This window comes from Letharia columbiana (genome assembly GCF_014066305.1).
Source record: "Letharia columbiana isolate WasteWater2 chromosome Unknown Sc0000041_s0, whole genome shotgun sequence".
In the NCBI taxonomy this organism is placed as follows: domain Eukaryota; kingdom Fungi; phylum Ascomycota; class Lecanoromycetes; order Lecanorales; family Parmeliaceae; genus Letharia; species Letharia columbiana.
The window spans coordinates 1-202,500 of record NW_023501085.1 but is presented as its reverse complement, the minus strand read 5'-3'; the positions used below and the strand labels follow the sequence as shown (position 1 = coordinate 202,500).

The window sequence follows — 202,500 nt, the reverse complement described above, 5'->3', positions numbered from 1 at the left end:
TGGTTGGGACCGAGGGCTGGTGTCTTCTCTAACCGCAATCAAATATCCTTTGATCCACTGACCAATTTTGGCCAGCTGATGTGCTTATGGTCCGTCCAGCTGCAGAAGATCCTGAAGGCAGCGGAGCACCTCTCAGTCTCCAGCCCATCGGGGCACATGAAAGGACGACTCACGTGCCCAAAACTTAGCCTTTCAAAACTGCTCTGGACCCTGCAACCGCTCGCCAGATGTTCAGGTTCTCAACCATCTCGTTTCGAGACATGCAGGCTACCGCGTCGGAAATCTTCCGTCCCATTTCCTTTGTCCCGTCCGGACTTATAACCCCTTCCCAACCCCCTCTCAGCTTGCACTCCTCCTTCATCCCCCTCACGGCCTACAATCCACACTTCCTTCTCCCCCATCCCTTCCCATCCACCAAACAAACAAACAACCAACCATCCCCTCCCCCTCCTCACCCTCACACCTCCCAAACCATCCGCAGCCATGCAATCCCCCGCCCCCCTCCCCTCCGCACCCGCCACGACCCCCACCCCGTTCCAAACCCTCCGGCAAGACCCCACCTTCGCCAACCTCCTCCGCGCCCTCCCAACCGCGCTGACCTCCAGCCTCTTCATGACGTTCGGGCTCCTCGGCGCGGTCCTCGCGTGCCTCAAATGGGCCCTCTTCATCGTGATCATCGTCGTCACTTTTGGGCTCGGCCTGGCGATCTTGGTCGTGGCTGCCGCGCTGTTGGGGGCGGGCTTGGTGGGGCTGGCGCGGGGGCTGGTGGCTGCGGCAAAGGAATAGGAGGGGAAGAGGCGGTGGGTGAGGGGGGCGCTGGTTGTGAGTGATGCGGATGGGAGGTGTGCATTGTGTCCTTGCTTGCTTGCTTGCCTGGCTCGTAGCATGTGTTGACGATGATGTCTAGGGAGTTTGATGAGAATGCGGCTGTTCGGCGCCAGAGGGAAGAGGCGGCTGAAGATGCGAAGGGTGAAGATGGGAGCAGTAATGCATGTCTCCCGGAACGGCCTGCGCCTAATTGACTGCCGAGATGATGAGGGGGACGCATTGCTAGGAGTCGTCTCTCTCTCAGGCTTTTGGCATGCCTTTGGCTTCTGGCGGTGTTGGGAACGACCACTTCGAGATAGACGCCACTGATGTGATGGGGGGGGGGGAAAACGTGTTCACTTTCTTTTCCGGTTTAGATAGCATTGCCTTAGCCTCTGAGCCAACCTTCCACAGTCCGTATTCTCGCTTCGTTCATGCTTGATGACACTCTATAGCTATTCGTCCGCCTCAGTGGCAGGCTATTAGGTCGCCGCGATTATTGCCAGAATCCAACGTGCCGGAGTCTGCCCAAATCGTCCCAGAATTATGTACTCGCGGTAGCAAAGAAATCGAGTGATGAGTCTTCATTCCTCCGTTCTGACGGCGGAGGACGATGCACGCTGACATTGTTGAGCCATTGGAGAGCGATGAGGAAGTTCGGTACGGGCGGGTCGGAGACTCAATCAATTCGTGGCTCACAATGGCGCTTTTGGAGATTATGGAATAGGTTTGAAGGAAAGACAGCTTTCGTTATGAAGGGCAAGGGTTGGGACTTAGACTCGTAATGTACACACCTATCACCTAAGCTTTTCAGGCCTCCATGTCGTACCCCTAATCCTCACCCCGGGGACCCCCAACGCACACCGTCCCACCCGCCGCCTTCCAACGACCAGTGACAAACACAGTTCCGGTTGGAGAAGGTAGTAATCACTGAAGAGCTTCTTGCCATCTTCAGAATTGCAGTATCCTCCTACCACCCGATCCAGATCGACCAAACCATCTTAGAACTCCTTGAAAACTTGAGGAGCTATGGCAGTTGATGCTTTTACCCGATTAATTTAGCTATTCTATCGTCGCTCAGCACCGGCGAAAGCAGCAAATTAGGTCTTCACGGGTACAGACGACTGACTGATCTTGGACTCATCTGACAAATTTCAGCATGGGCAGAGGAAAACGCTTGGCTGCGCAGTCCTTTGGAAAAACTTGCGCATCAAAAGGGATGAGTCAGCGGAACTGAGAATATAATGAAATGCAATATATATTGAAAATGAAATATCTTATATGGTGGATTATAATGAGAGTATAATGGCTCCCATCCACCTTCCCGATCTCAACTCTTCCGAATATCAAAAATTCCCAATGAGCATCACTGAAGACCGCAAATCAAACCAAAAAACCACCTCAGAAGAACGGCAAGACCGACAGCAATCATACGCACCTACCAGGGACACAATCTACAAGACTCCCCACGCAACAATGGCCGGTACCTCCGGCTGCATACCAGACTACCATGTCAACCTCTTCAGTAAGCTTTGCAAACCAGCACCAAATCCCTCGATCATGACTGCTATTAAGCCTGGGCCCCAAGCCGACACCAACGACCACATCAACGAAGCACCGGTACCATCAAGCACCTCGGTACGGGCTCCTGAGCCTGACCCAATACACCAATTGTTTAACGAAAATCAGAATCTCATCCGAGGTCTCTCTCTCGGAAATGTCGAGACGTATCTGGCAGCCGTGAAGGAGGTATTTGCGGGAGTGCGCCGAGACCGAGCGAATGCCTATGTCGAGCTGCCTCGAAAGCAACGGGGAGCAGACCACCGCCAGGTTGAGCTCATCGACCAAAAAAAGCTGAGCACCAGGGTGAACATGGGACCGAATTCCAGGACCAACACAACGATCAACAACGAGATCAACAGCAGGCAGAACAGGGAGTTGACCCGGAGGATCAACACCAAAATCAATACCGTACAACACCCGAAACAACACCAACCTCATCAGGAAGAGCACCAACCTCAACACCAACTTCAACACCAACCCCAGATCCCACCCAAACACCCCGCCCACCCCTTCATCATCACCCACTATTCAAAGGACAACGACGAAGACAAGAAACCTCGCCAAAGTCGCTTGCAACGAGAGGAGGATGCAATGTACTATATAGAAGACGATACGCAAGACAGAGAAACCGACTGTGACGAGTTTCGAGGGTTGGATGCGCTGCTCATGCCTAATTTTACCGGGGACCCTCGGAAGAAATATGGATTTGATCAGATGCGGCTTGGCGAGTAGTGGGAAAGGATGTTTGGGGTTTTTTTTTTTTTTTTTTTTTTTTTTTTTTTTTTTTTTTTTTTTTTTAAAAAATCCGCTGTTCTCTTACTACTGTTTATAGCTGGAATCAGCGCTTATAGATATATTATACTATGGGTTGTCTACCTTACGCCCTATCCGACGGCCGCCCTCGTCGAGTTATCACTACTGCAAACGAGGCTCTTCCTGAGAGGCGGCGATGGCGGCGGTTCGGTGGCTACTGCGTTTTTGGTGCGTTTGGGAGGCATGGCTGAGGTTTGTATAGCTTCAAAATTGATTAAACGCGACTATTTGCGATGTGGCTACTTGATCTGAATGAATTTGGGGAGAGATTTCTATGCTACAATACGAATTTGGGTTGTGGTGTGAAAAGATCTCCTTTATTTGGTGCGTGTGTGCTGGAAAAAAAAAAATTCGGTGTTACCTCAATGAACAATTTCGGTGAAGATAGTTTCCCAATACAACATATTCACACCTGTAAATAGTGACATCCCTCAGTCCACCACATCCTTGCAAACCGCGCTGATACTAGGTTGCCTCAAAATAAGTTTATGACTTTTCCCCCACAGAGCTTCGGCTAACGGCGGAGGATTCCTCTTCAACTCGGCAAGAGTACCAATTTGAGAAGGTTTGCGGCTATCGTAACAACGGTACACCAAAGCGTGCCCGTGGTCACTAAGAATGAAATGGATGCGATATCCTGTGGCGTCTGCTGAGTATGTTGAAACACTTCGGAAATCACGAAACCCAGCCTTTGTCAATGCCCAGTCCTCGAGCAACGATCAAGCTTGCAACATCCTCGAGCAACGGCAAAACATAGACACTCAAACGAATGGCCACAACCAGGCTTCTCGAAGTTCCACAGTCCCGAGCGAGAGCCGACCCCAAAATATCTCCTACCTGCGCCATCTCTCAGCGGTCTGCTGTAGAATTCGAGTGTCAACATGCTCGATGGGCAAGTGACCGAATAAATCAAGTTGGAAAATGGGCCAGTTGTCGGCTGGTGTTGCGTCTGGGCGCTCTGAGGACTGCAATGAGATGTCTTGGCTATATCAGTCTCCATTCGAGTTGTGATTGAGCAAGTTCAACTAGGATTCGTGTCTAGCGCCAAAATTCCAATGCGCATCAACCTTTTCAATGGCTCATTAGACATAATGCACTTTGACAGGGTCTCTTACGATTTATCTAAAGCTCTTAAATCTCTGTTCGTCAACAAATTCCCAAGATCCCGACCGACGACGCAAACCTCATCATCCATAACCATCAACTCCCTGCTCTAGAGCAACACCCCCAACAAGTCCGCCACCGTCACCATCGTGATGGCTTCTCCAACAGCGACACCAATCCCTCTTCTACACACCGACGAAAACGATTTCGACGCGACTAAGTACTACTTGGAGCTACTGGGCATGATCGCGGCTACAATCACGATCTTGGTCCTTGTGGTCGGAATCGCTCCTGCTATCGCTCGAGGCTTCGTTGAACTGTTCCGCAAGGTTGGAGAGCGCAGAGAGCGTCGTCGGGCCGCGGAGGATGAGGAGACTGCGATAGAGCTTGCACCATGGAACGCGTCGGGCGTTGCGGGTTGGGAAGAGAGTGGGAATGGTAAGCAGGGAAATGGTGTGGGTTCTTGAAAATTCATGCGATGGGGGTAAGGGCGATTGAGGGCTGTGGTTTGGGTGTACGGGGCGTGGATGTGGGCGCTGAGGGAGTAATGGCGTTGGAATTGTACGTGGGAGAAGGACGTTGTTGATCACATACACCAAAAGGATCGTGAAGTACGCTTCACTGGCATACTGCGGCGTTTGTCTCCTCTCTTTCCATCTTGTTGTTCGATGACTGGCGAGAGAAATTGCGACGAGTCGGCGCCACCGCTCGGGAGATCCTACTGCCTCAAATGCGCTCACCCACGCAGGCTTTTGGTTGGATTGGCTTATTAAGAGCCTGGGCTCGTGAACATCAGTATTGTCTTGTTCATGATGTACATCAGCTTTCCCGGGCAGTCGATTTCTCAGCTCATCTTACTGTCCCTTGCCATCCTTTTCCATAAAGCGCAACGCACAGTCAAGTCGTCAGCAAAACACGGCTACATACATACCTACCCTCGACAAACCCAACCAACATGTCTTCCACCACAATCAGCCTCCTTGCAGACCCTACCGCCGATAGATACAGCATCACACGATCCCCTATCGCCCTCGTAGGATGGCCCGAGAGTGCAACTACCAGCGCATTAACCACATCAAGTGCTCCCAACACCGATTACCCAGAGACAGCGGAACCTTGGGAGGATATTTGGGCGGTTCTGGCGGTTGTTGTCCTAGGAATAGCTGTCTCGATCATCTTGTTCATCGGTTATCTCTTCATCAGAGCCAAAGTGAGGGCTATCAGAGATCAGCGAGACCGACGTCTTCGAGCGGAGACGTAGTGGGCGGTATTGAGTCTCTTCAGGACTGCGCTAGAGACTCTACCGGGAAACTGGCATTGCCTGCTAAGGCTACAGGTCTAGCTGGTCGTGGGAATAGAGCAATTCTGGAAATGCAAGGGACGACGGACGTGGAGGCAAGGAAGGAGGACATTGCGGCGGAAATTGTGTTGATTGATGAAGGCGCTTTCTTACAATCAGAGTATACGGTTGTCATGTGAATCTCTTCGGAGCCTTCAAGGGATCAGGGCGGTGTACCAAGCAATGAGCCGTTGGACTGCCACCCGGAAAGACTCTTTGCTCAATCTTGCTCACTAAATCGAAGCCCAGAGCACATCTTCTCACGGCGCGAACTAGACATGGAGTCTGGAAGGTCGTTCCAAGGAAGTGTCCTTTCCTAGATTTTTGTAATCTTTTGACTCTTTCATCACGACTCACAAGAAACCTCCAAGCTTCACAAGAAACAACACCAACATCTCACTTACACCTCGCCTGCTTACAACACACTTTCATCCACCTCAACCATGCCGAGCGAAGTCGTCGGCGAGTTCGTCGACGTCCCGCGCCCCGTCGCCATCCTCCTCGAATGCGCCTATGTCGTCCTCTTAGCCTTGGGCTTCCTCGCCTCCATATTCACCGCCGCCTGCCTGCTTTGGCAATTCCTCGGAAACGGGCGTCCGCTGGCTCCATCTTTCTTGTTTGCGCGGGCGAGTTCGGAAGAGGAAAGATTCAAGGACGGAGAGTCGTGTGAAGAGCGTGCGGGGTTGGAGTTTGGAGATGACACGGATGAGGAGTATTTGCGGCGGCCTTATTGATGGGGTGTGGTACGGCTGTCTCTTCTTGATCAATGTGGTGGATGGGAGGCTGACATCTGTGTAGGAGGTTTTGAGAGGATGGGGAAGGGGGGAAACTCGAGGCCGCGTCTTTTGGATGTGCTCAGACATGTCGAAATTAGCTGCGAAACTCGGTGTTCCAGGAAGGCTTCGGAGCTGCTCATGGGGACAATGGGAGAGAGGCTCGGCGATCCGGATAGGCATTAAAAGTGCCAGACGTGGCAAGATGTCATATCACAGCAGACTTACAGGCGCTGGGACGAATACGTAAATTGCCAGTCGTTTCTACGGCGAATTGCAAAACCGGTCCATCCCATAGTTGAAATCTGGATGAGTTCACGGCTACCTGAATGTCCGAAAAGATTTCTCTTCATTGGGGTTGAGTCCTCATGTTAGACCTTCATTCCTGTCTCTCGCCACCTTACAAAGTCATGGTAGCGCAGTCATCGCCCGAGCCCTAAATCTCAAGTTCGTAACCCTTGAGGCCTGGCGAGTTGTACGAGAATGTAGCAAAAGTCATGCATAGAGAGAGTTTCAAAACACAACAGGAGTATCTCTCCTTCTTTCCATTTGCGCATATTCCTGTGGATACAGATCAAAACAAATCGACTTCCCTATCAAGGAATCATAAATAGAAACGATTTTTAGCGGAAACGCATGAGAACTAGCACTCTTTTCTGGCACCGCGTCTCAGTTGTACGACTTTTACAACTTCTCCCTTCAAAATAAAATGACGGTTCTTGGGAGAAGCCTGTGAAAATGGTCACTATGTTCTGGCAGTTGTAGGACTCCTACAATTGCGTTGACGGCTTTCGCCTTCTATGCATGACTTTTGCTACGTTCTCTCAGAAAACCCTTTTTTTCTCAAATTTACCGTTGGGACAAGCTCGATGTTGACAAATGTACTCTCAATGAACAATGACCAGACGCAATACTCGGCAATGAACGTAGTAAATCAGGTTCAACGCAAGCTGCGGCATATGAAGGGTAAAGCACCGCTCTGATATGGGGTTTAAACGTTAAGTGGTCCCTGATAACGAACGGGAATCTGGCATACCAGCATTTTATCACATAGTTACGGCGGGCGTATCGTGACCACGAACGAGGCTCATAAAAAGAGATGGGTTCTGCGATGTCGTAGGCTAGAATATGCAGGGAAGGCCTCAAGTGGGCGCCGAAGTGGGGTTGAGTGCATGCATCGCCTGGCGTCCCCAACTAATGCCGCAGCCTTGTTTTTCGGGTATTCCCCTCATTGCTTTCTTAAAATTGCTTTCTTAAAACCTTTGGGTTCCCCATAATTCTCTCTTTCGCGGAAATTCTGCTTTTGAAAATTCGAAGTGGCTTCCAATACAATCACCGCAACAGCAGTCAACCTCAGCCACTGGAGCTTCAGAAACTGGCCGGCGGTTGTCTTCTACTTTGTCGAAAATATCTTTCTTCTTTGTCTCGGCAGTGGCGGGCGTGATTACGATACTCCTTGGCGTTGTCGCTTTGGGTGTTTTAACAGTCGGAGCGATTTGAAGCATCGTGTTGAAATATCAAAGACCGCAGCGGAAGACCGACCCGCCGGCTGGGAGCCAGGACTCCGTCGAAGAGCACCTGGTGCAAGACCGTGACATTGGCGATGAGGAGGCTGCGGAGCAGCCGGGAACCTCCGAGAATGAGGTCAATGTACTAGTACTTAAAGGGATGGAGAGGAAGCGCCGCCCACTTATGACGGTAGGTTGTTATGCCAGTGACCGAAGATGGAGACACGCGACGCTTATTTCTTTCAACAGCAGTCCCGCGGATAGCATAGAGCTCCATGGTTCTTGAACTAGAGACAGTGGATTCGCTGGCTTTTCATACCCGCCAAACTTGCAATACGAACGGCGTGACGGGGGAGCAATGCGTGAGGGAAGGATGGCGCAAGGTACGCTGAGTATCGACGTTGAAAGTAACGCGGTGTCAATGAAAATGGAGAGAATGCACACAGCGGTCAGAACTCGGGGGTTGCCGGTAGATTCATGTTGTATGTCTATCTCAGCAGGTCAAGGTCATGGAAGGAAAACCGACTTCATTCCAACATTTCAGACAAGTGCTGTGTTGCCGCGATGGACTCAGCAGGCCCGCCGGCAGGCGTCGAGGCGGGATCGAGTACATGCAATGACCCGGCGTCTAGGACTCGAATACTTGTCTGCCAAAGATACCTTTAACACATTGCTTAGCGTCTTGGCTTTGGCATCGTCCGCCTCATGTTCAGAGCTCCAAAAAACTAAGAAACTCCATCATCTAGCACATGATCATCTTGAACAATATGTTCCATTTCGCTTTTCTCTCTCTCAGGGTCATGGCGTCCAACACAACCAGAGCCGACTTCGACGACTTGAGCTTCCGCCACTGGTCCGCCATTGGTTCTCATCATCGTGAAAGATGTCTTATTCATTGTATCCGCAGCGATAGCCGTGACCACGATATTCGTTGGCCTTGATTTTCTGGGGTTATTCCTGATTGAAGGACCTCCGAGGGTAACTCGGAGCACCGTGTGGAATGTCAAGAATGGCAGAAGAAGTATCAAGTGCGGCGGAAGAAGACTAGCTCGCCGGCTGGGGGGAGCCATCACTCGGCTGGAGAGTACGAAGGATACCTGCTGCAAGAGCGCAAATTTGGTAGGGAGGAGGGTCAAGAGCAGCTGGTCACTGCAGCGGATGATACCGATTCGCACAATGAGGAGTGCCGCCAAAGTACTACAGTGGGCTGTGCTCCCGGTGATGGAAGGAGACGCGCCATACAGCGCTGATCCTATTAGCCACAACGGATATCACATTGTCGGAGCCGGCCGATAAAAGCGAAGGACCCTGTACGTGGAGATTGCCGACTTTGGGTGGTTAGTGTGCGGAAAGAGAGATAGTTACGTGATAAACTATGCCATGATACTGAAGGCCTAAGGCCTCAATGTTCCTGTCCAATCTCAGAATCACAAGCCGCTCTGTTCACAAACGCCGATCATTAGGCCCTTCATTGAGATGTCTTCACGACTTGGATCTCTCCAGGTAGTCAGAGCAGTTCGACACCTCCTCCTGCCAATCATGTTCCGACGGATACTTAAGCATCCAGCTGAACTCGAACTCATTCGTAGCATATAGCACACGCGTCGCTTCAACATTGACCTGTCTGCAAGTGCCCAATATGCTAATATCCCCTGGATACCACGTAATGACCTTCTTGTCGCCCGTTCCTGTACTCAAAGTATGCGGAAGCGCGTGACGGTATACATGCTCTCTCAGCTCCAACGGGAGGCGCATGAGTGAATTCTTTGTGTAAGCATCCGTAAGATGTTCCTGCAACCTCGTCCTAAGCGCCTCATTTACCAGCCCAGGATCTTCCACGGTGACTTTCTTAGTCCTTTTCAGTTGCCAGAAAGGATCCATAACTAGCGGCAGGATCGTGTGACTTTCTTCATTGCCTCCATGGTAGCTTATGCGGAGTTCGCGGATCTCATGCATTTCTTTCAGGAAAGCGCATAAGATGTTGACTTGGCACCTGAGACCTCGAGCTAGTACCTCAGGATTACTGTAGTTGTACTTAATCATGCCCGTGTAGCTGTCGACCTGATGGACCCTGACATAGAATTTGCGCATCAAAGGCCTATAGCGCGCAACGATCGGATCTGGGAAATTGAAGACGCGTTTTGGTACTAATGATCTTTGGGGGAGAACCCATTGGTAGAGAAACTCAGCCTTATCGAATCTGATGTCGATGAGGAAGGTGGGGTTTCCGTACATCAGCCTGATGCATTCTTTGTACACCAGGCGGTTCGTGGCCCATATGGCTGCAGTTGCTCGGAGCCAGACGATGCCACGATCCGGATGGTCTGTTGTGCTAGGCAGCACATAATTGTATATGTGGGCTCGCAGCTCGTAAGGCAACTTGAGGAACGGACAGCCTTTGGGCCGGGATGCCTGAAGCTGCTCAGCCTTGGGCGGTTCTCTCCAGAATGGTGGTGAAAGTACAGCGAGTCAGAGACCGCGAGCATTTCCGAATCATAGCCATAGACTGATATAGAACTCATAGCTGGTGGATGCATATGATCCGTGATCGCAGGAACGACGGGTTCATACTACAATTGATCGTGACTTGTTGGATCGAAGTTGAGTGCCGGGTGGCAAGAGTGAAAAGATGGGAAGCGAGTACACTAGTGGGACCGCGATCAACAAAGCTTAGGGCTGGCCACTTGAAGGCGGTTCTGTGAAGAACACATGTAGTCATGGTTGATATTTCACGTGATAGCAAAATGATGCAGATGATGTTAAGGTGATCAACGTCGAGCAATCCTTCCTCTTTTGACTCACCGCAGAAACGCTTCAACACTCTCGAAATACGTTGGTTCTACGTATCATTGAGTATTCGCAATTCTTGCCGAGAATGTTTGGGAACAAGCAGCGGACACCCTTCTGACAATTTCATGAGGTTTGGCAGCAAGAGTTCCGAGGACGAGTCAAAATGCATGAGTGTGTAACTCACAACCCAATGTCCCACGGTTTGATGCGTACAGAGAAGGAGACGGGCCTCCTTCTCCCCACAGACAATTTAAGGTACTTCTGCCCCACCCTCTCAGTACCTTCCTCCCAAGCCGCTTCTAAACAAGTTTCTCTATACCAAAAACAAAACAATGCTCACCAGCGCACCAGGAACATCCTCAAAACATGTGTCTCATTAGAACTCCCGCCTCAGAGCCCAGAAGACCTGACGCCAACAGCGAAGGCAACGCAGACCTCTTCAGCGCGCCTCAGCCTCAAACGCGGCACCGCATCACCATCGACATGGAGCATCTGATCCTTTCTCACAGCACCATTATTGAATAGATTTTCCTCACTGGGGTGGGTTGCTGCGTATCTTGGCATATTCCTTTTGGCGTCGAGGTTAGCTGGCCAGTAGCGTGGAACCCAGTGACTCTCTTCGAGCTCGAAGGTGAAGAATGATAGAATTTTTGTGGTATATGAGAGTATACCTGTCTGAGGAGTGGTGGGGAGAAGAGACGAACCCAACACCCACCATCTCAGAAAGTGTTGCCAAGAAGTCCCTGAGCGGAAGGCGAGCTTGTCGGAGGACGGGTGGCCTCTTGACTAGAGTATAGAAGTTCCAACCTTTTCTCATCGTCGATGGCCAAGTCGTTAGCGCCTTTTCCCGGTTGCTCGATCTCGCGGATCATCTATACCAAGGGTATGTCGGATAGCAAACGTTTGTTGCCTTGAGGTTCCCAGCCTCCTCTAATGTCTGCATGCTCACCGGGAACCACATGTCCTTTAGTCTTGGATCTTTCTGCTTCTTGAAGTCATCGAGCTGGAAGAGCACATGCTTGAACCTCAGCCGCCTCTCATTGATGGATACAGCGTGGCGGATGTGCTTCGCAGGCGGAACGGGCACTTACGGCGACGACTTGCGACACAAAAGGACATCGAACTAGTCTACGCTGTTGACACAGTCGAACAAGCCCAGGAAATGATGTACGACGTGGGGACCAGGCCCATCGCTCGCGGTACAGGCTCGTTATCTTTTGATGTATGTAGATCTGATTTGAGTACGTCATGTACTGTCGAGGCCTTGACACTCAAGACGGCTTTGTGAGTGCTGAGAGTCTTATGAGTCATACCTTCCTAAATTTATGCAAGATGCCACTGTTGCTCAGTAAGAATGTGCAAAAGACGCCGAGAACGTGTACGTTGTAAGAGCGATGTATCTTCTTCCGGAAGTCAACCCTAAACGTTCACTCACGACATGAGAAGAATTGATCTTCCTCCCGTGGGAACGAGTAAAGCGAGATAACAATGATTGATTAAGCGAAGGGAGAAGGGGAAAAGGGGAAGAGCGAAGGGGGAACGGGGACCATCTAAGACTATTGCTCCTTCACCTCCGCACCACAGTCAATTGATCGTGAATGCGGCGTAGGGGGTTCCACGTTTGGCGGTGATACATGTAACTAGCTAGCGATGAGAGTGGACACTGCTCTGGGCCCTTGATGATGCCGGTCCTGCACAATAATCGACTACTCTCTCCACACACACACACACACACACACACACACCCCACTTCGCACTACATGTTGCAGTAGTGATCGAATGATGGAACGATCACCTTATCACTATGAAGCGGCATGTATTCTGTTAGAATCTAAGATGGTGGGAGTCTTGAAGGCTCCATCTTCTCGGATCCATCTAAAGACAAAGCGGACTCGCAAAACCTGAAACCCTTCGATCGCAATTTAGTCTTGGCATTTATGAATTGCAAATTAAAAAGAATGCTTGAAAGCTGATTCAGCTCGCCTCCGACTTTTTGTTAGCGTCATTCATAGAAAATTGTAGAGAACGTACTTGCCACTCTTGCAATAGCCACTGTCGTCTACTACCCAGTTAAATATTCGTGATATCGAAGCTAGTGGGATACACGCTTTCCTATGTTTTGTCTCTGACTTAGGCGTGTAATAGCCACATCGCCAGCCTCTGTACGCCAGCGTGCCCAACTCTTACTCGAATCCATTGGCGACCTGAAGCCGTAGCTGCGGATGCCTGTTCCAGTGTACGACGGCGTATCGATGGGAGCGGAACCTGCTATCTATGGTGACACCGTGGTCCCTCGTGATAGGTATATTCATACACAAAGGCGATGCCGCAGCCTCCACCTGCGCTTTAGACGCTCTTCTTAACTACCAGCGTCAAAAGTCGTGGCTGTATCAAGACAATTGGCGCGGTTCTTGAAGAGGAGTGGGATGTCGAGGTCCACAAGTCCATCGTCTGCAGGGCTCTAAAACAGGCTGAAGTCATACACAAGAAAGGTCAAAGCTGTAATAGATTTGCGGTGAAGCATTTCAAGCAGAGCACTATAGGCTAAATATTTGACGGCGAAATTAAGGCATTTGAACGAGATTTGAAGCATTTGACTATGGAGATAACAGAGTAGTTACAATGAAATACTACGTAATATCAATCAAAATCCCCACCTTCTCTATGACCTTCTCCCTAACCTAATCGTTTCAGAGCATAAGTATGCTGATAAGTCTCCCTCCACAAGGCCTAGCCGTCTGACGAGAATTGACGGTATTCCGAGGCATTACAACACCACCGTATTCGTGTTTGGGCTATACAGAAGCTTCAAAAATATGGAGTGGGCTGGTACAAGAGTGGCAAGTAAGATACGTTCTCTACAATTTTCTATGAATGGCGCTAACAAAAAGTCGGAGGCGGAGCTGAATCAGCTTTGCCAAGCATTCTTATTTAATTTGCAATTCATAAATCAGCCCTACAGATATAGCTCCACACGTCTTCCCGGTCGCGCTTCTTACGCGAAGTGAACCACTTCCACCTCGTCGCCTTCACCGCAAGCTCACCACCTTTCAACACCAGACCTCGAACCCGCAGATACTCCAATCCTTGCGCCAATACCCTACTGCCACATAAAGTCACAACCTGATCCTTGCCATCATGAGCAGCACCAACCCCACGCACGGCGGCACCATGAGTGATCCCGCCCAGACCGTCGCTGAGGGAAAGGGCAAAGGCAAGGCAACCGATGCGCCTCATGATGTGAGCATGGGCGAGGACGATAGCAGCTCGGACGAAGAGACTGGAGCTGAGGATGAGGTGCGCCTCTCGTCTCTGTCAATGGCATACGCTCTCAGAATTGTCGCTAACGCATTTCGCGCATAGCCAAAGGAAGAGCGTAAGCCTCTCCATAACCACCCTACCGAACACCAATCACATCGCTAACGCCGGTGTCTCTGCAGCTGAAGAAGAAGACGAAGACAACATGGAGGAAATCGACACCGACAACATCATCAGTGGTGGCCGGCGCACACGCGGTAAGTCCATCGACTTTGCCAAGGCAGCCGAGGAGGCGGGCGACGAGCTGGACGACGATGATGATGACGAGGAGGATGACGATTTCGAGGAGAAGGAGGATGACCACGAGATGAAGGACTAGGACTAGCATCGACGGCATGCGCTGTCTGGAAGCTGGAGCGCGACCCGTGGATCGATTGCCTTGCATAGAATCGTGGCAGCGGTGCAAAAAAACGGAGCTGCAAAAAGCATTTGTTACTTGCATTGTTCATAAGGAGATATATGAGCCTAGAGACTCTCTTCTGAAATTTGCTGGCATGGGCGCTGGAATGCGCCGAGCAGATTTGTGTGCTCGCTGCTCTTGAGCATCGATTCGCTCATAGCATAAGATGATATCCAATTGAACCAAGCTCCTCTGAATGGAAAATGGCTGTGAAACGGACAGTCAAAGAGCGCCAAGCTTTGTTGAGTTGCCATCAACAATTAATGCCCGCAACAATTCAGCGAGCACCAATCACTTCCCCATCGCAATGGCCGAGCTCCCTTTCTCCAACTCGCCCAATCTAATGCACCACTTATCCAACCGCATCATGATCCACTAGTATTTCTCTCCACAATTGCTGCCTCTCCCTTCTTTCATCCCCCAAAGGCCACCTCTCTGCTTCCCCCCAGGCACCCTCTTTCCCCTCCAGAAATATGGCCTCAAGGTATTCCCATTCTTCCGTACTACGTCTCTGTTCTCTCTATAGCCTAACTCACCATGACCGTCTCCAGCAGATTCGGCACCTCCGCCCTCCACCAACGCGACCCCCGCTCCGCCCTCTTCGACTCCTACACCGGCGACCGAAATCGAGCTGCTAGCGCTTCACCGGGCGGATATGGCTACGCGGGGTCGAGTAGCAGTGGCATGGGGCCCGGTGGGAGCGGGATGGGGCAGGTCAATGGGGCGTTTCGAAGTGCTACGCCGAATTCGAGGTATGTAGGGATTGGGCGGGATTGCTTGGGGAGAAATGGCGCCAGGGTATTATAAGAGAAGGGTGGAAAGGCAATAGATTGCAAGGGGAGGAGGAAACTGGAGCAGTGGCATAGGTAGAGCAAGAGGCTGATGATATGTTGGTATTCAGAGGTCAATACAGCGACGCCGTACTCTCCGAACTCGAAAATCAAAATGACCAGCACCTCGAGGGCATAAGTGCCAAGGTGAAGATGCTGAAGGATGTTCGTCTCCACTCTCCCTCCCTTCCCCCTTTCACCGTCCCTTGTTCCAGTCTCCCGCTAACGTACCACAGATCACCGTCTCCATCGGCGACGAGATCCGCTCCTCTTCCTCCATGGCGGATAGCATGAATGACTCGTTCGACAGCACACGCGTGCGGTTACGAGGGACTATGAATCGCATGTTGCGGATGGCCGAGAAGACGGGCGTCGGGTGGAGAGTTTGGCTTGGGTTTTTCGTGGCGGTGTGGTTGGTCTTTGCTTATGTTTGGCTGTTCTAAGAAGCCTAGTTCAAGAGGAGAGTGACGCAACGAAAGGAACTCAACGGGATATACTCGAGTGTGGGGAGGACATGAGGCGCAGATATAGATGCATAAGGAAGATTCTGGGAGAGTTTGCATAAGCACGGCGTCGACAGCATTGCGAAAAGGCGATGCTCATGTTTAGTGGGTTTATCATAATGATCTGCATCTACGGAAATAAGGGCAATTGAAGCCATACTATTCTAGCAGTTTAATACACCACCTGCCTATCGCTTTCCACCGTCAAAGAGAATGCATGTTCGCCAGCCAGCCAGCCAAAGCGATCTAGCCAATCTAGCAGAGATCACCATTATCTCTGTCAATTCTCTCGTCCCCTCCCCCTCCCACTACTCCTCCTCCCCGTCCTAACAGGACTGCTTCCAAACACACTACTCCCCAACACCCCTCCCCCATTAGCCCCCAGCACCAACCCCCGCCCTCCATTCCCAAACCCCCCTCTCACAAGGCCCCCATCATCACTACTCTCATCCTCGACCTCCGTATCCGTATGCTCATAACTCCCCTCCTCCGCCTCCGGCACCTCCGCATCCAAATCCGCATCCCCATCCTCCCTCCCCTCCCCCTCCTCAAGCAAAGTCTGTTCCGCCCCCTCCAACCCCTCCTCCTCATCCTCCTCCGCATCGCTCCACCCCCCCTCTCCCTCAACATCCGCATCCGCATCCGCATCCGCATCCGGCACCTCCTCATCCAAATCCCTCTCCCCCTCCCCCTCCTCCCCAGGCACAACCTCCACCGCCTCCGCTTCCGCCGCCGCCGCCGCCTGCGCTTCCGCAAGCGCATACTCCCTTGCCCGCGCCACCTCCCCCTCTTCCCGCTCCGCCCGCTCGTCCGCCATGCCCTGCAGCGTCTTGCCGACGCCCGGCGGGCGCAGCCAGCCGGCGCCGAAGCGTCGGATGTTGGCTTTGCGGTGGCGGACGGCGGTTTCGTGCTCGCGGAGGATGGAGAGGTGGGTGCGTTGGTGGGGATTGTTGTTGTTGTTGGTGCGGTGGGCGTGGGCGTGGGCGTGGTGGGGTTGGTGCGGGTCTGTTGTTGTGGGGGTGGGGTGGGGTTGGGACGGGGGGGCCGGCGGAGAGGGAGGCGTACCAGAGGGTGTGGGGCTGGAGGGGGAGTTAGTGGTGGGTGCGGATGGGGGGAGGAAGGGGGGGAGGGTGGTACTGAGGGGGGGGCGGAGAGTGGGGAGTGAGGGAGAGCATTGCTGGTAGTTGCTGGAGAGATTCGTGCGCGGGTTGGTGGGTTTGGTTGAAGTGGCGTGTGGTAGGAGGTAGAAGATGGAGAGGAATGTGGGCGCTGGGAGAAAGGTGATGTAATTCTGGTACTCCGTTAATTTATGGCACGAGAAGATGGCAGACGCAAATTTCTATGCTCGTACGGCACGTGACTTTCATCACGTGAGACTACCGCTACGCTTTGTTAACCAGACTATCTAAGTTAACTCAGTAGCCCTTTTAAGTCTTCTTATATATAAAAAAAATAGATATATTAATTAAACTTTAAAATATTCTTTTTATTTTTTATTAAAATCTTCAATTTTATTTTTAATTTTTAAAATGTAATTTATACTTTTAAAAATATAAAAACTTTAAAATTCTAAAAAGGTAAAGAACGGTTGGTCATTATCGAACATCGTACCTCGGCTCTCGGCTCTATCACGGCGCTGGAGTGCAATCTGGATTTGAAAAGAGCAGAGCCAATAGTCAATAATGTAAGGTACCTTGAGGGAAGCACTCTGTGATCAGCCCTATAGACCCTTTGCACGTCGGCAAGCGTTGGCGTATCCGCCCCCTGTTCAACAGCACTGTAGAGTACCTTGCGGACTAGGAACGGGCCCGGGACCGGGAGTACTAAAGGTTGGGACGGACTCCGTAGAGTGGGAGGGGGTCCGACTGAGACACCGTCTCATGCCTCACTAGACACCGTCTCGACACCGTTCCGTCGCGCCCACCCACCAACAAAGTAAGGTAGCGAAGCTTATGCACCAATGGGCGAAAACAAGGTGAGATGTGAAGGATTGAGCGAGTCAACTACCTACCTAGTTAAGTTGTAGTGGTTGACGCGCGTCGCGGTTTAGTCTGGTTTCATTTTGGTGCGTTGCGATGCTCCTGAACAGGGGGCGGGTACGCCAACGCTTGCAGCCCCGACGTGCAAATGGTCTGATGTTTAATGAGTTGAACACTCGTTAAGCGAGCTGGGACCATTTCATATCTGACCATGAACCGTTATGCATAACGATAAGCTCAATAGCGTCTGAACCAACCATTCTCAATTCCGACCTCCACTGGCTGTTCGATGCTACATAGGTAGTCTTGGTCTTTCTTGTTGTTCTTTTTTGGTAAACCTCTCCAAAGCTCTCCCGTGATCATTTCAAACCTGTCATCGTTCCCACAGTGTAACCAAAAAGGGAGGGAATCGATTCTCAGACCACTAGTTGATGTTAGCTTTTGGCATCAGAGGAAGCGGAAAGAATCCAAGCTTAAGATAATCGTCACACAGCTTCTTAGCTTACCAAGGAAATAGCCAGTATGGGCGATACGTCTCAGGGTTCAATACCAATAGAAGTTAGCCCGGCTCGCTATTGAGACTACCTTGGTCTGCGCGAGGAGCGATCAACGCGATCCCCTTGCAGCATGGGGGTTAGATGATCCTAGTGGAGCAATGCAAGACAAGGTGAATACTTTCATCATCTTAGGTAGATGTCTTGCTGCAAGAAGGGCAGGGAATAGACACATCGGAGCTGTCCTATCCATTTATTCGGCAAGAACCTCGAGCATAGTGGACGCCAAGGAATGGAGGGTGGATGTTGCCAAATAAGGGGATAGCATGACTTCTACCTTCTCCGTACCATGACCAACAGCGGAGAGCAAGTCGTTAGAGCGAAGACACATAGCAGAGGCGCTATCCTATCACCCCAGACCCCGGGCAAGGCGCGAGCCCGAGGGTGGATGTCGCCGTACAAGGTGATAGCTTCCCTCAATGGACTCGAATGCCACCTGTAAAGCATATCCACAATGGTATGGATTACGTCTTAGCACAAGCAGTAAGGGAATGCTTGAAATGGTTTATCGGCGTAGGTGCTTGTTCACCGATCTTGACGCTCCAGCCGTGATTCGGATAGAGCCCATACATAAGGAGGGCCCATTCAGAAGTCAGAGTCTGTAAACTGGGCTATGTCGACTATGGAGGCCACGGCCGTAAGCGAGAGGAGGAAACCCGAATAGCGGTAATGAAGCGTTGCCAAAATGCCACATTCTAGATTGCGGAAATGTCCGCAACCTCAAACACCATGCTTACGCGTCAACATAACAAGGAATTCGCAATTGTGCCTTCAATTGGTTAGTAGTGCCAAGAGATAGAGCCCCAGGAGTACCATGGTGGGACGCTGGTGCCGGTGGGTGTTGTGAGATCGAATCCAAAGAGTCGCAGGTCTCCTTACTTGCAAAAGTTCTTGCATATCGAATCACATGGCTCGGTGAATACGCGAAAGACGATGGAGATGGGAATCCTGATGCAGCGCGGATGGATCTCCTAAACGTGCCACACTCTCACTGACCTGAAACATGCACTCGTTGTATCCCCTGGCCGCTAAGAAGAGAGAAGCTCAAGAAGTCATTGGGCGGGTAGGGCTGAGGATGACGGTTAATCTATCTTACCGTGTTCCATTTTTTCGGCAGATCCTCGGTAGAGCTAATAGCGAACGCGTTGCCGAATTAAGGGAGATGCTCCTCATCTTACAAGTCGTAACATCCTGCGCCATATCAACGAATCATGGAAGGCGAAGTCCTCTAAGGTACATCATCTCCTGCCTCGCCGCAGTCCCGCAAATTCGTAAGATGATGTAGTCTTCTAACCCTCAACATCTGTTTTGAACGTTGAGACATGATGGAGACGTTGTCTGACCATTGAGAAGGCTCAGGCCAACACCACTTGACAAGAGGACGGGCGCTAACGTGATTGTGTGCACATGTGGTGACGAGAAAAGCGCATCTAAGTTCCCAGGCCCTATTGCTCTTGGCATTAGGATGGTACCAATGCCAAATTTGGCGGAACACTTATCAAGCAACTTGCACCAGTTACCCCGGAGGCACCGAGGTACGCACACGCGATACTATAGTGGCGTATGACTACGGACTTGAGTCACTATTGCCTATGGAGTCTTGAAAACTGTAAGTAATATTATGGAGCCTTCAACAACGCGTGAACGATGTTGGATATCGAACGCACAGGTTTCGTCTTACCGTGCCGAGTGTCTTTACAAATAGCACAAAATGTCTAGAGCTAGTGATTCCTACATCGTTGTCGAAAAGAGGTGGGAAATAGCTAGCGGCAAGTTTCTGTTACAGGAGCATATGACGCGTCAACGCATCTTCAGCGAAACACCAACAGTAACAAAAGCTCGTTGGTAGGCTTAGATAGGTACGAATGTACAGGGTCATTGGGGTGCAGAATATTTGCGTGACGCGTCTTCTGAAGAGATACTACGAGGCGTTGCAACGATTCTCATTTGTTGATATCGCAGCCCGGAGAACTTATAAAGCCAGCACACTCATGTTCATGTTGTAACTATCGTTTGCAGCCTTAATACTCTTTGACCCGAAAGTATTTAGGGCTAAGTCTCTGAACTCTCCTTCTCGCTGTGCATACGGTCTTCAGCCTTGCATCCTTTTCAATATGCACTCATTTCTATGCTTTGTATCAGTCATCCTGCTCACGTCCTTGCCTGCACTTGGTCAGGTAGATTCCGACCCTCTTGACTCTGAAGTCGACACAAGTGTTCCCCCTACCTTGACAGCTCAGCCAACCAACACCGGCTCCAGGACATATCAGGTCAATCCTGCCGACTCGACTGAAAGTGTTGGGACCCAGAACAAACTTGGCACCTTACTGTACGGATATGATGGCTGTGACAACGCTGATTGGGAGGAATACTACTATGGTTACATCGATGAGGGATACTATGATTCCTGGCTCATTGCCAATGCTGCTGGTGTCAAGTCAGGCATTAACTTTAACTCTGCGGTAGGTAGCGTGCTTTGCAATATATATGTACCTATCCACTAAGAACGCAGCCCGCTGTGGAATATTTAGGACCCCCCGGCTTGAACGGCCCCCAACAGAAACAGATGCAAGCGGTCTTCGCCAACATGGCTACTATGATCTACAGCTACAAGAATCCGGTGCAACACTGGCTCCACGTGCGGTGTGACGATCCTTTGAAAAGATGTCAGAGACGACCACCAGGTAACCCTTGCGTACCGAACCCACAAAATCCAGGCCAGCAACCAAGACCTACACCCTTTGCCTACTCTCGAAACTCAGACCCAGACGACGGATACCCAATGATCAACTTCTGCAGAGGGTACTTCAAACGCGACAGCCTAGCCAGTAAGCTTGCTACCGGGACTGCTCTACCAGTTCCCGATAGGTACAACCTCGCAAATTACAATTCCAGAGCTCAAACGTTCTTTCACGAGTTGACTCATTTGGATCTCGCGGCCGATTCTCCGAGCCCCAACCCGTACGTAAATGATCTTACTATTGCAATCGATCTCAACAGCGGTACTGGCATTCCAGCCACAGTCTATACAGTGGCATACGGCACGGCCAACGCTAAAATTCTGGCTCGCTACCAGGAGAATACGGGTTACTATACTCAACAAAACGGTATGTGGTCTGTTGCATTTCTTGAAGCTCCATCCACCACTGACCTTATAAGCGGATAATCTTGCATACTACGCGCTAGCATTATATGTTATGTCAAAGAATGGCAATATCTATCCGCACCTTCCCCTCGTAACGAGTGAGCTTAACGGTCCGCCATGGAAAGATGTCCCGATTGGCACAGTCGCAGAATTCATCACGGGCGGAGACAAAACGTACTTGAACGGCACCGCAGACCAGCTTGCTGCATTGGGCATTGATATTAGTAGTAGTACTGATGATCAGGACTATCCCGGATGTGTAGATAAGTGGGTTCTCCTCCCTGAATGCTTAGCGATCTGTTCTCTTGGCCATCTCCCTTCTCTTACAGACACACTGACTGACATCTCACCCAATTGTCGCGAGCAGCGAAAACCAGCTCGGTCCCAAGGCTGGAACCGCTTTGACCATCTCCGCTCTGGCCCCCAGCTCAGCCTACCCATCCGATTACATCAGCTCCGTCTCCTCCTGGCTCTCAGACCTCGGCGTCCAGACCATCGCCACTCCACCAAGCACGAAGACCACAACCACCAAGCCCACCAAGCCCACCACTTCCTCAAGCACGACGACCACCACATCCCCACAGGCAAGCCCCACCTACGCCAAGGGCACTTGCTCCTTCCACCTCGACGAGTACTGGGACTGCGACACCGACGACAAAGACCTCTACGCCACACTCAAACTCCTCGACAACGACAAAAACGTCATCGGCCAGACGGACAATGATCCCAGCGTCCTGGGTGTGAGTATCAACGCCGACAATTCGCTGAGCCTGCAGAGCAAATTGCCGTATCCGCTCGTCATTGTGGGCGAGCACCAGGGCGATTATGTCCGATTCACGTACGACCACCTCTCCTGGACCAGCAATACGCCGTCCGGTGGGGCCAAGTGCAAAGCCGGGGGTTGGAACCCGAGGGGTGGGCCTGTGTGCGACGGAGGCAAGGTTGGGATCTTGACGAATTCGGAACGGCAGATGGATTGTTCTTTTCCGTGCTGAGCCGTGGAGAGTGGATGCGGGATTGAGGGTTTAGCGCTTGCGTGTATCGGGGGGGAGTGCTGTTGTGAGGACATGGATTTGGGGGAAGGACGCGAAATCGCACATCGGATGGATGAAGTCGGTGTCTGGAATCGGCCTCGCGCTTGTGCGATCGGGTTGGGAAATATATAGTTTTATCATGAACGGTGTGGGTGCAAATGAAACCTCGGTTTGAATCTATTCCATACAGCCATTTATTCGTTCCAATAGCTACGAGCGAACGATCGCCTGTATTTCAGCTTAGCAGTTGAATGAGAAGAACCCTATCGAAATGCGCAGGGGGTCAGGCACCTGGCTACGGAGAGGAAATATGTGTCGTCCAACTTGTTTGGTGGTCAGTGCGCTGCCGGGCAGATGTCTCACGGAGAGAGGCCACTGGACGAAGCCAGTGTCGCACCTTCTACCCGTGCCTGACCGGTTCAGCACGTAGATCGATAGTCGCAAAAGTTTTCAACCTCGTCCAAATCGTGCCCGCGGTGTGTCTATGTCGATGTCTGGAAGTGTGATTCGAGATGTGCGAAGCGGCGCACCAACGCTCTTCTGCAAGACGATCGAGGCGAGGACTGATCAAAGGACGGACACATCAGCTCTGCTGTGAAGATTTCAATCCTTGCAAAGACAGATGATCCTAGTTCTACCATCAAGGATGCATCATTGGCGTAGCTGAATACCTGAGAAGCTTTGCAGAAATAAAGTACGGCGAGTGAAAATTCAGCCAGGAATATTATCAGAGGATTATGATGGATAGATCGGGCGCCGATACGATTGTCAGATGCGTCGTATGGTTTATAGACGGCAAGTCAGTCCATGGTAAGCAATGGTCCGTATCAAAGACTGGTTTCATCTTGGGAAGAGGAGATGGAAACATGCGGAGGGGGGAGAGGGAGAGGGAGAAAGAAGGAGGTAAGCAACGGGGTTGGATGTACTGGAAGTGTAAGGAGTGCGGCTGCCTGCATGGTGGTTGGCTTAGCTATTTGAGAGGCTGAGGTGGAAAACTATAGGGTGGCAAACGCTAGTACGACCGTTTGAATCAGGGAGTTTCTCAAAGGTTTCAAAGATAATGCTGAATGGGCTACTTGACCAGACTTGCTGGGCAAATGATGCTGGCGCATTTGGGATAATGGGAGTAGAATGGGTAAGGTTGGGGATCACTTGTTCATGATTTGTTGGAATTTGCTACAGTCTTGAGATGCCAAGCTCCTTCCTAGATACATGACTGTAGCCGCACCGATCTAGAGTTATGTCAAGCTCCACCGTGGAGCGCAATGGCGTGTTGAGGGTCCAGGGGGAGCTTTATTCTTCTGAAATAAGTGTGCCGAGAGGATGATGTATCAAGACAACGCTACCATTCATCCACCTCTTGACCCGTTGGCATCGTCTGCCAGCTGCAAGCTTGATCATCGAATGGTAACAATAATTTGGAAGAGGTTGGATGCAAAACGTTTGCTAGGACACGTCGATCTGTCGTGGCGATGCCATATCGGAAGGCTGATAGGACGCAGCAGAGCATCTGCTCGCTCTGGTCCACGCCAGTCCAGCCGAGAAAGGTTGAGATGGCTACTTGAGCCCAACAGCTTCATAGTATTCATCCAGCGAAATGTCTCCAATGTTAGTAGCTCGGATATAGTCTGAAGTCACTATGCCTGCTGCATTGTTATGCCCCTCGCCCCTGGGCCCCATGTTAAGAACACGCTCGGGGCTCCAAAACAATCCACGGAGCTTGCAGGTAGCAAGTTGTTGCCCCGAGCCTGAAAGTCTGGCGCATCCTGTGGAATGTCACATCCCATGAACCTTTGTGCAGTCGCATGTCTGTGAGTGAGAGGTCTTTGAGAGTGTGCGCGTGTCTCTTACAAAACATCAACAGGTCGTCATCGTCCGAGAATAGACTTTCGAGATTGACAGTCTTCAAGGAATGCCAGTAGAAGTTGCCCATGGTTTCATTTAACGTCGGATAGAAGATGGGTTCCGGCAACGTTTCGAAGCTAAGGGCGAGGTGCTCGAGATCTGGTGAAGACGTGATGAGATCCAGCACATGTCCGTTCTCCAGACATTGCCAACGAATGTATGTATATTCCTGAACCATGCGGGCCCGACGCATGTCTCGCGGAATGGTAAAAGTTATAATCATGACCTTGAGATGAAGTAAGCTTCTCTTAAAAGTGGCGAGATCTTTCTCGTTCTGCGTAAAGACCTGCCAGTTGATAGAACAACGGAAATAGTCGAGATGTAGACCAGCTGACTCCGCGGCCAACAGAACGGAGCTGGTGGCGCCAACGCTTGATGGATATCTGTGAGCGGAACAGTGTGAGAAGTAGTACGTTGGCAGGAAACCTTTGATTTCAGCAGCATAGCGCTCATAGGCACCATCTGCAGATGTGAAAACTCTCTCAAGATACGGAAATTGCTTGATCGCTTTTGCGGTCTTTTCGCGAAAGAAGTTCGCTTGTTGGACCTTCTTTTGACTGGCATAATCTGCCTCATACATCGACCAAGCTCGATTCAATAGCTGCTTGGTCTGTCTCTGGTTGAAAACTGGTATGTTACGAAGAGATTCTCGTTGATAAGCTCGCCAGGCACGTGCGCTCGCGCAGGAATCCGGTCTTTCAGAGGAGTCGTTTCGCTGAGGTATTACACCTGTCCTTCTGATCATCCGGTCAAAATCTTCACGAGCCATGGGTCTCAGACCCTCCGTTTCGTAATCAAGCTCGACAACATATTTGCTGACAGTGGGGTGTCCAGCAATAGCCAAAAGACGATCATAGCTCTCCTCCTTGAGCGTAAGGTAGACCGTTGGAGCCAGATATTGTAGGCCGATCTCAGCAACAACCCTTCCCGCCCAGCGAAAACCGGCAGCCTCAGTAGGCTTCAAATACGTAAAGACCATATGAATGAGCTCTGCTGGTAGACGGTCCGCCGGGAATTTTGGGGCTCGGACGGATTTGCGGACGGCCTGCTTCCCGAATCTTTGTGCGGCCTTGCGACAAGCCATGACGATGATGAACGTGAGGTGAGAGTTGAGAGACGGTGAGAGGTCGACTTGAGGTTAGAGCCTTGTGACCGTGGAAACGTCAACTGTTGTCGAGAGCTGGCGTCAAACCCTATCGCTTGACTGCCGAAGAAAGATGAGGTGAAGAGACAGTGTGTGAAAAGTATAGGAGATTCTAGTATTGGCAAGAAGACGGGTTTTGTTGAGATGGTACTGCCTTTAGATTGTGATTGCGGATTAGTAGTGACTATTGAAATTTTGCTTGGCACTGAGGGCTGGTGGTCACGTGATGCGCCTTAGCGTCCGGTACGAAGTACATAATCGCACCTTCGTTCATAACACATATAGATGTGTCCCACCTTAATTTTTGACAGTAAAAGTATTCTCAAGCACCTCCGCGGATACCATGCGCACTGGCAAGTGCATCAACTACTTCTATAGACTCACCTTGACAAAGTTGCTAAATCTGGACGTCCAGGCCATCGAAGCTGGCCAAAAGCCTGTCGCCGTACTAAACACGGACTTTGGTGTCGCTCTACCTTGTATACGCACAGTCAGGTCCAGTAAAGACAGCTAATCTAGAGGTCCGTGACCTCACCTTTTCTCGAGCTAACAGCAGATCAGGCGCGTTGTTGGGGTAGACAAGCTTCTGAAGGCTCCTTTCTACGGTGTTACTACCTACGCTCGGGAGGGTGCAACATTCTGCCGCTGATAGTGCAATGAAAAACGCCTGCATGACTGCAACACAGTACCGTACTTAGACAAATTTGGTCGGCGTGTTTAATGTCAGGCCTGACCTGGCACCTAAGCTTATAGGGCTTGATAGGGTGTATTCGTGTAGAAAAGCGCGATATGCCGCGCAATTACTGGGCCTATGGCTTAGTGGTTAGCTGTGCTCACACTCAAGGCGTTGTCGGCGTCTATCTGAGAATGGTGAAGCCAGCGACTGCAAAGCGATGGCTGAAAATGGCTGATGGTCACTTCTCTACTAGTATTCGACCCGACCAAACACCCAAGACGCACATCCGACACCGAAGATCCCTCCCGCACCGCAAACGATCCGTTCTCCGTGACCTGTCCGATCCCGGCGCCCGGATATCGGAGGGACGGAGCGCGCAGAGGGGGCGATATCGATGCACAAGTGTGGACATCCATGCCGGCGGAAATCGTCAGATTAGAGAAGGATACGGGGGTTGTTTCGTTGCTGTGTGGTTGATCGGGGTTGGAAATCGGAAAGATTGTCGGCGTGTTGAAAGAGCGCGCTAGGCGCGTTTGTGGAATTTGCAGAATGGCAGGATAGGTGGCTTCGGTAGGGTGGCAGTCTTTTGGGTAAGGGATTGTGGTTGTCGGTGGTCACGTGCTGTATGTAAATTTATGCTGGAGGCTGCGTGGTTCGAGTTTGCATGTGGGAGAGTTGGTGAGACTCGATCTATATTTGGTTTTGTGGGATGCTGGTGGTCTATGAGAGAAAAAGATTAAAAAGGAGCGATGCACAGGACGACCCGGAGAGCGCCCCTAGCGTCCAAGAATGCACGACACGACCTGATCTCCAAGAGCAGCATACACGGAGACATTTTTACCCTCTAGATGGATTATTCCCTCATAAAGTCATCACACGCGCGCATCCCTCACCCCCCCAGCAGAACCCCACCCTCATCCGAGCGAAAAATCCCTCGCAAACCGCCTCTTCTCCCCCGAATCAATCTCATCCACCACGTGAGCTGCCGTATAAGCGTTCCACGCCCTGCACGTTTTATCGACGACGGCCGGCAACCGCCTCTCCTTCAACAGAACATCCTGCTCGACCGTATTGATATACAGCCCCGCACTGACATGCCACGCGATATGGCAGTGGAAGGGCCACGTGCCCGGATTGTCCGTGTCGTACTGCAACACGAGGTACGCCGGGTTCTCGGGCGAGCCCCCCTGGACCAGCTGCACGTCGCGGCGCTGCGTGTTGCGCGGGTGCGTGACGGTGCCGTCCCAGGTCCCGAAGCCCTCGGCGAGGACGTTGAAGTTGTGCCCGTGCAGGTGCATGGGGTGCGAGGCGACGAAGGTGTTGTAGACGACGAGGCGGACGGAGGCGTTGGTGCCGAAGTTGTGGACTTGCCAGTCCGGGTCGGGGAGGGAGAGGTTGCCGGCGACGGCGAGGGGGAGGATGGGGGCGCTGGCGAGGGGGGTTAGTGGGGGGGGGTGGGTGGGATAGGTGGGTGGGAGGGGTGGGGTGGGGTGCGGGAGACTTACTTGTAATCGGCGCGGAAGGTCTGGTTGTTCACGTAGAAGAGGAAGACATTGCTGTCGTTGGTATGGGCTGTGATGGTGAGGTCTTGAGTTACTGCAGGGTCCTTGGTCGGTGAGAATTTGTAGTATGGAGTCGTCAAAGAGAGATCGTCCTGCTAAAGGTTAGTGGTCTTGCGGTTTATAAAGTGATGGAAGCAGCATACGTTGCCACATTTGCTGTCATCGTAGGGGGTAGCCGTGGTATTGGGCACGGAATTTGTATCCGCATGTTCGTAGTAGATGGCGGCCAAGGCATAAGGGTGACTGGCAGTATCGCAAGTAGGACTGAGATCAGAGCGCATCCAGAAGGTGGAGTTGGGTGGGCCAGTGCCCTGGACGATGACATCGGTACGTTGACCAACACCTAGAGTGACCATGTCGGTAGTGTACGGCTCGACGGGTACGAAATCGTTGGCAATGACTCTCATTTTGTGGCCATCAATGGTGAAACGTTGAATGCCTTCAGCGCCGCTGTTGATGAGCCTAAGTCTGTGCCTCTTGCCGGAGTGAAATTGGAATTTGGAAAGGCCGGCATTCGATGTGCATTGCTCGGCTTTGTTCGGGAATTGAGCGCAATCAAGGCTCATCTTGCCATTAATCAGGTTGCTATCAGAAAACGGAGGAAGAGGATTAGGGGGAGAAGCCATGACTTCGTCGACGATCTGCTCGTATGTTTGATGATACCAGTCGCTGAGGAGGATTGGTCCGACGTCGTACTCATATTGTTCTTGGCATGGACCGTGGATGATCATAGCTCCAGCGACACCGGCAGAGTACTGAGCGCTGTAGTGAGAGTGATACCAAGATGTACCATAAACATCCGCAAGAAAGGAATAGGTCATGCATGTTCCAGGGGCGATAGGGCATTGCTCGACAGCAGGAACACCGTCAAACCAAGGGCTAGTCTTTTGCAGAAGTCCATGCCAATGTAAAGAAGTGCCTTCTTCAGGGCCCGTGATCTGATTACATACGTTCACGGTGATGGTATCGCCCCAATTAGCTTCAATGGTCGGACCCGGAAATGCCCCGTTGATAAGAATAGAGCTTCGGTTCACTCCATCGGGAGAGATGAAGCCACGAGCGATATTGAAATTGTATGTAGGACCCTGACGACCTGTAGAGACTGTCAACGTACAAGAAAATGAACCCGAGATGTGATGTTACCTACCACTGCTAAAGTCTGTGAGGTAGGGATTGTAGTTGCTGACTGTATTGGCTCCCCAGGACACGATACCATCCACCCCGGTGAGTGACAGGCTTGGGGCTGAGAGAGTACCCAGCACCGAAGCACCGTTGGTGACCGTTTGGGGCAGCGCTGGAACCAGAGCGCTGAGAGCAGCGATGCTGGCTACGGCGGCGGCGGCAGCAACAGAAGCAGTCATGTCTGAATTAGGACTGAACTTGACTCGAGGTTGTACTCTCCAGGAAGTGTTTTGTGCTGGGTAGTCAGGACTGTGGTGGCCTTTTATGTTATCGAAGCGAGTGGTGTTCCATATGTATTAGGAATGTATGATTTGAAATTTTCACCTCTAGATTCTGGTAGCTGACGTTGATGGTGCTTGCTGCCGAAAGAAAGTATTCCCGGCAAAGATCATGAAAGAATGACTGAAGAGGTGATGCCGGAATATGAAGGAGCGTTTTCAAAGGAGCGTGAGGGCCTATATTATTGACACAAGAAGTTCTCTGAATCCGCTATCCAATTTTCGGAGGTTGTTCTGGACGCAACGGTCGTGAAGAATAGCAAAGCTCGACATTCACTGGGGAGAGAATAGAACGCTGAAAGCTCGCGAATTGACTACGTATTGGACCGGATAAGCTTGCTTTACGAGCTCGCGGACGCTACGACGGAGGCAGTTTGCCTACGGATCTTGCCATCATGGGCTGTACGGTTAAGCAAGGCCTCGTGCTTCCCGGAAGGATTCCGTTCCTGTATTATTGAAGCCACGTTTTTGAACGGTCACTTAACGATTGTACAACCTTAGCCGTGCTGATCGTTTGCCTGAGATGCACCCCGGCCGTACTGTAAAATGTATAGAGATGACGTACATGACAATTTAGCAACAGCGAAGTCATTGAAGATAGGAGAACGCATTTTACACAGCTACCGCGCGCATGGAGGAATGTTGGTTGTGGTAGATCTGGCGACAGAATACGAGCAGACTTGATTAGTGCAGGAGCCTCATCAGAGCTAGAATGGCTAGCGCCAAAAGATGTTATGACAGCGAGGTAGCATTGTAAAGGTGTGAGACTTGCAGATGACTGTGAGTGGGGTCTTTCTGGAATAGAGCATTGAAATATGAGGCAGAGCATGTAGTGACCGTGGAGCATTCCAGCGATGTTTCCGGTGCTATTACCAAATAGGTATATGATACTCAGCAACAGCCTCAACCTCGCCTGGTAGCATAAATTTCAACCCTCACCCAACATCGCGGTAAGACTCACATGATAGGGCCCTTTCCACTTTTACCGAAGCGAAATATCCCTTCCAATGGCTTCAATTCAAGCATCGTGACCAGTTGGTTGGTTTCGTGTTGTAAAAGTGTATTGAGGATAAAATAGGAGCGGTTAGGCGAGCGCTAGATACAGGGTTCGTACATCTATTTCTAGCGCTGCTAGTGGGCAGCTAAGATTATGTGGGCAGAGGGTCGCTTTAAGCTTTAAGCTTCTTCACTACGCTGTCGGCCCGATAATCATGCTAGTACTTTTGCAGCTAGCGTCGCGACATGAAATAATTTCATAGCCAAATAGCACTCAGATACCTACACAATACAACAGACCCTCTTCTACACATGTTATCCCTTACTCGTGCCACCCTACTGACGGTGTGATATTTTGGTGTGCCCACTAGGAATCGAACCTAGAATCTCGTGAGTACCAAAGATGGGGAGATAAGGGGGTATGTCAATGTGTGGGCACTGGACATGATTTCAGTTACTTTAGGGATGACTTTTTGCCGGTAGCTCCCGTGGTTGAGTGGCAATTAGCACCACCCTGGTTCCAGGGCCAGCAACGCCCACGAGGTTTGGCCGGCACGCGGGTTCCAAAAAAAGCCTGCGCACCCCAAAATCTGCAAATCTACCACAACTTGTCAACGAGTGGTCATAACAAAAGGCTTCCGCTATATATGTCAAAGATTACATCGGTAACAATAAGTCTCACCGCAACACATATCCTGTAAAGACAATATTGGTAGAGTTATTTCAAAGAGTAAAACAAGGGAAGTTCTTGGCGTATTCGCAACAGTGGGACTGTGGGTTAGTGGGTCCATTATGAGGCCATAGCGTTGGTGGCTGTTTGATCAGCCGTCCCATCATTATGCGATATGCGATATATGCGATAGGAGGGAGACAGGTGGACATGGCGAGTACTATTTGTATGGCCACTGCACCAGTAGTGGGCTCTTCATTCGAATTGTTCTCTTTCAGAGCCATATCATTGTTCTCCCTCCCACCCACACCTATGTATACCTAGCTTCATTTTCACTCCAGGGCATGTCGCTCAGACATGGGAGTTTTTCTTAGCGCTGGGGGGCTTTTCTGGGCTACCTATTTGCATGTCCAGAAAAGTCTTAGCTGCCCAGTGTTGGATATGCCCAATCATATACCGTATCTACATATCTACTTGTGCATGCGTTATTTCTGTATGGCCTCACTGTTTGCGAGCACTAAACAGGCTTTTTTGGAACCCGCGTGGTAGGCAAGGCAAGCTGCAGATCTGCATGGATGTCACCAAGGCGCTTCGCTCTTTTCGCTTTTCCTGTGCAACAATGCAACAATCGCATAGGGGATGCACCTCGGAGAAACCGTACGGATTCCCGGATAAGATGAATGGCGCTTTCGGCAACCTACTGCCGTAGGGAATTCGGTCCGGTGTCAAGCTGATCTTCCTTGCCCATTTCCTTAGACTTTCACTGCTAGTAGTCTGTAAGGAAGAACCTTCTTTGCCGTGTTAGCTGAAAATTTGAATCGAGTTCATACAGTAGTTCACTGTTTCATTCATTCAAATCCAGAAAAATTGATATTCGGCTACTGCTGCCAGCTCGGAATGCTCCTGCTCTTCCTCTGCGCTGCGGCCATGTGTCGGAATGACAGCCTACAGGCTGAGAATGGCCTCTGTATTGCGCCACTGGTACGGCTCCGAGGAATCAGGGTACGCAGATTATGCTTTAGTTGAAGAACACACTTTGGGCAGTCGCCACCGCCACAACGTGGGAACGAGGGTACCTTTATCCCTTTCCTTGTGCTCGGGATGGACACGCTAGTAGGGGGGGATCAAAGTAATTCCGGCCGTCTTGGCATTATTTTTCGCCACTTTACGCGGAGAAGATTTACGCCCTTAAATTAGAAGAGTAGCTGTTTATATATTAATTACCCTCTATATATATAAAAATATATTAAAACTAAGTTAAAGAAATAGACTATATCGCTTACATCGATTATACCACTAACTTATTTCTCGTTATATTAAAATTTCGTTAAATTTAAACTTCTCTATCTATTAAAATCTCTTATAAATCTTCTATTTAGACACGCGTAATTAATTTATTTTTAATATTATTAATAATATATAAAAAGTATAATAATAATATTATATATACTTTCTTAAAGCGAGTAAAACTAGATAATATTATATATAAAGAAATTTAGACCTCTAAAGTATTAGTTAATTATAAATCTCTAAAAGACGAATTTATTTATACTATCAAACGAGAGTCTAAAAGAGAAATTATTATATTATTAAATACGTTTAAAATTAATAGTAAAATATCGAAATCTACGCGATAATCTTCTAAAAGAGTTAGAAGATTAATTACTTAGAAATATAAGAAAGAGCTTATTAGAGATAAGCTATAGGAGTATATCCTCCTATTTATTAATATCGTTATTATTAAGAAATTCGATATTCTCTATAATAATTTAGAATATATAGTTAATATCGTCTATAAAAAAGCTAATATCGAATTTTAAAAGCTTTAGTCTAATATTTATTATATTAATAAAGAAGAGAAACGAGTTAAAGAAGATTTAAATATATTAAAAAAAAATCTATTATAAGAAAGATTTAAAAAGATATTATAACTAAAGTAAAGAAGAAGGCTATAAAATAAAAGATTAAGACTAATATTATAGTTATTATTTTTATTAATTAAACTATTAAAGTAATTTCTAGCGATATTATAGAGAAGACTTTAAACGCTATTATAAATACTATTATTTTTATATAATTAATTAAATATAGTAATAAAAACGAGAATAGTAAAAAGATTATTAAGACTAAGAGGAAAGCGGTTTTAGTAAAAGAAAGAAAGCTTAAAAAATAGTAAGTAAGAATTAAGAAATCGCGATTTAATATTATTAAAGAAAATAACGCTATTATTACTACTATAGCTGAATTCTCTATAACTATATTTAATACTTTTTAGAAAGAATTAAAGCGTATTTCGAAGCTTTAAATCTTAGCGAATCTAGATTAAGATAATCTATTTATCTTATTCTCGCTATTCTTTATTAAAGAGATATTTAAGACTATTACGCGAAGTATTAATATATATATCTTATAGTAACTTACTATATCTCGAGAATAAGACTCTATTAAATCGAGAATTTCTAGTAAGAATTTTAATTAGCGTTCTTAATAGATTATTAATATAAATAAAATTAAGATATTTATAGATAGTTTAATTTATATAGATATTTATTAAGAAGATAAGATAGTAAGTTATTAAAATAAGAAGCTATTTTATAGTACGCATTATCTTATTATAAGTAAGTTATTATTATACTAATCGATTTATTAGATCTCGTATATATATTATAATTATTTATAACTTAGAATAGATTTATTTAATTATAGCGATTTTTCTATATTAGTTCTTTAAGTAATAATACGCTTATAGAGTTTATAAAAGAAGAGATAAAAGTAATAATCGAGGAGGAATTAAAGTCTTAGAGGCTTTAATAATAATATAAAATAAAGTCTCTATTAACTTCTTTTAGAAATTATTATTAGAGATATTAAAGACTTAATAATAATATTATTATTAATAAGATAATAATTCGATTTTTTAAATAATTAAAGTATATTATCGATATAAGAAATAAGTCTATTAAATAAAGGTATAAGTTCTAGATTCTCTATAAGACTAGATATCTATATAACTTTATATATTACTCGCGTACTTTAAAGATCGATAAATTAAAACTATATAAAACGCTAATAGCTATCGAATTTATAATATATTAGTTTACGCTTATATTATCTCCTCTTTCTTCTAATAAAATATATACTCTTTATCTTAATAATCTCTTTATATCGATCTCGTTATTTTACGAGCTACGAATTATAGATATTAAAGTATATAAAATTACTCGTATAAATAACAGCGTTGATTTCCTAGTAATTCTATAGATTATAAGAGAAAAATGAAATTATAAGCTATTCTAAGATACGCTTATAGCTATTTTAATAGACGACGTATTATATCTAGACTAAATTAATAATAATACGATACTCTCGCTATCTACGATATATATTATAAATAAAATAAGTAATATTATTAAAAAGTGGCGAAAAAGACTAGATCTTATCTTTATTAATACGAAGGCTATAAAAGAATTATTTAATAAATAGTCTAAGACGATACTTAAGATTTTATATTATATTAATAACTATAACTATAATATAGACTCGATAAATATTATCAATTAATATCGCTAAGCGTATAAGATTTAGAGGAAGATTATAAAAAACTAATAGTCGATTTTCTTTTAGATATTAAATTATAGTATTATTAACGACTTTAAGATTAAAAATTATATGAATTATTATTAGAAGAAGAGATAATATAGAGACTTTAGAATTCGACTATATAAGAAACTATTTTTATTTAAAAAAAAGACTAAAGTTAATAAGTATATTACTTATCTAGATAATAAATAATTTAATTAGATTATTAAATATATTAAAGTCGAGCTATATAGTAATTCTATAAGGGTTATAAAGAAGTATATAATATATACTTAATATAAGTATTAGAATACTATCGCCGAGTCTAGATTATATATATTAAGTTTAAAAAAGCGTATTTTTAGTACTCTATTAAATTCTAATATCTCTATAAAGAAGAAATAACTTTATTATACGTTATATAACTACTCTAGCTATTAAATCGCTTTATATATAATAAAAGATAAGAATTATTAAAAGCGATAATATAGATAAATATAGTTTTAAAGTAAGCTTATAGTTATAGTAAGTATATATAATTATATAGAAGCATATATAAAACTAGTATACGATTCGATTATTCTTCGAATATAGCTGTTTTTAAGCTTATTTAATAGCTATATAATTATACTTCTTTTACTATTCTTCTTTTATATATTAACTATCTACCGCCTATCAAGCTATCTTTTTATCTTCACCTTCTTTCTATTAGTTATCGATTATCTCTATTATCTTTCTCTTTTTATATAGTATTATTTAGAGTTATTATAGATAGTATAGACTAATAAGAGATAGTTCTAAAGCTATATCATAATTATAAACCTTTCGCCTCATCGTATTCTATTATCTTATTATCGTATTCTATTATCTTATTACCTTCTACTAAATTAGTCTCGCGTACTAAGATCTAATAATAAATCGTAAAATAAGATATTTCTAATACGGTTTAACTCTTTAATTACGTAATATCTAGAGAGTATAATTATAATATATTATTTATCTATATACTTAATCTTTTTAAGAATTTTTTTTAATAATTTAACACCTAGAGATTCTACTTAATTTTCGATAATTTTTAATAAGAAATATATCTATTATAGATCGTATTTAAGCTGGTATTATCGATTTTTAAAAATAATTTTTTTCTTTTAAATTATTACGGCTACTCTACTTAGAGCGTAATATTACTTAATAAGAATTATATTAAATAATAATGAAATCTACGCTAGACGTTAAATTTGACTAATTAATAGCCCTATTTAAAGAATTCTACTAGCGTATTCATTTCGAGTATAAGAAAAGGGATAGAATTAGCTTTGCTAGCTCTGAAACTAGAGTAATACTAATTATCACTTAATCACTAAAGCTATCGATAAAAAGTCGGCTGACAACGAGATTCACCTATACGTGGTGCCGGCTACGAACCCTCTAATAAAGATTTCTATGCCTTCGGAAGTCTACTCTATATCTATTTAGCAGCTGCTACGTATTAATTAGATCTTAACTTATTAGCTATAATAGATATAAATTTATAATTTAATATATTAGAGAAGCTAAGAGATCTTAAAAGAGTATATATTTATATATAGATATATAATTAGATTCTTCGATTACGATAACGATTAATTATATATAAGTAAAAATTAAATAATAAAACGCGTTAGATTAAGAGTTAACGTATTTCTCTTAAAGAATTTAATATTATCGATATAACGGCGAGCTTTATCCCTCTCGATCGAATAATATTTTTCTCTCTCGCTAATTAATAACTCTTTTCTAAATATTATAAGTACTCGACTTCGACTATAGATGAGTTAACTCATTTATAAAAATTATATAAAGATTTTTTATAGAAAAAGATTAGATAAGAGAGCTAAATTTAATATATTTAAAAAATATTCTCTTAATAGCGAAGTTAGCGAGTAATAAGTAATAGTTATATATCTCTTAATTAGCTATCGACGTACGAATAGATCTCGATTAGAATCGAAGCGAGCTCTCGACTTCGATTTAATAAATATTACTATTCTCTCTCTTACGTGATAATATATAATGAAATATTAAATATCTAAGTATATATAAAATAAAGAGATTAAAGCTCGACTTTAAGAAATAAAGAAAAAGTTTTAGAATATATTATAGAGTATAATGATATCTGATTATAATAAAGGTTTTGAAATTTCTTAATATAATGTATATAGTTATGGTTTTATTACGATTATCTATCGTATCTTAAATAGAATACGGATGTCGGATATAGTCGTAAGGCCGAGTGGGTAAAAACGGTTGCACTCTAGGCTACGCCTTTCAATGGGAAGGGGTATAAATAGAGGCACGGCCCTCCGATGTAGGAATTACACACACACACACACACACCGGTAAAAGGTCATTTTTAACCGAAATCATGTCCAGTGTCCACAGCGTGACGCGGCTCCTCAACCGCTCTTATAGATACACATTCGAAATCGGATCATGTTCTCGGGATTCTGCATTGTGGGCAGTAAGGCTTTCTGTAGGATGTTTTATTCAGTGATACCATTAAACGACCCCTGCCAAGCTTGGCCTTCTCAACCCAGGCCTAGCGCCATCGCCGCAGGAACAATCCACAATTCTTACCCACCACGCCGAGCTTATATGCGCATCGTTCGGATCGGGGGGAATCTCGTCTCAGATGTGCAATCGGGTAGAAGCCGACACGAGGGCGCATAGAGCTCCGCGATGCAATGGCTGATGCTCATGCCCTCCACCTATAAGGCTAGCCGTACCGCCATCTTGATCGATCCTGCAGGGCACTACTGCAGGAACGAGATGAGTTCGCATCGGCATGCCACTCCGGGACATAGCGCCGATCTCGTGCTCCCTTGCGTTGCTGCCAAGATAAATTAAGGCGATGACGATCTGAATGGCAGGTTTTCACGTCAGAGAGCTTTATGGCATCTCGAAATACCATTTCATCTTCTCTAAACACTGCTCCGACATCCGGTCCATGCCCAGAGTCATTATGAAACACCGCCATTGAGTCGAACCGCTCTGTCAATTTGTCGAATGTCTGAGGATCCATGCGAGCGTGCTGTCGAAAGAGATCAGGTCGCTCGTGCTTCCATTCCAAGCAGATGTCCATATTTGCTGATGTTTTGACTATGGACCGACGAGGCTTCAGAGTGCGTTTCCTAGTGGTATCCAACAATGTCTGCATCACGGGATCCGTCTCTGAGTCAGACGGGCTGGAATCGCTGCTGTTTAAAGCCTTGGTCACCTCCTTGGTAAGTAGATAGCTGATGCAGGCGTCTGTCAGGGCGCGTTTAGGCTTCTTTCTGGCCATGACGCCTGTAGGATTAGGCTTGGCCATGATAGCGTGTTATATGTGTAGAAGGCTACTCTAGAGCGTGTAATAGAATACAAAATAAGTAGCTTATGGACTGTTGTTGCTCCTCCAGAGGAGCAACTCAGAAGTCGTTTTTGTTCTACTTATCATAGGGCTGATATAGGGCTGAAGGGGTAAATAAGTAACTTACCCCTATATTCTTAATTATTAGAAAACTAGAAAATTAGCATTCGGGCTAGCACCCCCCCTATCCAAAATCGTACTATAGACATATCTATTATATTATCATTTTCACAATCATCTATATCGTTAAGTTAAGGCTAAAATTACTTATATATATAAAATACTTAATATTTCTTTTTTCGAGCCTCTTACTAACGTATAGAAGATCTTAAAATACTATTTTCTTTACTATTCAATATTTATAAAGATTATATTTAATAGTATATCCTTAATAAGCTTACTATCGCCTTTATTATTTTCGTTAAAGACGTTAAAAAGAGTATTATATATCGTATTATCGATAATCTTCTTATATTTAATACTTATATTACGCCTCGCATAACTAAAATAAAATAATTATTCGCGATTTTTTCGACTATAAAAATTAAATTAAGAGTCTTTATCGAGAGTAAATTATAAATATATTAGAACGAGATATAGTATAATCTATTTAATTAATTTAATTTACTTATTAGCTAGTTTATAATCTTAAAGACTCTATACTCTATAAAGATTAGTAAAAAAAATCTTTATCGCGAGATCTTAGCACGCTTATAAATTTATCGTAATATATACTTTCTAAAAATTAGTAAATTTATATATAATATACTTATCTTTTTAAATAAAAGTGTTATTAATAAATATATAATATAAAGAAAGTAAGACTATATAGTCTTTAAAATTCGGCTAGTAATATAGATTTCTATTAAATATTTTAAGCGATATAGCGTTCTATCGATATACTACTTAGACGATATTTTTTATTATTATATTTATTAGAATAATATTAATAATACTTAATTTAAGTAATTTCTTAAGAACGAAGTTCTCTCTCGTTATAACTTATTTTTTAACTTAAAATCGATTCTCGTTATAAATAATTACTTTATATATTATATTGTTAATATTAAAAGACTTTATAAGAAGTAAGATATTATAATCTTATATTTACTTTTATATTCATTAAATTTTAACTTTATTAAAAAGTTTTTTTCGATTTTTAAGATTTAACTAAAGAGGTATTTTAAGCTAGCGAAGAATATATTATTTAGATAATATTTAAAGCTAGTATTAGAGACTTAATAATATATATAATAACTATATATTATAGTATAAAGAGAATACTATCTATATAGAATTATTATAAGTATAAGCTTTATAGTAAGATAGAAAGATTAAAAGATCTTAATATATTAAGCTTAATTGGGTTATAATATAAGTAAGTAAGATCGTAAGATTATTAAAATCGTAATATTACTCTTTTTTTAATTCGAAGCTTCGGCGATAACTACTATATAGTAGATATCGATCTTATAGAAAGTATATCTAGATATATATAACATCTGCAAATCTGAAAAGTTCCTATTAAATTTCAAATTGCTGATCTTACGAATAGGGCTGAAATTAAGAATTCCGCCGGTTTAGCAACTATCTCAAAAATCAGCCAAAATTCCGCCGGTTCAATAACTATCTTAATCTTTTCTATTAGTTCTACCAGTTTAACAGCAATACGTATAAAAAAAGAAAAGTTCTAATAATCGACGTTGCGACGGTAAGGTTCTACGATAATGAGTATCAACGTCAACTTAAATTTAACTACGAAATTAGACGATTTAATAAAATTAGTCGCATAGATAATACTCTAATATAGCGTATAATAATACGTATATTAATAATGATATATATTAATATCATATATACTCCGTATATAGAATAGTACTTAGAGTGCATTACGCAAAATTTTTAAAGTTACTAAAAATTTTTTAAAGTTACTAAACTAATAGAACTGGCGGAAAGAATTAAATATAGATAAAGTCTACTTAATAGACTAAATCGTACTAAATCGTGCTTATAGTGCGAACCCGACGAAAATCATACGAAAAGAAACTTTTTAGATTTATAGATAAAAGTAATATTCTTAGATATATTAACTTAGTATTTTATTATAATATCGAAGTCTTTTTATAAATTAATATAGCTGCTATAGATTAGTAGCGCTAATAGAGAAGATTATTCTAAAGATTTTTTAAATAATAAATAAAGGCTAACGACCTCGAGGTAATAATAATAGAAGTTTACTATTAGATTCGAACATTCTACTATATTCGTAAATAGTTATTAAAATAGATTTTTCTTAATCTTAAAGTCTCTATATCTGATTTTATATATAAAATATCCCCTCTTACTAATTAAGAAATTATTCTTTCATTTATTTAGCTTAAATTAAACTATTTCTTTAATATCGTAGATTTCTTCTTCTTTATTAATATCGATAAATAGTAGTAAAAGCTCGATCTATTCTAGTAGTAAGTTATTATTATCGAGATATAATAGTTATAAATAGAAGATAGAATAAATATCGTTTATAAAAATTGGAAGTTTTAACTTATAAGCGAAATTATTTAAAGCTTTAATAATTTTAAATAATTTAAAATTCTTATAATCTAATAATTTACTAGAGTATATAATTTTAATATTTCTTCTATTAAGTATAACTATATTTTTAACTCTAAATTCTAATATCGAGAGTCGATAACGATTAGTTTATTTCTTCTATAAAGCTTATAATTATTTAAATTAACTTTTTAGATAATTTTTTATAATATTTATTTTCTCGATAAATCTATTAGCTAATTTAATATCTCTCTTCGCTCTTTAACTAGCGAATTAATTCTAAAAAGTTAGAGATTCTATTCTCGAGCGAGGAATATATTCTTTAATAAAAAGAAATAATAATATTCTTAATAAGGTGTTCTTATCGAAATTAGTTTCGAACTTTGCAATTAATAGTAAATCTATTTAATTATCTTAATTATAATTAATATAAGCTCTAAAATATTATTTTAAAGTAGCGTTAGCGTTTTTTATCTATTTATTAATTTTTAAGTAAAACGTAATAAAGAGTTTAAGTTTAATTCTAATTCTTTCATATAGTTTTCTCTAAAAATATATTATAAACTAAATATCTCGATCGGAGATAATAGTAAATAGATATTCTTTCTCTCGCTATATGAATTCGATAAAGACTTAAACTACTACTTTCACTTCTAGAAAGTTTAAAAAAACGAATTTCTTTTTTTTATTAAGTCTATTTATAACTATTATAATATATTAATAAAGATATTTATATCTAAGATAAATAGATAGTAATATAATAAAGTTAATAAAAATATCTTATTAGTACTATTCGAAAATAAAAAGAAGTTTAAATAGATCTTATTTATTCTCTCTATAAGTCTTAAATCTTTTATAGATATAATAGCTCTTAATATAGCGAGTAATGAAATTTATTATTCTTAATTAATAGTAAAGTCTACTTACTCTATTATAAATTAATAATCTATTAATATAATCTTTAAATAAAAAGTCGTAAATATCTCTAATAATTTTAATTCGTAATTCGAGAATATTCGATATATATAGTCTATTATTAATATATAATAATCTATTATAAAAATAATAATTATCTAATTTTAGCTTAAGATTATTCTTAATTATTTTAAGTAATAACTTTCTCTATTTAAATATTTTTAACTAAATAATTTTTTAAGTAATATCGTTATAATTATAAATATCTCTTATTTAATATAATAACTTAGAAATATTAGTAATAAAGACTTCTCTTAATTCTTCTAAGGACTTCTCTTAAGAAGTCTCTATCGAGGCCTCTAATAATAATTCTTTATTAGACTTCTTATTATTAATATTATTTTATTTACTAAATTTATATAATATTATAGTTAAAGAGATAATATTTTCTCTTATATCGTTTAATAGTATAATAATAAGATATATAATATTCTTAATATCTTCGTTAAGATTATTATTTTTAAGAATTATACGATATTAATAATAAGTATAATTATTATCCTCGTTTTTAGATAGATCTCTTACTCGTTAAGTAAGGCTATTAAGTTTAATATTTTATTTCTTTAAACGATAGATAATATAAAAGTTAAATTTGAAGAAAAACTTTATTTATCTTACTTAATAAGAGTTAAGTTATTTAGAGAATATAAAGTATTATAAGTTCTTATAGTCTAAAATAATTTTAATAAGATTCTCGATAAGAGTATTAGTTAGTTTAGAATATTATTTCTCGAAGACCTATATTATAATTATAAGTTTCTTATTATAAATATTATAATTACACTCTATAGAAGATATTTTTTTAAAGAGAAATATTATAGATCTAAGTACTTTATCTTTATTTTCTTATAATAAAATAATAATAACTATAAAATTAGACGCGTTTATTTCTAGTTAAATTTTTTTATTTAAGTTAAAATAAGTAAATATAGAGATAGTAGTAAAAGCTTTCTTAAGTATTTTAAAAGCGAGTTATTTAAGATATTTTTAAGTTTATAAATAGATAAAGTCTTTCTTCTATTAAGTATAAGTAAGATTTATTAAAGATATAACGATTTTAGAGTATCTCGTAATAAACTTTTAATAGAAATTAGCGAATTCTAGAAATACTTATATATCTTTAATATATCTAAATTTCTTTTATTAAGTAATAATCTCAATTTTCTTTATATTTATTTTTACTTCTTTTATAATAATAATTAATTCTAGATATTTAACTCTAGTAATATAAAAATTATATTTATTAATATTAAAATAGAGATTAGCTTATCGAAGTTTCTTTAATATCTTTTCTATATATTAAATATATTTATCTTTAATATTACTATAGATAAGAATATCGTCTAAATAAATAATATAAAATATATTTAGATATTCGCGTAAGATATTATTAATAAATATTTAAAAAGTAATAGGAATATTATATAACTTAAAAGATATTATTATATATTTAAATAGACTATATCGAGTAAGAAATATAGTTTTTTTCTTATAATTCTTTTTTACTCTAATCTCGTTAAAAGTAACTATAATATCGAATTTATTATATATCTTCGCCGCGTATAATTTAGTGAGGGTCTTCTTAATTAATAGAGAAGTATTTCGATTAGAGATAATAAGTATATTTAGAGCTCTATAATTTACGTATAATCTAAATTTCCTATTAAGTTTCTTTATAATTAGAATAAGTATTATATAAAGAGAAATATTTAATCTAATATAATCTTTTTCTAGTATCTTATTAATATATTTCTTTATAATTAATATCTAATCTCTAAAAAGCTTATAAGCTCTCTTCGATAGTAAAATAGCTTCTTTTTTAAGATATATTTTATAATCGATAAAGCGATAAGTAGAAAGTTTATTAGTTTTAATAAGATTTTAAATATCTAATTATTCGTAATATACTATAAAAACTTATTTCTATAATTATTTTATAATCGAAGATTTCTTTCTTAATTTATAAAAGAATTTTTCGTAATTTTTTATTATAATAGCGGCGATATTAATAATAAACTTCGCTTTTTTATTAATAAAATTAGAAAATTATTTAAAATCTTAAAATTATATAATAATAACTTAATTCTTTAATTTCTTAATTATCTTAATAAAGATATAGGCGAAGATCTCTACTATATTCTTTTTTTTAAATATAATCTTTACTATATAATTTAAGTTCTTTTTAAAAAACTTATTATTACTCTAAATAATAATAGATTTATTATATAATAAATAGTTAGATATATAGTAATCTAAATTAAATATAATAATTCTAAATTTAAAAAATATATAAGAATTATACTATTTTAATTATAGTATTTTTAAAATAATATTAAATTATCTTAATAAGATAATTAAGTATTAAAGTTTTTCTATATAATCTTTTAAGGCGAGTTTTATTAAGATTATATATATAATATTAGAAATAAAGATTAATTTATTATTAGCTAGTTATAATCTATAAGATTATATTAATACTACTTTAAATAGCTTATTTACTTTAATAAAAGATATATTTATAAAATTTAATATTAAAGCTTCGATATTTAAGAGATAATTAATCTTAATCTATTTTATTAATATAATAGTTTTTCTATAAAAGTCTAATTAACGTTTATTCTATAAAGAGGCTTCGATAGCGATAATATACGCGAATAGAGAGACGAAAGCGAGTATTCTTTCTATTTTTAACTCTTTAATTCTTATATATAAAGCTTTTAAATCTCTAGCGACAACTTAGTTAGAAATATTTAATTTTCTAATTCTTATAATAGTTTAATAGAGATATTCTTTTTAATATTAATAACTTTTAGAATTATATTAACTTATTCTTTTATTAATAAATCTATATTCTTATATAAAGTACTATTATTACTAAAATAATATCTAATCTTTAGATATTTAAAATATCTACTTTCTTTTCAAATTCTATCTACTAATAATTTAAGATACTTATATCTTTATATATTAGAATTTTTAATAGTAATATTATTATTTCTTTTAGTAGAGAAAGTATTATATTAATTATTCGAGGGGATAGAGTTTTTATTAGTTTTATTAATCTCTTTCTTACTTTTTAAGCTTAATATATTATTAATAGCTTAAAAATTTATATTTAATACTTATAGAAAAATAATTAATTCTCAAAAAGTATTAAAAGATTATTCTAAAATCTAATATCTTAGATATATAGAGATTAATCGTTTTAGATTAGATATCTTATAAATATTAGTAAATCTTAAGAAAGTAATAGCTATAGAGAATTATACGTAGAAGTCTTTAAACGATTTCTTCTTATCTATTACTCTTATATTAAATTTAAAATTAAATATCTTAATATTTAATTTAGTAATTTTATTATATATTTTAAATATATTATCTAATTTATTAATTATTTCTTAGACGATTTAATATAAATCTAAAATATCTTTATTTACTCTTATTTTAATAATATTATAAATAATAAACTTATAATAAACTTATATATAATTAATTTTCTTAAGTTTAATAGAAAAGATTATAGCGCTTTATTTAAATTTCGCTTTAAGATATTAATATTAACTATTCCACTTAATTCAATTATTAATACTATAGAAATTCGAGATATCGAGATATTATTTATTTAATTCTATATTCTCTATATAATTTATAATAGAAATATAGCGTAAGTTTTAATAAATACTATTAATAGAAATATTCGATTAACGAAGTATAGATATAATCTCTACGTCTTTCTTATCGAAGTTTTTTAAATTAGCTAATATATAAGATTATTACTTCTTTAATTATTACTCTTTACACTTTAAGTCTTACTTAAATTTCTTATTTTCTTTAATAAATTTCGTAATATTAATGTGATACCTATTACGTAAACCTCGAAATCTATTATTAATTTCTCGCTTATAGAATAATTAGCTATTACTATTACTTAGCTAAATAATAATTATTAATATCTTTATCTTAATATAAGCGATATTCTAGCTAAGTTATTTATTTTATTATTAAAATACCTTAATATTATAGCTAGTAGTTCGAAAACTCTCTATTAAAGTTTTTAGTTTATTATATTAAATATTAGAAGTATTAATAGCGCTTTTTATAAAATTCTATAAATTAGCGATAGATATAAAGATTATAATAAACTCTTCTTTAATAATATCTATAAGTTACACTTCGATATAATCTAAATTAAATTTAATAATATATCTTCTAGAGATAGAATACTTTCTCTTACGTTATGCGAATAATATAATAATATTTAAAACCTTCTTATCGAAGTTCTCGAGTTCTTCTAGACGATAACGTGTTTATAACTTATCTATAACGATTTAACTTTATATATTATCTAGATTTAGAGTTAATAAATTTACTAATATTAAGTTAATAAAAATATAAAGAAGATTTAGTCTAGAGTCTATTTCTTTTAATATACTAAAGATATCTATTTCTTTTAGATTCTTATTTAATTTAATCAAATTAGCCTTTATATAAGTAAAAGACTTTCTTTTAAATAATCTTTTAAATAGTAAGCTCCTTTAGCTATAGCTACTAACTTCTTAATAATATACTTTCTTTTTAACTATATATTTAGTATAACTAGTAAATAAATCGCTATTACTTTAGAAGAAAGATAGATAATATTATATTAGAAATTTAATAATATATATAATAACTCTATATTATAGTATAAAGAGAATACTATTTATATAGAATTATTATAAATATAGACTTTATAGTAAGATAGAAAGGTCGAAAGGCCTTAATACGTTAAGTTTAATTAGATTATAATATAAGTAAGTAAGATCGTAAGATTATTAAAATCGTGATAGCTAGCTATATAGACTTATAGTATAAAAATCTATATTAAAATCTACTTTATATATATTAATATATTAATAAGCGATTATAAAGAAAAAGAAGAGAAGTTATATAAGAAAGATAAAGATTATTATTCGAGTAGCGAGAAAGTTTAAAGATAGAGTTTTAAGTCTTATCTTAGCGTAATATAAAGAAAAAACTCTTATATCTAACATTTTTATATTAAAATATAATTATTTCTCGAGATTTTTTTTTATATTTTAGTCTATATTTAACTCGTATTTTATATTATTTAAATTATTTAAATAGATAATTATTAATTAATTTTAAATATATTAAATATTCGAGATTTACGTAACGACGATAAGCTCGATATTAATTATCGATTATCGAATCTTATTTTCTAAACTTCGATATATAGCTATTTAGACCTCCTCCTCCTTCTTCTTTCTCTTCTTATTACTATTCTTATTAATAATCTTATTTTCTAATAGAATAATAACGGCGAGAGCGTTTAAAGTAATATATAATTAATAATTAGCGAACTTAGTAGTAGAGGTAATAGCACGAAGCCATAATACCTTTATAAAGTTCTTTATCTTATTCTTTAATCGTATAGCTATTTCTCTTAAAATCTCTATCTCTTTTTAATTAGAAGATAATATTTAATATATTTACTTTAATATATATAACTCTACTTTAATCTTTTTTAAAGCGTTTATAAAGATCGCTTTCTTATTTAAATTTCTCTAAATTTATTAGATAAAATAAACCCTTTATAGTTTATCTATATTACTCTTTATTTAAATTAGATTACTTAATAACTAAGACGCTTTAGAGGGTAATTATTTAATTATATTTAAATAAGATAATAGCTTAATTAGATTAGATAGATAAGACTAAATAGACTAAGTCTAAATATACGCGTATTACTATAAGAGAAAATATTAAAACTATTAAAGTATTAACTAATAAAGCGAATAGTCTTAAACTTACTACTATTAATACAAATTATACTACTATTAATATATATTATATTACTATTATTAAAAGCCTTATATCGATAAGAGTAAGATATTTAATCTATTAAGTAATATATTAATTAGTATTAAAGTAATAGTAGAAATAAAAATAGAAGAGTTAATAATTATATAGACTTTCTTCTTAGTTAACTTAATCTCTTTATTAATAGCCTTTATCTTTATAATACGATTTTATTAAGATTTTATTTACTTCTATATTTATATAGATAGATTTTTAATATTAATATTATATTTCTACTTCGCTATAATCTTATTTTATTTAATAATTTAATTATTATTAAGTAGATAATAAGTATTATTAAGATCGTCTAATTATTAATAATAATATATTCTTTCTTAATAGTTAAACTTTAAATATAGCTATAGCTTTATAATCTTATAATCTTTAAATCTAAGCTTTCTTTCTAATTTCTTCGCTTTTTTTATATATAGTATTTACTTAATAATAGCGTTATTAAACTTAAATATCTTAATCTTCTTCTTTTATTTCTTCTTTTTATTAAATTTAATAATTTAGAATTATTTAATATAATAGCGAAGTTATCTAAAAAAAGTTATCGTTAATAGTTTTACTAGTTTTCTTTTATTTCTTCGAGAGAGACTCTTTTATAATAAAGAATTCTAATTTAGAGAAGTCTTCTTTAAAATTATAGATATATATAATTCTTATAATAATTCTCTTTCTCTTTTTTTTAACTAGTTATTATCTCGCTAGATTATTAATATTCTTCTATTTAATAATATCGTTATATAAACTATTTATAGTCTTAATATTTTCTAAGAATAAGAGCGTAGTAATAGCGCTTTTAAGGATTATTCTATAGTCTTTTTTTTTCGCCTTCTATTTAACCTCTTAAATAGCGATTAAATTAAATTTATAGAAATTAAATCGTTTAGAGATAGTAGAACGAGTTTTTTTTTTTTTTTTTTTTAAAAAAAAAAAATAAAAAAAAAAAAAAAATAAAAAAATTATAAAAAAAAAAAATAAGGGGAAAAAAAAAAAAAAAAAAAGGGTTTTTTTTTTTTTTTTTTATTTTTTTGAAAAGGGGGGGGGGTTTTTTTGTTGTTTTAAATTTTTAAGGATTTTTTTTTTTTTTTCCCCCCTCTTTAATAGCGTTAAAAATGATTATAATAACCTCCTCATTAAATCTATTAAGAGACCGCTTATTTCATATACTAGTAGCTATATTTAGCGATAGCGAGATATAGGGAGATTAATGAAAGCGATAATATAATGAACATGTCTATAGTACGATTTTGGGTAGAGGGGGGTGCTAGCCCGAATGCTAATTTTCTAGTTTCCTAATGATTAAGAATATAGGGGTATTTCATAAGTAGAAGTAACTTTGATAGCCCCTATTCATATTTCCGAAGCTCCATCGCTTCTGTCTTTAAGATCGGGTGTCGTGGCTCGAAACCTTGAAACGGTTGTGGCCCTTGGAGGTCAAAAAACAAAATGACCGTTAGGATTCATGCCATACTCCGTCATGCGGACATATTCGGTGTTCGGACCACGCTGAGTACCGACATTTCCTTCGACTCAGCCCGCCTTGAAACTTGCCCCTTAGAGAGCAAAGCATGGAGAAACAAGCCATGCTCGCTGTGCCAGCATGTCAGCAGTCCCAACCGTTGCATTCCGTAAGTCGAAGTACTCGTTCCGGCTCTATCGAGCCGGAAATACGGGCCACTACGGTGATTGTTTTAGCGGAGTCCGGGCCCACCGAAGTACGACAAATGGAAGACGATATGCTGGGCCATGGACCTCGTGTTGCCGGACACGAGTACTACCACCGCCATTGCTCAGAGGCGAGACTGGAGCAACCCATCTCGCCTTTGAAGCGCTAAGCCTTCTTTCGTCCCTTCATCCTGCAGCAGAGGCCTGGTGACTTGTGGGATCCCTATCGCCTGACAACGACGACCGACGAAGCCAAGGACCCCAGATTTCGAGCCTTTCGGCCGGAAAATCGTACCCGACGTCATTTTCTCCCCGACCACCGCATCCGGCCCCCCACACGCGACAGAGGGCTGTGGGTTCACATCCTCGCGAAGCCGAGCTTCGACTGCAAGAATAGGCGAACACCATTGTCCACAAGGGTACCGTAGGCTCCCATCTCCCGTTGACGGCATCCACATCCCACCGCTGAGAGAAGACGAAGACATCCATCATCCAAAGCGGCCACGGACGAGAAACCGGCAGCACTTCGCCGCCCGCTCTTTCCGAGTCCTTCCTCATCGTTGAAAGCCCCTCGCTCTATCGTGGTCCCCCCTAAAAGCGCCAGACACGATGGCCGGTTCCGCTACATTTACTATGACGGTCTCGTGATAGAAGCGTAGGACTAGGGATTTAATTGTGAACGCGTGGAAGACACGGTCAGGATTCTAGACGTGAGAGTTACAAGGGGGAGAAGATGGCGCGGGTGTATACAGTCTCTAGCGAGAAGAGGACACAGAGGTGCAAGGATAGACAAATGCACAACGAATCTTGCGACCTGTGGTTGGTGATACAAAGTGATATGTACTGGGGAAGGATAGATCTACAAACACAAAACCGATGTGAACCAAGAGACGGTACGTCCGAAGAATGTGCAGAGTGGTATCTTAAACGCCCATCAGATAAACCTCACCTCGCGACAAATTGCTGTTAGAACTCCTGCTGTAGTATTTTTTTGAGGCCACCGCTCTCCCTTTCATACTTCTCGACCTTCTCCTGTCCAGTCCTGTGTGCGCATGAGTCGGGGTTTTCTGACCAGCAAAGGAACAAGGAAGGAAAAACCTACCATAACTTTCCGAGCAACCACCTAACCCTCCCCCGGACTTCTTTCGGCTGCCCTGGTAGGTTGCCGAGTAGGTTGAGCTCAGCTTCATACTTATCTATGCCTGCTGTTTCAACTTTGATCATTTCGGTAAGTATCGCCAAATCAAGTCTTGCTTTGAGGACATGATCTTCGGTCAACTGTCTGAATGCCGCCGCGTACACAGGTTTGCCGGGTTTTATGCTCGTCGGCCGACCATTCGAAGACACAATCGAGATCATTTCGGCCTGTTCGAGAGCTTGAAGCGTAGCTTCGCCTCCTGACTTGAAAACATCTGACAGCAGAAGCTCATTGTAGCGTAGGCATTCCGTAGACGCAAGCGATGTGACAATGAGCCAAGCCTGTTCAGCTGTCCATTTACGAGGGCTGCTGTCCAAGATATACATCTTTAGGATCTCCGAAGCAGACTGATCTGTGATCTCGCGAACGGCTTCTAGGCGGTGTATTAGCCTTGTCAAACGGGATGGTAGCCATGCGGATTGAGCAAGCATGAGCATACTGCGGGATGCGACCGGAGGGACACCTACTTTTGGGCGTTTCACCAGTCTTAATCCGTCTTGCAAGAAACTCGAGATCGGTTAAGCGACCTCCCAAGGTTGAGATACAGTCATCAAGCTGCGTACCTTGTCAGTAAAGTGTTGGGCAATGAGCACTCAGATGTGAACATACTTCTGCTAGATCCTCGCGCATCTCCGAAGGTTTTGGTTTCTTTTCCGGGCCGCCACCCTCATCAGCGTCGGCATCCAAGTGGTTGATGACGAAGCGTTTGGCAACTTCTGGAGAACAGTCCCCTAGAGCAATTTGACGGAAGACTCGATCCGGAAGTGCTTTGCTTAGAGACTTTGAAAAGGACACGTCATTAGTGAGGAATATCACATGAGCAATATTCGCTGTTGTGAGTCCTGCGGCCCACTCTGAGACCTTGTCGTAAACGACACTGTTCTCTTGGGATTTGTGCAAGAAATTGTCGAGAACTACTGTGGGTCGTCTCTCAGGGTGCGCTTCAAGATAGGCATCATCGTCGAGATCGGAATCTTTATCGTCCTTAGAACGGCCTTCCAACGCAATCTGCTTGAGCGCATTCGCCGTATTCTGCCATATCTTCGCCAACTGTGCGTCCAGGGTCTCCGAGAACCCGGTCTTCGTACCAATGGTACCCTGCGCTGCTAGGTCCAGCAAGCTGCTGATGTTGTTCGTCCACGAGAAGACCGGCCTGTATCCAACTTCGAGAGCGGCCGCTCTGATAGTGCTACTGTCGCCTTTGGCTTCCTGAATGGGCTTGCAGTCAATGAGTAAGGTGTTCTTGCGACCCTTTAGTGCCTGATCCAGTACGAGCTCTTTTTTGCCTGAGCCTCTGGGTCCTTGTATGACGATAAAAGTATCTGCGCTCTCCATGAGCCAAGTCTGAATCTGATTGATGTCGTCCTTGCGATCCTCCCATATAGCAGTCAAGCCTGCATCCTCGGTCCGGTGACGTCTCAGACTCAGGACGTCAGTAGCTCTGGATGCTTGAGAACTGAGCCATTTGTAAATCCTGTTGTCCTTGATATGGAAAGTGCGCGTAACATGAGCCTTAATAAAGAATGTTCGGATAGGGTCAAAGACGGCAACAGTGACCGTCCCAACGAATGCGAGCAGAGCCGGAATGACGAACCTCGGGTGACTGACGAGCCAATCCCAGATCCAGTGCGCCTTTCGTTTTTGATCGTAGGCTATCTTCAGCATTGTCCCCTGGTTGCCTCCACCCTCGCTAACAGGCACGACAAATCCATGCATGCAATTCTTGGCCATAATCGCATGCCTGACCTTGCTGAAGGTGACGTAGGCGTACTTGGGAAGATCTTTCGAGTCCGCAGGCTGAGGTTTGATATCTGCTAGCTTACCATATCTTCGGAACAGCGAATACAGAGTCTCTTGAGATAGTTCCTCAGCGGATTGTCCGGGCAATGTCGGTACAAATTCAACCTTCACTCTAGTATTTGGCCAACGATGTAGATCCTCAACCCACGGTCTGCCCTGGACGAGAGACGTCCTCACGCGCTGGAAAGGATTGAACCACGGCTTGATAGGTTTGTCCTTCAAAAAATTCTTGACCCTCTTCTCTATTGTTTTTACTTCATCTTCCGGCGCATGGGAGAACTTTATGAACGCACCACCCTCTGCGACGCGCGGTAGGACCTCTGTCACTCGTATGTTCAGCTTGCTCGGTAGGGCGCGCTCAGCAAGTTTTCCAGGATCTGCCGCTGGATCTGGGTGTGCGAGTTGTGGCACGAGTTTTTCAACGTCGATGAACGGGAGCCACATTATGAAGTTGAGCTTGAGAGGGAAGACATCTGCGAAGTATTAGCGTGGATCGCAGAGGGAAGAGCCCCGGCATTCGAACAGTAGCAGCGGGAGCAAGCCCAGACCCATGACCTCAAGCACTGTATGTGTTCGAGCCAGAAGGCCAAGAGCCTTTGGGCTACTCACTGTCAATAAAGAAGATTCCCTCATTTTTTCCTGCCTCAATATGCCCTGACCTGTTGTCCCCAGCTATGGTGGACTTGTACCTCTCACTACCAAATGTTCGTAGGACCTCATGACGTATGAAGGCATGCTTATATGGATTCGCGACCGTCCCAAGAGCTCGTGCAGTATAGCTATAAGCCAGTGGCCTGCTGAGGAGTCGGGGATAAATCCCCAGCATGTTGGCGGTCAGACTTTGATTATACCCGACGATGTGGCATCTTACTGATCATTCTGAGAAGCTCTAGGCCATGTTAGAGAAAACGTTGGAGCCTAGAAGTTGTGATTATAGATGGATGTTGAATCTTGGAAATGCGGAGAGAGGTCCAGCTCCTTCAGACGCGCTTTCAAAATCGGCAGCACAAGCCCTAAGGGCCCGTTTGGCTACCAACCTGACAGCTACATTTTCAAAATAATTTTCTTTAGTCAATTACCAGCCCTACGTCTTCAATACGTGTATGGAAATATTATGCAACCTTGGCGCCAAGATCAAATTCTGATAGCTGAAATTTCAGCCCTAAGGGCAAAAAATATGAAAATGTACGCTAATTTCTAAAACTTGCCCTGAGGCAAGTTTTGAGCCAAAATGTACACTAAAGAAAAGCGATATCCGAGGTCGAATTTCTATAAATTCCTACTCTTATATTCAAAAGCGATTTGAATTTTGCGCTCTTTTATAATCATAATAATTAGACTTAGTTCTCTCGATCGTACGCTCTCAAATATTCTAAATATGTGTGGTTATAAATTCTTGTTTCGGGGGCTTAACGTTGAAGCGATTACGGGGCGTAATCTGTGGTTCTCTTGGCACGTTATGATACCCCTACCTGAAAAGAAAAGTTGAAAATCTAACCTGATCATGTCGAAAATGTGGTAGCCAAACGGGCCCTTAGTAAGAGATGTACCGTGTACCTTAGCTCCCACTCAGTCGTGGCTGACCTCAACCCCTATCAGGTCTAGGGTGACCGCCGCTTTACGCCCCCGTGACGCGAGTGAGAATCGATAGTCGATACATTCTATGAAGCTTGCTTGTCAAGTCGCTATACCTTCCTTCCAACGCTCCTATCAAGCCATAACGATAGGAAAGATGGCGATAAATAAGATAAGCGGGAAGATCAAGGGACGGAGAATGGCACTGGCGCGAGAGGCACTCTACTATTGTATCGAAGAAGCGCAAACGGCTCATCGCATTACACCAAAGACACCGAAGCAGACGGGCGGATTCGCTTAGTCCCAACGCAATTGAAAACAAGCTTCATTGAGAAGACCGTCAAGAAGTATTGTCATTGCTACCTTCTAACTATCCTCACATGGCGTGTTACTAACGCGATCATATCCCATGAATTGACGAGGAGTCTGCCATTCAGTTGACTCTAGGATCCCATCTTTGACCCGCTGCTCGCACTCCTTCTGCGTTGCCTCATACTCTCTCGTGTCCACGACGCGCGGAATAGGAAGAGGCTCATCTTGAGCGAGCTGCAAGGTGTCAATTTTCAATGCTTTCATAGACGAATATTCTCCATTCCAGCATTCCCGTATGATTGAATCAATATTCCTTCCGTCCAGCGCAGGAAATCTCACAGCCTGAAGAAGCTCTATAGTGATCGGTCCATGATCGCGGCCGAACCATTCATTTTCGTAGGGTTCGTAATCGCGGGTCAAAAGGTAGAAAATTGAACCCAGCTCAAATCGTTTTTCGGCTTGTGGAGTATAACTCCCCCAGATCCAGTGATCAGGTTCTGCTTCTTGCCGAAGCAACCTACTGTAAGACGACTGTATGCCCGGGTCGTCATTTCCAGTTGGCGCCGTAAAACCGAAGTCGATAAGCTTAACAGATTCATTGCTGTCAACAAAGATGTTTGGCGGTCGAATACCACCGTCCATGAGGCGAAGAGACTCGAGCGTAACGACAGCATCCGTCAGTTGCCTCACCCATCTAACAATCAGGTCTCGGGGATGTAGATAAGCGACATGGAGAACCTGCCAGGATTTCGACCGATTGTTAGTTTGGTGCTGCTTGATCCGGTTGTGGAGGTCACTGTGGAGTTCGCCGATAAACTCCAAGAAGTTGAAATCCGAACTCCGGTAAAAACTCGAACAAAACAAGGACATTGGGGTTGCTCTCGAGAAGATCGTAGACGCGAATCTCATTCTCGAAGTCAAACCCTTCGTCACAATCGACGACTCGTCTCTTCACGGCAATGCGGTCTGAGACCTTGTAGACTACTCCAGATGCACCCCAAGCTATAAGCCTCGGCTTAAAAGGAGTGAGAGTCATGACTCCACAGTGGCTTTGTCATCGGAAGATGTGAGACGTCTCTTGTTGATAGGGGGATGCTTATTCTCTGCACATCAATAGAGAAATGCAAGGAGAGGAATTGTGGGAAATTAAACATTGCCGTCCCCGTGCTACGTGATCTTTCGGACACGACAGCCTCCAACGCCAAGTCCCGCATATGTTTTGATTGGTGACACCAGTGGGGAAAAATTAGGCAACTTGCTAGGCGGATCGCCGGACCCCCTTCTGCCAGTCTGCTTTCTCGAGGCTATCGTGTGTGACTCACTCCGGCATCAGTGTTCAGGATCCAATAAAGCTGAGTCTATAAGTAATATGTAGGCCCAAGACTTTCTCTGACCGGCAAACCGAGATATCAACACCATTTCCAAAGTCTACAGGCGATAAAAATTTCCACGTTAGCTCCCTGATTCCTGTAACCACTTAGCTCCAATAGCTCATGCCGTCAGTGCAGTGCAGAATGTGTAAAGCATTGATGAGCAACACAAAGATGTTGTGTGGGCACGTTGTTGAAAGTGGCAGTGATCAATGGCCATGCGAAGACAATTGTGGTATGCGGAAAGTTGAAAATCTGGGTCAGACTACCAAGCGGTATCCTTGAGATGGCTGTGTAGCTAATGATTTCAGGGTTATGGATGTCGCGGGTAAAATGGATGAAGTGTTGATTCGCCAGCGAAACTTGCGAAGCCAGGTTGCATTCACTTCGGCAACTGTATCAAGAGAGTTATGTCGTTGATAGAATGTGTTCAGGTGTTGGTTTACGGACTAGGCCCAAAGAAATTGTATCGACATCAGCTTTTGAGAGCGTGTCTAGTACCCATAAACTAGCAGGTAATATATTCAGGGGCTGCTGGCCGAACATCAAGAAATGCATTCTCAAGACCACGATTCAACAATGAAGAACCTACAATCAAATTTTCGAATCGGCAGTTCTGCTTTTTAAGCAGATCTAATAGATGTTGTAGAAATTTTTGTCGTCAAACGATTTTGAAAAGTTGTTGGGTTGCAAAGAAACACAGGATAGATCGTTCTTCGATAGACTCTCAGACTCTGCGCTAACAGATGAAGACATGATTGGATGTTGTGATAAAAAATACACCAGTGATGCTACTCACTTAGTAAGTACCTTTCATAGTAAGAACGAGTTTAGGAACGTTCGGCGGTTGCTGCAAGAGTTCGACATAAGAATTTGAACACAGACAAATATCTAACCACGTAGATTGACATGTGTAGACAAGGGTGGAACAGATTCTGAACGCGTAATCCATGGTACTGGGGTCTCTGATACATCACAGTCGGTGGTCGCTACCGAGAAAGTAGCACTGCGAAGTAGATAGTTACCGCAGGGCAAGGTCTAACGCAAGAAATGTTAGCATCGCAAGGTCAGTACCGCAGAGTAAAGAAGCACCGCAACAAAAAGATGTACCGCAAGCCTCAAGGTAAAAGACTACCGCAGGGGGATCGGGGTAGATGAATCCAGTCAGAGCGGGGGCCCGGCGCACCGCTTCCCAACCGTGTCTGCTCGGGTATCCCATCACGTGATTAGCTCCCGCGCTAAAGCGGCTCTCCCTCAGTCGAGCCCACTCCCAAAGTAGTCAACCACCTAATTAAAACCACTTACAACTAACTACGCACAACCGTCCAAAATCCCCAACAATGGGCTGGCTATGGAACACCACCAAAGACCCACCTCCCCCCAACCCAATCACCACCACCGCCGACCCACCCACCCTCCCCGACCAACCACCCGCAAGCCCCCCCGACCCAACCACCACCACCCACCCACGCCTCCCCGACCACCCACCCGCCAGCACCCCCGACCCGACATCCCTCCCCCCCCCCATAACCCCCGCAACAACCCTCCCCACCACCCTCTCCTGCCGCTCCGCCTTCGACGCGGCCTTCCACTGCCAGTCCTTCGGCGGCCAATTCGCCCACGTGTACCGCTACGGCAGCCTGCGCGGCTGCGGCGACCACTGGGCCGACTTCTGGTTCTGCGTCCGGACGAACCGCGGGGTCGCGGGGGAGGAGCGGCGGAGGGAGAGGGTGCGGGCGTGGGCGGCGGGGAGGGAGAGGGAGAAGTATGGGGGGGGGAGAAGGGGAGTAGTGAGGATGTGTGGGAGGCGAGGAGGTGGAAGGTTGGGGGGCGTTTGGGGGGGATTGGGCGGATTTGGTGAGGGGGGTGGGGGAGGAAGAGGGGGGAGGGGGAGTGAGGTGGGAGTTGGGGAGGATGGTGAGGATGGGTGCAGGGGAGGGGGTCGGTCTAGGGATTCGGAATGAGGGATGCTGTTCGCTTGAATATTCTGGTCTTGGGAATACTACGACTACTCCTCGTCTTCTATACCCAACAGCCTCTTCTCCGCCAGTTCTCCGATCTTCTCTTGCAGTACCGTCCTTCCATACCGGCCCGCCACTTTGCCCGCAGCCTCTACCATTTTCCCGCTTGGGTCTCTCATCAAGCCTACAATCTCTAGGGCTTTCATGCCTCTGTCTTCGCCTTCCCTGCATTCGACATTCAGCAGCTGCAGCAATGACTTGTTTACGTCGATTTCTCGTCTGCTTAGCTCGGTTCGTTGGCTGTGTGTGGCATTTGTCGACGATATGAGGTCTTCGAGCAGACTTAGCATCAGTGAGCTGCGAACGAAGGATTCCTCGAGCTTGGGGCCCTCCAGGACAGCCGAGTCTTCTGAATCCTTTGGTAGCGTTGGGTTGGAGCAGGGTATTTTGAAGTCGAACTCGCTAAGCAACGGTTTTGGGAAGTACGGATACTGATCTCCTCCTTTGAGAATGATGCAATGGAACTTCTCTTGCGCAACAGCAACAGGCCAATAGGTCTCTTCCTTTCTCCCGCTAGCAAGACGTTCCAGCTGCTTTGTGTCCAATACGGGTACCCATCTTGCCTGACCGGGGGACCGCCAGTGTTGTAGGATTAGCAGAATGCCGGTAGAGTCGTAGACACAGGGATCACCGTTATCCGAAAAGAAGACGCTCTTGACTTGAGCACCTTCGGTCAAAGCTACAATGTCTTCGCTTTGGCAGACTTCATCCCGTTTGACGTTCTCGATGTTGTACAAAAGCTTTGTTGATCCGTCGCCACCAACAGTCCCATTGCCCATCGTAAGAATGTAATCCCGCCATGAAGCGCATGTGACCGTCGGAGATGACTTTTGCCGGTAGACTCTGAACGGTGTGCCGTACAATGTGAAGACACGGACGTAGTTAGTTGAGGTTGTGACGACAATGTACGAGTCGCTCAGGGATATCGCTATCATTTGTCAATACTTGGACCGACGCGAGGATAAGGACCTGCTTACAGGTCACGTCTTCTCCGGCTGGCAGCTGAGTACGCCAATCTGCTCGTGTTGTCCAGGTCTCATGGGGACGGTAAAATACCATTGCTGGATTGCCATTCGCCGGAGGGCAGGAAAACAGAGTTCCATTCTCATCTGGGACCTGTCAGCCTATTTCCTCGCTGTCGAGTGACACAAGAGCATACTCAAGCAAGCTTTGTCATATAGATATGGATCTGTGAAATGAAAGTCACGGTGGAATTCATGATCATAAAATTCTACGGTCACAGTATGGTGGGTATCTTGATCAACAGTCCAAACAAAGCCGGTCAGATTCAGGGCTGGATGACGATTAGCCTTGCCAGTGTCTGTCAAGCTCGGGTCTCACATAGATATTTCCGGTTGCCTCGCCAGGGCGTACTTCCAGGTTGAAAGGATTGATGGAGTCTTGGCTGCCACGCATGAATAGTCGCTCTTCTTTTGTTATCGATCCCATCGATCGAATCCAGATGGCCGTTACTTCGTTTTCCAAATCCGTTGACACCATCCAGATAGCCCGCCCCATCATCATCGCTGACGAAGTCATCTTCATCTCCCAGCTCTGGACCAAGAATATCATCAAGGGAATCTGGAGTTCCTCTCCGCTTAGCGCGGGCATCTGGTTTATCTTTGACGCCGTTGGGGAGGACTTTGCTAGCGTTTCCCGATGTTTCTGCAAGTGGATCCCTGATGAATGGCGACGATTGCATGGGCTTTTGAAGCAGGGTAAAGGTGTCTGGCTGCAAGAAACCCTCATAGATATACAATTCACCATCCGATGTGACGAAGGAAACGATGTTCTGAGTTGGATGCCATGCCATGTTGATTACGCTTGGGTAATCGTATCTGCACCAATGTTAGCACGAGGCTTGCTGGCTGGCTGTCTGGATCATGATCACCTGGCTAGAATCTTTTGTGTCTTGGTATCCCACAACAGGATCTTCCTGTCCGACGCTGAGGTGATGAGCAGAGCCCCATTTGGCGACCAAACGAGTGCTGTTACGTCTCCCATGTGACCTCCAGAAAATGCCCTTTGGCGCTCCCCATCTCCACTTGACACCACTTGAATATCTCTCGTTGCTGTTGGTGCAGCAAACGCTCGCCCGTCCGGATGCCATACGGCTCGCGAACTCGACTCAGACTCGACATCGAGGCTGCGGATCAACCCATCAACCTTTCTGACCAAGTCCGGCTCTTCAGTGCTGAGCTTGTAAACATAGACAATGCCGTCGGCGCAGGACGCAGCGATGTACGAGCCGCTGGGATCGAATGATAGATGTTTGGCGGGCCTGGGCAGGTCGCGTAGATAGAGCACCGTGTAAGTATCGGCGATATTGACGACCTTCACGGTTAGCTCGCTGCATGAAGTCAGTGAATCGGCTCTTGACCCAGAATATGTCGGACTCACTCGCTAGCCACAGCAGCCCATTGCCCATCTGGTGACAGCGCAATGTCTCGTATGGGTAGGGTACATCGCGTGAGCATCTTCTCATAGGTGTACGTATCCAGCGAGTACATGCAGACGGTACCATCTTCGGAACCGGTGAGGAAGAAGTCGTTCTACTCCTCATTAGCCCAGTCGTCCATGCTGGTTTTCGCGGCCAAGCGTACAGTAGCAGCAATTGCGGTATTGTTCTCCTGACAATCGTCCAGATTCGTGGGTTCCCCATCCGAGCCTGTTGCGTAGACTCTAACCACGTTGTTCGATCCGGCTGTGACCAATTGCTTGCCATTCGGGGTATATGTCAAGAAGGTAGGGCCGGAGGGATCTGTATGAGGTACTCAGAATATGGGTAAGACTGATCATTCTTCCCACTTACGCGCTGGGCGGGCACGAGGCCGTTGTTGAGTAACTGCGGCCATAGTTCTCCTCGTGAATCTTGAGCAGCGTGTCTTGTGCGTGAGATGATGCAAGTGCACTTGAACCTTTTGACAGCACTTGATTCTGAGAGAGACGCGTAAAGAGACTCAGGGACACGCGTCGCGAACCCCTGCAAAGCGATTACAAATTGATAAGATTGCTAGAAAAATCCCGAAAATATCCAAAAAAATTAGGAAAAGCCATATTTTTCTTATCTAGATTCAAATTTTTATTATTTATTAATCTCGTTTATATTAAAGTTATACTGATTTATTAATTTTATTACTTTTTTTTCAGATTAATTTAAAGAGAATATTTTTGATAATCTTGATTTTGTATAGAAGAGTACGTTCACTTCGTCACTTTACTTAATAAAGATAAAAATTTAATTTGAAAAAATTTGACAAAAAAACTAATAGAACTTGTTAAAGAAACTAGATTTTATATAGAAAAGACTACTTGATAATTAATATTCATAATTTTAGATAAGAAAAACATGATTCTTTTGGATTTTTGGATTTTTGGGCAAAGCGGAGGGGGCGCGATTTGCCAAATTCCATTTCGAAATCCACTTAAAATTAAAGATTAAATCGCGATGCTCGCGTTTCGACCCTTTATTCACCTCATAGTCTAAGACCAAGGTCCCGGAGCTCCCTGAATAGCTTCAAGGTCAAAGGATGGGTCTTTTGGCATGATCTCTACATAATGATTTTCAAGAAGTAGAAACCGTACGGCTGTAAGATTACTGGCATCTGATTAGTACTCGTAGAGTATACCCAATGAATACCTGATCCTGCAACTGAAGAGAAAAGTCAGAGATGAATATGATGATGTTTTGGCAACAACAACAACAACAACAAAAAAAAAAAAAAAACAGCCCTAATGTTGCACGGCTGAGGTTAAATAGGTGCATCACCGTCTTACCTTGCTTCACTCATTCACTTCCACCACTCCCCATCTCCCCTTCAAATTGACACTTCGACTCACTCCTACTACCACCTCCATCCATCACTCCTTCAACACTGACACTTCGACTCACTGTCTCTATCACTCCCTCACATTCTCACCCATCTCATCGACTGCATTCCCAAACCACCTGACCACAATGGGTCAACGCCATCAGCTGTTCGTCATTGCAAGCATAAATGCCCGTTACCGCACCCTATGTGCCATCCATCACCAATGGCTCTATGGGCACACCGCGTTGAGACGATGCCTTGGAACTCTCCAAATTTTCGCGGATCCGGCAAATCGGATCCCACTTGAACAGGAACTCATCGCCGCTCAACGTCAAGATGACGACTTCTGGACCCCTCCAGAGGACGGATTTCACGAGAAGAACGTTCACGTCCCATTCCCATTCATTGCCACTTGCCTTATCACTGGTGCATCATTTGGTCCAGATGACGGCTATTACCATCCTGTACTCGTTGAGAATTTCTATATGGCATACGACGAAGGCGACAACAACAATGGTAAGAAACCCGACCGAGATGAGATATGTGTGGGGCAGTCACGCCGAACACTTAATGTCTTGATGCGTACATGCGGGCAACCAACCCCGTCCATAAGTTGACTAAAAGGCATGATAATGACTGATCTTATACTTCTTAGGGATTACTGTCTTCGATATCACTGAACCAAGCAATGTTCGCTACTGCTTCGTTGACTTCTATGGCATGGAAAGTGAGCGATCGGTCCAACTCATGGCGCCACTTACCGCTCGTATCTACCTTGAGGCATACTATGATCTCAGCGACCCACAAAGTGCAGAGGATCTCCCTCCATTGCTCGACGAATTCAATCGGTGGCATACTATTCCAGTGGCTACACTTCAGGATACGTGGCCCGAGGGAGAATGGGAAGAGCCGGAATTCGGCCAGGGAGGCGGAGATGAGGTGGCTGTTCCAGAGCTTGAGAAGCCTGGCACCGCGAAGACCCTACGTGATGGAGCTATGGCCACTGTGCTTAAAGCACTTCTGGATGCACCAGACGAAGACGCTGGCTTGTTATCAGAGGCAGAGCTTCTGACAGACTTTCTGCCGAGGTTAAAAGACAGGCTTTATGAGCAAGCGAATGCTCTGGAACCGTCTCCTCATCTACTGAATCTTCTGTGCAGAGCCTTGGAAGACCATGACGATGTAGATCTAAGCCCTTTCAAAGCTTTCTCTGCGGAGGATCTGTCGCTCGTGGTCTCGAGACTCCGAAAGCATGGCAAGATGATTACCTTGTGCATGTCAAACAGGCCCGATCTCACAGAAGAAGATTTGAAATTGGTACTTCATGATGCTGCAGATCTCAAGGCGCTTTACATATTGGAGGCCCCTCAAATTTCTGTGCAAGGCATGAGCATGTTTCTAAGCGACTGCGATTTATACCACTCGGACCTTCTGCGACAAGCAATCAAGCCTCAACCCTTGAGATCAGATACAGGCATTGATTGGGATTCCGACGACGTTCTATCGACTGGCCAAGCCTGCAGAGGCAACGATGTTTCACAGCTAGTTTGGGTGGGAATCACAGAACGCCAGTCGGAAGGTGCTTCCTTGCAGGCTTTTGCAGCTAGTTTATATATAGTATAGATTGGCCTGGTGGGATAAAGATCCTACTGCCGTAGGCTTCCATAGAATCTATATCCTCTTCTACCCACACGAGCCTAATCATTTATAATCTTTAAAGGTTTTATCTAGATCTTTTTATAGCCCTAAAGTAGAATCTTCTTTATTATTATTCTTACGTATCTTTAGAATCTTTATTAGACCTATTCGACTATAATTTATTATTATTTATTTTTCCGCTAAATTCTTTATTGAAAATCTTATTATAAAAAGTATTTTCTTAAGTTATTTAGTTTAGAAAGCCTTTTTTATCTATTAAACTACTTCTCGAGACTTAAGAAATCTTTAATAAATATCTTAAGAAGTTATTATTACTTAACTCGATTTCTTAATTATTATTATTATTTATTAAGACTCTCTTATTACTATAAAAGTAAGTAAATTATAATATTATTATTTTAGCGAGTATTAAAAATCTCTTTAAAGAATTAATTTATTACTATTATCTTAACACCTTAAACTTCTTAAGAATTTCTCTTAATAATAATTCTACGAATTTTATAGTCTTATTATTAAAATCTTATTAAAGTATATCTTCTTTAGATTAGTTTAAAGCTCTTATATAATTTAGTAATACTATAAAAGTAATTATATCTTACTCTATATTTACTATATATATTAGAATCGATATAGATATAATATTAATATAGATATATTTAATAAGATAACTAAGATATTAAACTATATAGATGAAAAGAAGATATAATATAATAGAGAATACCTTCGCCAAGGCCCGCTAGCTATAGGGCTAAGAGGTGTGTTAAGAATACGCTTATAATACTACTTTTCTTCTTCGTTAAATTATATTTTATAATTAGTAAGTAAAAAGATAGAAAAATGAGTATATATATACGCTTAACATCTGAAAAATAATAAAAGTAGTAAAGAAATAACTATATTCGGGAATTCCAGTATTGTATCTTTCTTCGTTAGAGGTATTAAGAATAATAGTAGCTTTTTATATTTACGCTATAGCGATGTCGCTAGTTAAGATATATACGTATATAGAGGGTCTAGCTAGAAGAAAATCGATGTAATATAGCGAAAACTATGCTTATAGGCGTAGGGGTAAATAATAATAATTTTCGAATTCGTATTTAAGTATATAGAATATCTATGAAATAATACGACGTAATTAGTTAAGAGCTCTCGAATTAAATCGAGTTATAGACGTTAAAAACTCTAATTTAATATTAAATAACTTTAATATAGTTTTCTCTATAGTATATTATTTAGCTAATATTAATTATATTTCGTAATAGCGATAATGTAATCTATATATATACTAGTATAGCTTTAAAAGATTTTTAGAGTTATATTAATAACGAGGGTCTACGCGAAAGATTATATATAAGATAATTTCTAATTAATATAGATCTAAGAAATTAATTCTCGATTTTGAAAAAAAAAAAATGAGGCTATTATAAAGATATCGAATGATTTTAATTCGATTGAAAATGAGGTATCCGAGATAGTTTCGACCCGAGAACGCTATCGCTGTTTAAGGTTCGTCGCCCTAGTTCCTTTATAGATAAGACTCTTCGAGATATCGCTTATGAAAGTCGTTTATTAGATTCTAGCAATTTTCGAATTTACCGCTATTTATATTATATTAATTAAAGTTATTATCGAGGCCTTTTTATTTAACTTTATATTTAAGACGACTATAGATTAATTTAAAGCTAAGTATTTCTTTAATAATCTATTTAATTTAACTATTAATAGTAATATACTTCGATAAAAGATTTATTTACCTTAGTAAGAAATTATTTATTATAAGACTTAAGAGATTAGAGTGAAAGACGTTATAGATTCTTATAGTTAGCGAAAGTTTTAGATGATATAAGATTTCTATAAGATCTATAATCTCGAATAAATTAAGTCTCTTATAGTCTAGTTTATAAGAAAAGCGATTAAAGATAATATTCTTACTACTTAGAAAGATCTTATTACTTATTTAAAAAGTAATCTTTTATTAATACTTATTAGCTTATATAATTATAATCTTCTAAACGCGGTTTATATTACTTCGAATATATTTAAGAATTTATTTTATATAATTTATAATATTCTTAACTTAAGTAGTATTAAAACGTTTACGTATAATCTTATAATCGATAATATTCGAGCTAAAAGTTATTCGAGAATAAAATCTCTTATTTATAAGGAAAGATGAGATATTAGTAGTCGATAAGATAGTATTATTATCGACGAACTCGATAATAGATAACTACTTTATCTAGTCGTCTTATATATAATTATAATATATTTAAAGATAACGCTTTATATTCTAATTCGCTTATTTAATTTATTTATCGATTTTAGAATAAAAGGCTATTAATAGCTTAGCTATAATATCTAGTCTTTTATAAAAAGACTTTTATATGATAGCTATAAATTAAGAGCCTTAATTCGATATTATTAAGGTCGATAGATCGTATAAGCGAAATACTTTCTTAAGTAGTAAGTTAACTATCTTTTTAGCGGTAGTATCTTTATTGATATTAGAATAGATTACGTAGTAACGTTCTTTGATAAACTAATCGATCGCTATTTAAATAGCGTTATAGTTATTGAATATAGATAAGCCTATAACGAAGTTAATTAATATATCTTATTATCGTTTCTATGAGATTAATAGAGACTATAGTAAGCTATACTCTCGATTATAAGACGTCTTAGCTCTCTAATAGATATAGTAATTTTTAACGTAGATAACTACGATAGCCCTTATATCTCGTTAATAGTATTTTCTTTTAAGTAGTTTATAGATATATACTATCTCGAAATAATCGTAGAATAGTTAATCGTATACCTCTTAAATAATATCGATATATATATTATTAAATACTTATAAACGATCTTTATAATAAAGTATCTCGTCTTATATAAAGTATTTACTAAGAGTAATTCCTCGAAACTTATTCTTATTTTCGGCGATAGCCTTATGAATTTTCGTATAATATTCGTCTTTCTTATTAGCCTCTACTACTTTATAATAAATAGAGTTATCGATTATATATACGTCGATATATTCGTCGTTTAATTTTAATCGATTAGAGATAAGAATTATTTGATACTATTAGCGTAATTATTCGTTTCCGAGATCGATTAATTTATATTCAATTATTCGTATAAGTATATTCGCCTTAACGTTCTAAGATTCTAATCGATAGATAATCTTTATATTAAATTCGGATAGTATATTTAAATAGCGAGCCTAATAACGGCTAAGGTCTCTTTCTTTAACGAAATATATTAAGTCTTTATAGTCCGTAAAGATCTTAATAGAAATATTAATATATTTTAGTTTAGAACGTTAGTATTTAAGATAGCGAATAATAATTAGTAACTTCTTATCGTAGATCTAATAGTTATACTCGACTAGAGTAAGATTTTTACTATAGAAGACTATTAAGTAAAGTACTCTCTTATTATTATATTAGAAAAGAATATCTTTATTAACGTAATCGAAAGAGTTAATCTTTAGAACGACGTTTTTTATTCTATCGAAATAATATAGAATTAAGACTTTCGTAACAGCGACTTTTAGAAAATAAAAGATCTCTTGATATACTAGGGATTAATTAAATATAATCTCTTTTACGATGAGTTTTATTATAAATTTAACTATTTTAGAAAAGTCTCTAATAAACCGTCGATAAAAATTATAAAATTCGATAAAGGCTTATACCTCTTTAAGATTAATAGGTGTAATTTACTCGATAATAGTCTAGATTTTAATAGAGTTTATTTATAACCCGTCTATAGATATTAATAAGCCTAAAAATTTAGTTTTCTAAACGTGGAATTCGTATTTAAGAATATTCATCTAAAGGCCGATATCTTTTAATTTCTAGAGAATTTATCTAACGTATTAGATGTATTTCTTTTTTATCTTATTATAGATGAGTATATTATCGAGGTAGATCTAGTAGAAATCGTTTAGATACTCGAATAGAATATTATTTATATATTATTAATATATAACTAGATCGTTAGTTAAATCGAAGAGGAGGATCTAATATTTATATACTTTAAGAGAGGTAATAAAAGTAGTAAAATCCTCGCTATTGAGGTATATACGTAGTTTATTAAATATGACTATAATATCTAATTGAGTAAGGTATTTATATTTCTAAATTCTTATTAAAATCTTATCTATTAATGAAATTAGATATTAATTTCTTTTAATAATAGCGTTTAGCTTTCGATAGTTTATATAAAAATATAATTCTCTATTCGACTTTTCCGCGAATAGGATAGGTAAGGCGAATAATATATGACTTAGTGTTATGAATCCCTTCTTTAAATATTCATCTAGATACTTCTTTATCTATTTTAGTTTATATCCCGATATTAAATAGATTCTACTTTTCGAAAGTTTCGTTTTATCGAAGCTATCGTTAAATTCTAGCTTATAGTTATAAGAACGATATAGGGAAAGTATATTCGCCTTAGCTTTATCGAAAATATCGAGATAGTCGTAATACTTTATAAGTAGTTTATATTTTACCTCTTTAGAACTAATCTCGTCGATACTATTAATTTAAATAGAGTAATTGAAATCGTAATATCTTTTATATTTCTTTTCTAAGTTATAGAAATAGAGTTTATTAATTAATATATAAGAATCGCGAGGTATTTAGATAATAAGAGGTATATATAATATTAGCGAGTTATTATAGATCTTATTCACTATTAATATAAATAGTTTATTATCTTTTTTACGGGCTAGTTAGTAGTAGACCGCTATATTAATCTTAGCGATATTAATAAACTTAGACTTCTTACTATTTTTATTCTTATTTAATAAGAAGATATTTGAATTAGTCTCGCTATCGTAAGTAAGTAGAGGAGAGCTTTATCGTTTTAGTATAATAGGTGAAGAGATAGGTGATGTGAGTGATCGAAGATTCGAAGTTGATAGGAAGGGGAGGTCGTTTATTATTAATATTTAATTATTATTATAATTATATCGACCGAATAGAAAGAGTATCTTATCTCATAACATATTAAGGACTATCTCGTATTTATTCATTTATAGTTTTTTAATTATTATATTATATTTTAATAATATAATTAATATTAAATATGTTTCTTCTTAATAATCTTCTACTATTATTATAGAAAGTAAATAATATATAATTAGTCGTTTTATAATCTAGTCGTCGTATTTTCTTAGTAGTTTAAATCGTGATAATAAGAGTAATTTCAGGTATAAGGCCTTATATATCGCTGAAATTAAGAACTCGTTTATGATTATATAAGCCTCGATATATTTACTATCTATAAGAGAGTTCTTAAGTAAGTAAATTCTCTCTTATAAAGAAAGCGTAATTTATATATGAAAAGGACGATATGCTAGAGCGTTATTAAGAGAGTCTATTAGGTATACTTTATAAGTACCTCTTACTATAACTTTAAAAGAGGCTATTCGTTTTCTGAATCTAAGAAAGAATCGTTATTACTCGTGATATCGACGTTATTAATTTCGAATTCTTTATCTATTTCTAACGCGTAGAGTTATACTTCCTCGAAGGCCTTCTTATCGACCTCGATTTAGATAGATATTATATAGTTCTTTCGATAGTAATCTTTCTTATCGCAGTTATAGTATATTAGTTTTCTCGACTTTATATCGATTATAATATTTAGAGGCGTAGTGATTATACTTAAGCTAAACTCGATAATAGATATAAGATATATATTAGTCGCGGGTGTTATTATTAATATTTATATTATAATTAACTTAATAGTAGTTTTTATAGACTCGAAATTCTTATAATTAGTATATTATAAGTTATCTAGCTTTCGAAGATATTCTTTTATAGCCTTTAAGATAGTAAAACCTCCTATAATCTATTATATCTTCTTTAATTTTTTTCTTAGTTTCTTAGAAAGATAATTCTCTAGTATAAGAGTTTTATTATAGTTAAGAATAGTGCTTAATTAAATAAAGTTTAAATAGAAGTTAATAAAGGGTTAAGTCTTTTATTATAGAGTATATATATTATATAATATATTACTACGTCGATTTAAGTTCTTATAGATATTAGTTAACTCGTTTATAATCTTAATAAAAGATTAATACGAATTAATAGAGTTTCGAAGTCTTCTATATATTGTATATTATATAGTCTTATTACCGAGTTATAAGATTATATAAACTATCTTAAAGTTCTTAATAAGATAATAATCGCTATTAATCTTAAATTTCTATTCTATTCTAAAGAACTAGTCGTTTTAGATAAGATTATTATTATCGATAAATAGAGATAGATTTAAGATCTTAATTAATTTCTCTTTTAAATATCTAGGTGTACGTTTCTCCTCGATTGATAATAGCTATAAATCTTTTATTAACTATATCTTAAGATTATTAACTTTTCATTATAGAGAAGTTATATTCTTCTAGAAATCTCGAATTAGTTAATTTATCTTCTTAATTATTCTATAAGTCTAATATAAATTATTTATAGTTAGGTTCTTTTCTATTATAGCGACATAATATTAAATAATAATCTTTTAAAAATCGTCTCGCTTCTAACGAATTTTATTTAATATAGTTATAAATTCGTCGAATTAATACTTAATTTAATATTATAATTATAGACTATTAGTGATATTCTAAGGCGTATTTATTAAGTTTACCTCGTTAGAGATATTATCTAATAGAACTAATACTTATTAAAACTTAGTTTACTCTAATAAGATCTTAATTTAATTTATTTTTTTAATATTAAACTTCGCTATAAGAAAGAAGAAAGAAAGATTTAAAATAAAGTAAAGAGGAGTTTAAATACTTTAAAAGAATAGATATTAGAAATATTAGATGTACTAGAGAATAGTAAAGCCTCTTTAAGGCGTATCGAAATTATTCGATATTAAGAATAAAAAAAATTTCACTATAAAGTCTAAGATAAGGTTATTTCTTTGCGAAGGTTTAATATACTTATTTCTTAATTATTTAAGACGTTAAGAAAACTGTAAATACTTTAAATAGTAGCTTTTCAAATACACTTACTCCGCTTAGGGGATTTCTTATTTTATAGAGAAGTTATATATAAGAAAGTTTCGAAGAATAATATCTTTAATTAGCTATAACTCGGCTATTTTTTATCTAATTAAAGTCTCGTTAAAACTCTAGACGTTATAGTATATAAAGTTGTAAGTAATATTACTAGTATATATTTTGAATATAAAAATATAAGATAGTATTAGCTATTTCTTTCGATTCGCTAGTTATATAAATAGTCTAATATCTTCTTTATCTCTTAACTACTATTTATCGAGACCGTTTCGCTATTTCTTTTAGACTCTTTAAAATCGATTTATCTATCTAATAGGCTTATTTAGAGATATAATAACTTAACTTAATTTCTTACTAAAGCCCCTATTAGCGCGTTTCTTTAAATTCGTTTATTAATATAAATGAAATAAGTAGATTAATCTTAGTTATAGTATTAGAACTAGTATAGATATAATATTAATATAGATATATTTAATAAGATAACTAAGATATCGAATTATATAGGTGAAAAGAAGATATAATATAATAGAGAATATCTTCGTTAAGGCCCGCTAGTTATAGGGCTAAGAGGTATATTAAGAATACGCTCGTAATAATATATAATAATTTCTTAAAAATTACTAATATATTAATATTAAAGTAACTTTAAAAGTTTAATTTTAATATAAAGAATTATTAAGATAAAGAAAGTTGTTTTCCTTTAGTTAAGTATCTAAAATATCTTAATATACTTCTTATCGACGATACTTTCGAGTAATTAAAAAGTTATTTAAAAGTTATTTAACTTCTTATTAAAGTAAAGTATATCGATTCTTAATAAATAATCTAATAGTTTTAGACTATATTCTATAAAAAATTTCTCTTAAAAACTATAAAAGTAAATGCGATCTTATTTAATATCGAGATTATAAATCTATATTAATATTTTAAAGAATTTCTTACTTTCTACTTTAAGCGTATTATTAATTTAATATAGAGAATTAAAATTAAGAATAAGCCCGCTACTATCTTTAGTATTATCTTTAATCTTCTTAAATCTATTATACTTAATATTATTCTTTATACTTTTATTAAAAAATTAAATAATTAAAAGATTTAAAAGAAAGTAATAAAAGATATAATATCTTTTAATAAATCTCTATATATAATTTATAATCTTATAAAAAAAGTATAATATATTAACGTCGAAATCTAAAAGCTTTTAAATTAAGAATCGAGATTTAACTAGCTATAATTTTATAAATCTCTTATAAAATAAAATTTATCGAAGTAGTAGATAGCTTTCTTATTTACTTCTTATTAAACTATTAAAACTTTAAAGTCTTTATATTATTAATCTTAATTCTTTTATATAAATCTATTAAAGTAGCTACTAGAGGCTTTTACGAAATCTTAATATTTTATATAATTTTAATTCTTAGAGTATTATTATTTTTTATATAAAGTTCTAGTTTTAGCTTTAGCTTCGATTTTAATTTAGAATCTTAATAAAAAAAACGCTAATAGAAGTAAATCTTCGAATTCTATAATTAATAATTACTTTCGTAATTATTAATTTATCTTAAAAGATATATTTAATTATAGTACTTCGAAAAACTCTTATATTAATAATATAATTTATTAATCTTATAAAAAAGATAATTAGCTATATATTAAATATAATATTAAAAATTATATCTCTTTTTATTATAAAAGTACTTTACTATCTATCTAAGAATAGTTATATTTAAAAATACTTATTTTCAAGAATAATCTATAGTTAAATTTTACTTTCGTTAAGTTTAAGAAGTTTAATAGATCTTCTAGATCTTATAGAATTATCTCTTCGCCGAAGTCTTTTATAGCTTCTTCTTCTTCTTCTTCTTCTTCTTCTACTAGATTAAGTTAAATAATACTTTTAAGTTTTATAAATTCTTATATTTCTTCTTATTTTAATTTAGTATAGTTCGAAATAGCGAGACTAAATTAATCTCATTTCGCTAATATAAAAATCGCTAAAGCTTTTCTTAATAAAAAATTAGAGTCTAATAAATAAGCTTATATAAAAGAAGTATTAGTATTAATATCGATATCGATATTTTAATAATAATAAGAAAAGTAATCTAAGAGATCTTAATTAATACTTATTTAATTATAATAATTTATATTATAATAATTTTAAATATCTTAATATTAATAAAAGTAGTCTAATATTAATCTAAATTTCGATATTTCTTTTTATTTATTATAAGTTTCTACTTAAATAAATTTATAATAATCTTCGATAATTATAGATTAAGGATCTTCTTTCTAAAATTAGTTATATCTATTTTAAGCTACTTTAAAAGAAAAGCGTTCTAAATATAAGAATAAGAAGCGAGTTAATAAAAAAGTAAAATCTTAATCTTTAATAAATCTATTTAATAAATTAGAATATAATTCTCTTATATCGATTTAATATATATTTAAGAGTATTAAAATTAATATAAATATAATAGATCTTATAATATAATTATCTACTATATATAAGAAGTTAAAGTATCTTTATACTCGAGTTCTTAAGAAATAAACTTCGAAGTCTATTATAAATACTATATAAATACCTTTAATTAGCTTTTAACTTACTTTTATTTAATAAATTCTATAGATATCTATATTATCTTTAGAGTATTTATAAATCTATTAACTTATATTAATATTTTCTTCTATATCTATATCTTAAATATTTATATCTCTAAAAAATCTTACTACGTTAGTATTTATATTTTAAATTAATATTTCTACTATAAAAGCTAAGAAGTATATATACTTTCTAAGCTCTCTTATAAGTGTAAATAAAGCGTTTCATATTTTTATTATTATAAGAAAATAGAATAAATTCGACGTTAGTCTTAAGAAATCTTATACTTAGACGAATTAAGATTTTAATATAAATATAATATTTTCTAGATTAATACGCCTTCTAGACTTATATCTTTATTTACTTTCGAAGATTAAATTTAAAAGTCTTTTTATATATATAACGAATTATCGTAATATCGTGCTAGAATATTAAGTGTAATTTATAATTAATATAAAAGAAATCTAGAGAAACATTCGATGCTTTATAACTTCGAAAGTTATATTTATTACGAAATTAGAGAAATCTAAATATCTTAATTTAATCCTTAAGATTTTATAGCTTTAAACTATAAATGCTTTTATTTTAATTTATTTTTCTATTATTTTCCTAAGAGATAAATCGAAAAATAAGAAAATTCGAAGAATTATAGGTTCGAAAATAATTTTTTATAAAGATTATAATTTATTAATATATTCTAAGTTCGCTATAACTATCTCGAAGGCTATTAAATAAAATAAGCTAAAGACTTTTTTTAAGAAAATTAATTTTTTAAAATCTAATAATTCTTCTAATTCTAAAAATAATTTATTAGATATTAAAGAGATTAAGTATTAGAATTTTTAGTAAATTAAGTCTATCTTAAATAGAATATTAAATTACTAAAGCTTATAAAAGCTTATCTTAAGAATTTAAGCCCCTTAAATATCTTTATTATTATCTTTAAAGTTTTTAATTCTTTTTTCTTATTAAAGTAAGTAATTATTATAAACTTTTTAGATTAATCTATTAAAATTTTTAATACTTCGAAAATATTAGTATTATTATTTTTATAGATATCTCTTAAGTAAGTATTTTCTACTAGAAGAATAATTTATTAAAGTCTTTTATAATATTTCTTATTACTAGAACTCGAAGAATAGATTAATAAGCTAAAATTAAAATTAATTTTTAAATCGCTTATTATTATAGTAGAGTAAAGATTATAGATATTATAATTACTATATTAATATAAATATCTTAATAAAGAAGATCTAAGAGATCTATCTTATACGAATCTTATTATATATCGAGTATATATTATATCTAATACGAAGTTTATTTTCTCGAAATCTTAGAAGCGCTAGCTTTTTTATATAGAATAATAATTAAAAAAGCTTATTTAAAACGATCTCGAAGATGATATCTATAAACTTATTAAATCTACGAATAAACGCTTATCTCTATAGAATATATAAGCTATTATAATAGATAAAGTTAAAAATCTAAAACTTACTAACGAATTTCGAATAACTTTTAATTATTTACAAGTTATAGAGTTTTTTCTAAAAGCTTATCTCGAGCTAAGCTCGAAAGTTTATAATTATCTATTTAATTTATATTATAAATACTTATTCTTAGCTAATTTAAAGTATACGTATTTTATAATATCTCTATATTCTAATAATAAATACTATTTTATTTTTATTATTTTAGATATTAATTAGATATAGCTTATAAGAATATAATAGAGATTATAATTTATAGACTTTATTATAACGAAGCTAGCTTATAAAGTATTTAATTCTATTTCTTTAAAACCTTCTTTACTATATTCGCCGAATTCTAAGATTTTACTACCTCTTATATTTTATATAAATAATTTCTTTAATAGCTTTTATAATTTCGAGGATTTATTTTCTTTTCTATAATATTACTTCTTTTCTAGAGTCGAGTAAATTAAATTACTCTTATTCTTTAAGAAACTATAACTATTTATATTATTAATTAAGATCTTTAGTATAACTTATATTATTAAAAAATATATTTATATTTTTAAAAAATGGATTATTAAAGTAGTTAAGTAATTTATTTCTTTAGATTAATCGAAAGTTCAAGATTTCTTAGAAACTATCGATATTACGCGTTGATAAATAAAAAACTTTACGAAAATTATAAGATCTCTTTTTAGACTTATAGAAAAGATAAAATAATAGTAAATTTAAATAGAATAGCTATTCTTCGAGATTCTACGTATTAAATATACTATAAGAATAAATATATATAATATTAATTTAAATCGAATTATTTATATATATATTAATACTTTTAATTTTATAGCTAGATATATTATTATATAATACTATATCCTTATATTATAAGAAGCTACTTTATTAAAAACTTTATAATCTTAAAAGTCTATTATAATAGAAAAGAATAAGAAAGTATTTATCTTATATAATTCGTTTACTTTTAATTCTATTTAGAAGAAGTACTTTACTTATAAGCGAGAACTCTACGCTATTATTATATTTTATAAGAAGTATAATTACTTATATAAGTACTCGTATTAGTTTACTATAATATATACTAATTATAAGTCTTTTACGTACTTTTTCGACTTAGATCTTTATAAGGAAATTTATAAATATTAAGCTAATAAACTTTATTATTTAAATCTTACTATTTAGTATATATCGAGGCCTCGAAATAAAGCTATTAACGGCTTATCGAGAACCTTATTCGATATTAAATACTTAGAGAATATTATAATTATACGAGTATAATAGAAATTAAAGAATTATAGCCCGAAATAGATCTAGAAGAATAATAAGGATAAATTTAATTCGTTTTTAGTAGCACTTATTAAATCGAAATAACTTAAAGTTATTAATAGAAGTACGCTATATAATATTTCTTCTTTCTTACTAAAAGCTATTTCTACTATAAAAACTATAAAATTATCTATAAAAGTCTTCGATAAGATTAATAAGAATATTAAGATTTAAATTAAAGTTTATCGTAGTAATATCTAATTTAATAAAATCTATAAATTTCTTATCGTAGAATCTTTAACTCTTATTATTACGCTACTTCGAAAAGCTTTTAAATATTAAATAATATAATATATTCTATAAATCTTTCGAGAAGATATATATTTATCTTATATATCGAAAGAAAAGATATTTACGATATTTTAAGAAGTTTATAATAAAAATAGATATTAGACTAAGATTAATATTCTAATAAGACTATATAGCTATTATTAACCTAGAAAAATATAAGATATTAAAAAGTATATTATCGAGTATCTTAAATATATTAAGTATAAACCTACTACTAGATCTTAGTCTTTATATTCTATTAAAGTTATATATTCTTTTTAGCTTATAAGAATAAATTTTATAAATCTACTTAAAATTACTAAAGTAGAATCTACTTTTATATTTATAAAAGTTTACTATATAAGTAAGTTTATAATTCTCTTTATTACTATATTTATTAATATAAAGAATATTATTTAATATTTTAAATTATTCTTTACTATATATAGAAAGTCTTATATCTACTATCTTAATCGCGATTAATATTTCTTTAATAATAAATTAAAAGAATTCTTAAGATTTAAAGATATTGTCGTTTTATATAGCTCTTCTAATACTTCTAAGAGTATAGAAATAGTCGAGATCTATAATAAACTACTAGAAGCGGTGCTTCGTAAGAATTCTCTTTATATCGAATTAAAATAAAATTAGCGTCTATCAAAGACTAAAAGTTCGATTAATATACGAGTTATTAAATACTTAAGAATCTCTTCTACTAGTATTCTTTTCAGACCGCTATTAAAAGCTTCTATTAATATATCTATCTATCATAATTTCAATCGACATTCCTTCTCCAGACTTGCGCTAGGCTCCATTCGGGCTAGCTCCTTAGCGGCTTGGCACTCTGATAACTTCGGCACACATGTTACTTAGCAACCTTTATAGTTAATATTCCATTCATATGACACCACTAATATCATTATTCGATATACGGTTCATTCCCTGACATAATATTAACTATTTAATATAGCCGTGAGCTAAGCTATTGTTGCCTGCCTGCTCCTGCCTGCCTGCCTACCCTGCCCTGCGGAGATCTCTCGAATATCGACTACTCAATCGCCTTGTTGTGGAGGAGATATCCGAACGATTCCCTGCCTGCCTACCTGCCTGCCTGCCTGCCTGCCTGCCTGCCTGCCTGCCTGCCTGCCGCCCTGCCCTGCGGAGATCTCTCGAATATCGACTACTCAATCGCCTTGTTGTGGAGGAGATATCCGAACGATTCCCTGCCTGCCTACCTGCCTGCCTGCCTGCCTGCCCTGCCTCTACGGGGATCTCTCGAATATCGACTACTCAATCGCCTTGTTGTGGAGAAGATATTCGGACGATTCCCTGCCTGCCTGCCTACCCTGCCTCTGCGGGGAGATATTTCGACTATCTCTCGCTTACCTTACCTGTTACCTGCCTACATCAGTGGAGAGATCTCCACCTAATCCGTTATAGACTCAGATTAAGAAGAAACCCGTCCTAAATCATCATTAACGATTCAGCATTATTAAACCCAGATTCGTGACCTTAACACTACTATTCAGAATCTCAACACAACCGTAACACGACTTCGAGAGTCACGGGACCTTCATCGTTCCAATATAAAGACTCTCACTACTACGAACACGGAATTATAAGCCAAAATTCAGGCCTTAACTATTAAAGAAGAAACGGTTACTTCAACAAAGCCTCTGGATTTCGATATAAATAAACAACCAATCAAATTAAAAGTTATCAAGACTGGGACGCCTATCCCTACTATCCTTATTATCGAGAATAATAAGAAATACTCTAATGTGCCTTACTTCTATGATAAAAAAGAGAAGTAGGACGAGTGGCGATTCCATCTAAACTTCAAGTTTCGGCAAAGTGCTATATTATTTCCCAGTGAAAAGATAAAATAAACTATATTCGAGACTACTATAAGTTAATTATATTCGATATACTTAAGATACGAGTAGATTTACTAAGCGAGAATCTCTATAATATTATAAAAGAGATAATTTTAGAGCTTTATAATATGTTTAATGATTACGATAAGCTAATAAAGAATAATACTCTACTTTATAACCCGGCGTTTATTATAAAAAAGAAGAAGGCATTTAACGAGTTCTATACTCGATTTTCAGCTATTATTACGCTATTAAACTATAGCGAAAGTCATAAGATCGCTATACTACGAAGACTCATTACTCTTAAGCTTCGATTACGAATCGCCGATATCTTATTATCTTTCTTTCGCTTAGTTATTAAGTATTTATAAAAGACTAATTAAGACCTTCGTTAATTAAAAGCTATGTATATAAATGTGAAAGAGATTAATAAATAGGAGTTCAAATTAAACTCATTACTCTATTCGGAACAGCTAAAGGATTAGCTAAAGAAAGAAGGTCGATATTTTAAATACCTTAGCTATGGTCATCGGCTTAATCAGACTAAGGCATATATAACCTCAAAGGCATTATCGTTTAAAGAGGCAAAGGTTATTATAGCCAAGGAAAAGGCTGTAGAGAAGGCTATAAAGAAGCAATAACGGTATAGACCTTGCCTACAGCAGTAGTAATAAATTTCTCCTCCTTCCCCTAACCAGCAACAACCGTTCCGCAATGCGCCAAAACCACGAATCCATCACACCACCTCTCAGCACCCCACACCATTACTTCAAGCACCTTCCCGGGCTATTGCCCCACATTAATACCCCTATTACCTGCATCCGCAGGTCTACTACACGAGATTTAGCTCAATACCACAATCGGACACTAAAAGTGTCTACGAGAAAAAGTTTAAAGTTATTATTTCAGGGAGTAGCAAATATGCTTTAGGCCATAAAGGCCAATACACTATAGATCATAACGATCGTCTCGCTATTGCCACCTCGCCGTCGCTATGATTTAAATTATAGGGATATAGCTATTTAAGCGACAAAGACAATCGTCTAGATAGTGGACTATTTGATTGGAAAAGTTTGAGGCAGCCGAAGGTTGGCTGCTCTGGGTCTGGTCTGAGATACAAGAGGTACCCTTTGGACATGCCGCTTCCCACATTCAAGACCGTCGCCGGCCTCTTGCGCCTGTTGAACTGGGGTTCTTCTTCAGAGCTATACTACCCCGAGCGGTTTTCGAGGGGTGCAGCTTTCTCCTTTGCTATGGCATCATCCATTCCGGGTGGCAATGACTTAGGGGTTGGCCCCGTGGGTGGTGGCAAAGGGTTTGGTATTGGGACCTTGGCAAAAAGGCTTTACCTGGACAGTACCCGTGAGCGCATCCATTCAAGTGATGCTCATGCGCACCTCGAACCTGGTCGATGGGCTATTGTCTTGATTCATGAGGCCTTTGATGCTCCAAGTCAGCGTTATCTTGACGAATGCCAACGGGGCGGAGTCTGCCGGAGCAGACTCTGGCAGTGAGGACGACAATCCGCTAGAGCAGCCAAAAGGCGGGGAGCAGTCCATGGAAAGGGCGATGGCCTTGCTTCTGGGACCTGAAGACCCATTCGAGGACAAAGGCAAGAACCAGAACCTGCCATTCCGAGCGATTAAGAGACTGAGGTACGCACTCGTCACACCATCCATCGAGTCAAATCCATCGGGTCATAAATTCATCGTGGCCGATATCCCTACATATTTGGAGCATGTTATAGAGAAAATGCAAGACAAAGGGAATGCTGGAGATCTCCAGAAGCTGATCGAGGTGTGGAACAGCCGTATTGCTACCATAGACACCGCGGACTTTTACGGGGATGAGGTCATTCATGACATCTTGCCGAAGGTCTTTCCGCTCCGAGAGACAGCTCCATCTGGCTCTCAGCCCGAGTGAGCAGTGTATCAGTGGGAGTCTCTCCACTTGGTAGACGATGTTGTCTCCTTATGAGATTTCATGCTTGCAGCAATTAAGTAGAATGGAGAACCGAAGGTTCAAAAGACGCAAGCAAGTTATTCCTTCCTCTATTCCTTCCTTCCTTCCCGAGAAACCGGTTGATGATGAAGCCGTCGCAAACCCGTCGCTAAAATGCTCAGCTAACCACCCTCCCCCACCTGCAAAATTCGCACATCAACAACCGCTCTGAAAACATCCCCCCTCTTTGCCCCACAAATCCCCTCCAAGCGCGTAGCAAACCCCCTTCTCAACAAAACAGTACCTCATCAGTTCCGTCATGATCTGCCAAGTGATAACCCACGGCTCCGTATCGGCCGCAGAGATCGCAAGGGCCAGTTCTTCCATTTTGGCCCAGACAGAACGTACGTACCCGAGTCCGATCCTACTCGCGAGCCGGCGTCGGTTGCGCATTGTGCCGGACGGGAGGCGTAGACGAGAAGGGCGCTGGGGCGGCGTGCGCTGGAGATGTTGGCTTGGAGGGAGGACGTGGTTCAACGGTGCTGTATTGGGCTGGTTGGTATACGTGCTTGATATCTGCAGACGCCCTTCGGACTACGCGGCCACAGGAGAACAGACTTCGGAGACCAATGAAAATACGATTCATGCCTATTTTGCCACGTCATGTAAGTCTCTACATGCGTTTTCGAAGACTCGGCGGTGTACGGTGTACGGCTAACTTCAACCCGCTGTTGATGGTTTGATGCATAACGAGGATCTCTTACAGGAAAAAGCATTCTGGTTGAAAAGCCTTTCGACTCGCACTACATAGGAAAGTTCAGCAAAATTGGGCATGAGTCGCAGCAGTGCGACGCAACAACTCAAAACATATGCGAAGCCTTCGAAATGTACGCACAAGTCAATCGAAGTCTGTTCCATAATTAGATATCACATGAGTTGAGAGTTTGTAAAGGATTGTCTCATCGATCAAAGACCTCTTTGTCGCAGCTGAAAGCTAGGGAACTCAGATTTCTTGTCTTGCGCAAAGTGTTCTTTGTTGTTGACAGTAAATTTAGAACCAAGGGCCCGAGACAAGGCTGCTTTGCTCCGCTCAAAAGAAACCGACTCGCAATAGATATGTTGACAAAGCACACGCCCGGAAAGACGCCGAAAGACTAAATCTATTTCCATAAAGATTCTCAAAGGAACTTTTCCCAGCCTGGCAGTCTTTATCAAAATACCCACTCTCCACTCTACTTTTCAACCAGCCTCCCGCAACTTTCATCACCTACGTATATCTCGAACCCAACCCACAAATAACCCCCCATCGAAACCCATCCCCTCCAACCAACCTCACCACCAACATCCCAAAACCAACCCGCCTTCAAACCATGCACCCCCCTCACCACCCTCCTCACCCTCTCCACCGCCCTCACCCTCACCACCTCCACCCCCCCCCCAACACCACCGCCACCTCCACCTCCCCCCCTCCGCCTCCTCCCTCGCCGCCCTCTCCCTCCCCGGCGGCACCGCCAACCCGGCCCTCACCCTCGCCACCTACGCCGACCCCGACTGCACCACCCTCAACGCCTCCGACACCACCCTCCTCAACGTCCTCCCCCTCAGCTACGACCGGCCCAGCCCCCAGCTCCCCTTCTGGGCCTTCGTCATGACCCGCAACCTCACGGGCTCGGAACGTCTGACGTTTTACTCCTCGACGAACACGAGCAGAGATGCGTGCGCGGTGCCGGTCGGGAATCTGACGGCGGGGGATGGGGGGGCGGGGTTTTGTTTGCCGGTTGGGGGGGCGACGTGCTATAATCTTACGCGGTCGTAGGTTGGGGGATGGGTGGGTGGGGGTGGTTGGTGGAGGTGGATTGAATTGATTTGTTTGGTAATGGGATGGTGAGGAGGGAGTGCGTTGACTTTGATACTTCGGTCGCGGAATGTTGGAGTTACTGGCATTGGGATGGCACGTTGGTTGCAGATTTCTCTTGTTCTTGTTGCCGAGTCTTGTAGTGATTACCATTCTGTCTTGAATTCAGAAATTAAAACAGTACGTTTCCAATTACTCCCCGTGAGGAAAAAAAAAGTCCGCAGATGCTGCGATTGCACGGGGCGAGATATTCTCACTCAATACGGTTTCTTCTGAATTATCGAACAGACACTGACGATAGCATGAGGGAGGAAGAATTTGTGAACGCCTTGATCTGTCCAATCGATCCGGACCGGTTTGAGTTGGCTAAGACTTCATGTCCTGGTGAACAAACAGCGTCGGATCCATTTCGGATCTTAGGTGTGAGCGGCTGCGTCCTTGGTGAGCTAGTGATTCATTTATTTCATACACCCTCTCTATTGATGTAAGTTAATCTCACCATGCCACAAACTGCGTGCAGTTCTTAACGATAGTGAACTTAGCATGCCTTAATTTTAGAATGTCTTTAATATGATTATAATACATTAAGAAATAATATAATAAATTAAACATTGATCAAAGGAGAAGAAGAAAGTCAAACCTTGAAAATCCCAAAACAATCCCCCAAATAGTTCCCCAAACTTCCCTGCGGAGATGCGCTCACCCATCATGGAATTGGCTCGCCAGCCATGCTTGGTCCTAACTCGGGTTTGCCTGGGGACGCTGAGCCCATTCGGAAGACAGGCTCCGTTGTGGCAGCTGGGGTCACCAGCACCACCGTTGTTGTTGTCGGTCTCGCCTTCGTTGGGGTCGGTGAAGTTGTTTTCGGTGGTGGTGGTGGGGTTGAAGTTGTTGTTGGCGGTGGTGGCGGGGATGAAGTTGTTTTCGGTGGTGGTGGTGGGGTTGAAGTTGTTGTTGGGGTGGTGGCGGGGATGAAGTTGTTTTCGGTGGTGGTGGTGGGGTTGAAGATTGTTTTGGGTGGTGGCGGTTGAAGATGTCTTCGGGGGTGGTGGTGGGGATGAAGTTGTCGTGGGTGGTGGTGGCGGCGTGTTGAAGATTGTCTTGGGTGGTGGTGGTGGGGATGAAGTTGTCGTGGGTGGTGGTGGCGGCGTTGAAGATGTCTTGGGTGGTGGCGGTGGGGATGAAGTCGTCGTGGGTGGTGGTGGTGGCGGCGTTGAAAAAGGTTTCGCAGACGTAGTAGTACTTGAGATTACGGTCTTCAAGGTTGTCATCGTTTGTGAAGGAGATGGTATGGACGTTGTAGAAGGTGGGGGTTCAGATGTTGTTGTTGAGGGTGTAGACGTTGTAGGACTTGAAAATGTGGAGGTTGTAGCTTTGGGACTTGTTGAGGCAAAGAGGCTGTTTGATGATGAGAGACTCGTAGATTTAGAACTTATGATTGAGGATATAAATGTGTTTGATGGCGAGAAGGTCGTCGCTTCAGTACTCATCATGGAAGATGTGGATATTCCCGATGTCGAGGAAATCGTAGCTTTCAAACTTGTTGTAGAAGATAATGACGTCGTAGCTCCTGAGCTTGCTGTAGTAGAGATTTTAGATGTCGTTATTTTGGAGGTTGCATGTCTAGATGAAGTTATTAATGTGGAGGCGATGGATGTTGGGGAGGTCAAAGCTTGAGTCGTTGTCGGTGAGATCTTAGGTGTCGTTGCGATGGAGGCGGCCGATGTAGTCGACATGGTAGCTTTTGCTGTAGAGGATATCTCTGATGTTATGGAGTCTGTAGTCGAACTCATAGAGATGGAAAGCCTAGACTCTGCTGTCACAGAGGTTATGGGATCTGAGGAGGCCGTATTTTTGAACGTTGATGTTAAGGAATTGATGCCACTGGAACTTTCTTTCCTGGATGTCATCGCTACAGAGGTAGCGATTTTTACGGATGTTGAAATTTCAGATGTTGTTTCAGATGAAGTGGCCGAACTTTCTTTCGTCGATGTCGCCGTAGTAGTAACTTTTGAGGATGCGGTAGCTTCAGTTGTTTCAGATGAAGCGATGGAGCTTTCTTTCATTGATGTGGCTGTAGTAGAACTTGTGGAGGAAGTGAGATCATTGGATGTTGTAGAAGAAATCCTATATGTAGTTGGAAGAGTACTGGTAGGGCTTTGAGAGCTCGTCCCAGGGAGTGTTTGAGGGTCCTCGAGGCTGGACGTCGCAGTCATGGACTCCGCTGTTGATTCGGGCTCGGCTCCCGAGGCAGCATTGGCAGCAGCATTAGCGGCAGCGCCTACTGCTGCACCGACACCAGCACCGGCTGCAGCTGCTCCGTTGACATTGTTGTTGCTGTTACTGGTACCCTTGTTGTTGCTGTTCCCATCGCTGCTACTGCACCCTCTCTTATTCAAGGATCTTGAATGACACGATCCTGCATCTGAACCGCCTCCACCTGGATGCCCAAATAGCTTCTTGAGTGTGCTTCCAACTTTACTTGCAACGCTCGACGCGACATTCTTGGCTGCACCTGTAAGAGCACCACTTGCGTCCGTCACTCCTTGTTTGATAGGCTTTTTGGCGACCTGGGCAAAAGCTTTACCGGCGTCTTTCCCCAGAGCTGCTCGTCCTCCGGCAGCATCCAGACCAAGTTCACCAATTGTCTCAGCAGCTTCTCCTGCTGTCTCTGCATCCTTTCCAGTTGTTCCCGCATCTTCTCCTGCTGTTTCTGCATCTCCTGCTGGTTCCCCATTCTCTCCTGTTGATTCTGCATCTCCTCCTGTTATTCCTGGCTTAACGTCGGCAGGGTCTGGTTTGAAGAAATTGGGGTCTTCCATCCCCTGTTCAAAATGAGCTTTACCTCCGCTAATCTCATTCAAGGGCCTCAGACCTTTAGGGGCTTGAGGTGGTTGTTTGGGAGTCTCTGCATCTTTTCCTGTCTCCCTGGTCCCATCTTCTCCAGGTACCTGCATCTTCTCCCGCTGAGTCCCCATCTTCTCCAGTTGTACCTGCATCTTCTCCCGCTGAGTCCCCATCTTCTCCAGTTGTATCTGCATCTTCTCCCGCTGAGTCCCCATCTTCTCCAGTTGTATCTGCATCTTCTCCCGCTGAGTCCCCATTCTTTCCCGCTGATTCTGCATCTCCTCCCGTGGTTCCCGGCTCTGCGTCTGTGGGGTCTGGTTTGAAGAAATTGGGGTCTTCCATTCCCTGTTCAAACTGAGCTTTACCTCCGCTAATCTCATTCAAGGGCCTCAGACCTTTAGGTGGTTGTTTAGGGCGAGGAAATCTTGCGGGCGGATCTTTCTCCATGGGGGATGGGGGTCCGTCATCAGTGAAAGGCTTACCATCCATGGGTGAGGGAGGTCGTGGAGGATCTTCTGGGGTCTTGGCATCCGGAACCTTGTCCTCTGGAGTCTCTTCTGGGGATTCATCTGGAGACTGCCCTGGGGGTTTGTCTTCTGAAGGGTTCTCATCCGTAGGGTCCACCCTGTGTGGGGTTTTGATATCTGAAGGCTTAAATCTTCTCGGCCCGTCCTCTCCTGGAGTAGTCTTGAAACTTGGAAGCTTGAAATTTGGAATCTTAACACTCGGAAGTCTGATTTTTGGGAGATTGAATTTCGGAGTTTTCCAATTATCGATCACTTTTTTGACCGCATAAGGAATTCCAGCCGCGAGTGGAGCCCCAAGAAATCCTAGATATGCTAGGTCGTGAGATGATGTCGGACTGGCACTGGAAACGGTTGTCGAAGGCGCTGTTTGCTGAGTTGGTGAAACGGAAGACGTGAGCCCTGGAGATGTGTTGCCAGAGTTAGATACTATCTGCGATGATGTGGTGGGCTCTTGGGACACATGTGTCGACGCCATTTGGGAAGATGCAGAAGTCGATGAAGCTAACATCGACGATGTTGATCCAGAGCTTGAGGTCCCAGAGATTGATGAATCTGATGACGATGATATTGATCCAGAGTTTGACGACGCCTCAGATGTCAGGGAAGAGGTGACGGAAGACAGACTGCTGAGCACTGAGCTATCCATCAGCGATGCCGAAGTGGGCATAGAAGAGCTGCTGCCTATTGGAAGAGCTGGATTCCACTGACGTCGTTGACGGAGAAGTCTCTTGGGCAGCAATACTGTTAGAAAGTGGGTTCTCACTTGTCGTAGAATCTTCACTCGACATTGACGTCTCACTTGATGCCTGTGTTTGACTCGGGAAGGATTCTCCTGGAAAAGACGTCCCACTCGAATCTGGCGTTCCACTTGATAACGGTATCTCCGTTGACGCCGGTGTTCCATTTGATGTTGGCGTCCCTTTTGCGTTATTTGATGCTAGTGCCCCGTTTGACGTTGGTGGGTCGTTTGATGATGGAGCCTTATCTGATGCTGGTACTGTCACTTGACACTTCTGCGTTACCTGACTGTAGTGCGCCGTTTGATGCTGGTGTCTCCGTTGATGCTGGCACCGCATTTGACGCTTCTGCGTTACTTGACTGTATTACGCCATTCGATGTTGGTGGACTGTTTGACGGGTTTGGCCCAGTTGAAGCTTCTGTGTTACTCGATGCCGGTGCCTTGTTCGATACTGACGAACCGTTTGGAGATGATGTCCCGCTCGGTGATGGGGTCTCATCCGAGGAAGGGGTCTCGTTTGATGGGAGGGCCTCATTAGATGATGGTGCTTGAGATACTGAAGCTGAGGCTTGCAAGGAGTTCAAATTTGAAGTCGGTGTTCCATTGGATACCGAAATCTCATTTGGTGAGGGTGTCTCATGTGAAGACTGTACCTGGGATGCTAAAGCGGAAGGTTGCAAAGAGACGGCGTTTGAAGCCGGTGCTCCGTTGGATGCCGAGTTCCCATCTGATGATGGGGATTTGTTTGAGGATGGGGTCTTATTTGAAGAGTTCTCATTGGAGGAGGGGATTTCATTTGAAGACTGTACTTGGGATGCTAAAGCCGTAGCTTTCAAAGAACCAGTACTTGAAGCAAGTGCTCCGTTGGATATCGAAGTCCCATCAGATGCTGGTATTTCATTTGATGATGGCACCTGGGTTGCCGAAGCTTGCAAGGTGTTAGTATTGGAGACCGGTGTTCCATTTGCTATCGAGATCCCACCAGTTTCTGGTATCCCATTTGATGCCAGACTTTGAGGTGCTGACCCCGCAGCTGGCGCAGACTCAGGGATGTTCTGCGAGGATGGCGATTCTGCAGCACCGAGAGCCGTAGTTAAGGGTTCGTTAGAAGAGCCTGGAGCAGAAGGAGAGGCAACGGAAGAAGATAGCGTAATAGGAGTGAACAGTATAGTGGGCTGTTGAGTAGACGGGATTGCGGGATGAGAAGGAATGAGGCTAGATGCTAGGTCCAATGAGCTAGTGTCAAAAGCCGACGGCCCCTGGGTGACCGAGACTGAAGCCGCAGCTGTTGCTCCAGAGTCGTCTGAAGTCATAGGACCTGATGCTGATTTCAAAGTGGTCGAAGCTGTATTTTGTACAGATTTCGACGGTTCTGGGTCTGACACTGAAGCTGCCAGGTTTGTGGATGTCGTAGACTCCGGCTGTGCATCGGGATCTGACATCGTATTAGCAGGCCCAGAGGTAAGCAAAGCACCGCTGGCCTGGCCGCCGGATGATGAGGAAACTGCCCCAAGGCCTAGGGCAATGAGAGAATTTTGGGTGGTTGTATTGGATGTATCAAGGCCTTGAGAAATAGCCGCTTGGTTAGGAACGTTAATGACTTGGCCTATTTGCAGATCGCTTGGGTTCACCCCTGGGTTAGCAGCTTCGATGGCGGCGGGAGTTGTACCATATCTACTGGCAATGATCCAGAAGGTGTCACCTGCCTCAACTGTGACTTCTTTAGTATTCGTCGCGATCGTGCCGCCAGGGACGACTGCAACTACGACGAGCCAACATGCTGCCAAAACAAAGGTGATACCTGAAGAAGTGCGCATCCTGGCGAGAACTGAAAATGTAGAAGCAGAAGATACTGAAATAATGGCACGAAGTGAATGTGTCACAGAACGTCACCAATTTCTTGGGTGTGAGCCCTGCGCAAAACTACAAGAGAAATAAAGCTTATACATGGACTGAGAATACTACAGAGTACCAAAAAGAAAATTAAGATTGCCTCGTTGTCTACTTAGACAAAGTACTCATCAGTTGACGAGATTAAACCCCAAAGGCAACAAAAGGTTGTGATCAGCAAGTACTTTTGACCAATAGAAAAAGAAGGTAACAAGAGCAAATATAGAACAAGAAGCCCACTTGTATGTGCATCGGCGACAGTGGCAGGCTTCCGACTTACTTGGAAGGCTTTGTTGAGGAAATCTGACCCCAGTCGTTATTGATAACCTAATTCGTACTAGCGCTAGAGCGGCGGTCCACAAAGCAGTGTTCCGAGCCACCGCCTGCATCTCGAGCGTTCTGCATCTACAATGGACAACAATTACTTCGCATAGCCATGGTATGGACTGATTTGGATCGTGGTGAGTCCAAGCTCTGGAGCCTTCGGAGTGTGATCTACCCTTCCAGCAGCAAGCGTTCGCAACAGCAATAAACCGGCAGCAGCCTGCGATTAGGTTAGAATGGTCGAGCGGAGTATGCCACTTGACCGTCAGGTTGTATGGGTGATCAACAGTGGCGCCAAGGAGCAGGTAGGCTCGTACATGTCTTCCGCCCACTCAACCACCCAGCCACGTTTTCTTGGCCAAAGTGGCCAGAGTAAAAATGCAAATCAGTCGAGCAAAATCAAGTAAGGCGGCTGTACTAACCCATAAGCTTCTTTTCTACCAGAGACAAACTCTTCCTCGAGCGATTGCTTTGTCACTGCTTGCGTAGAAGATGAGTACTTGTACCGCCACGCAAGCGCAGACATGCGCCCTACAAGAAGCTGGAAGCTGATGACATTTGGCGCCGACGGCGTAGGCGCCACCTACGGCTCCACTTGTTGATGCGCACCAACGTGGATGTAGACACCTTCAGAAGTAAGATGAAGTTGGAGGTACTCCCTGCACACCGAGTGATCACAAAATGGACGGCTTTGTCATCGAGGTCTCTTACGCTACCGATGGCGAGTCAAGCGTCACCAAGCTGGGCGAGGCAACCCTGAAGGCCAGTGGTGTCATCAGAAATTCTTAGCATCGTGGCAGTCAATAAGGAAGTAGACCACTTGCTATACGACCGTACCTGGCCGCCCCGAGACATTCTTGCCAAACCTCGCTTTCGCTCTCGAGGGCGCACTGGTACCAAACCCCTCGTAAAACACTGCAAACAGTATCATATTGAGGGCCACAGCAGTCTCTGAAATCAATGTGTGTCAAGGCTTACTGTAGCCTCTTCTCACCCCGACAGGGCGTTTGCATAGCCTCGCTGTCATATCGGGCTAGCCCTTACTGTACACGGTGAGGTTCTAGCTGCAGGTTCAAAGCATCCTCAGTGTACCCAGCTACTCTGTAGGCTGGTATGCGTGACTGCTCTGCGGTCAGTCAATGCTCATTGTATACATTTCACATTTCACTGGAGATTTCGATCATCTGCACAAAGGGAACGGAAGGTGCGGCGGGACCTCCATGTTCCGTCAGCCCTAAAAATGATTACATCATGTCGGCAGCCAATCAAATTTTCTTTTTTGCACAGCCCGGGTTCGGTCTGCTAGTCAATTTGTCATGCCGCCCTCGCTGAAGCAGGTTTGCCTTCTTATCTCACGCAATTCAAAGACCTTTTGAGTAGCATTGAACTGAGTAATATACATCTTTCTTCTCTCAACCTTGGTGAACATAACCTTCTGCGTGTAATCTATATTGACCCACTCGAACTACAGCCCCTACTTTCCCATACGATTGCGACGCCACCATTTGGACTTCTATAACAACAAGCACCGCAAGGCTATACCATACAGCATATCCCATTTGTACAGTGCCATTCGCATGTCGAACCCCTACTACGGCCAAGGGCAGCCCAACGGCTATAACCCAGCAGGTAACTCTGGCGGAAGATACGAGCCCGACTACACCCCCGCCAACAACAACAACAACAACAACAACAACAACTACGCGCCATCGCCGGACATGAGCAACGGCAGACGCTACGACCTCGAACCCCGGACCCGGCGCGACCACCGCAAAGCCCCCCCGCTACGCCTCGAGCAGCAGCTCAGGCTCCTCGTCCGAAGACGAGCGCCCGGCCCACCGCTCCGCGAAGAAGGGCGCCGCCCACAAGGATCCGTCGTCGTCGTCGTCGTCGTCGAACCGGCTCGACAAGGCCAAGGAGCGTTTCTCGACGTCGGACCGGGGGGTCGGCGCGGGCATGATCGGCGCGGTGGCGGGGGCCGTCATCGCGCAGGAGGCGGCGCAGAGGAATGGGAAGGGCAGTATTGGGGCGACGATTGCGGGGTTGGTGCTTGGTGGCTTGGCGGGGAATGCGTTGGAGAGGGGGTATGATAAGTGAGTTTTTGATTCTTTGTTGTGGGTGGAGGGTGGAGGGGATGGATGGGAGGGAAGAAAGGATGGGCGAGAAGGAGGAGGGGAAGGGGCGAGTTTCGGGTATGATTGCTGACGGGTGGATTCGTGTAGGAAGCATGAGGAGAAGAGAGCAGTCACCGAGAAGTCTTCCGATAGGCGAAGGAATCATCGATCGTAGGCGCGAGTATGTTTGATGATCGTCTCATGGTGTTGAATAGGTAAAGGCGTGATAACGAGGAACACGGTTTGTTTTCGGGTTGTTTTGGGGAAATGTTTCTCGCTCGTGTATATGTGACCACCTACTTGTATACTATTTCACACTGCTACAGAATCCGCGGCTTGCTATTGGAACATCTAGGCCTGTTTCTTTCTGAAGAGCATATCTGCCTAATGAAAGGAAAAAATGCGCTACTCAATGGTGAGAAGAGGTACTAAAAGGATCGTGCAAGTGTAGCATCAGACCCTTGCCGCATCGATTACAGATCTATGCCAAGCTTGATGCCAGATCGATGACAGTCCGAAGGCTACGGTTCCCATGCTGGCGCGGTTCCGGACCTGAAACTGTCTCCTATTGAGAGTTCGTGCATCTTACTACAATATCGTAAGCACCACAGGTATGATCGATGATTTGACTCATAAAGTCTCTCTACTTGGTAGAATGCACGTCTCTTTCACGAAAGGTAAAGCTTTAAAAGAGAAGCTGTAGTTATGGCACGATTCTCGGAGCTCTTTTGGCAAAGGGCTACCACTGTATTCTGAATAGATGAAGAAGGCCAGCAGAAAACAAAGTGATGGACGTTGTGGCTAATCAGAACCCACTTTGAGCTTGGAAGCGAAATAGAAGCTCTTTCTCTCCTCCACCACAACACTTGCGACTTTAGTGTCTACCCCTCATCATCTTTGCCAAATTCTGAAAAGCATCCCTCCTTTTGTCGATAATCTCGTTGAAAGTGTCTGCCGGACCGATAGATCCAACGACGACTTGGTCACTCCCGGAGTCGAGACCTTGGTACGTTTCATCCACGTATGCGCGCACTGGCATACCGAGCTGTCGTCCGCTTTCATGGCCCATGTAGTCGTGTAATTCCGCTTGTAGACGTCAGCCCTATCGCAAGTACTTGGCCTCCGGACGAACGTGGACATACTTTGTACAGGAGGAGGCAATAGTTCAATGACCTTGACAGATGAGTCACGGAGCTGCTCGCGGAGACAGTAGATGAATGAGTTCAAGGCAGCCTTGGAGGCACAGTAGGCGGGAAGGGGAGCCGCGGGGACGATGGCGAGGTTGGAACTCGTGCTAGGCTTGTCAGTAGACCAGTTTGGGGTTGGTGGGGTGGAGCGAAAGGTACTATATCAAGCTCGTCTCGGTGTCCTTGCTCATGAGGAAGGGCAGAAACTTCACCGTCAGATCCACGAAGCAGGAGAAGTTGGTGGTGATCTCGGAGTGGAAAGCGGACAAGTCAACTTTCGCTGGCTGTGCGAGGTTGACCTGGCTTTGAACTCCGGCGTTCAGGAAGACGCAGTCCAGCTCGGGGTAGGTGTGTGTGATGCTATTGTAGATGGCTGTAAGAACATTGGTGTCATAGTAGCCTAGAGGACAAGCGTGGGGGGGGGACCAACTCTCTCACGAACGCGTCCATGTTCTGCCGATCGGTAATGTCAAATTTCGCGGCACTGGCCTTGTCTTTGCCATGTCTGTGGACGAAGTCATCGAGCCTGTCTTGTCTGCGGCCCACCGCGATGACTTTAGAGCCTTCCTGGACAAGACGGTCGGCCATTGCGGCACCGATGCCAGATGTAGCACCGACCATGAGGACGTGTTTGTATTGGAAAGGCATTTCTTGGATAGGTTTCCTTGTGTTTGAGTAAATTGGATGAGCGAAATGTTTGGGAGAGAGCTCATCTCTTATACACGATTCTTGTGGCTCTCGGTCGGCTTTAGAGTGGAGTCACATGATAACAACGGAACACCTACGCTTTCGGGCATAGTCAGATTCTATCGCCGACTACCTTAAGTCCGCGCTGTGTGGGGCAGCCTCCATGCGCAGGCTCTTGAATCTCGGCGGCATAGCAGGTCAAAGCAGCCTTTCCCGTCTTGACATCCGGGTCTGGGAGTCTTGCTCCTTATGGTACCTGTTGTAGCGGTGTGAGTGAGCGAAATCATGGTGTACCGTGGCAAACCCTCCAAAGCTTGCCTGCGGTGTAGAAAGAGGAAGCTCCGTGTAAGCTCCCAAATGCCTGACCAAGTCTCTTTTCTCACTGACGAGACATCAGTGTGACCTCCAAAGAGACTCCTGTGGTCAATGCATCAGAGCGACCCATATTTGCTCCGGCTATCGTGATACCGAGCAGCTGAGAGTCCGCGACGAAACCCAGGCGACCAGGCAGAAAGCGTTGAGCTGTAGTTCAAAACCCATCCCGCGCACTTTGGCTACCACTATCCAAGATAGGGCGAGGAACGCATTCTTTTTTCATTATGTATCCGGCTTCTCAAAAACCTATGATGTCCTAGAACCTCTCTACGAACATTCTCCATCGGACAGACCCCTGATTGCGAGTGTTGATGCCGTCAGCTTAGCGTTCTTCTCTTTCCAATTCGATTGCGAACAGGCTTCGCATATTTCTCGAGAAAAGTACCTATCTGCTCTGCCGCTGCTAAACAAAGCACTCCGTAGCCCTGAATCTGCGACGAGTGACTCAACACTCTCAGCAGTGCTCCTCCTCGACCTTTTTGAAAAAATCACGAACAACAATCCTCGATCGATCGGTTCCTGGATGAGTCATATCAACGGTGCTCTTGCCCTGGTCGAGATGCGTGAGAGCCCGCTGCTCCAAGACTATACGGGTCACCGGCTGTCAGCACGCCTGAGCACCAATCTTCTCATCAGCTGCGTCTCGGCAAATTCTCCAGTGCCGCCTGCGTTGATCAAACTTCGCTCTGATCTTGAGCCCTTCTTAAATAAGGATGATCCGAAATGGCGGCTCTCCGGCCTGGTGGTCAAATATGCTAATCTAAAAGGGGCCATTCAAGATGGGTGCCTTCTCAGCTTCGATATCATCGCTCGCGCGACCGAGCTTGACCATGAATTTGTGTCACTTGGAAAGCATATGGCTTCAACATGGCTCTACAATACGACATATCTAGAAGAAATATCGGAACGAGTGTTCGAGAAACGCTACGATGCGTATCCAGATCACCTCGTTACTCAGGGGTGGAACGTTCTCCGGGTCATGAGGATCCTATTGAATGACATAATACGCACACACCGCGTCTCCCCAGACACAGGGCCTTTTAACAACGGCTCTTCTCCCCGCAACTCAGCCATCGCGACTGGCTACATCAACGGCATAGCGAAAGATATCTGTGCCACTGCGCCTCAATTCACAGAACACGAAAGCCCCACACCGAGGAGCAAGACCTACTCCACGACCCAGAGATTACGATGCTACACTCTGCTCTTCCCACTCTACGTCGCTGGATTACATGCTAGCTCCACAACCCAAATCAAGGCATGGATCATCCAGCAACTGCGGTTCATGTCCGACGAGATGGGCATTCGGAACGCGAGCGTCGTCGCACAGATTTTGGGACAGAATGGCGGAACTTGTCCCTGGGATGTGTATGCCGTGCTTGGAAGTTATGCGTTTGCTGCTTAGATTGTACGAGCCATGTAGGATTGTGCGAAGAAGAGTCTTGATCGTAGACGGGGAGGCGGAGCTCTAGATGAAACGAATCATCGTTGGAAATTTATCGTAAAGAGCAGGAAAAAGCCTATGATCGAATGCCCTAATATTCTGGCACCTCGAATGTCGGGCTAATTACCGAATCATACCCCGAAACTATGAATCCTTACCGAATCATACCCCTAATTACTGAATCATACCCCACAAAATTTGGGGTATGATTCGGTAAGGATTAATTGCTTGGGGTATGATTCGGTAATTTATCAAACTTGCTGTGTAGATTATTGGGAGTAAAGAATATATATAAGAGTCCACAGACTGGGTGTAGACAGGCTGGGGGGTTAAATTTAGCCCACTATTAGCAGCAGCCCCCACGGGGGGCCCTACGACGGCCCTACGAGGGCCCTATTTAGGTCTAAATAGGGGTGTCTAGCTGTCAAGCGTAAAAAAGCCTGGTCCCGGGGGTGTCTGCCGATAGCCAGACACCCCTATTTGAACCTAAATAGAGACCCCGTAGGGCCGTCGCAGGTGCAGGACCCCGTGAGGGCTGCTGCTAACACCCACTCGGCTTTCATCTAATATATTTAAGCTGATAGATTACCCATTAAATACGGTCGGAGATATTTCCTCTTTTCTATGGTCGGATAGCCTAGATCGCGAATTTTCTCCTTTGCGATTTTTATCATAAATGGCAAATTACCGAATCATACCCCAAGTAATAATAAATTACTGAAACCAGGGGTATGATTCGGTATGATTCGGTAAGGATTTATAGTTTCGGGGTATGAATTAGTAATTAGCCCCTCGAATGTCACTACGCGGCCTCTAGTTGCCACACGGTTGGTTTGCTTGGCGTGCCGTGCGCGTTACTGCGCTAAACCTACTGTGGGAGTGTGATTGGTTCAATTTGATTACACAATCACTTCTATGTTCGCCTTTGCGCTGTTGCCTCAGTCCCTCCAAGTGCTAAGCTCGCTAAGCCCCTTCGGGTTAGCAGCTTCTGCCTACTACGGAAGTAGCACATGCTTCCTCCTCGACATTCCACCCCCTCCAAACTTACACCGTTTGCTTGTCATTCTAGCCAGCTTGCAGAATCTGCAAACACTCTGAGCAGCATCACATTGTCTGTCGCGATAACAAAGTTCGCCTGCATTGTTGAGAGACCAAGCACTTCCATAGCATGCCTGTTTGCATGCATAGAAGGATTCCCTGTCAAGTTAGAGTGGGATTTTCAGCACAGTGCCACTAGTCTCAAGTAGGCATCAATCCAGCTTGACCCCTAGACTTCACAGCCTACATTCTACCCTTCTGGCACCTACGTTGACCATTAACCATAGGCAACAGCCCCCACGGCAAAATTCGCAGCGAGACACCACGGATACAATCCTTCCTTCATCACAGCAGTTCGTCAGCATTCGAAACTCTTCACTGCATTCGACGTAACCATGGGCACTCGCGGATACAGAATCATCAAATTCAAAGGTCGTTTCTGGATCTTCTACAATAATTATGACAGCTATCCTGATGGTCTTGGAAAGTCACTGGTGAATGGTATCCCAGTGGATCCTGAAGAGTATCAGAAGTGGCTCCAGTCTCAGCGCGACTTCTTCGCCAAATGGGACTCGCTACTACAGAAACTCTTGATCATCCAGCCTGAGGATATGCACAAGCTCCGCGAAAATGAGCCTTACAGGCCTATCTTCCACGCTGCATTTGATGACAGTTTACCGCAAGATGCCCCACCCTTTTATGCATCGGGGTTCGCTGACGGCTACATCGAATGGACCTACACCATCGACCTCGACCGAGAAGTCTTCTCTGTTGATAGCGGTGCCCACTTCCGCCTGAAACATATCCCCCGAAATGATGAGTGGATTAAGGCGCTCTTTCTTGACACCGAGGGCAATCGATTTTTGCTACCGCAACTTCTTCCTGCAGATTCAATCGCTACTTTGTCGTTAGACCCGCCAAGCTTTACAGTCTCCACAGAATATGAGACGTTGCAGACGAGACTAGTCAGACCCAAGAGCCTTGATCACATCCCGCGCTCCTGCCTCACCGGACCTCGACTTCGGTGGATGTTGTTCGACTTCTTCCAACAATCACAGCAACGAGATCTTTGTGTCACTTTACTTGGCTGGCAAGCCCAAGATTTGCCGTTCCGTGAGCTTGCGTTTTTTATCCTCTGCCTTGCTGCTGGTGGCGAAAATCTTGCTCTAGTGGATCAACGCCACGCCCAAAAGCCGTATGGCGAGGGTTTGTACCTCGGAATGATAACAGGCAACGAGTCTGAGGGCGATCCAGAGTTGGCATCTTCGTTAGGGGTCGGGTATCACATGGATGGCTTACCGGAGGGCTCCGCCCCAGAGGAAACGAAGTACTGGTTCGAGGGAGCCTTGATCTGTCTAACACCACAGCTGGACTATCCTGGCGTTTTTGAAAAGGCCATCGCCAATGCTATAGAGTATGGACGTGCCAACTGTACCCAAAAATCCTTCAATGCAGTCCTCATATCAATTGAGCATCTGGTTCTGATCAAGTCAAGGCCAGATGGGAGTGTTGATCATACGGAACTCATGCCCCTGGTATCTATTAACACTAACCTTTCCAAGGACTCTCGGGCGAGATATGGCGATGAAGCGCTTGACGCATTCTATGATGCAAGATTTACCAAGAATATCAAAAAGATCGACGAAGATTTCGACACAACGGATGTTGAGCGAGTCAGGCAACATTTAGGCCAGCAGGATGGTAAGAGCGACTGTGGTGAAGACAGTAACGAAGACGTGAAAAGCGAGGAGCATGGTCATGAAGGGAAAATCGGGGAGGGAACGAAAGATGTTTACGTAGAAGCGAAAGGAGAGGATAAAGATGCGGTGAAAGAGTCTGAGGAAACGGAGGCGAGCGAAGAAGATGCGAGAACGAGCGACGAAGGGAGCGAAAGGGAGCGAATACGAGGTGGAGCTAATCCAAAAGGCTCCAGTGACGAAGGCTTTGATAAAGAATTCCTTCGTGGCTTTGATCCAATTCTTCGAAGCTACAACCCTTGAGACTCTGCGACTAACCCAAGCGAACGAAGCACGACTACCAGAAGAGATCTGTGAGATGGTGTTGCGCAATGTGTCGGATATTAGAACTTACAATTCGTGCCTGAAAGTTTCTAGGAGGTTTCGACGTATCTGTCAACAAAGACCCCTAGTCATGGACAACATAGTATTTCTCGAGCCTTTGCCTAACGATCCAGCTCTTTTGATCCCGAAGGATGAGGATACGGGTACACAGGACCCTCTGCCTTCTCCTGACTTCCTCGCAGTGGAGGTATTCTCGGACCGGCAGATGGAAGTTTGGCTTCACTCAGGCGGTGGCCTTCGTGATGGGCTAGAATGTCTCGTTGTTGCGGGATATGAATGGAATAGAAAGACGTATGTCGCCAATGAAAGTGTTCGATTTCGAGGGTTGTGTGTCTCAACACCTAGGGCCGACAAAGCCCGCAAGCGCAAGAGACGTGCAGCATGGTGAGTTGATCAAAACATACATTCCTCCATCTTGCTCGCGGTTGGTCCTTGTTCGTGACTGGACGTCATTTCATATAATTTCCCAACATATCGTCTCGAGAGTCTGACAGGAGGACATGTTACCAACGGTGGACTGAGCTGACAAAACACTGCAGGCGTCACGTTGAGGAATCCTCGTCGTATGGCTCTGAGGGCACCCCATGGGGAAGGGTCATTGATGCATACGAAATTGATGGATACGAAATTGACACTGAAAGCGAGACGTCAACGTGAGTGGAGTTCATCTTGTCGCCTGAAACCCTATATCATTTTGTTCATGCAAGAGCTCCACTCCCAGTGACTGTCCAAATAGGTCTTCAAACTTTTCTAGATAATGCTGACTTCTCTGCAACAGACTCGGACAGTTCTGGAAAGATGTTACACGGGCCCTAAAGCATTCCGTACGAAAGACTGAGGAGCCAGCCTGGACCCTTCCCCCAAACACCTTGTGCTACTTTGGCACACAACAAAGCTTCAGTCAAGAAGCAAAGAAATTTCACTACCTCTACCTACGTGTGAAGAGACCGAGCAAGTATTGGGACGATCTTTGGGATGACATCATCCGCGAGGCTAGCGAAAATCTAGACCATACCGACGACGGCAAAATTAAACACGACAACTATCCAGAGGGTGAGGTGATAGGCGCTGACGACCCATACGTCATTCTTGCAATTGGAATGGAGGTACGCTTGTTTAGATGGGAGCAAGGTTTTGACGATTCGGTGGATGAAGGAGCAAGGAGGAAGAAGTCACCTTCCAGCACCTTGAGAGAATTGAATCCGGGAAAGATCTTGAGTCTCTGCGAGAAGACCGACAGAGAGGAGATTGAGAAGTTCCTGGACATGGCTGAACAGCACAAGGAGACGATCAAGGCAAGAATCTCTGAGAAGTGTGGACGGGAGTTAAAATGGTCCACATAGTGGGTGATTGAGACTCAGGCGAGGGTTGACAATTTTGACGTAGTTGGTGTTGTCGGATCATGATATATGAGCTCTTGACCGTTCATTGGCTGGCATGGATATGGCCGACTGGTCTTCAAATACTTGGTTTGAGGCCGAGAAGCTGGGGGTTGCTATTACTGGTCACCTTCGGGTTCTAGACGAGAATGGCAAAAACAGCAGGCTTTGACAACACCGAGATACCAAAACCCATCATCGCACCACCAAGCCTGCTAAGATGCTTTACATACTTGATACAAGACCTCACGAACTATCGTCCCCGTCCGCTGCACCCTCACGTCCTCGATGATGCCTGGGTACCTGAAGGTACCTTGGACAAACATGCCAAAAATATCAATCCGGCAACATTTTTCTAAATCCTTCCCCTAACCTACGGCTAACGACGCACCCGAGAAATCTAGCCCAAAGATACATCCCATCCAATCCATCAACCCTACGACGAACCCATCCGCTTCCACATCCTCATCAAACTCCCCCTCCTCCCCCCCTCTTCCCCTTCCCCCATTCCACCACCCACCCCCCACCACCGTCTCCCCATCCCTCCCCCCTCCCCCCCACCAAACCCCCCCTCCATCCTCCCCCCCCCCCCCCCCCGCCTTCCGCCCCACAACCACCAACCGATCCATCCCCCACCCGACGCCCCTCCGGCCCTCCTCCCCCGGCCGCGACGACCAGCTCCCGGAGCCTGTCGCCGTGCCCGCCGGGCATCGGGTCGAAGGTCTTGGCCGCCAGCTCTTCGTACGTGAGGAGGTAGATGTCGAGTTGGGAGGGGAGGTAGGGCGGGGCGGTCGCGTGGCGCGTGCTGGTTGTGTGGGTGAGGGAGTGCGTAAGGAAGGTTTGGGGGAGGTGGGGGATCCAGCTGTGGGGGTTTTGGTGGGACGTTAGTGGGGGGGGTTTGGTTTGGGGGGGGAGGCGGTTGGGGAGGCGGGGGGGGGTATGGTGAAGGGGGTTGGATAGGATAAAGGGAACGTACTTTTGCACTCCGACGCGCCCGTCTCTCTTCTTGAAGCCTTGCACGAATGCTGGGATGGCGTCGAGGGCGGTGGTGCTGAGGGAGGGCGATGCTTTGATTGTGGTGTGCGTTGTCATGTCGTATTCGCCCCATTGGAGGTGGCCGCCCGGTTCTGTGGGGTTGGGGGCATGGCGTTAGACGGGGTGGTGTGCGGGGCCGAAGATGCTCGATGTGGGGGGGAGAGGATGGTATCTTATGTGTGATTGATTGATTGGGAAAACGGTACAGAGTGTATGTGGAATGGTAACGGATATGTGTACGTAAAGGGGGGGGGGAAACGTAAAACACCCACTCAACATCTTCACCATGTTCCGCAACAGCGGCCCGGGATCATTGTCCTTGACGACCACTTGGAACAGCCGCAGCTGTACGATATCGTATTTCCCGGCTAGATGCTCGGGAATCTCGCCCAGAGCGTCGAGATGTCGCATCCTGACGTTCCGCGGCAGCCATTGCTCGGGCGGGCAGTCCGAGATATCGATGTCGAAGCCATCGAGTTGCGCCGTTGGAGGAAGAGTGCGGGCGAGATCGAGGAGCCAGATTCTGTGGGAATGGGAATTCATTTAGACTAATGGGTTCGTTTGAACAGGTTTTCCTGTTCTTTTCTATGCATGAAAGCCCAAAAGGGTATGAAAAGCAAGGAAGTGGCTTGTTTCCGATCACTACTGTGACGGCCTCTGTTTTGACGACAGTGGTAAAGTTGATGATGTACGTACCCCGTGCCCGTACCCACGTCTGCGATTTTGAGATTCTCAATGCCCGACAGGGGTATGCTGGGGTGTAGTAGATAGCCGGTTTGGTCCTTCCATAGATAATGTTGCAGATTCAGCCTGTTCATGATCACTCAGCACAGGGGTACCTCTTTCGATGAGTACACAGAGAAATGTTTCTTCGAAACTATGTCTGTGTGTATGGATGTACCTTGCCGTAGAAGCATATGCTCTAGTCGTAGGTTTCAACGTGTATTCAACATTTTCAACGCCCTCATTCAAGCTGCCCTTGTCACGTTTTCCGTTGTCCAATTTGGCATTGGTGACTGGTGTGAGTGACGGCGTGCAAACATCCAATGCGCTCTTCCCATTCGCCATCTTGGCCAGATTTATAATCCTTCAGCACAGATGATGCAAAGGGGTGATTAACGATATGATTCCCTGAGGCCTGCAGCTGTGGCGACCATCCCGATCCTAGACCGTCCTCTCGAAGTCTTTCTATGCATCTTGAGTAAGCAGTTCATGGATGAGTTGTCGTTGACTAGCTTCAAGACTACTGCGGGTAAAGGTCATAAGCCGAGGAGCGATGCGCGCACTAGTAAGGGATCGTTGGGTTCGGGGTGGTTTGGAGGAAACTCTGTTTTGTGTTGAATTCAAGTGGTGGAAGCTTGCATTGTAGCTTTGTTCTTTTCGAAGAAGATGAGCCGATTGGGCAGCTTCTCCGACTTCACCGACATCGCGAGACGGGAATACTTGCCGACGCTGTTGGATATACGATATGGCTGCGATCGACCAGGAGTAAGAATAACCTCGATTCAACCGTGGTAGACACATCTCTTGTGTTATTGCATTCGGCTTTTTAGTAGTGAGTTGAAAGGATGCGACTGTTATCATAAGCTCTCTGTTCAATCTTGAAGAGCGATGCACTCTCCATGTGCGATCTCAGCATGGTCTTCTTGCATTTCCCTCATCTAATCGTCCTTCTTCGGTCAGCCCAGCCTACTCCTCTGCTTCGACCTAGCACTCATCCACTCCTTCTCTTTCTTTGCCGCCGTCTTCCCATCTTTCTGCTGCTCTTAATGCATCAAACAGCACGCGAGCGCAAAAAGCCTGGAATTGACAATGATACAGATGACAAGAATGCAGATGTTGAGACCCTTGGGAGAGTGTAGGTCGAATAGTACTCGGTGGGATATTTCGACAATTGTGATTGTTCACATTGGCGATGAGAATTTTCCCTTCCAATTGGAGATAGGCGACTGCGGACTGTTATGCAACAGCCAAGCACAGCGCCACTGATATATTGCCCGTGATAGATTCAAGCCATAAAATTCTGCGGCGCGTTCGAGACGACCCAGAAGACCATTCACATCGCCACCTACTGTTGTTCGCTCAAAGTCAGTGTTGCATTATATGAACAAGACAATTGAACCATAGTTCGTGATTCCCAGGAAGACTGAACCGGGAAAAGAGCTTTGGCAGCACATCATTCTGCCTCGAAGGTTGTCATGGGAAAGGCGAAAAGAGCTACGCGGCATACTCACCTGCTTCCCCAAAGCTGTAGCTACATTCTCGCGTGCCAAATTTAACGCCGACATGTCCAGAACTTCATTTCAATAAACCACAAAGGGTCCTTACCATACGCGCTTGGATTCATCACGGGCTCTGTCGAGCTCGGCGGACCGTTTGCGGCTCAGAAGGGACAAAACGGTAGATGTGGTCATGGGCAGAGCTTGAAATTTCCATTCATCTTACCAGTCCTCGCCGACAGCTTGAGCACATGCAGAGGAACATTATTCAGTTCTTGATGCCAGAAGCCCACATGTCTTGGCTTCTCACCGTCTCCCTGCCGCCAAATACAGAGATCGGGCGAGGAAACTTACAACCATATTGGCCCATCCATCCGTGCCAGGGGTTTATACCTGATATCATTGTTCCTCGATTGCAGCTACTAGCTGCTCGTTCTCCCAATTCGATCGTTCCAAAGCAGCTGCTATTTCGACTGCTGCATGGTTATCCCACAGATTCTGAGGTCCTACAATCGGCTTCGTAAAATGGCATTTCCAATGCATAAGAGCGAACTTGACAGGTTCACAGCGTCGGTAAGATATTCCACCCGCACTTCTTTGGGTACCGTAACCTTCCTCTTCTTATGTCTTTCAGGCCCACCAACCTGATGAGTACCCTCATCGCTGCAAACCAAACTTTCCCCTGCATTTATTCTCTCCAGAGGCCAATCACTGACCTCATTCCGTTTGATCCGCATTCAGACGAGGCTTATCTGGGTATACTTTTGGTACAATCTCCTTAACAAAGTTGCCATTGGTATCCTTGTAAGCATGGTCATGCTGCACTCATTTTAGAAGGGAGCGAGAAGGCCGTTCCTGTCTAGATCGCGTAAAGATATCCACATTTTCTTGATCAACAACTGTCCCGTTGCGAGGTGCCTCTTTGAGGTCCTTGAGCATTGCTTCTCGCACGTTTCATGACACATTTGATCCATCAATGATTCGTACAGCTTGTCCACTCCTATCGAGGTGACCAGCAAAGGCAAGCACGCCGTTGGAAATCTCGTCTCCTGCGCTTTCTACGACTCTTATTGCGGAGTTGACTCGAACCCCCATTTTCCTTAGTGTCTTTGTATTCACACCTGAGAAGAAGGTGGAATGTGATGGCAGCACATATTGCCTTTTCAAGACTCATTACCGCCATGTTAGTTATAACTGAGACTTGGTGTAGAGGTGTAGTATTCAAGGTACGCGAATATTTTGGTAGTGGCACCAGTGGCAGGAGAGCAGCCCTAGCCAAGAAAAACCATGACACAAATAAGGGAGTCTATTGAGTTGTCACGAGAACTCAAAAGAAAGGTTTCAAAAATTATTTCATTACAAAGTTGCTAGGCTTTTGTGGCACTAACTAATAGCTTTTGTGCACAACAAGAAAGACGATCTAGCATCTTGCATAAAGACTTGGCATTTCTGCAGCCACGCATGCGAGTATTCCAGCCAAAGGGTCAGGAGATGGGAGAAGCTGCTGCCAGACCCGTCGCAGAACCTCGTCTCCTATCCCACCGACTCTTTGCTTTGGAAAAGAAGCCGTCGCTTTCAGCACTAAAGGAATATTGTACTCAGGTGGTGGACCCCAAAATCTATCCTCTCTGCGAATCCGTGTGCTCCAACATTCCCATATACAAAAGCTCTGGCCGCCACATTGATTCCCTTGCTATCGCATCCGCGCTACAGGATGAATGGTACCACATCCTCCTCTCGGGCCCAGGCGTCTTCCTTCTCAAAGGCATGTACTCAGACTCCCTCCTAGATCGATCCAATCGCGTTTTCAGCTCAATCATCGCCTCAGAAAAGTCATCATCATCGTCGGGAGGAGACCATTTCGCAGCTGCCGGCAATAATGACAGGATCTGGAACTCCTTCAGCAAGCATTGCTGCGCTGACGCGGCTTCTTTCATGGAATACTACTCCAATCCTTGGCTCGCCCTCGCATGCGATGCGTGGCTTGGTCCGGCGTACAGAATCACGGCCCAAGTCAATGTTGTGAAACCGGGCGGCAAAGCCCAAGTCTGTCATCGAGACTACCACTTGGGGTTTCAGACTGCAGAGACCGCTGCCCGGTATCCGCGAGCTGTGCAGGTCGCGAGTCAACTTCTCACGCTACAAGGCGCTGTGGCGCACACTGACATGCCGCTCGATAGCGGCCCAACAAGAATCTTGCCCTTCAGTCAACTGTTCGAACAGGGGTATATGGCATTTCGGTTGCCGGAGTTCAACCAATACTTTCTGGAGAACTATGTGAGCTTACCTCTAGAGAAGGGCGATGGCATCTTCTTCAATCCGGCTCTTTTCCATGCCGCTGGCGAGAATGTCACCACGGATTTAGAGCGCTGTGCGAACCTTCTCCAAATCAGTAGCGCTTTTGGGAAGCCGATGGAGGCCATCGACACCTTGGCCCTTGTCGAAAGGTGCTGGGAAGGTCTGATGGGAAAGTACGAGAAGGAAGGGCTGAGCAAGGAAGTCGAAACCTTCGTGGCAGCTATCACCGAAGGATACCCATTCCCAACGAATCTCGACAAGAGACCCCCTGCTCCAGGAGGCATGGCACCCGAAAGCGAGCAGGACGTCGTTCTTAGGGGTCTCAAAGAAGCATGGACTTCGGGTGCTGTAATGCAAGTACTGAGGCGAATGCGAGCGGATTCTACCTAACACCGAATCGTATCACCATGATTGCTAGTAGTCGTCAAGGCCGCTGCGGATCTTCGGCCAAGCATGAAGTTATTGCACACTCTCGATACACGATCGAAGCACAATCGATGTTGGATCGGTCGGTGTATAGTATGTTAGAGGCCTGCACACAGCATTTGACGGTAAACAATGAGCGCGAAGCCCATTATCGCGAACTCACTTACCCGATAGTACCGTTCGTCGTCATCCGCACAGCAAGAAGTGTGGTCGCTGATCTTGAAAAGGATCAACGAGTGGATTGCCAGGGTAGAGTGCTTCTGGAGCTGGACCCATCTTCTCGCCCAGGCGTTGCACAAGTTCACCGATCGGATCGGCCAGATGGCGAGAGCTGGGCATGGTTTCGATCAGGTTGCAATATACCAAGCTTGCTGCGCTGCCCGTTGAGATCTGTCGCAGGAGTGTTTGGATAGATTTTCAGAACGTTAGTAGCTGCTGGTCTCGAAGAAGGTTTAGCGTGGCATCAATGCATAGAGAAGGTTGAAGACTCAAGGTATGAGATGAGTTGGTATAAGAGAAGGGCCTTAATGCCTTTTTTAGGTTTTTGCATCCTTGATCATGAACTAAGTACCAGAAACCATCCATCGCGCATTCTGAAGTTGTCATCTTCTCGTCTGCATCATCTCCCCCCTCCCTTTTCTGCCTTTGTACGCACTCTCTGTCTCTTCTACTCTGCTAGCTTAGAAGTCTCCCCCTCCTCCTCCACCATCATCACCTCCACCTCCACCTCCATCACCCCCACCCCCCGTCGCCCCCATCACCACCTCCATCACCCCCATCCATCGCTTCACCAAGCAGCATCCCACCCAGCAATCCTCCTCCCAACCCCAACGCCGCTCCCCCACCGGCCCCCAGCCCATGTCTCTTCGCCGGAGCCTGCTGCTGCTGCATACCCACCATACCCGCCCTGAGGCGGTCCTCCATATCCGCCTCCGTACCCCTGCTGCTGATACCCTCCGTACTGAGGGCCGCCGTACCCCTGCTGCTGCTGCCCATAACCCTGCTGGCCGTACCCCTGCTGCTGCCCACCGTACGCCTGCTGACCGTAGCCCCCCCTGCTGCCCGTACGGCGACTGCTGAGGCTGGTTGTGCCTCCCGCCCAGCTTCGACAGGAAGCCGCCAAGGCCGCCCTTTTTGCCCGCGTCGCGCGGCGGCAGTTGCTGCGCGTCGTAGCTCGGCGACTGCCCCTGCCCTTGGCCGTACGCCCCGCCCTGCTGCGCCCCGCCTTGGTAGTAGCTGTCGCTCTCGCCGCGGTCCAACGCCTCGGAGCTCGTGGGACGGCCCGCGGCGCGGGCGCGGGCGTCTTCTTCCGCCTGGAGCTGTTGGGCGTAGCGGGCGTCTTCGTCGAGGTCCTGGTGCGAGGAGGCGCCTTGGGGGCCGCCGTAGGGGTTGTTGGAGCCGAGACCCTTTTCGGGCGGGTAGGTGTTTGCACCCGCGCCGGCGGGGTAGGTGGAGCTGCCGCCGGCGGTGGTGTTGCCTGCGCCGGGGTAGGAGGGTGGTGGGCCGGGCGGGGCGCCGGCGGCGGTGGGGTAGACGGGGGAGGTGGGGCGGTCCCAGGTGGATTGCTTGGTGTGGATGTTTACGTAGAACCTGTGGTTGAGGTGTCAGTGTGGTGATGGGGTTGGATGATACTCGAAGTAGATGGGGGCTGAAGAACGCGGATGGGGGCGATGTGAGTTGAGGGCTGCTGAACGTACCATTCCTTGTACTGATCGTTCCATTGAGCTTTCCAACCCTCGGGCACCTTGGGCGGTGGAGGCCCAGATGGAGGGATGAAGTCGGCCATCGTAGTGATGGTCGATTGTGAGATGAGGATATAGGTGAATATACGAAGATGAGTTGAGGTGAGGAAGGAGGTATTTTAACACGCCGTGGGTGGGGGACTTGGCTGCCAAGAAAATTGACGTGGACGAGCTCAGCCACAGCGCCGCCACTGCTGAGACATCCGTGGCGAATCAAGATATCGATCAGGAATCAAGGAGGCAGGATATTGAATGTCATTTTGTAACTACTGAGTAGCCTTCGGATCGACGAATGCTCAGATCAAACATCTAACATGACGAGTTGCTGCCGATTAATCACGTGTAGCTCCATCAAAACAAAATAGGGTCCCTCCATCAACCAATCACTCTTGCCAGGCAGTATATCCGACCTTCAACGTTCTCAAGTCGTCCGCTTAGATAGTCCTAGTCGCCAAGTAATCGCTACAATCCTTCAGAGCCAATAGTTCAACAAGATCGGCGACTTTTCTGGGAGCGGGCCTCCCAGCACAATCTTCCCTAGGTATCATGTCCCTTCAGACAACGATCTGGCAGCTTCGCTCCAAGAGAATATTTTACCTTGATGATGGCCACTAAACCGCGGGTCGCATAGGACCCAAGTCGATGTCTTCCAGGTTTGGCGTGTGACCAAAGAGTATAGTCGAATGCCCTCACTAGAACCCCAGAACCCCAAATATTGTACTACTCCAGCTTTTGGCCCTCCTCTTAGACAAACTCCCTTGTCCCATTCGAGCCGCAGTTGTAGCTATCCAACTCATGCGACTCAGCTGTTTCGTCTCTCAACTCTTGCAGGCCTCTTTGATTCGGAATCTTGGGCGGACGTGGTGGCCCCCGATTAGCGCCCAGTGCTGTAGGTGGAGCCTCCTGGTCGAATTGGCGAATTATACGCGGGTTGTGGAGGAGGCGGAGAGTCTCCCTGGGGCACCGGATGGGGCCAAGATCCATGCGGCCATTGCCAATCACCCGAAGGTTTCTCAATGCTTTTGCGGCAGGTCGCTAATTCCACCATCTTCAATCGGCGATATTGACGGTATAGAAGCCACAGCGATACCAGCAAGCATATCCCCCAGCGACAGACCAATGCCTAGTCCCACAGCCAAAGTATTTGATCCTTTCGAAGGGAGGGATGTAGAGGCAGATTTCTGATCGTCGCGAAGGATGATGGTGAAGGGATTTTGATCTGTGAAGTTGGTGGAACAGTCACCCCAGCCACATTGGTATGTTCCTTGTCCTTTGCAGTTGAAGATGCCCACGGAGACATTCCGGCGCTCTTAATGATAGTCAGTCGCTGGACTTAAGCATTGGTAGGGTGAACCAACCTCTAGTACATTCTTGAGCACAGCTAGGCGACTTCCAGGTCTTGTCCGTACAAGATCCTCGGGAGAGAACTCCCTCGTCGTAGCATAAGCCATTCGAGACGCAGTAGGCGTTGGGATAGTCGCGACAGCATGCGGTAGCGCTTTTGGGGGTACCTACTGCAGATGAATTGCATGGAATGTGCAGAGGTGCGATTGTAAATCCGTCGGGGTAGTAGCATGATATCTCAGCGAGAGTTACAGTAGCACGGAGGATTATGTAGAGAATCGTGAGGCTTGTGATTAGTAAACGAGATTCGAGGAATGCCAATTAGAATTAGACATCTTTCGAAGAGCAGAGTCGTTCTTCCAATAATCGCACTGTGAGACATCAAGACGCACAGTAGACTCATGCCACGAGGGAAGAATGAATGAGAGATTAAGAAATTGCATAGCCTTAATCAACAGGAAAAGGGCAATTCGTAGAAGCCCAACAGTTCATCAACCAAGCTTCTGCTTGGCCGATGCAACTGCAACGCCTCTTCATCATTATGCCGCAAAATTTGGGGTTGCTTCTAGTCCTGGCCCCTGCTCTCGCATCCAATCCAGTGTCGGACTAATGGATTTGAGTACGCAGCTCGATTATGCTGTGCCATTCTGGTCCTGAGCTTTTTGTGTTGGCTGATGTTTGAGGTTCCGCAGGAGTTGTTGTAGTCTTGTAGAGCTTGTGAATTCGAAACGTGCGCTTGCGCTAGTCTGCGGTAACGGAGTCAGTCACGTGGTGTATCTTGGCACGGAAATGTACAAGTCTTGGCTCCTCAAACATTTTACGAGACAACAACGAATTCACTAATGTATTGAGGAGCTGGTTTCTCAAAAGGGTCGAGCCTCGAGCTGAACAAGAATGTTTTCGGCGCTGTCTATACCTGAAAATCCTGTGTTATTCTGTTCACACGCTCGACTTGAGGTCTCTGGCCGGACGCGGTCCCTACTTTAGCTAAGGTAAGCATGAGCGTTCTGATGGCTTCACGTGAAATGGCTGGAGATGTAAGCGCTGGCGAGCTCTTAAGAAGATGCTTGGTAACCATTGGTCAACAGCCTCTCACATCCGCTCCACAAACCCGTGAAAGGGCAACGGAGCCTTGTGATCCAACTCACCCTTCGCGGTGGCAGGGATGCTGGTAGGAAAGCGACAGGCAAGGCATTCTGGTCCCAGCTCACTGGCTTATTCGACTGTCGAGGCTTGCGATGACCATCGGTTTCTCAGGCAACATATTCTGAGTGACACCTATTGTTTGACCTACACGTGAGAATACGAGCATAAAAGTGAGCGTTTCTCGCTGAATTAATTGAGACGGATCTGGGATTCCTCTCGTCAGATGTTGAGGTCGATGCTAGTCAACGTGCAACTTGGGTATTACCAGTCGAGGACTCAACCGTTCGGTTGCTCCTGGACGTGGCCCTACCCTCTGCTTCATTACCAACTTGTCTCAGAGATCTTTTAATATGCAATTGTCGATTTCAGATGGTTAGTTTGGACAGGCGGGTGTCGCTTGAATAAAGGAAGCTAGCTGTGCTCTACAGTCTCAGCTTATCAGAGTAAGACAGTCTAGAGCCGCAGAACGAGAAGCTCCTGTCAATCCACACCGAGGTGCCCCTCTCCCAGATTGCACCCATGTTTTTCTTATGGATGGTCTGTGTCTCATGCGATCATGTTGAAATTGCTCCAAATGGCTTAGTGATTCATTATGCACGACGAAAACACTTCGGAGCAGATTTTCGTCATCAACAACTGATGATTTCTCTCAGCGTAAGCAACGTCTCTTCTTCCAATTCTTACTTTGTTTTAGTGCTGTTGTACTTTCCTGCTCTTAGACGGTTCCCACAGTTTCCAGACCTAAGATTGCTCGATTTTGCCATGACTAGACGATGAGTGAAGAGGTCCAACGTTCAGGGACCTATGCGCCGCCTGTCACCCCGCTCACATCTGCGAGTCCCTCAGATCAGTTGGGCAAATGCCTTGATTCCTATGCAACTTCAGTCAGAGAAATCGAGAAGTATAGGACACTGATAACCTCCAGAGACATTCAACGGGACTGCGAGGGGAAATCATCATCCGAGTATAGATTGATGATCTGGCAGGCAGCGTTGAGTCTTAATGAATGTGCACTTAAGGAAAACATCATGTGCATTGTTCCGTGAGTACTTGGAGACTATGAGAAATTGGATCACTGACAGCTGGTAGACTGGCGGTCGAGGTAGCAACCGGCAAGAATTTGCCTGCAGAGATATCGGAGTCAATCTATGACATGATCTTCTCCAACAAAGCATGGACATCTCATCAATTACGAAACAATGAACAAAACAAGCAGCAACATGACTTTCTCAGTTCCACAAAAAGAGGGTTGGTCTACATTGAGAACACGGTTGAGGAGCAGCCGAGAAAGAAGCGTTGGATCCCTAAGGTGGAAGATCCTCAAAGTGGATACGCAAAGAGACCATTCAGAGCACAAGAACAAAAACCCAGCCAAAACATGCTTGACCGGAATGAGACAGCGACAATTGATACTCTTGCCGAACAGAGGAAACCATGCCTCGACTTGAACCCTGCCGAGAGCCTTCAAACCCTGCTTCATTTATCTGGAATAGGAGCAAGCAGTCCTGGTACCCACGCCTCAGGCACTACCGACATATTGGAAGATTGGAATCCCACAGAGAAGATGGAAGCCTCCTCGAACACAGCGCTGAATTCAGTGGAACCATCCGAGAGCCTGAACAGCAGATCTGAGCATTCCACTCAATCCTCACATCGCCACCCTTCCACAACCACAAACAACGATACATCGGAGGATGCCAGGGATTCCATAGATCTCGACGACTCCAACCCAACGCCCGATGGTGAAGACGAGGGATTCTGGTTCTACACAGAATCTCCCGACTTGTACTTTCAAACCGGCATAGAGATCTAGGTCTGGAAGAAGAGCACCTCAGTAGAGCCCCTATATCCGGGGCTTCTCAATACAGACCTGCGAGCATTGCACACTGCATCCTTATTTGCGCTTCGCCATATCGATGTCGACGTCCCACTCTCTCAAGGCGTCCTGGACCTCTCGAATGCCGTTGCCATACTTGTTTCGTGCCGCCATGCTTTTGAACCGAGCATAGTCTCTACTACATTTGGGATTGGCTTCGAGGTAGCTGAAGATGGATTGGACATCGCTTCCTCTGATGGTCGAGCATTTGTCTGGATAGCGAAAGGCAATGGCCTTTGAAAGGTCGTCGTTGGAGTACTCGGTGCTAAAGGCTTGAGCAATACTTAGGTTTTTGATGAGATCTTTTTCGTCCTCGATCTTGAGACGCTTCAGTGGATTGTGGTCAAGGGTACGACCGGTGGCGGCCATGGTTGGACAGGGACTTCGAAGAGGGAGGGTCTATGGGTGTCTTCCTTGTATCACTGTCGAATAGCTTTCGTGGAGATAAGCGGTTCCACCAAGCAGCAGTCAGACCTTCGTGGTCAATATGATTTTGGCTATTCTCGATCGCCTTTGGCGTAAAATTGGGAGAGGTCAAGTCCAAGACGGGGGGTTCGGCCTCTCTCCATGTGCCACCTCGGTTCTAACCTCCGAACGGACAGAGCGGACAAACCACCACGCCGTTTCTGCGCACTCGCTCCTTGGCGACTCCAGTTTACATGTGTGATGGAGAAACAAACCACGGTTGTCTTCTCATACCCATGACTGAAAGTCTCCACTTTTGAAAGAGCTCCAAAGCAAGCCAAACGACATTGTTTTTTCGTAACACATTCCATGAGGCAATAGGTCATGTTGCCTTGATTCTGCTGAAGCAAACTCCTGCTATGAAGGAGACAAAGTTTGGCCAGGGTAAGCATTGATTCATCGTCAATCTTCAGGAGGATTGCTAACGTCTGGTGATAGGCAATCATGGCCAGGAATCCGGTTCTGGGATAGTGTACATCGCATGGAACCGGGTGCAAACATTCAAAGCATTGTTGTGCCCGACCTTGGCCTCACATACTGCTGATACAGACCATGCTGCCGTTATCTGCAACGTCTGATCAGCATCAGAGACTCGTGTATCGTGTTGGCTCTCGCAAATCCTGGTGATTGATCGACCCACTATCCGCTCATATCTCTGGGACATAGATCGCTTGCTTCTTCTTTGCATTGAAACTCTTATACTGATCTTTCTCGGCTGTGGGCGCGGGGTTGACTGGAGCTGAGGCAGACTCTCCGACATCAAAGTCCATGTCTTGATTCGCATCATGAGCAGTGGACTCCAGTTCCATAGAGTCAATCTCGGTCTCCCCATCGGTCTCCTCAGGATCCGGAGGGTCTGAAGTCGTTAGCTCGGTCTGTAATCGATGAACAAGCGACTCACTGTCCCAAATATCTATCCAATCCTCCGGCGATGGCCCACCTTCCCCGTCTTCTTCACCCCAATACCGCACGTAACAACATCGGCAGGCAACCCCCGTTCGACCAGGAATGAACTTGGCGATTTCGTACCAACGATACCCAACCGTCTTGACCAGAGACATGAGTGTCTCCTTCTCTTGCTTCGTCCATTTCTTTGACGAGTGATAATGCAGATCTTGGGTCCAACGTTGCTTACAACCGTATCGTGAGTGGTTTGGAATCTGCTGAGCGATTTCCGCCCAGTCTTTTCCTGCGGTGCGAAGAGACCCCAGGAGCTGATCTTCACATCGACTCCATTTACTTTCCGGTGGGTTTGGGGATTTGAATTTCGGAAGTTGTTTCCACCGCGCTAATGTCGCCTTTTCTGTGCGGGAAAGCAGTAGCTCGCTGATTTCTCCCCAACTCTTGCCCGCGTTGTAGTTACTGATGATGATTTGATCTTCCCAATCCTTCCATCTCTTCATATTCTTCAGAGCCCGGAATTCCGCGGGATCATCTTCCAGTAGAGGATAGGGGTTTTGCTCTCCGTGCTTGAGCAATTTCAGCAATTGTTCCTGACAGGCTCTCTTGGATCGACCGGGCAAATGTTTGCTGATTTCGCGGTTAGTCTTCCCTTTTTGGCGCAACGAGACCAGGAGCTGCTGCTCCCATTCTTGCCAATGTTTTTGGGCTTGTCCTGAATTGACGATGGAAGCTGGAGGAGGGAAGTGTGGCGATGCAGTGGGCTGCAAGGTGGACTCTGGCGCTTTTGAGCGTTTGAGTGGTGAAAGACGAGGTGATCTGGTGACATGCTTGGGGTTTGTGGTACTCCCGTGCTTTGCTGAAGGAGATCCCGATGCCTTCTTCGTGTTGGAACCTTTCTGAGTGCCCATGTCTGGTCTTGATCTCGACGACTGGAAGATGTCAGGAGTGCCCGTCGATGAAGCAAAGTTTTTGAAAGACAGTGAAAGCAAGAGACGTCCGAGAGATTAGATTCGGCATTACTTCTGGCCGTTTGCGTTAAGAAATAGCGGTCTAGAGAGATACCAATCACGGCGCAAAACGGGCTAATTCTAGGATCAAATTTGGGTGGCAAATTTCACTCTGGGCCAATGGCGGCATGATAGGCCAAAAAGATCTCGGAACAGGGGGCCAGATACATGTGATCTACAGAGAAATCTATCACTGTGGCATCTAGGATCTCGGAACAACAATCATTAGCCGTGTATGTTCTTCACAGTCTAATGGAGAAGAGACACCGACTTGTGTCAAACTCCAATACTCTTGCAAGCAAAGTACCATTCCTGACTATGCTTGACAAACTGCTTTGATTCAACTGGTGAAGCTTGTGAGCGACTGAGTAACGTTTATCAGTATGATGCTTTACTTTGGTCCCCCAGAACCAATCGCATCATATGGGTTGGCAATGAGAATGGGCACAACTCACTGGTCAGCAGATGTCTTCTTCTTCTTCTTATGATCGTTTCTCTCTGTTTTCATAAAACTGAAGAAGACCAGAGAGTTCAACAATTCTTGTTTTTTACCTCGATTTCAGGTATCGTGTCTTACCCAAAAATGCCGTCTTGAAAATCTAAAATCTCTGAATGCAGCGAGATGACCCATCGTTGACATCAGTTACGCTGATAAGTGAAGTATATTAACCGCACCCGCTGCTCCAAGACGCTCACCAGCTTCTGGGGAACACAGCCCCCCGGAAGCGAGTAGGCAGGCCGTCAAAATATAATGCGAATAGTGCTCAGCCGCTCGCGGAACTACGGATGAGGGAAGTGTCTGAGATTGGAAAGTGTTATCCTAGGAATGTGGGAAAAAAGGGGTGGTGGCGTGGGACAACGGCTACTCTTGTCATACTTTGGTAGGGCAGATGCATTTATGAGATACTTATGACCTTTGGCTCCTCATATCACAATCACTGCGAATGGACTGGGGGTTGGCAGTTCTCGAATCCTCCAGTCGGCAATACCGGCACGAGACCCTGACCGAATGCTTCATTTCTGACTTGTCCTACCTTCCATCATCTTCATCAACACCCATCTTGATCATCGCCCTCAACTTTTTGACAGTTGTTTCTATATACCTGTTGTCATAACAGACAGTACCAATCAGAAGCGGAAGATATGAGCATCGTTACGAACACGACTGAGATCGAGTCCATGAATGGAAAATAAACCTTCTTGAGCACTAAATATACATAAATACTGACCTCTGATAACTCCACCTTTCCCTTCTTCAAAAACTTCCGCTGGAGCTCCGCCGTATCGCCTACGGCTATCTGTATTCGTTGGAGAAGTAGCTCAGTATTCAGAAGGTGAAACAAAGCTGTCACTCCCTTACGTCCCACTCCTGCGCACGTGTAAAGCCGTAAAGTTCGAGGCCGAGACGGTGGTCTACGAGGACACCTTATCTTCGTCCGATCTTGAAGCTATCGGAAAGCTCTTCCGCAAAGGCCACAAAATTTCTTTCCAATTCTTTGGTCCACACTAGCACACACTAGCGCGCACTAGCTTTGGAATCTTGTGTGCGGCCTCACATCGCTTTCAGTAACCAAGAGCACCCCATCCAAAACCTGCGCACCAGATCAGAATGGATGAAAACATATACACCAACGCATACTCACTGCCTACCGACACTGCCAAACATTCTTACTCGCAGCGTACTGGATTCGAGAACCAACAGATGGCCCCCTCGAACACCTTCCAAGCTCAACAGCACGGCCGTCCTCCATCACACTCGCAGGGTGCCGGAGTTTGGAACCAACAGACTGGCCCTTCCAATACCTTTCAAGCTCAACAGCACGGCTATCCTCCATCACACTCGCAGCGCACCGGAGTTTGAGAACCGACAGATTGGCCCCTTCTAACACCTTTCAAGCTCAACAGCACGACTATCCTCCATCACACTCGCAGCGCACCGGGTTTGAGAACCGACAGACGGCCCCTTCGAACACCTTTCAAGCTCAACAGCACGGCTATCCTCCATCACACTTGCAGCCTCATCAGCCATCTTATGGTTCTCAATCTTCCGAGTTCGGCTTTGGTCAAATGCACGGACAGCACTCTTACCAGCACCAACACCAGCAACAATACCAGCCATCATACTATGGCACTCAGTCACCGCAGATAGACTTTGGCCAGCCACATGTGCTGTCAAACCCCGGCCTACAACCACGACCAAGCTATGGCTATCCGCCTCCGTATGGAGGCCTGGGCCAGCCCAGATTGCAGAATCGACACTCACATCTTGGCTTTCCGCCTCAGCAGGCAGTCTACGGCCATCCACATGTCGTGGAACAGCATCCAAGACATGGTAGCCAACCTCAACAGACGGGGTATGGTCAACCGCTACCCCAAAGTCAGCAGCCATTCGAATCACGAGGGGCAACATTTGGTCAGCACCACGTCCTACAACGGCAGCCAAAACCTGCCTTTCGGCCGCTGAAGACAGGTAGCGATGAGCCATCACAACACAGAGCAAAGCTGCTTACTGCACAGCCACAACCAACGCCTCCGACACACACAACTCCAGCAGCAATCGACTTTGACTCAATGTCCAAAAAGGAGTTGAAAGAGTGGAGCAGAGAAAACGGCCTCCCATGCTCGCATCTAAAGGGTGTTCTGATTCAACAAGCCAAACAAAACGCCCCCATAAAGACAACACATAGGGGACAGAAAAACAAGAAGAAGGTCACTTTCGAGACGAGCGAACCAACGAAAGGCAAACCTGTGAAAGAGGTGACAGAGACAGAGTCGGATACGGAAATGGAAGAGATGACGAACGAGTTCACGGACTACTCGCAATACCTCGAACGTCACAGAGAGAAAAACGGAGGTACCGACATGGGGGCCCTATCTTTGGAACAGTACAACGGTGCATGTGATGACGCCATGTACGAGTCAATACCGTACGACAGATACCTGGAAGACATCAAGAATGGGGACGACACGACTGAGCCCATAATGAGTCGCTACGAATTTGAGATCCAATTCGCCGAGATTGAGCTTGCGATAAAGAATTCCTAGCCGGATTTAGAACAGGAACGCCTTGAGGTCCCTACCACTTTAGTTGGTGCTGGGTAGTGTTCAAACAGTACCTGAAAGATTACAAGGCCGGTAAGGAAACACTCTTTGGCAGACAGTCTAGCAAGGGGCCATTGTCCTTGGAAGGATTCCACATGCTGATGCCTCCTTAGGCCGTGGCTCAAAGCTCACCTGATGTTTCTGAGTGAGGATTACCTAGCGGAGGCTGAGGGTTTCAGGAGAGTGTGCCATCAGGGGTTTCTGCAGGCTAGGCTCTAGAGCTTCGTCTGAAGATATTGACAGCAAAGACTGCGAAAGGGGGGGATATCTCGCTGCTGCAATTTTCTTCGCTCTTGCCTTATGGAACAAAGGTCCGAGGTTGCCGGAGCTCATGATGTGTCGTCCTTCAATCTTGTTGTCCGTGGAAATCGAGCAGTCAGCTGAACTAATATTGGCGAGACAAGCGACTAAAAGGTGCTTTGTGTGATCAGAATACCTGACCTGCTCAACTTTTGCATTATTTTCATCCCTTGATAACGGAAATTTCCGAGCTCTCTTCCTCTATCAGGCTTATGTTATCCAGACCTTTGGAATTTAAGGGCATAGAAACCTTCCTTGCTTCGAAAATCAGGAAAGCCATTTGCTTATGATCTTCCGCTGCTGATGGATCCGAATAATTCTCTGCTGCAACTCCTTCCAAGTAAGATCGAAAGCTACGCGAGGACCGCAAGCTCATTGTATGCCCGGCCTTGGTAGCTCAATCGCCACCTTTCCTGCCCAAGCCGCTTCTCTTCCATCATCAGCGGCAGTCCTCGTTTCACCTACCATGCTGCATGATATATACCCTCCAAGTCAGAAAGCTTTCATCCTAAGCAAGTCTTTGGCCTTTACAGAGTGCTGTCACTGGTGTCTTTGGATGGCTCGTCACTGTGAATTTGGACGACGGTCGGGATTGTGCGGAGGTCTAAGGTATGGCCTACTCAGGGCGAGCTAAAATCGCGTATCCGATATTTAACCGTGGAAAGGAGCAATTCACGATCATTGGACATCTTTGGCCGGGAGGTTGTTCGAGGAAGAGCGCAGTTCTGGTACTCTAAATTCTCTACTTATGCTTTGCTGATGTTTCTATATATATTTTAGACACAAAAAAGGGAGGTGCTTGGTTCTGAACAGGGAAGCAGAATTCCACTGGACAGACATTGTTTCATTGGCGATGTTCATATCTCGATGTTTGCCTTTCTCAGTCTTTTACTCTTCTGGTCTTTTTGATTGAGAAAGATGTAAGAACAAGAAACCCACATACAGCAAACTTGCTAAAAGATGGACTTAGTTTTTAAGGTCTCCACATACGATTATGCTAAGCAGTGACGTTATACGATGATTAGCGATGGAACAAGGGGTCTTGAGGAGTTGATTCAGGAACTCTTCGTGGATTTCTACTATTGTGGCGAACATGAAATGCTATCAGAGCTTGATACGGGCGCAGCTCGACGGCCTGGAGCCTCCCTATGGCAGGAGGTGAATGAGATTCAGGGGGATATTAGAGATAAACGAGTTGTAAGCTTTCGCTGTCCCTTTCGTACACAGCCTGCTCAGTCACCTCGCTTACCCTCCCATAGCGAACGCAAGATCCTGATTCTTCTTCACCTCCACCTCCGCTTCCAAATCGACCAACTCCTTCCTCGCCGTAGCATTTTCAGGCTCGAAAATCAAGGCCGTGCGCATTTCCTTTGCTGCTCGCTCGATCTCGCCCATACCCTTGCTGGCCAATGCCTGAAGAATAGCCAGCTCGGAGTACTCCGCGGGCTTCCGATGAACCATTGCTTTCTCTGTCGCCGTTTGTGCGAACGCATGGCCTGCCCAGTAATGGCAGTCGACGAACCTTCCCGTTCTCAGTAGTGTGGCGGCGAGGTTGGATTGGAGTTGGAAGTACAGGATGCATGCAGCATTGGATCTTATCAGATTGGCGAACTCTCCCGTTTGGATGGTGGCGTGGTCCCAGAAACTGGTCAGTAGAGATATCAAGGCTGCTTCGTATTTGGCGATTGCAAGAGCGTCTTGGTTTTTGCAGAAAGCAACATTGCCTTCGTCCTTGAGAGCAACAATTCCCTCAATGGCCGATTCCAGGTTCGGGGCTGAGCCTGTAACTCGCCCAGCAATGTAAGCCCGGTATTCTCCGTTGAACAGGCCGATGATAGTGAAACGCCCTATGCTATGGAGTTTGGTAAAAGGCTCAAGGAGCCGACACAATTTCGATGAAGCTGATGGTGTGCCGTAGCGCAAAGCATGGATTTGCGCTTCGGAGGAGCCATGTATGGTGACTGTAAATCTCAAGTCCTGCAGAAAGACAAGGCCGTTACCATCATTCATGCCGAAACCCAAGAAGCCGCGGCAAAGGAGGTGTAGATCATCGCAGGCGAAGACGCAGCGGAGGGTCTTCTTGCTATCGTCTCCGTCCTGGCTGAATACAATCGACATAGCGATGTGCTTCCACTTTGCTGCTCTCGTGCCATATGATACGGGCTTTAGACCGACGTTGTAACATAGGCGCTGGATTGCCTTTAGGTTGGTAGCCAAGCAGATGAACAAGTTCTCGCCGTAGAGAATCGAAGCGGCCTCGCCGTAGAGTTGATGATTCCCCAAAAGGATGGTGGTGTGGAATTCGTAGCGGTGGCTAGGGCACAACTTGACGAAGGTAGGTACACATTCCTAAGGCGGATCAGCGAGAGAAGAATACTAGAGCGAAGCAATAGAGACGATGAAAAGGCGGGAGAAACTTGCGATGCTTACTTCATAACCCAAGGCCGAGACACGTTTCGTATGCTTCGTGGAAAGTAGATAGCGATATATCTTATTGCGAACTTCCGATGGTAGCCTCAGAAACGGGAAATTTGAATCGTTGACCTGGTCCATCTTGGATGTGGCGAGTTCTATGGAAAGAGTGTTAAAAAGTCAAGTGGTATCGTTGAGCTTGGAAGTGGAAAAGTGTGGAAGTGAAGTCGTTGAAGGTGCTGGAAACAAGGAAGTCATAGTTTATGGAAAGGTAAATTCAAGTCAAACCTCAATCAACTTGTTTCTCGTCTATTTGGACACCACCTCCCCTCGAGATCTAGTCTGCAGGCTTCTAAGCTCGAGATACAAGGCAGTCAATACAAATTGTAAGGTATCCATCTCATAGTCAACTATCCAAGGCTCATGATCCACAGACTTTCGACTTCACAAGCTCTGGAAGTGAAACATATCCGGGGAAAACCAAGAGCGTTGTGGTCTTCCCGCGGAACTAGAGTGGAGGGATTGCATATGACTCAAATTCTAACCAGTACGTGTAAAGTCTTCAATGCGTATATGCTCAAATCAGATAAGCAAAAACAACTATGGCATATACATCATGTTCACCCCATAGGAAGTCAATTCTGCGGGGCCTGGAACGAAATTACACCACACAACTCTAGCCGCTCCATACCGGCACCCTTTGACGGTACCGCTACCTTGTTCTATATGTATATGCAGAAGACAAAGAGGCAGAAGTTTGCTGACATACATAGAATATGATTGATCAAAGAAAAGGAGAGGGGCGTTGATTATTGGATATTGTGCTTGGCCTCTAGTCCTCTTGTACTTTCGCCAAAGCCCTTCAGTATCTTCGCACCAGAACTAGAAGCCTCTTTACACGACCAACGGTAGACATATCAAGTACTGATACACAAAGAAACTGCGCAGTGGGATCCTCCAAGCCTCCCATCCCTCTATCAGGAGCCTGCGTCGTCATCATCAACTCCAATCTCCGCATCTTCCAGCCTTTTGACCACCGCCTGGTATCACATCCTGGTATCATATTCCACTCCTAGCTCTCTGACCCTCGTGCAACGTGCAATCTGCTCTTCCATCTGGATAGCGTATCTGCCCACATCCTCCCCGCCATCTGCATCAGACAATATTGGCAGCTCCATACAAGCAAACTCCCGAACCCCTTTCCTGGAAAACTCGTGCTCAGGATGGTGAGATTTTCCAAGGTCATGTAGGGAGATATGCTTCACGATGCCATGAGCGAACCCCGTCTGGAAGGTTGCACAGGCTTTCCCCCCATGAAGCAGCAGGCCGCCGGACACCAGCCGTTCCCAAACCTGACGGTGCGCCTGTCGAGCTTGGTGTCTTCGAGGATGGGAGCTAATTTCTTAGGCCCGATGATATCGGTGAGATGGCGTACCTAGCTATCATGCGGTCCTTGCGCCCGACCCCTTACGTCCCATCCTACGGAACCCCACTACACCAACCTGCTGGATTACAGGCCACGTGGAAGATCCAACCCCTTGGCCTGAAACAAGTCTTCTTTTTCATCGAGTGGCCTATCCGAAAAACACAACTCAAGCTCGACATGTTTCAGTCAAAGTCTTTTCTCGGCGGAACCGAGGCAGTCGTGGAAGAATTTGGCTGCCAATGGGGCATTGGGCAGAACCACTGTGTTTCTTTCGTAGAGGATTGGTGCAGCTTCTGCGTGAATGGTCGTATTGACCTCTAGAAGGCCAAGGCACAGAGCTGGGTATTTCTTCTTCTGTTCGATCATGTTCAGGGATGGTGTGGCCCCGTACGTTTTGAGGAAGGCGGCATTATTATCCTCCCCTCGCTGCTTCTCCAGCTATGGGAGTATCTTCCCAGTTGTGAGGCGGTAACTGTAGATAATGAGACGCACTTCGATAGGTAGCCTCATAAAATGCGACATTTTGCAGTGATTCTGATCACCCTCTGGCTGGAGACTTTGTGTCGGCGGGCAGGATTTGCAATACTTCGAGGGAAATAGAGGAGCAGTGTATAGCTGAGAGCTGAATCGACTGTACAGCCTGGCGTCTCAGAGGTGGAACGGTGGGTGTGTGGGTGAAAGTTGCACGGAAGGCACCAGGTAGCTCCAAGGTGTCTTAGTGCGCTGGTCTCGTGCCTAGAAATGGTAGAAGGGGGGAAAGTTAAAAAGAATGCAGCTGCTATAAAGTGTGATATTCACGAGTAATGATAGTATTCGAAGACTCGACGGAGTGATTAGCAGCGAAAACACGGAGGGAATTCTATCAAGACTGCGTCGCGCGACTAAGCGAGAAACACCACGGCCGAAGATCCACATCCACCTGCAGCCTCAGTTGTCTCTCAAACCAGCAAACAATTACAAACCCACGCCTACCCACCAATCCCAAGATGGAGTCCAACTATCCATACTCGCAGAATGCCAACCAACCCCACTCGCAACAAGCCAGAGATGAACATCGACCAACACATTTTCAGAATGGCCTTTCCGGCCAACAAGCAGGCTTTGGGTTAGGACCAACGCCAGATACTGAGACCTACGGCTATCCAGTCTCACAGTACCATGGCTCCCATACGCAACAAACGCGCTTCCAGGGTTCCCAAGAACCTCAACACACAGACTTTGCCTTGCATCAACCTCTGTATAACCCTGTTACGGGTATCATCAACGACCCTTTCCTGTCGGATACCGATTTTCAGTACCAGGAAACGGATTACCGTACACAGTATACTGGTATTGGCGCCAACCCTTCTTGGCCGCATGTCGGCTTTCAAAACCAGCAGACGGGATCCTATACACAGTACACTGGCGTGGGCAATAACCCTCCATGGCCCCATGTCGGCCTTCAAGCTGCGCAGCCAGCCTTTGCTTCCCCTCATCAGGAAGCGGACATTGGTCACGGGTTTCGATTCGAACCTTCAACTGTTGCTCTGCAGTATAATCAGCAGCAACAAGCGGATCGCAACTTCCAGCCATATCATCCAGGTGCTGTTGCGTCAGGACATCACCAACAAGCCGCAGGCTTTGGCGTTCCACAACAAATACAACCAAGTTGGGATGGAACACAAGCGCCACAATGGCAGCCAGGGTATACGCAACAGCGAGTCACGGTTCCAGCAGTAGACCTTCAGGATCTGCACCTGTCTCAACTACGGGTTGTATGTAGGAATAACGGCATCCAATGTCCTATCGCGTTGGGGACACCCGAGGTCATCCAGTTGCTTGAGATGCATGGAGCTCCACTGATGTTCGACTATCGGGATTTGAACTTGGATCAGTTGAGAAAGATGATGGGGAAGCGCGGCATTCGTTTCAGAAAAGACCGATGCAGCAAGGCCGATCTTATTCAAGCGCTCCAAAATTATGATCGATTCAAGGGAACGGGATGATGGAGAGGATGGCGGACAAGGACTAGGAGGAAAGACAGCTATGGGGTCAGTGACATTTAACTCGTGATCGTCTTTTGTGGTATATCATGGGTGTACACTGACCTCTTCCTGCCTACTAGAATCGCACCGTCGCTGCCTCCTTGCCATCGCCTGATCACTGCAAGGCTCAGGGTTTGCACCTACACCAGCATCAATTTCGACACCTACAGCCCAAATCCATCTACCTGCCACTGGAGCATGTTAAGGCACCGACTTCGTCACTACTCCTAGCCAGTCACCAGTGGTCAATGAGTCACCAATTTCCACTCCTCGCTTAGGCGACAAGGTTTCCAGTTCCTACTTGAAATTTTTCCTAGTACCAGTCAGGCTTCAGTGGTCGACAAGGCAGCAACTTCAACTGCTCCGTCAGGTCATAGGGTCTTCGACCCCAGCCAGAGCTTTGATCCGCGGAATCCAACAATCTTCGAACGGCATGCTGTTGCAGTGCCTAGGGCAACGTTGCAGCCAAGGTCGAGGGCTCTTGATTCTGATCGGTGCAAACAATTCGACCCATGACCTCCTTGATCATCACTACCACCAATGCATTTACTCGCCTTCCACAACCTAGAAAGCCCGACGGTCCCATGGCAGCCTGGTTGCCAAAGCACGCGGTGTGACAAGAGGGATTTTCATGGGGCTGTTTCTTTTCGCTTGCTCAGGACGGCGGGTTGGTCCAGAAGAAGGAATGGTTGTTGCAGGTTCTCAGTTCATGGTCCATAATTCTTTGAAAGTGTGTACATCATTGACCTGATGGCCTCGCTCTGGATGCGCACCTTACCTCTGAGCCTTTAGAGTTGTCTCATGTATGTTGTTTGGTCTCGGTGAAAAGCAATCCCTGTGGGGGTCCACTCTCAATGCTGCAAGACTGTCTGTCTTCTGAGACTTTGCCTCTTCAGACTGTCTTCTCCCTTTCATATCTTCCTTTTAATTTGTCGTTCCTTGTCGAGCCTCCTGTCTTTCTACTCATCTTCTGTAACAAACAAAGACTGCTATGCCTTATGTCCGGGGACTGATCTGGGGTATGAAGTGAAGAAGAAATGCTTGACCTCGAGCGACGGGTGCCGTTCCGCTCGCTTAGTAGCGTACCCGGGGTTCCCCCTTTAGAAGAAGCAATTCACAACCATTGGACAGCCATTGGACAGCTTTTTACAGAGCTGAGTCCCAACATTCCCTGCTCATGATCCTCTGATCCCTCCTCATAATACCAGGCTTGGAGCAGACTGCTTGCCTTGCGCCCAAAGCTATGCCTCGAAGCTCAATGTATCTTTGCTTTGCTATTGATGCCCTCTCCTCCTACTTGTACATTCTCGTCCACCCTGTTGACGATACAGTCAGAAAACCAACAGAAATCCTCCAAACTCGCCCTCAAATATGCTTCTAGCTTCTCAGCTGGCAGACACCTCTACATGGTCTTTCTACAAAGGTCCATTCAAGGGCAGAGCACACCCTGAGTCCTTGGGGCTGAAGAGAAGCTTTGGTGAGAGACTATTCGAAGCAGGATCGTAAGGGCTCCGAAAGGTTGGGGCAGCGTGCTTACATGGGCCAAATCGTACAGTTTAGATGTGCTACTCCGCAAACTTCCTACATGTGAGCTGCTGTTGCTATAATTTGATATGTAAATTCTTAGAAGACATCACTGTAAGGTACATGTAGCTTTAGGGGCCTCGGCCCGGCTTCAACGATTCTAGGCCCGATCCCGGCGACTTTCCGGGGCCTCTTTTTAGGGCCATCCCCCTACCTTAGGGCTTACGCAGCCACAAATCACACCACCAACTGAACGGCTTCGACCATCTCACTGACGCTCCTCGATTCCACAGACCCTCTCTCGTGCACTGTTATTTACTCCTCCCATAACAAGATTATTTTCAGCATGACACGCCCACCAACGCCTACCAACCAGGAGGGGCCCGACAAGGGCCCTCCAGCTCTTCCCGAAGGCTGGTACATCTCACTCGTCGCTGTTACCCGTAGTCGTATCTGACGGTCTACAGGCTAGCACAATGGGAAGGTCAATCGCGAAAATACTACTACGTGCAGCGAGCAACAGGCCACTCACAATGGGACGTGCCAACCCAGCCAGCGCTTTCTGTTCCCACGCCTGACCCTACGCCTCAGCAGTACACAGATCCTTTCCAACAGCCGCCCGCGGTGAAAGTGGATGGAACAGCAGAGGATGAGGAAAAAGATCGGAGTCTATTAGGGGTATGTGGACACTGCTTGAACTGTGAGAATTGGGTTAACACTCTGCGATGAGTAGGATCTTGCGATGAACGCAATCACCGGAGGAAAACATAAGCCCCAGAACCAATCGCCTCTCGTTGGACTTGCGGGCTCTCTGCTAGGGGGGCAGCATGCTGGTCAGAGCTCAAATTCCAGTGGTGGCTCTGGCGGCATTGGTGGTCTTGCGGGACAGCTGGTGGGTAGCTTTTTTGATGGTGGTGGAAAGCCGCAGCAGCAACAACAACCACAACAGCAGCCGCCCGCTCAGCAATCCGGTGGTGGTTTCATGAGCTTCCTTGGAGGTCACCATGGCTCTTCGGTAAGCCTCGCGAATCTCTGCTGATGTCGATAGATGCTAACTGATTTCGCAGAGTCAGAACAACAGCTACGGGTACTCCTCTGGTGGGCAAAGCTCAAGCAGCGGTGGTTATTCAGCCCAAGCTCCACCAGCATCATACCAGGCGCCCGGCCAGCACGGATCTTCGGGTGTACAGCACCAGCAGCAGCAGCAACAAGCACAGCATGCAGGCTTGAACAGCAGTGGTGGCTACTCATCCCAAGCTCCACCAGCGTCATACCAATCCTCAGGACAACAAGGATCTGCTAATGTACTGCCCATGGAAACGATACAGTCGATGCAGCTTGCTCAAGGCCACATTGGCTCTTCACAATACGGTCAGGGCAACCAATACGGCCCAGGCGCACCGCTGTATGGACAGCAGACGCAAGCTTCGCAGAATGCGTACGGCCAACCACAGACCCAGTCCTTTCCAGGTCCTTCAAGCGAACATCATGGTCGTCATCACGGTCACCACGCCAATCATAAGCCGCCACACGATAGCTACGGCCCACAAGACGCATCATCCTCCAGTCCAGCTGCTGGGCAATATAATTCGCCAAGCAATTATGGTCAACCAAACCAGTCCTTCTCAGGTCCTCCTTCCAGTTCCTATGCTAGCTCTCACGCGTCCACACCCGCCTATAGCCAGCAAACCCAACCCTACCCTCCTTCGCAGCACACCCCACAAACTTCGAACTACGGCCAGCAGAACTCTCCATACCAACCACAAGGCAAACCTCCAACCTATAATCAATACGCGCCGCAACCCGCGCAGTCAAATTCTTACGGCACCCCTACACAAAACAGCTATCCTCCACCTCCTCAGAACACCCCAGCCTATCCATCCCAACAACAAAGCACCTACAACCCCTACGCACCCGCACCACCAATGGGCTCCCACCCAAGCCAGCAGGGTCTAACACCTAGCCAGTATCCTCCTCGCCCGTCGTCGTCTGGCTCAGGCTACCCCGGCCAGAACCCCTACCCACCACAACCTCCCTCGAAAGACGATTATCCCGCTCAGGGACAAGGCTACCCAGGTGCACATGGCGGTGGTGGTGGCCACGCCTACGGACAGGGCTATCATGATCCTTCGCATGGAGGGTATCTACAGGGCGCTTCGCCGTTTGGGCAAGGACAAGGGCGGCCGCCGACAGGGCAAGGGCAATCACAGCAGCAGCAGCAGCAGCAGCCCATCAGGCGGCGCGCAACATGTACCCTGGAGGCTTGATTGATTGATTGTTTGTTTGTTCTTTAGGCTAGAATTGTTGTGATATTTTACTACGATCATGCGAAACGTGTGACGATAACTGAGAGGATCTACTCCAGGGTCCGTACGCAGGCGTTCGGCGGATATTAAGCGAATTGTGACATTGGGAGAGCATCTCCACAGACTTGCTCTCATAGATTTGTATTCAGTTCTACAGCTCCGGCATTTCCACAGCAATTTGTTCAAAGGAAAAAGAAGAATGGCATTTGATGACTTGAAACCCCATAGCTATTATTGTATCCTGCAAGCAAGCAAGCAAACGTGTCCCTTCCCAAATCCAGAAGAATAAAACCTTTCATCCACTGTACCCAATCTCGCCTCGATCAATTTACCGTTTCCTTGCAGGAGAATATCGTCATCGGAGATCATATGGTATGCAGGCGAGATTTATGAAAGAAGAGAGCGACGGGCAAAAAAAAAGAGTCGAGCAGAGTATACAGACAGGAGCGGTCAAGAATACACCGGCTGATGCTCCTCGTCTGTTTGGGGTGTTTCATTTCATTTGCTTCTGTTTTCCAAGCAAGCGCGCAGCACGTGGGTACCTTTCCGGATCGACGGCTATCATGCTCGACCTTCAGAGAGGTGAGCTTCCCCTCTAGATGATAGAGATTCTTCCGTTGACACGTCCGAGTCTTCATCCCACAGGAAAACTTCGTCAAGCGAGCCCACGTTTTCATGTTCTGGTTCCCCTAGTGTAGGGATCTCAGTCCGTTTCTTCGTCTTCATCGAGATCGTATTCAAAAGGCCAAGACATTGACTCGTAGTACTCGCGAAGCCACCTCAGCTTTATTATTCCTCTGAGAGGCCGGCTTCTGTTCTAGCAACGTCTCTACCAAATTTCCCCCGGGGCCACAGCGTTGACGCACGTCTTCTTCTCTGCGATTTGCTTCTTCGATCAACAAATCAAAAGCCACCTTCGAAAAGTAGTAACGTCTATCTTGAGTGAGAAACCAAAGAAGTGTGACGGCCTGTCCATCACGGTCGACAAGCTGGAGGGATTTTATGGACTCGTGTTGTAACACCAACTTCAGAACCTCATCATGGGGTGTGGACGACGGTATTCTCAATACGAACTTGAGCCCCTGCTCAAGATGAATTTGCTGTACAGTGGTAATGTTCTGTAATGCTAACGTCACTGTATGCTGGAAACTCAAAGCATCTCCATAGACTCCCGCCGTGGGCCACCCGAGGAGCGCATAACTCAAAGCTCGTTCCCAAAAAGTTTGTCCAGGCGCTTGTGATCTGGTTTCCAAATCACTTTGGCAGTACGACGCGAGCCCATGAAGAAATGCCACGCAGATGGCGTCGAAGTCTTCAAACAATAATTCCCGGGGTAGTTGAAGACAGGGCCAACACTTTCTTATCACCGAAGCCGTCGCCGCTCTGTTTGCATAAAGAAAGTGTAGATGGACGAATTGCTCTGTCAAATGACTGTCAAGTAGTGAGTATGAAGAGACCCCATGCTGCTCCAAGGACCTTGCATGCTCAAAAACATAGCCTGCAGCATAGGTGAAGAAGGAATACATGCCAACCGAGCCGTTCCATTGAGGTGTCTCCAGGGAGTCGGTCCTTTTATGAAATATTCTTATCGAACCATTCCTCCCAAACGATACGACTGGTGTTCTTTCCCAACTTGGAATGACGCAGGAGACGATGGAGATACCGAGTGCATGTTTCGACGAAAAATGACTCGTGTTGAATCATAATTTCTTCTTGCAGCATTCCGAATGTTTGCCATCCTTTCCGGTCCAAATATGTGCTTACACTTTTGTGTATCAATTTCGGTGCAATAAAGCTTCGTCAGGCCCAAACTCGTTTTGCTGTTGTTTGACAAGTTCCAGAAGTCCCACAGCTTTTGCACGGAGTCTTTGGGTAAAAGTTTTGTACACTTTGGACGCAACTGCCGAGTCTGTATCGCCACGGATACGCTCACTATCGACCACATCCTTGTTCAAGGCAATATCGGTAGCCACAAGTAGCTCTTGCCATGCAAGCTGCCTCTTTGCAAAGCAAACAAGCCGTAGCATAATCATACATTCTTCCTTAGCTGGTGCATCCATACGGTGAAATATGCGATCGTAAATCTCTTCTAGATCATGAGGGGTTGAGTCCAGTCTCACTAACATTTCTTTGGGGGTTTCTCCACTGGAATGACCTTGTATGATTTCCTCTAGTGCGAAACGTGCCCACAAAAACACGCCTTCTGCTCGTCCGGCAATAGTATGAGACAGCTGAAAAATGTTCAAACCCTCAAGAACCTTCGGCTCCAGCTCCTCAAGCGTTGAAAGACAGTACGATTGAATTCCCGATGCATTGTGATCTGACATGGATAGATTTGGGAGATGTTGCAGAAACTGTGAAGGTATTGGTTCGGGACGGCTTGACAAACAAACTTTGATCGAAGTATCCTGACTGTTGTCGCTTGTAGCTAAGGTCTTGAGAAATTGGATGAGTTCTAGGAGACTTCCTTCATATTCGTCTAGCCCATCCACAAAGATACACACTCCTTCCTTGGCTTTCCCAAGTGATGTACGCAAAGCATCGCGGAGCTTACGTTCAGGCCAGCTGGAGAAGGAGTCATATTTACTGTCATCTGGATCCAGTGTGTTAAGCTGGGGCATCGCTTTGAAGAGCTGGTAGAGAAGGGATCTGAGTAAGCCTTCAAAGCTGTTGTTGATACCTTTGCCCACCACGAAAATCGAAAAAAAATGTAGACGTATCCAGCTCATGTGGTTTTGCTTTTGCAATTCTAGCTTCGTCCGGTCATGATGTACGAGATGCTCTACCAAAGTCGACTTCCCGCTTCCAGGTTTGCCGGAGATCCAATACACTCCGTCCTGGCTTGAAAGCCACTCCACGAACGAAGATGATGACCAGATCCAAGAGAAGGTTTCTTGTTTCGTGTCGAGGTTCTGCAGTTGATATTCTCGTGCCCGGCGCTCTGCAAAATTGAGGCTAGTCAGAATATCTGAAAGAGAAGAGCATTAGTCTTATGAGAGCCGTCAATACTAGGAGACTCAAACCATAGATCCGGTGAGGACTGACCATCGTTCCGTGCATTCTTCGCTTCGTACTGTTTGGTCTTTATTTGGCTAATGTACTTTGCAAGGATGGCAGAAAACTTTTCATAGCCATCGTCGTCTTTTGTGCTGAAACGGCACATGTTCATGTGATTTGCATGAATGGTGTCGTTACCGTATTTTCGAGAGTCCAGGGATGACGACTCGTTTGGGACAACCTTCGAGTCGTTAGCACATGTATCTGAGCTAAAATTATGCAAGCTATCAAGAATAGTGGCAATCGCAACAATTTATCTGCCTGATACACCAGGAAAGATAGGTGACAAAAGGGGGACCTTGGTCTGAACAACGCTCTAGCAATCTAGACGCCGAGAACGTTATCCACCAAGTGCTTCGGCGTGAACGCCCTGGCTGTACATAAAACAAGCAGGAGCAGTGAACAACTTGAAAGCTGGGCTGGAGAGCTAGACAATCCTCACTATAGACTCTTGCGAACGTGTGGATACTGTGTCATACGAATGTGCTTTTTAAGCGAAGAAAATTGTCCTCATACTGATCATACTTGAATATTTGGGCAGAATTCGCTGCGAATTTTCGTTTTGCATGACAGCGCGCGCCGCGCGCGTGGGACATATGCGAATGAACGTACCTTACCGCCAAACAACTTGGTACCCGTCATACCTTCCTCTTCTTGGAACGAGTATACATGCAACTCGCTCAATCGTTGACTGTCCTGCAGTATATTATCAAAATCCAGTCTCATCTCCTCTAATTTGGAGCTCCCGCTCATAGGATCCAGATCTCTGAGGACGGCTTTATTCGTGTCGAATTGAGCGGCCTTAGCAACGGTACTCAGCAGGAGACCCCATGACGCGAGATCTGAGCCTCTGTGTGGGGTACCGAAGAATATGATAGCATGAGTAGAATCGTTAATATCGAGTAAGTCAGGATCATGGATCTGTTTCTGCGCCTCGATCAAGGCTTGTTTGACGACGAGGCCGCCTAGACTGTGTGCTACGAACACAATTGGACGTTGACGACAGCGGACTCGGGCACGGCTTACGGCTCTCAGAAATGAATTGCCATGTTGAAATATGCCATTCTTGCTTGTCGGGGCCATGAACGCTTTCGTCACTTTCGAGTCATAACCGAACGTTAGTATCCGGACATCCTTGTGGTCCTGAGGAAGTATATCCGCTGGCCAGAACGGCTTGGGGTCATCATGAGCTATCGCTTCCGTGCCTTTCCGGGAAAAGAGTCTAAGACCTTTTCGAGCCCTGATGCTGGACTCGGGGTTCGACTTCGACTGCCACGTTCTTTGGGGATGTCCCTGCAGACCATGGACAAATACCACATCGGCGACAAACGGATGATCTTCTGGGTGCCCATCAATCTGTGTGAGCCCCAGCTCTTTAACATGTAATTGGTCTTCTTTTCCTTTCGACGAGCCTCCTGTGGAGGATGTGCCCGAAGCTTCGGCCATGGTTATCCGCCAGTCCTCAACACTCCGCTGGTGACGGTGACGATGGTCTTGATGGTACTGGCTCCGAAGAAAATTTGTCTTGTATAGGTATTGGGATCGAAGAGGAGATGAGCTTGAGAGCGGTGCTGCTTTTAGGTGCAATGATTTGAAGTGATCGCTGGATGGGGAGGTAGAAGTCCCGAGTGCTTTCTAGCTGAAGGTGAGCAAGCTCTAGATGTGCATCATACGCCCAAGGGAATCAAACCTGCTCACCTCCCTCAGATCAGGCTGAAACTCAGCCTTGCCAATCTGTGAGGTCTTTCATCCGTCATCGGAAAGGTATAGGTATAGACAACAGTGATGATCATCGAATATTAGTGTCTTCGCCAAGCAGAGTCCCGTTGACTGTTTGATGGATATGTTGTCAATGGATGATGTTGATGGTTGAAGGCGAGGAGGGGGTTGCGACTCCAAGAAAGGAGAAGTACCCAGCCGCACGCATTAGGAAGGTGCGTTCCCAACCAGGCAGTCGTATCCGAAGAAGGCTGCTACGGCATTTTGTATCACTCAAATCGTGCACAGAGCTTGGACTGGAGACTCCTGATATGATATTTGATCGGAAGCATTAGCATCTAGTGCGCATTTTCGGAGTAAATACTGCATTCTATAGAGACTGGACACAGGACCAGGAGAGCTCCGAACATGGTCCCACATTAGTCCTTAAAGTCCCTCCCACCCACAACCGACCACGCGTACGTAGCCATTCATGGTCATCTCTCGGATCCCTCTTATCTTGATCGCTAAGTAGACAGTCTAACATGCATGAATACATTCGCTCGATCAATAGCTTAGATCTTTTGTCTTTGATAAAACAGGTTCAAGTGGCCGTGATCAAGACCGCAGCACAAACGAGTGTTGGTACATACATACAACGGGCGTGACATAGAGACAAAAAATATCCGCCGTGCTGCCGCAATGCTAGAAGAGGTGTTGACGAGAACTGCTGTACATTGATTGATACCATTCTGGCATTGTACAAATGCAATTTGCGTTCGCTAAGTAATGGTAAGAAAGAAATGTGTGAATTCGCTTTTGCATCTGTCCAGAAATAGCGTTTGTAGAGGCTATGCAAAGGATTGTCCCCCAGTTCGTATTACGACTTGGAGGCGAGGAAATCTGCAGCCTGTTACGGACCCATTGTTAGAACCGCCATTCTTCGCAGTACAGGTAGACGATCACCGTACCTTATCAAGATTATAATCAAATCTCTCCAACGCCTGCAATGACTCTCCTCTCGGATACCCCATCCCAGTCAGGTCCTTCAAAATCGGATCGTCCATTGTTGTATCTTCCGTCATCGTCCTCTTCGTTGCCGCCTTCTCTGCGGCCTTCCCACTTTGCTCCCTCGGCGGACTGGGAAACCCATTGCCATGTCCACCTGGCACGCCATTGTTCTGCGGCGTGTCCAATCCAGAGAAAATCGCATCCCAGTCATGTGATGGTGTCTGTTGTACCCCTTGTTGTTGACGCGAAGAGGAACCGGCGCCCGTCATGGAGGATTCAAAATCCGCGAAGGAGTCATTGTTGGGGAACGTGCTTGAGGATTGCGCTGTATGACGCGATGCCGCGGGTGAGTCAAACACGGGGTTGAAATCTTCAAAATCGTTGTGACGGGCAGAGGTAAAGTCATCATCGCCTTTTTCGGAAGCTTCTTTTGCTTCGGAAAGATCACCAAATTCGTCATCAAAATCGTCGTGCATGGGAGCTTTGGCTGGGACTGGAGGATTAGTAGTCTGGGATTGCTGTTGTGGCGGCGATGATGTGTGAGTGTAGGCATAAGGTGCGGCTGTTGAGGCGCCCGGAGACATTGGGGAATGGTCGTGTGAGAATGAGGAGCCGATGGTGGCATGGCCTGCTGCTTGCTCCGTTGTGTCTTCGCCGAAGAAGTTCAGGCCTCTATCAATGCCAGCTGTTGAGGCAACGGGCGATGCGGCAGCTGATTGCAGAGGTGGCGAGTTTGTAGACGAGGTAGGATCAGCACGTGAAGGTAGTAGGCCGCTATACTCTGCCGGGAATTGGTTCGACTCTTTGCGATGACCAGCTTCACCAAGTGGAGATCCCACTGTCTGATCATATGTTGGTGGCGATGTCTGAGCGCCAGGCGTGGGCAGTTGACTGGTATTGGTGTCAGTAGAACCAAAAGGAGGACGAGTTGGCGCCATCCCGATACCATCGGATGCAGGTGGAGCCTGTAAGGCCTGGTTGGGTCCAGACTCCGCAGCGCGATTGGCAGAGTGAGCTGTGAAGTTGTCACGAAAGCCAGGATCTTCATCGCTATCACTCTCACCTTCTGCACCGAACTCCTGGATCGGAGGAAACTCGCCATGAGACTTGGGTGGCTCGGCCGACTCAAAGCCATTAGCTGTTATGCTCCTATCACTCTGCTTTGGCGCTTCTACATCGTCCCCAAAACCCGAAAAAGCCGAGTCGAAGTCATGTTTGGCAGTGACAGGAGTACGCGAATCGTCACTGGCCCTAGCAAAAGGATCATTGCTAGCTGATACACCTTCAGATATGTTGTTTGATGGCTCCTTCGTAGACCCCACTAAACCGCCTCGGGGTTCAGAGTCGACGCGAGGATCAAGCTTCGAGCTACTGTACGGTGTCTTGACAGATTGGTAGAAGCTGGGCTCAGGCTCAGGCGTCTCGTCCCCAGGGAACGCACCAGGAACATCCCTGGTCGCGCTTGGCATACCAGAGGACTCAGCCATCTCATCGGGAACGGCAACTTCTTGCTGTCGAATGCCTTCACTGGACGCCGTGGGGGTCTGCTGTGAAGACGGTGGGGCAAATCGCGATGCTTCTGCCTGAGGAGGCTTCGCAGCCATCTCTGCGAAGTGCTGCCTTGGTGATTCGGGTATGGAAGGTTCAGCGGTCGAAGTCTGCCTTTCTGTCGACCCCTCTAACTCGGACCTGTCACCGATGCGGCTTGCAGGAGGATTAGCTCTCACTGATGGACTCTCGGAGTCAGAGCGCTCCACACTAGGTCGAAATGGCAAAAAACTGGAAGTGATCTGTCGAGACTGCGGAGGCGCCGGCGGCTCGCTGATGATTTGAGGGGAATCACTAAAACTAGACAGAGGCGGCGGCGAACCCGATGGAGTGGGAATGTCTGGACCGTATGACGAGTTTTGAGACTGGTTTGAAGCCATTGATTGCTCAGGTGCTTCACGGTGGGTATTAGGGGGGTCGTCTTTGAAAGAGGTGGACGGTGGATGGCCAGTAGTCTGATTCGACGAACCAAGAGAAGGCCCAAAAAAGCTGTCAAAGGCGTTGTGATTGGGGGATGCAACAACCTGCGTCTGAAAGGGGGACATACCCTTCTCGGTTGTGGCGTTGGAAGATCGACGGAAGAAAGGGTTCATGCTTGCGGTGGATGGAGCAGGACTGGCTACTGCGGCTGGCGGACTTCGAACTTGAGATTTCGCTTCAGAAACAGCTTGAGAAGAAGCCTCCAGGTCGCGTTTACTCTGCTCCAGCTCTCGCGCAGCTTCCTCGTGTTCTCTTGTAGCCGTCTCTAGATCGGCCTTTGCCTTCTCCAGTTCAGCTTCGTTAGTAGCGAGCTGCTTCTTGTTGATCGCTACCAAACCCTTCTGCTGTCGGGCATCAGATCGCATCTTCTCAAGCTGCGGCTTCATCTCGCTAATCTCTGCGTTTGTTTGGCGAATCTTTTCCTTCAGACTAGAGTTCTCATTCTGATCCATACGGAAGGCATCGCTGATCTGTCGATGTTGATTCTGAAGATCCTCGTGGGTGCCTTGGATCATTGCCGTGTCTTGTTGAAGCTTCTGTGTCTCACCCTTAGAGCCTCTCAGACGTTCCTCCAGCGCCTGGACCTCTCTAACCTCCTGCTCATACGCAGATCGCAACTGAGTGAGACGATCTTCAAAATCTCGCTTTTGCGATTGTGCTTGAGACAAGTCGTGCTCCGTAGAGCTGCGCTTTGTTTTGATATCTTGCATTTGACCAGTCAAGCTGCTGACCTGGTTAGATAGATTAGCAAGCTCCGATGTCTCATTAGTGAGCCTTTTGCTGACTTCAGGATCGTTGTCTCCGAGTAGATCATCCATGGCAGAGGGCTGTTTTTGTTGCTGCTGTGGGAGACCCCGGCTCTGCACCACAGGACTGGCTGTGCTTGCTGATGTACCAGTGCCTTGAGGAGTCATCATAGCTTGCCCAAAAGATGACGATGGGACGAATGGCTTAAAGTGCGATTGTTGTTGTGGGAATGGCTGAGGCTGTGATTGTTGTTGCTGGAATGCTTGAGGCACTGGTGAGTTTGTATTTCGAGGTGGTGTCGCAGTGTACGCAGAGTCGCCAGTCGTCCTAGTCTGCGGCTGTGATGGTGGAGATGATGGGGCCGAGAATGCGTCGAGACCAAACAAATCCTCGGACGCCGATTTTGGCGCGCTAATGTTTGCAGCATTATCAAAGACCGGGGCGGTGGGCTGCTGCGGCGCTATAGGCTGACGACGCATGCTTGGTGGTATTAGATTGGCAGGCAGACTTTGTGGTAGGACATCTCTGCCATCTCCTTTACTACGCTGTTGCTTGATAAGGTGCATTGCTACCGCAAATTCATCTCGATTGAGCTGGCCCTCGGAATTGATATCGGCGAGATCCCAAATCTGCGCAAGCGCATCCTCCGGTAACCTGGAGTTGCTGAAGAAGCCCACTGCTTGCTCTCCTGTTATGTATCCGCGGTTTTGTGTATCAACAGTAGCGTAAATCCGGTCAAACTGTGCTTTGTCTTGAGGACTGACAGCCCATTGATCTCCAGTCGAAGTCGGTTGCTGAAAGGGTGGTTGCTGTGGGCGAGCTGCAGGTGACGCTTGGGCTGGATATCCTGTGCCTGTAAACTGCTTGGGTACCGCAGATGGTGGAAAGCCATCCGATGTTGGTCGGGAGCCTGTTACTTGTCGCGCAACACCTCGTCTGGCTGCCGCTTCGTACAGCCCGGAGGGTAGTATCTGTGGTAGGGCGCGCATAGATCCGTTCTTGTAGGAGGCCAGAAGATGCATGGCAATGATGAACTCCGTCAGCCCCAAATGCCCTTTCTGCTCCCTGTCTGCAAGGTTCCATATGCGTCCGAGCACATCGTTAGGCAGCTTGGCTCGCTCGAATATTTGCTTTGCGGTTTCGCCTGGGCATTTGAGTCAGCAATCAGTTCCTGAGTAGTGGGGCAGAAGAAAACCATACCTGATAGTATTCCATTTTGCGCACCCGACTCTTCGAAGAGAGATGAATACTGCGCAACCTTGTCCGGAGTCAACGGAGGAACTCTGATGGGGCCACTGTTTTGAGCTTGCAAAGGCTGTGCCTGTGGCTGCGCCTGTGGTAGTCCTGGAGGTCCTGTGATGCCATCGAACTTAGGCAGAGGTCCACCAGCTATGAGACGCGTGGTCAATTCCCCGTCTCGCCTGTGTTTTATAGGATCCACTCACGTTTCAATGCAAGCTCAGCTGAGACTGGCCGTCCTGCCTGAGCGTATCCGATCAATCGCAGAACAATGCCGAATCCAGCAGGTGTGAGTAGCCCCCGGTTCTCGCTGTCCGCAATTTGCCAGATCTGTATGATGTTGCCTGGGTCAGCACGATTCTCGAGCTCTCGTGGTTTCCAGTATACCCACCTCTCCTAGCACATCCGGCGGTAGTCGTGTCTTTTCGAAAAACTTCACTGCCACCTCTCCCGTTACCACACCAATCTTTTCGGTATCCGCGGCGGAAAACAGTTGGCCGAAAAGGCGTCGCTCCTCGGGGCTCAGGTGAAGGTTAGGATGCTCTAGATTCGAAACGCAGTCAGCTTCAACTGATTCGGCATAAGATAACGGATTTTGAAGCTTTACGTACGCTGCACCTCTCGTTGCTGCGACTCCACGTCAGCCATGGCTTTGGCGATGTCTCGCCGTCCACCGCGGAGAACGGGTTTTTTGTTCAGTGTCGACAGAGAGGCTTAGGCACTGCATATATAGAGCTCGATAAAGCTCGATCAAGCTCGATGCTGGAGAAGCTAACACAAGTGCAAATGATATATGGTCAAGTGCACCTAATTGTGGAAGAGCTCTCTACTTTGGGCTGGCTTGGTTGTTGCCCCCAAGCACCAAAGCAGGGATCTTGATGATCGAGAAAACAAATGCCAAGATGCCAAGATGCCAAGACACTGTAATCGTGCTCAGTCGCTGCAATTGGCTGAGTCCAATTCAAGCTTTCTATTATTGGGATCTCTCGAGTACGTACAGTAAAGTAGGCAAGCATATCATGGAGCATTGGATTTCATTGATTTACTTTACTTCAACTTCGCTTTAAAGCAGACACCCGCTTCATTGAATCATCCACGTCTTTTCTTCACACATTTCCACGTCAGGAAGATCTAGAACCATTTGCAAAAGGATCCGAACACACCAGACTCAACAACGCCGGCCACGGGGAGCAATTTGATGTGACCAAGACGTAGAGCTGGAGCTGAGGCGAGCTCCAAAGACCAGCGACTGACCGTCTAATACTCGGCTTCACCACCTTCCTCACCCTCGGCAGAGTCTGTAGCAACCTCCTCGTAATCACGTTCAAGAGCAGCCAAGTCCTCACGGGCCTCGGAGAACTCGCCCTCCTCCATACCCTCACCAACGTACCAATGAACAAAGGCACGCTTCGAGTACATGAGATCGAATTTGTGGGAGAGAGCGGACCAGGCTTCAGCAATGGCGGTAGTGTTGGACAGCATGCAGCTAGTCACAGGTCAGTGTCCTGATTGGGAAAAAAGGTAAGTCACCACTTACACGGCGCGGTTGACTTTAGCAAGATCTCCGTTGGGCACCATCTGGGGTGGCTGGTAGCAGATACCAATCTTGAATCCAGTTGGGCACCAGTCGACAAATTGAATAGTGCTTTTGGTCTTGAGCGTAGCAACGGCAACGTGAACATCTTTCGGTACGACATCACCACGGTAGAGCAAGCAAGTAGCCATGTATTTTCCGTTGCGAGGATCGCACTTCACCATCTGGTTGTTGGGCTCGAAACACGACATCGAGATCTCCTGGACAGAGTTGGCCTCGTGTGATGCCTTGGCAGCGGAGACGACTGGCGAGTATGCGACAAGAGGGAAGTGGATACGGGGATATGGCACCAGGTTGGTCTGGAACTCGTTGAGATCGACGTTGAGTGAGCCGTCAAAGCGGAGAGAGGCGGTGATTGAAGACACGACTAGGGATCATCGTCAGCGCTAGCCTCTATACCTATGCTTGAAAAAGGTACCTTGGGCAATCAATCGGTTCAGGTTCTCGTAATTGGGTCGCTCAATGCCCAAGTTGCGACGACAGATGTCATAGATAGCCTCGTTGTCGACCATGAAACTGCAGTCGGAGTGCTCGAGAGTGGTGTGAGTGGTCAGGATGGAGTTGTAGGGCTCAACAACGGAGGTAGCGACTTGAGGAGCAGGGTAGACGCAAAATTCCAACTTGCACTTCTTGCCATAGTCCACGGATAGACGCTCCATGAGCAGAGCACCGAAACCGGATCCAGTTCCCCCCCCAAACGAGTGGAACACCAAGAATCCCTGTAGACCGGAGCAATTGTCCGCAACACGACGGATTTTGTCCAACACCTGATCAATCAACTCCTTTCCGACAGTATAGTGACCACGAGCATAGTTGTTGGACGCATCTTCCTTCCCAGTGATCATCTGTTCGGGGTGGAAAAGGTCTCGGTAGGTACCAGTACGGACTTCGTCGACAACATTGGGCTCCAAGTCGCAGTAGATGGTACGAGGGACGTATTTGCCTTGGCCTAGAAAAGATTCTATTAGCAACTTTATTGTGTCCCAAGAGTGGTGTTGATAGTTTCATACCAGTTTCAGAGAAGAAGGTGCTGAACCCCTGATCTGGGTCGGCGGCTTTGCGCTCTTCGGTGAGGTATCCATCAGGCTGACAACACAAAACGCGTCAGCAAACACTCGAAACCAGCTGTACGTTCCATGGAGAGCAAAGTAAAGATCAGTACACACCTGGATGCCGTGCTCCAAGCAGTAGAGCTATCACCAGTTGTTAGTCTGACCCTCGAGCATTTTCGACAGAATGCCCCGCTATTTGTGCGAGCGTCCCAAAATGCATCAAATTGCTCACCTCCCAGCAGGAATTAGCAATCTGGCAGCCGGCTTGGCCAACTGTGCGCGTTTAGAGTCAGTACCTTGATTGCTACTTGGGTAGAGGAGCACAGGAGGACGCAGAAGCGCGTAATTTGTGGGGACTCACCGTTCAAGCTGATGACTTCTCTCATGGTGAAAGCAGGTATAAGACCTTGACAGATGTCTTGTAAAGAGATGTTTGATGTCACAAGAAGCAGCAAGTCGGGTTTGGCTGCAGATTGTGGAGAGTGTCGTGGTGAATGAGAAAGTTTGTGTGTAGCTTCTGTTGTTGTCCCCTGCAGAAAGCGCGAAGCAAGCGATCAACAAGCCTAACCGAAGGTGGACTACCGCTTGTGGCCGTATCAAACAACATGTCTTGCAAATCCGCGCAGCCGAGCACATCCTTAAGTTTGCCAACGCTTACTAGAAGATGCTCGGGGATCCATCCAAAGAGGCAATTGGCTGCAAGTGAGTATAGTCATACCCAGCTATGCGGCTTCTGGCATATCTGCAAAGTCTAGCCTGGTGCATTTTCCTAGTCCATGGCAATGTAGAGAAGACTATCTTCCTTGCACCAGAAGCTATTCAAATCTATCAACAGCATCCGAATCTTGAAGACCTTAAGCTCGAAGTGTTATCTTCCTCAAACCCAACACTACGCCGCCAGCTATCAGCAGCATTTCCAAAGCCTGCCAGTCCAAAAGGCATTGCAGCATGGTTTCTACTTGACAAACTGACGCAGCACCAGCGCTACGAAGTTCGCATCTGCTGGGCGGCAACAGTGAGTCTCTGGACACTCATGTCTCACTCTTCTTCATCGAAATCTACATTCCAAGGAAGATGGTATCGTTATTGGCTGGATACTGACAGGGTGAAAAATAGCAACCAACTTCCTTCACACTCACCACTTACCTATTACAAGAAGTTTTCGATACGCCAGAGCTAATCACTTCTCTCGCTGATTACTCTGACTCACGTCAGACTATTCTTGCACCAGATCAGAGTCCTGATTATCACCGAGTGGATAGCAATCCAGAATCTCTTCTTCTCCTTCAAGTGTTTGCTGCTGCAGATTACTTCACCACCAATAAGACGCTTATGCAAGATGTTCCGCCTGTGAATGTTGAAATCAGTGAGCCAGAACTCTTCTCTAGTTGCAATCGTGGTGAGCTGATCGCGTTCACAGTCCTGGACCCGTTCCTACTCAACGTGCTTCCAAGATCTTTGCTACCAACCGGCATCTACCTGATCGTCCTAGCAGTGTTTGCCTGGCATCTCTCGGAATACATCTGGCAAGGTCTCTCTCAGATCTCCCGAACTTCCCAAAAGCAATATGCCCCACTCGACGGTTCCGAGGCAGGACAACGGAGCAAGAAAGTCAATTGAAGAGCGTTTCCAGGCTGGGCTGCAACTCCAGGCGCTTTACGCTCTCCCCATCTACCAACTTCCCGCTGAACTTATGCTTAACATCCTGGATCGCGTTGAGTTTCGCGACTACCCGCCTCTTATCACGGCTACTTGGCACCTTCTGCGCCACAAAGGCATCGCTCCAACCTGGCCGACCGCCAGGCTCAAGCAGATCCTCGTGGAGCCTCGGTGTGGCTTCTATCGCTCTTTCGAGGACGTCATTGATCAGTCAAAGGAGGATGAAAGCTACCTACCGTTCAACCTGCGCAAACTCATCCTGCACCATCTTGCGCCTAGACCTTCTTTCTTCACCACCTTCACGAACATGGGGCTTCGGCTGAGAGGTGGATTTGAGCGTTTGCCCACCGAGCTTCGCGACGCGATATTTCGTCACTTCGATCCTGCGACGAACATTCTCGTTGCGCTGGCGTGCTTCAGATTCTCTGATCGCGACATTCAGTGGTTGACTCACGAGAAAGTCTGAGATGAACAATAGGCAATGACCGGGCGCAAAGAATGGGGAAGTGAAGCGTGTATTCTGCTTCAGTCATTCTCTCTTGCACACACACGTTCATTCCTGAACAGACATATTAACACGGCCCTTGGATGGCTTCTAAATCGGGAGTGAAATATTTCAAGCAGTCTCAATACCATATGTATGATTTTCTCTACTGCAGCTAGAATTTGGCGCTTCCCAAATCCCAACTGGCTGGGTTGCCGTCAATCGCCCTCTAGTGCCGCTAGTACAAACACATCCGTAAGTACTCTCTACCCCTCAATATCTACCACGCATCAAAACATGCTCGGACAATTGTTTATGCACAATCTCCATGACTCTTCTTCTATTTGTTGCCGCATGCGAACTCTTAGTACAAGCGACTCCTGCCGAGCCTTGCAAATTACCGAGCTTTGGTAGCCGTGTCATCAAAAACAGAATATATAAGACGTATCCCGACTCTCGAATTGTACCTAACGTCGAAGGAGGTCAGCAAATCGCTATCAAGAAGGCCCAGTTTCCCCCGTGCTAGTCCCATGGCCATCGATGTCCACTTTGAAAACCAATTAGGTATTCGGAGCCGTGCTTTGTTTTTCTAGCGTGGAATCTTTGCGTCACGCCTATGCAGGTAAGACTCAGCCTTCAACTCGCAGCAACCGTTTGGCACTTTAACGGCACAGCCTACAAGGCACACAACGCCTTCTCTGGGACGCATGAGTATACCTTTATATATTCTGTTAAAGGTCTTTTTTAGCAGGCATCATAGCTCATATCCAATTTTCATCATTAAACGTTTCGCGATCGCTCTTGGTCTGCTAGCAACAACATGAGCTCTGCATCAATGGCTCTCCAGATGACCTCCAGCGCAGCTCGAAATGCTATGCCAAGAGTCCCAGCAATCTAGCCTTCTGGCGATGGAATGGTTCTTTACAATCGTAGCCATTATTGTCGTGTCGCTGCGACTGTACTGTAGAACAAAGTTCGGCAAAGGGTTCTATTGGGACGACTATACCTTCGTCGCGAGCGTTGTAAGCTTTCCACCCCTTCTAGGATGGGGCATGCAGATACTTGTACTGATGAGGCGGAGCAGATCATCGGCCTCCCAGATCCCTTTCTCGTCACCAAATGGGTTCACACAGGTCTTGGAAAGCACATCGAATGTCTCGGTCCCGCCAGAGCTTATGCAACGATACAGTGGAGCATCGCCGCGCAAGCCCAACACATCGTCTGTCTCGGACTCGTCAAAGCCTCGCTGTGTCTTTGCGTCCTCCGTGTTATCGATAGGGTTGAAAGGCGCATCGCTACTTTCCTCTGGGTCAACATCGCGCTCGTGGGCGCTATTCACGTCGCCCAGTTGGCTATGTTGCTCGCGGAATGTAGACCGTTGAACGCGTTGTGGGATCCAAAGGTCAACGGGAGGTGTTACTCGCCGAAAACAGCTTACACCACTACCTACGTTGCTTTTAGTAAGATAAACGTTCCGTGGTTGGCAAAGGATGCTAAGAGCTTCTTGCAGGCCTCGATGCATTTACCGATCTCGTCTGTTCGGGGATTCCCACCTTCGTGTTATATCGAATGCAAATGAATACGAGGACTAAGGTTGCGCTGTGTGTTCTGATGGGCTTGGGTGTATTGTGAGTCCTCCCGGTTAAATCACCGAGCAAAATCCGCTCATATTATCTCCAGTACGGCAATGTGCGCTGTCGCAAAGGCAATCACACTGAAGGAGATCTGGTCAAGGGACTTCACTTGTAAGCGCTACCTTCTATCCTAACGCTATTCCGAGCCCTCGCTTAATGAGACTCGACAGGGAATGCAGTCATCGTCGTCAAATGGGCATGGTTCGTCCTTGAATACTGAGACACTGCGCATATCAATTCATTACCACTGACAGGCCACCCACAGTGCCGAGCAAGCCCTCAGCCTCATCCTCGTCTCCCTCCCCATCCTCCGCCCCCTCTTCCGCAACTTCTTCACTCTCACTAAAGCGGGTCGCTCCCCTCCGAAGGCACCAGCAAGGGGTAGTAGATTCCATCGGATCCCACCGCCGAACCTTTTGTTGTTCAAGAGCACGAACGACAGCAGTAGTCTTCGCAAGGGGAATATTGCGCCCTACGCGTCTATTCAGGTTTTATACGCGGATAGGAGACTGCCACAGATGCCACTGGTGGCGCGCCAGGTCCAACCTCGAGTGGAGCTGGAACGTGAGTGTAAAATCTGATGATTTGCAAAGCGGCCAGTGGGTCGGGCCGTGATGGGGTTCGAGGAGCGTTGTATGGTTTACTTTCGTCTCTGTCAGGTGATTATGGAGAACGGCTGGCTTCCGGATCTGTCGATGTCATTCTATCTAATACACACAGTCCATCGACAAAAGTCTCCGAAATCCCTAGCTTTTGCCCTGGAAACCCGCCTTTCTTGCAACAATCCCACCGCCACCGAACCGTAGGGGAGGAAAAAACTCTTCCCGTGACTAGCGCTCCTTCTCAAGAGGGCGAATTGCATCCATTCAAGAACTCCAAAAAAAAAAACTTCCATATAATTTCGTGATTGCTATACTAACCATACATGTTGTGCGAATAGACGGCGGACAATAGTGGAAAGCCAGAACGTGAAAATAAAAAAAAAAAAAAAAACAAACAAAACAACAAAACACACATCCACGCAAAACCCAACGTCAAAACCCCGCAGAAGCCCTTCCGACCCCACAATACCAGTATAGTACAGTACACACACGGCACAGACCCAACCAAGCGAGTACGCGCCACTATGCCCGATCGGAAACGCGACATCCTGTGCCATCGACCCCGACGAAGGCACCAACATACCCAACACACAAGACACCAGCCTAGCAAAAGGTTTTCCTTTCGATCAGGGGAGAGGGGTAGCAAAACCCATCCCCACGATGGTTCCCGGCGCGGTGTATCAATATGTAGGCACCCGACGAAAAGTCTCGGAAAGTAGGGGGTCGCGGGAAAGATCAAGGTCAGAAGACGAGTTATACTGTCGAATTTGAGTACTTGTTCCAGTGTCTATCATGCTCTCTCTATTTGGTCTATCATTTAAAAAAAAAAATCCTAGGCCCAATTCAATTTTGCTAGCGCAGCTGTTTTCCCATATTGGTGTGCCGTTCTTCCATGTCGTATGAGGGGTGGGTTGGGTGGATGTAGTCAAACATTCGACTACAGCTTCCGACCCTACTTTCCCTCCTTCCCCGCCAGCCTTGGAAACAACCTCAAAGCATTCTCCCAATAAATCGCCTCCCTCATCCCCCTCATCAACCTCATACCCCTCCAAAACCTTATCGTTCCACTCCGCCTCGGTCGTCGCATACGGGAAACCACTCCCATACAGCACCCTCTCCTTCGGCGCCCACTCCAACAGCGAATCCAAAATGCTCCCACTCCCACTCAACGCGACATCGAAGTAGAAGCTCTTCGCGTCCTCCACAACCTTCGGCGACGCGTCCGTCAGCAGATTCGCAAACAACACCGAGCACAGCGCGTCCAGCCGCCAGGCCAGAAACGGCAGCGTCCCGCCCGCGTGCGAGGGCGCGGCCGGATTCGGGGTTGCTCTTTGGCAGGGGTGCCGGCAATTTCGGCGCCTGGGGCCGAGAGGGAGAGGATGGAGGTTGCCCATGAAGGTGGAAGGAGGCGTCGGGGCTCCAGGGCCGGCCCGGAGCGCCGGAGAGGGCGCGGCGGTAAAATTCCGGACATCCAAAGAAGTAGTTGCCGGATTCGGCCAACCTACTAAACCAGCCGCTTACAGCGTCTTTCGCGGGAGAAGGTACTAAAGTACGCACGAAAGCACTGTCCAGGGTCTACGTTCTTTCGGCGAGAATCGGCGCCCGGCTCGACCTGCTGATACCGAGCCCGAGCTGGTGGAGGAATGGGCTTCAAGAGCGGTAAGGGCGGCGCGGTGGCTAGTAGATGAGTTACGACTGCGTTACTTCTACGGTTCCAATCGATCCGCAGCGGCAGATCTGGAATTGTTCCGAGATGATGGCATCGACGATGCCGGATCACGATGATGTGATAGCGCAAATGCGACGAGGGATCTCGCGTTGTGCTTCGGCGATTATTGCCTTTGGTTTTCTTCTCCGGAGCACATTAATTGGACTTGGATCATCGGGTTTGCTTTGGAGCTGTTAGATACGAAGAGCAGCGACCTTGTTGCCTTGTTTGATAGCAGAGCTTAGAGCTATGTTTGGGAGATAGCGGCTGTAGCGGCAGTCTTGACAACCACTTGGATTTCTAGAATGATCATCTTCTTGACGGAGTCACTGATGCTCTTGAACGTTGGAAGCAATGGAGAGAAGCTGCTAAGTTTAACAGGATTTTAAGCAATTTAAAAGATAGGCTCTCCGTTTTCTATATTCCAGTCTATCCCAAACAAAAGAGCGATTTTTTTCTGTTTTTGCTTTTTTTCCAGAACGCCAAAAGATCAAAACCAAAACAAAATCATCTTGTCAAGCAAGACCCATCTAATCTAGCTCAACACAATCGGACAACAAGACCCTTGACCAGCATGAGCCATCTAACGCGTCTCAATGCGACTGAACAGCAAGGTTTATCTTGACCAGCAATTATCAGATACCGTCGCCGAATATCTCGATCTCAGCTTAGTATCTGTGTCGGATGGGGAGCCGCGGTCGAAGCTTTCAATGTGACCATAGTCGTAGGAGCAGGCGAGCTGACGGCGGAAGACTGGGTGCTAGCAGCGGCGCTGGAGCCCGAGTTAGAAGGCGTGTTGACAGCCGAGCCAGTAGCAGTGGTGGTAGCAGCAGCGGGGGTGCTAGATGCAGGTGTGAACGAGGGGGTCGTAGCAGTGCATCTCGTGCAGATAGTCACAGTATCCGTTGTGAGGAAGGTAGAGACGCTGGTAACAACCTCAATCGAAGTGCTTCCTCCCATGGTGTGAGTTGTGCTCGCTACTGGGCAGCTTGTGACCGTTGTGTAGACGACCTCAGAGGTGATGACATCCATGGTGGAGGTTTGCACTGGGATGGTAGTGGTCTGGGCCGTTTGGATACGGTGTCTCCTCGTGTTGGTAGATGAGACGTCAGAGCTCGAGGGCGCGTTGGAGCTGGAAGGGACAGCCATCGTCTGAGAAGAGCTGGAAGGGACAGCCATCGTCTGAGAAGAGCTGGAAGGGACAGCCGTCGTCTGAGAAGAGCTGGAAGGGACAGCCGTCGTCTGAGAAGAGCTGGAAGGGACAGCCGTCGTCTGAGAAGAGCTGGAAGGGACAGCCGTCGTCTGAGAAGAGCTGGAAGGGACAGCCGTCGTCTGAGAAGAGCTGGAAGGGACAGCCGTCGTCTGAGAAGAGCTGGAAGGGACAGCCGTCGTCTGAGAAGAGCTGGAAAGGGACAGCCGTCGTCTGAGAAGAGCTGGAAGGGACAGCCGTCGTCTGAGAAGAGCTGGGGCCTGAAGATGTCACGGAGCTTCGAGGTGCGCTGGAGGTGGACGACACAATCGAGCTTTGGATGGTGCTGGCTGAGCTAGTTTTTGACGAGGTTGATGAAACAACAGACGAAGAGCTAGAGCTCGAAACTAAGCTGTATCCATAGCTGCAACCGACACTATAGTATGTGTTGCCTTGATATTGTCCAACATTGGTGTCATATGGAGAGCCATATGTGGTGGTGTACTCAGCGCAGTGGGTACCATCGATCTGACCGTTGGTGTAGCCCAAGTAAGCATTGAAGAATTTACATCCGGCAGCGGCATCTCCTAGGCATTGTTCAGCACAGAAAGCGGTATCAAGGGTGTTGCCAGCTTGGAAGTGCACAGTCAAGTAGGTGGATCCATCAGGTGCTTGGATTGCACCGTTGAGCTTGGTTGGGCCTGTGAAGCCGGTTTGGGCGGCCGGGGAGGCAGTGCAGGTGAAAGACGCAGTGCTAGAGCTGGAGGAACTCGATGGAATAGTCGAGTGAGCGCTTGAGGAGCCCGTTGATGACACAGTCGAGTGGATGCTGCTGAAGGAGCTCGATGGACCAGTCGATTGAGCGCTTGAGGAGCTTGTTGATGGCACAATCGAGTGGATGCTGCTGAAGGAGCTCGATGGACCAGTCGATTGAGCGCTTGAGGAGCCCGTTGATGACACAGTCGAGTGGCTGCTGCTGAAGGAGCTCGATGGACCAGTCGATTGAGCGCTTGAGGAGCCCGTTGATGACACAGTCGAGTGGCTGCTGCTGAAGGAGCTCGATGGACCAGTCGATTGAGCGCTTGAGGAGCTTATTGATGGCACAATCGAGTGGATGCTGCTGAAGGAGCTCGATGGACCAGTCGATTGAGCGCTTGAGGAGCTTGTTGATGGCACAATCGAGTGGATGCTGCTGAAGGAGCTCGATGGACCAGTTGAGTAAGCGCTTGAGAAGCTCGTTGATGGCACAATCGAGTGAATGCTAATGGAGGAGCTCGATGACGAGGCCGGTTTGCTGCTTGATGAGAGGCTCGAGTGGCTACTGTTAGGCAAAAGAGTCGTCGCATTGCTTAATGGGCTGCTTGATACACTGGTAGAGTGGCTGCTGCTTGAGGGAGAAGCCGAGTGCACGCTTGAAGGAGTGCTTGAGCTGGAATGGGAGCTGACCGGTGATTCGACACTTAATGAAACGCTAGTTGCTGAGCTCAAAGGCGAGATATTGCTTGACGAAGATGAAATTGGGTGTGCAGAGCTCGAAGAGATTGTTTGGCTAGAAGAGGTGACCTATTTAAAATTGCGAAGTCAGCATTTCTTCTCTTGGATGGTTTTCATCTATGGACTAGTCCAGGCTGTCAACCTCTTCCAGGGATGACTAATGTTGTGGGGCTTATCAGCCAGGGACTCTTCGAAGACGCCTACCTTGCTAGTTGAAGAAACTTTGCTTGAAGGGGATGAGGAAGGACGCTCCCAGCTGCTGGAGGAAGCGGTCTTGACCGAGCTGGAGGAAGAGAACTGGACTGAGCTGGCAGATGAGGATAGGTGTACCGAACTGGTGGAAGCAGGAGCTTTGACCGAGCTACTCGACGAAGATGGGTGCATGGAGCTGCTGAAAGGAGTCTCAATCGAGCTACTATAGCTGCGGGATGAGGCTGGGTGCACTGAGCTCGAAGGAATTTTGCTGGAGCTCGCAGACGAGGATGGATGCGCTGATCTTGAGTAAATCTCGCTAGAGCTACTCGGAATCGTAGGCTTGACGGAGCTGCTAGCGGAAGAGATCTTGCTAGAAGCAGCAGACGACGATGGGTGAACCGAGCTGGAGGAACCCTTGATGGAGGAAGAAGTTGGGCGCGACCAGTGAGATGAGGATGTGCTCGAGTGCACGGAGGATGACAGGTGGCTACTCCATGGAGTAGCGGGGGAGGGAGTTGAGTGGTGGCTGCTTGTTAATGATGTTGAATGAATGGATGAGTGCACGCTACCAGAGCGAGTACTCGAAGAATGAATGGATGAATGGTGGCTACTCGAGGGGACTGTGCTGTGTGTTGTGTGCTTCGAACTGGTTTTAGTCGTTCCGCATGTGCTTGATGACGGAGTCACAGTGACCGTAACAGTTGACTTTGGGCCGTTGCTGCAGTCCGAGGCACTCTGCGATGCAAGGGGAGCAGCTGCAGCGAGTCCTACTAAGGAAGTAAGGAAGATTGTCGGATGCATCCTGTCAAAGAGATTGCGAGTATAGAAACTGTGTTAAAGATAGTGTTGGTGAAGAAAACCGTTAAAGATAGTGTGTCTGAAGACTCTGATTACCGGAATCAGAAGTCTTGGAAACGATGGCAGAAAATATGCAAGTGAAAGAGTAATGAAAGATGAGCTTGAAAGACCAGTAGGATATGGGAAACCTGGCCCTTCTTATACCTAACAGGTGGCATGCTAGGCTGACCCTGATGCTGTTCGTTTTTCGATCTCGCTGTGTACGGCATAGCGTTCGGTAGTCGGGGTTCAGCCATAGGCTTGTTCCAGACAGAGTCGAAAATACTTGACTGCAGCTAGCTCACGAATCTGTATGCCATTCCATGGTTGCCCACTGATGGCTTTCTTAACACCTAGGCATCTCGACTTATGCATTTTGGGTCCTCGCAGCTTCGAGCCGCCACAGTCTTGTCACGATCAGAGCCGGTGGCCAGAGCGGCCGATCGATAGAAAAGGTTGAAATGGATCGGTGACGCCATCTACTGGGAAAGGTTTATCAGAAACAAAAGAAAACACAGGAATCTGCATTGCTATGGTAAGGATTAGATACCGTACCGCCATATAAATAAGCAGGTGAAGGATCAAAGGATAGATCAGCAGAGAAGGACTATAGCTCAGTAGAAGCTGATGGGTTGCAGAGTATCAATTGTTGAAGCCATCTCATTGTCTTCGCCAATAGAGTTAAGATTCGGAGGCGGAAGCAGGCTTGGGCGGAACCAGACGGAGACGTCTCCCAACTTTATGTAGATTGATGTACGACGAAATTCACCCGGGATCATTTCAAAGGATCAGACGACCTCTGGCAGATTAAGCGCAGAGCCTTGTTCATATGGCGCCGTGAGGATTAATGCAGGTGACTATCAAGGTTGCGAGTCTGTAAAGATTGAGGTCTCATGTGAGTAATAGGATGACGCAGGTCAGGCCTGGCCAGAGTGGAAAAAAACCAAACTGTACATGCTGCTGGGAAGAAGTGTGTAGATTTTACACATATATGCATCAGGAGGATGGGATGGTGGAAAAAGCTAAGAGCTTGATATGAAAATTTACATTTAGTTAGAGAACTTGACTTGAAGGTTTTACACTCAAGTACGAATCAAACGCGTTAAACTTTCTATACAAGAATACTGTATAAGTCGACGATCGTCTCATTACTTCTCATGTAAAGTAAGGCGTATTATATTTTCGCGACTTTTCGCGTGTGAAGCGTGTACTAGAAGCGGGGTTATGCTCGTTACGACTAGACCAAAAGGTGATCACTAGTAGTCCGTCACTAAACAGTAACTTATACTAGTTGTAGGCTTGAAAGCGTATGACCGCTTTCCCACACACATCTGTACTCTAATATGCGACAAAATTCGAAGTCTTCACATACGAGTATTCTCGATAGAAATTTTTGAGTATTAAGATTATACTACGGAGTCGTCATTAGGAGGCTAACACATTCTAATCAAGTACTATAACACCTTGAGCACCTGAAAGGGGCCTAATGTGAAGGCTCATAAGATGCCATTTGGGTGGTTACGCCAGAAAGTGCATAAAGTTTTGCTCTTTGCTATCTTACCTCTTCCAAACTCCTAGCGAGGTAAAAAAGCAAAAACGTTGGCAATCAATATGCAGGGGAAATGGAACGGAGCGCTTTACGGACCATGAGCCTCCAAGTTCCTGCTCGTATTGTCGATATGCAAATGAGGATTCTGCCATCGCAGCTGCCAAGTTTTCTGGCAGCGGGCCTGCTAAGGCAAAAAGACTTCTTGGCCTCCAAGCTGCATACTCACCGAAAAAAACATTGAAAGACGAGCTGTTGATGCTTTGATCACAGACCAGTATAATTTCACATGCCAAGTCATCCATGTCTCGCAGTGTCAAACCAGGAGCTTGATCCTTGTTCCTAGAAGTTGTTGGTCCAGTCCTGCCTAACGATCTCTTTGTTCACGTTTCAAGCCCGTGCGGCCAGCTGCATGACAGCTTCATTAAAAACAGGGTATGCCTCTCTCTCAGCACTCATCTTCTTGACAATCTCTTCACAGAAAAGCCATTGAACCTACCTAAGATTGTCTGCTCCCAATTGACTTTCGCCAAACATGCCTCCTCTCGTTGGCCTATGGGACGCTGAAGATGTCTTGGGAGTTGGCCAGGTCTCGTTGGGGGCCACCTGCGTCGGATATGCCAAACCGAAGCGTCGGCGTTGCCATCACCGTGTCGCTGCAGCGAATTGCCAACATGCCTCTGATCTCCTACTTCAGATCTCGAGCATGAATATATCAGCCTCCGGAGTTGACCATGTGCTGGAACGTCTTGCACGCCTCCTTCTATGCAACCATTGGAATCACCAAGACCAGGTCGGGGTCGTGGCTGCGAAATGGCGCGATCGGGTTCAACAGTTCCAGATTGTGGCAGCTGCTAGGTTGGAGACTACTGTGCAGCTGGAAAATGAGGCTCGGCTTGGGCAAGTCGCTCTAGATGAAGAGGGTGTTCGACTGGAAGATGCTGTTAGAGTCGAGCGAGCTGCAAGAAGGCCGCGGATTTCGCAGTCCAAGCACGCTGCTCGGACTCATACTCGTGAGGTAGAAGCCGCTCGACAAGATGCAGAGATAGCTCGCCGGGACGCGGAGATCGCTCGCCGGGACGCAGCCATATCTCGCCGGGACCTCACGATAGCTCTTCAGGACATCGAGATAGCTCGACGAGATACAGCCATAGCTCGTCAGGAAACGGAGGTAGCTCGCGAGAAGTTACGCCGTCTACGAAATAGGAACCTCCGAGTGAGCGATGCTTTAACCCAGCAAGTCGCAGCAGTAGCAGGCGTAAGAGGTGGAGCCGCAACTCCCGCCCTCACTGTCGAGGTTCCAAGGCCGAATTCCGCCGCTTCCTCAACACGCCGTCCTCGGCAGAATCAGTTTGGAAGGCATGTAGCATCCCCAACTGCTATACCCCGGGCGGCAACACGAACACTCGCAGTTCCGTCCCCAGCGTACAGGCTTCTGGTGCCCCCAGAGGAAGACAACGGGAGTATTGTGGGGGATTGCTCCATCTGCCTGCAAAGGCTCGGTAATGAAGGGCTCGTCCGGTGTGAAGCACGATGCCAACAGCCTTTCCACGGCGAATGCATGAATGCTTGGCTGCACGTCCGCAGAAGATGTCCTCTCTGGTAAGTTATGCCCTCGCTGCGAAGGAACTCGGCTGACTCCAAATGCGCAACAGCCGTACGAACTGGGTCAGGTGAAGTCAGCATGATGGCAGGTTTGAGGGACTGCAAGGTACGGAATATTTGGATGAAACAGTACTACATACATGTTGTGGTAGAGATGTTACGACAGGGTCTTGGACGCAAAGGGACCTAGGAGCTAAGCTAGCAAGGGCGTTAATAGGTCGCTTTTAGAATCCTTTTTACATTCACCCTTTTTCTAGCAGCTTTGCTCTTCAAATAAGGCACACTTGTTGTATTCGCCTCGAGATCTTGATATCAATCTCCACCATTATCCCTCCCAAGCAAAGTCTGGTACTCTCAATCTTTCCCTCGCGTCTCCCGTCTCTTCGTCTTCTGATGACATTCACAGCAACACGCACTTCCATTGCCCATATTGAAAATACGCCCGGAGACTCCGAAGCGGAACAGGTCTACGAATGGCGCTGCAAGAACGACTGAGTCAGACCTCGCCCCCACGATCTCGACTGACAAGCTCACTGGCAAGACGCCCCTGGAACGCAGTTGTAGATCATCAGGAACCAATGCCTGCGGCCCATGTCGTTTACATGAACTCGTTCGCGGTGAGCAAAGCCAGAGAGCTAGGGACCCCCCGGGGTGTCCACGAAGACTAAGACAGTAAAGTAATGGAGTCGGGATAATTTGACTGAAGATACGGCCGGAGTGCGACAGGAGGCCTACGGACCTCTAGAACGAGGATATAGAAGGCGGTAAACTTAGTCGTTATTACCTGAATTCATAGAGCATTGAAATATGACCCCCGGCAATGGATGGCCAGACAGTGCGTTGCCGCAATCACTTTTTCGGTGAAAGCCGCCAGTGGAGAAGCAAAGTTCAAAACGCTTCCAATGAGTACCGACAAGATGTCTGAGCGCTCACAGTTGTTCGGAGACCCCATGACTTGGGCACGCTCGTCAAAAGACTGTATGTGCGTGGTCGTGTTGCTGTGAAAAGGGATGTTTGTTCCAGCCTTCGGTCTTCGATCCGACAATGGTTCTCCGGTTGCACAAATTCTCGATTGACGCGGGAGGACTCGATCTGTTTGACGTGATATCTGAATCATTGTTGACGACGAACGGCGAGGCGCATTTCTGTGGGATGGATGCGGCTCAATTCCTAGGCAGCGCGGCGGCGCGCATCCGAGCACCGACCAAGATAAGCCGCATCATACACTCGAATCCGTACATGCGATCATCAAGTCCAAGCCAAAATACCATCTGAACTCCCTCACGACTTCTCCAACTCCCCACAGTCAACCTCTCCGTCACCCAACCCTTTAGCAAAACTGAGCGCCAAGGTTACAGATTTCCATCATAGCGTCCACCTACCCTTACCCTTACCTTCTCCCAGATCTTGCCTACATCTATGGTGCACAGCGAGCCAAGGCCAAGTCCGAATTCCTCGCTGTTGTCGGGGGCAGCTGACGGTTCTATGGCGTGGTGTGTGCAGGCTACGGAAAAAGTACGGGAAGCCTCTGCCGTGACCGTGAGTCGTTACTATTTGGTTCTTGCACATAGCACTTTCATGTTTCGCAGCTCGGAGGTCGTTGTCCTCGTAGCCGATATCGGATGTCTAGGAGGTCAGCTTCTGTCGCCCTTACGCAAAGGCAGTATCCTGTAGGCTCGGTTTGGCTGCTCCTCTCGCGCAATGAGCTCGTATCTTGATACATCTTGACCTGCTTTGTCTTAGAATCGTGGTGTTGTCTATTTGAGAGTGGCTGCGCGAACGGATGGAGAGGGGTGTGTAGAATTCTTGGGGGGTTCGACCTTCAGAGGAGATTTGGGTAGCACGGAATCTTCCTAGACCCTTGGTTGATCGTAAATGTTTTTGGGGATATGTTACAAATTGAGTATACTCTGTGACTTGAGGATTTGAATTCCGCTTCAGTGTCCGTTGGCCGAAGTTGAGCCCCCGGGGCAGGGCTGGCAATGTGGACCAACTAACTGGTCCACTACCAGTGGAACCGTTAGTTTCTCGTAGTTGATGGTGCAGTTTGGGGTCTACCGGTTGATAGTTGGTGCAGTTCTGACCGCAAAACCAACTGGTTCAACTGATAGTTGAGTAGTTTATAATAATCTTTTAAAAAGTCGGTTTTTGAGTTAAAAGAGCTAATAGGTCAACATTTATAGGGTTAAAGTAGGGCTGAAATAGGGCTGATAGGGCTGATAGGGCTGATAGGGCTTAACACTATGATATAGGTATTGCCCCCCACTGAGCGATATTTTAGCTTTTATTATAACTGCTCCACTATCAGTGCACTGATAGTGGGGTAGTTGGTTTTCAATATATGGTAGTTGGTGCAGTTTCGATTTCCAAATCTAGTAGTTAGTGCAGTTTGCCCTCCAAAACCAACTATTTCCACCGTTGCCGCCCTGCCCGGGTGTTTTGAAAGTGTTAGCCAGGTACGGCCAGAGTCAGTTGTCAAAGGCTACGTTAGAAGAAGAAGTCTTTGATGCGTGAGTATCTAATTGTGGACCTCAATAGCTACACACCCCAGAGCCTTCACGGTAACCGCGCAAACTTCATCCAAACCTCATCCCTCTTCAGCCGCTCCATCGCGTCATCCTCCAACCCAACCACAATCTCCAACCCCCCACCCATCTCTTTCGTCAACTCCGGAAGCACAACTTGCATACCATTAAACATACCACTAGCTACAGTCCTCACCCTCTCGCACGTTCCACCCAGCGCGTTCCCCCAGTCGAAATCGTACATCGCAAACCCGGCCCACGAAGTAGAGATCGAACACGTCTTCAAAACATCCGTGAAAACCAATGGCGTCAACAGAGATGGATTCGGCACGCTATCGATCATGTTGATCAGCGAATCAATGTAACTTGCGTCGACCCTGTCAGTACCTCTGCGTACAATGAGCGCGATGTCGGCGAGATTGGCCTCAAGAAGAGCGTTGACTGGGAGTCTAGAATCTTGAAAGCACCATGCGCTCGCGAGGAGATCTGGTGATAGAGGTGGATCCATCCTTGTGCGCGCATTGAGCGGCAAGCTGAACATGGATACTGAATCCGTAACAGGGCGTTCGTGACCGTACGTGGCAAACATGACGGATCGCCAGAGGAGAGCACTGATGGCGGTATTGGTGGAGATCCAGCTGTACTCTGTTTGGGGCGACAAGGAGTGCCGAGGGTTCGCGAGGTCTTTGAGGGCTGAAATAGAAGCAGGAGAGATGTGAAAGATCTGAGTCTTCAAAGTCTGAGTCAAGCCTGGCGGTAAGGCGGTTGGTGCTTCGGGTAGTAGGAGGAACTCGGGATGGTCCTCTACTGACCCTCTTTGGAGGACAGAGACTTTCGACAGGCGCGAATTGTCGAAAGCGGCGGCAGACAGGGTGAAGGTGTCAATGCTATCGTTTACCGGATCTTTTGTGGCGCGGCAATTTTGCGCCCACAATCTAAGTATTGTAGTGATAGCTGTTCCGTCAAAAGCTCCATGCCAGACGGACAGACCGAGTAGCAAACCTCCAGCGATGAGATTGGCCTGCGCTAGAAACGTTGGCACCGGAGATCCCGGGACTACAAAGACACCGGTTGCGCATAGCATTTTGGCATCGAAGACCTGGCTGGGGAAGCCTTGTGATCGAATCTCGCCAAAGTCCAGCCTACTGGTCGTGAGGTCTTTGACAGTGAACATAGTGACATCTTGTTGACGGAGGTCTTTGGTCTCCCTTCCTCTGGAGTCGGTCACCGAAACGACGAGGCTTTTCAAGGCTGGAATTTGAATTGCTGTAGCTTCCAAACCGTGGCGCAGGCTCTGTGTAGCTTCATCATGAGGAGAACCGGAGTCAAGTCCGAAGCAAAGGATGAAGCGAGTGTAGGCTTGGGGAGATATCTGGTCCAATGTGGAGAGGTGCGCTTCGTTCGCCGTGAAATCCTGCATCGCGGAGTGAAGCCTTCTTGTGTAATGTAGTGAGCATCAACAACGGAGAGAGATTTGGAGGCTTCCATAGCTGCCGTAATCACGTCAGCACGGACCATTCTGAGACGGTCACGTTATGCGGGAACCCATGGTTTTATTAACACTCCTAGATTAGACTCCGAAATGGGACAAGCACGCGTCAGTCGCCCCGCAAGTTTTAGCAACTGTTCCGCGGCATTCAACATCCACGTAAAGACTGGTCCAGTATGCTTCATAAGCAATACACAATGTGCAATGGGTGAGCTACCAGACGTGCTACGTGACAGCTTACGGCGCTTCCAAATCATGCTCTGAGAACTTTCATGCACGCTCGAAGGAGAGAGAAGCTGCGGAGATTGGGCAACGACTTCTGTAACTGCTGCCACAGCTTTGGTTCTCTGGTATACGCCATTTCAGGTCAGTGTTACCTCTCTATGCTTGCTTGCACTCCAACATCCGTGGAAGGCCAAGACTCTTTGAGCTCAGAGATTTTGAGAGTTGGAAGCGTCTCCTCGATGCGTAGCTGGTATATTTGTGCATCACTCCCTGGTGCATTGTCATTCTCGTGGAAATACTCGATCTCTGGACCCCACAAAGATTGCGAATTTTTCTCAAGACAGATCAGAGTTGATTTGAAATCAGTGGGCAATGGGAGTTTCCGCTTGAGGACTCCGAATCCGACTCCAAGCGGTTCAGCAAGATCCGGATACACATTTTCAGTTTCTTGTTTTATAGGTTCAGGGAGCTGCTTTCCATCCTTGTCGTATCGGGCATCGATCGTGATCGTGTAGCGATGCAAAACGAGCTCGCGAGGCATAATTGCTGGGAAATAGTTGGTCCCGAACTCGACTGCACCTCCTTTGGTGCCGTAACACGGCCGGCATAGATAGCGCAATTATGTGCAGCTTTGTCTGGGCATCGGAAGATGATGCACCTCGCTCAAGTGTCAAAGGCAAAACGACCTACCGTTAGCCAACCAGTCACCGTTGTGGCGCTGCCACATCATCCATCTTGCACGTGTCCTACGCTGACACCAGAACAGGTCTTGTCCCTGGATACTGGCTACTCTTGTTTGTAAGGGTTCGACATGCAGGGATCCGTGAAAGCGTGGAAACAGTCTTTGTCTAGATGCTCGCTGATGATCATGTCTTTGCCGTCAGTCAGATTTTGCTCGTCAAGTTGGGGATGTAAGGTCCGAGGATCTGCGTCCCTGATAACCGAGCCATAACGCCCGTGGTGGTGAAGAAACAGTCTGAGCCTAGATGCGATCAAGGCATCCATTGCCCGAAGCTTGACCAGGCGCGTTGCTTCTATAAAGCTGAGAAGGAGATTTATCTTCCAAGAGTCTCCAGTATGCTGACCAAAACAGAGCCAAGTATCATCGCATTGCGGAGTGCAATTTTCTTGTGATGAAATGCTCATGGCAGCACACATTTCCAGCAGGCAAGCTGTCAGGAAACGTTGCAGCCTAAAGCAGTAAAATTGTTCTTCCTGACCTCGAATCATAGCATCTTCCCCAGACTTACTTTTGTTCACGGAGAGACTTGCTCCAAGTTCGATGTTTCGAGTATTTGACAGCGAGAAGATCCTGGTTGATGCTGACCTTGTCAATGTATCAGGAGTTGGTACCGCCAATCCCCTCGACTGTCAATGTCCTCTGACAGCTTCCCTGTCATATTATCATACGTGCCCAGAATACATCCAGCTCCAACGATACTAGTGGAAAACAAAATACCTTTTGTAAGACTTCTAGCAGTTGTGCGAAAGTAGACCGTGCCTGTTATACAATGCGCAGCACAAGGCACTGTCGAAGATCATGAATACGCTCAATCAACGCGTCTGTGCGGAGCTGACTCTTTAGCTTGCCGCTACCTTGGATGTACCTTCCTATGTAGGCGCTCTGCATGGCTAGGCCCCACTTGAAATTCCCCCACCTCGCTCCTTCCTCCGCTCAGCCCGCCTGTTTTTCAAGCGCACTGGACCCCTGTAACTTGAGCCTTACAGTATCTCTCAAAGCTCTCTCGTCAGGTTTTGTTCCACACGATTGTTTTCGGCGCTGTCAAGTCAGTCTCCGCTTACCATCCTCGCTTCCGGGTCTTAGACCCGCCGTCCATTCCGCAGAGCGTAAAGCAAACAACATCCCTGAGACGAGAGGATCAAAGTTCCAAAGTTGAAGATGGAGAACACCCAGCCATCCGAGCCCACAAACTCCGACGAACAATTCTGGACCGATCTGGGCTTAAAGTACGAGGCAGCCTTTGGCCACGACATCGGTCTTCACAAGGTCATCCAGAGATACCTCAAGATGCTCCCCGCCTCCGGCCTCATTCTCGACTGCGGCCCCGGCACCGGCAAGCCCGTCGCCGCAGCCATCGCCGAGAGCGGACGCCGCGTCCACGGTATCGACATGTCACCCGGCATGGTGTCACTGAGCCGCAAGGCCGTCCCGAGCGGGACCTTCGAAGTGGCCAACATGCTCGAGTGGGCGCCCACGGTCAGCTACGATGGTGCGGTGGCCAGCCTGTCGATCTTCGAGCTCAGCCGGCAAGAGATCGCTACGATGTCACACGCGTGGTTTTCGTGGCTGAAGCCGGGCGGACTGTTGCTGATCAACACTTTCGGTGCTGAGGATTGCCGGCAGGTGAAAGCGGGGAATTACGATGCTGATGGGCAGTGTGCGAACAAGGTTGAATGGAGGTTTATGAGCAAAACGATTCTGATAACGCTGCTGACGAAAGCGGGGTGGAAGGTGCTGTTGGAGAAGGCAGGATTTGAGATCGTCCACACTGAGGAGGATCTGTTCACCCCACCAGCAGCTGCAGATTGCGATCCCGAGCCGCGCTACTACATTATTGCCGAGAAACCCTCGAGTACCTCAAGGTTGCAAGGTGACGTTTCAAGGCACTAGACGAGGGGGATAGATATAGTAATGTGTGACGGTACTCCAGTCAAATTTCCATGTTTGGAGGAGTGGTTCTAGCTCTGTCCATGCTATTGGACCCTAAAGGTGCAGGACAAGAGAGCCCAGCGCGTCCTTCGAAACGAAATATGATTGTCCAACGAGTCATTTGAATATCCAGCCTGTCATCTTTTACTTGCAATTGTCCTGGCTTTAGCGAGAACCTCACTTGGGAGTAGATCGAAGTGATTTGATAAAGTCTTACGAAAAGACAGGACGTGCAAGAACGCGTCATAGGAATGCCTCTCCATTATCATGCGCGTCCGCCACTCTCGACACCAACGTCACAAGGGTGCGAAGATGGACCGAAGAGATCCTTCTTTTCTGCGCAGCTGTTCGGATCAAGGTACTATACCTCTTTCGCCTTGATTCCCATGGCTGTGCACGCTATGTATCAGCCCGGGTATCATCTCAAGACCTGATCCAGCAAATGATTGACGCATTCAAGATGCTGCGTACCTTATGTGTGGCTTATCGACTAGTGGAATCCTGCGGAAGCAATAATCGGATCCTTCTCGGCAAGTCCTCGGTTTGCTTTCCGACGGCCTCGGAATTCCAAGATCAGTACCGAATTAGGCTAGCGTCTCGTAAAGTCGGACCTCGAAGTCGGAATCGAACGAGGCTAGTGTTTCGCAGTCTCGGAAAACCAAAGGCTAGCAGCTCGCGATGCTCCGAGGTCGTCAGTGCTCGTTTGATATAAAGACTGCTTGCCTCCTCTGCAAATAATCTCAAACAATCACATTACAAAAAGCAACACATACTCATCCCCATACAAGACATCCAAGCCCAAATCCTCCAGATCAAAAATTTCCTGACCTAAATATTCCAACTACTCCCTTCTTTTTCTTATCCGAAAACTCGACCAGCACCACCTTTCCGCCATGGGTCTCATCAAAACAGCTATGATGACAGGTGGAGGCATCTATGCAGTCAACAAAATTGCCAAGTGAGCGACTCCCCCGCATTCAACTCTTCCACAAACGTCTTCTAATTACCCCCCTCTCCAGAACAGCCGAGACGCATCACAGCAACCCTCAGTATCGCGAACAGCCCCACAATCCAGAACGAAATCACACTCCCCCGCAATACCAAACATCCGCCCAAGCCCGTGGGGTCGAAGGCAGCGGATCTAGAGGAAATGCGCCGCCTGGGTACTGGTACTCAGCCGAACACGATGCCTATTATCCAATACCACGCGCTTCCCAAGGCGACAAAAGCAATGATGCAGACTTTTCGTCGCAGCGCGGGTACCGAGATCAAGGGACAATCAACGAGCAGTCGGTCACTCCTCCTCCATATGCCTCGCGACGCAGCGAGCGGCCTCAAGGAGAGTCGTCAACTTCCTCTCGAGGTGACTTGGCTGGACAGGCGATAGACTTCATCATGGGCGCCACGGATGGGAAGAAGCGAAACAGTGGAGAAGGCTTTGGGAAGAGGTTCGGGTGATCATTGGAGTTGGACTTTGGCTGCAGTGATGCTGGACCTGAATTTTCGTTGAAATGGTGGTCATGTATGGTACTCCGGGACTCTTAGCATCAAAAGGTCTCGTTCACAAAAATCTGGGTTTTCGGCAATATGAGTGAGGTTTCAGCGGCAGAGACGACTGGCGAGCTGCCTTTCCGTGTGTATGTTCTATGCGAATTGGTAATAAAATGAGACAAATAGTTAAACTAAAATCAAGGCCATGGCAAGATGCCCTGGTGTTATGTGGCAGAAAAGGGAGAGATGTGCTTTAGTGCTCAGCCGGGCAGTCGATTGCATTCCAGTTTTCTACTGCGCCCCTCGACACCACGTCATTTGTTTTGCGCCATTGAATTACTGCTTTTCGTCTTGTTACAGTATGGCAATCCTGACCGGATCGGGCTTCAGATTGCGTGACAATGATTGATGAGTATCATTGGCAATCATCCAGCCCCTCATCATCGTTGCTATTTTTGGTGTCGAATTGTCAATCAGGTGCGTGTCCTTGGTGTGCTGTAGGCCGAGTGAGCACAAGAACAGTGCCGACATCGCCGACTGGGTCATCCTCCCGGGCAACGGCAAATTCGCATCTCTCACGCCTCATCTCTTGAGAAGCGTACAAGGCACCGAGGGAATCAAACTTATGCGGTCGCCCTTCTTTGAGAGCGCTCCTAAGGTCCTTGTACTCCGAATATTCTCGGTCCAGCTCTTCTGCTACCCGCGGATACCTTAAGTAAGAGATAGAGCCCAAATCCTCCAGAGGGTTCTCATACGGGGACTGGCCAGCCTTCTCGTATCGAACCTCATCTTCTGGGGCATGGATCTTCAATGTTGCAGAATATCCAATCCTGAGCTCCTGTATATTTCCAGCCATGAGCAATCCTGTCAAACCCCGAGCGGCTGGCCACCAATACCATTCCGAATTCGGCGGCTGTCTGACCTCTTTTGTATGGTCTATTCCGTGGGTAGGATCCCGGGGCACTTGGACAGTCACAGAGTGGAGAGACATGTGGCGAGCAATGGAATTGGATAGAGGGTTCCAGAATTCTGTGCAGTCACCATCGTCGGCGCATGTTGACCGACGGGTGAAACCAATGTTTTTGATTCGTCGTCGGAAGCTGGGGCGGAGACAGTGTAGAAACTTGAGTGCAGTCTGAGCATCAGTGTCAAATGTGAAGCGATTGAAGCTGTAGAAGACCTCGGTCGCCTCTTGTCCGATCTGGCGGCTGCCGTAGAAGATGGCAGTTGGGACCGGTGTGACCGCCGAGGCGGAGGAATTGCTGTTCCCACATATCTTGATGTCCTTGCCATCATCCACTTCTTCATTCTCGTCCTCTTCTTCCTCTTCACTCTCGCCTGTCTCGTAGAATATCTTGGTCGCTTCATTCTTTCTCAACATAGCCTCGCATTTGAGGTGTAGGCGGACGCCGTCCGGTGGACATAAGAGTGCATGGTAGATGAGGCCCCGAAGTTCGCGTGAGAGATTAGAGAAAGACATGGCAAGACTTTACTTAGTTAGTGGTGACCGTCGAGTATGAATCGGTGTTGAAAGATGGTGAACGCGCTCAAACACGCTAACATCCTTGGCTCAGTCTCTAGCGCGATTGAAAGCCGACGTTTAGCCGAATTGAGGTCTCGCTATCCTGCCTCGCGGGTAGCAGAAAAGCCTGTATACCCTAGCCGCAAGCGGCTAGGGAAGTAAGGCTACCCCACACATAATTCCACGCGTAAATCCATTCTTTTTCTCTCATTATCAAGCACAATATCGTCACCAAGTTATCACGCTTTTTAGCAAGAATAGTATACTCCCATAAGAGGTATTATTATTTACAAACGCTTTCAAAATAATAAGTTTTATCGATAAATCTAGAACGATACGAAGATCTCCTTTAATATTACGCGTAATTAATATTTCGAATATTTAGATAACCTTAATATATATAAACGTTATTACTATTATAATCTCGACTACGAAGAATATCGAGAAACTTTACTAAAGATATCTAAAGTCTAAATATAAGAAATAGAGCTAATCTTAAAAGCTCGAAATAATAATTACTCTATAAAAATTAAAGCTATAATATAAGAATAACTCGATTTTAAAGTAGATTTAAAGATATTAGACGATACGATTAAAAGATAAATAGATTTAATACTATATTATAAATATATTACATATTATAAGAGCTAGTATAGTTAAAATTTAATTAAGCGTAGACTGAAATTTACATATATAAAATTAAAGAAATATTTCGACTCTAAGGATTAATACTTCGTTTGATTTTTCGATAAATGTTATTTTAGCTGAGGCCCATAGGGTAAATATAGATCATTCGAAAACTAGACGAGAGATACTATTAGAATTATATATAACATATTAAGAAATCTCCTAAAAACGATAGCGAAAAATTTCGATATCATATATAGCTAATCGAATATAATTTTAAATCTAATCTTACGTTCTATACTATATCTATCAACGATAATAGAAAGATATCTAAAAAGGTTTATCGAGACGATATTCTTAAATCTATTATAGTACCGTAAGTGTAACAAGCTCGTCAGAGGAAAATTAATCTATTTGTTCTGAAAGAGGATAGAGTTCAGGGCACAGTACCGAGGCTCAGAGTTGCATTATCAGAAAGTTAAAGGAAAAGAAGGGACTCGTGACATACAGTAATTCGCGACTTAGCCCCAATTGAGAATTGCTGGCAGCCTCCTAAGTAGAATCTACGAAAGTTCCACATTGGGATAATCGGACTACGAAGCATTATATCGTGGATGGTTAAGAGGAGCATATACCTCAAAGGTTCATTAACGAGCGTATAAATAGTATGCCTAAAAGGCTCCAGGCTGTGATAGACGGTGACGGTCAAATGATAAGTTATTAATGGAGAGAAATAGTAGAATTCTGGTGGGGAAGGCGCTTGTCTCCATGTAGTTAGGGTGTACAGGCTTTTCTGCTACCCGCGAGCCTGCTTCATCAGTAACACAAATCTCCTCCCTCCTCTTCTGTCTAACAATATCGAGCCCACAATATCGAGCCCTTCAGGTGCAGCCGCATGCGCTTTGATACTGGCATGCTGCAACCACGGTTCCTCATTCTCAAGGTTTTACCGCAAAGAAGGCTCCCGATTACAAGCTTCCTCAAGGTTTCAGCACTGGCTCTGCAGATTGTCTCGTCTCTGCGCACGTCCACTACAATACCCTTCCCGGGAACGTGTGTGCTTGCCGACTTGTATGGGCTAAGCCATACCGCTTTCTATACTCTCCGTTGTGACCCTTTGGAACACCTTTTCACTGTTGTATTTCGCAGCCGGCACCGAGGCCCAGTCCTTGCCAGCCGATGCTCTCTGCGCTTCAAGCTTCTGTCTCTTTCCCACTTTTCCAATTCTATATTCACGAAACAAAAAGTGCAATTATGCAAGCCCCATGTTTTGTCTCATGATGTCGAAACAGCGGCTCGGAGTGTTTGCATGGGTTTGCGGCTCAATTCAAACCTGTGCGTGGCGGAAGAAGCGCCACAGCCTCGTTTCGGGCATTTTTCCACCCCCCTGACCACTCAACGTTTACTTGCAGTTTGAACACCTGTATCAGGCCAAATCGCGCCGTTTTGAATGATTTTGCAAAGATCCATAAGTATGAGAGCAGTTTGTCTGCTGCAAAAGGGAAATTGTAACTGTTCGCAGTGGTACTAGTAATCCCCCTGAACTTGGTCATACCATAGCGAATGAAGTTTTCATTGCATCCTTCTTTCAAAGCCTTAGCTATGCCTACTTTCCATCTCTGCCTATCGCTCTCTTTGCTCGCATTCGCATTTTTATAGCTCGCCACAACATCCCCTCTCTCCTCCCGCTCCACCACCTACTACGGCCTCATTCTCGCCACCGACTCAGGATGCAGTCCAGACCAAACAACTCAAGTCCTCAACGCCATCATTGACATGCGTGCCCCTTGCAACAGCGCCACCTACACTCTCGAGCCCCCATCCAACAGTCTCTCCTCCTACTTCTTCGAACCCAGCGACTTCTCCTCCGCGAGTGCCGTTTTCAACGCCGGCCTCTTCGCGACCCGACCTCTGCAAGACCTACCCACAGACGCCTTCCCCAGCCACGATCAAGTCCAACTCTACTGCGCCAACGACACCGACGCCACCTGCAACTCGCTATCCCAAGGCGACGACAAAAGCTCCGAAACCACAACATGGGGCTACATCGGCGCGAATCCCGTCGCCGCGCAAATCTACGCCTGTCCCGCCCTCCTCAACAGCACTCTCCCCCGCGACGCGCCCTCGTGCACCGGGACGCCTGGCCAGGCGACCCTGGGGTGGGCGTTCTGACGGACGTTTGTGCAACTCAAGACGTTACAGACGGTTGGGAAATTGGACAGCTCGAAAATTATTGCCGATCAAGCACCGGGGGTTACGCAGAGTCATGAATTGGTGGAGAATGGGTCGGGTCAGGAGGCATTGAATGCGGAAAATTTCGCGGAGCTGGCGCTTTGGGCGTTGTATTTGGGTGCGAGCGGTAATGCTGCGCAGCCCTTTCAGTGTGCTCAGAATTTCCCGTTTCGTTCGGTGAAAGTAGCGTTCGAGATTTAGATGGCTGTTCGTATCAGAAGAGTACATCAGGCAACACAGTCGATATAGAGCCGGCAAAGGCTTATCGGTCCACTTGCAGATTTCCACCCCCTTGGCGACCATGACCTCTACAAGACCGGGTGCATCTGCGAGTAAGCTAACCCTGTGTACTATGGACTTCAGGAGCACTAATTCCTTGGTCCGTCGTAGATCCATGGAACCATGGTCCGGATCGCCCAGCGCGACCACGATAGTCGTTTATGTTGCTTTCTTTTGCGTCGGGCTTGCTACCGCTCTTGTCTGATTTGTCGCGACTTGCGGCTTTCCCCTACCCGCAATGAAAGGTAGTAGGCCACGCTAACGTGAGGGGTCTCTGAAAATGCACCAAGAGAACGGTACTGAGGGTAAGAGAGGAGCTATGTGCAGAAGCAATCAAGAGATGCTCGGGGAACTGCGAAACCATCGCAACAAGCAGTCTAGAAATCAAACCACTTGTTTGAACATGTCGAAATTGACTACATCCTAGATGGAGAGCGTATTTGCGAATGTTTCGACATGCAGACAATGCAAAAAGGCTCTCGGTGACGGCTTGACCCTCATTGATGAAAAGGATAGCACAGCCTTGGTTGGAACGCTCAACAACCTCACAGGCTCGCCAGAGATCACAAAGGACTCGCCGCAATACGTATCTTGTTCAGACGGAAAGAAGAGGAAGAAGATCGAGATGCAAGGAAAGGTGGAAGGCTGATCTCCGACAAACTTCGGCGTTCGTCGATTGGTTGCTTCTCTCCCTTTGTGTTCTCGAATCTTTCAGACCCCATTCAACGTATTCTGCGCCGCAAAAACATTGCCCTGATCGAAATAATCCACCAGTATCCCCACGGGCGCTCTTCCATACAGCCCAATGCACAGATCTGCCTGCGCACCAATGCTACCCACCCCTGTCGCTGCATTGGTGGTATTATCCGCCGCGTTATCAGGTATATCGATACCGTCCAAGTCCAGATCGAGGAAATGGTTGACGATGTACATGCGGCCATCTGCGGTTGCGCCGGCTGGGCGATCGATTGTGCACTCGGGGAACGTTGGGTCGGTAGTATCGTACGGCGTCTCGAAGAAGTAAGTGAACTCGTCCAGAATATATGGAACCGAGGCATTAGCACCAGCGTCGAGGAAAGCAACGAGGCGCGTCCCGGCCAATATTAACTCTTGCAGCGTGGGCCATGCATCAATCGCAACAGGTGAGGTTGGAGGGGTATACGCATAAGATTTGAGCCCGCTAGATGTGTATGCGGCATCGAACATGCTGACCGGCACATTGTCGCCGTTCACGAGCAGGATTGTCAAAACCTCGTTCGGGTTGGCATCAAGCCACGCCTTGACCGTTGAGAGGTATGATTCCACGCTGCCGGCATCTTCTTCCAGGCAAGAAGTATGACAGAGCTCCAACGTCCCCAGGATGTTTTTATGTGACTGGGCTTGTAGGAAGCGAATACCAGCATCAAGTTGAGCTGTTACGGAGACACCTTGGTTATCTTGAGGAAGCTCGCCAACGAAAGCGGAGTCGTGGGTTCCGATTGTAGTGACGTTCGAGTATAGGCGGCCACAGAGTTCCGCGTAGCCATTGCAGAGGTTTTGTGCTAGACTTGGAGCAAGGCAAAGGATGTAGGGCAAGAGATAGGAAGCGAAGGGCGAAAGCATGGCGAAGAGAAGGAAGATTAGAGGTATACCGATTGAGTCGAGTGGGAACCCTTACGGCACGCCGTCTGCTTTTATATGATAGGAAGCGCGCATCCCAGCTGCTATGTCGGTGGTGGAAATGAGACACACTCACGCCTTTGTCCTTGGACAAATGCATCAAAGGATGCCATCACTGGCATTTCTGCCTTCCCCAAATATCAATGATCATCAATACTCGAGTTCATTGTGCAGGTTTTGATTTAATCCCAACCAAAGAAATCGAAGGATCTCCGCCCGTGGTCCATCACGGCAGCGACCCGCATCACGAGGACGGATCATCAGCGCTTGTCCTCATGTATATTTTTTCGCCGCCTTCTGACAGCCAGCGGACCAGGTGTTGGTGCTGCAACCTTTAAGAGGTGTGGTAGACATGTTTGCTGTTTCTCACATATGGTTGGTGGACGGGAAGGATTTACGCTTCTCTCGGCAGTGACCCATAAGGGACAACTCGGCCAGTGGCGTGGGGGATACCGCCCGCTGCAGTCTGATTCGGCAAATGGAGTTCCAGGGAATAAAGCGCCAGCGATTCTTCATTTTTGCAGGTTTCTTCTTTCAGCTTGCATGCATGTTCTTGGTTCACGTTTATTGATGGTCAGAAGAGAAGTCGAAAAAAGAAATGCAAAGTAACAAAGAATGACATAGGAGCTGAACAGGATCTTCACTAGAATGGCCCGATCGAGGATAGCCTGGATGCCCTAGGCGGTGAATCTTGTCTGCTCGGTCAAGTATATTAAAGTACCAATTCAAAGCGCAGCTATTATCCTCTCACACATCATCATACACTAATGACTCTTTGATCATGCCCACTCGTTTCCAAACTCGAGAATGCCCCTCTGCATCTTCTTTGTACGGTCTGACATGTATCGATATCGGAATATGAAGCAGGGACCAATTGGAGAGGAGCTGTGGTAGCTAAGGTACGCAAACGGGTGAGAGCAGCCAAGGTGAGTACCTTGCTGACCTTGAATTATGTTATTGCCGTAAATGTCCTTCATCTTTGCCTGGAATCATTGTCCTATGTTTGCCGCGGTTCTTGGTAGTTCTTTTTGCCGCTCCAGCAGTCGCTTCCATCCCCATCGAGCCAAACAATTGGACAATATATTGACAACCTAAGCTACGGAGATAGGACCGCACATTTGGAAAAACGTGGCCTACATGTACAGGAGTCTCTCCATTCTAGAAATTGATTTCTTCATATTCAAGCCTTTTTGGATTTTCGTAGACCATTCCTGAGAAGATGAATATGAACAACTTGATTGTTGGCTAAGCAGCTGGGGCTACAGTAAGCGAAGGTACCCAGCGGGTTATACCGTGCCCATGGGAGTGGTGTGACATCCATGGGGCAGCCTGCTCCACCGGCGCGATGCAACAAACAGGTGAGCAGGGTATATTAATAATGCTAATGCCTTCGCTAGTCCGTGCCACACTTCAACAAGCATTAGACCCCAATTAAGTTAACCCCAGTAAAGCCTGGCCAAGAGGCATACCATTCGAGACGTGACCCAGCGCGTGAACAACCCCCTCGTTGTTTCGAAGCTGCCGAAGCGCCAGCAATTCCGCAGGTATGTCTCGCCAACGCACAGTATAAGAAGGCGTTGGGGGCGAAGAATTCCAGGCTGCCAAGTCTGTGTGGTGCTTGCGAAGGTGCTTTGCTCCGTCTTCACTGCGTAAAGGCTGCCAGTATTCCAGCCAGTCTAAATACACCCTACCATCTCGATAACAGAGATTGAGGTTGCCGTCAGTATTCTCCTGGTATGGTACGGTATCGTTGTCGCTCGGTATAGGAAAGACTTTGACTGTAATCGAGGTTGCTGTTGGGTTTGGCTGCCAGGAGCCTGTGGCTCGAGAAACCTCCACTTCAAAGGACCCCGTCAGTGTAGTCACGTTGTTCTGGGAAAAACTTATTGCCGTACCGTCACTACTAATAAGACGCTCCACTTGGCTCTTATCCCAGTACAAGTCTCTTTCGCCTTGGGTCCACCCCTTCGCACACTACATCAGGTTGGGTAGACGATTGACCTAGGCTCTCAGTGAGCATGGTTCTCGCTCCTTGACTCAAGTTCACGGAAGAGGATGATCACATTATGTTGATAGCTGGGGTACCATAAGACCTGTCCTCTGCCTTGCAGAACGCAGATCTCGTTCAGAGTCAGTGCAACTAGCTGAGCATCGGTGAGCACGTCTGCAGTACCGTAACTATACGCTCGTATGCCTTGCTTCAAATTAGGTCTCCCAGGGGTATGGAAGAAGAAGTAGTTGCTCAAATCTGCAATTGACTCCATGGTTCTTTTTCTCAAAAAAAGTCTCTTCGAGAGTTGGAAATGGGTACCTTTGATTAACGAATACAGGAGAAGGGTGGAGAGCCACTGTACTCAACAGTTATCGCTTAGACATTGCGTAGTTACCGGTTGAAGCAAGTGCTAGGTACGAATGCTGTGCTGAGAATATCGTTAAAATGAGAACCCGATACCTTCCGACTCATAGACATCAAACTTCGCCTTCCGTGCCGAAAGCCAAACAAAATCGCCTCTTGATGCGAACTCGCCGAGCCCAGCTGTTACCTGACGAGAGACTGGGCACATGTTTGCAGCCTAAAAAAAGGAGGGAAGAAAAGAAGGCCACTGTGATTGACGAGTCGGGACAGTAGGAATCGGGGAGTCCAAACACACTTTCCCAGATTTTTGTGAAAGCTCACAGTAGTGCTATGGGAAAAGTATCAACAGTGGCAAGATTTCCTCTGGGGTACCAGGATAATGATGAGAGAGAGAGAGAGGCGTGTTGCCCGATCATTAAGTAACAAAGACTTTCTCTCACTCACTCGAACTCTGCTCGGATGGGTATACTAGTATTTGCGAAGACAGTCTACGCGCTGACAACCTGATGATCAAGACTTTTGACTGTCGGTGGCTCGTTTGCTCGCCTAGCGCAAGTCGCAACTCACTGAAGGAACAGCTCTTTAGGAAGATTTGTGATACTCCCCACACTACCCCTCTTACTCCCCGTATCAGATCATACACAATCCGCTCAATCATGTTCACATTTGTACAGAAGCAGGGTCAGCCATGTCGACTTACCGTCTCAATACTGCTGGTCACAGTCGTCCAAGCACTGACGCTTCCCATCAATTATTGTGGAGATGGCCAGACCCTAATCAATACCACCTCCGACCACAAAACGGCAACGAATTGTGCACCAAACGTACCCACCATCAACCTACCAACAAACACAACACCCAACGGCTTTTCCCCCAGTAAAAGCGCCCAAAGCCATGCCTCAATCTCATGATCGCGCAACGACTAACCTCCCCAGGCTCTCCCTGCCCCCCGAACCCTTCCTCTACCGCATCCCCACCACGCCCTACATAATCAAATACACCAACTACGGCTCCCCCATCCCCTTCCACCATGCCATCCAGCTCCTCGTGACGGCGTCAGAAGAGATGATGTACGAGATAAGCCTACTACCCGACCACGTCGACGTGCAATTCTCGCGGACGCGCGTATGGGCCGAAGAGACCGCGCGTCTGACCATCATGCCTACGCCGTCGATGCGGCATAGCACTTGCGGGATGATGTTGGCGGGCATCATAGGGTGCGGGGGATTGTATGGGTTTGTGGAGGCTGACATGGTGTTTTTGAGCGTGCGGGACCCGTTCCGTCCGTTTGCGAATGGGACCTTGGCAATTGGATGAGTAGGATAGAGGGGTTCGTGTGCCAGGACCGATTAGGATGGCGCGTTCGTTCGGAAGGGCTGATTGGACCGTAGTTGGAAGGAGATATTTCGCACACATTAAAGAGCCCACTATCTCTGAAACCAGGACATAGTACTCTGAGCCCTTATGTTATAGATCCTAAGCGAAGTGTGTTGGAAAGACTTGCCGCTTTCTTATGCTCTCTTTACCAGCCAGCCATACGCTACAAAACAGGCGGCCGAGTCCCTACAATAGCGAACGTGCGGTTTGATGACATTGTTCATGACGCACCGGCGATTGCGAGGCGCGTATTTCAATGTCTCTATGCGCTGAGTAGTGCTCTGTTCCAGGTCCAAGAAAGTATCCTATACAATAGTCTCGTTGCCGTTGCAGAAGATGGTACAAATAGCATTGCAAGATGCTCAGTGAGCGCAGTACGGCATTCGATACCAAGGTCATAGTTCAGACCTTGCCGCCTCGGATCAGGAAAGGAGCGTTGAATACGTGAAGGACGCCTAAGTCGGCTTTACTTCTAAAAAGTCTCATGAGATGCAGTCGGAGCAGTTGGGACCAGAAAAAGATGGACAATACATTATTTCGTATCCACCCGGTAATGCACGGTCTAAGATCCGATAAATCCGAGGGTGAGTTTTGGGGGACAACCCCCCAAAGACTCGCCCCGAGCCCACACCTAACTCCGAACCCCCACCCCAATACGCGGCATAGGCTTAAAGGATCTAGGCAGACTTTATTATACTATACTACACCTGTGTCAATATAACTCCGATCTCTTTTTTTTCAAGTCTTAGAAGTCTTATTCTACGCTTTGTAATTTATTTTTTTCGTTTTTATTAGACTATTGTGAAAGAAAGAATTATTAAAGATTTAGATTTATTGGATTACAGACCGTTCATTACTTGTACCGGGTAGCAGGCATTTCCGGGTGGATATAAATACTTGGCTTAAAAAGGTGAGGTACTATCTTTGAGAGACCAACAAAGCACTCATTCTTCGGAGGCCGAACAAGCAGACGAAGTGGCCGAGATCTCAAAGCTGAGCCATACTATGGTTGAGATCTAGCCTTCGTTATTAAATGTCTACGTGATGTGCACTGCTGCCCTCAAGGCTTTGAAGTGAGGAGACAACACTTGTGGTACCAATCAATCGATTCTAAGCTTCCATCACCAAGTCACCTCTGTGTGTGAAAAGTCGTAATGGCCAATCACTGGAGAGACTTAAGAAGGAACTGATCATGAACAAGCAGGCCGATCACACGGACCACCACTATCAGAAGCAACGCGACCTGAAAGCCAGCGAAGCCAACGGTATCCTGAGAAGTACTCCACCTCCGGCAATTCATTGGGCTGTTGACCCTAACGGAGAGACACTCTATTTACACAATTCAACGGCTCTGGTGGACGCTTATGGTACTGATGTTGTCGAGAAGATATACGACGACATCAAATTCTTCTTGTCACTCCATCCACCAAATCTACCAGATCCACAGCGTCACTTCAACGACGAGAGAATACTCAAAGCGCACCCGGAATTCGCAAAGGAGAATGGGGGATCCTCAGGGGTGGTACATTACGGTTGTTGGCATGAGCGAGGAAAAGAATTCGCAGATGCACCTCTTCTGCTAAAGACCTCGGATTCCAGGCCTTCAGCTGACACTAAGGAGGGTTTCCTGAAACAGCTGCTGCGCAACGCTTGCGCCCACATCACCCGTGTCGTCGCTCTCCTCTTCGGTATAGCCAGCCCTGAGATGCGCGACCAGTATCGACGGGTTGTTGAGAGTATCGCTGATTATCGTCGCATGGATACGATTGAGGAGGAGCTATGGACGCTGAGAGCCGTGCTTAACAATGTCATGACGGAAAGCCACCAGGACAGCAATGAGTTGGATAGATGGACTGGTGTGGAACGCACCGCTCGGTGACAACCTGAAAGGTAAATGTCTGCAGGTGCAAACTCCTCTATCCAAAGGCGGCTAACATTCCACAGGCGGGGGACATGTGTCTCAGGCAACTTGGCATTCATCTCGCATCGCCGTCAGGTGCAGTCACAGGTATCTTGGGAAGAGAAACCATTCACAACATCACAGAGTGGACGGACTTTGACTCTAAAATGGAGAGGCGAAGCAGGATTTCCGTGGTTCACACAACCCATGAGTCTATACGTCAAGAGGCTTTGCAGAACCTCGCGAAGCAAAAGAAGAGGTCGAGCCCAGAGCCTTTGGGGACTTCAGAGGAGGAGAAGCCGAGGAAGCGTCAGCCTCATGACACTTCCTCTGACACGTATATGGGCAGAGTAATGAGCAGACTTTAGCGCTAGTCCTCCTAGAGGTGACAAAACTAACTGTATCAAAATCCCATCTTGATACAATGAATGCCAGCATGCTCGACCACACGGCGAGCGCTCGTCTACGTCTGTCCAGATCTCTTAGACGCGGCCAAGTGTTAAATGGCGCTTCGGGATCAGGGCTGCCCTTGTTGAAAAGGACACTCATTGCTTGAGGCCTCTTCTCGATCAGAACGTTAGGTTTCGTAAAAGCAGCGACCACGGCGCCGTAGAGGACAACGGTGGGGGCTTTGTGACGGAATCGCTGTAGGTTGCGACTGATAGCGTAGCCGACTCCCTGGTTTCTATTTCTTTACCCAGTCCTTCAGTGGCCAACCTCTTGGAGGAACGGGTTATCGAGCTGCTTCGGTTTCGCTTTCGAGGCAGCTGACTGGACTGTGTCTTTTGGACGCCTGAAGGTGACGTTGCCGTGTATAGGTTTTGGGCGCTGGTGTAAATACCTACTTCAAGGGTAAGAGAAGTCTCGTAGGCGATAGCGTAGGTAACGAGAACAATCGTACCAAACATAGGCATGGGCCAATGTTGGGAAAAGAGCTAACGTTCGCAAGAAGGGGGCATCGTCCAGAATGAATTCCAAAAGGGGTTGGAGGGAGCACTGAGCGAACCCGAGCGGGTATATCTATTAACACATGCTAAGACTCCCGCGTTAGCGCCCCCCCCCCCGGAAGGTTGCTTGCACAATCCGCTCCCCCAAAAGAGTAGGTACCCTTAACTTCAAATGGTGCACTCCCAGAAGATGGTTCTAGGGTTCCCCAATGGAAAGTTGCTTTCAGGGATATCGCTCTGCAGGACTTTTGATGCCGACCTTTGTACCTAGTACGATTGTCTATGGCAAAAGGCCAAACCAGGCGTTCCCGAACAGATCTTATCGGGTCAGGACGGTGGAAACTGTGACTTTGTTAGGTGAATATATACGTAAACAACAAAAATTTTGTCAATTAAAAATATTTTTCTATGGTCGGATGGCCAGGTGGAATTTTCTTTGCGATTTTTATCATGAATGCAAATTACGAATCATACAAGTAGGAAATTATGAATCATACGGGTATGATTCAGTAATTAGGGTATGGGTAAGGATATAGTTTCGGGGTATGAATTAGTAATTACGACTTGGTTATTTTAATCGTGGTCCCACTCATCGCTGCTCTTAGCGAGTGGTGGGACCACGATTAGGCGCCTTCGCGCACGGGCGCCCCTCGAGGTGGACCGCATCTAAATACGCACCGACCTTCTTTACACAGACCTTTCACACAGGGGTCTCTCCCCGACTAGGCATAAAGCAGGAATATCTCTTGTAAAGAAGCATACGCAAGGATTCTTACGCCTATTTTGAGCTTTCTCCCTAAAAGAAAGGTTGCACATGAATGTGAAACATTATTGTTTTGGCACTAAACAGGGAAAATTGTCTTTGTGACTTTGTTGATTTCCAAGAATTATCAGCCGCGTTGCGCGACAGAACCAAATGCCAAGAAATGAAAAAGGTTGTGCATATGCTAAACCATGCCCCAACTGCACTTTTTGGGTTCCCTCTCTTCATGTGTTCTGCCCCAGTCTCTTGCAGTGCCTTCTGCCCAGACGCTAAAGTGTACTCCCTGTATGTTTTATACTATATATTGCAAGTCAACGCTGCTGCCATTGCCTGGCTTTTGTTCACACCATCTGTTGAAGATGGTATAGCTAGTCACCTTTCTCGTCTCGTTCCGCGACTCCGAAACTGACATTCTCCCCAGCTGCGGTGTCATCATGTAGTCTTTGACCGAGCTTCCATGACGAGTTGGACGGCTCTGTTGAAATCCCATTTGTTAACATCGTCATTCTCAGCTGTTACGCTGGGAGAAAGTGGTTCCGGATCTGCTCCTCTTTCCAGCAGGAGTTCTACGTTTTCAAATCTGCCGCTTCGCACTGCCATCACTAGAGGTGTATGACCATTGTTATCCCTCGCTTCGAGATTCGCTCCTTCCTCAAGAAGGAGGTTCACTGTTTGTGGTGAACCTTTCTGGACGGCCACCATCAAGGGTGTCTGAGCATGGTTATCTTTCGTTTCCAGATCGGCCCCTTCCTCGAGAAGGAGATTCACCGTTTCTCGTGTACCCTTCTGAACTGCCACTGACAGGGGCGTTTGACCACGCCTATCTTTCGCTTCCAGATCGGCTCCTCTCTCTAGGAGATACTGCACCGTTTCTAAATTTTCATACTGGACTCGCACTGCAAGGAGCGTCTGCCCGTTACTATCTTTCGCCTCCAGATCGGCTCCATTTTCGAGAAGTAGGTCCATGTTCGGTATCTGACTCTGCCAATTAGAATTTCTGGCCACAGCGTGGAGCAGTGTGCCTTCAGAGTATCGATTGTATCTGGCGTTTGCATCAGCTCCTCTCTCCAGTAGCGCTTTTGCTGTTGCTGTGTGATCTCCATACAAAGCCTGAGCAACGGCGGTACTACCGAAGTCTCTATTCGTCGATGCAGCGTCGATGTCAGCTCCTTGATCTAGCAAGAACCTTACTACATCAGTCCTTCCTTTGCTGGCAGCCATCATGAGTGGAGTTGCATCTGTTGAGCCTCCAAGTGGGCCTCTTGAGTTGATGTCGGCTTTGTGGTGTAGCAAAAGTTCGACGACTGCGTTATGGCCTTCCCATGCAGACAGTTGTAATGCCGTATTTCCGTGGAAATCCTTGGCCTCGATGGCGGCACCCGATTGCAGGAACTTGAGAATCACACTTTTGTACCCTTTCTCGGCGGGGACGGTGATCAGCAGTAATTCCGATATACTTCCCAAATCCTGTGCTTCTGTTTCACAAAGTAGTCGGTTGACGGCCTCATCATTTTTTGACATTCCTCCCATTTCGTGATAGAGTCGTGTCAAATAGAGCATAAGGACCTTTTGGCTCGCGGAAAGGCTCTCATATTGGATTAAAAGCCGTACCAAACGTTCGTAGCCTCGAAGAATTGCGCATTCAAGTGAAGTTCGATTGGTTTGACGCTCCGTTACAGCTGTATTGGCCCCTTTATCAAGGAGCTGTTGCATGACAAGCACTGAACCCTCAGGCGACGATGTTGATCTTGCCAGAAACCCGTATCTCGGACCTGCTATAACAAGCAGGGCTGTCTCGCCTTTCGAGTTAAGGGCGTTTACTTCTGCACCATTTTCTAGCAGCAGAGCAACGGTGCCCACATGACCGTTTTGAGCTGCTGCATGGAGGGGCAAATCACCACCATCCGTTTTTCGGTTGGGATTAGCGCCTGCTGTGAGGAGCAGTTCCGTAGCTTCTGAACGGCCCCGCATGGCCGCTTCCTGAAGTGACTCCCCAGCAAGTGATAACGGAGAGCTGACATCGACACCGGCTTCCAGCAAGACCTTCATTATCGTGATTTGACCTTGAGAAGCTGCCTTGGTCATCGCCCTTGCTACGTATTCTCTCGGGATGTTCCAGTTTTTTCCGCCACGCACTAGAAGACGCACGATACCCTCGCGTCCACAGGAAGCGGCGTCATATAAGGTATCTCGCATGAGTTCATTCTTTCTAACATCGTCGGTTCTGCATTCTGCCAGAAGCACCAGACACTCTTCGTGGCCTCGGTCAGCCGCGATGGATATTGTTGAATGTCGATGGTCCCTCACAAATCCAGGGTCTGAACCATTCTGTAGAAGTAATCGTGACACAGACACATGGTTCTTAGCGATAGCCCTGGCCAATGCACTAAATTCCCACTGGTCTCGGATCCCAATTGTAGCCCCAGAATCCAAAAGTAGTCGCACAACTTCAACATGACCGTTTTCGGCAGCCTTGTGTAGGGCTGTCATACCGAAAGAATCTCTTGCATCAATTTCTGCCCCTTGGTCCAGATAGTATTCGACGAAATATTGGATTCCGAATGATGCAACTATGTGCAGATTTGTGACATTGGTTGGGCCACGAAACTCCCTTCCTAAGTTCAAATTGTGGAGCTGTTTCTTGACATGGTGAAAAACTTCGTTGGCACAGGCAGTATTATGCTCTTTTTCCAGGAAGTCCCGTATCAGTTGCTTGAGACTCAATAAGTTTTCCACCTCGATGTTATGGGGATCGGTAGTGGTGAGGCAAGAATCAGGATTATCCCTAGTGTTCGTAAATGCATCATGTGTATGGCGACCCCAGTTCTCAGCAGCATATTGCACTAAAACGTTGCTCTCAAATAGGCCTTCCATATACCTTGTTACTGCACTGTGCTCCTCGCTCCAAGTCATTGGAATGTTGGCGTCTCTTGCTGCTGCTTCATTCATAGCGTCTTTAACTATTGTGTCCAAAGAAAAGGTTGTGAATGTTGTGAAACTGAGGTAGGTAACGAGAATACTAGCGAAATGTCCGTGAGCTTCTGGGCTACGATAGCGTTGTACCTTACGTTTGAAGTACTCTTCGGTGGTATAATGAACCAGTCTAACGATCTGACTTTCATCTTCCACAACCACGAGGCCACAGCAGGTCGAAATAAATGACTCCCCTCTAGGTAAAGCTTCTGGGTCCAGAAAGGTATCATCTCTACGGATGGACAGAGCTTGTCGCATCTCTTCCAGCTTCAGAGGTCGTTTTGCGCAACTGATGAGCGTCAAGACCTGATCAGCTCGAGCTAGCTTTCGAGAGTCTTGTTGTTTGATTCGCTCTAACGCGTCATCGTATGTCTTGTCTAGATCCATGGGCAGGCGTTGGAGACTTTCCTTGAGTTCCCGAATATTGTCTTCTTTGGCAAGAGAATCCATGTGCAACGCTGCAATCAGGAACCTTTCTTTTGGTGAGCTTGGAAGCGATGGAGACCTGGTGACTGACTAACATGCCATTTGTCTTCTCCAGTACTGTCGCGATTATTGTGGATTGCACATCGCTATGACCTTCAAGGAGCTCGACCAGTCCATCTCGCTGCTCCATCTGTGACTTGATGAATCCCCTGATGTCTTGGTCTCGCGCGCGAATCTCAAGGCGTATGTCGTGCTTGAACATGTTCTCGATAGACGGCACATCTCGCGAAGTAACCATGAGGCTCACTTTAGGTAGCAAAGCACGGACCTCGGCGAGAAAAGACTTTCGAACTTGGTCATGTTCAGGGCACTCATCAAGAGCATCGATCACAATGAACACTTCATCAAATTTCTCGACCTGTAAGCGAAGTAGCTTAGCAAATTCATCGAGAGAGGGACGTGTCTCATATCGAGTATGATGCCTATGACATGACTTGATATCCTCCAAGATTGCAGCGTTCTGCCTGGCGAGTTGTCGTAGCGAGCTTCCAAGGTAGTTACTTGCAGTCTGATTTGCACCGTTGTGCATACAAAAGACGTAGGCAACCCCAGTCTTTTCCCGTCTGTGCTCTTGCTCAAGATAATCAACGACTATTGATCTAAGAAGCATAGTTCTAGCAAAGACTTTTCGAGTGGCAAGACTACGTACGCTAGGATAGTCTTACCCGCACCAGCTGTTTCTAAGTCAGCAGGTTGTCCTCTAGCTTCGGTTCAAATCATAGAAAGCATTACTCACGCATTCCCGGGCACCAAAGGACCCTTCCAGCAGTACCAACCCAAGAGCGAAACTCGTTAGATTCGAGCAGCCATCGACCGGTGCCTTTCTGATGTCTACTTAGAGCATCACTTTGCTTGGAGAAGAATTCCAGGGGGGAGAGCCATTTTATCACATCCTGTTCCTCGGAACTAAGAGCTCGCAACTTCTCTTGCTCCTGACTGAGGTGTACTTTCGAAATGCTGTCAAGGATCTTCGTACTGGAGACTTCGGAGTTGTCAATTAGCTTCTTTATGCTTGTATCGACTTGACTCAATCGATCAAGCGACGTTGTAGAAATGTCGAGTTGAAGTGTGCTAAAAAAAAAAAAAAATAAAATATATTTTTAAAAAAAAGGGGAAAAAAAAAAAAAAAAAAAAAAACCCCCCCCCCCCCAACCCCCCCAAAAACCCCCCCCCCTACCCACCCACTTTCACATTGCCAGACTCAGATTGCTTCGAAGATCCGAGATCGTCCGCCGCAGCTTCTCTAGCGTTTTTCGCTGAAATGGATACCGAGCTCTTTGGAAACGTGCGCTCATACCTGATGGTACTTGCGGAGTCAGCGTGCCGTTTTTAGATAAAGACTCGAGTAATGAGAGATGTCTAGAGAACGTATCGAGGATGGATGTTCATAGCATAGTACACAACCAGATTGTCAGACGAATCTAGAAACAGGGCAAGGGGGGAAATTTCCATCTCTTGACACGCAATGTAGTGGTAAGATGACTTTCTGGAGCATGCTAGGAGAAACAATGTTTCCCACTCCCAAAACATCTTTCACGACCTAGACTGAAGCATCAAATAGGTATTAACCTGGCTTAGCATTACGGATCTTCTCCAATTTAGTTCGTAGTCTCTGAACCCCAGCATCACAAGATTTGATGCTTTTTGTGACTCGATCGACGCTTTTGGGGTCAAATAAAGGATGGTGGACCCTCTCGTCCAGCAGTTCGAACGTCTTGTTGAGAGCTATCAAAGATTCCCGCATTTCGGAGACATCAGAAGGCTGATCTTTCCATGCACTGTAGTAGTCGAGGAGACCAGAACACACTGTCAGGCCTAAAGAGACAAGCCCCGCCGCACTTGCAGATATGGAAAGTGGATCGCCCATGACTGCTTTGGTTTACTTCGTAAGAGCGTAGACTGAAAGCTGACAGCCATCCGTACGCCTGAAAGGACCTGGGAGCTCAGGAAGAGGTTGAATCAGCCACTTGCATTGGGAGTGGATGGAAGCCGAAACAACAGATAAGAGAGATAGCGAGGGAGATCGATGAGGCTGAGAATGATCTGATCACACTAGCGCTCAATTCAGCTTAAATAGCCATGCACGGCTTGATGTCTTGCATGAACGACAAAAGCTGAACCCGCGAACACGTCTGCGATAACATGTATATATGTATATATATTCCTTCAAGCTATCATGAAGCCTTATTTCTATATTCGGAAGCACATTCTCATCCGATAGTAACGAGGACTTTGTTGTTGAATCGAAACGTAGGAAGTGCTCCGAGTCTATGCAGAAGCTCACGAGCTTAAGGTCAGTCCGGATAGACGCACAAATCAGAGCTATTCACGACTCGCTTTTGTCGTATCACCTTTAGCCTTTGATTGGAGAAGCCGTGGTCATCTTAGCCAAAATGCCAGCTGTTTTCCCTCGTCAAACGCCGCATTGTAGAATCATCTTTCCTGAATGTTACCAGCTCTCAGGTGTAGTGATCGTCGAAGAACTTAACTGCCTGCCTGCCATCCCAGAGTAATTGTTGATGAAGGACTTTAATCCCTGTCTCTGACTGTTGTAGTTGCATGACTCGAAGAACTTAGTTGTAGATTGCCTGCCTTGTTGCCATGGTGCTAAAGCAGTCGTCATGACTCTGTAAGCCCTAAATCGTAAACCATATAATCATCGTCTTGTTGAGCTCTGAGTGCCGTTGTAGTCGTTGTGTAGAAGGACCCAAGGCTGCTCGCAGTCGTAATATGTAGGGTCATCCATCCTGGACGTTGCCAGCCCCGTTGCCAGCCACATCTGTCTTATCCCATGACTCACATACATGCCATACCAGTCAGACTTGTTCATCGTGTTGAAGAACTTGATCTGCTCGCCTTCGTGACTACCAGTCGTTCCATCTTAGAGCGGCTTTGTCTCTATGTTTATCCTCGTCGCACGTATAACCATATTGGTTATCCCTCCTTTGCGTGTGTCCTTGTCTTTACCCTTAATGTTTGTGGAATCGAGGGACAGCAGTAAATCCTTATATTGTACAACAGTGGCGAAGGTTGGACATGGCCTTCGTCAATATGTCAGTAAGTACAGTTCGTCTAGTACTTCACCATGTTTTCAACTACAGCAGTGGATATCAGCCATGATTGCTGCACCTCGACAACCGTAAAGCTGTCAAAGAACTAATCACACCACCGCAAGAGGATGTGATTGATATCGTAATTCTAAAACCTCTATTTTACCCGTGTAGATCCAGCTACAAATTAGTCCTCCGAGCTCGCTGTTGAAATGCTGTTGACATACTCGCTCCTACCAAAGAACCCATGTGACAACAGGCCTTCTCAGAACTCATCTTCCATTTCCCTCTCGCTTACATGTCCACCTTTCCTCCTTGTTGCGCGGTATGCCATCAACTCCGCCGTATCCTTCTCATACATGGCGTCTGCTACCCTCCTCTCCGCTTTCCCAGCCCTCCTTTGCTTGACGCAACAGAACGCCCACATCCCCACACAGACTGCAATAGCAGCAATGATGGTGCTGAAGATGCCGATTTGCGCGCCGTGGGAGAGGCCCTTGAAGCGCTGGGTAACGCTCTCGGAAGGTGGGGCTGTGAGGATTTTTAGGGCCGTAGAGTTACCGGGGACGGTCTGGATGGATTGCCAGGTGCCGGTTGTGTCGCCGTATTTGTACTCTGAGCCAGTAGAGTAGTCGTTTATGCGGACCGACTGCACAAACATTGTGTACGGGCCCTTGGAGTAATCGATCTCCCCGCCAGCCCATTGCACGGTGTAATTACTATTATCTTTGTCCCCGCCAGCCCAGATGCCTATGCGGACATTCATGGGTGTCTGGGGGTAGCTCGCTCCTCCATTCGCATCGGCATATGCCAGCGTGCGCACGATGGATCCGTCAATATACCACTCCAAACTCTCATTTGTCCATCGTGTCGTGTAGTTGTGATACCCTTCGGTCGGACTCCCACCGTTGGGCAGGGGATACCATTTTGCCCTCTCATATGCATCAGTCGTGTTGCCCTTCCCGTAATAATTATTCTCGGCGTGGGTATCGTTGTTGCCGATAAATTCTTCATCTATCTCATCCAAATCATCGGACTGCAATACCACACTGCTGACCACCCCCTGACCCGGGGCGGCTTTGAGCCAGACCTCGACTTCGCCAAAGAAGATGTAGAATTTGCTTTGGATTGTGGGCGCATCGCCTCTTTGGGCGATAGTGAAGGCGGCGCCAGAGGAATTGTAAGTTAAGGCGCCGGCAGTGGTGTTCCAGAGGGAAGATTCGAAGGACGAGGTAGAATTCAGAGTGAAAGAGGCATTCGATGTGCCAAGGGCTAGGTCAGGTGGGCAGTCGGTGCTGTTGAGGGGGTTGCAGGATGTCCAGGTCTGCGCGGCAGTTGGAATCAAAAGGTAGGGGAGGAGTGTGAGACAGGATACTAGAAGGAGCGACATTGTGAGACTTGCGAGACGTCTGTGACCGTGTGTGATCTTGTTGTGTGACCTTGTGTGACCTTGTGTGACCTTGTGTGACCTTGTATGACCCGTGTAAGGAGTGTGATGCCGAAGGGCCGTGGTTCTATGCAACGCTGTAAAGGAGTGACAGTGATGAGAAGAAGAAGAAGAAGAAGAAGAAGAAGAGAAGGTGGAGCTCTCCACAAACCCCCCCCCCCTCTTCCGCGCCTTTCCCCCTTCACATTCCTGGCGCTGATAGACCCAAATAGGGGTTGTCAGCTGCAGGGGCTGGTATGCGAAATTGAAGTCTGGAATGGATTGGCTGTCCATCCATGCCAAGACCAGGTGCTTCATTGCCAAGAGATAAGATCTCGCCTACATAATACGAGTACAAGTAATGTAATGTAAGAAGTGTGCATAAAGTTATGCACTAGAATATAAAATGGAACACGGCTAATGGTTTCTAAAAAAAGGTATCAGGCTACCAACATATCTTCAATCTGACCGGTGAGGCGGAGCAGCAGTGCAGAGATTGCGCTGACAGAATGGAGGACAATATCATAATGACCACGTCTTGTATCTGGAGCATTGAATGAGTCTTGCTGCCCCTCTTCGAAGCCGACATGTCAGATTTGACCTTCTGTTTTGGCTTCACAGGTGATTTCTACTTCTACTCCCCTGAGAGACCACTCTCCTCCATAATGTAAGTTCATGTCTGCTCGTTTTTGTAATTCCGTCTTCTCATATCTTCTCGGTTGTATAGTTGGGCGCGTGCAACCAAAGACTTTGCCAAGCTCACGGATGTCAACCGCCCCTTGTGTGTTGCTTTAGGGCCAAACCTTGACTGGTTCTTTGGGTACCAAGCCATAGATGGGCAGATGAAATGGACCAGAAGGCGAGAGCAAGGTCCAAATCTGAAACATGGTTCTTTCTATAAATCATGTCCGTTTCCCTCATTGTACCCAGTCACGCATCTCTCAAGTTCCGTTCTAGGAAAGGACCTAATATTAGAATCTTAGGGTCAGCAAGACAAGCCGCCTATGACAATTTAGAGTCATGGCTTCGACTTCATGCATCAAAATCCTGGGATATGGCACAGACCAAAGTGTCGATTGGTCCTAAAGGCAGCTGTTTTGCTACATTCCCGGGTGCCCGTGCAACCTGGAGCTCGATACCTTCAAGTCTGGAGAGACTTATCGATTTAGAACAGCCAAGCCGTACGCCGACGTTGGTCACGTTAGGTGTTAAAGAGACGTGGTTTGCTCTATGGCGGGACGGAAATGGCAGCTGCAATTTGGATTCTGAGTATCAGAAGTTGGAAGAGCTGCTGAGAAGGCATGGCAAGTTGGGAGTCAATGTAAGTTTGCAATTCCAGCGTATTTTCAGGGTGCATAAGAGTCATTTGACTTGCTAACAGAACAGAGTATCGCCCTCTCACCCAGCCAATCAAACCAGTTCGCCGTCTCTTTCAGAGATGGCTCCTCTCATATTCGCGGGCCTGTCTCCGAAGGGAACCTTCGCCAGTTGAACGCCATCATGGTCACCGCCGCCCAATCTTCCCAACAACCACTTGCCATGCAAGTTCAAGTATGCGGCTTGCACACCTCCTCTCCACCAATAGAGTTACCCACTCAGCTATTGAACATGTCGAAAATTACATTTCCAGGTTCCCCTGGAGACAGGATTGGCAGGGAGTATGAACCCACTGCCAAGGGAGTGCAGAAGCGAGCGAAGGCCGCAACGTTTGTGGCAATCAACTCGTCAAATTGTATGATCATGTGATTTGTGTATCGTGGTTTGAATAGTAGCCTGAGCTGACAGCAAGGAAACCCCCGTGACTTCAATGCCGTGTGTCTAGCTAGCTGTCCTTTCCTTGTCACTACCCAAAAAGCCTCGCCATACAAGCAGAATTTTCATGCATCTAGGGTTTCTTCTCACCACAGCTGTCGAATGTATCCCGCGTAGAAGCAGCAATGCCATGATGTCAGGGCCTACTGCTCAAGACATCCGTCATACAACATACATGCACCAAATTGAACTACTTAATTGGCAGGCTGTCAAGGGCTTCAGTGTAGGTATTCAGGTCTGCTTTCTCTTACTACTTATGGGAATATGTTGGCTCAAGGGAATACTGCTATACCTAGCTCTGCGCCCCACCTCCCACCTCCCCTTTAGACTTTTTTTGGTGTAACGCTAGCTCAGCCACATGCGCATCATTGCTGTTTCCCTGATTTTGTCTCCAGCTCATTTTTGGAAATATCAACATTTCATCTCTTCAAAATTGTATATATCCAGACTTAGTTCGCCCAAAGACTATACATTCGAAAGTATATAAGACCCATTCATCAGCCATCATGGGGCTCCTAGACAAACTCAAGCGCAAAAATAAGGGCGACAGCAGCCAAGCAGGTAATTCTTCCCTTGAGTTTTCCTTCGCTTGAAAATGTGTTTTCGTCTGAACTTCTCCATCATAAAATACTGAAGGAATGGGATGGCACAGGAAGCTCTCAGCCATCGCAGTCTACCTACCGGCAACCTGCCCAGTCTACCACCAACCCAACGTCCGGCATCGCCTCCACTGGCACGTCATCTGCCTCTCCCGCCCCCGTTCCAGAGTTCTCAAACGTCTACTTCGACCTCACTGTGAACAATGGTAAATCTGCTTCCCACTTATGTCCCCTCAGCCAAACCGTCTCAGCTTTAACCTCTTGACCTGCACAGGCCCGCCGGCTAGAGTCGTCTTCAGGCTCTACAGCAAGGAAGTACCAATTACCGCAGAAAACTTCCGCGCTCTTTGCACGAATGAGAAGGGATTCGGCTATGCGGGTAGCAGCTTCCATCGGGTTATTCCCGGGTTCATGCTTCAGGGCGGGGATTTTACGAGGGGTGATGTATGTGCACTGCTCTGAGTTATGTCGGGTGAATCATCTGGCCAGTAGAGGTGGTGATGCTACTTGATGCCTCAGGATGCGTTGTGTGCACCAGCTTGCTAATGGCTGCTTGATTGCAATACAGGGCACGGGCGGCAAGTCCATCTACGGTGATAAGTTCAAAGATGAGAACTTTACTTTTAAGCATGATCGGCCTTATCTGCTTTCAATGGCAAATTCTGGGCCCAATACGTGCGTCAACCCCTAAGCCTTTTGAGTCTTACTTCCAGGTGCGAGTTCTGGGAATGCTGAGTCTGAAATACGTGTAGCAATGGATCGCAATTCTTCATCACCACTGTCCCGACGCCTCATCTCAACGGCAAGCACACCGTTTTCGGTGAGGTGATTGAGGGTCAAGAATTTGTGGCTGCTATCGAGGCTGTCGGATCGCCTGATGGGACACCGAGTTCGAAGATAGTGATTAAGGATTGTGGAAGTCTCTGAGAGGAAAGCGCACGAAGAGAAGAAAGAGGATGGATCGTGTATGGCATTGTATTATTCTAGTTGTTGCCTAAAATGTTGGAAGGAAACCACGAGCGTGAAGACTTGTGAGTCCTGGCATTACTACCGTATCCGTATATATCAATATTCCAATCTATTCAAGGAGACAGCTTTCAGCGGTTCCCAAAATAATTGGCGATTTTGCTCAGCGGATCAATGCCTCCTTCTTCGGAAACGGTCCTCGATGACGTTCATACCACGATTTTGCGCCTGCCCGGAAACTAAGGCATTTAGCCGCCGCTCCGGATATAAACAACAGCAGCGTCAGCGCCAAGAGGCCCTTCCATGTATACGGCAGTGACCTGAAATCGAATGTCAATTATGTGTCCAAAGCTTTCTGGCGATGGAGGTTGGGAGAAAATCATGTGTGAAGTAACACCGATGTTTATTCCAGACTTTACACCAGGTGAGAAACCCTTGTTTGGGGGGCGGGGGGTCTATTGGCATGCCCTTCTTCTTTTTCTTCATCAAAATTCTTCTGCTAACGAAGAATACTTTGAGATATGTGTTAATCCTCAACTGCATTGACTGCAAACGTAAGCTGTAAGATACTACCCACCGAGAGGTTTGATAGTTCCACTTCCACACGTCAGAAAACAGCTTATTGTAGAGCTAGTCTGGTTCCCAAAGAACCCATAAGCTGTGCTCACACATTTCGGGCCCTCAAGACCTAGCTGTGGGTGACGTATTTGCGGCTGCTTCAGCTGTCAGCAAAGCCAGAAGATCTAACCCCCGGGAGCTTGTGTTTACTAGTCTAACCTAAGAACGGAAGACGTCCTCTACATCATTCGCGCCCGTTCGAAATGAGCGCTGGTTGATTCGATTCGACTCGCCCTTCGACATGGGGCAAGATCTTGGGCACGCGATTCGAGATGGTGGAGTCTTCGATCATCCGCGACTGTCCGTTCTACGAAGATATACGAGTCCTCTATCGATTGCGACCGTCAGTACTATCTCCTACATTGCGCGAGTCGATTCGATCTATTCTAGATACCACGTCGTCGGCTTCTAGTTCTCCCGGCATGAGGTTTCCTAGGATTGCCGGGACGTCTCAACCCCCTTACCTGCAGTGTTTGAAAAATAAGATCGTTAAACTTCGCCATTTACGCGGTATGGACGTGCGTTAAGACCGGTTGGTACTTTTTATCTCACGGGGATCCAATAGAGCCTTAACATCGATTCATCGGACGCTACTGTCCTCCCACTCCCATGATGATCCTGACTAGGATCGATGAATGTGTGCTTGGAACAAATACGCTAGGCTTGCCATGAGGGTACTCAAGTCGATATATATGTATCTTAACTACATGCTAAGTACTCAATCCAATACAACCGTCTAATCGCCTGAAGGAAGGTCTAGGTGACCCCTACCCGAGGATTAAGGTTAAGCCCCCTTCTGAGTAGGAACACACACATGCATATTTCAACAAGAGTGGTCACTCATGCTGTGAGTCTATTCGTCTCTCATACCATACCCTAGCAGCGGGTGCCCCACGTACAATTTGACCAGTGTCTTCGAGCTTGGCAAAGATTGACTCTGCCTCTGAACCCGCACGCTTGTAAGGTCATCCTTTGCGGGCTAGCTAGACTGGCAAGACCGAATGCTAATTCGCCTGGCTTTCCAGGTGGTGGGGGGACACCTGTGAGTAGATCCGACTACTTCGATTCAAATGAGGTCGAAGGTCTGAGAGCTTGAATCAGCGCTCTTCTATCATGTCTACTGTCAAGATTGGTGACCGCGAGCCTGCAAGGAAAAGTGGCAATGCGAGCCCCGGGTTCCTTTTTTTGTACGTCGGTTTGGGGCACGAAACCTAAAATATATTACTTTTAATTATGGTTTTGCTAAGAAAAAAAAGTTCCAACGGCAAAGAATTCGCCACGATGGTGTTTTTGGTCAATTTCTCAAGGCCCCTGGCCTGACGAGCACTGTCCATGCTCATCGAATAAACTGATTGAAAAGTTCGTGTCCGGGTCCTTGCCCGTAGTGCTTGCAAAAAAATCGGTATTCTCGGCTCAAACTGTGAGCATCATCCAGAACCTCCAACCCAAGCGTTGTAGTTCGTCAAGCCATTGGGCGGACTGTTCGTAATAGCTGGGCCTACTTCGCTGACCACGACATCGCTGCCCCTCACAATGCTGACCGTCACGGCTCCAGTCCTCCCGTTGAATGGCACAGACGAATGAAACGCTCCAACCGCATTCGAAGAAAGAATATCTGTCTCGTTACCTCCAATCTGCACCGTCACTGTCGCAGGGCTTGTAAGGAGTGCGGTGAAGAAGACCTTGTCCTGGACAACGACATTGGGACTTGTGGATGGTTGCCAAGGCGCGTTCCCTGCAGTACCGTCGCTGGAGCCCGCGGCGGCGGGTGAAAGACGGTACCAAAAGTGAAGCTTCTCTTTCGTGATGCCAGGCTGCCCAGTTTTGTAGGCTTGGATGTAATAGGGGAGAAGATCGCGCCAGTGGTCATGGGGCATATTGTTCACGTAAGTTTGCGCCCCCTGGGGGATACCCTGTTCTTTGATGGGGCCAATATAGTGAGATTCACCATAATCATTCCAGGTAAGAATCTATCACGTCAATCTCCTTTTCAGTTCAGGCAGGTGAAGAGCTGCAACGAAATTCTGAGATGCTCACCTCTACAAATTGAGGCTGCACTTGGAGCACCTGCTGCCAGCGATTGTGCCACATGTCGTCTCCTCGCCAGACCCAATTCTTGTCGTACTTTGGCAGGTTGGTATAGAACCACGGAGACACTGGCATCATGTAGGCCTTGGGAGCCGCGGCTGACTGCCAAGTTAAATCGGAGTCATCGGTTTTGTCAACGGCGCCCTGAGGCCATGCGTCCCAGCTGACTAGTGGGCAATTTAGTCTATGACACTGGGATACAGAGACGAGATGAGAGTCGAGGACTCACAGATACCATCGACATATTGCTCGTCAGATGACTTGAAGTCATCAGGCGCAATACTCGTCCACTCTGGAACGAGAAACAGTGGAGTCGATTGGCGAATTGTGGCCCAATCGCTGGCCTTCGCTGTCCCTTCGAATGTGGATACAAGTGGCAACCCATTCACCGTAAATTGAGCTGGGCTGTTGGCGTAAGTACGGATAGTGTTGACGACAGCCTGGGACGACCAAGGTCCCTGGGCTGCGTAGTCAAAGGACAGGAAGACTTTGAAACCGATTTGTGCGGCCGCACCGTATGCTTGCGGTACTTGAGTCGTGGTTGTTTGGTCGGTGGCTCCGACGTTGAGGGCAAATGCGTCGATACCGGCGGCTTGCGCCAATTGCATGTCGCCCACCCAGTCGCTTTGGCCGTAGGCGCTAGCATTGCCAACCTTGAGCAGGTCAGTAAGGCGTCTTCAATCATCTTGGCGTCCGCATGGCTTACAATGAAATGCGCGAATACAGACTTTGGGCCCGCCATCTTTCTAGGATGTCAAGAATTGTTCGCAGTCCCAAGTTCTCCAGTGTAAAACGTGGAAATCGATTAGCAGGAAGGCTTGATGATTTTATATGCTCATAAAGTTCTACATGAAAAATTCATACGTGTCCACGTTGCACGTCCTTCAAAGCTTTTTAAGGAAAGCTGAAATCCACAAGTATGAAACGCTGGGGCGGTGCAAAATCCCAAAGGATTCGTACAGCCCAGTATACTATTTTCACCACATGAATCCAGTGGCAATGCCCTCATCAGGCATACGAATGGGGTATGAGCGCGAGTAATCACATCGTCCCCCATGACAAAGCTTCAACGCCCTCTCGGGCCCTTCATCTCGTGCAGCCGTGAGTGGTCGATGATTCATCCTTCGTTGGTGGCCCAAGCAAGGCATCGATTCCCGTGCATGATTTACCAGGCTGGATATGAGAGCCTTAGTGCCAGGTTTCCATGGAGCGCACGGATTATCTGAAGCCATCGAGAGCTGAGCAGAGCACATGCCCAAGTTGACAGTAATGACGCCAGATGTACGCTAGTGGACCGAAAGCTTAGTAACGCGATGAGCTAATAAGCGCGCAGTAAATCAATTCCCCTCCTATTTCATTATTCTTTCTTTTCCTTCAGCTTTTGACCCGGTCTACATAACGACTCGTCGCTCATGCATCTGACTTACTCAAAACACTTTACAGTCCATGGGCTCGATCTCATTCCTATTGGGGAAACCAATTCAGGGCGTGGAAGGACGCCTATGATCAGACCTGCAGACGGGCACCACCAATTTCTATTGAATCGGGTAGCTTGCGAAAAAGATTAAAGATTTGAGACGAAATGATGCTGCTTCGTTCTGTCGCAGTCAGCTGCTGAGACTCAAAGCCCTCGCTTCCGTTGCCTCACCAGACAAATTTTGTCTGCGTCATGCGGAGAAACAATCCCGTTCACAGCTCCTGCTGGAGTCATGAAGGCGTAAAGCACCAGACCAAATGGCATATGATCAAAGTCTGCGTATACTGGACGCCATCGGAGATGCATCATGCATGTCGGTCTACGGTCAGCAGGCGACCAAAACGTTTTTCTCGCCCTCGGCAAGCATCGGCAATGAAATTTGGTAAGGTTCCAAGGCCGATGAAGTCCATTAGCTTTGACCCGCAAAGAAATATTGAGCCTTGGCGTTCTCCTTAAGTCGTCTCATTCTCGCTGCTGCAAAGTCCATACCCAAAGGTACGAAGATCACGTGAAATCACTATCATTGGCCTTCTATATTTCTACAAAAACTGAACACTTCGTATTGGGATGGCAAGTTACCAGACCTTCGTGTCTGCTCTGGTTTTCCGAGCATGTCTCCAGCATGTCCAGGCAGGTATCATGGGGCCTCCAAATTTCTTGGAGCAGCCACGAGAGCTCAGCTCCTACACCTGCAGAGCGGAGTGAATCATCTTCAGTGCCTGTTCTGGTGCAGGAAAGCAACTGATATGAATTGACAGATGCTCGCAGAGTTCAACGGGGCAGGCAATACTCGGCCATCCAGGCACGTCCTTTTGCCCCTATGTTTGCGAGAACGGTGTTCAAAGCCTTCGTCTCAAAACTGAAATGATACAACCTGTTTCCTCCCACGATCCTTATTTTAGCAGTCGCAAAGGCAACTTTCAGTCCAAGCACACGTCATACGAGCACATTCTTGCGACTGGTGGCCAGGTCTCTAACGGAGCAATTGCCGTCTCTTCAATCAACAACACGGATGGTGTGGGAGCGGGTAAGGACAGCTACACCCAATACTGCGGCGATGGCTCCAAGTTTCCCACTCGTTCTGCGTGGGTATCGTTTGAGAATATGTACGAACGCCTTCTAGAACGTCTTGATGTGGCCGAGACTATTGGCTGAACAAGGAGACCACTGACTGACAACGATCTGCCCAGGTTCAATGACAACAAGCAAATCATGTTCTCCTCTTGCTCTCAGTATTCACAAGCCAATGACGATGGACCCGAGGTTGGATCCATCTACAACGCAATCCAACAAGTTGCTGTTGAGACCAAAGTTGACCATCGCTTCATCCTCGCCATCATCATGCAAGAGTCGGGCGGCTGCGTTCGCGTACCCACATCAAATTATGGCGTTCGCAACCCTGGCCTCATGCAGGACCACAACGGCAATGCTACCTGTAACAGCGATATTACTGGTGTAGTGCAAAATCCTTGTCCCCAAGATGTCGTGACTCGCATGGTTCGCGAGGGCTCCGCTGGTACAAACGACGGCGATGGCCTGGCTCAGTGCATCAACGAATCCGGCAAAGATGATGTCACGGCATTTTACATTGCGGCGAGACTCTACAACTCAGGCGCGGTCGACGGCTCCGGCGACCTCTGCAAGGGCATTGCGACACACTGCTACAGCTCAGACATCGCCAACCGCCTCACTGGCTGGGTTGAAGCACCTCATGGCTGCTCCCTAGATGGCTGAATTGAGGTCTATTGGCAATTTGTCATTAGCAATGGTCTCAAGCAAGAGACAAGGCGAAGTTCAGATAGTACTATTTTTTAGACACGTGAAGCTGGAAAAGGCGGCGGAGAGAAGTGTGAATGTTGATCAACTATCTTTACTTCGAAAACCATTATTGTATTCTCGCCCAATCTTACTTGAAGCAGTATAATATACCAACAGCCACTGAAGCTATCCCTCTTAGACAAAGGCCATGCGATTCTTCTTGCGAAACGCTTATACTAGTTACGAGACTGACAATGTATTATGCGCAACGCAGCACCTGCTGAAAACGCCTTCGCTTTCTCGCGTTTCCTCGGTGGCTCACTAGATGCGTTCTTCATGCATTCCATGACGCTTCTGCTGTAGGTAAGCTAGTAATCGATTCGGCGAGCTTCTCCACGCTGACTCCACTCTCTTCCTGAATCTCAAAAAAAGGCCACTGCCCATAAACGTGAGGATGCAGGGCGCAGCTGAGTGAGAGGATCGAACCGCCGTGACGGAAGGATGCTTCGCCAATCCTTCGCTGCGGCTGGGGTTCAGCTTCATCCCAGTCTTACTACCCGAGCGAGGCCGAGCGGCAGCGGTCTGGAAGCAAAGACTTCAAAAGCGCTCTCAAAAACATACAAATAGACATGCTCACAATGCATGAATGTTGGAATCAAGTTGCGAGTTTCTCTGCGCTCGGATTTGATTGCCCCTTGGAAAGTTGGGCCCAATTGGGAAAGCTGTCGGTACTCAACGATCAAGCTTGAAAGCGCCGCTCATTTGAGCAGTGCATGTGAGCGTCATGTTTTCTCTCGACCTCGGCTCATCATCTCTTGTCCCTCAATGCTCTAATCGTCCAGAATCATTCTCATTCTTCTACCAAACGCTCCGCAATGCCTAGCTTTCCCAACTCTTCATGGCGCATGACGACGCTCATCGTTGCCGGCACTGTAGCTGCCACCGTCCAGGCCTCACCCAGCAAGCCTTAGTTCCTAGCGAGGAAGGATAGTCCTCTTGATCAAGCTGTGCTTCAGCCCGCTTCTCCCATCGAAGTAGCGTCCTGCAGCGGGCCTGTCAGTAGCAATCCAACAGACTATTGGCTAGCTTCAACAAGATCATACCGGAGCTGCCAGAGTCTACGCTCCATTCCTTCCTGGTGACTTCCCCTATGCCGTTTACCGTAACGTGAAGTCGTACAACGCAGTCGGGGACGGCAACGCAGACGACACTCGAAACTTGCAAAACGCCATCAACGATGACGGGAACGGCGGGAGTCGCTACAACGACGAAGTAACCACTCGTCCAGCGGAGGTGTTTGTCCCGGGCGGGACCTATAAACTCACCAAACAGCTGGACCGGCGACTGAATACCATCCTCGTCGGAGACTTCAACAATATGCCGACGTTCAAAGCATTGTCCGATTTCAATGGAGGCACTGTAGTGAACGGTTACGACTATGCGACTCATGACTCGTCAGAGACCACAGCCTTCTTCATTGCAATGAAGAACATCATTATTGACACCACGAGTATTGCACCCGATACTATTGTTCTTGCTCTGCAATGGGAATCGCTCAAGCGTGCCAGCTTACCAATATCAAAATCAACATGCCGACCAACTCCAAAGGTCATACTGGCATTGCATTGGACCAAGGTTCCACCACGGCTGTCACGGATGTTGTAAGTCAACCCGGGCTGAGGATTCATTGGGTCGTTGCTAATTGCTACAGACTATCGTTGGAGGCGCCGTGGGTATCCGCAATTGGAATCAGCAAGTCAATTTCAAATCCATCTCCTTCTCAAAGTGCACTACACGGATTTTCCTCACGGGCGGATTCGTCGCAGTCATTCAGAATGCCACATTCGACACCTGCGGCCTTGGTATAGATGGCGGTAGTGGGGGACCACCAGGCTCAATTATCATCCTCGACTCAACATCGATGGATTCGGGCCCGGTGATCAAATATCATGATTCGTCCAACGATAGTGGCGATCGCAATAACCAGATCGTTATTGAGAACCTGTCTCATGACGGCGGCAACCCGATTGCTGTAGATTCAAACGGTGATACGAAATTAGGCAGCGACCAGACGGTGGCTCCGACCTCTTTCTCTACGGTGCGGCCTTCTGGACCTTCTTCCACGGCGAGGTCAGCACGTGCTACGACTGCGCCGCCACGATCTGTGGAGCGGACTGCATCACGAATCAAGCGAGGGTGACGAACAGTCCGCAGGAGTACGGTCCGGGAGGGTGGGATTGTGGGATTGGGTGTCCCGGGGGGGGTTATTGCGGGATATCTGCCTTTTTCTGGGACGTAAGTGAAGGAGTTGTAGTTAGTCAAGTGGGACTAAAAAGTGTTTGGTACGTTTATCTTGTTTCAGCCTTTGAGGCTGGTGACACTGTGGCAGACTCGTATATGAATTGCTTGGTCGGAGATAGAACGCAGTGGTATCTGAGGGAAGTAAACATTTCTTAACGAGATAGAGGTGCGATTATCAGTTTTCGGACGGACCCAGTAGATACGCTTCCTCTTCTTTCCTGCGCTGGTCAGTTTGTCGAGTATTTTGGGAATCGGACCAGTGCGCTTTCTAGAATGCAATGGTAAGACTTTCGGAAATTCCGGGAGTCCGATCAGCAAAATGAGCGCTATGTTCTAAGCCTCGATACCATACGTTCACTTTCGTGTGCTAGCATGTGTTTTGCAGGGGGACCGAGGGATTCAAGCTAGGACCTGGGTCAGCGCTCCACAACGTTCAGATGATAATCGTCGAGAGCGAGGAATACCATGCGACCGTGATGATTAAACTTCAGTCCCAAATCATCACGAGTGAGGACCACGATACAGGAGGAAATCAAGACGAATGGTCATTTAAACCAACGCCCACAGGTCCATTACAGACTGGTAAGCCCTGCGAATTCATTTTTGGGTATAGAGGTAGAACCGCCCAGCCCACGCATTCAAGATCGTGCGCGCGGAGAGGAGAGGGGCGTGGGCAAGCTGAAGCTTCGAGTTTTGCTACCAGACGAAACCGAGAATTTATTTTTAGTCCGCGGCGATCACTTTTGAAAAATTGCAATTCCATGGCTCCTCCACGTCGATACCCTGTAGGCTTCAGCCTGAGCAAGTTGAGCAGATTTGGCAGATCATATTTTTAATTCAGCACTACTGCACCTTCACGGACGAAGGAGGCACCCACACGAAGGAGGCACCCACACGGATGAGCCGAACCTAAGCGAAACGTTTTCTCCGTCACCCTTGCGCATCCGTGCAGCAAATAAGCCAGGTATACGACATAGTGTTTCGACACACAATCCTGCATCAAAGCTCCGTAAAATTCAGAACGGAGATATGAAGGGAGGCAGGCACGGTGATGCTGGCCTGCTGCTGTGTGTGCGCGGAACGGAACGTCTTTTGCAATCTGCCTTCCTGCCATCTGTTCTCCTCTCCTGATTCTGCTGGACGTGCCCATCATTTCTTGTCATCTTCGACACCTTGAACAACCCTATTTCTCTTAGTGATTCTCCTTCGCCATAATATGCATTCTCTACTACCTCTACTTGCCCTCCTAACCTGGCTTCCCGTCGCCTTCATTGGTGCGACTCCCCTCGTCATACCCTGGAACACAACGCACTCTTACGGTCCAGACGGTCCTTGGCCCGTGATAACTGTCCAAGTCGGCAGCAACGACGCTGCAGGCACCCAGCCCGAGTCAACCGTCGACCTCCATCCCGGTGGAGTATGGGAATCCATGATACTCAGGGAATATTTTTGCAATAGCAACGGCACAAACTTCGGCGATGGCACAAGTCAATGCTTAGCAGAAAAAGCTGGTTTGTACCAGTGTGACGCTTCGAAGACCGCGCAGCACAATATCACAGATGAAGTGGGCCTGGTTTGGCAGTGGAGCAGTAATGTCGTGGATAATGTTGGTGGCGAGGCGGTGAACGTGTTGGATACGATGATGATTCCAACGCTGCAGGGTGCCTTTGCTGTTCACAACAGTACCATCTCCGCCGTGAGTGCTTGGCAGATCGAAATGCCGGATGGGACATACTATTCAGCACAAGTGGGAACCCTTTCATTGGGGTCGCCAGGCACGGGCATTCAGTCATTCAGTGCCACTGCAAGCGGGCAGACGGTCCCAGGGTCCGCCTATGCACAGGGTGCGGTTGCTAGTAACTCCTGGGGACTGCATTATGGATCAGCGTCGCTCAGCCAGCAAGGCTCATTGGTATTCGGTGGGTACGACCAAAGCAGGGCCTTAGGGGATATAGGAAAATTTGAGTTGGCTGCGAATTCAGCAATGATGGCGAATTTGCTTGATGTTCAAATTGGTGTTGAGAATGGATCGTCGCCGTTCAGTGAGGGCTCCTACACCGGCTTGCTGAGGCTGAACGCAAGTTTCAACGGGGTGCAGCCGGCCGTTATCAACCCAATCGTACCCTACTTGTTCATGTCCCCGGAGACGTGCACTGCGGTCACTGAGAACCTGCCTGTAATGTTCAATTCGCAAGTTGGACTCTATATCTGGAACACGACGGACCCACAGTACGAGAAAATCGTAAAGTCACCCGCATACCTTGCATTCGTTTTCCAGAACGCAGGAAACGGCAATCTCACCATCAAAGTACCCTTCCAATTGCTAAATCTCACACTGGAGGCGCCGATAGTGACTCCGACTCAGCGATACTTTCCATGCCGGCCATTCTATGCCAATGATCACTCCGGCAATTACTTCCTGGGTAAGGCGTTTCTGCAGGCTGCCTTCATAGGCATCAATTGGCAAGTGGAGAAGTTTTTCTTGGCACAAGCTCCCGGACCGGGAGTTGGAGCGTCTAGAATCATACCTATCGGCCCGAACGACACGCCGATCAGTACTGATCCTATCGAAAATTTTGCTGCAACCTGGGCAAGAGACTGGACGGCACTTTCCGATATCGACAATAATAGGACTACCACAACACTGCCGACTGGTGCCACTAACGGACAAAAAGGCACTCCGGGTACCGGCAATAGCAAGAATCTCACAGAAACTCCCACTGATGCCACTAACGGACGAAAAGACATTTCGGGTTCCGGATTGCCGAGAAGAACCAGGGCTGGCATAGCTGTAGGACTTGTTGTAGGCGCGTTGGCCATTGCTGGTGCAGTATGGCTGTTCTGCGTGCGCAGGCGCGGGGCAGCTGTGCCGCCACCGGAGACATACGTGCCTCCGGTGCAAGGTATCTGGGTTCACGAGAAGGGTGGAAGGGTTCACGAGAAGGATGGAAGGGACGGAGGTCACGAAATTGGCGAAGGTCTCTCCCATGAGCTTGATGCGAATCACGAGATCCATGAGCTTGATGCGAATCACGAGATCCATGAGCTAGACGTTCGAGGAGGAATGTAGAGCGATTACAGATTAAGTAAAGACGCCAGTCATGTATCAACCAACCAGTCCTTGTAAGAACTGGCTGGCAATATGTTGGGGGTCACCAGGGTATGGCTGTGTTCTTTATCAAGCACAATCCGCCAAAGCGTAGCGTCTGTGTGCTTCATGTCCTTGCATCTTGAAGCATGTCCCTCGTCCAGTCCACTGAATTGAGCCATTCCAGGAAGTCGGGCTCGTCTTGTGGACCCAAGATCGAAGATATAGCAAGATCAGGCGGTGCAGGGTCATGGAAAGCGTTTTTATCTGGATTACACGAGTTTGGTGGAGGCATATCCAGGACCTGATCCAAGATTCGCTTGATGACTTTACGCATGCGAATACCTTAGGATTTGTTAGCTAGGAGGTCAACTCGCGCCACAGAACGGACGAGCTGTGCATGCTGAACTCACAGAGCATGTAGTTGCCTTCCGAAGGGCGTACCCACTCTAAAGCGCCAATGAAGATACTCAGGTTCTGGATGATCTCTGAGCGTGGCAGAGATACTCGCAAATCCTGAGGGAATTTAGACTGCTTCAATAGCTCAACGCTTAGTATCGCGGCTGATGGAGTACCATGGTAGACGATCTAGATGGCTTATTTAGCCTACACCGAGAAAACTCGGTATGGAGAACTCGCCAAACAGACAAATCCTATGGCATAGTTCGTAAGCTTATCCCTGTTGGCACACAGTACAAGGATTCCGTCAAGCATCTTTCTTGCGGTATCCACGAGATCTTGTTTAACGTTAAAAGCTCCCTCATCAGGCAAGCGGTCAATCAGAAACTTGTTCAAGTTATATTCTTGATAGAGTGCCATTTGCAGACTGAATTGAAGGGCTGACTTTGAGCGATGGCGTTCGTTATCATCAGGCTGCCATCGCAACTCGTGAGGCATCTGAGCGTATCTTTCCTCGCAGCGGCGCTTCAACTCTCTGCATTTCTCTCAGCAAGGTTATAGTTTTGGGCTTGAAGGGACTCACTTGCGGCGCATTTGGGTCTCATGAGCACCCAAAGGAGGTCCTAGAGATATTTCAAGAATCTCGTCTCTAATCAAGCTCATGAACATCCACGCTCGGCACACAGTACTAGGGTACATTTTGCCGGAAGTGCTCCAGTCATTTGGGTCGAGCTTACTCTTGATGGTTTCCAATTCCTCGCCTTCCGCCATAGTCTCGTCGTCGCTCAGATCTAGTGGTATCTGACAGGTAGTGTAGCGACGACTCAATTCAGGCGGCCTTCCCATAAACATTGCCAGCTGTTTGTCAGTAATGAATACATAGCAGAAAAGGGTCTTCGAAACTCTGACACCATGAAAGAAGGAGATATGTTGGTAGTTGAGGAATATGCCAAGTCGGCTTCACGATGTAAGCCGAGCGCTGTTACTGCACTGAATTTGGTGAGCTCTGCAGACCCTTTGATGGATTGGAGGTATCAATACCTAGCTAAGCCTCCATGTCTTCTCCAGAGTTGCTGGCCTGGTTTTCATTAGTATTTTCGCTGGAGATGAGAGTGGTGAGGCGTGTGGATGTTTTGGAGAAGGCTTACTGGTGTCTCCTTCGTAAAAGCTCTGCAGCGCATATGCCGCGGACATTAGAGCTGACACGAAATCGTTGACAGAATCAACATCATTGCACAGAGCCAAACAATCTTCGGCACACTCTCTTGAATTCTCTCCAGATTGTCTCTTGTTACACTCGTCTCCTTCTTTGTCACATGCAAACAGAGCATCCCAGTCTGCCACTGTCATAACGGAAAGCCCGAAGATGGTGAACAAGTTACCAACAATTTCCCACCGCATTTTGTGACCTGAAAATGATTCGGTCCATTCCTTCGTGCTAGATGAGGCAGGTAGAGGGTTCATGGCGTTTTTGCAGAGTTCTCTAGACATAATCGAGAGACGCTCGTTGGTCCTGGGCTCTCGCAAGTAGCTTCCATACGTTGACCAGATCGATTCATGACAGTAGCGAATGGTAGGTTCAGGGAGCATCACATCAGCCACAACGAAGTAACGACCAAGTAGTCGATCGCAGATGATTCGGTCTGGATACCTACGCAGTATCCTAATCCCCTGGTCGATATGGTGTTGATTCTCAAGATTACACTTCCCACGTTCGGAAGCCACCGGCTTAGCGATATCATACTTCTGCAAGACAGCGTTTGCTTGAGAAGAAAAATCCTCTTGAGTCTCACCAAGCTTATTCTCTCTAAATATTGCTGAGTAGCCTGACATTGATTGTTTAGATTTAGCGAGGCATTTTCGCAGTGGCTTCTCGTAGAGAGATGTGTAACAAAATTACTGACTTGTAGGTCCCGAGTATCCAGCAGGCTGATCACCAGCGGGTTTCCCCCGCATCAGCCGATGGACGATGAGTATGTACATTGGGCCCAATCCAGTCAAGAGGTCTTGTACCAACGGACGAGACTCTCTCGACAAGCGAGCTATGCCTCAAGTCTGACATTGACGCTTCTGTATCTCCTACAGTGTGCCTCGACATTGGAGCTGGATGGTAGATGCAGCGGTGTCCAAACCTTCTCTGGATGCATCGTCCACATGTCGGCAAGACATGTTCGCACTTGAGCTTCGACTTGCGACAAGGCTCACAGGACTGTGATTTCCAATTTCGACGCAGAACGGACTGACCACGAAGCGACATGATTGGCATACAATAGAAGAAGTGTAGAAATGTTGGCCCAGGAACAAAATTCGTGGGCGTGGGTAAGGCACTACTGTTGTAGAATATTCGTACGGTATCGCATTTGTAAGCAAGATTGATAGGGCTGCTAGCGTGTTGATTCCCAAAACATATGCCCAAGCCTACTCCCTACCTTAGTCTCTACAGGCCTGAAGCTTGAAAACCCAAGTATGGCGCCCCAAAGCAGAGGTCGAGCAGTCTCCTTGTCCCTTCAGAGCTTCGATCTGGCGCAACCCGTCACACCAGCCGAAGAGACACCTCGAGCCCTTGGAATGGACCACGCATTCGCGAGCTCTTCCTCATCAGCGTACGGAGACGAGGAGAAAGACGAAGAGGATGAAGAGGAGGAAGAAGATAGCGGCACCCAGTCCCAATACACGCTCGATGATGCGTCTTCAGATGAGTCGTCGGGCGCCGAGTCAGGCAATGGTGCAGGAGGCCCGGGACAGCCACCATTTCTCCACCACTCCAATTCTTCCTTCCTCATGTCTAATGCCTTTGCTCCGCCGTACTATAACAGACCGCCCACTCCCCTGCCTGCCTCGCCTTCTTTGACGTCACTTCTTCGGCCTCCCTTCTCTACAACGACCTCGCGCCCTACGACCCCAGACAGCTCGGAGAACGATACGCCCAATGACACGGAAGCGGCTGTTGCCAAGTCGGCTCGCATTGCTACAACGGTGCCTAGAGCAAGTCCAAAGGTTCCTACGTACGAATACTACGGCTTCGTGCTGTACCTGCTCTCTTCTCTTGCTTTCCGTAGGTCCACCAGTCTCACCCATGGACTACCCGCTTACTTCGCCAGTAATGTACCTGCTCTGGTCTTACCTACCCTCACCCTTCCTTCACCAACTTGGTATCTACTACTACCCGAACCGCTGGTGGTCTCTTGCCATACCCTCTTTCCTCGTCATGACTCTCGTCTACATTTACGTCGCATTAGCCTCCTACAACACTGGCTATCTGACTCTGCCCATGAGTAGTATAGAGAACATCGTCGACGAAGCGGCGCACGTTGCGGTACTAGACAGCCACGGGCTGATACAGAGGAAGGCTGGGCAGGCTGGAGCTGCGATAGGCATCAACGATGCGAAAGAGGTTGATTGGGGAACACTATGGAATGAGGGTACGGACGCCGTCATGGATGTGCCTGTTGGCGGGGTCTGTGAGATACTCTATGGGTAGGAGCAGACTGCCCATTTTTACTACTCCTATATGGGGAACGTCAACTTCGTGTTGCCGCGGTCTTTCAAACCAGCCCGTGCGTTGCGATACACCACTGTCGCAACAAACTCAGCATCAAAAAGGCGAGATTGAGTCGAGCGAAAGACCTTCAATACAACGATCCTACACTGGTGGCTCCTAAAGTTTCCCTTCGACAGCTTTAGGTCACTAGACGAAGAGCTAGGGATATTGCCTTTGTTTGCGGTTATGCATGCTGGCTTGATCCGCAAGCAATATGACAAAGTTTTCGGATTTCGTAGCGGCAGGAGACCAGTGGCTTGGCAGGTAGGCCTTACATTGCACAACGCACTTAAGTTTAGACCAAACCAGGGTTCTTCTGACCACGCGCCGGATTGCCAACATCCGCTTCTTGGAGAAACCATGTGGGATGTCTTGTGGGACTAGTCGACCAATCCTCGGCATGGTGTACCTGCTCACATGTTCAGGTAGTCGAGTTTCCAAAGGGAATTCAACCGGAACGACAGAGATTCTCCTGTCTTGCTACACGATAAGAACATTTGGTCCGTTGACCCAACATTATTGCGGATCAGGATGCTTTCTGTTGACGCACTTGCTCGATGGATGAGATGAGGATGGTAAGGTACACTTGTATCCTTAAATCTATGTTGCGAAACTATCGATCTATAGTGCCAACCAAAGTTATGCCCGATGGCATACCTGGCCCTCTCTTATTATTATTATTAAACATATGAATCTTCTCTGCTCACTTGAGGTCTTGGGAAACCATAGTCCTCTCGCCCGGGAGACAATGCGCCGGAGGCTGGCGGAGTGTATGCCACACCAGCAAGATTCACAACATGCAGCCCTCCTTTCGTTCCCTGATTGTTCATTCGCTCAAAACGAAGGAGCTCCCGATTATCACTGGGTCTCCTCCCTTTCGACCACCTCGACGACCTTCGGCTGTGCGCGGGTGTGACCTCCATGAAAGTGTCGTTATCATTGATTCCGGAAGAATAGCGCTTGCCTCTGCTGAAAGTGTTCCGGAATTTGAGATGCATGCCAGCAAAGAGTGGCCGGTAGGTCGTCAGGCAAGCGCAGACGACAGCCATGGTTGGCTCCAGTTGACTCCACATGTACGGCGTCGTCAGAGAGTCTGCATGAAACATGTCAATTGGCGTACCCGAGGATAGAGTTTGGGGATCGTGAGCTCACACGTTAGATCGGCCCCTTTGATCAGGGTGACAGTTATGATACGCATCAGGCTAGCCACGCAAACCAAGCCGCCCAAAGCGAAGATGCCCGACAGCATGAGTTTCTGACTTGCTTCGAGCTTCAACCTCCAGACCATATATAACGGCATGAATAGAATCACAACATCGAGCGCCATGTTCGAGGATGCAACTGCCCTGTAGTACGCCTGCAGATTTATGCACTTGTTGGTGAAAGTATCCTCAGGGTTCCACATTCCGGACATAGGGTGGCATTGAAACACGAGGCAGAGGATTGCAGCTATAGCCCATGCAACGCATGCCGTGCCGACAACCCACGTGGCTTTCTTGAATGCCTCGGTGTCGAAGATGCGGCGATACATCAAGAGGATGGAGATTTTGACCATGAGGATTGTGCAGGCGTAAGCAATTAGGGCGGCACTGACAGTCTGACCAGTCTATTAGCAGAGCTTCGAGAGCATCGGGTTGCACATATAATGACTTGCCTTCAGGAAGGTTTCGATCTGGTACAAGTCCAACGTTGCAGCATGCCGACCACCGCCCCCGATGGTGACCATAAGACAGCCCACCGCCAGCATGGCATACGAAGGTATCAAGGTCGCCACAATCCACCAATCATCAGCGGCGAAAGCTGCTTTGCTTCTCCATCGAGCGAGGAGTCGTAAGAAGACAGCAAGCGTTTCGAGGATACCGCAGGCAATGGTGACTTTGATCACAAGATCTCCTCTTGGATTTCCGTCCAGCATCTTAGCAATTGGCCCAGAGTGTTGAATGAAAGATGGTAAGGAAAGAAAAGAAAGAAACAGAGAGGAGCACGTCGCGTCAAGCAATCAAAAGGCAGAAATTGGGGAAGTGGTCATTTTCATTGGAAACCCAAGTGGAAAATCAATGCGCTGTCACCTCAGAGTGTACCCACGCACGAGATCTCAGATCTGCCAGGCATCGTACGGGTACCTGGTCACTCGCGAGAGCCGCACAGACTTTGCAAGTACTGGTTCAACGCACGTTTTACGCATGCCAATGCCAATCTACCCAGATCCATGCACGTCAATGCATCCTGACGCTATCCGCAGCCAAAGAGGGAAGTCCCTAGAATCCTTCCAGAACTTAAATATGCTGCCGCTCCAGTGACACATGAACCTGTTTTTCCTCTTGCAGAAGCCCTAGCGCGAATTCGATTGCGCTGTAGCCGCTGCAATCGTTATCAGTGAGCTTTCATTCAGAGTTTTTGGAACAATATTCGCTCGTGTTCCAGACATCGTGGTTCTGCAAGAGGTACAGCTGATTATGCCGACGATTTGTATTTCCCACAGATGGTGAATACGTCGCAGCCCGTCGACTTGATGGTAGGATGATTGGGTGTTTTTGTGAAGAAAAAGTCGGAAGATAAAGAATCAGCAGAGAAATATTTTTTGGCCTTGGGGCCGTTGGTGCAACGGCGAATGCGGGACGAGACGGCCGCCTTGCTAGCTTACTAACTAGTACTAGCTCCCGAAGCCTTCCCCTCCAGATTGTTTCTGAATCTTATTACGTATGTATGTCATTCCACTCTACTCATTCGTTCGTCTAATCCTTCATCAATCAATCAATCAATCAATCAATCAATCAATCAATTGATTTATTTGCTGATTTATTAAAGCAAAGCTTACACCCTTGTGAGTGAGTATTCAACAACATCTACCAGTCTAAGCGTCGACGAGCACTCCAAAGGTCTTTAAGCGGTTCACATAATTCAAGCTACCCTTCCCACCTTGTTGATTCGGCTCCTATCGCAATCAATAATTATTCTGTATCATAGTTAATAGCTTCCAAACCTAAATCAAAATCAACAAACCTCTGTTTCCCAAATACTCCCTTGCATTTCTGCGGCCATGCTCGGTGTCCGAGTTTGCAGAATACGAAACCAGTGACGTCGCGTTGCAGTAGCCTTGCCTCGTCTTGTATCCGCTACCGCTTGCTGCTTGGGGCTTAGACAGTGCATACCAAAAGAGTCGTTGCATATTTTGCCAAGAAGTCTTTATAGGAGGATCTTCCACCCTCGTCACTGTGGGGGATTCCGAGTTGGGGAAGAATTTCAGCAC

The 202,500-nt window shown here is 46.0% G+C and overlaps 74 protein-coding genes across 74 annotated transcripts; 36 read left to right on the top strand and 38 right to left on the bottom strand.

Moving 5' to 3' along the window:
- Positions 1 to 483: 483 nt before the first annotated feature.
- HO173_009597 (uncharacterized protein) lies at positions 484 to 786 on the top strand (the record flags this gene model as incomplete). The annotated part of the gene is made up of 1 exon (XM_037311487.1): positions 484 to 786. The coding sequence occupies one exon, from the start codon at positions 484 to 486 to the stop codon at positions 784 to 786; it is 303 nt and encodes a 100-aa protein (XP_037161643.1).
- Positions 787 to 2,112: 1,326 nt separating this feature from the next.
- Positions 2,113 to 3,102, top strand: HO173_009596 (uncharacterized protein; the record flags this gene model as incomplete). The annotated part of the gene is made up of 1 exon (XM_037311486.1): positions 2,113 to 3,102. One exon carries the CDS (start codon positions 2,113 to 2,115, stop codon positions 3,100 to 3,102), a length of 990 nt encoding a protein of 329 aa, XP_037161642.1.
- Positions 3,103 to 4,439: 1,337 nt separating this feature from the next.
- On the top strand, positions 4,440 to 4,754 carry HO173_009595 (uncharacterized protein; the record flags this gene model as incomplete). The annotated part of the gene is made up of 1 exon (XM_037311485.1): positions 4,440 to 4,754. One exon carries the CDS (start codon positions 4,440 to 4,442, stop codon positions 4,752 to 4,754), a length of 315 nt encoding a protein of 104 aa, XP_037161641.1.
- Positions 4,755 to 5,242: 488 nt separating this feature from the next.
- Positions 5,243 to 5,548, top strand: HO173_009594 (uncharacterized protein; the record flags this gene model as incomplete). Its single annotated transcript, XM_037311484.1, has 1 exon — positions 5,243 to 5,548. The coding sequence occupies one exon, from the start codon at positions 5,243 to 5,245 to the stop codon at positions 5,546 to 5,548; it is 306 nt and encodes a 101-aa protein (XP_037161640.1).
- Positions 5,549 to 6,069: 521 nt separating this feature from the next.
- HO173_009593 (uncharacterized protein) lies at positions 6,070 to 6,360 on the top strand (the record flags this gene model as incomplete). Its single annotated transcript, XM_037311483.1, has 1 exon — positions 6,070 to 6,360. The coding sequence occupies one exon, from the start codon at positions 6,070 to 6,072 to the stop codon at positions 6,358 to 6,360; it is 291 nt and encodes a 96-aa protein (XP_037161639.1).
- A 3,029-nt stretch (positions 6,361 to 9,389) lies between these two features.
- On the bottom strand, positions 9,390 to 11,261 carry HO173_009592 (uncharacterized protein; the record flags this gene model as incomplete). Its single annotated transcript, XM_037311482.1, has 2 exons — positions 9,390 to 10,319; positions 11,109 to 11,261. 2 exons carry the CDS (start codon positions 11,259 to 11,261, stop codon positions 9,390 to 9,392), a joined length of 1,083 nt encoding a protein of 360 aa, XP_037161638.1.
- Positions 11,262 to 11,712: 451 nt separating this feature from the next.
- On the top strand, positions 11,713 to 11,985 carry HO173_009591 (uncharacterized protein; the record flags this gene model as incomplete). Its single annotated transcript, XM_037311481.1, has 1 exon — positions 11,713 to 11,985. The coding sequence occupies one exon, from the start codon at positions 11,713 to 11,715 to the stop codon at positions 11,983 to 11,985; it is 273 nt and encodes a 90-aa protein (XP_037161637.1).
- Positions 11,986 to 13,835: 1,850 nt separating this feature from the next.
- Positions 13,836 to 14,334, top strand: HO173_009590 (uncharacterized protein; the record flags this gene model as incomplete). Its single annotated transcript, XM_037311480.1, has 3 exons — positions 13,836 to 13,994; positions 14,061 to 14,073; positions 14,138 to 14,334. 3 exons carry the CDS (start codon positions 13,836 to 13,838, stop codon positions 14,332 to 14,334), a joined length of 369 nt encoding a protein of 122 aa, XP_037161636.1.
- Positions 14,335 to 14,888: 554 nt separating this feature from the next.
- HO173_009589 (uncharacterized protein) lies at positions 14,889 to 15,688 on the top strand (the record flags this gene model as incomplete). Its single annotated transcript, XM_037311479.1, has 4 exons — positions 14,889 to 14,899; positions 14,967 to 15,167; positions 15,317 to 15,410; positions 15,482 to 15,688. 4 exons carry the CDS (start codon positions 14,889 to 14,891, stop codon positions 15,686 to 15,688), a joined length of 513 nt encoding a protein of 170 aa, XP_037161635.1.
- A 340-nt stretch (positions 15,689 to 16,028) lies between these two features.
- On the bottom strand, positions 16,029 to 16,923 carry HO173_009588 (uncharacterized protein; the record flags this gene model as incomplete). Its single annotated transcript, XM_037311478.1, has 2 exons — positions 16,029 to 16,827; positions 16,886 to 16,923. 2 exons carry the CDS (start codon positions 16,921 to 16,923, stop codon positions 16,029 to 16,031), a joined length of 837 nt encoding a protein of 278 aa, XP_037161634.1.
- A 3,472-nt stretch (positions 16,924 to 20,395) lies between these two features.
- Positions 20,396 to 22,421, top strand: HO173_009587 (uncharacterized protein; the record flags this gene model as incomplete). Its single annotated transcript, XM_037311477.1, has 4 exons — positions 20,396 to 20,743; positions 20,794 to 21,388; positions 21,441 to 21,693; positions 21,794 to 22,421. 4 exons carry the CDS (start codon positions 20,396 to 20,398, stop codon positions 22,419 to 22,421), a joined length of 1,824 nt encoding a protein of 607 aa, XP_037161633.1.
- A 1,720-nt stretch (positions 22,422 to 24,141) lies between these two features.
- HO173_009586 (uncharacterized protein) lies at positions 24,142 to 25,449 on the bottom strand (the record flags this gene model as incomplete). Its single annotated transcript, XM_037311476.1, has 1 exon — positions 24,142 to 25,449. The coding sequence occupies one exon, from the start codon at positions 25,447 to 25,449 to the stop codon at positions 24,142 to 24,144; it is 1,308 nt and encodes a 435-aa protein (XP_037161632.1).
- Positions 25,450 to 27,099: 1,650 nt separating this feature from the next.
- On the bottom strand, positions 27,100 to 29,108 carry HO173_009585 (uncharacterized protein; the record flags this gene model as incomplete). The annotated part of the gene is made up of 4 exons (XM_037311475.1): positions 27,100 to 27,613; positions 27,691 to 27,839; positions 27,891 to 28,840; positions 28,895 to 29,108. The coding sequence occupies 4 exons, from the start codon at positions 29,106 to 29,108 to the stop codon at positions 27,100 to 27,102; spliced, it is 1,827 nt and encodes a 608-aa protein (XP_037161631.1).
- Positions 29,109 to 37,119: 8,011 nt separating this feature from the next.
- Positions 37,120 to 37,801, bottom strand: HO173_009584 (uncharacterized protein; the record flags this gene model as incomplete). The annotated part of the gene is made up of 2 exons (XM_037311474.1): positions 37,120 to 37,350; positions 37,400 to 37,801. 2 exons carry the CDS (start codon positions 37,799 to 37,801, stop codon positions 37,120 to 37,122), a joined length of 633 nt encoding a protein of 210 aa, XP_037161630.1.
- Positions 37,802 to 49,870: 12,069 nt separating this feature from the next.
- Positions 49,871 to 52,728, bottom strand: HO173_009583 (uncharacterized protein; the record flags this gene model as incomplete). Its single annotated transcript, XM_037311473.1, has 5 exons — positions 49,871 to 49,946; positions 50,007 to 50,475; positions 50,570 to 50,657; positions 50,712 to 52,375; positions 52,512 to 52,728. The coding sequence occupies 5 exons, from the start codon at positions 52,726 to 52,728 to the stop codon at positions 49,871 to 49,873; spliced, it is 2,514 nt and encodes an 837-aa protein (XP_037161629.1).
- Positions 52,729 to 53,843: 1,115 nt separating this feature from the next.
- Positions 53,844 to 54,825, bottom strand: HO173_009582 (uncharacterized protein; the record flags this gene model as incomplete). Its single annotated transcript, XM_037311472.1, has 2 exons — positions 53,844 to 54,585; positions 54,647 to 54,825. The coding sequence occupies 2 exons, from the start codon at positions 54,823 to 54,825 to the stop codon at positions 53,844 to 53,846; spliced, it is 921 nt and encodes a 306-aa protein (XP_037161628.1).
- A 1,674-nt stretch (positions 54,826 to 56,499) lies between these two features.
- HO173_009581 (uncharacterized protein) lies at positions 56,500 to 57,123 on the top strand (the record flags this gene model as incomplete). Its single annotated transcript, XM_037311471.1, has 1 exon — positions 56,500 to 57,123. The coding sequence occupies one exon, from the start codon at positions 56,500 to 56,502 to the stop codon at positions 57,121 to 57,123; it is 624 nt and encodes a 207-aa protein (XP_037161627.1).
- A 44-nt stretch (positions 57,124 to 57,167) lies between these two features.
- Positions 57,168 to 60,035, bottom strand: HO173_009580 (uncharacterized protein; the record flags this gene model as incomplete). The annotated part of the gene is made up of 8 exons (XM_037311470.1): positions 57,168 to 58,108; positions 58,158 to 58,289; positions 58,340 to 58,474; positions 58,522 to 59,018; positions 59,072 to 59,530; positions 59,581 to 59,732; positions 59,784 to 59,941; positions 59,993 to 60,035. The coding sequence occupies 8 exons, from the start codon at positions 60,033 to 60,035 to the stop codon at positions 57,168 to 57,170; spliced, it is 2,517 nt and encodes an 838-aa protein (XP_037161626.1).
- Positions 60,036 to 61,138: 1,103 nt separating this feature from the next.
- On the top strand, positions 61,139 to 62,615 carry HO173_009579 (uncharacterized protein; the record flags this gene model as incomplete). Its single annotated transcript, XM_037311469.1, has 2 exons — positions 61,139 to 61,508; positions 61,648 to 62,615. 2 exons carry the CDS (start codon positions 61,139 to 61,141, stop codon positions 62,613 to 62,615), a joined length of 1,338 nt encoding a protein of 445 aa, XP_037161625.1.
- Positions 62,616 to 78,379: 15,764 nt separating this feature from the next.
- Positions 78,380 to 80,342, top strand: HO173_009578 (uncharacterized protein; the record flags this gene model as incomplete). The annotated part of the gene is made up of 3 exons (XM_037311468.1): positions 78,380 to 78,605; positions 78,697 to 79,162; positions 80,240 to 80,342. 3 exons carry the CDS (start codon positions 78,380 to 78,382, stop codon positions 80,340 to 80,342), a joined length of 795 nt encoding a protein of 264 aa, XP_037161624.1.
- Positions 80,343 to 81,745: 1,403 nt separating this feature from the next.
- On the bottom strand, positions 81,746 to 83,861 carry HO173_009577 (uncharacterized protein; the record flags this gene model as incomplete). The annotated part of the gene is made up of 2 exons (XM_037311467.1): positions 81,746 to 81,792; positions 81,848 to 83,861. 2 exons carry the CDS (start codon positions 83,859 to 83,861, stop codon positions 81,746 to 81,748), a joined length of 2,061 nt encoding a protein of 686 aa, XP_037161623.1.
- Positions 83,862 to 83,916: 55 nt separating this feature from the next.
- Positions 83,917 to 85,080, bottom strand: HO173_009576 (uncharacterized protein; the record flags this gene model as incomplete). The annotated part of the gene is made up of 1 exon (XM_037311466.1): positions 83,917 to 85,080. One exon carries the CDS (start codon positions 85,078 to 85,080, stop codon positions 83,917 to 83,919), a length of 1,164 nt encoding a protein of 387 aa, XP_037161622.1.
- A 314-nt stretch (positions 85,081 to 85,394) lies between these two features.
- HO173_009575 (uncharacterized protein) lies at positions 85,395 to 86,969 on the bottom strand (the record flags this gene model as incomplete). The annotated part of the gene is made up of 1 exon (XM_037311465.1): positions 85,395 to 86,969. The coding sequence occupies one exon, from the start codon at positions 86,967 to 86,969 to the stop codon at positions 85,395 to 85,397; it is 1,575 nt and encodes a 524-aa protein (XP_037161621.1).
- A 1,974-nt stretch (positions 86,970 to 88,943) lies between these two features.
- HO173_009574 (uncharacterized protein) lies at positions 88,944 to 89,456 on the top strand (the record flags this gene model as incomplete). Its single annotated transcript, XM_037311464.1, has 1 exon — positions 88,944 to 89,456. One exon carries the CDS (start codon positions 88,944 to 88,946, stop codon positions 89,454 to 89,456), a length of 513 nt encoding a protein of 170 aa, XP_037161620.1.
- An 898-nt stretch (positions 89,457 to 90,354) lies between these two features.
- On the bottom strand, positions 90,355 to 91,315 carry HO173_009573 (uncharacterized protein; the record flags this gene model as incomplete). The annotated part of the gene is made up of 4 exons (XM_037311463.1): positions 90,355 to 90,566; positions 90,623 to 90,774; positions 90,827 to 91,027; positions 91,098 to 91,315. 4 exons carry the CDS (start codon positions 91,313 to 91,315, stop codon positions 90,355 to 90,357), a joined length of 783 nt encoding a protein of 260 aa, XP_037161619.1.
- Positions 91,316 to 91,639: 324 nt separating this feature from the next.
- Positions 91,640 to 93,134, top strand: HO173_009572 (uncharacterized protein; the record flags this gene model as incomplete). The annotated part of the gene is made up of 2 exons (XM_037311462.1): positions 91,640 to 91,699; positions 91,752 to 93,134. The coding sequence occupies 2 exons, from the start codon at positions 91,640 to 91,642 to the stop codon at positions 93,132 to 93,134; spliced, it is 1,443 nt and encodes a 480-aa protein (XP_037161618.1).
- Positions 93,135 to 94,606: 1,472 nt separating this feature from the next.
- On the top strand, positions 94,607 to 96,211 carry HO173_009571 (uncharacterized protein; the record flags this gene model as incomplete). Its single annotated transcript, XM_037311461.1, has 1 exon — positions 94,607 to 96,211. One exon carries the CDS (start codon positions 94,607 to 94,609, stop codon positions 96,209 to 96,211), a length of 1,605 nt encoding a protein of 534 aa, XP_037161617.1.
- A 151-nt stretch (positions 96,212 to 96,362) lies between these two features.
- HO173_009570 (uncharacterized protein) lies at positions 96,363 to 97,635 on the top strand (the record flags this gene model as incomplete). Its single annotated transcript, XM_037311460.1, has 3 exons — positions 96,363 to 96,676; positions 96,832 to 96,945; positions 97,071 to 97,635. 3 exons carry the CDS (start codon positions 96,363 to 96,365, stop codon positions 97,633 to 97,635), a joined length of 993 nt encoding a protein of 330 aa, XP_037161616.1.
- Positions 97,636 to 98,107: 472 nt separating this feature from the next.
- On the bottom strand, positions 98,108 to 99,774 carry HO173_009569 (uncharacterized protein; the record flags this gene model as incomplete). Its single annotated transcript, XM_037311459.1, has 6 exons — positions 98,108 to 98,125; positions 98,293 to 98,533; positions 98,648 to 98,798; positions 98,979 to 99,229; positions 99,403 to 99,516; positions 99,608 to 99,774. The coding sequence occupies 6 exons, from the start codon at positions 99,772 to 99,774 to the stop codon at positions 98,108 to 98,110; spliced, it is 942 nt and encodes a 313-aa protein (XP_037161615.1).
- A 144-nt stretch (positions 99,775 to 99,918) lies between these two features.
- HO173_009568 (uncharacterized protein) lies at positions 99,919 to 103,613 on the top strand (the record flags this gene model as incomplete). Its single annotated transcript, XM_037311458.1, has 2 exons — positions 99,919 to 99,994; positions 102,337 to 103,613. 2 exons carry the CDS (start codon positions 99,919 to 99,921, stop codon positions 103,611 to 103,613), a joined length of 1,353 nt encoding a protein of 450 aa, XP_037161614.1.
- A 716-nt stretch (positions 103,614 to 104,329) lies between these two features.
- On the bottom strand, positions 104,330 to 105,435 carry HO173_009567 (uncharacterized protein; the record flags this gene model as incomplete). The annotated part of the gene is made up of 2 exons (XM_037311457.1): positions 104,330 to 105,239; positions 105,347 to 105,435. The coding sequence occupies 2 exons, from the start codon at positions 105,433 to 105,435 to the stop codon at positions 104,330 to 104,332; spliced, it is 999 nt and encodes a 332-aa protein (XP_037161613.1).
- Positions 105,436 to 106,404: 969 nt separating this feature from the next.
- Positions 106,405 to 106,842, bottom strand: HO173_009566 (uncharacterized protein; the record flags this gene model as incomplete). Its single annotated transcript, XM_037311456.1, has 2 exons — positions 106,405 to 106,698; positions 106,750 to 106,842. The coding sequence occupies 2 exons, from the start codon at positions 106,840 to 106,842 to the stop codon at positions 106,405 to 106,407; spliced, it is 387 nt and encodes a 128-aa protein (XP_037161612.1).
- Positions 106,843 to 108,654: 1,812 nt separating this feature from the next.
- On the top strand, positions 108,655 to 109,694 carry HO173_009565 (uncharacterized protein; the record flags this gene model as incomplete). The annotated part of the gene is made up of 2 exons (XM_037311455.1): positions 108,655 to 108,923; positions 108,971 to 109,694. 2 exons carry the CDS (start codon positions 108,655 to 108,657, stop codon positions 109,692 to 109,694), a joined length of 993 nt encoding a protein of 330 aa, XP_037161611.1.
- An 81-nt stretch (positions 109,695 to 109,775) lies between these two features.
- HO173_009564 (uncharacterized protein) lies at positions 109,776 to 110,126 on the bottom strand (the record flags this gene model as incomplete). Its single annotated transcript, XM_037311454.1, has 1 exon — positions 109,776 to 110,126. One exon carries the CDS (start codon positions 110,124 to 110,126, stop codon positions 109,776 to 109,778), a length of 351 nt encoding a protein of 116 aa, XP_037161610.1.
- A 743-nt stretch (positions 110,127 to 110,869) lies between these two features.
- On the bottom strand, positions 110,870 to 112,640 carry HO173_009563 (uncharacterized protein; the record flags this gene model as incomplete). Its single annotated transcript, XM_037311453.1, has 3 exons — positions 110,870 to 111,078; positions 111,124 to 111,752; positions 112,588 to 112,640. 3 exons carry the CDS (start codon positions 112,638 to 112,640, stop codon positions 110,870 to 110,872), a joined length of 891 nt encoding a protein of 296 aa, XP_037161609.1.
- A 1,101-nt stretch (positions 112,641 to 113,741) lies between these two features.
- HO173_009562 (uncharacterized protein) lies at positions 113,742 to 115,177 on the top strand (the record flags this gene model as incomplete). The annotated part of the gene is made up of 2 exons (XM_037311452.1): positions 113,742 to 113,987; positions 114,038 to 115,177. The coding sequence occupies 2 exons, from the start codon at positions 113,742 to 113,744 to the stop codon at positions 115,175 to 115,177; spliced, it is 1,386 nt and encodes a 461-aa protein (XP_037161608.1).
- Positions 115,178 to 116,779: 1,602 nt separating this feature from the next.
- Positions 116,780 to 118,087, bottom strand: HO173_009561 (uncharacterized protein; the record flags this gene model as incomplete). Its single annotated transcript, XM_037311451.1, has 2 exons — positions 116,780 to 117,883; positions 117,965 to 118,087. The coding sequence occupies 2 exons, from the start codon at positions 118,085 to 118,087 to the stop codon at positions 116,780 to 116,782; spliced, it is 1,227 nt and encodes a 408-aa protein (XP_037161607.1).
- Positions 118,088 to 119,558: 1,471 nt separating this feature from the next.
- HO173_009560 (uncharacterized protein) lies at positions 119,559 to 119,894 on the bottom strand (the record flags this gene model as incomplete). Its single annotated transcript, XM_037311450.1, has 2 exons — positions 119,559 to 119,810; positions 119,865 to 119,894. 2 exons carry the CDS (start codon positions 119,892 to 119,894, stop codon positions 119,559 to 119,561), a joined length of 282 nt encoding a protein of 93 aa, XP_037161606.1.
- A 464-nt stretch (positions 119,895 to 120,358) lies between these two features.
- Positions 120,359 to 122,902, top strand: HO173_009559 (uncharacterized protein; the record flags this gene model as incomplete). Its single annotated transcript, XM_037311449.1, has 3 exons — positions 120,359 to 121,215; positions 121,268 to 121,402; positions 122,728 to 122,902. 3 exons carry the CDS (start codon positions 120,359 to 120,361, stop codon positions 122,900 to 122,902), a joined length of 1,167 nt encoding a protein of 388 aa, XP_037161605.1.
- Positions 122,903 to 123,266: 364 nt separating this feature from the next.
- Positions 123,267 to 125,187, top strand: HO173_009558 (uncharacterized protein; the record flags this gene model as incomplete). Its single annotated transcript, XM_037311448.1, has 4 exons — positions 123,267 to 123,337; positions 123,388 to 123,598; positions 123,654 to 123,935; positions 123,988 to 125,187. The coding sequence occupies 4 exons, from the start codon at positions 123,267 to 123,269 to the stop codon at positions 125,185 to 125,187; spliced, it is 1,764 nt and encodes a 587-aa protein (XP_037161604.1).
- Positions 125,188 to 127,001: 1,814 nt separating this feature from the next.
- Positions 127,002 to 130,482, bottom strand: HO173_009557 (uncharacterized protein; the record flags this gene model as incomplete). The annotated part of the gene is made up of 4 exons (XM_037311447.1): positions 127,002 to 128,194; positions 128,272 to 128,464; positions 128,896 to 129,918; positions 130,465 to 130,482. 4 exons carry the CDS (start codon positions 130,480 to 130,482, stop codon positions 127,002 to 127,004), a joined length of 2,427 nt encoding a protein of 808 aa, XP_037161603.1.
- Positions 130,483 to 130,861: 379 nt separating this feature from the next.
- On the bottom strand, positions 130,862 to 135,654 carry HO173_009556 (uncharacterized protein; the record flags this gene model as incomplete). Its single annotated transcript, XM_037311446.1, has 6 exons — positions 130,862 to 130,891; positions 130,953 to 134,911; positions 134,968 to 135,156; positions 135,213 to 135,336; positions 135,398 to 135,549; positions 135,618 to 135,654. The coding sequence occupies 6 exons, from the start codon at positions 135,652 to 135,654 to the stop codon at positions 130,862 to 130,864; spliced, it is 4,491 nt and encodes a 1,496-aa protein (XP_037161602.1).
- Positions 135,655 to 136,263: 609 nt separating this feature from the next.
- Positions 136,264 to 138,038, bottom strand: HO173_009555 (uncharacterized protein; the record flags this gene model as incomplete). Its single annotated transcript, XM_037311445.1, has 7 exons — positions 136,264 to 136,492; positions 136,544 to 136,967; positions 137,019 to 137,549; positions 137,611 to 137,686; positions 137,767 to 137,793; positions 137,885 to 137,925; positions 138,014 to 138,038. The coding sequence occupies 7 exons, from the start codon at positions 138,036 to 138,038 to the stop codon at positions 136,264 to 136,266; spliced, it is 1,353 nt and encodes a 450-aa protein (XP_037161601.1).
- A 338-nt stretch (positions 138,039 to 138,376) lies between these two features.
- HO173_009554 (uncharacterized protein) lies at positions 138,377 to 139,272 on the top strand (the record flags this gene model as incomplete). Its single annotated transcript, XM_037311444.1, has 3 exons — positions 138,377 to 138,667; positions 138,769 to 139,018; positions 139,073 to 139,272. 3 exons carry the CDS (start codon positions 138,377 to 138,379, stop codon positions 139,270 to 139,272), a joined length of 741 nt encoding a protein of 246 aa, XP_037161600.1.
- Positions 139,273 to 139,345: 73 nt separating this feature from the next.
- HO173_009553 (uncharacterized protein) lies at positions 139,346 to 139,777 on the top strand (the record flags this gene model as incomplete). The annotated part of the gene is made up of 1 exon (XM_037311443.1): positions 139,346 to 139,777. One exon carries the CDS (start codon positions 139,346 to 139,348, stop codon positions 139,775 to 139,777), a length of 432 nt encoding a protein of 143 aa, XP_037161599.1.
- Positions 139,778 to 140,664: 887 nt separating this feature from the next.
- On the top strand, positions 140,665 to 142,010 carry HO173_009552 (uncharacterized protein; the record flags this gene model as incomplete). The annotated part of the gene is made up of 6 exons (XM_037311442.1): positions 140,665 to 140,817; positions 140,880 to 141,255; positions 141,306 to 141,423; positions 141,476 to 141,540; positions 141,600 to 141,630; positions 141,695 to 142,010. 6 exons carry the CDS (start codon positions 140,665 to 140,667, stop codon positions 142,008 to 142,010), a joined length of 1,059 nt encoding a protein of 352 aa, XP_037161598.1.
- Positions 142,011 to 142,711: 701 nt separating this feature from the next.
- Positions 142,712 to 143,425, bottom strand: HO173_009551 (uncharacterized protein; the record flags this gene model as incomplete). The annotated part of the gene is made up of 1 exon (XM_037311441.1): positions 142,712 to 143,425. The coding sequence occupies one exon, from the start codon at positions 143,423 to 143,425 to the stop codon at positions 142,712 to 142,714; it is 714 nt and encodes a 237-aa protein (XP_037161597.1).
- Positions 143,426 to 144,402: 977 nt separating this feature from the next.
- Positions 144,403 to 144,771, bottom strand: HO173_009550 (uncharacterized protein; the record flags this gene model as incomplete). The annotated part of the gene is made up of 1 exon (XM_037311440.1): positions 144,403 to 144,771. One exon carries the CDS (start codon positions 144,769 to 144,771, stop codon positions 144,403 to 144,405), a length of 369 nt encoding a protein of 122 aa, XP_037161596.1.
- Positions 144,772 to 144,847: 76 nt separating this feature from the next.
- On the bottom strand, positions 144,848 to 147,418 carry HO173_009549 (uncharacterized protein; the record flags this gene model as incomplete). The annotated part of the gene is made up of 2 exons (XM_037311439.1): positions 144,848 to 146,491; positions 146,627 to 147,418. The coding sequence occupies 2 exons, from the start codon at positions 147,416 to 147,418 to the stop codon at positions 144,848 to 144,850; spliced, it is 2,436 nt and encodes an 811-aa protein (XP_037161595.1).
- A 2,117-nt stretch (positions 147,419 to 149,535) lies between these two features.
- Positions 149,536 to 150,677, top strand: HO173_009548 (uncharacterized protein; the record flags this gene model as incomplete). The annotated part of the gene is made up of 2 exons (XM_037311438.1): positions 149,536 to 150,602; positions 150,656 to 150,677. 2 exons carry the CDS (start codon positions 149,536 to 149,538, stop codon positions 150,675 to 150,677), a joined length of 1,089 nt encoding a protein of 362 aa, XP_037161594.1.
- Positions 150,678 to 153,161: 2,484 nt separating this feature from the next.
- Positions 153,162 to 154,550, bottom strand: HO173_009547 (uncharacterized protein; the record flags this gene model as incomplete). The annotated part of the gene is made up of 1 exon (XM_037311437.1): positions 153,162 to 154,550. One exon carries the CDS (start codon positions 154,548 to 154,550, stop codon positions 153,162 to 153,164), a length of 1,389 nt encoding a protein of 462 aa, XP_037161593.1.
- A 442-nt stretch (positions 154,551 to 154,992) lies between these two features.
- Positions 154,993 to 155,385, bottom strand: HO173_009546 (uncharacterized protein; the record flags this gene model as incomplete). The annotated part of the gene is made up of 1 exon (XM_037311436.1): positions 154,993 to 155,385. The coding sequence occupies one exon, from the start codon at positions 155,383 to 155,385 to the stop codon at positions 154,993 to 154,995; it is 393 nt and encodes a 130-aa protein (XP_037161592.1).
- A 1,359-nt stretch (positions 155,386 to 156,744) lies between these two features.
- HO173_009545 (uncharacterized protein) lies at positions 156,745 to 157,476 on the top strand (the record flags this gene model as incomplete). Its single annotated transcript, XM_037311435.1, has 1 exon — positions 156,745 to 157,476. One exon carries the CDS (start codon positions 156,745 to 156,747, stop codon positions 157,474 to 157,476), a length of 732 nt encoding a protein of 243 aa, XP_037161591.1.
- Positions 157,477 to 158,408: 932 nt separating this feature from the next.
- On the top strand, positions 158,409 to 158,973 carry HO173_009544 (uncharacterized protein; the record flags this gene model as incomplete). The annotated part of the gene is made up of 2 exons (XM_037311434.1): positions 158,409 to 158,473; positions 158,535 to 158,973. 2 exons carry the CDS (start codon positions 158,409 to 158,411, stop codon positions 158,971 to 158,973), a joined length of 504 nt encoding a protein of 167 aa, XP_037161590.1.
- Positions 158,974 to 159,475: 502 nt separating this feature from the next.
- HO173_009543 (uncharacterized protein) lies at positions 159,476 to 160,486 on the bottom strand (the record flags this gene model as incomplete). Its single annotated transcript, XM_037311433.1, has 1 exon — positions 159,476 to 160,486. The coding sequence occupies one exon, from the start codon at positions 160,484 to 160,486 to the stop codon at positions 159,476 to 159,478; it is 1,011 nt and encodes a 336-aa protein (XP_037161589.1).
- Positions 160,487 to 162,068: 1,582 nt separating this feature from the next.
- On the top strand, positions 162,069 to 163,871 carry HO173_009542 (uncharacterized protein; the record flags this gene model as incomplete). Its single annotated transcript, XM_037311432.1, has 5 exons — positions 162,069 to 162,208; positions 162,952 to 163,314; positions 163,378 to 163,514; positions 163,668 to 163,719; positions 163,778 to 163,871. 5 exons carry the CDS (start codon positions 162,069 to 162,071, stop codon positions 163,869 to 163,871), a joined length of 786 nt encoding a protein of 261 aa, XP_037161588.1.
- Positions 163,872 to 164,377: 506 nt separating this feature from the next.
- HO173_009541 (uncharacterized protein) lies at positions 164,378 to 165,268 on the bottom strand (the record flags this gene model as incomplete). The annotated part of the gene is made up of 1 exon (XM_037311431.1): positions 164,378 to 165,268. One exon carries the CDS (start codon positions 165,266 to 165,268, stop codon positions 164,378 to 164,380), a length of 891 nt encoding a protein of 296 aa, XP_037161587.1.
- Positions 165,269 to 167,334: 2,066 nt separating this feature from the next.
- HO173_009540 (uncharacterized protein) lies at positions 167,335 to 167,589 on the bottom strand (the record flags this gene model as incomplete). Its single annotated transcript, XM_037311430.1, has 1 exon — positions 167,335 to 167,589. The coding sequence occupies one exon, from the start codon at positions 167,587 to 167,589 to the stop codon at positions 167,335 to 167,337; it is 255 nt and encodes an 84-aa protein (XP_037161586.1).
- Positions 167,590 to 167,762: 173 nt separating this feature from the next.
- On the top strand, positions 167,763 to 168,998 carry HO173_009539 (uncharacterized protein; the record flags this gene model as incomplete). Its single annotated transcript, XM_037311429.1, has 2 exons — positions 167,763 to 167,950; positions 168,617 to 168,998. The coding sequence occupies 2 exons, from the start codon at positions 167,763 to 167,765 to the stop codon at positions 168,996 to 168,998; spliced, it is 570 nt and encodes a 189-aa protein (XP_037161585.1).
- Positions 168,999 to 170,250: 1,252 nt separating this feature from the next.
- On the top strand, positions 170,251 to 171,326 carry HO173_009538 (uncharacterized protein; the record flags this gene model as incomplete). The annotated part of the gene is made up of 2 exons (XM_037311428.1): positions 170,251 to 170,916; positions 171,003 to 171,326. 2 exons carry the CDS (start codon positions 170,251 to 170,253, stop codon positions 171,324 to 171,326), a joined length of 990 nt encoding a protein of 329 aa, XP_037161584.1.
- A 201-nt stretch (positions 171,327 to 171,527) lies between these two features.
- Positions 171,528 to 171,872, bottom strand: HO173_009537 (uncharacterized protein; the record flags this gene model as incomplete). Its single annotated transcript, XM_037311427.1, has 1 exon — positions 171,528 to 171,872. The coding sequence occupies one exon, from the start codon at positions 171,870 to 171,872 to the stop codon at positions 171,528 to 171,530; it is 345 nt and encodes a 114-aa protein (XP_037161583.1).
- Positions 171,873 to 173,100: 1,228 nt separating this feature from the next.
- Positions 173,101 to 176,737, bottom strand: HO173_009536 (uncharacterized protein; the record flags this gene model as incomplete). Its single annotated transcript, XM_037311426.1, has 2 exons — positions 173,101 to 176,113; positions 176,163 to 176,737. The coding sequence occupies 2 exons, from the start codon at positions 176,735 to 176,737 to the stop codon at positions 173,101 to 173,103; spliced, it is 3,588 nt and encodes a 1,195-aa protein (XP_037161582.1).
- Positions 176,738 to 176,855: 118 nt separating this feature from the next.
- HO173_009535 (uncharacterized protein) lies at positions 176,856 to 177,994 on the bottom strand (the record flags this gene model as incomplete). Its single annotated transcript, XM_037311425.1, has 3 exons — positions 176,856 to 177,198; positions 177,319 to 177,424; positions 177,697 to 177,994. The coding sequence occupies 3 exons, from the start codon at positions 177,992 to 177,994 to the stop codon at positions 176,856 to 176,858; spliced, it is 747 nt and encodes a 248-aa protein (XP_037161581.1).
- Positions 177,995 to 179,442: 1,448 nt separating this feature from the next.
- On the bottom strand, positions 179,443 to 180,567 carry HO173_009534 (uncharacterized protein; the record flags this gene model as incomplete). The annotated part of the gene is made up of 1 exon (XM_037311424.1): positions 179,443 to 180,567. One exon carries the CDS (start codon positions 180,565 to 180,567, stop codon positions 179,443 to 179,445), a length of 1,125 nt encoding a protein of 374 aa, XP_037161580.1.
- Positions 180,568 to 181,190: 623 nt separating this feature from the next.
- On the top strand, positions 181,191 to 182,349 carry HO173_009533 (uncharacterized protein; the record flags this gene model as incomplete). Its single annotated transcript, XM_037311423.1, has 4 exons — positions 181,191 to 181,270; positions 181,331 to 181,509; positions 181,587 to 181,924; positions 181,990 to 182,349. The coding sequence occupies 4 exons, from the start codon at positions 181,191 to 181,193 to the stop codon at positions 182,347 to 182,349; spliced, it is 957 nt and encodes a 318-aa protein (XP_037161579.1).
- A 572-nt stretch (positions 182,350 to 182,921) lies between these two features.
- On the top strand, positions 182,922 to 183,941 carry HO173_009532 (uncharacterized protein; the record flags this gene model as incomplete). The annotated part of the gene is made up of 5 exons (XM_037311422.1): positions 182,922 to 182,976; positions 183,068 to 183,220; positions 183,289 to 183,458; positions 183,583 to 183,689; positions 183,767 to 183,941. 5 exons carry the CDS (start codon positions 182,922 to 182,924, stop codon positions 183,939 to 183,941), a joined length of 660 nt encoding a protein of 219 aa, XP_037161578.1.
- A 2,084-nt stretch (positions 183,942 to 186,025) lies between these two features.
- On the bottom strand, positions 186,026 to 187,428 carry HO173_009531 (uncharacterized protein; the record flags this gene model as incomplete). Its single annotated transcript, XM_037311421.1, has 4 exons — positions 186,026 to 186,568; positions 186,636 to 186,853; positions 186,916 to 187,339; positions 187,393 to 187,428. 4 exons carry the CDS (start codon positions 187,426 to 187,428, stop codon positions 186,026 to 186,028), a joined length of 1,221 nt encoding a protein of 406 aa, XP_037161577.1.
- A 1,374-nt stretch (positions 187,429 to 188,802) lies between these two features.
- On the top strand, positions 188,803 to 189,897 carry HO173_009530 (uncharacterized protein; the record flags this gene model as incomplete). The annotated part of the gene is made up of 3 exons (XM_037311420.1): positions 188,803 to 188,864; positions 188,922 to 189,269; positions 189,354 to 189,897. 3 exons carry the CDS (start codon positions 188,803 to 188,805, stop codon positions 189,895 to 189,897), a joined length of 954 nt encoding a protein of 317 aa, XP_037161576.1.
- A 998-nt stretch (positions 189,898 to 190,895) lies between these two features.
- On the bottom strand, positions 190,896 to 191,370 carry HO173_009529 (uncharacterized protein; the record flags this gene model as incomplete). Its single annotated transcript, XM_037311419.1, has 2 exons — positions 190,896 to 190,963; positions 191,025 to 191,370. The coding sequence occupies 2 exons, from the start codon at positions 191,368 to 191,370 to the stop codon at positions 190,896 to 190,898; spliced, it is 414 nt and encodes a 137-aa protein (XP_037161575.1).
- A 95-nt stretch (positions 191,371 to 191,465) lies between these two features.
- On the top strand, positions 191,466 to 192,121 carry HO173_009528 (uncharacterized protein; the record flags this gene model as incomplete). Its single annotated transcript, XM_037311418.1, has 2 exons — positions 191,466 to 191,582; positions 191,633 to 192,121. 2 exons carry the CDS (start codon positions 191,466 to 191,468, stop codon positions 192,119 to 192,121), a joined length of 606 nt encoding a protein of 201 aa, XP_037161574.1.
- A 1,317-nt stretch (positions 192,122 to 193,438) lies between these two features.
- On the top strand, positions 193,439 to 195,292 carry HO173_009527 (uncharacterized protein; the record flags this gene model as incomplete). Its single annotated transcript, XM_037311417.1, has 1 exon — positions 193,439 to 195,292. The coding sequence occupies one exon, from the start codon at positions 193,439 to 193,441 to the stop codon at positions 195,290 to 195,292; it is 1,854 nt and encodes a 617-aa protein (XP_037161573.1).
- Positions 195,293 to 195,437: 145 nt separating this feature from the next.
- HO173_009526 (uncharacterized protein) lies at positions 195,438 to 197,692 on the bottom strand (the record flags this gene model as incomplete). Its single annotated transcript, XM_037311416.1, has 9 exons — positions 195,438 to 195,655; positions 195,724 to 195,898; positions 195,950 to 196,244; positions 196,293 to 196,358; positions 196,447 to 196,510; positions 196,560 to 196,699; positions 196,751 to 196,787; positions 196,858 to 197,535; positions 197,614 to 197,692. The coding sequence occupies 9 exons, from the start codon at positions 197,690 to 197,692 to the stop codon at positions 195,438 to 195,440; spliced, it is 1,752 nt and encodes a 583-aa protein (XP_037161572.1).
- A 483-nt stretch (positions 197,693 to 198,175) lies between these two features.
- HO173_009525 (uncharacterized protein) lies at positions 198,176 to 199,634 on the top strand (the record flags this gene model as incomplete). The annotated part of the gene is made up of 3 exons (XM_037311415.1): positions 198,176 to 198,764; positions 198,811 to 199,186; positions 199,388 to 199,634. 3 exons carry the CDS (start codon positions 198,176 to 198,178, stop codon positions 199,632 to 199,634), a joined length of 1,212 nt encoding a protein of 403 aa, XP_037161571.1.
- A 296-nt stretch (positions 199,635 to 199,930) lies between these two features.
- Positions 199,931 to 201,165, bottom strand: HO173_009524 (uncharacterized protein; the record flags this gene model as incomplete). The annotated part of the gene is made up of 3 exons (XM_037311414.1): positions 199,931 to 200,343; positions 200,403 to 200,847; positions 200,905 to 201,165. 3 exons carry the CDS (start codon positions 201,163 to 201,165, stop codon positions 199,931 to 199,933), a joined length of 1,119 nt encoding a protein of 372 aa, XP_037161570.1.
- Between the last annotated feature and the right edge of the window lie 1,335 nt (positions 201,166 to 202,500).